General features: G+C 38.6%; 1 protein-coding gene and 1 pseudogene across 6 annotated transcripts; both read left to right on the top strand.

Moving 5' to 3' along the window:
* The first annotated feature begins 8,772 nt into the window (after positions 1 to 8,772).
* Positions 8,773 to 9,276, top strand: LOC109682190 (CDC42 small effector protein 2-like; annotated as a pseudogene).
* A 31,665-nt stretch (positions 9,277 to 40,941) lies between these two features.
* Positions 40,942 to 159,566, top strand: Arhgap12 (Rho GTPase activating protein 12). 6 transcript variants are annotated; one of them, XM_074056218.1, is made up of 19 exons: positions 40,942 to 41,109; positions 58,997 to 59,038; positions 60,258 to 61,008; positions 109,179 to 109,442; positions 118,384 to 118,524; positions 119,793 to 119,873; positions 126,197 to 126,322; positions 129,452 to 129,526; positions 134,209 to 134,270; positions 139,351 to 139,432; positions 145,099 to 145,200; positions 148,097 to 148,195; positions 150,720 to 150,822; positions 152,187 to 152,303; positions 154,133 to 154,231; positions 155,733 to 155,810; positions 155,914 to 156,048; positions 156,309 to 156,411; positions 157,243 to 159,566. In XM_074056218.1, exons 3-19 carry the CDS (start codon positions 60,334 to 60,336, stop codon positions 157,415 to 157,417), a joined length of 2,517 nt encoding a protein of 838 aa, XP_073912319.1. In that variant the 5' UTR covers positions 40,942 to 41,109; positions 58,997 to 59,038; positions 60,258 to 60,333; the 3' UTR covers positions 157,418 to 159,566. The 6 variants fall into 6 exon arrangements, with proteins under 6 accessions (XP_073912319.1, XP_073912322.1, XP_073912321.1 ...); XM_074056221.1 differs by lacking the exon at positions 118,384 to 118,524; XM_074056220.1 differs by lacking the exon at positions 126,197 to 126,322.
* Positions 159,567 to 284,315: the final 124,749 nt, after the last annotated feature.

Below are 284,315 nucleotides of genomic sequence, written 5' to 3'. Positions count from 1 at the left end.
GAGAAAGTCAGAAAGCCTGTGGTCCTTTATAACATAATCTCAGGAATGAAACAGCGTTGTTTCTACCATCTCATCTCTTTAGAAGTTAAGCCAGTCCACGTTGAAAAGGGAGGTCTTCTATAAAAGTGTGAATACCAAGAGTTATCTTAGAGGCTGCCTATCACAGCCAGAAATCAGTCTATGATAATTCTATATAAAGGAAATAGATAGCTGTTTCCTCTCCTACTTTTTTGTCTAAGCACCATCTGTTGGGGAAATGACTCCTTCACTTTCAGTTTATCTGGTTTGGGATAACTGACTGCTCCACCCATCCTGGCTCTGGAAGTAGGCGGCTGTGGCATCACCCCTGGCCTTGGCAAAAACAATGCTTCAACTTTCTGGCCAAAGTCAGTAAATCAGGAATGAGACATTCAGAGTCCCCTTTAGGAATTAATATGGATGCTGCAGGAAAAAAAACCTCCTAAATTAATACAGGTGCTGGAGGACATAAAAAATCTGGGATTTCTTCCATTTTCCATATTTCACATAGGCCATCTTCACTCCATGTGAAAAAATGTCTTAGAATGAAACCAAGTCAGAATAAGACAGAACTGAAAATGGAAAGTTAGTGAGCTACACCAATTTCTTATATCTTCCAGCTTCCTTGTACTCAATTATACCTGCAACTAGCCTTACATTTTAAAGTTATTTTATTATTTGTTTTTTGAGACAAGTTTTTGCTATGTAGTCCAGGCTGGCCTCAGCCACCTGTGTGTACTACCATGTCTGGATCTTAAGTTAGTTTTGATTTATCACTTGCAGCAAAAGTAATCATACCTAATACATATAGATGTTATGAATATACTCCCAATATTCTTTTCTTTTAATAAAGCATCACAGAAGTGGCTTTTATGAAATCATCTAAATGTGTTGAATATACTTACATTTTTTAAGCCATGTCGGTTTAACAGTTAGAAAACTAAACCATGTATTTCCTATTGTGTGAACTACTTCCTTGAATTTACTTTTCTCAAGATTTAGAAAGAGAGCTGTGTATGATGGCACATCCTCTAAATCCCAGCACTTAGGAAGCTGAGGCAAGAGGTTTGCAATTTTGAGGCTAGACTGAGCTAAACAGCAAGAACCAGTCTCAAAAGAAATATTTTATTGTTCCATTTAAGCTCCCCAACAGAGGGAGAAATGTCTTAATTCCATCCCCGTCCAACATGTAGCATAGTATCTGGTCACATAACACATCTTCAACAACTGTTTAGTGAATAAATGATTAAAGGAACCTTCTAAGTATAATTTAGAATATTTCCCCTAAAGTTCTGTACCTTAATTTTGCCCATATGAAGAGTAGTTGAAAATTTTCTGCCTTTTCTGACAGCTTTATGCTAACTCCAGACTAGTTCAATATAGTTAGGCTTTTCATAATCAGAAGGACTTCTGTCATCATGCCTTCCCTCCTCCTCTAAATAATTCATAAAAACCCTAAACAAGGATAGTTATAGAGGAATGCCAGCGTTTACACTCCTTTTTCCAAGAAGTTCTTTTATCCTAAACCATTGTTTCTTGTCTCTCAGCAACTTCCTCGTGCATGTGTATTACACCAGTCCCCATCCTACCAGATGACTCAGTTTTCAACAGTCTTTTGTGTGGAACTTTGTGAAAGGCTTTTTGAAAATCTGAATAGGAACCATTCATGAGCTTTTGTCCATGAGGTTTTGTCCATATGCCTATGTGCCTCCGAAAAGAGCTTCAATAGATTGATGAGACCCCAATTTCCTCTTATTGAGACCATATATTCTCTTCCAGCTTCTTCCTTGACTCACCCAGTCATATTGGCACATAATAATTTTCTTTTTTTTTGGCATTTAAACTCAGGGCCTTGAACTTGCTAAGTAAGCACAATACCACTTGAGCCACACCTCTAGCCCTTTTTGCTTTAACTAAAGCAAGTGTTACACTTTTGCCCAGATTGCAATCCTCTTACCTATAACTCCCCAGTAGGTAGGATTATAGACATGCACCATCACACTGAGCTTGTTTTTTTGAGATAGAGTCTTGCTAACATTTTTTTACTTGGGCTGGCCTTGAATCATGATCTTCCTGTCTCCACCTCCTAAGCAGCTGGGATTACAGATATGTGCCACACAATTATCTCTTGAGAAAGGTTAAGCCCTTCCTTGTTGATCTGCTTTGACTGGGTCCTTTACCCTTGTCAGTTAAAATAGAATAGGGTTAAAATTGCCCAAATCAAATAATCCCAAAAGTTATTCACCCAATAACTATGGTGAAGTTAGCAGGTAGGGGTCAGAAATGGAAATATGAATTTAGGTGTGATAAATATGGCAGAAAAAGGAAGTAAGATTAGAAGTATACAGTTTGTGGTTGCTAATCAATGGTCCATCAAGAATTGGATTCTGCTGCTGATTGATTTTCCCTTTTTTAAAAATTCTCCCTTCCTCTGAGTTCTTCCTCATTATGTTCTCATCCTGCCTTGGGTTTTTGTTCTCAAATTTTCCCCCAGATTCATTTTATTTTTTTCTCTTTATTTATTTTGGCAGGCTATGGATCAAATCCAGGGCCTTGCACATACTAGGCAAGTGTTTGACCACTAAACTACATCCCCAGCCCCACTCCACCTTTTTTTGTCTCTTTAATGTGTTTTTTCCCAGGTCCCATCTTTGAGACCTTTGTTTTCCTCTATATGACAATAGTCATAGTAATTGTATTAATATCATTGTCTACTAATTCTTTGTCTAATTTAATGTGTCATTTCTGGGATGCTTCTGTTGACTTTTCTCATTTTTGGTTGCATTTTCCTGCATGTTTCTGACCACTACCTGCTAATTTAACCATAGTTACTAGTATCTTTTAGGATTATTTGATTTTCGCAATTTTAACCCTATTCTATTCTATTCTACTTTAAATGACAAGGGTAAAGGATCCACCCAAAGCAGGTCAAAGGTCACAGGGGCCTTTGAAAGGGATTGAAAAACTCTGGTCTCTCTGTCCATGCTTGCTGGCTCAAGGTGTGACCCTTTCTCTGACATGTCAGTTTCATATACACGCCCATGGATTTATGTGGTAGCTACAGATGGAGAGAACAAAAATGTGCATTTGGGGGTACGCAACTGTTCTCTGAGCTTCAGAGAAGTCTATTTACTTGTCTAGTAGGCAATCAACATTGATACACTGTGAACACTCCAAACTTAACACTTATCCAAAGCCAAATGTATCATCTATGTATACGGCAAGGGCTTTTTCATCGTATGTGACAAAAATCCAGGTGTCATGGACTCTAAGGGGACAAGGATACAGGAACAGCACAAGGATACACAGCCGGGCCCAGAAACAACAGGAACTGAGACCTGGAAATACCAACAATCTATCACTCTAAATTATGCATCTACTTTCCTGTTCATCTAATTTCTTTTCTCCCCTGTTACAAACTGATGATGTCTGCCTCTTGGTCTGTTTGGTAGGAAACATTAAGATTTTCATGTTACTGATTTGGGCTCTCAGTGTGAGACTAGTTTGATTTTTTTTCTGGGTCCTAAATTCAAAATCCTGAGGAAAAAACTCAATGGCCCAGTAATGGTCAAGGTGTCCACACATGGAACACCCAACATTGATCTCAGGTACAGGGCTACAAAGTGTTATTTTTGTTATTTATCTACTTATTTTGGTGCTGGGGATCAAACCCAAGGTCCTGCACTTGTTAGGCAAGTGCCCAATCACTGAGCTACACCCTCAGTTGAGAGTCTCCTAAAGTCCTTACCTGTAAATGGCTTGGTTCCCAGGGTGGTGGTATTGGGAGATGCTGTGGACCTTTAAGAGATGGGGCCTAATGGGAGGTCCTTGGGTCATAGAGGCCCTTGAAAAGGATTATGGGACACTGATTTCTTCCTGTTTCCTGGTTTGAGATCAAACCAGCTCTGACATGTGCTTCTACCAATGCTATCTGCCATCCTCATCAGAGGCCCAAAGCAATGGGGTTCCCAGGCTTGGACTTGAACCCCCAAACTGTGAGCTAAATACCTGTTTTTCATAAGTAGCCTGTCTTAGATATTTTATTGTGGTTACACAAAGCTGACTAACACACTGTAAGCAACTTGAGATTGTCCTGTAGCTCACTGTTGCTCTTTTCATTTTGGTTTTCCACATTTGTTCTTTCTCTGTTCATTTATGATAGTTTTTATTGGTATGTAATCAACTTTACTACTCATTTCTTTTGCTGTGTCTAATCTAAAATGAAGTATATTTTTCACTGTAGGTATTGTGGTTTTTTATATCTAGAAGTTCAGGTTATTTTTATATCTTCCATTTCTTTACTTAACGTACTCAAGTTTTCCTTTGGATTTTTAAATACATGGAATGTCGTTATAATAACTGTATCAATGACTTTATCTATTAAATCTATCTTTGTTTAATTTAGTGTGTGCCATTTCTGAGTTGTTTCTGCTGACTGATGTTTCTAAATTTTCATCATATTTTCCTGCATGTTTGTATGCCTGGTAATTTTTTTATTGCATTGCAGACATTGTGAATTTCACTTTCTTAGGTTTTGGATAATTTTCTACTTGTACAAGTATTTTCTTGAGTTTTACTGTAGGAAGCAGTTACATTACTTGGAAAGAGTTAAATCTTCTGAAAGCTTTGTTGGACAGGATGAATGCAGCCTTTATTCTAGAGTGAATTTTTCCATATTCCTGAGGCAATGCTCTTTGGAGTGCTCTACCTGACACCCTGTAAACTACTTACCCAATTTCTTATCTCTCAGTAACTTCCCTGTACATTCCCCAAACGTTCTCCATTCATGGATTATTCCTCTTCTCTGGTCCAGTGACTTTTTTCCTTTCAGACTTGAGTGGTTTCCCAACATTTGTGCACTGAGCACTACTGAACTAAAGACTTGAGGGTCCTTCTGAAGATCTGTGGAACACTCTGTCAGTACAGCTCTCTCCTCCTCCAGACTGCCATGTGAACTCAAGGTGACACCCAGCTCTAAGTTGTGCCACGGATGCTCCCTCTAGGCAGTGTGCCAAGATTGTACCATGGCATACCTCATTTTGTTCCTCCTGTCTCTGGAATCATCACCCTCTGCTCCCAGCATGCAGTGTTTGAAACTCATTATTTTATATATTGCCTATTTTTCATCTGTTTCAGATCGGAGAATAAGTCAGTCCTTGTTACTTACTTGACCAGAAGTGGAACTCCAGTTCTTCTGAAACCATTTGCAGCTACTTAAACTCTGGGTTCTTGCATATTTCTTTGCTTTTAGGTCAGTTTGAAATGTTATTCTCTACCTGTCTGACTGGCAAGACTCAGCCTGCATTATCTCCTCCCAAACCTTCCCAACCCCGTTCCCATATTACCATGTCTCCCCTATGCTCTGGCATTATACACACAGTATGGAGCTTGGTTCCCCTCACTAAACGCTAAGCTCTGATATGTAAATAACATAGCTTATCATTATTGTACCTTCCAATTCAGCAATGGCTGAAACATTATAGGTTTTCAACATATGCTTGATGACATGAATTGCTTCTTATATTTCAGTGGACTATTTAAAATAAAACATTGAGCCAAGAACAGTGGCACACATGTGTAGTTCCAGCTACTCTGGAGGCTGAGGCAGGCAGATCACTTCAGCCCAGAAGTTTATAAAGTAAACATTACATATAATAACACTGAAACAGAATAATCATCAGTTTATTTTAGAGTATTTAATATGGTTGCCTGCAAAACTAGTCTAGAATTTAAACATTTCTGTATCCTTAGTTCTGATACTGCATTTCTTTGAATTGAGTATGTTGCTAGCCAAATCCTCAGCCATTAGACTCAGATAATCCTCAACAAAGTGGTTTTGTTAGAAGTATGGGATATTTGTAGCATTCCTTTTAGGAAGGCTCCAGATTGTTTGGATACATGTTTGTGCAGTTTGCTTTGGTTACTTATGTTGAGAAATCTTTTCACTGTGTCACAGATTTTGAAAAAGGGCTTGTTATATTTATAGTCATGCTGTGCAGAATTCAGTTATAAACTGCCAAGCAAACAACTTCATGATTCACTTCTCATGTAGTGAAACCCTTCCCTGACTCAAAACAAAGTCACACTGTAGTGTCTAGCTGTGCATTATATCATATATAAGCCTGCTAAGGAGAAATGAATGGCAAACTCTTTAAACTTGTCAGGGATTAAATCTGTCATGGTTTTGTGGACTATACATGTTCTCTTATGCTAAAATCTCTCCCCTGCCCATCTCTGGAGCACTATTGATGTTTCAATCTACTTGAGGCCTCCATGCTTTGTTTCTGACCTATATAAAAGTTGAAACTGGGCACTGTGGCCTTTGCCTGTAGACTCAGCTATTTAGAAGGCTGAGGTAGGAGAATCACTTGAGCCCAGAAGTTCAAGTCCAGCCTGGACCACATAGCAAGACCCTGTCTCAAAAACAAACAGAAAAATAAAACAGCCCTCTCCCCAAAGCCCCCAAACCACAACCATCTGTATCTATACAGATACATAGGAGCTGGGGTGTAGCTCAGGGATAGGACGCTTGCCTAGCCTGCACAAAGCCCTGGATAGAATCCCAAGCACTACACACACACACATACCCACAAATGATATAAATAGGTAAATAGTCCAAGTTAACTGTAGGAAAAAAAAACCTCTGTGTGTGTGTGTGTGTGTGTGTGTGTGTGTCTGTGTGTGTGTGTGTGTGTGTGTGTGTGTGAGAGAGAGAGAGAGAGAGAGAGAGAGAGACGAGCAAATAAATAATAAACATCACCTTCAATCACACCACTCCTTTTGATGTGTACCTTTCCATACTGTACCTACTATTTTATAAATCATAATCTGCTTTTCCCACCTATCTTTCTGCTTCATCTAATGTCTTTTCTAATTCCCCAAGGCAGTAAAATATAAAATAAAATGTTTCACAAACAATATTTTTGTTTCATCTCCCCTCTCTCTCTGATATATCTGCATTTAATAAAGAACTCTTGAAGTCATAATGCCTAATCCAAAGGAATTACTGTCAAGTGCTGGGATTTCAGGCATAATGGGGATGAATATTTTGAGTACTTCTAAGTTGTAGTATGCAGTTAACTTACACATCCAACATAAACTAACCCTGCCACATTACGAATAACAAGAGCAGTGTCGGTACACAGAAAGAGTGGGACTGGAAGAGAGCCTTTAAAAAACTCCAAATGTAATGTTCCACTATGTTCTAAAAGATAGCTACTTCCAGTAACAGTAATGATATCTGGGAAACTTTACTCCCTGAAGAAAAAGAAAAAAAACCTCAGTGGTTTGACATCTTGAACATGTTCCAATAACACACTCAAGGCAATAATGACCATGTTCCTTAATTTCATTTCATCTTACATTTGTATGTTAAGACAGGCAGCAACCAATTTCTTTCTCCTTCTTTAAATTGAAAATATTATACCCTTAAATTAGGCTAATAAAAGTTAGCTAGGCATGGTGGTGCATACTTGAAATCCCAGCTACTTGGGAGTAAGGAGATAGGCAAGATAGTGGTTGGAGGCTATCCTGGGCAAAAAGTTAGTGGGACCCCTTCTCAACAAAAAAGCTGGGTACAGTGGTTCATGACTATAATCCCAGCTATGTAGGAGTCATAGGTAGGAGGATCGAGGACCAAGTCCAGCCCCAGAGAAGAAAAAAGGGAAAACCTTATTTGAAAAATACCTAAATCAAAAAAGGGCTGGGGATATGGCTCAAGTAGGTCACCTGCCCAGTAAGCACAAAGCCTTGAGTTCAGACCCCAGTACTTCCTATATTTATTGTTCAGATCACTTGAGAAAGCTACAGTTCCATGATCATAAGAATGATATTTACCTCTAGTATCTAGCATGACATATGGCAAAGAATAGGTGCTTAATAGATATTGATAGGAACACTGTTAGGTGACAATAAGTTTGGAAGCAATCAATTATAAGTGAATGATAAATAATCAGCATTTGTGTTTGGAAACAAGGTATCATCTAAAAATTCCTTTTTACCCCTGTTGTAGAAATCACACACACACACACACTCACCAGAGTCTCTTAACCTTGGCACTATTAATATATTGTTTGTTGTGGTGGCTGTCCTGTGCATTGTAGGATGTTTAGAAAAATCTCTGGCCTCATCCTACTGTGAATAGAGCTTTACTCCTCCAAGTTGTATCAACAAAAAAATGCCTCCAGACATGGTGTAATATCTCTGTGAAGATGAAAGGGGATGATAAAAAAATTCTTCTCACACATAGTCATACCAACACAAAGTTAAAACTCTTAAGAAACAATTACAGGTGTAAGGATTCTTTTAAAAGTTCATTCAAATAACATGTTACTAAGAAGACAAACTCAAAGGAGATATTAACTTAATAAGTATGAATATTTACCTCAATTAGAAGGAAAATGGCTACTTATCTTAGTATTAACTGAGTTCTGAAAAAAGCATATATAACGTAAAAATATACTACCTTTGGGACAGTCCCACATTCATTTTACTCATACAGTTCTTTATATACTACAACTTTAAGAAAAATGCCAGCTGAAATCAAATTGCCATTAATATCCTAGGGACTGAAATACATTACATTTGAATTCCTTCAAGTTAAGATTCCTTGATAATTAGTGACATTCTTTGGGAGCAAGGAAGCCGCCAGCATGAGGAGTGTGCAGCTGCGGGCGCGGGGCGCCCGGAGCTTCGGAGCCTGCCTGCGCTCAGTGGTGGAGACAAAGGCGATGGCTATCTGCTGTCCTCCCCGGGTCAAGACAGCTGCTTTGTACTTTCTTGCTACATCTCTGGAATCAGAAGTGAAGAAAGGAAACAAACTGACTCTTTCTTTAAGTTGGCTCTATAAGATACTTGACTTCCAGGAACAAAAACCACAGTGAAGTAGAACTATCACTTTAATGAGCGTTCCTCATACCTGGGTCGTATCATACATACCTTGGTGGAGCTTCCTAAATTGAGGCTTGGAACCTTCATCGGTGCTCATTCCTGTCTAGGACTATAAGCATGAGCGGATTCTGGTTGTGTTTCAATTGTTGCATTGCTGAACAATTTCAGCCTAAAAGGCGACAACGTACTGACCAAAGTAAGATTGGAGAGTCAACAAACTGTCCACATGGCTCGCATGGGCTCAGGAGACCTGCTCAAAGGGATGAATTCTGTTAGTTCCATTCGGAACCACACGTAGTCCAGCGGTGGCTATGGAGTGGAATGGCTGCCACCGCGCAGATTCAGTTGGTGGACACGGAGGCGGGATAGCCCTTGCTCCCGCCCTGCTCCCTGAGATGTTACTGTTCTGCTCTGAAGACGGTACCGCCAGGTGACCCTACATTTCCTTCAACTGGCATGCATGCCTTTGAACTCTCAGACAGAGTTCCTTGGATTGTAGCTGAACTTTCAAAGTTTAATCAACATGGATGTAGTCTTAGCATGATCCGTTTTGCGAATGCTAGCACCATTTTGCGATTTTTCCATTTAAAATGTTTTCTTCCCGCCTCCAACCCGCTGCCTTATGATTTTACCGGTAAGCAAGGACCTGAGGTTATTTGTTAATTTGTCACCTTTATGTATATTTTGGAATGTTTGAGACCCACAAGCACACAACGATCATTGCCTTTGAAGCATGAACAGGATAGACCTTTGTGTGCTGTGCGAGTTGCTCCAATCGTTGCCCATGAGGTGCCAAAGCCGAGCAGCTCTGTGCTGCCCTGGGCCTAGAGGACCTGCTGCAATTAGAGGAAATTTAGCTGTGGCACTGAGTCACATGAGTTTCATAGAAAAAGACAACTGTGTAGCTCATGTTCGAAGTACTGCTTTTGGTCTGTTTAAATAGAACTGCAGTAACAGAAAAGCTTGTTTCCTGAGGCTTTCATTTGGTTGCCAAAGTTGAATATATTTATTTGGAAAGCAAGGGCCTGCGATTGTGACCAGGGGTGACTGGTGCATCCTAGTGGAGCAGGAAACATTCATGCAGGCTTGTTCTGAGCGTCTCCATTCTTTGTGGACATGTCACTTTTATCTTTGTTTCATGTTTACTATTTTGGTATCCAGTTGTTTCCTCCAGCAGTGTGTTGAACTTCTGGCTTCAGCATCTCACTGCAACCAGCAGAGTCACTGTGCTTCTGGATTCAACATATTTGAAGGCCATGGAAGTTACCAAGAGCAACAGAGTGACCTGGTGAATCACTGCCAGTGAGAACAACCTGTGCAGTGACACTTTAGGGTGTTGGCAAGTAACTTTTACTCAGGTTCCAAACTGTGTGCATCTTTCACAAATTTTATGTTGAAACCTGATGTTCAGTTCAGGTCTAGGACTAGCTTGGGTAGAGTAACATATGAGGCTCAGTGGAAGACGTACTTAAGAGAACTGAAGGGATGAGGCCAGTGCAGAGAGGACAGCAGTCCTTTTCCTGCTGTCTCATTCACCCCTTGTCCCTCACTTCATCCCTTTCTTGTGAAACAGGCAGCAGGAAATGCTGTTTACTGAGATAAAAATGGAAGCATTGCTCCCCTAGCAGATGGAGCACCAGCTGATTCAATGCCAATATTTCACAATTTTGAGCCTTCATAGGTGTTGATCCCAAGCACAGGGAGAGTGTTTCAAGGAAAAACATTTTGCATTTTGTTTAATAACTTGTAAGGTTTAATTCATCTGTTGTCTTTGAATTACCTGTGGACACTGCATTCCGGAATCTGCCTGAGAACCATTGTCACTCTGTTCTACCAGGGTTGGTTTCCTGCCAGGGACACTGCTACCTGCATGCACTTTAAGATGGATTGGATTTTTTTGGTATTATCAGCACTCATGCATTTTGACTTTTAAAATTAATACATTTTATTGTCCTATAATTCTCAGAACAGCAATACAGGGAGCCATTGTCCCTTTTCCCCAACTTGCAATGTTATTCTTTTTCTAGTTGCTGTCATTTTTTGGTGCTCCAAGAACAGCAAGTCTTGGAACCCGTCATGGTAAGCCAAAGGTTGGTTTTCAGCCTCTCACTGTCCTGTTGCTGCCACTAATGTCACAGCACAGCACTGACACTGCACATGAGTACAGGCCAGCAGTGCCTGGGAAGGGGCTGGGAAAATCAAGAACCAAGAAAGAAAGGGCCCCAGGGTATCAGCAGTGTGGAGGGAGGCAGATGTCCTGCCTGCAGAAATGGAACGGTAAGCCCTATACCAAACTATCTCATTTTTAAATTAAAGCTAATAGGATTTTCATACTCAGAATTCATTCTAAACATGTGTTGGAGCAAGCTTTCTCTTGCTCCCTTGTTACTACTGAACCTAACTGGGCTAGCTGGGGGGCAACAGGAGATGCAGAAAGGACAAAGGATAGGCAGACAGACAGAAAGTTGGGGCCAGGTGTGTTGGGTGCTCGGATGGAGACGCACAACAGACTCATTGCTTCTTTTCTCTATTTTTTTCCTCATTTACTTTGCTTCTCTTCTCTATTTTTATTCTTTAAGACCTTACTCCTTTACAATTCTTTAAAACCATGCTTCTAGAGTCTTTCTTTAAAACCTTGCTTTTTTTCCTATTCTTTAACATCTCTTTCCTTAGACTTGCACTGTCCCATGTTCTCTCTTTAGCTTTTCTTTAGCTTAGCTTTTCTAAAGACTTTATGTAAAGTTCTTAGTGCAGACTTGCACTGTCCCATGTTCTCTCTGTAGCTTTCTTAAAGTCTCGGCCTTCAGACTTGCAAACAAACAACAGCAGCCCCATCATTCAGTGGCAGTTCCCTCGCAAGCTGCCAATGAATTCTATCAACCCCTCTTTGTCAATTCCCCTTCAGCAATTCTTTTCCCTTCAGCAATCCTCCCTTCAGCCAAAAATACCCATCAAAAAACTTCCCCCATCCAAAAGCCTCCTGTACTCCTTAAGCTAGTCTTTTATACCCAGTGGTAAACAAGGAGGTGGAGCCAGCAGTTCTCCAGGAGGGGTGTGACACTGTAACAGGAGAAACCTGTGTTAAGCAACTAAAGAAAAGCAATTGCTCTGCATCTTACTCTTGCTCTATTCTGTGGCTGGGGCTGTGCAAATTCAGCCTGCAGAATATTGAGTACAACTGTGCTTATGTCCTCACAGGCCTCTCCTACTCTGCTCCCCACAATGTGTAACAGCTGGTAAGCAAGAGGCACAGAATGAAGATTTAATCACACAGGTTCTGTTAGACTTGCATTCTGTAAAAGACATATTCTCCCATGCTGTGGGCATAGAGTGGTATTCGGGGCACAGAGTGGGGATGCCGGCTGTGTGAGCTGGACCCCACAGTGTGTGTGGCCTGATCAGCACACCTGGAGAGACACTTTGAGTGCATGAGCTTTCACTGTTCTTAAATTACAGCAGTTTCAGTTTCATCATAGAGAACAAGTTTGCCTTGATTTTGTTTCAAATGATTTCTGTGCAGCACCCAGAAGACAGAACTAACATATTTTTATAATTATTATAAGCAAACTTTTTTGTACATTGTGTTCATTCTTGAATAAAGTGAGTTCAGTGTTGGCTTGTAGATATTTTAAAAAATGACATTCTTGCTTTCTTAACCCTGTAGAGTTTAAGGTCAATGAGCCACACATGGGTTATTCTACAGATAACTAGCGCTACGATCTTGGGCATACTGTTTACTCATAAGTAAATAATACTTATGTAAATATTATTATCTGCATAATAATTTATTTATTATTATGGCCTCAGTTTCTCCATCTGAGAAATGATGTCTTCCTATGTTATCAGACTTCAAAGAGTTACTATAAGTAAAGTGCTTAGAGCAGTGGCTGACACTCAGAGAATGTCCAATGAATGTGAACAGTTATTAACATTTGGCAATTTAAAACCAGTCTTTAACACCAAATGAACTATTTTCCACTTCCTTTCTATACATCATTTTTAGCTAATCCATTCCACTACATTACAATAAGCTAAGCAAACTAACTTCAAGATTAGCTTATACAAAATAAAATTGGGTATACAACGCTGCATCACTATTCTATTTATGCTATTATTCTTCCCAGTTAATATAAATGGAAAATCAAGGATTTCTGAGAAAAGAGCAATGGTTATACTTAAACAAATCCTAAAATTTCCCCCAAGTTAAAAAATTTTGACTTTTAATTCAGGTAGTAAATTTTTCTAGGTGAATCATATCAACAACATAACAAGTACCTACATGGCAATTATTCTCTGCCAGGCACTTTTTTTTTGGTGGTACTGGGGTTAGCACTAGTACGGTCTCATGTTTGCTAGGCAGGTGCTCTATCACTTGAGTCACTCTCTTCAGTGCTTGCCAGTTACTGTTCTAAGAAAATCATTTAATCCTCAAACAACCCTAGAAAATATTTAATCTCATTATTCACATTTTAAGATTAGACTACAATCAGATAATAAGTGGTAGAGCCTGGATAAGATATCTTAATCCAGATTCTGTTCTCATAAGATTATATGAGTGTAAAATAACTGCAGTGACTTAAAAGCTTTGTTCCCATGGATTTTCTAAATGATTATTTAGCATTAAGACTTGTCATTATTACTGTGAGGTTGAATAATAATATCCCAATTCAATTATATACTAGCAATTGAAGTAGTTTTTCAGTTGCATCAAAGTTAGCAAAATATGCTCAATCCAAAAAATTATGTTGTATTACATTTAATAACAAAGATTTAGAGAACGGGATATCAGATAGACTAGGAAGTTCCCAACCCTGTGACACCAACTTCACAAAATAAAGATCAAACTACCTTTGTGGGAACTCCAGGAATCAATTAAGAGTCTGTAGCACACAAGAGAGTGCAAAGCCAAAATAAGCTTCATCAAAACAGATAGGAAAGCTTGCTCTGTTTTGCCTGGCCTAACTTCTTCCCAATGCAATGAGGCACAATTGGACGCAAACTCCCAACTACCAGCTTCTTTCTTAGAGAGAAAGAGAAGAGTGGAATGTGCATGTACTGTATAAAAGCCTGCCCAAAGGAATGACATCATCTGGCCTTGCTCAGAACAATGATGGCAGCCAGTGGCATAGTTTGGTTAACAGTTTAAAGACAGCTGAAAACAAAGGTGAAGCCAGGCATGGTAGTACACATCTGCAATCCCAACTACTTGGGAGATTGGGGCAGGAGGATTGTGATTTATGGCTAGCCCAGGCAAAGTTAGTGAGACTCTGTCTCAAAAACAAGATAAAAACCCAAAAGGGCCAGATACTGGTGACTCATGCCTGTAATTCTAGCTACTTGGGAGGGTGACATCAGGAGGATGGTGGTTCAAGGCTAGGCTAGGCAAATAGCTTAGGAGAGCCCATCTCCAAAATAACCATCTAGTCCAAAATAACAAAATTGACTACAGGTGTGGCTCAAGCGGTAGAGCACCTGCTTTGTAAAAATGAAGCCCTGAGTTCACTACCCCCCACCCCTAAAAAAATGGCTGGGGGCATAGCTTAAGTGGTAGAGTATTTACCTAGTAAGAACAAAGGCCTGCATTCAACCCCCATTAATGCAAAAAGAAAAAAAGGCAGTAAAGAAAACAAGGGTGAGCACTGCACACTCTACAGTACCAGGAAGAGTAAAGAAATGCAGATAGGGGCTGGCAGAGTGGCTCAAATGGTAGAGCACTTACCAACCTCCAGTACCACAAAAAAAGAAAAAAGGCAAACAAGTGAAAAGTATTCATTTTGAAATAACACCAGCACATTTTGTTCTTTCTAACAAACTTGTCCTTAGTTGAACTATTTTAGTGTTTGGGTGAGCTGGGGCTGTAGCTCACCACCCAAGAATTCTAGTGTATCAGTAGGAAGCTTGTATGAAGCCCTGAGCTCCATTCTCAGCACTGCAAACAATCAAAAAGATATATTTTAGTGTTTGGGTTTTTATGAGAGCCTACTTAACCTGGGGAAGGGAAATATTGAATTCCAGCCCGCTATAGTCTTCTATTGTGGGTAAAATAAACATCCAACTTGAGCCACTTCTAACCATCCTTTTCCACTCAAGGGGTTGGGAACTCTTAAGAGAATAATACAGATGAGCTTGGGTATTTCTTTGATTTTTAGATACAACACCAAAGAAGTTTTATAAAAGAAATAACTGATAAACTGGATTTCATTAAAATTAAAAACTTCTGCTAGACAAAAGACAGTGTCCAAAGAATAAAAAGACAAGCCACAGACTGCAGAAAATACTTGCAACCATACATCTGATAAAGGACCATGCTGGCAGAATGTCTTAAGAGGTAGAGTGCCTGCCTAGCAAGCATGAGGCCCTCAGTTCAAACCCCAGTACCATTAAAAAACAAAAAACAACAACAACAAAAAACCTCCTGATAAAGGACTATTAAAAAAATATACAGAGAATACTTAAAAACTCAGTAATAAAGCCAGGCATGGGTTGCCTACACCTGTAACTCCAGCACTTGGGAGGATGAGGAAGGAGGATTGTGAGTTTGAGACCAGCCTGGGCTACCTAGTGAGTTTCAGGCCATTGTGGTCTATTAGTGAAGTCACAAACAAACAAACAAAACTCAAACTCAGTAATAAGAAAATGAACCTGATTTAAAAATGGGCTAAAAACCTTAACATCTCACCAAAAAAGACATAGAGATGACAAGTAGCATATGAAAAGATAACCAACATCACCTGTCATTAGGGAAATGAAAATAAGATGAGACAACACCAAGAACCTATCAAATTACCCAAATCTGAAACACTGACAACACAACATGGGATCAATGATGGAGCGGATCAGGAACTCTCATCACTTCTGATGGGAACGTAAAATGCTTGGGCCAAAGTTGGCAGTGGGGCTGAGCCCTTTGTTGATACAAGCCATTCATCTTGAATCTACTGGAACAGACTCATAGATCCAGAAGCACTCTGACTGACCTCAGCATTACTTCTTTGGAAAGGAAGGTAGTTCAAGAAACAAAAAATCGATATGATGGTGGAAGAAATGACTATGGGAGTATTAGTTCCACTTTTTGTCACTCTTTGGGACATCTTGTCATTTGAGAATAAAGATCAGGTTGTTTTTTGGGTGAGGTGAAGTGAGAATCATACGTGAATTTGGTTGTGTATTTTTTATGCTAATTTTGTGAAAATATTTGACAAATGAATGGAAAACTATTAAATGCATTACTGTATGTGGGACTACACTTTTCTCAAAGTCACCTTAACTGCTTCCTATAATTTAATAGTGGAATTGCATAGGTAAATCTCTATTTGTGTGAATTCATTTCAGATTTGGGGGAAGATCCTATATCTGTCAAAAAAGGCAGCAGTGGGAGCAGAATAATTTGGTATTTAATTGTGGGCTTCCTTACCTAGTGTTTGAAATCAGTGATGGAAAAGTCTATGGAGTATTCATATGATACATTTCAGCTTTCTAGGTTATCCCTCTACCCTATACCATGATTAGATACCTGTATTAAAATATAGTCTCAGTTGGGTGTGCTGGTACATGACTATAATCCCAGCACATAGGAGGCTGAAGGAGGATTAAAAAAAGTTCAAGGCCAGTCTGGGCCTGCCTCAAAATAACAAGCAACCAGCAAACAAACAAACAAACAATAAGTATGGTTTCAAGGCAGAACAGGCAGCCTGAGAATCTAGAGGCCTTTACTTACAACAGAATCTAGCAAATGAACATAATTCTCGTTATTAGACAGGCACAAGAAGTTAACATACCCTGTATATCAGGGTACAAAAAATTCAAAGATGTGCCAAAAGGAATTATAAGGACTTATACCGTCAAAAACTAATAGCAGCCCGGCATGGTGGTGCATACCTGTTATCCCAGCTATTCTGGAGGTTGAGTTTGAGACCAGCCTGGGCAAAGGTAAAGGCAAGATCCTGCCCCCAAAAGCAAAATAAAAACAAAAGGACTGGCAGCATGGCTCAAACAGTAGAGCACTTGCCAAGCATTTGTGAGGGTTCAATCCCCAGCATTGCCAAAACAAACAAAAAAAACCAACCACCTTAGTTTCAGGACTGATGTTAATCATGTATTCCATTTACTGCATTCTTTTGATCACTGAAATAAAACTTCTGCAAGATTTTTTTAAAAGTAACAAGAGAGCTCTCTGGGGTCTCTTTTATAAAGGTTGAAATATGGTACATTGAACCTCAAGGCAACAGTATTCAGAGGTGTGGCCTTCGGGAGGTGGTAAGTCACCAGAGCTCAGCTCTACTGCATGAGATATAAAAGGGCACCCTTACATAAGGGTTTGAGGTTGAGGAGAGTGCTCTCCTGGTCTTCTGTCCATTCTGTCATATGAAGATACAGTATTCCCCTCTTCCAGAGCGTTTGGCAGCAAGGCATCATCTTAGAAGCAGAGAGAGGACTTCAGCAGACACCAGTGCTACCAGCAACTTGATCTTGGACTTCCCAGACTCCAGAACTGGGATAAAAAAATTTGTTTATCAATTACTCAATCTATGATATTTTGTTATAACACAAATGGACTGAGATAGGTACTAATCTGATTTATGAGGGCATGAGTGACTAGTTGTAAGTAACTTGATTATAATGTCTTGATATAAGTATCATTTCTAAGTTTCATATTCTTGGGGATCACTGAACTATGTGGATCTTGCAGGTACACAAATTTCATCATATATGGAAATTATGGTGCCATTTTTTAAATATAGTTTTTCTGCTTCCAACCTTTCCTCCACATTCCTCACCTTTGGGAACTCTGTTTATAGGCACAGCATCCTGCTTAATCTTATCCCTTAGTTCACCAAACTCTTTATTTCTGTCTTAAATCTGTTTTTTCTTTGTGCTTTATTTTTTTCACCATTTTATTTATTTTAATTAAAATTTTTTTGTATTGTGGTTGTACTGGGGGTACATTGTGACATTTACAAAAGTTCTTATACTGTATCATAGTTGAATTTACTCCCTCAATCATTCTCTCTTTTATCTCCTCTCCCCCTATTCCTGAAGTAGTTTCAACAGGTTTCATTTTTCCATTTTCATACATTAGTTCCTAGTATTTCCACCATATTCACTCTCCTATACCCTATACCCTTTCTTCATATCCTCCCCCCTCCCAGTGGTACCAACCCCCAGTGGGGGCAATGTTCTGCCCTCCTGTTCTCCATTTTTGAAAAAAAGACATTTTGGTTTAAGATAGCTATACAGGGAGTTTCACTGTGACATTTCCATGTATATATGTATTATAACCTGAACTGGTTCATCCCCTCTATTTTTTTCCTTTCTACCTTAGTACCCCCACCTTTTCTGTGGTACACAAAAAAGGGCTTGAACTCAGGGCCTACACCTTGAGTCACTCACCAGCCCTTTTTGTGATGGGTTTTTTCAAGATGAGGTCTTGCAAACTATTTGCCTGGGCTGGCTTCAAACTGTGATCCTCCTGATCTCTGCCTCCTGAGTAGCTAGGTTTACAGGCATGAGCCACCGGCATATTCACCTTCTTCACTTCCTCCTTTTACCCTCCCTCTCTTATATGTAGCCTCCCCTTAGTGTGACCTGTTTTTCTTAATATTGCTTGTATTTGTATTGGGTCTATATTCCACATATGAGAGAAAACATGAGGCCTTTGGCTTTCTCAACCTGGCTAACTTCACTTAAGATGATGTTCTCCAGTTCTATCCATTTACTGAAAACCTTTTATTTTGGATAGTTTTTACTGTTGTGTTCAAATTCTCTGATTTTTTTTAATCCCTGTGGTGTCTAATCTGTTAATTCCATCCAATGTAATTTTTTTGCATTTGCCACATTTAGAAGTTCATTGTGGGTTGTAGCTTCGATGTATTTGGTTGTCATTGTTCTTTAACACATATAAATAATAACTACTTTGATATCTCTGTCTTCTATCTCATGTATCATTTATAGCTATGTTTGCCCTGACTTTTCTTCTGACTTGCTAGTATTTTCCCACTTCTTTTCATAAATTTGTTTGGATGCCAAACTTTATGGATTTTATATTGTTTAGTGCTGGACTTGTTTTGCATTCTTATAATGTCTTTTGACTTATTTTCTCATATATTTTTATTAGCATATATTAACTGCACAAGATAATGGGTTTCATTGTGACATTTTCATACATACATATAATGTACTTTGGTCTTATCTGCTCCACACTACCTTTTTTTTTTTTTCCTTTTTCTTTTATTATTCATATGTGCATACAAGGCTTGGTTCATTTCTCCCCCCTGCCCCCACCCCCTCCCTTACCACCCACTCCGCCCCCTCCTTCTCCCCCCCCAATACCCAGTAGAAACTATTTTGCCCTTATTTCTAATTTTGTTGTAGAGAGAGTATAAGCAATAATAGGAAGGAACAAGGGTTTTTGCTGGTTGAGATAAGGATAGCTATACAGGGAGTTGACTCACATTGATTTCCTATGCGTGGGTGTTACCTTCTAGGTTAATTCTTTTTGATCTAACCTTTTCTCTAGTACCTGTTCCCCTTTTCCTATTGGCCTCAGTTGCTTTTAAGGTATCTGCTTTAGTTTCTCTGCGTTAAGGGCAACAAATGCTAGCTAGTTTTTTAGGTGTCTTACCTATCCTCACCCCTTCCTTGTGTGCTCTCGCTTTTATCATGTGCTCATAGTCCAATCCCCTTGTTGTGTTTGCCCTTGATCTAATGTCCACATATGAGGGAAAACATACGATTTTTGGTCTTTTGGGCCAGGCTAACCTCACTCAGAATGATGTTCTCCAATTCCATCCATTTACCAGCGAATGATAACATTTCGTTCTTCTTCATGGCTGCATAAAATTCCATTGTGTATAGATACCACATTTTCTTAATCCATTCGTCATACACTACCTTCTCTTATCCCTCCTTACATCTTTTGAGCTTTGTCCTGAGATATAATTAAGTAACTTCAAAATCATTTGATCTTTTCAAGGCTTACTTTTAAACTTTGTTAATTGGAACCAAAGCAGTGTTTAGCTAGCACTAACACTGCTAGCTGACCCCTTAAAATGGCAACACCCTTCTAAGTACGCTATTCAATGTCTCATAGTTATGATCCTTTTTGTTCTGGCTGGTGGGAACACCAATTATTCCAGTTCAGTGTGATTTCCAAGGACTGTTCCCTTCTTGGGGTACATTCTCTGGCCTCAGGCAATTTCCTCACAAGTTTGACTTCATCAGTCCTCAGCTAAAGATGTAAAGGGAGCTCTACACAGTTCTGTGAAGCTTTCTGCACAGTTCCTTCCCTTTCCATTACTGCAATTTGTAACAACTTTACTTCAACTCTGTCATTTTCAACTCCATTTTCTCAACTCGGAATCCAGTGGGCTCTACCTGGGTTTCCTCTCCATGAGCTACAATCCATACACTGTCTAGGCAATAAGCAGGAACAAGTGTACAGATCATTTCATTTGTTTTTCTTCTTCTAGGGAACACTGTCCTGAGCTTCCTGTTGTCCAGTGTGTGGAAACCAGTGCTCCATATGTTACTCAGTTTCTTGCTTAAGGTAGGAAGGTAGAACCAATTCCTGTTGTTTCATGAGAGCTGGAAACAGAAACCGCTTAATGCTTTTTGATCCTACTCAATGACCTTACTCATAGCCTGACATCTACTAATAGGGTAAACAGGTCTATAATTAGAGGAATGTGCTGAGCCAATTATCCATTGTATATCAAGGACATGTCTTTTGTTTGTTCTTTTTTTTTTTTTTTTTTTTGGGTGCTGGGGATTGAACCCACAACCTCATATATGCTAAGCACTTTTTCTACCACGGAGCTACATCCCCAGTGCAGTCATATTTTGTAGTATGTGCAAATAATTACTGTCCTGAGTATTTTTGAAAGACCATTATGTTCAGTTGTTTTCCCCACCTATTTTTTTTTTCACTTTTTTGAGACAGATCCTTGCTATGTAGCTTAGGCTGGCTTGGAACCTTTAATCCTCCAGCCTCTGCCTCCTGAGTACTAAGATTATAGGTGTGTGCCACCATTCCTGATCTTTCCAGCTTTTATTTTGAAAAAATGTGATGCCTATGTAAAATTTGAAAATGGTGAACAATAAACCTACATAAGCCCTTCTTCTGGATTCACCAATTATTAGTATTTTGCCACATACGCTTTTTCACATTTTTCAACCAATTAAAAGTAAGTTTCAGACCTAAGTATTCATCCTGCATCTTCCAGGAAGAGGAAATTCTCTTACAGAATCACAATAGCATTATTCTACATAAAAATACTGTGTTCGTGCCCAGCTTAGCTCAAGCCTGAAATCCTATATATTTAGGAAGCAGTGATCAGAAGGATGGAGGTTTGAAGCCAGCTCCAGGCAAGTAGAATGCAAGACCCTATCTTGAAAATACCTAACACAAAATAGGGGTGGCAGAGTGGTTCAAGCAGTAGAGCACCCATCTAGCAAGTGTGAGACTCTGGTTCAAACCCCTAGTAACACACACAAAAAAATATTGTGTGTGTTCGTACAGTAATGATGATCTAATTTATAGCCCATATTCAAATTTCTCCAATGATCCTTTATAGCTTTTCTTTTTTCTAGATTACAATCCAATCAAGTAATTATGTCTCCTTCCTTCCTCTTTCCTCTCTTTTTTCATTTTCTTTTAGTGGTTCTGGGATTTCAACCCAGGGTCTCATGCTTCCTAGCCAGGCACTCTACCACTGGAGCCAAGTTCCCAGCCCTTTTGCTTCAATTATTTTATAGAAGGGTCTGGTGTTTTTTACCAGGACCAGCCTGGACTGCAATCCTCCTACTTAAACTTCACATGTAGCTGGGATGACAGGTGCCTACCACCACGCCCAGATTTTTCTGTTGAGATGGGTCCCATTAACTTTTTACCCAGGCTGGTCTTAAAACAGCAATCCTCTCATTCTCTTACAAGTGTTAGCTAGCGCCCCTCCTCCTCCTCCTTCTTTTTCTTTTTCTTTTTAGACAGGATTTTGTTTAAACTTGTGATCCCCCCTGCCTTAGCCTCCTGAGTGCTAGGGATTACAGGATTGCATCACCAGGGCCTCACTACTTTCTTCTTATCTGGAACAATTCCTGGTATAGTCTGAATGTTCACAGCCCCCAAAATTCATATGTTGAAAACCTAAACTCCAAGGTGAGCCCTCATGAATCAGATTAATATCTTTGTAATATGAGCCCAAGGGAGCTCATTAGCCCCTTCATGTGAGAACCCAGCTTAAAGGTGCCATCTATGAATCAGAAAGAGTCTTCATGGACAATGAGTCTGCTGGCACCTGGATGTTGGACTCAGACTCCAGAACTGTGAGAAATTACTTTCTATTCCTTAAAAACTACTCTTCTTATGATATTTTGTTGTAGCAGACTGAAAGTGTAAAAACATCTCTGTTTATTTTTTCTTTTATAATGTCAGTTTGAGGAGCTCAGAACTACTACCTTGTTATAATGCTAGTAAATTTTGTAACTTAGGAAAGAGAAACTCCTCATTATTTTGGACTTACATTCATCCTGTCATTTTGAAGACTGTGCTAAATTTTGAACATGACTGAATCTTATTTTACAAACTAATACACCCTAAATTGCTCAATGACTCAAGTGCACTATTATATAATTTAGAAGTAGGAAATGTCTAATACTTCATTTTTTTTCTAGTGAAAGGAGAAGCACTGGAGACATTTTATCTCTATTTTGCTTTGTCATTTTTGTTTTAGAGCCACAGGGTTACTTAAAAATGTGGCCCAACAATTTTTTACAAGTACTCATCTTGTGTGGTCTTCATAGAAAGTCAATTCTGTCATCTCTTCAGCAGCTGAACTTGTTATATACTTCCCTACATGAAATGAAATGAAATAGAAAAAATGGTTGTGGTTTTAGAATTCCAGAATGTACATCAGAGAAATGAATGCCTTTTTCCCTCGAGGAAAAGTACTTCACTTTACTTCTGGAAATTTCAAAACTACCATCTGGTAGTCAACCCTGTTTTTCCACCAGATGGCAATAACCCATAAAGGGTGAGCAGGATGAATGGAATGTACACAAGGGTGCAGGGCGTGAGCATTAAAAGGGCTCTGAGCTCTCAATGTGGTAATGCGGGGAAAATGATGAGTCCCAGGAGAAGAGGATAAATAATGGATTGCTAAATCTGGCACAGCAGGAGCTCACATTTATCATAAGAGGGGTTATGTCATTCATCTTTGACTTACTAGTGCAAAAGTTAAGAGCAAAAAGGACTGAATCATTTGTTACTTTTCTTGATTTTGTTTTTAGAACCACATATTAAGGAACAGCTGTTAAGAGTGGAGAAGTTGTTGATATTCAAGTTGAAATCAGATTCAGTATCAAAAACATATTGTCTGTTCCTAACAGAAGTAGGGAATTCAGAGAGAGGCTATTTTAGCACAAAAGATGGGGAAAGCAAGCTGAGGAGGTCCTCATGGAACAAGCAGGCCTTTATCTTCCACCATAAACCAGTCAGAAATCCAGTAGACACTCAACACTTCTCTTTCAAAATCTATTTAACTTGGTATGTACCTACTTGGTTCTGATTCTAGGTATATGACACAAATCCAACCCAATGCTGCACTACCTCATGCAAATAATTCATAGTGTGCTATAGTTCAACATTACTGTTTCTATTCCCTGATAGGTTTTATGTACAAGGACTTTGTCCAATGTCATTTTTTCTTGCTCTGAGTTCTATTTCTAGGAACTGTAAATCCCTCAGATAAAGGCCATGTTGTTGTTCTTGAAGATTTAGTAGTACCAAATTTTATTATTGCTATTATTTTTACCAGTTTCTTTTATTTTGTTTTTGAAAAATAACAACATGGTCACTCAAATCTTGATAAGGAGTTTTAACTTGTTAGATTAAGATTTAGAATTTTAAAGAGTTCAAAGTAAATAAGGAATCTAAACAAAGTTGTTTATTAGGGCAAACTCCTACATAACTCTCACCACCCCCACGTACTGGGGCCTGAACCAAGGCCTCATGCAAGCACTGCCCCACTTGAGCATCCTCCCACCCCTTTTGTTTTTATTTCGTGTTTGAGACAGGCTCTTGCCATCTTTTTTTGTGGGCTGGCCTTAAACTCTAAATTCTCCTGCCTCCACTTCCCAAGTAGCTGGGATTACAATCATATACCTGGTTCCTGAAAGACTTCTTAGAAAATTGTTAGGAACATTTCCTTTTGCTTTTGTGAAGAGATTAGTTAATGTAGGTGAAGATGTACAGAAAAGAAAAAGACACAAATAACATAAGAGGTAAGATCTAGGGAATTCAGTTTTTTCTTTAGATAATATTTTGAGGGGGCCAAAATGAAAAATGTTAAGATTTTCTCTATTTTTACATTTTTGTTTCATTATCAATATCTTAAATGATCAATATAAAAAATGGAAAATTAAAAAGAAGAGTTACCAATCTGAAGACAACTGCTATGAACAAAACAATAGTAGTTGTGCAATTTCTCCAGTAATTTTTTCATCCTTTAAAAAAACTATTTATTTTCATGGTTTTCTTTAGCTGATTTCTCACACTGCATGATAACATATTTATTCTTCTATGTGATTAAAATCACTTCATAAAATAATTTTAATTGCTTCACAATGTGTTGATAGGGTGAGCCATATTTTAATGTGTTATTGGACATTTATTTAGCTTCTTCATCTTTTGCAATTATAAATAGCAGTGTGATGAACTGTTTAGGATATACAAAATTTTTTCCACATGTAGACTTTCTTGGAATGGATTCCTATGTCTGAAATAACTAGTTTAAAGAGCATAAAAATGTTTGTTTTAATTTTGCTTTGTGTCACTCTCAATTTTCTTTTTAACAGAGCTGAATCTATTTATAGGGCTACTAACAATGTGTAAGAAAGCAGTTTTCATGCTGATGTCATTACAGAGTGTTGTTGTAAAAACAACCAACCAAACATTTTGGGAAATGATCTCTCATTACTACTTTACTTTGTGTTATCTCTGATTACTACTAAGGTATAACTTTTCCCCACCATTTGTTAAACAAATTTCTTTTTTGTAAATTCTTCACTATATCCTTTGTCTGTTGATCTTTTGGGGTCTTTGTTATCCCTATTTACATAGAAAACTAACGAGCACTGTCCAGAGAAAGGCCTCCTGTATGTAGCAGCATGGAATTCTTCTACTTTTAAGTTATTCCAGACTCAGCATTCAAGCAGCAATGTGTAGGGGAAACAGGAAGAACAAGACAGAAAAGTGACACATTTTTCTCTGCTGTGCAAACGAAATGAAAGTTCATATTACTGTGGTAAACTAGTTCTCTCCCTTTATCTCACCCAGAACCCATTTTAATACTGCATATTGTTAAGTTTTGGCCACTTTCCAGACAACTCATTCAATACCATAAATACCAGGAATTCATCTTAGCATAAGTCACCATGTGGAAGCCACAGTGATTTTATAGAACATTGCCATTCTAGGCTCATCTTTTCAAATGATTTAGTTAGATGTGATTTCAGTTTAATTTAATTTGATGAAATTCAAGTTTATTCTGTCATCTGTTCTTAAAAGTTGGCACTTTCGTATGTAATTTTTCTTCTGGACTCAATTAGAGCAAGTACAAAGCCAGGCTCCCTGGCTGTGGAGTAGAAGAAGATCAGTTGAACTGTGCTCACTTGGACTGGTGACTATCCAGACCCAGGCTCCAATAACAAGCCTGGCTTCTCAGGGTCTAAGACCAGGAAAGAAGATTCAAATACTGATAAGAACTCCCTGATTATTTCCATCCCTTTTCATCACTTAAGAAACTTTCCTAAGTTTTTCTATTCACCTAATGGGGATTATAGTAGTTCCTGTTCCCAATCAAGGGATATTTTATTATCTAAATCATTCACTCATTCACTCATTCACTCATTCACTCACTGTGGTCCTGGATATGGAACCCAAAGCTTTGCAACATGCAAGGCAAGTCCTCAGAGAATATTTTAAAGGTTATATTACAGTGCTGGAGTACAGCTGAGTGGTAGAGTATGTGCTTAGCCTGCAAGAGGCCCTGGATTCAATCTCAAGCACCTAAAAAAGAAAAAAAAAAGATACTATAAGAAAAAAACATTTTGAGAATGAAGGATGTTAAGTATTAAGTATTATTATATTGTAACAAATAGTATCTTAAAATAAAAGGTAAAACCCAAAAATGACTTACTTTGTCAAATATCTTGAAGCCATAAAGGGACTATTGGGCCTGAATGGGATCTGAGATTCATCCAAGCCAACTCTTCATTTGACAGAGGAGGAAGCTGAGACCATGAGCGATAGTAACCAAGATGACACTTGTAAAGATGGCACTGCTAATTAATAACAGAGCTAGCATGTTAATTTGGAGGGCCTGAATGCCCTCAAAAACGTTTTTACTGCTTCTCCACCAATCTACAGTGGCTAGGAAGTTACCAAGTACCATCAAGCAAAGAATTTCATGTTAATTCCTAATTATCTTTTTTATTTTCTTTTTTCAAAACAGGATCTATGTAGCCAAGCTGGTCTTGAACTCCTTGAACTCCTGCCTTAGCCTCTCTAGTGGTGGAATTATAGGTGTGTGCCACTAGGTCCAGCTCCTTATCATCCTTAATATAAATTGCTTTCAGCAGTTCCCTCCCCTCTATTCCATGTTCATATCTACTATTTCAGATAGGCTAAAAATAGGTATAGAAAATTTTCTGCCAACAAAATGAATTTATGTAAACTTAAAATATTATATGTCTAATAAGTTTGAAAAATAAGCACCAAAGAGCAGATTTTAATCAAACCAAACCCTCCTTTTAAAGCCATATTTGCAGTATAATATCATTCTTTATCAGCCTGTGTGTACTGCAAATACACAGAACAAAGGTCACTGAAGTAAAGTGGAACCAGTTTGACAGAGAGTATACAGTCTTGTTTCAACAGATTAATTAATATGAGAAAAAATAAAATGGTTAGGCACTAAGGAGACAGGTTCCAGAATTCTATGATTTCCAAAAGTTTTTTTTTTTTTTTGTGGTACTAGAGCTTGAACTCAGAGCTTCCTGCTGGCTAGACAGATGCTCTACCACTTGAGCCATTCCACCAGCCCTTAGAATTCTGTGATTTAAGAGAACTACATCACAAAAGGAATTTAGCCTTCTTTTTTAGTTAACCATTTAAATGAAATTGTATGAAACACACTACAGAAATAATGTGTACTGCAATAAGGAAATTCAGTGTCAATAGATTAGCAAATTCTATTCACAAAAGACTGGGAAAACAGGCAGCAAGCTGGTTTACTTTTGAGAAGCTATGGAAAATTAAGGGCTCAAAAATGTAATTATATGTGGTACTAATAAAGATACATTCTCAGATGGAAAAGCTGACATACAATTTGTCAAAATTAAGGATAGGGTTTTTCTTCTTTTCCTCAATTTCTTTCATGATTTTATAGATATTTTCCCCCTAAGTAAGATTTAATATATAGCAATACAGAATTCTCTCTTGTTCACTGCAACACACACACACACACACACACACACACACACACACACACACACACGAAATATGTAAAAAAGTGTTAAACAGAAAAATGGTATGAAAGTTCTACATGACAAGAACTTTTCTGGTACTTTTTCAAAGTAGCCAGATTACTTGCCTACTTTTATTCCTTTTGTTAAAATAAAAATTTCAAATTTAGCACACTGTGAATACTCAATAGTTGTTTTAGAGTCAAAAGATAGTTCACTGTGATTTCACAGATCTGCAAAATCTGCAGAGCAGAGGTGCTTACTTACAATTGTAGATCTGAATTTGGTAGTCCCGATCATTCTAGATCCTGTGGTGTTATACCAGGAAACAAACACTAAAAATATCTCATTTTTGTCATTAATTTCAATCTCTTCTGTCACTCAACTTCAGGTAAAACTAGTAAGGCAGTATAAAGAACTGTTCAAAGTTTTACATTCTCACTGACCTTTCATCCCAAAGATGAAAGTGAAGACTATATTGTGATTTGCTTGAAAGACAGAAAGAAGAGAAAGAAGTAAAGGCTCCACATCAGGACAAAGAAGAAATTGATCTCAGCATCACCTAAAGTAGATTTTACAGGAAGATTAAACGAAGACAACACTTAGCTCTTGTGGAAAGTATCATGGATTACATAGTGACTGCACTTTGTACCTCATATAAAGGTGCCTCTAGCAATGCTGAGTGAGAGCAGTGGTATTGTACTGACTCACAGGCACAGGAGTTTGCTGCCTGCTGAATCACCCTCCTCATTTCCTGGGGTGCCTGGGTGTTCCAAGACACTAATGGAGGATTAAATGAAGGTTGCCATGACAGCTACCTAAATGCTGTCATGATGATATCAACAGATGTAAATCAGGGTTTCCCCGAGAGCTGAATTCTTTCCCTTTCAAAATGTTAATAATTTTAATAGTTGAATTTCTTCAATAAACAGAGTTGATTTAAAGAATGGTAAATTCCTGTTTTTGCTAACTAGACAGGTTGCCATATTAAGATACAACTCATCTTTTCACATAAAATTTATTCCTTCTAAGCCAGTGTTGGTGGCTCATGTCTATAATATTAGCTACTCAGGAGGTACAGATCAGAAGGATCACAATACAAAGTTAGCCCCAGGCAAATAGTTCTCTAGACCCTATCTTGAAAAAATCCATTACCAAAAAAGGACTGGTAGAATGGTTCAAGTAGTAAGAATGCCTGCCTAGTGAGTGTGAGGCCTTAAGTTCAAACCCCAGTGCTGCCAAAAAATTTACTCCTTCTAGGAATAAACGTGGCTGACCTATGATGTTGTTAATTGTATTTTTAGAAATTAAAATAATATCAAATAAATAATAGCAAAGTTCTGACAATATTTTAGCATGGAAATTCAATTTGAGGAAACAGATTGGAATACCTTAAGTATTAGCCAGCATTTCTTTGTGGTAAGGGGTTGATTTTGTGGGTGCCAACGTTTATACAAACTGGTATGTGTTAGAACCTGCCTATGATGAGGTGCTCTGTTCCTGTCCTCTCTCCAATTCAATGTCTAGAGCCCTCAGTGAGAGCAGAGAGGCAAGGGAAGAGGTTACTACTAAACCAATTTCTAAAATCCCACTCTGGGGTAGTTTCTAGTACCTTTTAGGAGGATTGCCCTAAAGTCTCAACTCCTGAGTAGCATACAGAGTCACAAAAAATTCAGTGACACCAAGGATTAGAAAAATGCCTTTGCTAAACTTCTTTTTTGTGTGGCAGCACTGGGGTTTGAACTCAGGGCCTCACACTCACTAGGCAGGTGCTCTTACTGCTTGAGCCAAGGATTTTTTCGAGGTAGAGTCTCCTGAACTATTTCCCACAGTGGGGCTGGTTTCCACCCATGGTTCTTCTGATCTCTGCCTCCTGAGTAGCTAGGATTATAGGTGTGAGCCACGAGGGTGGCTCTTTTGCTAAACTTTTTAAACTAGAGGAGTCTTGAGCTTTTGTTGATGATTTTTTTGGTTGTTTTGTTTGCTTTCTATTTTGAGGTAGAATGATCAACCTACCTTAGTTTCCTGAGTGCTGGGATTACAAACAAATGCTACCATGCCAGAGAATTGGTGATTTTTATATAGTGTTCTCTGCTTCTGGTTCATTTGCCCTTAGGATTATGGTATGAAAAACTGAGTCTCCAAGAATGATATTTAGTGGATAATTAGGTCTATTCAGAATGGAACTTGGTAGCTATTTGCAAATGGGTGAGGGTGGTCATAAATGTGTTCTGTGCTTCTGGAAGAATCACAAGCTAATCAATTGCCAAGGTAAATGACTCCCTCCCATCAAGATTCTCATTTTGCCACCTAGATAGGTCTGTGATGAGTTTTGATCTGTAACCAACCTCACAGATGGAGCGAGGTGGGAACTTTTTCAGGAAGCAAAGACAGAGGGAGAAGGGGCCAAGGGTCCCAATATTCCCTTTGAGGACACATACCCAGTGACCTAACTACCTTCCACTAGGCCCCACCTGCAGTGGGTTCCACCACCTCTAAGTAAGTGCCAAGGGCTAGCAACCAAGCCTTTAGCACCTGGCCCTTTCGGGGGACATTTAAGATCCAAACCATAACATTGTTCAACATTGCTACTTGCTTCCTCTCTCAATGATGACTTTCCTCATAACTATACTTCCTTAGCTGATCAATTCTTCACCTCCTCTAGTAGATTTACAAGAAACCCTTTTATCAATACAGACTATAACTTGTTTACAGTTGGATTTTATCTCAGAGGACTCAGTGATCACCACCAACCTGGATAATACTATACTCTCCCTTGATGAGATTATAGTCTGGGCCCCTTTCTGAGGACAGATCTATACAAGCTGAACTCTATGCCCTCACCAGAGCATGCCTTATAGTTAGTTAAGGACCAGACTACCAACCTTCAAACAGGCAATACACAGGCCTTTGGGGGTAGCACATGACTTTGGCATCTGGAAGCAGAGAGGATTTTTAACTTCCTCAGGACAACAAATAAAAAACAGAGAACCATGTCCTTGGCTTCTTGGATGCCATCCAGGCTCCAAGGACTATAGCTATCATTAAAGGTCAGGGTCAGTCCTCTGCCCAGATGGGAGAAAGCAAAGCTGCAGCCAAAGTGGTAGCCTTACAAGAGGTCCTACATGTCATGGTCTCTAAAAGATTCCCTAATTCCATCACCTCCTAAATTCCAGATTTAAACCACTGTCTAATAAAGGCTCAAGCCACTTCTCCTACAACTGAAAGGTAGAAATGGGAAAAACAGGGCTGTTCCTTTGACAGAAAGAGGTATCGTTGTTTTTATTTGTTTGTTTTGTTGTTATTGTTGTTGAGGCAGAGTCTTGTTCGAGTCTAGCCTCACACTTGAGATTCTCCTGCCTTAGCCTCCCAAGTGCTGGAATTATATATATTTGCAACTACTTCTGGCAAAGTGGTGTCTTTGGATGGATCCCAGGTAAGTGCTCTGTCCTTATCTGGGATCTTTGAAAAGGAAAAATTATCCTTCTTTGGGGGGAAAGGGAAAGAGTGGATTTAATACTTTATGACTTGGGGGCAGGGGGGAGAAATGAACCAAGCCTTGTATGCACATATGAACAATAAAAGAAAAATGAAAAAAAAATACTTTATGACTTGACTTACAGGAATACTGACAAGATATCCATGGGGGGAGCAATATTATTGCAGACCCTCACCTACTATTGCTACCATATATATCAACATTAAAAAATAATGTCTTACCAGGAGTGGTAGTGTATGCCTCTAATCCCAATGCTCAGGAGGCTGAGGCAGGAGGATTATAAATTCAAGGCCAGCCTAGACTACATAGACAGAACCTGACTCAAAAAACAAAACAAAAGAAAAGCAAGCAAGCAAACAAACAAAACACCCTGTCTCAAAAAAAAAAAAAAAAAGAGACAGAGAGAAAGAGAGAAAATAATGAGTCTCTAATATAACCCTAGAAATTGACTTCATGCTTCCATGGGTCACTTTCCCTTGCTGGATGGTCCTTTTGCAGTATGGCAATTAGACTTTATACAACTTCCCACCTCTCAAGGATATAAATATGTGTTAAATATGTGTTGATCTTTTCATAAACATACAAAGGATTGAAGTTTCACGTTGGGTTGAAGCTTTTCCCTGCTTCCAGGCTACACCCATGGCAATAGCTAAGGCCTTAATAGAAAAGAAAGGGAAAAAAAAAAAGAAAAGAAAGGGGGCTCCCCAGGAACTTCATAGTGACCAAGGGATTCATTTTATAGGACAATTACTTAAGATGTTTGTATAAAATCTAGCCTATCTATTAGCTTCCATTGTGTTTATCATCTCTAGTCTTCTGAGTTAGTGGAAGGAACCAACAGAAAAATAAAAATCCAACTGGCAAAGATTTGTTACAGTATTTGGTCTGCCATAACCTAAGGCCCTTCTCTTAGTTCTATTCAACTTTTGTTCCACTCCTGTAGGAAAACATAAGTTATGCCCTTTTGAGATCATTACAGGCCCAACATGCCTAAACAAAGGACTTCATTAACCCGTTTTCGTAAAAGGAGACTGGTACAACTTAGATCTGAAAGGTCCCCTAAAAAACCCATGTGCTAAAGGATTGGTCTCCAGTGTGTGGTGCTGTTGATATGTAGTGGAACCTTTAGGTGGTTGGGCCTAGTAGAAGGAAGAAGGACACTGAGGGATATTGAGATCCTGGTCTCTCTTTTTCATTTCTTTTTGCTCTCTGTCTTCCATGAGGTGAGCCCTTTTGCTCCACCATGTTGTTCTGCCTTGTCCTAGCCCCAAAAGCAATAGAATCAACTGAGTTTTTATGTACCTCAAGAGGTTACCCTAGTGAATTTGTCTATGCCACCTCACATTTACTGACCATGGATGGAGACCTCTGACATCTTGAGCCAAAATAAATCTTTCCTCTTTTAAGTTGATTTATATCAGATATTTGCTACAGTGACAGAAATCTGACTAACCTAGAGACCTGAATCACTGCAAGGAGTGTATAAAATCCTACAACATAATACTAACTTTGCTTCCACAGTGTGCTCCCAGCAGATGAAGAGAACTTTCACAACTTAAGGCCTTGAGATTATGTTTATTGGAAAAGATACAAGCTTAAAGATTCCCTACGCTCTCAATGCAAGGCACCTTACTGGGCACTCTTGACTATCCTGTGTATAACTAAACTAAAGGGTACAGACTGGTAGATTAATATTTTTCATTTTAAAAAAGCTTTTGAGCCAGGCTCATACCTATAATGCTAGCTACCGAGGAGGCAGAGATCAGGAGGATCACAGTTTGAAGGCAACCTAGGCGAACAGTTCACAAAAAAATAATACTCAACCATAAAAGGGCTATTGGAGTGGCTTAAGTGGTAGAGCACCTGCTTAGCAAGTGTGAGGCCCTGAGTTCAAACCCCAGCACTTTGCCCCCCACACCTCTCGACTTACCTACTGAGCAGACTCCTGATCCCATCATGGTACTAGATCAAATTTACCAGAACTAGACAACCAGGGCAAGAAGCAGGTGACAACTGAGGCAGATATGAGTCCAAGGACTCAGACCAGGCCAGCTAAATGATCTGCTTCTCCTGCTCCTTCTTCTTTTAGGGTTCTTTGATTCTACCCACAGTTCCTGTTCATGGAAGGATAGCACTGTCATTCACCTGTCCATACTGCTTGCTAGATCTGTCATGTCTTACCTCTAACTTCACTCTCAAGGGAAAAAGAACCAATTATTACATTTATAAGTAATTTCTCTTCTGTTCCTGCTTTTATGTACCTCAAGAGGTTACCCTAGTGAATTTGACTATGCCACCTCACATTTACTGAGCTTTGTCTTTTACTTATGCCACCTGAGGAAACACCTATAATGATTTCTGTTCCTAAATGAAACAACCTCATGGCCTCAAATAATAATAACAAAAAACCCCTATAAGACTAAGTAACAACCAGAGCACTAACATCTGCCTTCTGAACATTATCCACCCATCAGCCCCTTAGTTCCATTAAATTCTTACAGGAGACTGACTTTCTATAATAGGAGAAGCTCATTATATTAAACCCCCTTAATTACACGTGCAACTTATGAGATTCTTCTGCTCTTTGTCCATGGCATTTCTTCCACTTTGCTTGTCTGTCAGTTAATTTTATCCCATTCCTTTGGGCTATTCCTAATACTGCTCTTTGCTTTCACAATCTCGGTAAACTTTTACCTAAAAATGAAGCCCTAAACTTTCAGATTATGCCTAGAGTAATATGTGCTCCTTTGGGTTTATGAATGTCTAAGTTCCTGGAGAATGGGAAGACCGACTTATAGCAGGTAACTAACCATTCTGACACTGTGATGGGACATAACTGCCTTAATCAATCACCAATGCTGTCAGCTGACAGGTTTTAATCAAAAGGGGGGAAATATGAGCTTTGAGAAAAGAAGATCTCTAAGAAGAATCCCAAGTGGCCTCTAAATTCAGAATAGACCCTGGTAGACATTTGCTGATTGAGAGGTTGTGCACATAGTTTCTAGTCCAGGAATCATTACAAATTTTGGTCCTTGCTAGGGCATAGTCCTGTATCAACTGCCAAGATACACAGCCTCTCCTTCACCTCCAAATCTCATTTTGCCATCTGGACCTGACCAATGAGCTATTATTTGCTGTCAATCAATCAGGACTGAGTGCTTCCCACATACTTGCATACCTGCATCCTCATTTACATTGGTCTGGGCTGACTGGAATTGGAACCTGGGCTGAATCTTACCTATGTAAGCCAGCATCTCCCTTTGTTTCTTCAAAATACACTTTCCTTTTATAACAAAGGTTTCATCTCCTTGGTTTGTAAACTGTTTTCTGGTTTGAAATAAAGCCCCTTTGTCATTTTTTTTCTTGAATTCTTTCCTAGTGAATTTTTGTTGATATTAGCTATTACTTTTTTGCTGAGGTATTTCTTAGAACCCTTCTCATTTCAGTTGAATAAACATTCATCAAAGACCTGACATGTTTTTAAAGAGCACTTGTTAGGAAAACACTTAACTAAGTGCATCAGTCAGGATCTCACCAGGAAAAAGTCCACTCAAGTGAATTAAATGGAAGCAAATGTAAGGATGGAATTGTTCATAGAGGTGTGGCTAAGTTTAAGAGAACCAGCATGAGGATTGTGAGGTATCCAGAGGCTAGTATGGTCAAGAAACATTTCCATCCCAGGCCTCCAGATGGAAGATGAAGGACCAATATTACAAAGTCTAGCAGGACCAGGTACCATGAAAGAAGGACTGCCCAGTGGGAACTATATTTGTGGAGGTAAGCAGTCATTCTAGAACCTAGGCAATGCAGGAAACAGAAGGAGATAAGTACCTGACCTTTCTTTCCTACTTCTATTTCCTGTCAAAGCCTCCCAAAGAAAAGTCACAGAACAAGGAAACATAGTGATGTAATTCCTAGGAATGAGCCTCAAGGACATAGAACAGGACAGAGAGGGTGAAGAGAGGATATGAACATGGGCGTAGGGCAAACTAGAATTTCTGTTTAAGTTTTGTACAAAAACTCTATTCCATCTGAATGCCAACCTTCCATCACTTTTTTTCCCTAATTTTTTTTCTCAGCTATTTGGATAGTCTATATTGCCATAAATCCAACTTACAAGCCAGGAACCAGAGGCTCATGCCTTCCAGTGGCTCATGCCTACCAGCAGCTAATTGGATGGCTGAGACTGAGAGGATTCTAGTTGAGGCCAGTCTGGGCAAATATTTTGCAAGACCCCACCTCCAAAATAATCAGAGCAAAGTAGCTTGGAGGTGTAGCTCAAGCAGTAGAGTATGTACTTTGCAAGCTTGATGCCCTGAGTTCAAACCCCAGTCTCACCAAAAAAAAAAAAAAAAAAAAAATCTGACTTCTAGCTTTGTAGATGTCATATTATCACATTTGGACTGATACTGGGAAATGACAAGGTTATACATTATGCAGCAATACATATGACAGTGTACATTTTGCTATTAAAAATTTTTTTGAGATGGGGTCTTGTTATGTAGCCCAGGGTGGCCCTGAACTTGCCATACTCCAATGCAGGTACTAGGATTACTAGTGTGAGTTACCATGTATATCTCTATTCTACTATTTTAATACCATTCAGACCACACAAAACCAATGTTTCTTGGTAAGTGTGGAATAGAGAAAATTCGCTGAGATTGATTTCTCAAACCATAGTTATACTCAAGTATAGGATGAATTAGTGGTACATATATTGCACACGGAATAAATCTCACATCCTCAAGCAAAAGTAGTAGAGGACCCTGCTACCGTGGAGTTGGATACAATCAGGATAGCTGGCCCCACCCTGTACTATATATTGAAAATCCCACAAAAGCTACTCCTCCAGCAACGCCCCCCCCCAAAAAAACTTCTTGCATTCTAATCTTGCCTCAAGGTGAGCAGGAGGTATGTTTTCATCAACTCCCTGCATAAATCTGTAAAAGTCTATCTTCCACTACTTTCCAGCAAATTATTCTATTCATTTATCATTTGTCCAGTTTTGCTCCTGCCACAATTTTAACTGGATGCTTCTGAGACTCTTTTCCATGTATTCCCATTGTGATCTTTTTCTAAAATCAAACCAAAGACAGATTGCAAAAAGGAAACTGTCCCCTGATAAGAATGTGCTGAGACAAGTCATTTCATTTAATCCTCAACCATCCTGATATATCAATCATGTATCAATTTAATAATGTGCTCTATTTGGATGTTTTATCTACTATACCAAATTACATAAATTTACATTGTTTTCTCTACAAATTTACTTATTACCAGATACTTATTAGAACCTCCAGTACCAGGCTGACTAGAATTGCAAAAGCAAATGTTCTTGCCTTGTTCCCAATATAAAGGAATCAAGAAATACTATTTCCATCTTAGTTTGCTTCACATAGAGACATAGCACTACTTACTGCCTAATTTTGACAAATACTAAATGCTTTCCATGCAAGTAGGCTTAAATGATGAATTATCAATTACTGCCTAGTGTCTATATCTGAGGTATATGTAAAGGTAAAATTAGTGCATTTTTAACTTACAGGCTATAAGCAGCATACTCTGGTTTCTCTTCAGATCGCATAAATCTTTCGCCTTTTAAAGGCTATAAGCAGAACAAATTACCAATTAAAATATATTGAACTATTAACTGGCTAATCACACGGTTTAAATTTGAAGGCCAATTTCTAATTTTCATTTTCCCTCTCTTCTCTCCCTCCCTTTCTCCCTAATGTCTCTCTTTCTCAACAGGGTCATATTACGTAGCCCAGGCTGGCCTGGAAGTTGCTATGTAGCCCAGGCTTGCCTGGAATTCACAATCCTCCTGCCTCAGTCCCGAGTGCTGGGATTATGGGTGTGTGCCACAACACCTGACACTAGTCTTTTATTAGGCAGACCAGGATATATGATTTTGGAAAAGAGCTCCAGGTATCAATTTACAAAGCTGATTATGTGAATTTATATAGTAAAAATAGTATTTCATAGGAAAATTTTAATAAATATAAGACCTGGCATTCTGTAAACTTAATTACTACTGTAGTTACAATCATAATTCTCTTTGAAATTTCTGGAAATTAAACACACAGGTAAGCATAATCATACTTATTAGAACCTCCAGTTCTAAAACTAGCAGAGATCCCTGCTACTGAGTTGGAAGAATCATGTAGCATCTTCAGGAAAGTACAATTAAGATAGCTGGCCCCACTCTGTGCAATATATTGAAAATCTCATAAAGTCAAGTTTGTATTTGAACTCAGAGTGCTAAATTTTACTTGAAAACAGAAAAGAGATTATTTTCTCTCTATTTCCAAGTATTAAGCTCTAGTTGAAACACTGAAACTTATCAGACAAAATCATTTACAGGGCATTTGCATAGCCCACGGAAACAGGAGGCAGTTGACATTACAAAGTGGGCAAATGAACAGATACACACAGAAACATATGCCATTGGTGTTCTTCCCTAAATACATTTTTCTAGCCCTTAATAACCAGACAAAAAATGTTCAGTGAAATTCTAATTTTATTGCTTAACACAGAGGATCCAAGTCATTAAAACTTGCTCAAGACAAGAAAAGAAAAATAAAGTACTTTGAAAAGTTACAGGGCCTGGGGCTATAGCCAGTGGCACAGCACTTGCCTAGCATGCATGAGGCCTTTGGTGGGACCTACAGCACTGCAAATAAATAAATATAAAACATTTACAAACATTTGATGAGATGTATGCTAACCCTCAAACTTAAACTGTAGTACCCTGTCCTTAAATTATCACAGTCAGGATCGGATATTGTTCAATCTTAAGAAAAACAATTCCCTAAGTTGTTTAAAAGTTTGCCTGATATGTGTACTAGTTTTTATGATGTTTACTCTAATCAGAGAAACTTAAAACAGGTGAAGCCTGAATGTTTTAATAATAAAATAAAGATACCAAAAGCTTTTTGAATATATTAGTCTCATAGTTAAAACATCAAAAAATTAAATATGAATACAGTAAGCAGTCCATCTTCGATGCCTCCTTCCATTCACTGAGTTCACATACCCCAACAGTTAGTTTGTTCTAGTTTAATACAAACATATGCTGGTATATAAGCAATGATACTTTTCTGCTTTTTCACCAAAAAAAACCTGGAAAATCTTGCTAGGCAGGCACTCTTCCACTTGAGCCATACTCCCAGCCCTAAACCTTGGAAATCTTAATATTAAAATATAAAGAAGCTTTTTTGGTTAACACTTGTATAATAGTTCAAATGTATATCTATATCATAACTAAACATATGTCCTATTGATATATATTTAGGTTGATCCCAGTATTTTCATTGTCAATAACACTGCATGTATTAGCTTTCCATTATAACAAAATACCTAACAAAATAAACTTATAAAGAGAAAAGGTTTATTTTGGCTCACAGTTTTGGAGGTACTGTCCATGACTGATTGGTCCTACTGCTTTGGACCTTTGGTGAGGCAGCATGTCATGGCAGGAGTATGTAATGGTGCAAAACTTCTCACTTCATGGCCAGGAAGCAAAGGAGAGAAAGTTGAAGGGATTAGGGTCCCACAATCCCCTTCAAGGACACATGTCCCTAATAACCTGAATGCCTCCCACCTCACATCCCTATATTGCCACACCAGGGACAAAGTCTTTAACACACAAAACACTGGAGGACACTTATTCAAACAATGCCATTATAAGAAATACCTTATCTTTACTTATGTGTGGAAATACGTCTTTGGGATAAATCCCTAGAAATAAAATTGGAGGTTCCAGGTACATATGCATTTGTAATTTCGATACATACTGCCAAATTTCTGTTTCCTTACAGCCCAAAGTAGTGATGCCAGAAACAAATCAGTGCCTTTTCACTTAGAAATAAAGATGTAATGAAAGTAGGTTACCTATTAAAGAATTAGAAGAAATTAGGGCAACTTTATTCAGCAACTCCGTTCATTTTCACTCAAAAATACATTCGACAGTAAAATCTTGGGCATGTAAGGTGTGCCAAGAGCTTTTAGGCACTTGGGATACATGCACAAACGCATCAGACTCAAATCTCTGACTGAGTGTGGAGTCTACATTTGAGTTCTGCATTTTGGAACTTTCTGCTGCTTTATAAGAAGCCAGTTAAATGTTAAAATCCTGGAAATGATCTGTTGAGATCCTGAGCACCGGCGCCAGACATATGCTACAAGTGTTATTTAAAAACTAACTAGAGGCAATGTTGCATATGATTTCATAACTCTCCATCAGGTCCTTTTAAAACAACACACTAGCATGAGAGCTCTTTTTAATCTGACTCCATCTGCTGTTGGTAGTGATCAGCATACTGTGGACATTGTGGTATCATCTGAGATTAGGTTGTGAAATAGGAAGTGGAGTTGCAAGCAGATTTGCAAGTGTATGCAAACTGTTTGGTCCTATCTCTTACTGAAACTAAGGGTGCCTAATTCAGGTTTGGTGAGTAGAGAAGGTGAGGTTACAAGCACATTCTTACCAGTTTCCCTTTTGCAGACTGTCCTTGAAAAAGGGATCACAAGGGGATTCTATGGAAAGTAGTTTCAGAAGCAGACAACAGCAATACTCTGCTGAAAAACTCATGGAAAAGAGAGCAAGCTGGAAACTGAAGGAGACAGAAAAGATGATGAATGGCATAGGTCTCAGGGTTATTTTTAAATTCTCATTTTAAGCATCTAAGAGGACTGTCTTAAAACGTTAGCCGTCTCCCCCAACCCCAATATCATTTAATAATTAAAGTATTGCTAACATCTCAGTGGAATTTTTACATTCTTTAAAGAACTATTAGGCGTTCAGCTTGTGATAAGAAAGCCAGACATCGTGGTATTTTTAAGCATGAAACGAAGAACAGGAAAGAGCCTTCTTTAAAGAGAGGTCTTAAATCATACGCTGGCTTTGATTTTTTTTTTTTCCTTTCTGTTCTGTATTACTAAATTTTCATCCAGGTATCCATAATAGGCACAATCAACAAGTGGTTAATTAACGATTGGTTTCTGATGTCCAAACACTTCTCAGTTACTTTTCTCAGTCATTAAATTTTAGAACTAGAAGGAGGCGTTCAGTAAACATTCTTATTTGACAGGTGAAGTCCCGAGAGTTTAGTGGTAACTAAAGCAGAAGCCAGTTCTTTCCTGATTCCCATTTCAGCAGAGCTCTTTCTGCCAATGGATCACCAACAAAAACCTTCAATGCCCGTGACTTTAGGGTTCCACGCTGCCACATTGCGTACTGGGATGGCTTTGGACGACACTGTGGCTCTACAGCGACTGCACAGAGCAGGCCCTGTGGACAGCTGAACACTGAATGAGCAATCAGACTGCTCTGGGTCCCCAGGGTCTCCCAAGCCCTGAGTGCAAAGGGCCGGCCCTGCGCTCGGTCCTGGTGATGCAGTCCAAGGAGGGCTCTACACAGGCCTAGCAATCAACTGTCTGTCCTCAAGAGTTCCATTTCCAACCCTCCTTTGCTCCCTGGGCAGCATGTGGCACTTTTTCCAAGTCTCCCAGAGGGATTTCCAGGTTCATGAACAAGTGACCCATGCCTGGCAGTACTTCCCCGTCGGCTAGGGGGACGGAAACCCGAGTGGGCAGAGCCCACAGCCCCGCTGCCACTTCCCGGTCTCCCTTCCTGCTACCTTAGTACTTTGGCTTCTTTTCCGCCCTTCCCTCATTCTCCCCCCACATAGCGTTTTCTCAACACTTCCCACTTCATGTTTACAAAGTGCTTAACGCCCACTCTGCAGCCCGCCTACTTCCTCGCCTGGCCTGTCCCTCGCTCCTCCCTCAGCCCTCCCTGCCTTCCACCCTTCACCCCGCCCCTCCAGGATCCTCAGCAGCCGCCTGACCCAAGCCCGCTCCGCCATCCCTGACACCTCCCGCCCCCGCCCACTCAAGTCGTCACGTGAGCCACCAGCCCAGCCGTCACGTGGACTCGCCCCGCCCAGGCCACCACGTGACACAGCCCCGCCCCTCGCAGCGCCCCGCCCCCGCGCCGGCGCGCTTCGACGTGCCCTGGAACTTACCCTCCCTCTGAGACCAGCCTGCGGGGACGCCGGGCTGCGGCGGCGACGTCGGCGGTAGCTGCCTTCGGAGCGCGCTCCAGACTCGTGGTGGTGTCCCGCGGCTGCTGTGTTCGCCGAGGAAGGAGCTGCTGGGCCTCGAGGCTCCCCCGGTCCTCGGTAAGGTGGCGGAGAACCGGTTCCAGCGGACGGCGGGCAGTCGGAGAGGCGCTGCACAAAGGCGCTCGGGGGTTCGCGCTGTGCCCGCCGAGGGCAGCAGAGCTTAGGGGAGGCGTGTGCGGGACGCGGCGGCGGCGCGAGGTGAAGCCGGGGCGCTGGGGTAGGCGCGGGGGGAGGGGCGGCGGTCGTCAGCCCTTGGGCCGACGTGGGCGAGAGGGTTTAAATGGCCCGAACTTGTGGCTCTTTTGCCCCCCTGGGTTTCCTGACTTCCTGTGTGAGGGCAGCGCCTGCCCCGCCCCTGGAGGGAGGAGGGTGTCAGGGTGGTGTGTGTGTGCGCGTGTTGTGTATATGTGCAAAAGGCCGGCCAGGTGCCGCCCGCCCTCCTCTAGGGCCTCCCACCGCTCTAGTTGTAGGATCCCTGACTATTGTAGGGTCGTTACAGCTCTGTCCACCGGAGGAGCCCACCTAGGGCTTCCCTGGAGCACAGTTGACCTTAAACAGGACACTTTCTTCCTTGCAGTCTACCGAGGTGCCCCGCCCCTAATGGATAGACATTTGTTGCCCTCCAGCTCTCGTAGGAGGAATCTCCTTAAAGTCCTTGAATTAGAAAACCCTCTTTACCAGGACACTTCTTCCTCCCGTCTCCAGGTGGGTGGCTGGTTGGTTATCTTCTCGGAATGGCTGCCCTTTTACATATTGTCTTAAGTTGCTGCAGACCCTCTGAGAAGAAATGGCCACAGGGTGGTCATCAGAGGGAAAGGCACGCCTTTCAATTTTAGAGGTAAAGGAGGGAGGCCAATGTTTTTCTCTCGCCTGAAGCAGCAGTTTAAAATCCATTTGCGAAGGTTAAAGCAAAATGTTTAAAGTATACCTTTATTGAAAAGTTCTAATGTCATTCCAAGTGAAATGTTATGGGTGAAGGTTTTTAATACTCTAGCCCATGATTGGTTGTGTCTTGCTTTATGGTTTGTGATGATGACACGCGGAAGTAGATTTAACTAACCATTTTAGGCACATTTCTAAAGGGAGGTAAATTGGAGGAAGGAGCACTCACTACATGAAGTCACAGAGGTTTCTGGTTCAGAGCCTGCCTCCATCGTCTCGAAGTGAGACCTTGGGAGACTGAATGTTGCAATGAAAAATTGTTCAAAGGTATTCAGCTTCTTTCTTATTTAAACGTTGAGAAATGGTGGCCTATAGATTATTTGACCATATCCATTTTTCCTTACCTGACTTATAAGAGGATGTGTTACAGAATGGGTTGTCTATCTGTGTCCCCTTTGGTCTGGGTAAGACAGTGTGGCTGCTGGTGCCGTATTTTTTTCTTTGTCTTAACATCACCTTGGAAACGTTTCAGACCAGGGTTTTAGGAGCCCAGAGCAGTGTCTGAGAGGGTGTGGAGTGTGACCCTGTGTAATACTACCTGGAGAGTTAGACAAGCTGCACACATACTTTCCACTGTTTTAGAGGGGAAATATAAAGTGTAATGTAACAGATTTTACGTGTATGCTTACGTATGCCCTAGTGTTTACCGATAGACTCCTTTTCTTTATCAACCATGTAAGTGGGTGATTGCTCATTGAGTCTTAATATAATTCCACCTGTATAGATTGGTATGTTTACGTGTTTTTAGTTTTTTTACTTAATATAACAGTTGTGAGTCACAAATGAATGTATGTCAGTGCTTTAGGAAAGCAGCATATTTGTAGTTAATCATTTGGCTTTTCATTAGAAAGTATCTGCTTAGTGATTTTATAATTGGCTGATTAAAAGTGAGCTGTACAAATTTAAGTCCTTATAGATAAGCAAGTGACACCACTGAGAGTAAGGCTAATGATTTTAAATTGACAAAATGACAGTGAAGAGTGGAGATTTGTAAAGTTCTTAAATAGTAGTACTAGTATTTTCACTTACCTGAGAAAATGGGCATTGCAAGTTTGTGATAAGTAATGGGGAGAGAAAACTAAAACTGAACTTTTATACTATAATACAATTTCATATATGTGTATAATATCCCTCCCCTCGACCTGGGGATCAAACCCTGACCCATGCTTGGTAAGCACGCCTGCCATTGAGCTAATCCCCCACCCCTGGCCCAACCATTTTTGTTACAATTATAAATATGCACTATTTTGTAGAATGAGTCAGCTGTGAAAAGGTATTGTGGTAACACACAGGATCATTTTACTTCAAGTCATCCTCACTAGAGGTTGCATTGTGCCACCATCTTTGTGACTTTTCAGTTAACAGGTCTAATTGTGAACCACAGTTAGACCAGGTGATAGAAGGCTTTGCGCTGATCCAGCCATTTTTTCGTGTTACTTTCATTGACATTATTTTCATTACCTGAAGTTTCATTTTGCAGTTGATTGCTTTCTATCTGAACTGAACTGCCAAATGCTGTATCAGTCTCCCCTGTTGATAATATAGGGCTTCTCAAACTTTAACTTCCATAAGAATCACCTGCACTTTTAATAAGTCTCAAATCATATGGATGCTGTTCTGCCCAGACCACAGACTACTGCTGTCTCATAGAAATATGCCCGCCACCTTATAATTTTAAAGTTTCTAGTACTCATTTTAAGAAGTAAACAGGTGAAAAAATCAAATGAAATTAACTCAGTATATTCAAATATCTTAACATGTAATCAACACAGAAATTATTTTTTTTTAGCAGCACTGGTTTGAACTCAGGGCCTTCACGCTTGCTAGGCAGGCACTCTTACCACTTGAGCCATTCTGCTACCCATTTTTTGTGTTGGGTGTTTTAGAGATTGGGTCTCAGAAACTGTTTGCCTGGGCTGGCCTTGAACCACAATCCTCCTGAGTAGCTAGGATTGCAGGTGTAAAGCACTGGCGGCTGGCAGGGTAATAGTATTTTTGCCGTAACAGTCAAAATTTACAAAGTACTTACAATATTAAGTGATATTCACATATTGCTCATTTAATCCTCCCAATCTGTGGAATGAACTAATAATAAGCTCCATTTGCAGCTGGAAAAAACAGACTCAGAGTTTAAATGACTTGTCTTAGGTCATTCAGCTAACTAGAGACAGGATTTCATTAAGTGATCAGTTATATTTGTGAATGTTTTCCTGCTCTTACAAGTTTTGCTTCCTAGAGTGATTAATATGGATACTCTGTGTCATGCATTATAGTTTCAAAGTTCTTTTTCCATTCTCACAAGGATTTTTTGAGGTTTCTATTGTTTCATTTTACTGATAAGATGCCCAGGGTCTGAGAGCTGATGAATTAGAATTAGATTTCAGGCCTCTGACCTCAAGTTCTATGCTCATTCTCTTGTGCCCCAGCAAAATTAGGATATGTTACCAGGTTAGAGTAGTGCCTTTGAAAGTCAGCTTAAAATTATCTGCATTTTGCTATACATTATTGAGTTTTAAAAAATAATAGTTTTACTCTCCATGCGCTAAAATATACTAATATTCAATAATAAAAAAGGAATAACCTACAGATGTGACAACCATGGATGTATCTCAAAAGCATTCTGAGTGAAACACACCAACCACAGAAGGCTGTATATTGTGTGATTTGTAATTCTCTACCATCACAACTTTTGTTTACTTGGATAAGCAACGATTGTGATACTTGCTATCATGCTTTAGCTAAGTCCTTTTCATATTTCCTCTTTCAATTTTCATTAGAACTTTTTGAGGTTTGTATCATATTATTTGGGATTTTAGTGTTTGGGCATTGATAAGGCTGAGTTTTCAATTTGTGACTATTATGAATATTCACGTAATGCCTTTGGGCTCACATTTCCATATTTCGTGGATTAATAGAAGGGGGATTGCTAGATCATGTAACAAGTGTATGCTTCACTTTTTTGGAAGCTACCAGATTGTTTTCCAGCATGCCTGTACTTTAGTGCATTCCTACAGTGATGAATGTGAATTCCATTGCTGGCATTCTTACCATAAAAAATATTTTTTGTGTTTCTCAAAGTCATTTTGTAAATTAGTAGTGATACTTGGTTTTAATTTAAATGATTCGGATTTTTAACAGTTTACTGAGGTATAATTGCTGTATAATGAAGTACACATATTTAAGTGTGGGATTTGATGAGTTTAAACATAGGTATGTGTGAACATGCTATGGTTTGGACATGGTTGAGTTAGACATATGTTTATGCCTGTGAATATGCTATGGCTTGAATATGGTTTGTGTGCATCCACAAGGGTTTATGTGTTAGAGCTTGGTTTCAGTGTGGTGATATGGAACCCTGTAAGAGTGCCTGTGGGAAGTGATTAGGTCATTGAGGGTGCTGCTTTCTGAAGGAGTGTAGTTCTTGAGAGAGGGATGTTATAGGAAAGGAGTCCCAGCCCCTCCCTGTCACAATTTGGCTTCTTGTCTTGTCATGTAATCGCTCCTTTCCACATATGGTCCCACCACTGTGGAGCCGTCTGCTATGAGGATGTCACCAGAGCCTTGCAGATGCTGGCAACTTGCCCTTTAAGCTCCATAATGTGAGCTAAAAAACCTCTACATGGAGCCTCAGGTATTTTGTTGTTGTAATGGAATACTAATGCCGAAGGCATTGCCATTATCTAGGTAATGACTATATCCATGACTCTCCCAAAACTGTTGAGTTCCATGTAGTTCATTTCCCTTGCTTCCTGGGCAACTATTGGTCTGCTTTCTGTCACGATATATTACTTGCATTTTCTAGAATTTTATGCAGAAGTTCACATGAACTTTATTGTCTGAGTTCTATCTCAGCAAAATTCTGAGATTCACCCAATTTGTTACATGTTTAAGTAGCTTTTTCCTTTTCATTACTGAGTGATATTTCATTATCTGGGTATAGCACAATTTATCCATTTGCCTGTTTCCAATTGTTACAAATAAAGCTGGTGTCCTTGTGTGGAAAGAGATTTTTCTTGGGTAAGTATCTAAGACTAGCATCCCTGTGTCATGGGGTGGACATACATTTTCAATTTTAAGCACTTGCCAAACTTACTCCAAGGGTCTGCACAACCCCACCAGCAGTGTGAGTTCCAGGCCTTCTGTATTCTCAGAAACACTTGTGTGGTCAGTCTTAACCATTCTAGGGGATATAATGTATTTCTTTGTTTTTAAACTTTTTATTTCTGTGATGACTGAAGATGTTGGGCATCTTTTCATGCGCTTATTTACCACTTGTAAAAAGAATCTCTTTGAATAAGTCTGTTTAAATCTTTTGCTTGTTTATTATTGGGCTGTTTGTTTCTTATTAACTTCTAAGTTCTTTATGTTTCTAGATAAGAGGTTTTTGAAATATGTTTTATAGGCACGCTCTCCAATCTATAGCTTATCTATTCAGGTTCTTAGTGGTGTCTTTTTTTTTCTTTTTTTGGATGATACTGGGGTTTGAATTCAGGACTTCACACTTGCAAGGCAGGCACTGTACTGCTTGAGCCATGCCCCACAGCCCATAGTGGTGTCTTTTTAATGGACAACAGTACTTCCAGTACAATGAAATCAGTTGGTTCCTGGAGGAAGCATTCCACTCTCAGGGATTATGATCCTTAAAGTTGGTAGAATAGAAGCCAAACACAGATGATTTATTTAGTGCAATAGGGGAGGAATCTTTTCGTTTTAGTACAGAAAGTTGCTATGGAAGCAACTTTCAAAGTCTACGGGGCACTCTGCAGGACAGTAGCGTTAGGCTATTAGACTGGCTTCAAATAAAATCTTGGTGATGCACCAAATTAGAAATAAAGGATTTATTAAACCCACTATTTCAAAATGAACTTGGTTAATTTTGAAGGCAGTTAGCATCTTCCTCCCTCTTACCTTTTTTGCCATAAAATTGCTGCCCTAGGACTAAACACCTTGCCACATGCTAAAGGAGCCCAGAAGGAGCATTGTGAACAAGAATATTTAATTTTGATGAAATATAGTTTTTTTTCATTCTTTTTGTGTTCTTCTGAAGAAACCTTTGCCAAAAATGGTTTGGTGGTGCACACCTATAATTGCAGTACTTGGGAGGTGAAGGCAGGAGGTTCACAAGTTTTAGGCCATCCTGTGGTATATAATGAGATCCTGTTCAAACAAACAAAAAGGTAAATCAGGAAAGAAAAAAAGAACAAAACAAAAGGGAAAGAAAGCGCTACCAAACTAGTAGCCATTAATATTTTTCCTATTTGCTTATAAAAGTTACATAGTTTTAGGTCTTATATTTAAGTCTGTGATCTATTTTGGTTATTTGTTGCATATGAAATAAGGTAATGAAGTCCCCGCTCCCTCTCTTGTATGCCTTTCCAGTTCAGTTTGTTAAAGCTTATCCTTGCCCAATAGAACTGCTTCATCACCTTTGTCAGAAATTAATTGAATGCAAAACAAAAACCTATTCCTGAACTCTGTTTTATTTATGTGCATGTATGTATGCCAGTTCCATACTGTGATTACTGCAGGCTTATAATTCTTGGCATCAAGTAGCTTTTCAAGTTTGTTACTTTTGGAGGGGGAAGGAGGTTGGTACAGGATCTCACTTGTAGCCCAGGCTAGCCTACAACTTGTGATCCTCCTGCTTCCACCTTGAGAGTGTTGGGAGTAAAGGCTGGTACTGTTACTTTCTTTAATCAGTTATTTTGGTCATTGTAGGTTCTTTTCTAAATTTTTAGAATCATCTTGTCAGTTCCTTAAAAAAAAAAAAAAAAAAAAATCTGGGACTGAGGGTGTAGCTCATTGGCAGAGCACTTACCTAGCATGCGCAAGGCCTGTTTTCATCCCCACCACAGCCGAAGAAAAAGCCTTCTGGAATGTTGAATTGCAATGAATTTATAAATGAATTGTGGGAGAATTAACAGCTTACTGAGTTTTTTTTTGAGCCATGATCACAGTAAATCTTTACCTGGGTTTGCACAGATTTCTTGCTATGTTCCCAGACTGACCTCAAACTTGAAATCTTCCTGCCTCAGTCTCCTAAATACTGTGATTGCAGGCACATCTACCATGCCCAGCTGTTTACATTTATTTTAGATCTTTAAAATTTCTCTCTACTGTGTTTTGCAGTTCTCAGTATTTGGGTCTTACATACTGTTGCCTTTTTACTGCATATCGATACTATTGTGTCTGATATTTCTAAATTTCAAGTTGATTTCTTGTTTATGGAAATCAATCTGATTTTTGTATGTTTACCATATATGTAATGTGACTTCTCTAAACTCACTAGTTCTAGCAGCTCTTTTGTATATTCCTCAGAATTTTCCACAAAAATGATTGTCATCTGTTTTTTTTTTTTTTTATTATTTTTACTTATTTTCTTCTTTGCATCTGACCCTTTCCTCTTTTTTTGCCACTTTGCATTGACTAGAACCTATAGTCCAGTGTGGAGGGCTAACTCCTTTTTCCCGGTCTGGGAGAAAGAATGCAGTGTTTCACGACCAAGTATAATGTTAATTCTAGACTTTTTGTAGATGCTGTTTGAGGAAATTCCCATCTAATTATTAGGTTTTTATTAGTAGTACTAGGTGCTACTTTGGTGAGGTGCCTCTTAAGGTCTTTGGTCCAACTTTGGATTGAATTTTTTTTTTTTAACTATTGAATAAATTGATTTTTGAATGTTCTGGTCATGATACATTACAATTTGAAAGTATTGGATTAAATTTGCTACAGTTGGCAACTTTTGCATTTGTATTCTTGAGGCTATTGGTTTTTAGGTTTTTCTCCTTATTAATGTAGTTGGTGTTGGTATAGTGCTGATTCTAGAATGAGATGGATGTTATTTTATACTTCAACTTTTTTGTCTCTGTGTGTGTGTGTGTGTGTGTGTGTGTGTGTGTTTGTGTGTGTGGTGCTAGGGTTCAAACCCAGAGCCTTGCATGTGCTTTACCACTGAGCTACAGTATTTCAGTTCCATGTTAATGATTTTTTTAAGTGCATATTTTAGTGGCATCAAATAAATTCATATTGTTGTGCAGTGAAATCCCATATCCGTTAAACAGTAATCCTCCATTGCCCTCTCCCTCCATCTCTTGGCAACCACCATTATCCTTTCTCTCTACGGATTTGACCTTATGTGAGTAGAATCATAAAATTTGCTGTTTCAGATTGGCTAAACGAAGCATGGCATCTTTAAAATTCATTCCATTGTACTCTTTCAGAGTTTTCTTAAGACCGAATGATACTTCATTGTAAGTATATACCTCATTTTATCTTTCTATGTTGGATATTTGGTTTGCCTGCACCTTTTGGCTATTGCGAATAATGCTGCTATGAATGTGGGTATACAGGTATCTGTTTTTGAGTTCCTGCTTTTAGTTCTTTTGACATATACCCAGAAGTGGAATTTTTGGTGGTACTGGAGTTTACTCAGGGCCTCAATCTTGCAAGGTGAGCACTCTACCACTGAGCCCAGTCCTATATTTTTGTTTTTTTTGGAGGAATTGTAAAACTGTTTTCCCCAGTGACTGCACCATTTTACATTTCTACCAGCAGTGCACAAGAGTTACACTTTCTCTTTTATTTCGTTTTGTTTTCTTTTTCCTTAATTTCTTAATAGCCATCCTGTTTCATGTGAAGAGGTATCTTTATTGTGGTTTTGATTTGCATTTCCCTAATCTGTGATATTCGGCATTTTTATATTTGCATATTGGCCATTTTATATCTTTAAAAAAATGTCTATTCATGTTCTTTGTCCACCATGACTCTTTGGGTCATAAAATTTATTTGAAGTGGATTGGCACAATTTAAACTTTATAGAGAATTTTCTTTTTAAAAATAAGTTAAAAGATCTGATCTATTATAGTAGAACTTTGCAACGACCAGATCTTAATGATTGGTACACCTACTGTAGATGTATTTGCCCTTTGTTTTGTCGGTTATATCTTTTTAAAATATAAAGCATGCTTTTTAATTACCATATTGTTGGGCTGGGGGTACACTATGACATTTACAAAAGTGCTTATCATAGTTAAAGTCACCCCCCCATCTTTCTGTTTAGTCCCCTCATTCCATTCATGGAACAGTTTCAGTGTCTCATTTTTTTCGTTTTCATACATTAGTTCATAATATTTCCACCACATTCACCCTCCTGCGCTCTTTCCTCATATCTCCCCTCCCAATGATATCAGTCCCCAGACAGAACTTGTTTTACATTCCTGTCCTTCGTTTTTGGCCCTTTTTATTTTATTTTATTTTATTTTTTTTTGGGCAGAACTGGGGTTTGAACTCCGGGCTCTGTTCTTGTGAAGCAGGCACTCTGCTGCTTGAGCCATACCTCCAGTCCCTGTCCTTTGTGTTTGGAAAAAAAGACATTTTTGTTTGCTTAAAATATCTATACAGGGAACTTCATTATGGCATTTCCATGTATATATGTATTATATCCCAAATTGGTTCATTTTCTCCTTTCTACCTTAGTCCCCTCCTTCCCCCCCCCCCACCCCCCTGCCAGTACCGGGGGTTGAACTCAAGGCCTATGCCTTCAGTCACTCCACCAGCCCTTTTTTTATGATGGGTTTTTCGAGATAGGGTCTCACAAACTGATTGCTTGGGCTGGCTTTGAACCAGGATTCTCCTGATCTCTTCCTCCTGAGTAGGATTACAGGCCTGAGCCAGGGGTGGTTGGCCTTAGTCCCCTTCTTATGGTGATTTCAACAGGTTTAAAAATTCTAAGTAAGGTCCATCAATTACATTCACCTCCTTTACTTCCTCCTTTTACTCTCCTCCCATTAGTGACCTCCTGTTAGCAAGACCTGATTTTCATTCCTGTCCTTTGCTTTTCAGGTGTCTATTCATTGTTCAATGGGAGTTTTGCCTTGATATTACATCTGTCATGCATTATGCTTTAGTCAGTGTAACCACCCTCCACTGCATATTCTTGCTCTTTTTCCCAGTCCTGTGCTGTTTAATGTTTCCCTGTGTCTTGCTCCTACAGGTTGTGATGTACTTCATTATTATTTGCTCTCTTTCTTTTCCTCCCTTGGTCTCTTCCAGTCCCACTTTTGGATACGTGATCTTTATACACATCTATATGTGTGTATGTATTTATATTTATAGATATTATTGCTGGTATTTATATTGAGCCTATATTCCACATGAGAGAAAACATGTGGCCTTTGGCTTTCTGAACCTGGCTAACTTCACATTAGATGATGTTCTTCATTTCCATCCATTTACCTGCTTATAGTAAAATTTTGTTCTTCAATATGTCTGAATAAAATTTCTACTATATATAGATACCACATTTTCTTAATCTGTTCATCAGTTGTGGGGCATCTTGGCTGTTACCATAGTTTAGTTACTGTGAATAATACTGCAATAAACATAGGTGTGCAGATTTCTTTATTATAACTGGACTTAAGATTCCTTTGGGTATATGTCTCTAGGAGTGGCATTGCTGGATCATATGGTAGTTCTAGTTTTAATTTTTTGAGGTGCCTTCATACTGTTCCCATAGTGGTTGTACTAACTTACATTTCCACCAGCAGTGTATGAGGGTTCCTTTTTCTCCACATACTTGCCAACATTTGTTGGTGTTTTTGATAGCTATTCTAACAGGAGTGAGGTGGAATCTTAATGTGGTTTTGGTTTGCATTTCCTTTATGGCCAGGGTTGTTGAGTATTTCTTCATGTGTTATTTGGCTATTTACAACGTTTCCTTTGAAAAAGCTCTGTTGAGTTCTTTTGCCCATTTCTTCATTAGGTCATTGATTTTTTTGGGAGTTGTTTTTTGAGCCCGTAGTATATTCTGCTTATTAATCCCTTGTCAAATGTATAGCTGACAAAGATTTTCTCTCATTCTGTGGGCTAACTCTTCCATCTGGTGGCATTTCTTTTGTTATGCAGAAGCTTTTTAGTTTCACATAGTGTCATTTCTCTTAGTTGCTGAGCCATTGGCTTTCTATTTAGGAAGTTACTGCCTGTGCCTATTAGTTTCAGTGTATTCCATACTTTTTCCAGTACTAGCTTCAAAGTTTCAGGTCTTATGTTAAGGTCCTTAATCTGCTTTGAGTTAAAGACATGGATCTAGTTTCAGTTTTCTGCAGGCAGATAACCAGTTTTCCCAGCAACATTTGTTGAAGAGGTGGTCTTTTTTCCATTGTATGTTTTGGGTGCCTTTGTCAAAAATCAGGTGGTAGCATACTTTGAAGTCGTTAGGGTATTGTGCTGCCTCCAGCATTGCTCTTTTCACTCAGTATTGCTTTGGCTATTTGCAGATTTTTTGCTTCTATATGAACTTTAGGGTTGATTTTTTTCAATCTCTGTGATGAATTTTGATGGGGATTGCATTGAATATGTATATTGATATTGGCAATATAGCCATTTTCACAATATTGATTCTGCCGATCCATGATCATGGGAGATCTTTTCATTTTCTGTATGTAGTATTTATTTCTTCAGTGGTTTATAGTTTTCATTATAGAGGTCTTTCACTTCCTTTGTTAAGTTTATTCCTAGGTTTTTTTTTTTTTTCTTTTTCTTTTTGAGGCTATTATAAATGGAATTGTTTTCCTACATTCTTTCTCAGTCTGTTCATTGTTGGTATATAGTAAGGCTACTGATTTTTGTAAATTGATTTCGTATCCTACTTTGCTGAAGGTTTATGATGTCTAGGAGTTTTTTGGTGGAGTTTTCTGGGTCTTTTAGATATAAGATCATGTCGTCTGCAAGTAGGGATGGGTTGACTTCTTTCTTTCCTATTGGAATTCGTCGTATTCTGTTTTAATGCTCTGGCTTAGAATTCCAAGACTATGTAGAATAAGAGTGGAGAGAGTTGGACACCCTTGTCTCCTTCCTGACTTTAAAGGAAATGGTTTGTTTTTTCCCATTTAGTATGATGTTGGCTATCTGCTTGTCATACAGCCTTTATTATGTTGAGGTACATTGTTTCTGTTCCTTGTTTCATTAGAGCTTTTATCATGAAAGGATGTTGAATTTTGTTGAAAGCTTTTTCTGCATCTATTGAGATGATCATGTTTTTGTCTTTGCTTCAGTTAATACACAGTGTTACATTTAATGATTTGTGTATGTTGAACCATTCCTGCACACCTGGGATGTAACCGACTTGATCATGGTGTGTATGATCTTTTTGATATGTTGTTGAATTCAGTTTGTCAGTATTTTATTGAGAATTTTACATCTAAATCCATTTAAGAGATTGATCTTTAAGTTTCATTTTTTTATATTCAGTTTTGGGATGAATGTAATACTGGCTTCTTAGAATGATTTTGGCAGTGCTTTTCCTTTTGTATTTCATGGAAATATTTGAGGATTGTTTTGGTATTAGATCTTCATTAAAGGTCTGGTAGAATTCAGGAGGGAATCCATTGGGTCCTGGGCTTTTCTTTGTTGGGAGACACTTTATTTCTTCTTCAATCTCATTGCTTGTTATAGATCTATATAGGTGGTTTATATTCCCTTGGTTCAGTTTTGGTTGGTCAGATGCATCTAGAAATTTATCCATTTTCTCTTCTGATTTTCCAGTTTATTTGAATATAGGTTTTCAAAATTCCCTAAGAATCCTCTGGATGTTACTGGTATTTGTTGTGATTTCCCTTTTTCATCTTAAATTTTATTAATTTGGGTCTTTTTCCTCCTCCTAAGATTGGCTTAAAGTTTATTCTTATTTTTTCAAAAAACTAACTTTTGGTGCTGATTTGTATATATGTGTGTGTGTGTGTGACAGTTTTTTTATTTCAGTTTCATTGATCGTGGCCTTAATTTTTATTATTTCTCTCTTTCTGCTGGTTCTGAGTTTTCTGCTAGTTTCTGCGTGTTCTTGTTTTCTAAAAGCTTGAGGTGTATTTTCCTTTGGTTTCTGGGTTATATTTTTTCAAAGCATGGGTTTCAGTGAACATTTGAAAGTGGTTGAATGTTAAGTAATTATTGAAAAGATTTCTTCAAGAGGATAAGGCATGCAGTTTCAGAAGAATATCTTAATCAGTTGGGGAAGTGAAGATGCCTGAGTAACCAATAGTGTTATAAAGTAACTAAAATATTCCTTGTAGGATAAATTATTGGAGGTCTGGGAGCTTCCTTGAGCTTTTGTAAAGACCAGTGTAATGATTTTCTTAATATGTAACAAGTTAATTTGTTTCTGGCTTTAAAAAGTATCTGATTGCTTTAGAAAGTTCTTATTAAGCTAAGGGTCTTTGAGGTATTGAGTGTTGTAGAAAGAAGAATCCATTGGTTGGAGTACATTCAGAGGGAGTAAAGAGCTGAAAAATATTCCAGAAGAATGTTCACTGTAGAGGTAGTTTTAAATAATGATGTGGAGCTGTTTCAGATACAGGTTGTTTTCGATGGTGCAGTAGGTTCTGAAAAGAAAAAGATGTTAACCTTTAGGCTTAAGAAAAAATTCTTTCTGTTCCTTAGACTTTTCACTAATTGATTTTTTAAAATTTTGTAGACTGTGTTCTTTGTATCTTACATCATTATATTAAAACTATCTTAGGGTGTACAAGAAAATGTGAACGAGTTGAGTTAAAACCCGGATTAATCTTTAGAGTTTTTTGGTCTGAAAGGACTTGGTCAAGACAGGGCTGTTTACTAATGTGTGAGTTTGTTAAATCTTTTTCAAGACAACAGGCTGCTCACTTTTTGCTCTTACTTACATGTAAGTGGATCAGTATTTACATCTCCACGTGTAAGAGATTATTTTAAAATTAATTTGAAGATAATAATGCTCATTTGTAAGAGACTTAGTGGAGAGTCATAGTACCTCTTAAATAATTTGCTTCCATGAGAAAAACAGGCACTGTGATTTGCTATAATTGCTGTGTTTAAAGAACAGAAGAAATGTAAGTTCATTTAAATTAAACTGGGAAAGCATAACATTAAATATTAATATCAGCTAGATATTCATGGTATTGATTTTCATTGAGTTATACTTTCAAAATATCGTTGTTTAGTGATAAGTATTTAAATCAATAACTTAAAACCCAGATTGGGGAAAGTTAATAGGTTGCTATAAGATATTCCACTTGATTGTATTCTCTAATGCTCTCCAGCTACCCAATTATTTTCTGTTTCAAAAGATTATTCTAAGAAAACAGGGGTCATTCATTTAGAAAAAACTTCAAGGGCCTAATAGTGACCTATGATTTCTTGCGAGAGTACAACTTAGAAAATTATGTGGTGGAATTACTTCTGCTGCAACTTGTGCTAGAGTCTTTCTCCCTCCCTCCCTGTCTCCCTCTTTCCCTCCTTTCCATTTGTCATGCTCGTTAAGTTTAATGGGTTTGTGTAGCAGAGCCTATTCAAGACTTATGAGTTTTATTTTATTTTATTTTTGTTTTTGTGGTGCTGGGTGATTGAACTATTGGTCCGTCCTGCACATGCTATGGAAGTACTCTACTGCTGAGCTACATCCATAGCACTGGATTTTCCATTTTGAGGCTTAAAAGCCTTCTTGGAGGACTTAATGACAAGAATCAGTGCTTGAGCTGTGATATTTTTAAATTGCTTAATATTTACATGTTTGAAGCATGTCAGTATTTTATTTTTCACAGTATTAGAACTGCTGAATAGGTTGTACATATGTGGGCTGGCCTTAAACTGCAAATTTCTTAATTATGGGCACATTTACTATTTCTCTTAAGGTTTTGTTTATGTATTTACCTTTTTGGGATATACCTAGTAAGATGAGATTGATTACAACAGATGTCCCCGGGGGAGGAAGATCACATTTGCTGAGTTGCATAATTTGTGGTAGTCTTCTTAGTAGTTTACATGGAAAAGATAATTTTTAAAAATTGGCAGATGGAAAGAAGAGGCTGTTAGATTACAAAATAGCATGATAGAAAGTTCTGAATCTGACTTGGGGGCAGAGAAGTAAAAGATGTAAGCAAGTCTGTGTGTAGGCGTGTCTGTCTGTGTTCTTGTTGAAACATGAGAAGTTGTGACTGGAATAAGGGAGGAAGAAGATCGGTAAGAGGCATGAAAAGCCTACGTGGCATTTTTGAAATTGCTAAGAAAAGCAGGGGGTTGTATTGGGCAGTGGATATGCAAAACTTTAAATATCCTGGTGATTGGGTACTTAGTGGTTGTGAGTGTGTGGGATGAACACGGATGGAGGAGAGTTGTGAGAGTCTTTGTAGCTGAATGAGCAAGATACTAACACAAATACTTGATAAGATGTCAAGATAAGCAATTTTCAACTCATGAAGAAGGAAGAATCCATGGGTTACGGTAATAAAAGAGGAAACAAACCAGAATTAAAACTATAAACCTTTGTTTATAGCTTATGTTCTTAAATAAAAATAAAATGAATTGTTCATATATTTATAGATACTTTTCACATAGATCTTATTTTTGAGAGGTACCCAATAATTTTAATTTTTTAAATTTATTTTTTTTTCAGTACTGGGACTTGAACTTAGGGCCTCAGCTTACTAGTCAGATACTCTGTTACTTGAGCTACACTCCCAGCCCTTTGTGCTTTAGTTATTTTTCAGGTAAGGTCTCAGATTTTTTCCTAGGAGAGCCTCAAATGTGATCCTCCTTACACTTCTCACGTAGCTGGGATCACAGTTGTACAACCACCTTGCCCAATGTATTGGTTGAGATTGGATCTCACTAGCTTTTTACCCAGCCCTTGAACCTCGATCCTACTGTTCTCTGCCTCAAGTAGTTGTAATCCCTTACAGGCATGAGTTGCCATGCCCAGTTATTCTTTTTTAATCCATAATTTGTAATGAGACTTTTCATTTTTATTTTACCTAACTTCCTAGACCTTTGGTTATATAATTCCTGCTTTCTAGACATATATGATTTTAATAGCTTCTCTTCGAGTTGTCCAGTTTCATTTTCTACCCCTTACCTTAGGTGTGACAGTAATCCATATCAGCTCCGGGTCTGTTTTCTCATTGTGTCTACTCTTGCTCATTTCATTTGCCTTGGTATCTCACTACCTTTCTGTATAGATTAGGTCTTTTTGACTACTTCATCTGCTTTGCCCTCCCACTTCTCATTGCCTTTAACTGAAACTATAGATGGTATGGCTCATGTTGAAGTGGTGAAACTGACTTCTTATTCTGCCTAAACCTTATCTTTCTTCCTAATTCATCCTTCATACCTATCTTTGTAGTCACTAAGGGAGGTATAATCATAAAACTAATACTGAAAGAGAATGAATATAAATTGGCCTTTAACCCATTTTTTCCCCTAGCCCCGCAGTCTCTCTCCCACTAGTTTGAAATCAGTGTCTGACCAATTCTGATATGTCTGAGCTACAGTAACCTCTTAAAGTAGCTGCATGTTCCCTCGAATATCTTGAAGGTCATCTTAACTTACTTTATCATTTGGAAAAAAGAAAAGCCCAAGTTATCCAAGGATAAGCACACAGTCATGCCTCACTTAACAGGGAGATACATTGTGAGAAATCTGTCATTGGATGATTTCCTTATTGTTGCAACATCATACAGTGTACTTACACACTGTATGTAAATAACTCCACATGACCTCTTACTGAATTTTTGAGACAGGGTCTTACTGTGTAACTCAGGCTGGTCTTGAACTCTAATCCTTCTGCATCAGCATCCTGAGTGCTAAAATTATAGGCATGTGACACCATGCTGAACTCCACGTGCCCTCTTGGTGTAGTATGTAGAGTGTGTATGAGGCTGCTGCCAGTGTAACATGACATACTGTTTTATAGCTAACTTTTTTTTTAATAAATAGAAGATACTCATTGAAAGGTATAGTAAAATAACAATGAAAAGTATAGTTTAATAAACACATAAACCAGTAACAGTCATTTATTATCAAGTACTGTGTACTATATATAACTGTATTTGCTGCACTCTTTATACTGCTTGCAAAATTTTGCACACCAGGATCACCACAGGTAGGAATACTCTGTTACACTATGGTCTTAGGATGATTTGGTAGGAATTATTCAGCTCCATTATAATCTTACAGGATCTCCATTGTATATGTTCTCAGTCTTTGACTGAAGTGGTGTTATACAACATGTGACTACTTCAGTGTGAAATTTTGAAAATTTGCAGTGAAAAATTTATGTTGAGTTAGGGCACAGAGTGACATAGGCACTGGTAAAGCATGAAAGTAAATGCTGAACATTTTGGAGGTTAGAATTTTGATTTACTATGATAAGGAAACCCATGGGATGAGCAAATTTGGTAGGGTAGAGATAGGAAGTAGATTTTTGATAGGGTAAGTTTCAGTTTCTTGCTAAATCACCAGTTAGATTTGCTTATTAATGTGTCCGTAGTCTTGTTTAATCTTGAGGAATCTCTTTGTCTTTTATTTTTCATGACATTGACTCTTTGTAGTAGTTCAGGTCTGTTACCTAATAGAATGTCATACTTTCTGGATTTGTTTCCTTCTAATTGGTTAGGTAGAAATATACTTTTGATGAGAATACAACATAGGTGCCATCTGTACATTTTCCTGCATCACATTAGAAGAAATACCTCAACAGGTTGACCCACTATTGCTAAATTTGGTCATTTGGTTACGTTTAGAACTCTTCATTGCAAAGTTCTATTTCCCTTTTTATAACTAGTACTCATTTTGTGGAGGAAATGTGTTAGGACTCCCAGTAACTTTTAACATACGTTCTTTTTGGCCACTCAATACTGTAAACTTAAAAAAACCAGTTTTAACATCTTAACAATTCTACCGAAGTTGTTTCTCATATAATCAGAGGTTTAAAGATATTTCTGTTTGCCAGAATAAAAAATAAGGGACAGAAATGAAGTTGAAATGTGGAAGTGAATAGAGAAGGGCAGTGGTAAAGCAGGCATCAATGGTTCTTGGTGTTTGTTCATGTTTGGAGGTGGGTGCTGAACAATCATGATATCTGACACTTTGTTTCTTATGGCTGTTTTTAAAGTCATGCTTCTAAAATCATAAGCAACACTATATGCTTAACCTTTAAGGAATCTTGGTCAGAGGTAATTTTTGTTTGTTTGTTTTATAGGTTTAAGTGTAACACCAGCTATTTACATCTCCTCCTTCTAAGGTAAGTTATTTTCATTTTTTAAAGCAGTATTACTGTATTAAATTTGTTGTTTACATATTTTGTGCAGAAATAAATTTTAGTTGTGAAAATTTTATCAGTAATTTATTTACCACTGAGCTTATGGCCTTTATCACAGAGAGGAAGATTATCCTCAGGAGAAGGATCCTTTCTGCACACTTAGTGTACAGCAAGATAGATGCTCAGTACTTGCGTACTGAGGAAAGTTGGTAGGTTGTCATGGAACCACGGCTTTACGCAGTTTTGGTAAATCTCAGTGTGTCTTAACATTGGCATCCTTGACCATTGGATTGAATGTATTAGTTCGTAGGGCTGTTTTAACAAAGTTCAGGTGGTGTATTCCTTATCAGAAGTACTTAGGATGAGAAATTGTTCAAATTTTGGATTTAAAAAATTTTCCATATACATAATGAGATATCCTAGAGATGGGACCCAACTCTAAATGTAAAATTAATTTATATCTACATGCATGCCTTATTCTTACAGCTTGTTGGCAATTTTGTGTGGTATTTTTATTCCACCTTTGTTTTAACCATGACCTGTCTTGTGTAAGGGCAGGTGTGGAATTTTCTACTTGTGCTGTCATATTGGTGCTCAAAATGTTTCAGATTTTGGGTTTCTGTATTAGGGATATTCAACCTTTACTGCAAACAAGGTGGCATGCCTCTCTCCCAGTATTTAGGAAGCACAGGCATGAGGATCCGTTTGAGGCCAGCCCAGGTTACATAGTGAGTTCCAGGCCAGCACAGCATGGGCTACACAATGAGACCCTGTTTCAGAGGAAAAGAAAAAAAAAAATTTATTCTTTCAAAGATCTGGAGACTGGAAGTCTAAAATCGGTGTTTGGCAGAGTGCATGCTCTCCAAAGACCTTAGGGAAGACTCCCTCCTTACCTCTTCTGAGCTTTTTGTGGTTGCTGGCATTCCTTGGTGTTCACTCTAATTATTGTGTCTGTCTTCACATGGTCGTCTTATGTCTCTGTCTTCTCTGTCTCCATATCTTTCCTTTCTTATAAAGATACTAGTTAGTGTATTTTTGGGGTCCAACCTAATCAAATATAAATAAGCTGGTCAACATGGGGTTTGAGATTTAAAGGTTGTGTTCTTTAAATGACGTATATTATGTGATGTTTGTGAGTAAATGTCAAATCCAAATTATTTTAAGTTTTTCTTTATTCTTTTCCTCCATTTAAATAAAACAGCAGTATTAATGCAGCAAGCCATAAGCCATAATGTGGCATGCCATCCTTTTTGAGAGGTGAATATTATTAAATAAAAATGGCTGACAGAAGTGGGAAGATTGTTCCGGGACACATGTATATTGAAGTGGAATATGATTATGAATATGAAGCAAAGGACAGAAAGATTGTGATAAAACAAGGGGAGCGGTACATCTTGGTGAAAAAGACCAATGATGACTGGTGGCAAGTCAAACTGGATGAGAATTCCAAAGCGTTTTATGTACCAGCCCAGTACGTTAAGGAGGTCCCCCGCAAAGCTTTGATGCCACCTGTTAAACAGGCCATTGGACTGCCAAATAATTCCATGAAAATGATACAGAGTCTACATCTTCAGAGATCCACAGAAAATGTGAACAAGTTGCCTGAGCTTTCGAGTTTTGGAAAGCCATCATCTGTTCAAGGAACAGGTCTTATTCGTGATGCCAATCAGAATTTTGGACCCAATAATAATCCAGGTCAGACTCTCAACCTCAGCTTGGACCTGACCCATAATAATGGAAAGTTTAACAATGACTCACATTCTCCTAAAGTTTCCAGCCAAAATAGGACACGCTTATTTGGTCACTTTCCTGGTCCAGAATTCTTGGACATAGAGAAAACTAGCTTCTCTCAGGAACAGTCTTGTGATTCAGCTGGAGAAAGCTCAGAAAGAGTACATCAAGATTCTGAATCTGGAGATGAGCTTAGCAGCAGCTCCACTGAACAGATAAGGGTAAGATTAAAAATGGAATAATGAAACACACACACCACCTTAGTAAAAATTATGCATTTTTAATTGAAATCTTAGTAACTGAGTTAAGACTACATGGATTCTATACTGATTTTAAGACCTGTTCTATTTTCATACATGTATACAAAATGCACCCAACCATATTTGTCCTACTTTACCCTCCTGTTTACCCTCCCCTTCCCACTGGTACCCACTCCTAGCAATACCTCTTTAATAGAAAAGGTTTTACTGTTTTCTAGCTGTACTTCTTTTATTTCCAGTAAGTCTTCAGGTAATGATGTATATATTAAAAAAGATGTCACTGGAATATTAACTGTTAACTTTTGCTCATTGAAACTTGTTTATCAACCTTTAATAACAAAACAATACAGAAATAGGTATCTATTCTCGACTGCACTAAATATTAGCCAGTAAGAATTTTTATGTGCCCTGATTTGAATTTTTCCCCCTCACCTAACTTTCTTTTGAGATCATGTCTACACCAGTTTATTTCTTTGCCTGAAGCTCTGTTGTAAGATTATTTATCAAGTTAAGTCAATGAGTAATTAAGAGGCTGCTCTTAGCCATGGAAGTATGTGGCTATAACTTTCCTTGTAACATTTGTGAATAGAAATAGGAAAGACAGAAGATTTTCTAGAAAAACTTCTTGTGTTTGAGGGGAAGGCATGAAGTATCCCTGTTGGCTTCTGGCTGTGTTCTCTGTAGATTTTTCTTCAATCTTTGTGTGGCACTGACATAGAAAATAAGTGTTTCCTGGAATTTTTCTGTACATAGCTCTTTATGGAATGAATGGGTCTTGGGAAAGACCACTATTTCACACTCCAGGTTACATTTTATTATTACATGCATGAGCAATCCTGTTTTTATTATGGCCATCTTAAATTTGCTGCAATGGAAGTTGATGGCTCCTTTCCTGTCCTGGGCCTTAGCAGTGTTTGGAAATCCTATTAGATTTGCCTAGCCAGCCCTTTTCCTAACTCTGCATAGCAACTTTTTAAACCTTTTCCATTTTCTTCATTTTGCTTACTTGGTCCTGCTCTCATCAGATAACCATGCTTTACATTATAGCAAAACCAAAAGCCATGGTAAAGAAACTACTTCAGCTTTGGGGTGCATGTTTTGCATAGTAGTTAATAGTGGCTTTAAAATTTAATCTGGTTCCATCACTTGCCAGCTGTGTGATAATTGGGGAGAATTACTTTTTTTTTCCTTTGCAGCGCTTGAGATCAAACTCAGGGCCTCATATGCTATACAAGAATTCTGTTATCACTGAGCCACACCCCACCCTGGGAAAAATTACTTAACCTCTATGTGTTGTAATTCATCTTAAAACTAGGGATCACAGGGTTATTGAGGCACATAGTAAGAGTATTAGGTACTTATTTGCTGCTTAATAAACTATTCCCAAATTTAGTGGCTTAAAACAGAAACAGTATTTTGTCCTGTTTCTGTTGGTCAATCAGCAGTTTAGCTGATGGTTCTGAAGACTGGGTCCTCTCTTGAGGCTGTAATCTTATGCGGGAGGGACTGGGTTGAGGAGCTGTTTCTTCTGGTGTGTGTTAGGCCTCTTCATGGCTGCTGAGTGTTGTGACTGGCTTTCCCCAGAGAGAGCAATCAAGGACAGAATGTGGTAGAAACTGCACTCTTTTTTTACCCTAATCTTAGAAGTCTTGCTGTCATATATGCTATTGATTATGCAGTTAAGTCCTCTTTCCTTTGAGAGCAGTCTACACAGAGATGTGGATAACTGGATTCAAGGATCAGTCAGGACCACCTTGAAGGGTGAGCTATCACAGTAAGCTTTTAGAAAAACAGTTGCAGCCAGGTGCCGGTGGCTCATGCCTGTAATCTTAGCTATTCAGGAGGCAGAGATCAGGAGGATCGTGGTTCAACGCCAGACCCAGGCAAATAGTTCATAAGATCCTATCTCAAAACCTTCTCTCCCCGCCCCCACCCCAAAAAAAGAGAGCCTGGTGGAGTGGTTCAAGTTGTAGGCCCTGAGTTCAAACTGCAGTACCCTAAAACAAAATGAAAAAAAATCAGTTGCCATTATAATAGCTGCCATTATTGTAGTCATTATTTCTCTTGTTATTTCCACCATCAAATCTGTAAGTATCTGCAATCATCTTTTCCCCTGATACAGTGCAAGCATTGCCTGTCTTGTTAAGGACAATCTCTTCATATTTGCTCTTTGTACTTTTTCATGAACTTTGTACAAAAGATTGTAATAGTGTTCTCATACGGTTTTTAGATGTGACTTTTGTTAGATCTTTTCCGCCAGGAATTAAATTTTCTCACATTTTTCCTGTCTTAGTAAAGCTCTTCTTTAACTCTCCCTTCCCCTCCCTTTATTGCTCTTTTCCTTCATTGGCAACTTCTGGAAAGCCTTGTATGTATTTGACTCCCTGCATGTCCTCATTTCCTACTTACTCTGTAACTGTCATGGCTTCTGGTTGCACCACACCACCCAGTTGCTTCTGTTAAAGATCATCGTGGTTTCATTGTTGATGAATATACAAATAATTAAAAATTTTTTATACATAATTAATACCATTATCACAGATAACAAAATTAACCAGTCAGCAATTTTAAATGGTTTTTGAGGCATAGCATAACCAAGTTTATAAATTGTACTTATCTGTATGACTTGGTGAATTTTTACTTCCATACACATTCTATAACTAACCTTGCACCCCTTCCTGTTCAATATCCGTACCTTTAATTCTTATGTTCTTGCTAGGTGATTTTCATTTTTTAGATTTCAGTCATCTTAAACTATTCATTTTGAGATAATTGCAGATTCATAAGCAGCTATAAGAAATAATGCAGAGAAATTCATGTTCTCTCTATCCAGTTGTCTTCAGTAGTAACATCTTGCAAAACTGTATCACAATCCAAAATTTCTGCATTAGTACAATTACTATATGGAGCATTTCTGTCATCATCAGGATTCCCCATGTTATCCTTTTATAACCACACTCACTTCCCTTTCACCTCATCCTTCCTTAACCCTGGCCATTACTAATCCTTGCATTTCAAGAAATGGAATCATATGTTACTTAGCCTTTGGGGATTGGCTTTTTCACTCACCACAATTTTCTGGTGATCCAGTTTCTGTGTGTGTTAGTAGTTCATTCTTTTTTGTTACTGAATTATGTTCAGTGGTATGGATGTACCCTATTTAACCGTTTTCCAGTTGATGAAATCCGGGTTGTGTCCAGTTTTTGGCTAATGCAGACAAAGCTGCTGTCAACATTTTGTATAGATTATTGTGTGACGATAACTTTTCATTTCTCTGGGATAAATGCCATGGGTATCAGTTGTTGACTGTAAAGTAGGTACATGTATAGTTTCTTAGGAACCTACCAAACTGCTTATGCAGAGAGGCTGTGCCGTTTTACATTTTTATCAGCAGTGTCTGAGTGACTCAGTGTTTTTGTATGCTCAGCAGTATTTGGTGGTGTTACTGGTTTTTGTTTTAGCAATTCTAATAGGTGTGTAATGATACCTCATTGTGATTCTAATTTGCATTTTTGTGTTTCCCTCGTTGCTGTGAGTGTTTTTGTTTTTCACCCGGGATTGAACTCAAGTCCTCCTCCTATTCCCCACCCCCCAACATGCTAAGCACATGTTTTACCATTGAGTAACACTGTCAGCCCCAAATAACTTTTCAAGCCTTATTTGCCATCTATATATCCTCTTCTTTGAAATGTTTCTGCGTGTGTTTTGTCCATATTCTAATTGGATTTTTTTATTTTACTGTGAAGTTTTGAGAGTTCTTTATCATCTAGGTATAGCTATTTGTCAGATATATGGTTTGCACATATTTTTTTCCTATATGTAGTTTGTCTTTGCATCATCCTAGTAAAGTCTTTTGCCAAATGAAAGTTTTTGATTTTGATGAATTCTAATTTATCACTTTTTCCCTTTTATGAATCATGCTTTCGTTTCAAGTCTAAGAGCTCATTGGATGAAGTTTTATGCTTCTCTAAGAAACAGAACCAATAGGGGGTGCGTGTGTGTATACATGTTCATTTATATGTATAAAGAATTACTTTAAGGATTTGGTTCCCACAGTTATGGAGGCTTACAAATTCAGACTCTGTGGAGTGGACTGGCAGGGTGGAGGCATAGGGAAGTAGTGATGCTGCACTTCACATCTGTCAGCTGGTGGGATTTCCCCTTGCTTGGGGGAGAGGTCATTCTTGCTGTATCCAGGCCTTCATCTGATTGGTTGAGGCCCCCCACATTATGGGGAGAAATCTGCCTTACTCAAAATCCACTTTTTAAAATGTTAATCTCGTTCCAAAACATTCTCACAAAGACATCCAGAATAATGTTTGATCAAATAATTGAGCCTTCTGACCCCTCCAAATTGACACATAAACCAGGAGTGGTGGTTTACGCCTGTAATTCAACCACTCCTGAGGTGGTGAGAGGAGGATCAAGAGTTCATGGCTAGCTTGGGTTATATAGCAAGTTTGAGGCAGCCTGGGCTACATAGGGAGACCCTGTCACAAAAATAACAAAAAAAAAAAAAAAAAAAAAAAAAAGAAAAACCAGTTAAATTGATGCATTAAAAAAACTTCCACAGAAGCCCAAGATCCTGAATGTTTCCTTCTGTATTTTTTTTTGGAAAGGTTTGTACTTTTACACTTTTTCAATTTGTGATCTGTTTCTATTTTAACTTTTGTATAAGGTTTGAGACTTAGATCAAGGACTTACTGCCTGTGGATTCTAGTTTTTAAAGTACCATTTGTTTCTTTTAATAAATTGCTTTTATGCTTTTGTTAACAATCACATGGGTATATTGTGTGGGAATATTTGTTTTTGTTACTTTGTTCCCTTCTCTAATACCATTTAGCCTTAGTCGCCTTTCAGTTAAGGCTTGAAGTTGGGTAAACCCTTTCCTTTCACTTCATTCTTTTTCAAATATCTACCAAAGATACCAGTTTGTAACCTCTGGCACCTGTAAATATTACCTCATTTGGAAAAGAGTTCTTTGTAGACGTGACTTAAGGACTTTGAGATGAGAAATTATTCTGGGCCCTACAGATAATCACAGATGTCCTTATAAAAGAGGCAGAGGGCACCACACACAGCAAAAGCGATATGAAGATGAATCAGAGAGTTGTTTGAAGATGCTGGCCTTGAAGATAAGAGTGATACGCCACAAGCCAAAGCTACCAGAAGCTGGAAGGGACAAAGAATACTCCTCTAGAGCATCTGGGGTGTGTGTGTATTATAATTATTAATTGTACCCTTATGGGATACAACTTTATCCAATACAATATAATACTTGTAGTTTTTTTATTCCTTGTATTTTAGAATGTGTTGTTTTTGTCAATTGTAAAAGTGATTATTAGTAATATTGTAGATTGTTTGGGTATAAATTTCAGATCATTTGGATAAATACCTAGGCATAAATCCTGGATAGTATGAAAAGACTATGTTTATTTTTCTAAGAAGTGGCTAAATGGCATGTGGTGGTGCATTCTTGTAATTCCAGCACTCAGGAGGCTGAGACAGGAGGATTGTGAGTTCGAGGACAGCCTGGGCTACAATAGGGATCCTGTCTCAAACAACAACAAAAATCCCCAAAAACAAAAAAAAAAGAAACTGCCCTACTGTCATTCAAAGTGATCTTATTTTCCATTCCTGTAAGCAATGAATAAGAGTATATGTTGTTCTGTATCTTCACCAGCATTTCATATTGCCAGTTTTCTGGATTTTAGCCATAATAGGTATGTAATATTTTATTGTTTTAATTTACATTCCCTAATGACAAATAATTTTAAGAATTTCTTAATGTAGTTACTTGCCATCTTTCTGTCTTCTTGAGTGTGAGATATCTATTTAGATTTTTTGTTCAATTTTTAATTGGGCTTTTTTCCTTGTTGTTGAGTTTTAAGAGTTTCTTTTGCGTATTTCGGATCCAAATCCTGTACCAGACACGTATTTTACAAATACTTTCCCCTAGTCTGTGGCTTTTCATTCTCATAACAATCCCTTTTGCAGAACAAAGGTTTCTGATTTTAATAAAGTTCAAAACTTAAAAATTTCTCTCATGGGTTATATTTTTATTATATCAAAAAACTCATTACCAAACCTAAGTTCACCTAGGGTTTTCTTGTTGTGATTGTAGAATTTCTAGTTTTACATTTACACAAGTGATCCATTTTGAATTAATTCATGTAAAAGGTATAAAGTATTTGGATTTGTTCATTTATTCATTCATTTATTTTGGTGGTACTGAGGTTTGAATTCAGGACCTTGTCCTGGCTACAAAGGTGCTCTACCACCTGAGCCACTTCCTCAGGCCTTTTTGTTTTAGTTATTTTTCAAATAGGTTCTTATGTTTATGCCCAGTCTGTCTTGGACCATGATGTAATTTATGCTTCCCCCATAGGTGGAATAATAGGTATGTACACCATGCCTGACTTTATTGCCTAAGATGGGAAGGTCTTGGGAACTGTTTTGCCTGGGCTGGCTCAAACCAGTCTCTGACACCCAATAGGATTGTAGTTATGACCCAATGAAATGGGAGCTTTTTTTTTTGGTGAGACAGGGTCTCATTGTTTAGCCTACCTGGTGTGAAACTCATTATGTGTCCCAAGCTGGCCTCCAGCTCTCAATCCTACCTCTGCTTTCCAGGTTTGGGTGTTACGGGCGAGCACCGCCACAGCCCACCCTTCCATCATCAGTTTTTGGAAAAACTTTCCTTTCTCCATTGAGTTGCTTTTGTTCCCTTGTCAAAGGTCAATTGACTATATTTGTGTGGGCCTATTCCTGGAATCTCCTCTCAGTTCTATTGTTTTATGTGTCATTCTTTTGTTAATAACATATTATCTGGATTATTGAAACATTTTTGTCTCTGGGGCTTGAACTCAGGGCCTCACATTTGTTTAGCAGGCACTCTACCACTTGAGCCACTCCACTAACCTTTTTTTGTATGGGGTATTTTTTATAACTTTATCATTTTTACGTTTATTTACATGTATATACATTATGTGCCCCCCCAGCCCCCTGCCTGCCATCTTGTTCTCTGATTTTGTTGAAGAGAAAACATAAGTGATAATAAGAAAAACATGTTTTTGCTAGTTTGAGATGAAAATAGCTGTACAGAGAGATTCCTGTGTTGCTTCAATGCACATGTGTATTACAACTCACATTGGTTCATCTCTACCAGACCTCTTCACTACTTCCTGGTCCCTTTCCCATAGTGGCCTCTGCCAGTTTAAGATTACTATAATTGTTCCTACACAGAGAGCACATCAACCACATTCAAGTTATAGGTTTTCTTCCCTTTCCGTTTTACTCCTGTGTGCTTTCTCCCCTTAGTGTGTGACCCATGTCTAATAATAACACTGCATTTGTTTCAGGTCTGTAATCCACATATGAGAGAGAACATAGGATATTTGGCCTTCTGAACCTGACTATATTTAAGATAATGTTCTCCAGTTCCATCTATTTACTTGCAAATGACAAAATTTGATTCTTCTTTGTGGCTGAGTAAAATTCCATTGTGTATAAATACCATATGTTCTTAATCCATTCATTGGCAGTGGGGCATCTTGACTGTTTCTATTGCTTGGCTGTTGTGCTGCAATAATCATGGGTGTGCAGGTGGCTTTGTAATGACCTGTGTCACATTCCTTCAGGTATATCCCTGGGAGTGGTTATTGCTGGATCATAATGGCACGTCTATGTTTAGTTTTTTAAGAAGTCTTCATATTTTCCAAAGAAGTTGTACTAGTTTACATTCCCAACAGCACTGTATAAGGGTTCCTTTTTCCTTTCATCCTCGTCAACATTTGTTGGTGGTGTTCTTGATGCTATCTAACTATTCTAACAGGAGTGAGGTGGATTCTTAGGTTTTGAGTTGCATTTCCTTTATGGCCCGGGATGGTGAGCATTTTTTTTTAATATGTCTTTTTTGGCCATTTGGACGTATTCCTTTGAAAAAGTTCTGTTTAGTTCAGGTGCCCATTTCTTTATGGTTCATTGATTTTTGGGGAATTTAGGTTTTTGAGCTCCTTGTATGTTCTGGTTAGCAGTCCCTTGCCTGATGTATAGCTAGCAAAGATTTTCTCCCATTCTGTGGGTGGTCTCTTTTATTTAGAAACCATTTCTTTTTGTTGTGTAGAAGTTTTTTAATTTCATGTAATCCCATTTGTCCATCCTTTCTCTTACTTGCTGGGCCTCTTGAGTTCTACTGAGGAAGTCCTTTCCTATATCTGTTGTTACCAGAGTATTCCTTGCTCTTTCCTGTACTAACTGCAAGGTTTCAAGTTTGATATTAAGGTCCTTAATCCACTTTTGAGTTGCTACTAGTACAGGGTGATAGACATGGATCTAGTTTCAGTGTTCTGCAGGCAGATAACCACTTCACTAAGCAACATTTGTTGAAGAGGCTGTCTGTTCTCCATTGTATGTTTCTGGTGCTTTTGTCAAAAATAAGGTGGATCTAGCTATGTGGATTCATATCTGGGTCCTCTATTCTGCTCCACTGGTCTTAACATCTGTTTTTGTGTCAGTACTGTGCTGTTTTTATTGCTATGGCTCTGAAGTATAGATTGAACTCGGGTATTGTGATAACTCCAGCATTGCTCTTTTTGTTCAGTATTGCCTTGGCTATTCATGGTCTTTTGTGTTTCGAAATGAACTTTAGGGTGGATTTTTCCATCTCTATGATGAATGTCATTGGGATTTTTTTTTTAATTTTATTATTCATATGTGCATACAAGGCTTGGGTCATTTGTCCCCCCTACCCCCACCCCCTCCCTTACCACCACTCTGCCCCCTCCCTTGTCCCCCCACCCCCTCAATACCCAGCAGAAACTATTTTGCCCTTATTTCTAATTTTGTTGTAGAGAGAGTATAAGCCATAATAGGAAGGGACGAGGGTTTTTGCTGGTTGAGATAAGGATGGCTATACAGGGCATTGACTCACATTAATTTCCTGTGCATGTGTGTTACCTTCTAGGTTAATTCTTTTTGATCTAACCCTTTCTCTAGTTCCTGGTCCCCTTTTCCTATTGGCCTCAGTTGCTTTTAAGGTATCTGCTTTAGTTTCTCTGCGTTAAGGGCAACAAATGCTAGCTAGTTTTTTAGGTGTCTTACCTATCCTCACCCCTCCCTTGTGTGCTCTCGCTTTTATCGTGTGCTCAAAGTCCAATCCCCTTGTTGTGTTTGCCCTTGATCTAATGTCCACATATGAGGGAGAACATACGATTTTTGGTCTTTTGGGCCAGGCTAACCTCACTCAGAATGATGTTCTCCAATTCCATCCATTTACCAGCGAATGATAACATTTCGTTCTTCTTCATGGCTGCATAAAATTCCATTTTGTATAGATACCACATTTTCTGAATCCATTTGTCAGTGGTGGGGCATCTTGGCTGTTTCCATAACTTGGCTATTGTGAATAGTGCCGCAATAAACATGGGTGTGCAGGTGCCTCTGGAGTAACCTGTGTCACAGTCTTTTGGGTATATCCCCAAGAGTGGTATTGCTGGATCAAATGGTAGATCAATGTCTAGCTTTTTAAGTAGCCTCCAAATTTTTTTCCAGAGTGGCTGCACTAGTTTACATTCCCACCAACAGTGTGAGAGTATTCCTTTTTCCCCGCGTCCTCGCCAACACCTGTTGTTGGTGGTGTTGCTGATGATGGCTATTCTAACAGGGGTGAGGTGGAATCTTAGTGTGGTTTTAATTTGCATTTCCTTTATTGCTGGATATGGTGAGCATTTTCTCATGTGTTTTTTGGCCATTTGAATTTCTTCTTTTGAGAAAGTTCTGTTTAGTTCACTTGCCCATTTCTTTATTGGTTCATTAGTTTCGGGAGAATTTAGTTTTTTAACTTCCCTGTATATTCTGGTTATCAGTCCTTTGTCTGATGTATAGTTGGCAAATATTTTCTCCCACTCTGTGGGTGTTCTCTTCAGTTTAGAGACCATTTCTTTTGATGAACAGAAGCTTTTTAGTTTTATGAGGTCCCATTTATCTATGCTATCTCTTAGTTGCTGTGCTGCTGGGGTTTCGTTGAGAAAGTTCTTACCTATACCTACTAATTCCAGAGTATTTCCTACTCTTTCCTGTATCAACTTTAGAGTTTGTGGTCTGATATTAAGATCCTTGATCCATTTTGAGTTAATCTTGGTATAGGTGATATACATGTATCTAGTTTCAGTTTTTTGCAGACTGCTGACCATTTTTCCCAGCAGTTTTTGTTGAAGAGGCTGCTATTTTTCTCCATCATATATTTTTAGCTCCTTTGTCAAAGACAGGTTGGTTATAGTTTTGTGGCTTCGTATCTGGATCCTCTATCCTGTTCCATTGGTCTTCATGTCTGTTTTTGTGCCAGTACCATGCTGTTTTTATTGCTACTGCTTTGTAATATAGTTTGAAGTTAGGTATTGTGATACCTCCTGCATTGTTCTTTTGACTGAGTATTGCCTTGGCTATTCGTGGCTTCCTGTGTTTCCATATAAATTTCACAGTAGATTTTTCGATCTCTTTAATGAATTGGAATTTTGATGGGAATTGCATTAAACATGTAGATTACTTTGGGGAGTATCGACATTTTTACTATGTTGATTCTACCAATCCAGGAGCATGGGAGAGCTCTCCACTTTCTATAGTCTTCCTCAGTCTCTTTCTTCAGAAGTGTAGTTATCCTTGTAGAGGTCTTTCACATCTTTTGTTAGGTTTACACCTAGGTATTTGATTTTTTTTGAGGCTATTGTAAATGGAATTGTTTTCATGTATTCTTTCTCAGTTTGCTCATTATTAGTGTATAGAAATGCTAATGATTTTTCTATGTTGATTTTATATCCTGTTACCTTGCTATAGCTATTGATGATGTCTAGAAGCTTCTGAGTAGAGTGTTTTGGGTCTTTAAGGTATAGGATCATGTCGTCTGCAAATAGGGACATTTTGACAGTTTCTTTACCTATTTGTATTCCTTTTATTCCTTCTTCTTATCTAATTGCTCTGGCTAGGAATTCCAGTACTATGTTGAATAGGAGTGGAGATAGTGGGCATCCTTGTCTCATTCCTGATTTTAGAGGGAATGGTTTCAGTTTTTCTCCATTAAGTATAATGCTGGCTATAGGTTAGTCATATATAGCTTTTATAATGTTGAGGTATTTTCCTTCTATTCCTAGTTTTCTTAGAGCTTTTATCATAAAGTGGTGTTGGATCTTATCAAAGGCTTTTTCTGCATCTATTGAGATGATCAAGTGGTTTTTGTCTTTGCTTCTGTTAATGTGGTTTATTACGTTTATTGATTTTCGTATGTTGAACCACCCCTGCATCCCTGGGATGAAGCCTACTTGGTCATGGTGAATAAACTTTTTGATGTGTTGTTGAATTCGGTTTGCCGTTATTTTGTTGAGGATTTTTGCGTCAATGTTCATTAAGGAGATTGGCCTATAGTTCTCCTTTTTGGAGGTGTCTTTGCCTGGTTTTGGGATAAGTGTAATACTGGCTTCATAAAAATGTGTTTGGCAGTTTTCCTTCCCTTTCTATTTCGTGGAACAGTTTAAGGAGGGTTGGTATCAGTTCTTCTCTAAAGGTCTGATAGAATTCAGCAGAGAATCCATCAGGTCCTGGACTTTTCTTTTTGGGGAGACTCTTGATTGCTGCTTCAATTTCATTTTGTGTTATAGATCTATTCAGGTGATTAATTTCCTCTTAGTTCAGTTTTGGATGATCATATGTATCTAGAAATCTGTCCATTTCATTAAAATTTTCAAATTTATTTGAGTAAAGGTTCTCAAAGTAGTCTCTGATGATTTTCTGGTCTTCCATGGTGTTCGTTGTTATCTCCCCTTTTACATTCCTGATTCTACTAATTTGGGTTTTTTTCTCTCCTCATTTTAGTCAGGTTTGCCAGGGGTCTATTGATCTTGTTTATTTTTTCAAAGAACCAACTTTTTGTTTCATTAATTCTTTGTGTGGTTTTTTTGGTTTTTATTTCATTGATTTCAGCTCTTATTTTTATCATTTCTGTCCTTTTATTTGTTTTGGGATTTGCTTGTTCTTGTTTTTCTAGGAGTTTGTGATGTATCATTAGGTCATTGATTTGGGATCTTTCAGTCTTTTTAATATATACACTCATGGCTATAAACTTTCCTCTCAGGACTGCCTTAGCTGTGTCCCATAGGTTCTGGTAGGTTGTGTTTTCATTTTCATTGACGTCCAGGAACTTTTTAATTTCCTCTTTTATTTCATCGATGATCCAGTCTTCATTAAGTAATGAGTTATTTAGTTTCCAGCTGTTTGCATGTTTTTTGTCTTTACTTTTGTTGTTGAGTTCTACTTTTACTGCATTGTGATCAGATAGTATGCATGGTATAATTTCTGTTTTCTTATATTTGCTGAGACTTGCTTTGTGCCCTAGGATATGATCTATTTTGGAGAAGGTTCCATGGGCTGCTGAGAAGAATGTATATTGTGTAGAAGTTGGATGAAATGTTCTGTAGACATCTACTAGGTCCATTCGATCTATTGCATATTTTAGATCTTGGATTTCTTTATTGATTTTTTGTTTGGATGACCTATCTATTGATGATAATGGGGTATTAAAGTCTCCCACAACCACTGTGTTGGCGTTTATATATGCTTTTAGGTCTTTCAGGGTATGTTTGATGAAATTGGGTGCGTTGACATTGGGTGCATACAGATTGATGATTATTATTTCCTTTTGGTCTATTTCCCCTTTTATTAGTATGGAATGTCCTTCTTTATCTCGTTTGATCAATGTAGGTTTGAAGTCTACTTTGTCAGAGATAAGTATTGCTACTTCTGCCTGTTTTCAGGGGCCATTGGCTTGGTAAATCTTCTTCCAGCCTTTCATCCTTAGCCTATGCTTATTTCTGTCAGTGAGATGGGTCTCCTGTAAGCAACAAATTGTTGGATCTTCCTTTTTAATCCATTTCATTAAGTGGTGCCTTTTGATGGGTGAATTAAGTCCGTTAACATTAAGCATTAGTACTGATAGGTATGTGGTGATTCCTGTCATTTAGTTGTCTTAGTTGTTTGAAGGTTTGATTGTGTGTATCTAAGTTCAGGTTACTCTCTACTTTCTTGCTATTTCTTTTCCTGTGGTTTGGTGCTGCCTGTCTTTGCATGGTTAAGTTCGGTTTCACTTTCTGTGTGCAGAATCCCTTGAAGAATCCTTTGTAGTGGTGGCTTTGTGGTCACATATTGTTTTAGTTTCTGCTTATCATGGAAGACTTTTATTGCTCCATCTATTTTGAATGATAGTTTTGCTGGGTAGAGTATCCTGGGGTTGAAGTTATTTTCATTCAGTGCCTGGAAGATCTCACCCCATGCTCTTCTTGCTTCTAATGTTTCTGTTGAGAAGTCTGCTGTGATTTTGATGGGTTTACCTTTGTATGTTACTTGTTTTTTCTCTCTTACAGCCTTCAATATTCTTTCCCTAGTTTCTGAACTTCTTGTTTTAATGATGATATGTCGTGGGGTAGTTCTATTTTGATCTGGTCTGTTGGCCTCTTGCATCTGTATGGGAATATCTTTCTCTAGAGTTGGGAAATTTTCCATTATTATTTTGTTAAATATATTACGTATTCCCTTCGCTTGCACCTCTTCTTCTTCAATGCCCATGATTCTCAGGTTTGGTCTTTTGATGGAGTCGGTGAGTTCTTGCATTTTCTTTTCACAGGTCTTGAATGGTTTAATTAATAGTTCTTCGGTTTTTCCTTTAATTACCATTTCATCTTCAAGTTCTGAGATTCTGTCTTCTGTTTGTTCTATTCTGCTGGATTGGCCTTCCGTTTTGTTTTGCAGTTCTGTTTTGTTCTTTTTTCTGAGGTTTTCCATATCCTGGCTGTTTTCCTCTTTTATGTTGTCTATTTTTGTCCTGAGTTCATTTATCTGTTTATTCATCGTGTTCTCTCTTTCACTTTGGTGTTTATACAGTGCTTCTATGGTTTCCTTTATTTCTTCTTTTGTTTTTTCAAATTCTCTATTTTTGTTGTCTTGGAATTTCTTGAGTGTCTCCTGTACATTTTGGTTGACCCTATCCAGTATCATCTTTATAAAATTCTCATTGAGTACCTGTAGTATGTCTTCTTTTAAATTATTCTTGTGGGCTTCATTGGGTCCTTTGGCATAGTTTATCTTCATTTTGTTGGAGTCTGGATCTGAGTTTCTGTTCTCTTCATTCCCCTCTGGTTCCTGTACTAATTTTTTGCTGTGGGGAAACTGGTTTCCCTGTTTTTTCTGTCTTCCCGTCATTGTCCTTGGTGTTGTTACTGTCCCTGTACTGTGTGCAATTAAGTATTTTCTAGCTTGTAATAATAACAATGGTAATATTTAGAATGGAAGGATGAGCTGAGATGGGAAACAAGAAATTAAAGAAATGGGAAAACCAAATACACAGACTGGAGGGAGAAAACAGAACAAGGTGTCAGACAAGAAGATTTCAAAGGTATAAACAGGGAGCTTTAGTGTACTAATCAATAGTAAGCTGAACAGACATTAGACAGAGAATTGAAAATCAAAAATAAAAATAAAGGTAAGAATAAAAATTAAAAATAAGAAAATGAAAGAGATCTATTTATAAAAATGTGTTAAAATAAAATGAAAAAATAGAAAATTTAAAAAAACCAAAAAACTTCCAAGTTCAAATGCAATGAAGTCACAGTCTCCAGTCCTGGAGATGGTGCCTCAGATGTTGTTCTGTAGTTGTCTCATGAAAGGGGATGCATAAAGAACAAAACTACCCACACACACATGCACAAAGATAACCCCACCAAGTGTCCCAAGTTCAAATGCAATACAGTTTCAGTAAGTTTTTCAGCTTGCAGGTGTAATTCGGTTGTTCTCTCATCAAAGGTAGGGAGAAAAAGAAAAAAAAGAGTCTGGAGACAGTTCTGAGAATGGTTTCTGCAGCTGTGGCTTCCCTGCCCGCTGCTGTCAGCCTGCTGTTGCTGGAGGTGTTGTTTATGCAGATCTCTGGGGGGAGCTTAGCACTCACCTGGCCCCGTAGGCTTTGTTGCTCAGAGTTCTCCTGTGCGGGAGCCTCTGCTACAAGCTTTCCCCTTTCCAAGCACTGGGAAAGGTGACACTGCCCCCTGCGTTGTCAGGCCTGTGTGTTCATTTACAGTTCATGTGGGAGGTGGATCTTCCCCCCTCTCCTGTGTAGTTTTCCTCCCACTGCCACTTTCACAGGCTTTCCTGCTCCTGGTTACTGGGTGGTGCTGATGCTCCTGCCAGCTGCCATGTTTGTTTACAGTTCACGTGAGAAGTGGGTCTTCCCTCCTCTCCTGTGGAGTTTTCCTCCCTCCACCACACTCACCAGCTTTCCTGCTCCTGGTTGCTGGGCGCGTGCCCCACCCCCGCTCCTGCCAGAGGCTCTCTGGCCTGCCCGGCTTGTTTATTTACAGTCCAGGGAAAGATTCCCTTCCCCCAATCTTCGGCTCAGGGCTCCCCACCCTCTTTCCTGCGTATTTTAATTGTTCTTATTGCTTATTACTCATTTTCTCTTTTTTCCTGGGGTGGAGGTCAGTGTGTCCAGGGGGCTATGCTGCTCTGGCCCAGGCTTGCCTGTGGGAGTACCACGGTACCGCGAAGCTCACCTGGCCCGTGTCTTCCCAAGCCCTCTGGGTGCGGGTGACTTGTGGGCCGGGGGCCTCGTTGTTTCTCCGTTTAACGTGAGGTGGAGATTCTCTGCGCAGGCTGGAGGTGTGGAGGGGTCAAAGTTATGCCTTTTCTCAGTGATTATGCCTGCAAAGTGTGTCTCCGGAGTCTCACCAGGATTTCAGTATAGGAGGCTAGCTTTCTGCTTCCTCCCTCTAGCCGCCATCTTGGAATTCCCCCTGTCATTGGGATTTTGATGGGAATTGTGTTGAACATGTAGATTGCTTTTGGTGGTATAGTCATTTTTACTATGTTGATTCTTCGTATCCATGAGAATGGGAGATTTTTCCACCTTCTGTAGTCTTCTTCAATCTCTTTCTTCAGTGGTTTGTAGTTCTTGTAGAGGTCATTTACATCCTTTGTTAAGTTTGTTCCTAAGTCTTTGATATTTTTTGAGGCTATTGTTCATGGAATTGTTTTCCTATATTCTTTCTCAATCTGTTCATTGTTAGTGTAAGTTAATTTTGTGTCCTGCTACATTGCTGAACCTATTTATGGTATCTAGGAGTTTTTGGGTAGAATTTTTTGGGTCTTTGAGGTATAGGATCATGTCATCTGCAAATGGGGATAGTTTCTCTATTTCTTTACTTACTTATATTCCTCTTATTTCTTCTTTCCTTATTGCTCTGGCTAGGAATTCTAGTACTACGTTGATTAGGAGTCGGGAGAATGGGCACCCTTGTCTCATTCCTGACTTTAGGGGATATGGTTTCAGTTTTCCCCTTTAAGTATGATGTTGACTATAGGTTTGTCATATATATAGCATTTATAATATTGAGATACATTCCTTCTGTTCCTAGTTTTCTTAGCGCTTTTATCATGAAATAGTGTTGAATCTTACACTTTTTCTGAATGTGTTGAGATGGTAAGTGTTTTTTTGTCTTTCCATCTACTAATGTGTTATATTACATTTATTGATTTCCATATGTTGAACCAGCCCTGCATTCCTGGGATGAAGCTGACTTGGTCATGGTGAATGATCTTTCTGTTACGTTGTTGGATTCAGTTTGCCATTATCTCATTGAGGATTTTTGCTTTGATGTTCATTAAGGAGAATGGCCTGTACTTCTTTTTGGATCTGTCCTTGTTTGGTTTTGGGATGAGTATAAAATTGGCTTTATAGGATGAGTTAGGCAGTGTTTCTTCACTTTCTATTTTGTGGAAAAGTTTAAGGAGTGTCGATATTCTTTTAAAGGTCTGGTAGAATTTAGCTGAGAATCTGTCAAATCCTGAACTTTTCTTTTTTGGGAGGCTCTTTATTCCTGCTTCAATTTCATTACCTGTCATAGATCTGTTTAGGTGGTTAATATCCTCTTGGTTTAGTTTTGGATGGTCATAAGTACTAGAAATTTGTTCATTTCTTCAGGATTTTCCAATATATTGGAGTATAGGTTTTCAAAGTAGTTTCTGATAATTCCCTGGATTTCCTTGGTGTTTGTTTCAGATTTTACTAATTTGGGTCTTTTCCCTCCTCGTTTTAGTTAGATTTGCCAGGGGCTTGTCAATCTTGTGTATTTTTTCAAAGAACTAGCTTTTTGTTTTGTTGATTCTTTGTATAGTTTTTTGGTCTGTGTTTCATTAATTTCAGCCCTTTTATTATTTTTCTCGGGTTGTTTTGGGTTTTGCTTGTTCTTGTGATGTAGCATTAGGTCGTTATTTAAGATCTTTCTGTCCTTTTAATGTATGCACTCGTGGCTATAAACTTTCATCTTTGGACTGCCTTTGCTGTGTTCCATAGGTTCTGGTAGGTGATTTTTTTTTTTTCCCCCACTAACTTCTACAAACCTTTTGATTTCCTCTTATTTCTTCTGTGACCCACTGGTCATTTAATAATATGTTATTCAGCCTCCCAATTATTTGCATAGTTCCTGCTGTTGCTTGTTTTGTTGAGTTCTAGTTTTATTGTAGTGTGACCAGATAGACTGCAGGGGATTATTTCTATTTCCTTATATTTGCTGAGGCTTGCTTTGTGCCCTAAGATATAATCTAGTTTGGAGAAAGTTCCATGGGTTACTGAGAAGAATGTATATTGTGCTACTGTTTGGTGTCCTGGAGGTTTCCTATATGTGAATGGGCAAAACTTTCTTGAGATTTGGGAAACTTTCTGTTATTATTTTATTGACTATATTACATATCCCTTTGGCTTGCATTTCTTCTTCAATGCCCATGATTTTCAGGTTTGTTCTTTTGATGGATTCACTGATTTCTTACATATGCCTTTCACAGCTCTTGAGTTGTTTGACTAAGATTTCTTCTGTTTTTTTTCTTTAATTTCTGTTTTATCTTTGAGCTCTGAGATTCTGTCTTCCACTTGTTCTAGTCTGTTGGAATGGCCTTCCACTGTGTTTGATTGATTAAAGGGACTTTTTATTTCCAGGATTTCTGTTTGATTCTTTTTTCTGAGGTTTTCTATATCTTTGTTCAACTCTGCTTTTATGTTTTGTGTTGTCTTCTTTAATTGATATATCTACTTTTTTATAATGTCTGTTGTTTCACTTTGGTATTTGTGAAAGTCTTCTTTGAGTTCCTTTATTTGTTTCTGTGTTGTCTCATGTTCTTTATTTTTGGTGTCTTGAAATTTCTGGAGTACATCTTGTACATTGTGTCTTGAAATTTCTGGAGTGCATCTTGTACATTGTGGGTAATCATGTCTAATATCTTTTCCATCAATTTGTCTGATTTCTTCTGAGATTTCCTCCTTGAGGGATTTTTTTCTAGGCATCATTGGACTCCTTAGTGATATTTATCATTGTTTTGTTGTGGTCAGGAACTTGATACCCATTTTCTTCATTGCCTACTGAATCCTCTATTGAATTATTTTTTTTGAGGAGTGTGGTTTCCATCCCTTCTTTTTCTTCATGTCACTCCTCTTGGTGCTGTGCAGTTATGTTGTGAATAGGCTACGTGTAGGTTTTAATTGCCTGTTTTCTTTCCCTTGATTTAATTTTTGTGTTGTGACTGACTTTGTTCTTAGCTAGGTTGATGTGCTCTTTCTGTTCCTGTTCTGGAGTTGTAATACAGCAGTAACAAATTCACCAGTTCAATGCCTGACCAGTTGTTTACATATTATGTAGAAAACCCCTTGGTAATAATATATATAAACAGTGGGAGTTTGGGGGGGGGGCAGTAATATTTATTAGGCTAGATATAGAAACTTGGGTAATTGGTAAATGTGACACTTACAGGTATGTGTGTGGGGAGGAGACATGGGGGCTGCTGGGTTTTGTGGCCCTCAGGTGTGTTTGGATGAATTTCTGTTGTTGTACTGGAGGGCGCTTGTGTCAGGTATTGCAGGGGGTTAGGGGTATGTACAGTTGGGTAGTCAGTAGATGATGAGTGTGTAGGAGGAGAGGTAGTGTGACAGATTGGGGAAGGTTATGAGGGGGAGGTGAAGACAGGGCAAGAGTGGTTGAGAAGGGGCATAAAGAGTAGTTGGGAGGGAGAACAATGATTTTAGTAGAGAAAAAGTAGGGAAAGTGAAGGGGGTAAGAATAGAGATAAGAAAATAGTGATGGTAAAGTTAATACAGAAAAAAACCAAAACTAGGTACTGCAACAACTAAAAGGTCCATCTGTTTGGTAAGAGTTCTGGTATTCCCTTGGAGTCCAATCCTGGTATTGGCATACAAGTGGGAGCTCTGATGTTGTCTCAGCAGGTGACTGGCTTGTGAATAGTATTTAGTTCTTTCTGTCCACAGGGCAAGTCGCAACTGGGAGCTGAGGTAACTGCCAGTTCCTGCAGGGTGGTCAGAGCTGTTGTTTTCACCATTGGGCAGGTGCATTGCCCCACAGCTGCAACTCTGTTTGGTCGGCTCCTTCCCCCAGCAAGGTGGGGCAGTTCAGTGTTTAGTACTGCCTTCTGTCCCATAGACCAGCTCTGGGATACACCACCTGGCCCATTTTGAGAGGTTGGTTTGTCACCCCATCCCCGCTCTCAGCCTTTGTGCCTCTCCCAAGCTTGTTGTGGTGCTAGTTTGACTCCTCTGGGACATTGGTTTGTCACCCTACTCCCTGCCTTTGTTGCTTTACCCACATTTGTTCACTAACAGTTCAGCACTGAGAGTTTGGGTCCTTGCCCCACCCCTGTTCTCCTGGTAGAGAACCTCACCTCTGCTGTCAGTGTTAGAGTACAATTCACGTCTACGGTCATAGCACCCTGAACGCGCCTGATCTCATCTGATCTCGGTAGAGTACAATTCACTGTTTATGATTTGCAATTTTGTTGGGGAGGGGGTTTCAATCTGCCAGGGGGCTGCACTGGATTATGTTCCTGAGGCGGGGGTTGGGGGGAAGGGTAGGGGAGTCACGCATGGTGCATGATGCTCATCTGTTCATCCTGCAGATGAACACAACTGCTTTGGAGCTGGCTGGTGAGGGGAGAAATGGCGTGATGCTTCTCTCAGGGTGGCACAGCATAAGGAGGTTTTCCACAGTTAAGGGTCCAGAATGTCACAGAGATCATTTCTGATTGATGCTGCATCTTCTGCTTGTTGAGAAGAAAAAAAAAAAAAAAACCGGCTGGGGGCTTTTTTCCCAGGGTGGGACACACCTTGCTCGCTGTGCTGTGAGGGATTTTCCTGGCTGTTGGTTGCAATTAAAAGCTGTTTTAACAGTCCTTGAATTTTATGTGTACCTTATGTGTCAGTGGGTTATTATTTTGGCTAGAAGCAATCCGAATTACCCAAGTGTAGCTCCTATGTCTCAACGTGGTTTCTGGAGTCAGGAGCTTAGTATTTCTGATTCCCTACCCTGACCACCATCTTGGATCTCGTGTATTGGGTATTTTTGAGATAGGATCTTGCAAACTGTTTGCCTGGACTGGCCTCAAAACTCTGTTCTCCTGATCTCTGCTTCCTGGGTAGCTAGGGTTACAGGCCTTAGCCACTGGTTATGTAGCTTTATAGTACCTGTTGGAATTACATAGTGTTTATCTTTGTTCTACTTTGTTCAGTATTGTGTTGGCTATTTGAGGTCTTTTCCTTATTAAGTTTAGATTCAGTTGTACATTCCTATAAAATAGTGTATTGGGGATTTTTAATGCAATTGGGTTCAATCTATAAGTCAAGTTGGGAAGAATTGACATCTTAACACCATTGAGTGTTTTAATCTGAGAGCAAGGTCTAGGTCTTTGTGTATTAGACTGCTTTTGATATCTTTCATTAGAACTTTGTAGTTTTCTGTGCTTTAGCTGTCACATCACTATCCCTCTACCATCTCCAGCTCCTAGTAAGCATTGATCCACTGCATTTGTAGAATTGTCCTATTCTAGATCTTTTGATTTCAGTAGCATCATAGTGTATGACCATTTGTGTTTGGCTGCTTCTCCTAGCCTAGTGTTTTCAGGATACATCCATGTTGTATTTTTTCCTTTTTATGGTAGAATAATATTTTGTTGGTTTTCTATCCATCATCATTTTTTGAACATTGTGATTGCTTTTATCTTTTGGCTAGAATAAATAATACTTCTGTGAACGTTTTGTGTGTAAGTTTTCGTGTGTATGTTAGGTAGATGCCAAGAGTGGAATTGTCCAGTTACAGGGTAAATTGAGGATTAACCAAAGGTTTCATTTGAAGTTTCCAGTCTTTCTACAGCCTCATCAGTCTTACTTTGACTTAGTTGTCCTATAGGGTATGCAGTGGTATCTGTCTTGTTACGGCTTTGATTTGCATTTTCCTCATGATTAATAATGTTGAACACGTTTTTATATGTTCATTGGCTATGTTTGTATATCTTCTTTGGAAAAATGTATTTCTGTTCAGATCCTTGGCCCATTTTTATGTTGGGTTGTATTTTTATTACTGAGTTTTAAGGGTTCTTTATATAGTCTAGATAGATGTCTTTTATCAAATACATGATTTACAAAAACATCCTGAGACTAGGTGCATTCAGGATGGTATGGCTGTAGATACTGGCTATAAAAACCATCTTGAGGATGCCTTTTTAATCACAAAAGTTCTTCATTTTCATGAGCTCCAGTTTGTTGTTTTGTTTTTATATGTGACTATTCAATTGCTCCCACATGATTTGTTGAAGACTCTGAACTTCATGAATGGTCATGGCAACATTGTTAAACTTCACTTGACCCATTTGTTTATTTCTGGACTTTCAGTACTATTCCATTGGTCTTTGTATCCTTATGCCTGTACTAGACCTTCTTTTTTTTTTTTTTTTTTTTAAGACCTTGATTAATCTTATTTTGTAGTATTTTAAAATTGGAAAGTATTTTCAAGATTATCTTTTCTATGTCCTTTGAATTCCTTATGAATTTTGTAACTAACATCAATTTCTAGAAAGAAACCAACTTGTTCTGATAGATATTGTCTTAAGTCTGTAGATCAGTTTGAGGAATAATGCCACCTTAGCATTTTTTTTTTCCCCCAGTGCTGGTGATTGAATCAGGGCTTCCTGAATTTTAAGCAAGAGTCCTACTACTAAGGTACAACCCCATTAGCCCCTTAGCCATATTAACTTTCTTGCAGGACAGATTTGGTTGTGCTGAATTTCCTTCAATTTTTTTCATTCAAGAAGATGTTTATTTCTGCTTCATTTTGTGCATAATTTCTTTTTCTTTTGTTGTACTGGGGGTTGTACTCAGGGCCTCAATTAGCAAGCACTCTTAATCACTTGAGCCATACCCTTTAGTCCTGTGCATAATTTTTTTTAAATTTTATTTTCTCATTTGTTTATATATGTATGCATTATTTGGGCCACAAACTCCCTCCTCCCCTGAAATACTACCTTTTTTTTTTCTTTGGTAATACTGGGGTTTGAACTCACAGCCTCACACTTGTTAGGCTTGCAAGGCAGGCACTCTACCACTTGAGCCACTCTGCCAACCCCATAATTCTTTGGATTCACAAATCTAGTGTGTGATTTTATTTTTCTTTCAACACTACGTATTTCACCCCTTGCTGGTTTTGTTTGATTTCTGATGAAAAGTATGCTGTAATTCTCAGTCTATGTTCTGTAGTTAAAGATGTGATTTTCTTCTGTCTTTAAGATTTTCTTAACTGTTTTTTTTTTTTTTTTTTTGCTGTTCAGGTATGATATGCTTCCGTGTATGTTTTTTTTTTTTTTTTTTTTTTTTGATATTTATCCTACCTTCAGTTTGGGATGCTTCTGTTGGCATGTCATCAGGCTCACTGATTCTTTCCCCAGCCATGTCCAGTCTGCTTCTCATACCATCAAAGGCATTTTATGTTTTTATTACAGTGTTCTAATTTCTGGTATGTAGTTTTTTGTTTTTTCTTATATTTTTTAAAATGTATTTTATTATGTTAACTTGTTTGTTCTTACATGTTGTCCATTTTTTCCTTTACAGCCATAGTATATTAATAATACTTTAAATCCTTTGTCTTATAATTCCAACATCTGTTCTGAATCTGAGTTTGGTTCTGATAACTGGCTTTGCGACTATGTTTTCTCACTTTTTGGCATGCATGCCTGGTAATTTTTAATTGAAGGCCAAACACATTGTATCAAGTAATAGGAAATGAAATAGGCCTGTAGAATGAGATGTTAGCTTAATCTAGCTGGAAATTGGACTATGTGTAATGTTTGTTGTAGTTGCACACACCAGAGGCTTTAAATTGCTCAACTATCTGTTGGTTTTTTGTCTCTGTTACTTTTTGGCTTTCTCTAAGAGCTCCTTCTTACATACTTGCTTCTTACAGAGCTTTCCCCTATGATCCACTATTTATACACCTGGGTTCTGTGTGGCAGTTAAGTGTGTGATAGGAGGTAATGTTCTGTAATCCTATGATTAAATCTCAGTTTTGTAGCACTTAGATTGAGAATTTCCCAAGTGTTACTTCCCTTTCCCTTAGGTGGTTGGAAGGGGCTGGAGTCTGGGAAATGCCCTTCCTCCAAGTTGGATGAGGTTTGTTGAAGTCTTTACCCTGAAGAATGGGTCTTTGGTATGGGGAGCTATTTGTGCTTTTATTTACTTGGTTACTTTTTCTCCCCCATGTCAGAGTCATGGGAGTGCCTTTCTTTGCTGTTTACTGAAAGAATCTGGAGGTGTTCTTGCAAGTAATGTCCACAAAAGTATAGGGTCTCTTTCAAGACTGTGGCTCTCAGAAGGTAACCATTCTCATGCTAGTCCCTATTCAGTCTCAAGCAAGTCATCAAAATTACTCCTTAAGTGTTCTTTCAGTTTATAACTCCAATAGTTTCTGCTCCAGGTGTGTATATCTACTCTGTGACTCTGGATTCCCCCGTCTCCATATTTTGAAGTAGTGGTTTTCCCTCAAACTGATGGTCCAAGAAGTGATTGATTTTCAGTTTGTTTGGTTTTCATCTTGATGTCAGAATGGGAGTAATGATTTCCAAGCTTTCTGCAAGTCAGAGCTAAAATTGAGAGTTCTACAGTTGGTTTTTATGTTCGTCTTATATCCTGTTGCCTTGCCAAACTCAGCTGAACTCAACAGATTTTTTTTTTGTTTTTGTTTTTAATTTTGTTTTGCTTTTGATTTTTTGTGGTTTTCTGTGTAGACAGTGATGTCACCTCAATTAGGGCCAGCTTTGTTACTTCCTTTCTGTTCTGTATGCCTTGATTTTCTCTTTCTTGTCTTGTTTCACCGGCTAGACTTCAGTACCATGTACAACAAGAAAATTACAAACAGATATCCTTGCTTTGTTCCTGAGCTAGTGGGAAAACACTGTCTTTTTACTGTCACGGATTCTTTTATGTATAGTTTCTTTTAATAGATGGCTTTCCTAAATTGAGGAAGGCATTTTCTTTTCCTGTTTTCCTGAGTTTTTTCTTCCTTAAATCATGAATGGATGTTGAATTTTCTCAAATGCCTTTTGTGCATCAATTGATATGATTATATGAGTTTTTAGCTTACTAATGTAATGAGTTACGTTGATTTTGGAACACTGACTCAACTTCCTGGAATAAACCTTACTTGATCACGTGAGTAACCTAAAGTGACCATTCTTTTTATGTATTGGTGAATTTCATTTGTTAAATTCTTTTGCATTTGTATTTGGAAGAGTTATTGGTTTGCTGTGTTTTTGTATACTATCTATTGGTGGGCCAAGTAGGATTTCAAAAAGATAAAATGAGTGAGGAAGTGTTGACCTCCTTTTCTGTTATGTGTGAGCGAATGTAGGAATTGGTGGCAATAATTTTTTAAACTTTAGGTAGTATTTCCTATGAATCCTTCTGGGCATGGAAATTTGTTTTAAATGCTTTTTAAATCACATGTTTGCTTTAATCTTTATTGGCCTATTCAGATAATCTATTTCATATTTGGGAGAATATGAGAATTTGTTTTTAAGGTCTGGCATATTTCATTTGAAGTCATCACTTATATATGTAGACTATTGGTAATATCCTTTTTGATGACTACAGAATCTTTATTCATTTCCTTATTTCTTCTCCATATTGGTAATTGGTATCTTTTCTCTGATTTTTCTTTGTCAGTGTTGCTAGAGGTTTGTCAGTTTTGTTGTTTTCAAATAATCAAATGCTTATTTTACTGATTTTCTTTATTTTTCTGTTAACAGTTTCATTGATTTTTGTTCAATATTGTATTTCCTTCTGCTTGTTTTGAGTGTTGGTATTTCATTTCTGCTCCTTCCCCTCTCCCCACGTGCTTGAGATGGTAGCTTGGATGTTGATTTGAGACTTTTCCTTTCTTCTCTTTAAGAGTTCTACCATTGAGCCCTTTCCCTTTTTTTCTAATGTGAGAATTTAGTGCTGTGCATTTCCCTCTAAACACTGCGTTAGCTTTGTCTCAACAAGTTTATTATGTTGCATCTTTATTATTGTTGAATTCAATATCTGGGCTCAGTGGCTCATTTCTATAATCCCAAATACCTGGGAGGCAGAGATCAGAAGGAAGGCTGTTCAAGGTCAGATTAGGCAAAACAAAAAAAAATTAGCAAGACCCCCCACCCCCCATCTCAACCCAGAAGCCTGGTATGGTGGTGAGAGTTCATCTCAACACAGAAGCAGGGCGTGGTGGTACCCACCTGTTTTCTTAGCTATAGGGTGGAGGGCTGAGGTAGGAGGATCTCAGTTCAAGACCTACCCTGGACAAAAATTTGAGATTCTGTCTGAAAAATAACTAAAGCAAAATTGTTTGAAGATTTCCCAGTTACTCGTTTCTAGTTTGATTCTGTGTGGTTGGAAAATAATCTCTGTGATTTAAAGAACTTTCAAGTATGTTGAGATTTGTTTAATGACCCAGGACATGATCTATATTGGTACGTGTTCTGTAGACATTAAAAATAATGTGTGTTATGCTGTTGTTGGGTGGTATGTTCTACAATTTTAATAAAATCCTTTTGGTTGATGGTATTGTTGAGTTCTTTTATAGCCTTGCTGATTGTACATCTGCTTATTCTGTCACTTATTGAGCGAGCCATGTTGAAGCCTTCAGCTATAATTGTCGATGTGTGTATTTTTCTCTCACTTTGATGCACTTTTGCTTTACATATTTCCAGTTGTCAATTTTGGTGTGTATGCATTTAGGATTTTGTTTTCTTGGAGGATTGACCTCTTTATCATAAAATGTTCAACTCTGATTCTGGTAATTTTCTTTGCTTTGAAGTCTACTTTATACCATAGGCTATTGCATTTTCTTTCATGTTTCCATGATATTTTTTTCATCTTTTTACTTTAATCTTGCCTATATTATATTTGAAATGATTTTCTTTTAGAAGTCTATACTTAGGCCTTTTGCTTTCCTTTTAGTCTATTTTACTAGGCTTTGTCTTTTAAGTGGTATAGACGAAATTTAACATAATTACTGATTTGTTAGCACTTAAGTCTGGCATCTTACTTTTTGTTTTCTGTTTGTTCTTTGTGTTTTCTTTTTGTTACGTTCCTGTGGGAAATTTTTCCCTTTTGGATTCATTGATTGCAATTTTGGTATTTATATAGCTTTTTAGTGTTTATTCAAGTCATTATGTTATATATGTACATAATTTGTCATTCATCTAGTGTCATGTGGTCAGTTTGAGTGAACAATAGAAGTCTTACCTCACTTTATTTCATTTATTTTACTACCTTTTATAAATTTCTTACCCTGTATACATTGAGAACCCTATCACACAGTGTTAAAATTTTTATTTTGACTATCAAACGAGGAAACTCAAGAGAAGGAAAGCTTATATACATTTTTGTTCATGTGTCTTCATTGTTCTTTAAGTTTTTTCCTTTCATCATTCTCCTGAGCGAACTCATCCCATTGTTTTTTCTCTCTGATGTTTTAGTTTATAAGTATTTTTTAAAAATACTAAACCCTTCTGAGACCCATTAATTCATGAAGATAAAATTTTTAAGTGGTTACTGGGTTTTAAAATACTTTTCAGTTACTCAAAATATTTTTAGACAGTAGAAAGTAATACTTAAGTGCAAAAGTGAGTTTTGTGTTAGTCTTTTAATAATTATGAGTAGAATTTGTGGTGGTGTAAATTTTGTACAGAAACTTACGTGAAGTCACTCAGAAAGATGATCATGTGGCCAGCAGAGTACTAGTTTGTCAAAACAATCAGTAGATCGTCTTCAGTGGCCTTGCCTGAGAATGCTGGCTAGCTAAATTACTGCCGGTTACTGGGTTTTTAAAAACTGTTGCTCAGAATGTGTTAAGTCATATTAACTGTATTTGACTTTTGAGAAAAATATTTAAAAGAATCAACTATTTTGAGAAAGCCACAGAAGGTGTGTCTGGAACTTAAATCATTAGAAAGTAAAAGTGAAAAGATTAATAACAGGAACTGGCATTTGATTTAAATTAGTGGGAAAAAAGATCTATATGAAATTGAAGATATTTGTAGTAAGTCCTATTGCTGTTTGTCTATACAGGTAATACATTAATGTGATATATGCAGATGGAATAATGAAATAGCTGTTAGTTCTACCCTCTTCCCTCATTAATGCTTTCTTTATTCTTTAACCTTAGCTCAGTATGTATTAATATGTCATGACTGGCATTTTATTTCCATTCTGTTCTCCTTTGAGAACAGAACATAAAAGATTGGAATGATGTTCTGTTTCTCTATGTCTTTGTCATTCTTCCAAACAGATTTTTTTGCACATGATTGTGTATACATTACTGGTAACTCCCAGGAACACACCCTTATTTTTTTCTGTTAGTGTCTGTTTTTCTTCCCTTAGTTGTACTTGCGAAAATCAGAGAGGGGTCTGGCTTGGTTTGGCTTTGGATAGGCTTATACTCATGACCAAGGGCATGACTGGACCTCATCCTAATTGCATAGCTGGAATTTGAGGAAAAAAAAATTCTCCCAAAGAAGTGGTAGATTTGGTGTTCCTAAGGAGAGTTGCCAAGCAAACAAAGTAGTTGTCTACCATGTCTTCTTTTTCTGACTTTGAGTTTCTAGATCTTCCCATATTATACCTATTCTGTACCAGGTCACACATTGACAACCAGCTGCTCTAAAGGTCATAGAGATTGCTGGCAAGCATTAGAGTACCCAAGTTTATTTTGGCTCACCATAGGATGTTTGAAGATGCAGGAGTTCCATGTGCTGTAAAACAGGAAGGCCAAACTAATACTCTTTTTTTTTAAAATTTTTTCTTTTATTCATATGTGCATACAATGTTTGGGTCATTTCTCCCCCTGTCCCCCACCCCCTCCCTTACCTACCCTGCCCCCCAATACGCTTTTTGAATGAGTTTGTGCTTGTCTTTCCTTCTTCAGATCATAAAGTCCTTAATGCCAGAGATTCTGTCCTATCTACCTCCACAACACCTTTTGATAATCAAAAATGTAGTAAATCATCTATTATAAAGTGAAACCAACCCTTTTTAAAAAAGTAACCCTTAATATGGTATGTGTGCATTTGTCAAGGAGTAAACTTGCTTCATACAGGTAATTGAAAAGCCTTGATAAAATTTACTCCTGAGCAGTAAGGAATTCTGTTAGCTGATCACCTTTGGACTCAAATGGCAGTGCTTCCTGGATCTCAATCCTGCTGGCAACCCTGCAGATTTTGGATCTGCCAAGTTTTCGCAATCATGTGAGCCATTACTTCAAGATAAGTGTCTCTCTCTTCTCCCTTCCCCTTTTTCTTCTCCCTCTCTTTTTTCCTCTCCCTCTTGTGTGTATACACACAAGTATCTTGTTGGATTTGTTTCTCTGAAGAGATCTGCCTAATACACAAGGTACAGCCACTGAATACTCTGGGTTTTAGCATCACAACTAGATACTCCAAGAAAAGCCTAAAGTTCCTATGTAAAATCCTTTGTAGGGTCTTCTTGTCCTGGCCTAGGTCTTGTGCTTGTCTCTGGTCAGTTGCTCTAGTAGATGGTAGGAAGGTTGAGCATGCAGTCATATTAGAACTGTATTTTGTACCTGTCCATTGACAGGATGTGAGGTGTACAATGAAGTATGATTGTGATTCTGATAGTCTAGAGAGAGAGTGATAACCAAAGGAAGGACCAGTGGTGGTATTAACCCATAAAAAAGAGGAATGCTAGGCACAGAAAAACAATAGATGTTTAGATAGCACTGTTACATCTAATTGTTGGGATATATCTATTTTTTTGGAATATAGAATGAATATACTCTTAATGCCTCATAATTCTTGAATGTTGTGTAAGGTTAGTTGCATATAAATTTCTTCACATTCTATTAGAATGGAATATTCATGTACTTAAATCCATAATTTCAAGAAAGCTGAAATGTTACATTTAAAGACTAAAGTCACAGTGTTAGTTGACTTGGAGTATCAGAAATCTCTCCCTTTGACGTATACACACACACGTGATTGTGGTAGAACAGCAATAGAAAATATGTTTGAAAAGATGGTATAATTTTAGGAGAGTCATTAAAATGTTCTGTGTTTTCACCCTGTTAGCATCCTATGGAAGAATTTGCCAATCTAGGTGACATATCAACAAAAACAACAGATATGGAAACATTTTTTTGCATTTTTGTTGAGAAAATTCTCATCTGTATACATAGAATGTCTTTGGCAGTTGCTTTAGTAAACAAATGACTATTAACATAATTTTATCACAATTATTGTGAAGACTAGTATACATAGCACTTAAGATCCGATTTTTGGAAAATAATGAATGTCACATTATAGAACTTCAGGAATAGAATTCTAAATAAGAGAAATTGGTGACATAGATCCATCATATAAAGGATACTTGACTTTTGCAACCTTTTTGCAAGCTCTGGTTGAGTTCTGTTGCCTGTTATTCTGTCTCATAATACAGTAGAATCCAGTAACCTAAAAGTAATTTGAAAGTAGTGAAACAGGAATAGCAATTTGGTTTTTTGAGATAGAAAAACAAAGAGGTAGAAAGTGTTCATTAAGTTATGATATAGTGAGAGAGAATATGTAGCATGTGTACCTTGAGCCAGCTTTGAGCATCTTCAGTGTCGTAAGGACTAGCAAGGTGTTAACACTGTGACTGCTTCATAACTGCTTTGTAAGGGACTGAGAGATACTTTTAGTTTTACATTGAAGAAACAGTTTTGTATTTCAAGTGGTAAAGAAGTCAAGGGAGTAGTTATACTTAGAAACAATTATTTTACAGTTTTGACACTGTTTGATTCAGTCATGAGTTGAACCATTTAACTTTTATTATAGAACACCAATTTTACTTGAAGGAATGACTAACAAACTGGCTATTCATACTAGGACATGAAACATAGTCTCAAAAATAAACACAGCAAGTCCAATACTTTAAAGAAAACAGTTTGGTTTTACTATAAATGATAAAATTCTGACTTAAGTGAAAAATAGAATATTAAAAAAAGCATGGATTTGCTACCATGCACTTACAGTTTTTCAGGTGACAGCCATGATGATATTGAGGGGTTTTGTTTCTTTTTATTTGTTTTGGTACCATATAATGACATGTTTCAATATTTGTAAGATAAGCATAACCCATTGAATAGATATTATTTAAATGACCAATGCATGAACTTTAATGTGACAAAGTACAAATATTTTAATTAATGTGATGTTTAGATTCCACATTGTAACTAATCTTTAAGAAACTACCACTTGCCAGGCATCGGTGGTTCATGCCTGTAGTCCTAGCTACTCAGGAGGCAGAAATCAGAATGATCACCATTTGAAGCCAGACCCGGCAAATAGTTCTCTTAGACCTTGTCTCGAAAAAACGCAACACGACAAAAGGGCTGGCAGAGTGGCTCATGGTGTACGCCCTGACTTCTTTACCACTTCAGCCACTCCACCAGCTCTGAAAAGTTTATTAAGATTTAAAATACCCTTTCCATCTACATATCTGTATAAGACTATTATTTCTTTATCTTCCTCAGTCCACACAACTTTCTGCAACAGGTTGAATATAGAAGCAGACACGAGAATCACAGCAGCAAAGTTACTGGTAAAAATATAAACAGTGCCATTTTGTTCACTGATTTTTTTTGTGGGGGAAAGATGATTAATATGTTTGCATTAATGCATAATGGGTTCATAAATGAATTGAAAATTTTAAATTTTATTAATTTTTAATTCTAAATATTAGTAGATATAACCTACATTGACAAAAGCTCTTTGAGGTCATAAGTAATATTTCAGAGTGAAGACAAGGCCAGGTGCGGTGGTATGTGGCTGTAATTCTAGTTAAAGCGGCATGTAACGGGTCTTGTGATGTTGTAAGTGCTTTAGGGTTGATGGTAATGAAATTTTTTATAAAACATTTTTAAATTTGATGAGTTACTTTTAAAATTTAATCAAATAATTCTTTCACAGTTACAGAGGCAACTGGCAAATGAATTCTTTTGTTGTCTTTTTTTTTTTTTTTTTTTTTTTAACAGTAAGTGGTCCTTTAACCATACGTTGCATTTTTGGTGTAAGCATTATATGTGATGTTATGAATTTTAGTAACATTCAAGTTTTAGAGATTTTTTTTTTTTGCTTAGCTGTAGCTTGTAATTATATTAAAAATTATTCATATGCACATATGCAATATGTATATATACATATATATTTATATTTTTACATTCCCACAAGAAAAACACATTTAATTTCAAGATGTGAAAATGCAAAAATAGAATGACAAGATGTGCAAGACTTACATCTCTGGTATGGATGGAAAGAGGAAGAAAAGATTGCCTGTACTTTTTGGTCAGACTGTTTTAAATATTTTTGTGCTGAAGTTGGAAAATAGAAAGCTTAAGGAAAAAAAAAATCTGCCTACTCTATTGTCTCTTCCCTCCAGCACAACACAGGGTGAGAGAGATCTTAATTTCAGTGATTGAGCTGTTTTTCAATACGTTAATGTAAGATGAATTGACACCATTTCGCTTCTTGTATCTGTCTAGTCAGTTAAACTAAATAAAATTTTGAGCAAGTTTGAGCAAGGAATTAATGATAAGTTTTAAGGGAGTAAGTATTTCTTTTTTGTTTTTTCTGCATTTTTAAGAATTACACATGAATTGTACATATTTGTGGTGTAATGAGTGATGATTTAGTACATACTAATGTTCAGATCAAGGTAAATTTACCTACTCAATTCCTTTGTGATAACATTTGGAATCCTTTCCTCTAGGTTTTGAAATGTACAGTACATTATTGTTTGTATAGTCACTCTGTTGTGCAATGGAACACCAAAACTTCTTATGTTTGATTATAATTGAGTGCCCATTGATAAGCCTGTCTCCATTTCTCCCTGACCCCTACTGGCCCCATCCTCTGGAAACCAACATTTCCCTTTCAACTTCTGTGAGATCAGCTTTTAAAGCAAGATTCCACATGAGTGAGATTGTGTGGTATTTGTTCTTTTGTGTCTGGTTATTTCTCTTAATATATCACCCATGTTCCTGCAAATGACTGATTTTCTTTTTTATGGTGGAATAGTAGTCCATCATGTATACATACCATGTTTTCCTTATCCATTTTTCTATTGGTGGGCAGTTTTGTTTATTTTATATGTTGGCTGTTGTGGCTAATGTTAAATACAAGAGTGCAGAAGTTTTTTCAGTATAATGAGTAGGGGGATTGCTGTATCATGTTAGTTCTTTTATAAAATTTTTGAGGAATTTTCATACTGTTTTCCATAATGGCTGAACTAATTTACATTCCCACTTACCGTGTAAGTGTTCTCTTTATCCACATTCTTACCAACACTGTTACCTTTTTTTATACAGTAGTCATTCTAACTGGAGTGAGATTATAAATTTGCATTTCCCCCATTTTTAGTGATATTGAGCATTTCTTTCATATACATTGTACATCATCTTCTGGGAAATACTTAGGTCTGTTGTGCACTTTTATGTTTATTGATTGATTGATTAAGACAGAGTCTTTCTATGAAGCCCAGGCCGGCCTGGAATGTGCTTTACAGCCCAGACTGGACTTGAACTTGTTCTCCTGTCTCCACTTCCTGTGTGCTGGGATTACAGGTGTGTACTGCCATGCCTGGTTCTATTGCCCATTTTTTAATAAGATTTTTTCACATGTTTGTTGTTTGGGTTTCTTATATAATCTGGATATTAACCCTTTATGAAATGTGTAGTTGCAGATGCTTTTTTTCAGTCTGTATTTTGTGTTTTCACTCTGTTGCTCCTTTGCAGAAGCTTTTTAGTATGATGTAATCTCATGTGCTATATTTGCTTTTGTTTACTTTTGAAGTCTTGTTCAAAAACCCTTGCTCATTCCAGTGTCTTAAAGCATTTTTCTTATGGGTTCTTCTAGCAGTTTCATGGTTTCCAGTCTTTCATTGAAGCCTTCAATATGTTTCAAGTTTATTCTTTTAACTGATGAGAGTTGGGGGTCTTGTTTCATGTAGATACCAATTTTCCCAGACCATTGATTGAAGAGACTATTTTTTTCCAGTGTTGTTAGCACCTTTGTCACAGATCAGTTTGCATCATATAAATGGTTGGGTTTACTTTTAGGCTCTTGGTTCTTTCCTGTTGTCTGTGTGTTTATTTGCATGCCAATGCCATGTTGTTTTGATTACTACAGCTTCATAGAATATTTTGAAATGAGATAATGTAAAGCATTCTGCTTTGGTCTTTTTGCTCAAGATTGCTTTGGCTATTTGGAAGGGAGAGAGAGAGAGAGAGAGAGAGAGAGAGAGTGTGTGTGTGTGAGATTCCATTTGAATTTTAGGATTTTCCTAGTTCTGTGAACAGTGTTACACTGATTTGATAGTATGGAAGATTGCATTCTTAAAATTCATGAACTCTGCATGTCTTTGCTTTTTGTGTGTGTCTGTGTGTGTCCTTTTTAATTTCTTTCATCAGTGTATTATAGTTTTCATTGGATGGGAGAAATCACAATACAGTGAAACTTTAATCAATTTTCTGGTGAGGTAGAAGTTTTGGCCCAGCTGAATTTCCCTTAATAATACCGAGATAGCCAATTCATCACTTATTAAAGGCTTATTAGTTTTTTCCTAGTAGAAGATAGTTTGCAATGTTAATCATCCAGCTTTTTTTTTAACATAGCAAAATTAGATGGAGCAGTAAAACATTTTGATCTTAGGTTTTGATAGAGTGCTAGATAAATGCAAATTCTTATCTAGTTTCTGCCTCCATGTAGCTCATAGTTTCCACTCTGCAATATTAACAAGCATAAGATTTAGGGAGCCTTTCCTTGAAGAATCAGACTGTAGTCTTCATTATTTTTATCATTTGTTCTCTTTACTTGTAGTATATTTGTTAGTTCGTAAGGTATTCAAGACCTACTTCATGTTACTTTTGGAGATAAAAAAATTATACTAAGAGGTCTTATTTTGCCTAATTTCCCTGAATTAGAAATGTCGAAAAACTTTAGGTAGCAGTTTTGGTTTGATAGCCCCTGACTACTGTAATATTTTGAATGTAAAATAAAATGTTACAAATTTATTTACTTTAAAAAATATTTAAACAAAAATCTTGTTTCTCTTACATTGTTTGTACTAGTCTGTAATTTAAGAGTGTTTATTATTTATGACACTTATTTAAAATTCCACAGATTCAGACTGACCATATTTTGGTCACTTTTCCCTCTGAGTTTTACTTCTCGTTCTTAAACTCAAGAACTTACATCTTGCTCTTATATTTCTATGTAGCAGTCTATTCATATAAAAGTATTACTAACTAAAATCTTAACAAGCACTTAAACTTATAATCTAGCTGAATGGTCCTCCTTGGACAATTCGATCTGCTTTCCTCTTTCTTTGAGGAACTCCACGTGTCTTCAGTTTGCTTATCTTTGGGTAAAAGACTTCAGAAGATTGTTCTAATTTTTCCTTATAAAACATCTATGGCACAGTATAGGTGATAACAATTTCAAATAAACAATGCTCTCTTCTCTGTGAGCATGGCAACTATACAGGCCAGTTCAAATTTCAAATACTCTCTTCTACTATCCCCAGAACTACATTCTACTTACCATAACACATCAAAACAAATGTTCTTATTTCTGCTCTGGAAATATGGCTGACACATCCATGACACTACCAGAAGTCCCTACTCAAAATCTTTCTAACTCTCCAACTAGTTTTGCTAAGTAAACAAAAGCAGGATGATTAACACTACAGAAAGGTATTCTACCAAACAGATGACCTGATTCAGTACATGTAGTCATCCAGCTTATTAAGTGCCTCTGTGAAATACTGGATACTTCGCAGCAGGAGGCAAATATCAAGATTCATTCTCATGGCTCTATATTTGAAAAGTGTAAAAAAAAAAAATCACTGGGGAATTTTAAAATCAATTGCCAAGACACATCCATCAGTTTCTTTTTAAAAATGAATTTCAAATGCATTTCTGACGATAGCACTAGACATTTTTCTCACAAAGCAAGCACTAGGACCCCCGTTCCAACAACAACTCAGAGTTCCTCAAACTATCTCTTGAGAGTATTTCTCTGTCTATAACTGGAGGGAGAGAAAATGTACCAGTTCTTACATAGGAAAATAGTTTACACTGTGGTAACAAAAGTATTTTTCAACACAGCTCTAAGAAATTTTTATTAATACTTCTATTTGGGTAAAGGTATTATAGGTAGTGACTAATAGCCTGGACTTTGGAATCAAACAGATCTAGTTTTGAATCTTGGTTCAGCAACTTCCTCATGAGGAGGAGTAAACTCCTGAGTTTTGAGATAGTTAAGATAAATAAGTCAGGTGCCTCAGAGTGAATGTTAATAAACATTAACTGTTATTTATTGGTTTTGTTACTGCTAAAGGAAAGTTCATTGAAAGAAAAAGTTCAAAACTTTGTGGATTTCTACTTGAGACCCTGCCGAAGAGACTTTCTAACTTCTAAGGAAGTAAGCAAAAAGTCTTGAGTGTACAGTTTCTGAGTTGCCATACTGGTTTAGAATTGGGCTGTGTGTGTGTGTGTGTGTGTGTGTGTGTGTGTGTGTTTTGCATTACTGGGGATTGCACTACTGGGGATTTTTGTGTGTGTGTGTGTGTGTGTGTGTGTGTGTGTGTGTGTGCGTTTATGTTTTGCATTACTGGGGATTGAACCAGAGCCTCACATATGCTAGGCATGCACTGTTCTACTGAGCTGCTCCCAGCCGCCTTTAAACTTTATTTTGAGACAGGTCTTTCTAAGTTGCCAGGCTAACCTCAAACTTGTGATCTTCTGATGTCAGCCTTCTGAATAGCTAGCTGGGCTTATAGATCTACATCACCATACTTAGCAGCTTCTTTTTCTTTTTTTTTTATTTTTTATTTTATATATAGTGTTGAACTTCTAATATATTTGTAGGCCTAGAACTTTTATTCCTGTTTTTCAACTAAAGGTATAGTTAATTTTTTTTTCCTTTTTTGATGAAACTGGTGTTTAAACTCAAGGCTTTATGCTTGTTTGTATAGCAGGTGCTCTGCTGCTTGAGTCACACCTGCAGTTCATTTTGTTCTGGTTATTTTGGAGATGAGGTCTTTCTAACTGTTCCCCCAGGCTGCTCTTGAACCCCGATCCTCTCAAGTAGCTAGGATTACAGGAATGAGCCACTGGTACCTTACTTGTTTTCATTAATTGAGTTTTTAACCATGGCTTTGCTCATTACCTTTATATTATGTTTATGATTAGTCCTCTGTCAGCTTTTATGTCCTATGGAAGTGGTATAATTTCGTTTAGGATCTTACAAAGTGAAGTCTAAAGGTCACTTGACTGCTTTGAGTCTTGCTTCCCCTGAGTTGGAAACTTCTTAAGGACAGGAATTGTGTCTGGTACTAGCAAAACAAAAGACCTGGACATTAAAGAGCATGACTTCTTAGTTCTCCTTCCTAATTCATACATGGGTGGTCAAACAGGAATATTTTGTTTTCTAGTGTGAGTTCTTGTTTTCTCAGTGTAGTCTTTAGTGAATTTAAGGTTTATATAGCTTACTAACAGGTAACCTTTTCTAAACATTAAATTTTACATTATATTTAGCATTTTAATTGACTTTATGTATAACTCCTTAACAAAGTGTAGAGATAGTGTAGCCCAACAGAAGCAGAGTGTGCAGGTTCTGGAGCCAGGGTGCCTGTGTTTAAGTCCAGATTGATCACTGTTTAGTTGCCAATCCCAAGACAAGGAACAATTTTTTTGAAAGTATTTCCCCATCTATAAAAATGGGGAAAATAGTAATATCTGTGCCTTGCAGTTTTGATGACAATTAAATGAGTTAATGTAGCCTCTTAAAATAAAGCCTAGTACAAAAAACAATACTACACAAATGGTTTCGATTGTTGTATATAGTAATGCTCTTGTTATCTTGGTTTCGAACATTCAGATAGAGCTACTTTTTAGAATATTTTTCATTAAAAATAGAAAAAAGGAAAACCAAAATCTGTTTTAATATTTATTAGGAAGTATAATTTACTTTATAAGTGAATATATGGAAGTGAAAGTTACAGAAATGCAATTATGTATCTTTGAATCTGCAGCTGAAAAGTTAATAGCCACACCTTTTCCCACTTGACTGTATCTAAAGAACAGCTAGCTAGTAAGTTACCATAACTGAAGAATAAAAATGTTATATATTAACAAAACTATTGAGAAGGAAAATAAATTTAAAAAATGAAATACAGAGGTTTTCTGTAACAAACAATGATCTCTAATTAAAGACAAACTTGGTAATTGGTAAATCAGTATTCCTCTTGTCTATATGATGCATATATAATTAGATAATTGGTATCGATATATTACTTGCCCTGACATATTTTTAGTTACTAGTTACTTGCTTGAATATATTATTATTGATATGAATGTAGTTTTTTATGTTAGTGTATTCACTAAAATAGAATGTGAAGACTGAAAACCGAGATAACCAGACTTGTTCCTTCCTATGGGTAGTGCTTTCTTCCTTTTAAAAAGGAGCCAGGCGTCTTCATGTTACTTTCATTATGTTTCATTCTGAAAAGTTGACAGTATCCCAAAAGGAAGTGCTGAGCAAGAAGTTAGTAAATCTTAACTGAATTTAAATCTCAGCCACAGATTTTCTTGCTTGTCTCTTCATTTTTCCCATGAATGTTAAGGTACCTGAAGAAGGATAGTATATAAATAACTGATTTGGAATCAAAGAAATTGAAATACCTCACTGAGCCTTGGGACAGGATAGTGAATCTTTAGATGAGGAACAAAAGTTAATTTGATTTATGGAGAGCCTATCTCTTTTTATTTTAGAATCTTTCCCAAAAAATGAACTGAGAACCAGGGGTTTTTTGTTTCTTTTTGTTTCTTTTGATGAGAAAGAGACATTGTAATTGCCCTAAAAGGAGACTAAAGACCTTGGAAAACAAACTGCGATTTTTACTAGGACTGACTCTGGTGTAGAGCTGGAGTACACTTACCAAATATGTTGGTGTTTTCTGCACTTTGAAGAATGAGTACAGTGTTTAATGTTTCTCTCTCTAGGGATAGAAATATATGAAGAGGTGGAGATGAATTAAGTTGCTTTTAAATTTACTGCTGAGTGGTTCTCCCCTCCCCTTGTGAGATTGTCTTTAGTGTATGTATAAGATGCTGGGAAATGGAAAATCTACTAAAGTATTACTATTATTTTTTAATGGTGACCTTTAGTGTTAAAGGTAAGCTTTATTTGGTGAGTTTCAAAAGAGAAGGTAATTGTACATCCATGTTCATAGCAGTGTTATTTACAGGGCCAAAAGAAAGAAGCAACCTGTGACCATCCTTGGATGACTGAACAAACTAATGTGGAATATACGTACAGTGGAATATTATTACACACACTTCCACATGGATGATTCTTGAGGATCTTATATTAAGTGAAATAAGCCAGTCATAAAAGGATAATTAGTATATGGTTCCATTTAAATAAGGCACTAAGAATAGTCACATTTTTAGAGACACAATATAAATTGGTGGTTGTCAGGGACTAGGGGAGGAAAAACAGGATTATTGTTTAGTGGGTATGAATTTTTAGCTTTGCAAGGTGAAGAAAGTTCTGGAACTGGACAGTAGTAATGGTTCTAAAATAGAACGAATGTACTAATACCACTGAACTATAAACTTAAAAATGGTTAAGGTGTACATTTTGTTTTTTACACACACCCCACAACTTTAAGGAGCGAGAAGTGCTAGCTAACTGATCTGTTAAAGAGGTGCTAGGCTTTTGACCACTGTCATCTGACTCATCCTACATTTCTCTACTCTCTTCCATCCTGCCTAAACCCATTGGCTGTGTGGAAAATTTACTGATGGGACCTGCAATCTCATTATGGCTTATTATGAGGAATATAATTCTAAACTCACTGATTACATACCTGAGTTAGAATGAAGCCAAAATATCTGTGACCTTGAACCAGCCCTTCCTCTTTGCTCTAGGTTTTCTAGGTAAACTTAGAAGTTTCGCGTATTGAGCTCCATGGGAACTGTCATAAGTGTGCTGTGCCTTTGTAACTTATCTGTAAAACTTCCTAAAGATCACTACAGAATTGTTAACATGTATTTAACACTATTGGTCTTGTTTCTTCCACTTCACTTTTCTTTTAGTCTCATTTCATGATAAATGTGCTCCTTGTGGAATACATTTAAAAGTACAGTTAGTCAAAATAACTGAAACATCCTAGCCATAATTCTATGAGTCAGAAATAGCTACGAAAGCTTTTATGTGGTCTTCTGTGCTTTTTAATGCACATATATATATATGAATACATACATTTTTAGGTTCAGATTGTATCTGTCTAAATACCTGTTTTTTGAATATCTTCTGCTTAAAGAATTCTGGGCTTAAATAGTTCTTGTTTTTTAGTTAAATAGTTCTTCCATTAAAATGTGGAAGATTATCTTTTTTGTTTTCTTTGTGATAGACATAAGGTTTTCAAGATAGCTTTAAGGAAATAATACTTAAAACTTGTAACTGCACATTCAGTTTGGAATTAATATAATAGATTATATAAGCAACTATATTATAATGTTCTGAAGCAGACTTGTTAATGAATTGGTACTTATGATATGTGAGAAAGCTATTTATTTGTGTTTGTTTGAAGTGACAGTTTAAGTAGTATGTTCTAAAATTTTTCATTTCAGAATCTTTTGATAAAACAGACAAGAAAGGATACTTAGTCATCAGAAAACAGAGAGGAAGTATGGCATGACAACCATTAAATGTGGACTAATTTATATCTTTTAGGAATTCATAAATTTGTTGATGCTGCTGGAAACCTCAACTTCTAAACTTAGACTTATGCATGTAATGCTTTCAACAAGTAATCAAGATGTATTCTTTGTATTTCATTTGTAATTCTACTATTAACTTTTTAATCTCTACAAATTTCAGGACAAAGTATTCTTTAGTCATTCTCTGAATGCTGATGATAGAGTTACCATTCAAGTCCCTAGGGAGTGAGATTTGTAATAATGAATGGCAGTGTACCAGGTCATTGCATGTTGCTTCATCAGCATAAAATAGCAACTAAGTCTTGCTATCTCAGCATAATATCCCGTTGAAGAATTTTGTGTGCTTTACTGACCAACAAGGGCAAACTTATCTGTATGAATACTTTTAACATATTAGTGGTGAGGTTTCATCAGTAAATAATAGTATCTTGTCACTATCTCTTTTGCCTTTTCATTTCTTGAAGTATTATGTGGAATGGGAAAGTAATTATTGAGAAAAGATTCACCAGAGTTTGAATCAGAGATTTAGAAAGGGGACGGATCAGTTCATACTTTTTTTCTACACTTAGAGAATACACAATAAAGACATGGTCTTGCTGGAGAGACATAAAAATCACTAGTTATATAGTGTGATGGGGACAGTCTCATATGTGCATAGAAAATGCTGTAGATTGGTCCTGTCCAGTGCAGTAGCCCCTCGCCATGTGTAATAATTAAGCACCTGAATGAGGCTAGTGAGACTACAGAGCTACATTTCTAGTTTTATTTAGTATTCATTGAAATTTTTTAACTGATATTTATTAGAAAACTTTTAAGAATGTTGATTTTAACTTGGTTATGTGAATCTATATTTTCAGCTATAAATATTATGAATCCTAAATGTAATTCGGGTATTCATGATGACAGTTTAGGATCCGAATTGAGATGTTCTATAAAATACACACTGGGTTTGACAATTTAGTAAAAAGAAAAAAAAAACTCAGTATTTTTATGTTGATTATATGATGAAATGGTAGTACTTGCAGATGTAGTAGGTTAAATAAATGTATCAGTGGAATTCATTTAATCTCCTTTTACCTGTTTAATGTGGCTACTAGAAAATTTAATTATATACTTGGCTCCTGGCATATTTTGCTTGACACTGCCACTCTAGATATACAAGAAACCTATGAATTCTGCCTTTGTGGATGGGGAGCATCTCAAAGAATTTGAATCAGCTGTTTATCACTTTTTTCCCCCTATATTCTTTTTTTTTTTTTTTAATTTTTTTGCTTAAGTACATACTCTATTACTGAGCCACACTCCCAGCCCTCTTTTTGGTTTGTGTGGTTTATGATTGGGTATGAGATAGAGGTAAAGATTTCAAGTATGGGAGAAAACAGTGTGGTATTATAAGTAGAATTGTGAGTAGCCTGGGTTTTGGAACAAAGGATGTAGGGAAAATGTCAATAAATGAGACAGAAAAGATTGGGTCTAGAGTGTTTAAGAGCTTTATATGTTATTAGGATATTTGGACTTATGCTATAATTAATGTTTTTAAAATAGGTGAGTAGTAAGGTCAGGCATTTGTTTGTGGAGAATAGATAGCGGTACTATAAAGAACAGTAAGATGTTGCCTGATGTGTTCTTAGAGTGACTTCTATCATTTTCCTTGTCCTTGTTCCCACTTTCCTGTAAAGATTCTGTTAAACCTCTGCAAGGAGCCTCTTTCTAAATGCCCTGTATCCCTTCTTCCTGTTCAGTGCTGCTTTGGGTTGCACTTCCAGGGCATCCTGTACACATCTCTCTCTACCCTTAGTTGTGCTATAGGAGTGGGGTTTTGTTTTTGTTTTAACTTTTCTTCTTTACTGGATTACTGGCTCTGTTAAGGACAGGGGCTGTCTTATTTTCATCTCCCACCTAGCTCATAGTATTTAAATGTTAATAAGTAAAACATAGAAAACAGTATAGAGTAAGGTTATGCTTTAAAATATGAACATTAGAATTTGTAAGTTTTTGTATTTCAGAATTGTTAAGCAAAGGGTAGTATATGTTTGTGTTTTTTCCACCTAAAATTTGGCTTCAGAGGAAAAATTGACCCTTGAAAAGTGACATTTTTCCAGTTATAATTGATACGCAATTTTTAATTTTGAAACTAAAACAGATTTTTAGTCCTATTTAAACTGAATATTGGCTGGCTGACAACATTTTCTTTTTTCTTCTTTATTATGTTGTGAACTAGCCTAATGTTATCTTAATAAACAGTTATGGTGAAGTGGACCTTTTTTAAGCTCAAAGGTAAAAAGACAAATGTCAATATTTTCTGTATTAAAAAATAAGTATTCTGATACAATCTTAAATTTAAAGTTACCTCTTGTATATATGGTTCCAACTTTTCCTTTCTGTGGAGAGCGGGAGGATTATTTTAATATATCAGTAGATAAAGTGGGGCAGGCCACGTCTTTTTTTAAATATAAAATTGGGTCATGTGCAGCAGTACTAGTCCCAATTCAGTTGTTAATTAATGACAGATATAGCCCATAAAATTAACTTTGTTTTCTTGTTCTCTTTTTAAAGGTTGTTTTTTTCTCCCTGGTGTGAAAAATTCATGTTTGTTGGTGACAGTTCATGAACAGGGTTTTCCTTATAAATGTTAGAAACCTAAACTTTATTTGATTCATATATTGGAAATACTCCTTGTTGCTTACTCTTTTATTTTAACTCTTTTTGCTTTGATTCACTTGCAGAGGAAGCAGCAACTTTGGTATGGTCTTAAGAATTGTGTTTTAGTATTTATGTTTTTAAATATGCATTCATTTGGCCAGTGGGACCAGTTTGCTTTAAGTTCATGCAGGATGATTGAGTTTTATTTGTGTCTTTTGTAAAATAGAGTACATAAGAATCACAGTGGGTACTTTAAAATGCTGATTCTTGACCCCAGTCCCACTACTCTCTACCCCAGTAACTCTGGGATATGACCCAAGAATTGTAACACACATCCCCCAGGTGATTCTGATACATGATGATCCATTGACACCCCCCCACCCCCGTTAAAAACACTGTTCTTGATCTAGATTATTTTTGATTAAACTTAGTTTTATTATAATAAATACAAGAAAATTAAAAATATAAATATAATTAGGAACTGAAACACATAGCTTATCTTTTTATTCAGAGACAACTGATAATGTTTTTGGGTTTTCTTCATGCTTTAAAATTTTTAGGTGGATATTTTCACGGTACAGTTTTATATTCCATTTTTCTCAGCCTTTTTTTGGGGGAGGGGTTTGAACCTTTAGGGCTTTGCACCTGGCTTTACCCCTTGAGAGGGACCTCCAGCCCTTTTTATTGTGTCTTTAAGAAATTGTTTATAGCCTTTTAAAGTGCTTATATGTAGAACCTTAACTGTTCTTCTATGTTAGATGTTTAGTATGTTTCTTCTAAGTAACACTAGAGGGAATATCTTTGTTAGGAAAGCATTTTTCTGTAGCTTTTGCTCCCTTTGTTCTCCTTTTGCTAAGGGTTTTTAAAAATATTTTAGAAACTCTTAAAACACACTGCCAAACTGTTTTCCAAAAAGATTGTGCGGATTAAAGTTACAGCCGTAAACTAGTTGTTATAGCCCACCATCACTAGCATTTACTGTGCTCATTTAAAAAAACTATATTTGATGTGCTAGATAAAAAATGTGCATTGTTCCTTAACTGTTCCTTGTTGTAAATAATACTTGTTTTTGTGTGAAGAAGTAGTGTGATATTTTATGCTAAGTATTTACTTATCCCAAGAATTTATATTTTCATCAGTTCTTGAGGAAAATTGTTAGGTGAACAATCAGTGAATTTTCTCAGTGACTTTGGGCAGTTGATAATAAATACACGTGGTTCTTTTATGCTAGAGACAGTATTACATAAATTGTAATTATGTACTCTGCCTACACAATTTGAAAATTGAAGATTTAAGCTTATTTTAAGTATGAACTTATCATTAAGTGAACATGGTTATTACTTGTACTAGGAACTATTTCTAACAGCAAATGAACAACACTTTGAATGAACATATGTCAAAAAAAAATTACGGGACCAGGGACATGGCTCAAGTGATAGAGTGCTTGACCACCAAGTACAAGAGTTTGAGTTCAAACCCCAGTACCACCAAAAGAAAAAAATTATTAACAGTAAAAGAGTGAGAAGTATTAAAGTTTTATTTTTCATTGCCTGTAAACCTCTTCGGTCTATTCTATTTGGACATGCTTTTGAAGGCCTTGATTTGGTACATAAATCGCACCTTAGTTTCTTGGTTAGATTCGCTGATTTATATTCATGTAATTATTTTCATTTTTTATTATTCCTTGTTACTTTTTTTTCACCTTGTATTTTTATTGTTTTTATGTTTACTGACATTTGTATACATTGTTTGTGCTACCTCCCTACCTCCTCCAACACCCCACTTCCAAGCAGAACCTGTTTTACCCTCTTCCCCGATTTTGTTGAAGAGAAAACATAAGGGATAACAAGAAACACATAATGTTTTTGCTAGTTTGGGATAAAGTAGCCATACAGAGAGATTCCTAGCATTGCTTCCATGCACTTGTGTATTGCAACCCACACTGGTGCATTTCTTCCCGACCTCTTTGCTACTTTCTGGTCCCTTTCCCATAGTGGCCTCTGCCAGTTAAAAATGACTATATTTGCTCCTATACAGTGAGCACATCAACCACATTCAAGTTTTAGGTTTCCCTATTACTCCCATGCGTGTTCTACCCTTAGTGTGTGATCCATGTCCAATAATATTACTGTATTTGTTTTGGGTCTATAATCCACATATGAGGGAGAACATGCGATTTTTGGCCTTCTGAGAAAATATAAAGTACTCTGTCCTGTCCACTCACCAAGATTACTGTGTCCTGATTTCTGGAAACGGCCTCCTAGCACAAAGCTGAGATTGCTAGGATTCACCTTGTTTGCCTTCTCTTGCAGACCACAGTCCTGTGATACTTGTACAGTGCCTCAAAATACTTGTTTCTTCTGTTTCATTTACTTCAGTTGTTTATGTCAGGAAGGTAACTGCAGATCCTTTTGGCTAGTAGCTGAAGTCTTTTTAGTAACTTCTTAATTTCTGAACCAAGTGATTGTTTAGGAACTGCTCTATTGAAATCTGGGATTTGATGTTGTTGAGTTTTCCCTGTTTTGAAAATTTCCTCTCCCTGACTCACAAATGCAACCTTTTTCTGGTAGAACTTCTATATCTGGCTTGCCTTTCTGCCTCCTTCACTGGATTCTTTTTCTTTTGAAAAAGAATATATTGATTATATTGATTGCAGTAATAATTAAAACAACAAAAATAACTGTTGGTCTGGAGGCATGACTCAAGCAGTGGAGCACCTGCCTAGCAAGTGGAAAGTCCTGAATTCAAACTCCAGTACTGCCAGTAACAAACATAACTATGCCAAATCATGCTTTAAACCTATGTTCAATGTCCCTCCACTCCTTTCTCCTCCCCACCCTCTTCATGATGCTGCAGCTCAAACGTAGGGCTTTACACATGGTAAACAAGCTCTCTACCACTCATACTCCCAGCCCCTTACTTTAATTCGTAGTATCACTGCTTAGTCTTTTCCAGGGTTCCCTTTTCTCTCTCTTCTCATTCTGTATGCTCTCTTAAGTAATTGGCCCTGCCTGTGTGCCAATACCTTTTACATCCCAGTCTATATATCCAACAATCTGTGAGCATTTCCACTTGGATTTTCAAAAGGTTTATCTAACTAGTATAATCTAAGTGGAACTCCTCTTTCTCCTCCTTTCCACACAGGTTCTCATCTTGATATTAATCTATCATACAAAGCACCACAAAAACCATACTTCACATAAATAACCATATAATCTAGATGTTAATTTCACCCCATTATTTCTTGACTCTGGTCTTGTTTCTGTATTCCTATCATCTTTATTGCAGCTCTGTTCATCTTCTCTCTTTACTGTTGGGCCATCCTTCTAACTGATCTCTGCTTCTAGTTATTTCCCTCTAAATTCTATGATATTTAAGATTCAAATAGGAATTTGCCTCCTGGCTTAAAGTCTTAGTAGTTCCCTAAAAGGATATAATCTATGTTTTTTAACATGGCACACAAGCTGTCTTGTTTTGTCACTTGGTTCTTAGTTCTTTCTCTTGCTGCTACTTTAACATATCCTGTGAGTCAGCATCATTCCTGACTGGCACTGTGCTATTTCCTAATTTTTGTTCTTGCTGCCTCCTGTCTCCTCAGCATCTACCTGGCTAACTTTTATTTATTCAAAGGATCTACTCAGCTATTTTCAGAATTTTCCCCCTTTTTGTTTCCATAGTATCCCATGTGTTACCCTAGCATTGTGTCTATTATGCATTCAAATGATCTGTTTATTTCACTTTACTGTATTATGAAGTCCTGGAAGACAAAAGTTATATTCATATTTGCAACTTAACTTTAAGCACCTGAGTACAAGTCACTCTCATTTGTAAATAGTTTGATTCTCAAATAGGGACATAGTTAGCTGTCCATCTTTTGTCTTAGATTGGAAATAAGAATGTTTTTCTACTTTGCTCTTTATCACATCCAGCCAGTTCCAAGTCCTTAATTTTGCTTTTATTTGGGCTCTTGTGGTCAAATTTATTTATTTCAATAAATTTTATTTACTGTTACTGCTATGTTAGATCATGTACTAATCATACTGAGTGCTGAATAATGCATTTAATTTATAAATCTATAGATTAATTTTTGGAGAATTAACATGTTTAAAAAATTAAGTTTTTTCATTTAGGAAAAGTGTTTATCAGTATCAGAGGAAATTTTTTGTGGTGCTAGGGAATGAATTCAGGGCTTTTAACATACTAAGCATGTACTATTCCATGACTCAGCCCTTGCAGGAAAGTATTACAAGTATTCTCATTTTGTTTTATACCTTTCTTTTAAGGCTTGTTTGTGTTTAACAGTTCTTTTCCTATTAATCAAGTTTTCCTTCAGTTGCATTTTCTAATTTTTCATTATTCTTGCATGAAAAACTGGTTAGATTATCATGTGTCTGGGCAACTTACTAAACTCTCATAGTAGTTTTCATGGACATGGGATTTAGATGGTGATTATTTCAATGACTTTTTTTTTTTCTTTTTGCCTCTAGATATTTACGAGCTCAATGCATTTTTCAGATCAAGTACATTGTTGAGGACTTCAAGTATAATATTGAATAGAAGCAGTGATACTTGGCATTCTGCTGTTATTCATGATTTAAAGTGCTGCTTATCTGTCTTAGCTATGATGCTTATTTTAGGTACTAATAATTTTTAAAAGTTAAAGAAGCAACACCCAATCCTAACTTGGGAAGAGTTTTAGCTGGAATCTGTGTTTAGTTTTATTGTATGCTTTCTTGATGCCTGTGGAGATGATCATGTTAATCTGTTAATCTAAAGAATTACAGTATGAGGTTTCCTAAAGACGGACCTTCACATCTCTACTTTTCCCTGACTTATTTAATGTAATCCTGGATTTGATTACTAATGTTTGCTCAGGATATTGTCTTAAGTGATATGTTTATATTCTTTCACTTAATTCTTACGTGCTTTTGTTTCGAATTTATGCTAACCTTATAGGTTGTGAAACATTTCATTTGGAAAAACTGTTATATTGTGTGTATATACTCCCCTGTGTTTTTATTTATTTTCTTTTTTTCATTCACTGATAGTCTGTCCCCCCCCCCCCCCTTTATTTTCTGTCTTTTTATAGTGTGTTTTTTCATTGCTTGGTGTGTTTTTTTTTTTGCACTGCTGGGAAGCAGATGCAGGGTTTCACTCATACTAGGCAGACACTACCACAGAGCTACGCCCCCCAGACCCTGTTAATGTTTTTAAATGAATTACTATGTATTTTCATAAATACCTTCTTTAATTTCGATTTACAAATGTTACTCCATTTTAAACATGAAATTTAAATTTTTTATTTCACAGGCAACTACACCTCCAAATCAAGGAAGGTCTGATTCTCCTGTCTATGCTAATCTGCAAGAACTGAAAATATCTCAGTCTGCTCTCCCCCCACTTCCTGGAAGCCCAGCAATTCAGATTAATGGAGAATGGGAAACTCATAAAGACAGTTCGGGGCGTTGTTACTACTATAACCGAGGAACGCAGGAAAGAACTTGGAAACCACCCCGATGGACTCGAGATGCAAGCATAAGCAAAGGAGATTCCCAGAATCTAGGAGAACAAGAGGTATGAGTAATTAAGGAATCAACCAGTGAGTTTCCCAATTTTCTCTTTTCATTATTCAGAAACAAAAGAATGAATAGCTTTGTTTTTTGGTATCAGTATGGTAGAACACTTAAATCTCTAAGATAATAAAAATTCTTTCACAACTTTATTATATTAATGGTAGTTAGCTTCTGATCTCTGACCAGTGGATAGTAACTAATCTTACAGTGTGCTTACTGGTTTTAGAACTGGATCAAAGTTGTCTATTGCCAGTGCTTTCCTTTATGCATTAAAAGACACTAACTTATTGCATAAGCCAGTTAAAAAGAAGAAAAGAAAACGTAACGATGGGACCTAGACAAATAAATAGAAACAAAGTTATATAAATGATGAAAACACATAGTTTATTATTATTCATTGGTTCCTGTGACCATCAAGATGCTTCTCAGTTTTTCTCTGTATCAGAGATGTAAGACCACCTTTTAGTTCTGTATTAGGGAAGTAATAATGGTAATTCCTTTGCTATAATTGAATCATTTTCTAAGTCTTGACAGTTCATGCCAAAATCATTATTTTCTCTAACAAGTGTTTACACTATTTCCCCTTTTGGTATCACCTTCCCCCACATCTACTTCATGGTGGTATAGAGAATTGGTCAGTTACGTTTTAAAGCTCTCATTTTTGATCTCTAATTAAGTGTTGTGGGACTATTAAGATATATAGGAGAAAGGTAGGTAGGATTGATGGAATGGAGTAAAATCCTGCCATTTCATAGGCTGAAATCCCCTCACCCACAAGAGACACTCCACTCTTGATGGAAGCAACTAGGGGTTACAAATAAGTGTACATCTTCAGGAAGGGAGGAGCTGGGGAGATTAGATAACATATCTTGCACTTATCAGAACCTAAGAGGTTTTTGAAGCTCATGACTCCCCTTTTTGTCTTATTTTTTACAGTGACTATTAAACACCTTCCATTTGGTGGTGACTTGTACTTTCAGTGTTTAAGAATGAGAACAAAAATAGAGAAAGTGTTCATGCTTATCCATAATAAGAAAGTTAGGAAAATTTCATTTGAATTGTAGTCTAGAAAGATTTGAAAATAAACCATTCTGTGTATCAGTAATAAAGTAGAATCTTACAGTTTGAAAGAATTAGAGAAAAATTATAGACTAATATATATTTAAACATATACTCAAGACCTTTAAACATGTTTCTGAGCTTTCTCTTTCAGTAAATAGATGAAAGTAAGTCATTTATCAGCTTATCCTTCTAAGTCTCTGCACTTTGGAAATTATTTCCACAGTGGCTGGAGCACCTCTTCTATCACTTCTCAAGAAAGGTTGCATGTAGGAGGTAAAATTGAGACTGTATGTATGTGTGTGAAAATGTCCTTGTTTTGCTTTTATGTTTAATTGATCATAGACCTAGGCATAGGATTTTAGACTGGAAATATTTTCTCTCACAGTTACAAAGCACTTTGTAAGAGTCTCCATAGAAATCTTTAGCTTTTCTGCCTGAAGGAGAGGTATGCCAGCATCTTGGCATCAACATTCAGTTTGAAGATGGTCCTTTAGTTTCCCTGTCTCTGGTACCCATGACTTACTCGTGTCTTTTGTGTCACAACTAGGGATCTTATGTTTTCCTTTCTGAAAATGGAATAAACCTCGTTCTTCTGTTGAGGAGACGGAGGGACGCATGCCTCGTGGCTGGGCATGAAGAAGGAATTCTGGTGGTTTTAGCCCTCCTAACTTCAGTACCCCTGCCTTCTCCAGTTCCAGAAGTACCTGTGTCCTTTCCTGACTCATTTGTAAATTCTGCTATGTAAATTTGTTGGGTTTCATCTGCCTCCCCACCCCTCAAACTTTTCCTGCCTTGTTAGTGCAGATTCTGCTGTCTTCTGCATGGATAGTTGAATTTTTGCTTATTTGCTGACTTTTGTCTCCTTTTGTATTCTCCCTGTCCTTGCAGGTTTACATCTTTTTAAGCATATTTCACTGCTGTTATTTTTGTGTAGATATTTAGAGGGAGAAGGCATTCACATTTCTGTCTTAAACTCAGAAGCTTACTATTTTAGTGGTTACCCTAGACCAGTGGTTCTTTCTTGGGGACAAATTGGCCTTGCAGGGCCATTTGGCAGTGTTTGTGTGCTTTCAGGTTATCACAAGAGAAACACTACTGGCATCCATTATATAGAGACCAGAGATGCTGCTGAATGTCCAACAGTACAGGACTGCGCCACACAACAAAGGGTTATCTGGCCCTAGGTGTCAACAGTGCTGCTGTTCAGAAACCCTGCTCTGAACATTTTAACATGTATACTCATTAGAGTCTCACATTTACCAGTTTTCTCTTGCTCCTTAAAGCCATGTGGGAACTTTAATGTGCTGGTGTGCTTTTGTTGGTATATATTTCATTTCTGTTTTAAGCCCTCTTACTCTTGTTGCACATGATAACTCACCTTAATTTTACCACTTTCTTATCTCATATTTTCTTCTCTTTTTCTCACATTTTCTTCTGTCTTAAGTACATGTTTTTATATTTCCTTGAGTTTCTGTTAGTAATAGAATCTGTTTCTGTCTGGAAATTTACTTGTTTTGCTTTTATTTTTGAAGAATATTTTTAAATTTTAGTAAGGATTTATTTTAGTATAACAGGATAAAATGGGGAGAAGTGGGGAGAAATAGAAACATTTCTTGTTCCCCATGCAGGAAATGGGACCAAAGATTCCTGAAGAATGTTTTTAATGAACATTTAGTTATAAGTTGATTGTTGGCTTGCTTTTTTCCCTAGTATTCTAATGTTGTCTATCTTGATGCTGAAAACTCACCTGTCAGTCTAACTGTCTATAAGACAATTAGTCTATAAGACTCCCTACCTCTTCCTTCCCCTTCCTTTCCCTTTCCTCTTCTTTTCTTGACAATGTCTTGCTATGTAGCCCAGGCTGGCTTCAAACTCATGATCCTCCTGGCTCAGCCTCCAGAGTGCTGGGATTGTAGGTGTGTGTCACCATATTTGACTTATTTGTGTCCTTTTGCTGGTGGCTTTTAAGATCTTGTGTTTGTAATTTCACAATGACATGAATGGGTGAAGGTATCTGTTAGCCACCTTTCCTTTGTTGTGACAAAATACTTTAGAAAATCAAGTTAAGAGAGGCAAGATGTATTTTGGCTCATAGTTTCAGAGGTTTCAGTGCATGGTTGCTTGGGTCTACTGTTTCTGGGCCTTTGGTAGAAGGGCATGGCAGGGTAAAACTGCTAACCTCATGACAGCCATGAAGCAGAAAGAAAGAGGCAGGATGGGGCCAGGGATAAGATGTGCCCACAGTGATATGCTTTCACAACCAGGCCCCACCTCCTAAATAACCCTGTAAGCTGTGAATGCATTGATGCGATTAGTGTCTTTATGATCCATTCATCTCTCAGTAGTGCTACAAACTGGAGACTAAGTCTTCAGTGCATAAGCCTGTAGGGCTGTTTATACCCACACTATAACAGTGTCTTTAGTTCCCTCCAGGACTTTGGGATTCTCAAATTTGAATAGTTCTGTCTTTCATCAGTTCTGGCAAATTCTTAGGTATATAGCCTCTGCCTCATTTTCTCTTCTTTCTTATTCTGGAAATTTGGTTTGATGAATATTTAATGTGGTCACTGTGTATTTCTGTGTTTCATTCTCAGTGTCTGCAGATCTCCTGTTTACTGTTTTTCTCTTTGTACCTTCCTCTTTGATGTTAAACTAATACTTAAAAATTTGTTTTAAACTGTTACTTTTTATCTGGGGGGTTTCCCCATCTTTTTTCTTTGAAAAAATTTAAGCCTACAAAAAGTTGAACATTGGCATACCAATATACACTTCATCTAGATTTACCAGTTGTTAACATTTGCCAATTTACTTTACTTCTCTCTCCCTCGCTACATTTTCCAAAACACAAACAGATGTGATTTTCTTATGAACTATTTAAGGCAAACAGTATATTTTGTTTCGTGACTATAAAGACATTGTCCACAAACTACACATAAGAAATTTAATTTTGGTGTATTATTTAATACATAATTTATACTTAGTGTTTCTCAGTTGTTAAGTCATAGCTTGTATAATTTTTCTTGGGATGAAGGATTATATATTGTGTTTATTTGTCATGTCTGACTTTAGTCTTGTTTTATATTTTGTTTTGGTGAATTCCAGTATGCAGAGTTTCTGAAAGTGATGATGCTGTTTTTCTGCTGACTCTTGCTCATGGTGTTCTATTTCCTGTCTTTTAGTGTGTGTGTGTATGTGTGTGTGTGTGTGTGTGTGTGTGTGTGTGTGTGTGTGTTTTAGTGTGAAATTGCAGTTCTTGGAAATTCAGAAGTAGAATGTCTTTTTTTTTTTTCATTTTTCTTTTATTATCCATATGTGCATACAAGGCTTGGTTCATTTCTCCCCCCTGCCCCCACCCCCTCCCTTACCACCCACTCCGCCCCCTCCCTCTCCCCCCCCCCTCAATACCCAGCAGAAACTATTTTGCCCTTATTTCTAATTTTGTTGTAGAGAGAGTATAAGCAATAATAGGAAGGAACAAGGGTTTTTGCTGGTTGAGATAAGGATTGCTGTACAGGGCATTGACTCAAATTGATTTCCTATGCGTGGGTGTCACCTTCTAGGTTAATTCTTTTTGATCTAACCTTTTCTCTAGTACTTGTTCCCCTTTTCCTATTGGCCTCATTTGCTTTAAGGTATTTGCTTTAGTTTCTCTGCGTTAAGGGCAACAAATGCTAGCTAGTTTTTTAGGTGTCTTACCTATCCTCACCCCCTCCCTTGTGTGCTCTCGCTTTTATCATGTGCTCATAGTCCAATCCCCTTGTTGTGTTTGCCCTTGATCTAATGTCCACATATGAGGGAGAACATACGATTTTTGGTCTTTTGGGCCAGGCTAACCTCACTCAGAATGATGTTCTCCAATTCCATCCATTTACCAGCGAATGATAACATTTCGTTCTTCTTCATGGCTGCATAAAATTCCATTGTGTATAGATACCACATTTTCTGAATCCATTCATCAGTGGGGGGGCATCTTGGCTGTTTCCATAACTTGGCTATTGTGAATAGTGCCGCAATAAACATGGATGTGCAGGTGCCTCTGGAGTAACAGTCTTTTGGGTATATCCCCAAGAGTGGTATTGCTGGATCAAATGGTAGATCGATGTCCAGCTTTTTAAGTAGCCTCCAAATTTTTTTCCAGAGTGGTTGTACTAGTCTACATTCCCACCAACAGTGTAAGAGGGTTCCTTTTTCCCCGCATCCTCGCCAATACCTGTTGGTGGTGGTGTTGCTGATGATGGCTATTCTAACAGGGGTGAGGTGGAATCTTAGTGTGGTTTTAATTTGCATTTCCTTTATTGCTAGAGATGGTGAGCATTTTTTCATGTGTTTTCTGGCCATTTGAATTTCTTCTTTTGAGAAAGTTCTGTTTAGTTCACGTGCCCATTTCTTTATTGGTTCATTAGTTTTGGGAGAATTTAGTTTTTTTACTTCCCTGTATATTCTGGTTATCTGTCCTTTGTCTGATGTATAGTTGGCAAATATTTTCTCCCACTCTGTGGGTGTTCTCTTCAGTTTAGAGACCATTTCTTTTGATGACCAGAAGCTTTTTAGTTTTATGAGGTCCCATTTATCTATGCTATCTCTTAGTTGCTGTGCTGCTGGGGTTTCATTGAGAAAGTTCTTACCTATACCTACTAACTCCAGAGTATTTCCTACTCTTTTCTTGTATCAACTTAAGAGTTTGTGGTCTGATATTAAGATCCTTGATCCATTTTGAGTTAATCTTGGTATAGGGTGATATACATGGATCTAGTTTCAGTTTTTTGCAGACTGCTAACCAGTTTTCCCAGCAGTTTTTGTTGAAGAGGCTGCTATTACTCCATCGTATATTTTTAGCTTCTTTGTCAAAGATAAGTAAGTTGCTTATAGTTGTGTGGCTTCATATCTGGATCCTCTATTGTGTTCCACTGGTCTTCATGTCTGTTTTTGTGCCAGTACCATGCTGTTTTTATTGTTACTGCTTTGTAATATAGTTTGAAGTCAGGTATTGTGATACCTCCTGCATTGTTCTTTTGACTGAGTATTGCCTTGGCTATTCGTGGCCTCATGTGTTTCCATATAAATTTAACAGTAGATTTTTCAATCTCTTTAATGAATGTCATTGGAATTTTGTTGGGAATTGCATTAAACATGTAGATTACTTTGGGGAGTATCGACATTTTTACTATGTTGATTCTACCAATCCATGAGCATGGGAGATCTCTCCACTTTCTGTTGTCTTCCTCAATCTCTTTCTTCAGAAGTGTATAGTTTTCCTTATAGAGGTCTTTCACATCTTTTGTTAGGTTTGCACCTAGGTATTTGATTTTTTTTGAGGCTATTGTAAATGGAATTGTTTTCATACATTCTTTTTCCGTTTGCTCATTGTTAGTGTATAGAAATGCTAATGATTTTTCTATGTTGATTTTATATCCTGCTACCTTGCTATAGCTATTGATGATGTCTAGAAGCTTCTGAGTAGAGTGTTTTGGGTCTTTAAGGTATAGGATCATGTCGTCTGCAAATAGGGATATTTTGACAGTTTCTTTACCTATTTGTATTCCTTTTATTCCTTCTTCTTGCCTAATTGCTCTGGCTAGGAATTCCAGTACTATGTTGAATAGGAGTGGAGATAGTGGGCATCCTTGTCTTGTTCCTGATTTTAGAGGGAATGGTTTTAGTTTTTCTCCATTAAGTATAATGCTGGCTGTAGGTTTGTCATATATAGCTTTTATAATGTTGAGGAACTTTCCTTCTATTCCTAGTTTTCTTAGAGCTTTTATCATGAAATGATGTTGGATCTTATCAAAGGCTTTTTTTGCATCTATTGAGATGATCAAGTGGTTTTTGTCTTTGCTTCTGTTAATGTGGTTTATTACGTTTATTGATTTTCGTATGTTGAACCACCCCTGCATCCCTGGGATGAAGCCTACTTGGTCGTGGTGAATAATCTTTTTGATGTGTTGCTGAATTCGGTTTGCCATTATTTTATTGAGGATTTTTGGGTCAATGTTCATTAAGGAGATTGGCCTATAGTTCTCCTTTTTGGAGGTGTCTTTGCCTGGTTTTGGGATAAGTGTAATACTGGCTTCATAAAATGTGTTTGGCAGTTTTCCTTCCCTTTCTATTTTGTGGAACAGTTTAAGGAGGGTTGGTATCAGTTCTTCAGAAGTAGAATGTCTTTAATGAGTTGAAAGTTCCCTCAGAAAGATTTTCTTTTGCTTCTGCTCAGGGAAACCAATATTCCATTAGTATCTGAAGTTAAGTCTTCAGCTTTAATTTTTACATGCCACCAGGTCACAGTAATTTGGGTTGTATGAAGATTAGTTGTGGTTAGGAACTCTGTCCTTTTCTCCCAATTATGGAGAAGATTCCTGTAATTTCATTCCTGTGGTATAAAGGGGCAGGGCTTGTATCTGGGTCTGTCATAATCCCTCATAATCTGTACATTTAACTCTTTGGGGAGAAGATTCCCACTTGGAATTCTGGGATATCCTCTTATATTCATTACTTTGCTAGTCATGAATCTGGTTCCCCAACATTTCTTCATGAGTTTGAGAAGTAATATTCTAGTGTGGAGTTTGACAAATGCCTCCAAGGAGAAAGCTGATCTTTTTATTATATTTATCTGTGGATTTTTTTTCTAATTAATTTTTTACCTCTGAGTATTTCTTAATTAACCTTTTAGTTATTAATGATTTTAAAAATGTAACATTTTTAGCTGTCATCACTCAGATAGCAGTTGGGGCACATCCCTGCCATATTTCTATAAATGGAATGCGTTAGATAGTTCCCTCGTATCTGTTAGTGTACGTTCGCTGCTAAATATACTCAAAAATTACTGCGATTATTCCCTGATTTTTACTAATTAAATTACCTTTTCTCAGTTTCTAAAAGATTTTTTTATAACCTTCTGTTTTAAGTTGTCTTAAATAAAAACCACTTCCTGATTTTGAATTAGTGTTTCCACTTTTTTGAAAGTATTACCATTGTTAAATACGTACAGCTTGCTTCATGCAGTATTTCTACAGCATTATCTATGTCAGTTTTTGTTAACGTTAATGCTGGGCTGTAAATGTGTTTATAATACTAATAATCTAGCCATTGTGGTATTTCATGCCTAATTATGGTAATAGAAAATACAGTCTGATTCAGCAAGGTTAAATTGTGGAAACTGTTTTACCTAGTTTCTTTCTCTTCTGTAACTAGAGTATATCATGCACACCTATGTTATGTACACACTGAATTTTAGTATTTCTGTGTCATATCTGAATTTTATAAATTCTATTTCTCCTTATTTTGAAATTTAGCTTCTAATAGTCTTTTTTAACGTATTTGGTTTAGTGAATTAGGACAACTTGCCAACAAATTAGAACATAAAATACACTGTCACAAAGCTAATGCCTTTTTTTCAAATCCTTCTCCCATGCACTTAAAAAAAATAGCTCAGGGTATATTCATTTGCCACATTTGACGTGGTACTTGTGATATATAGCTGAATGAGAATTTTGAGAAGCTTAGTCTAATGGAGTTTCCTCATCCCCTCCTTTATTTGCACAAGGAACATGTATACATACACACACCCTGTTAGATTTCAGTTTTAAAGAAGCAGTAAATAGAGGAAAGTATTTTATCACTCCTTAATCTGAAAGCACTGTTTTATTATGAAAAGTTTTTCTAGTATTACATTAGTGTGATAAAATAACTAACCATTAATCAATATTTCACCTCACCACTTATATTTTACCTTTTAAAGATTTATCGATTTGTTTTGAAAATGAAATACTCACATATATTTAATATATCTTAGGAATTATAGCCAAATAAATCAATCTCTTAGATTTTTACTTGTATATTTATATTCAAAGAAGAAAAATCCTTATGTTTCTGACTATTTATAGCTTGTTTCATCAGAAGAAAACTACCACAGCATTTGTTACAGCCAGTCAGATAGTCAGTGTGGTTCTCCTCCAAGGGGTTGGTCAGAAGAGTTGGATGAACGTGGGCATACCTTATATACCAGTGACTATACTAATGAAAAGGTACTTACTTTTTTTTCCTCACCTAGTATTGGTTGGCAGAATCTTCCCCAAAAATAATTGTGTTCTGAAGTTTAGTAGTAATTAAAAAGAAATCATGAGCCAGGCTTGGTGGTGCACGCACATAATCCTAGCATTTAGGAGACCAAGGCAGGAGAATCGTAAGATCAGGGCCATCCTGGACTGCATAGTGAGTTTGAGGCCAACCTGTCTCAGGGGAAAAAAAATCATCATTTTAATTCTATAATCATGCTAATTGACAATGTGAAAACTTAGTATACTGATTCATGGTTTTATTCATTTATTTATTTTTTGTGGTGCTGGAAATGTAATCCAGGGCCTCACATGCTAGTCAGGTGCTCTACCACTGAGCCAGTGATGCTGGATTTTATGCTGTTGCCAACCCATTTCACATGGGCCTTTCAGAGGTAGACCTATTGAGTGTCATTTATTTAGATTTATTCAGTAAAAAAAGTGTTTTGGAAATTGTGTCCCCATCTTGTCGTTATACACTGTCTCACTGCCTGTACGCCTTTTTCCATTATGACCAGATTTGTATAAAACAAAACCATGAATCTAGTATTTTGTGATTAATTGGTTTGGAAATGAATATTGAAATTTTATGTATTATATACTGTATCATTTAAGAGGTAGCTAGTTGGCTTGGTAGTGCAGACACTCCGGGAAGTAGGCTTTTACCTCTCTTCCCTGCCTCAGTTATTTGACCCTGAAATATATAGAAGTAGTAGTTTTCATTTATGATAATGAAGATCCTGTGTTGGTATTAGTAGTATTTAGTCTTTCCCTCTCATATAGCCTGTATTCTATTGCATGAAGCTCCCCTGTTGTTTAAGTTATATTGAGGAAGATGCATTGGATAAGGGAGGTAATTCCCAAGGGTTTCTGTAAAAGCAGTTTTAAGTTTTTTACTTAAAAGGTTGAGAAATAGTTAACTTTGTTAGTGTCTCTAACCTGTCTTCAGGATGTTACTGTACCTGTGTTTCACTGTGTATGTACATCTATGTATGTTTATGTCATGTGTTTCTTATTCTGCTAAGTGATGCTTAAATCACTAGCCTGTTATTGCAGGAAAGAGAAAGAAATTCACATTAATATTGAGTATTACACTTTCCCTTGTCAAACTTAAAATATAAGTTTGTTAGTGTAATAGATTTTTTTTGAGCAAGTAGAATAAAACTTATAAGAACAATATCTGTAGTAGTAGCAGCTTTAACTTTCATTTAAATAAACAATCTGTTATGTTTTTATAGTGGCTCAAGCATGTTGATGATCAAGGTAGACAGTATTACTACAGTGCGGATGGATCTCGATCAGAATGGGAATTGCCAAAGGTAATAAGCCATAACACCAAACTTCTATTTAAAGTAGTAATATCTGAAGTTGACTTCACACATGGATTTAAAGTTTTTATTCATCTTTCTTAAAGTAACAAGATTAGTTTTTTTTTTCCAAATTCATTGAGAAACCTGTGACTGGCTAAATGTTTTCAAGATGTGCCATTATCTCTTATCTCGTACTGCTTATTCTTACTGAGAAATCTGTGTGGTTTAGCTTGCTACTCTTCTCTCATTATTCCTGAAAGAATTTTCTTTAGTGCCAGTAATGCCATCTTATATGAGTTTCCTACATGAAATTTATGTTCTATTAGTCTTTTTAAGAGAAAGAAAAGTAACTCAACATTCAAGAGTATCCCCGTATGTAAATGTGTGTTATAGTTGAATCTGTTATTGACTGAGAGAGGCATCATGTGGTGCTAAGGTCTTCCAGGGCCTGCATGGATTTTATTTTTCTAAGAGAGAAAGAGACTGAGTTGTGTGAAAACAATAAAGGTATCTGGAATGCCCAAGGTCCTGGGTTTGATTCCAAGTTCCATACAAACAAACCAAAAAAAACCAACAAAGAGTAGTTCTATAGCAACAGAAATGGGTGTGGATCATCACATGAGCAATGTGGACTACTCAGTTTCATTATGTTATTTCATTTTCTGCCATCATCTGCCACTTAGTGTTAGAATGTCTTGGCAATTTTGTGAACCCCTAATTAAATTGGATGTGAGGAAGAGGTTCAAGTTGGATTCCGTTGGAATGAAATAATAAGGAAAAGTGTTTTAGAACCTTTATTTAATGGGTTATTTCTATATGATAAAAAACATTCGCAGAGAGCTGGGATTGGTGGCTCTCATCTGTAATCCTAACAACATGGGAGGCAGAGATCCTGGTGCAAGGCCAGCTTGGTCAAATAGTTAGTGAGACCCATTCTCCACCAATTGAAAGTTGGACATGGTGATGTGCACCTGTCACCCCAGCTATTTTAAATTGGAGGTATGTGATCCAGGCCAGCCTGGACATAAACATGAGGTGCTATCTCAAAAGTAACCAAAGCAAAAGGGTTAGGGGATGGCTTAATTGGTAGATTGTCTGCCTAGCAAGCATGTGGCCCTGAGTTCAGCACAAGTCCTACCAAAAAAGAAAAAAGAATTGCAGGTTAAATTCTGTACCCTGAATAATTTAATACTTACAGTGAGTCTAAGGTAAATTCCGTCAAATAGGCTTATAAGCACCGGTACAAGTAGTAGAAATTTTCTTTCTTTTTTTTTTTTTTTTTTTTTTTGGTGGTGGGGGGGTTTGAATTGAAGGTCTCACACTTGCAGGGAAGATGCTCAACCACTTGAGCCATTCCACTGGCCCTAGAAATTTTAATCAAACTACTATGTTCTGAATGTATTTTTTGATGTTTAGTACCATAGTCTTTACTCTGAAGCAGTTTTTTTTTGTTTGTTTTTTACAAATTTAGAAAAAAGAGACATATACGTTCATGTGACAGCTAAGTAAACTAGAATGTGTGTGTACATGTATATACCTAACTGGGTTCTGGTTTGAGGAACCAGGGGAAAGGAACCATAAAACAACTAGATAAGGAAGAAGGGTTGGGAGAGAGAGCTAAAGGAAGGTGAATGAGGAGGGATAAAACAAAACATCTACTCAAAATGAAATCTGCAGCTCAATAGTACAGCTAAAATGTATGACAGGAGAAAATCAAGAGTCAGAACATTGTACTCACTCCTGGTGAATTTAATTTATTTATTTAGGCTTTTTTTTTTTTTTTTCAAGTACTGGGACTTGAACTCAGGTCCTACATCTTGAGCCACTCTACCAGCCCCATTTTGTGATAGGTTTTTTGAGATAGGTCTTGTGAACTATTTGCCCAAACTGGCTTCAACCATGATCCTTCTGATCTCTGCCTCCTGAGTAGTTAGGATTATAGATGTGAGCCAACATGGCAAAATTAATATTATTAACAATTTAAAGACTTAAAATAAGTAGTACAGATGATCAGAGTGAAGTGAAGGCTTTCATTTAAAAAGATAAATTGTAAAGAGTAAAACAGATGTAAGTGAATGAATACAAGGAATAAGTTAGAAATCTTTGAGATAGAAAATGGTCATTGAAATTTTAAAAATGTAGATAGCATAAAGTCTAGATAGAGGGACAGGAAAATAGCACATATGAAAACTGAGAATTGAGGAATGGATTGAAAGTGCCCTATATACAATACAATTTCATATTCATATACTAGAAATTCCAAAAGAAGAAAATGGAGGAAATAGAAAATACAATTTCTGGGAATTTTTTATGAGTCTTTAAAAAAATGCAAATACTGACTAGAATAGATAGGCCAGCTAAAAAAATTAACCCACATGTTGACATTTTGCTGGAGCTGCAGAAATTCAGAATAGGAAGATATTCTTAAATGCTATAAGGGTAAAAAGATGTGTAGAAATTTAACTACTATTTTTTCCTGAATTTGTCTTTGATGTTCAGTATTGTTGGTTGTTGTGATGAATACAGATACTAGGGTATGGTCTTTATCATCAGTAAATTTTCTAGGAATTTGAAAAAAAGAAACTTTCCTGCTGTGATACATTGCATCATTGGATCCATTCTTTACCCACTCTGCTATCAGTGTTCTTTGCTCTGTACCTTGGTGGTGGCCTCCCATTGTTGATTGGATGTATTGTCCTGCCACAACCTGAGTTCAGCCATGTGATTTGCCTTTGTTTCTGGGATGTGCGCAAACATGACACAAGCAGAGCATTGAGTGGGTTTGTGTGTCAGGGCCTGCTCTTGCACTTCTGCCGTTATCATGAGAAGAACATACCCCGGACAGCCCAGTTGTCCCAGAGCTGTATGAGAGACGCACAGAGAAGAGTTGCATAGGTGAGCCCCTTCACATCAGCCAACTTTCAGGTGATACACAAATCTGTGGTACTAAATGACATTTTTATAACACTGTATCTGGTATTTTTTATTATACCTGCACTATTTCTGGCAAACAGCACAAAAGAAAGCATATCCACCTGCATCATGAGCTGTGCAGAATGTGGTATGGGCCCTGCCAGCCAGCCATACCTAGCACAAATGAAGTAGCATTGTTCTCCCTTCTATATGGATCCTGTGGAGACTGAAGAGGAGCCCTGTAGATCCTCTCCATGCACTAAGCGGGCTTAATTTTCTAATAGCATACAAATTAGCATACAAATTCAATGCATTCCCATTTAATATCTGCTTCCCTCACTATTTTTTGGAATTGATTCAGAATATATTTGCAAACAAAAGTCCACAAGGAGCTAACTTACTCCTGAATAGAGAAAATTAGGGAGTAATGGGGCAGGAAAGATTTCTACTGTGGTAATTAAGTTAGGCACATGTATAGATAGAGAAATAGATACGTGGGACAGAATACAAAGCTCAGTTAAGGCATTACAAATCAATGAGGTAAGGAATGAACCATGCAGTATTTGTCACAAGTAAGATAATTGGTTATTTACATGAACAAGTGAAAAAGAAGTACATGTTGACCTCAACTTCATTCTCAGTGATTAATTTCAGTTACACCAAAGATACAGATTTAATAAGCAAAACTTTAAAAATTTAGAAGGATGTATCAAAGAATATCTTTCATATCAGAAAAGAATTTTCTGACACAGAAACAAGATACAGATACTATAACAAAACTGGAAAGATTGCCAGATGCACATACAGTAGAATTAAACACAACACTTTCTACATGTAGTAGAAACCATAAACAAAGGGAAAAATGAGATGTACACTAGGAATTAAGTATATTTAGTTTACATACTGTAGAAAGGTTTAGAATCCAGAATATGTGAAGAGCCTACTAGCTCTCTGTGCATACCAGTCAGAGAAAAGACTCAGTTAAAAATTGGCAAAATATATGTTGAAGTGAGACAGATCAATAAATACCTGAAAAGTTGTTCAACACTGCAAATACTCAGGAAAATATAAATAAATACAATGAGACAGTATTTCACCTGTAATATAATTTTTTTTGGTGGAACTGGGGTCTGAACTCATATGTTTTTATGTATACACATGTGTTCTACATATACTTGTATAAGTTTGACAATGTCAGGTATTGATGAATGTAGGACAGTGCAAAGCATCATGGTTCTGTTGTAGGAGTATAATCTTGGACGTGTCCATTAATAGCAAAATGGTAAAGTTGTGGTATATAGTATACAGTGTATTACAGCATAATAGCAAAAACAAATGAGATAGTTTTTTTAAGTAGAAACATTGTATAAAAAAGTTGAAAGATGATGCATATGATATGATTACATAAAATGTTAAAACCTATAAAATAGTATATGTTTTTTGATATGTAAATATGTATCAGAATATAAAATGCATGTGAATGAACACTGAACTTGCCATGTGGTATAATGGGAAAGGAAAGAAAAAAATGGAATCTGAGAGCTATATTCAGAAGGCATCTAGCATGTTTGTAAATTTCATTAATTTTTTTTAGAAGAAAACACTTGAGGCACATGTCTCAGTGTAAATATGCTAAAGTTTGATGATGGATTCTCCATAGTTTTTATTTTTATATATATATGTTTAAAAAATAATTTATAATAAAAGTTCAGTTAAAATTCTTAAAATATATTAAGGGGGTTGGAAAAATGTTAAAAGTTTGGTCATTTTTCAAAACTAGAAGTGTGGGATGTGTTTCAACTGTGGGATTTTTCTTTTTCTCTAATTAGGTATACTTTTTTTATTTTTTTGTTTGTTTGGTTGGTTTTTGGGGGTTGAACTTAGCCTTGTGCTTGCTAGGTAGGTACTCCACCACTTGAGCTCTACTCTGTCAGGCCATCTATGTTAGTTTTTAAATCTAATCTCATTCATATTTTTTCTAGCCATATAGAAAGGATTTCTAAATTGTAGTAATCATGTGCTCAGAAGCTAGATGGGTTTCCATTACGATTCATACATAAGGTTATACACACTACACATTTTAATTATTACTATTAATGATAGTATTTCAGGGAAGATACACTGAAAAGATACCTACTTAATAATTGGGTCTCTTCACTATTAGAGATGTCTGGCATAGAACGTTTTTGGTGGCCTTTAAGCATCATCATTGTTTAGTCTAGAACTTATCTGTATGAACTCTTGTGATAATTCGTCAAGTAATAGTGAATATGTAATTGCCTTGCTTTAGGAGATAATTGGAAAGGTTCATATGGATTCATTTTGGTGTAAAGTAATGGCATGCTGTGGGAGAAGATGTTAGAAGAGTTTTTAGATATTAAAACATCCCTAAAATATAATTATATTCAAGTTATAACCAGGGTCATGAAAAGTTAAGATGTGCTGAACTTATTTTTCAGGGGGAGGGGAGTTTTGAAATTAGTTATCCTTTGGCTTTTATCTTTTTTAAAGTAGATTAGTTTTTGTTTTATTATAATTTTTTTAATTTATTGAAATTGCCTGTGTAAGACAGTATATCTCAAGGCCTTACATTTCAAAAATGTTTTTGCTTAGTGATCTGCTTGGCATTTTAAACTCTTAATGCCTTACTGTTAACATAGTCTTAATTTTCTATGTAGGTCTTTTTTTGGTGGGGGGGCAGTGATTGTCTGCAACTTAACACACAACTGACATGCGGAATTTACCTTTAGAACTAGTACCTCTTGAGAAAAACAAATAATAGTATTAAGGTTTTTAAGTGAAAGCAACGACAAACCTTAAAACCCCAAAACCCTTGAATGTGAAAATACTGCTGGGCCTAAAAGCATTATTTTAAAAATTGACCAAAAATTAAATTCATGTGGATTTTAGAGTCGAAGAAAACTTTAAAAGTGTTTTTTCAGGACTGGAGGTGTGTTTCAAATGGTAGAGTGCCTGCTTTGTGAGCTCCAGCTTTGCAAGCATGAAGCCCTGAGTTCAAACCCCAGTCCCACCAAAAAAAAAAAAAGTATGTCCAGTGACCTCATTTTAATTATGATAGTTAATGTTTATGAGAAACCTACTGCCAGGGCACTATTTGCAACATTTTATACTTTGTTTACTTTTTAGAGCAACTCTGTAAAGGAGATGATGTTTCGGTTATCTCTGTTTTGCAGTTTAATAAACTTAGACTTAAGTAGATTGAAAGATACTGAGTCTCTACAACATACAAATCTATAATCTTTTCAGTTGTGTCACAATGCTGGTCAAAGATAAACTAGAAAATTCATGGTGGTGTCATGTGATGAACATAGCCTAACAGCATTGTGTCATTTAGAGCCACCATTCTTAGATTTCACATTTGTTTCTATTATTTATGAAGTATATTTTGTTTTCTTTAGTATAATGCTTCATCCCAGCAGCAAAGAGAAATAATTAAAAGTAGGAGCCTGGACAGGCGGCTGCAAGAACCAATAGTATTAACAAAGTGGAGACATAGCACCATCGTATTGGACACCAATGACAAGGTAGGGCTTTCAGGGAAAATCTGTTTAGAATTTTGACACGTCCTTTGTGCATTATAAATACAGTACATTGTAACCATTTGTGCTAATACCTCATTTTATGTGCTATTGCTGTTAAATGTGATTTTTTTTGCTACAATGTTTGATTTCTTTTGAACCAATTTAAATTAAGTTTTGATCTGCACATGGGATGAAATTCCCCTTAACTAAATTGCATACCTTGGTGACGACTGTTTTATATATTTAGCATCAGTTTATCATGCCATAGGTTTGGCTTTGAGTTTTTTCAGCTGACAAAGTTACCTGTGGCTTAATGCTGTGTGCACCTAGTACGTGACAATTCTTTTCTTTTTTGCTTACACTATTTTAAAGCCACTTCTATTACCCTTTGTATGTCTTCTATCTTCAGGAAGCTTTCAGTTTCCCCATCCCAGGGAAGAATGGAATACTACCTACTTTGTTTCCTTAAATACTGTCTGCATGCAGTGCTTCCTTTGTCAACATGAAAAGTGATGTTCTTGGTTTTAAATAGGCAATGAATTTTCATGTACACGTTAGAAGAATTGTTTTTTAAACTTCTTCAGAAGTTATATCTTTATGATCTGGCTTCATTTGAGGTATGGGGTAGACATTTACTTTGTATTTGTACAACATCATGTGTATCGATGTTAAATGTGAAGGTGGTGGTAACATTCCAAAACTGAATAAATTATTTTATAAAGATGTTTGTCATTAAGGACTCGTTTCTTTCTTAAGCTATTGGGATTTCTTTTGTAGCATAATTAACAAATTCCCCTGCTTTTCCCTCATATTTTTAGGTGTGTTAGTGAAACCAAAATGAACTCTTTTGCTGAATATTTCTCTGTGTTTGTATACTTTCTATCTTAAATTCCTTTATAAACAATTGATTTCAATTGATTAGTCAAAACAAGTGTAATGTTTTGGTAGGACTAGTAATCTAAAGAATTATGTTTATAAGATGCACTTAAAGAACAATGATGAAAGTAAACGAATTTCTAGCTTTTTTAAGGCTGTTATGCAATTGAATTGTAGAAGGCGTATGAAAGGAGTGATTTTCTAGAATTAGTGGTATTGAAGATACGCTTGAAAGCATATTAGCATTGAGATTAGCCTAGATAAGTTGGATTCCTAGAGATATTTAATAAAAAAATTCCTTCAACTTCAGGAATCAGGTGACAATTCAGGGTACATAGGAAGCTTTTAAATACCATATATAACACCATAGAGCAAAAGCCATCATTGAACTACCTCTACTGCCTCCCCCTACTACAACAAATAAAGATGATAACGTTGATGACGTACTTTAAAAAATTTTTAAATCTCCTTTAAGATTAATTTTAATCTGTTGCTTAAGATAACTTGCATAAAATCTTATTACATTTCTTTTTAACCAAGTTGTCTCAGAATTGCAGGCTTATGAGACTTGAGAATAGATAAGAGTTTTACTTTTTAATAGAAATGTCCTTCCCCGACTTCATCCTTTGTAAATGGATTTGTAGCTGACTGCTCCATCAAGTAAACCTTTCTAATTATCACCGCTTACATATACTTTCTTAAAATAGGGCAGCCTTTGAAGTTACAAAAAAGGAACTAAACTAGAACAAACTAGCTACTAAGTAAGAAGTGACATGTATATAACTTGAAATGTAATCAAAGAAATCTAATATTGCTTAGCAAGTGTTAGGATGATAAAAGTCCTAGTTCAGCTGGCAAATAACCTTGGAGGATGTAGTTGTGTGCAAAATTCTGTGTGTGTGTGTGTGTGTGTGGGTGTGTGTGTGTGTTTGAGAGAGAGAGAGAAGATTCTGCTTATGTATTGTTTTTACTAAAACTATTTGTAGATATGTAATATTTTATATGTGCATAGATAAAATTGTTTCATGTTTATAATAGTTATAATTGTTATTACCCCATGTAGGGTTCTTTTTTTCTGTAGGGCTGACAATGCTGTGGAAAACAAATCATAATTACTTTCACTATACTGAAACTGCTTATTTTCCAGTTTGTTCATTAAAACTTCTTTCTGAGACTGTTTTAATAATATACACTCTTGTAAAAGTTATGAAATTGACCTGGAGTTCTCAGAAAAAAAAATAAATGAGGCTACATAAGATTTGGACAATAAATTTCATTCCTTTTTGTAAAAATCATTTATATATCAACTTTATTTTCTCCATTAGTAGTGTTAGCCTTGGGTGTTTCATTTGTAAGATTTTTGTTTCATAGACATCCCTGTAAAATTTCATTGCTACATAGTTTTTGTTTACAAATTGAGGATGTAAACCTGAAGAACTTTTTCCAAGTGAATGAATATTGAGTTAGTGGGTAGTGAATTGTTACTTAAAACATTCCCAGATTTCTGTGGGTATCTTTCCCAGTTTCATAAGCACAGAATAACACGAATGCGGAGATGAATGTTTGAAGGAATTATTTGATTTGATTAGAAAATAATAAGCATTGACCTATAATTTTTCTAATTCCCTTTTCAAAACATCTGGGGAAATGGAGGAAATTTAAATGGAGCCAGGTGGGCTGGTAGAGTGGCTCAAGTGATGGAGCGTCTGCCTAGCAGGCATTGAAGCCCTGAGTTCAAACCCCAGTACCACCAAAATAAATAAATAAATGGAGCCAGGCTGTTGCTACCAAAATAATGTTTCTTAGTCTGTCCTCTTATGAGTAGTCTTATAAACAAGTATAATAGAAATACACAGTATACAGCAACAAAAAAGCCAGGCATGGTAATGACTAAAATAAAATTTCATTCCAGCAGATGCCAAACAATTCCTGTGACTGTTTCTTGCCTAGTCCTGGGTATTCATGTTTATCCATAAGCTAGGGTATGTTTTAGTTATTGTAAACATAGTTAATTCAAACTGATGTAGCATCATGATTTTAAGGCAATATGTGTCATTTTTAGTAATTTATGCATTATTTTAAAACTATAAAATAGGCCATATTTTATAAACTTTGTAATAATCTAGTTTTTGAATAAGTATCATACAATTTTGGACATGAATATGGAAGGAAAAATGTTGCTCTTCCACCATGAGTAGAGGGAGAAATAGAATTGTATAAAATAGAGTAACTTTTTTCATTACTTATTTCTTGTAGGAATCTCCAACTGCCTCAAAACCCTGCTTTCCTGAAAATGAATCTTCTCCCTCCTCACCAAAGCACCAAGATCCAGTTAGTATTATAGAAACATGCAGTATAATATAGTCCACTTATTTCAATCACTTTTGATAGATTAGTTTTCTCTAAATGTAATGTTTAAGTATTTCTTGGACTTCTATTAAATTTCATTGGTTTTTTAGAAAAAAAATTCAATTAAAACAGGTTTAAATTAAGATTCAGATTTAAAAGCTCTAATTTATTCATCATATCTAAAATGATTAACTTACATAACACATTTTAAGTGACATTTGTTTTTTAGAGATAAATACAAGAATTCCCAGAATACTATCAAATTATGCCTTAGATTTTCTTTCTCAGGTCAGCAGTCCAAAGGTAAGAAGTACTCCCCTTCTCCCAGAAGAGCACAGAAACCCTTCTTATTCTATGCTATGAACTACATTGCTCAGTCTATGCCAGAGACCATTGGAGATAATACATCTCAACTTAAGTTTTCCCTCTACTGGAAAACCAAGTGACTTCTCCTCTAACACCTGTCTTAACTTTGATGTAGTTTTACTTGATCAGTGTATTTACACTCATTCCTAATCTTCCCTGTCATACCGATCGTATTGTTGCCCTGCACTTGCTCTCCTCTTCTTTTAGAACAAAGTCCAGAATTCTTAATGAGGACAGCAAGACTGTGTGTGCTCTGGCTCTTGACTGTGCCCCCAGCCTCATCTCATGCTTTCTATACCATCACCTTCCCTTATTAATTGCTTTATTCCTGCTACATGGTGCTTCTTTGTGTCCCTAAAAGGAGCCTGCTTTTCAACTCAAGGTCTTTGCAAGTGTCCTTTTCTCTGCCACTGAAATGTTTCTTTCTCGCATCTTTGCTTCAGCTTCTCATTTATTAGGCTTCAGTTCAAACTTGACACTTCCTCAGAGAATTTTATTCCAATCCTATAGATTAGGTTCTTGTGCTCTCTTCATAGCACTTAATTATATTTTACTTGATTTCATAAAATAGAGTAATTCTTTTCATTTATGTTCTATAGGATTCAACTCTCTACTACTGTCTTCCCACTAGACAAAGAAAAACCTCTTAGCAGGAACAGAGTAACTGCAGTACCTGCCACAAGGCCATACAGTAGCTGTTCAGTATATATTTGCCAAATTAATAAATGAAACTTCAAAAACTTTCATGGTTACTTTTTTTGGTTATGAAATTGTGATAGACTGTTTATTGTTAGTAAGACTTCAGATTTCTTAGCTAGAGGCAGAGATTGCCACACCGACTCTTTTTTCCCAACTCTTCTCCATACCTGATCTTTTATGATTCTCCTAGTGTGTTGTACACATTTTCTTCTTTTTAAATTTTAAGTGACGCTTAATAATTACACATATTTGTGGGATACAGTGTGATGTTTCAGGTGTATATTGTGTAATGATTAAACCAGGGTATTGAGCCATAATCTGCCTCCTCAGACATCATTCTTTACACATTTCCTTCTGATGTTGACCTAGGTACTCACTCTGCGTAGAATGGGGTTTGGCTTTTGTACATGTACAGCTAAGTCCTACTCTTTCAAAACTAACTCTCTTAGGAGGTCTAGCCAGACTAACCTTTGTTATAGTAACCTCCATTACAGTGGTCTCTTCTTTACTTCTGGGCTCCCAAGTCATGTATTGTGTTGAATAAGCACAAGCTATTTCATGTACCCCAGGTCCCTCCACTAGGTTTTAAACTGTATGTAAGGGAATCTATTAAATAAAGGACAGATAGCAAATGTTATTTCTGCTTTTTATTTTCTGTATTCAGTATGGTATTGGGTCCATAAACATTGAAGTTTTAAAAGTGAACATGATTTTAATGGTTTGGCAAGTATTACTGTATGAATCTAAGGCATAGTTACTACTATACTCTTAATCTGTCAATCCATTGGAAGGAAAGCAGAAAAATCCTTTCTAAGTTATGTTAAACATAGGTAAATGTATAGAAAGCTCTTTTTTTAGATGATGTGTGTTTTGATGAAAGAATTTCTAAATTTTCCTAGAAGCAAAAATTTGTAAATATACATTCAGTTTCAGAAGACTTTTTACATATTATCTCCCCAACTGTTCATCATTTTCTGGTGTTTGACAGCAACTGTCCTGGACTCAGGGTACCCTCTGATGGCCACCTCAGGAACTGCCTCACCAGTGTTTATGTTTCCATCTTTTTTTATCTTCAGGTGGAAAAAAAAAAGAACTGTGCTAATTTTGCTGAAAGTCATTCTGCTTCCATATAAACAGTGCTTTTCCTTTCCTTTCTTTACAAATGCCACTCTTCCATGATGCCTTGCCTTTCCCACTGAGACTTTTGTCTTTTTGACTTCTCTTCTTTCCTTCTGCCCTCAAGACCCTTCTCTACTTGTCCTGTGCCTAGTCTTACCTCTCTCTTCCACTCTTACCTAGTTAGTACAAGAATATATTTTTCCCCATCTTTGTGAGTTAAGTTTGGGTTTGTATGACGTCTTAGTGATGAGGAAAAGGAAGCTCCAAGTTTAGAAGTAGAAATGATACCATAATGAGTGTTAGCTACCTGATGTTACCTTAAACTCTCTGCAAATTGTTCATCGCCTACTTCATTGTCTTCTAATTAAACAAGATTTAAAATTACATCCTTAATAGAAAATTTAAATATGTTACCTTTTACACTTTGTTTTCAATTTTCAAATGCATTATTTTTCATAACCCCATGAAATCTTTTTAAAAAATAGGCAGTATTTAAACTTTTTGAAAAATTAATGATTCTACAATATGATACAGTGTGGACTAACTAGGCTTTTATGGGCTAACCTAAGAAGCTGTTCTTTATTTTTTCAAGCTGCCTGTTAAGGTATTCACTTTAAAAAACACCTAATTATTGAATGCAGACTAATGTTTTAAAATACATAATTTGGAAACTTGAGCTTTTGTCATTGTATTTACAATCACTGTATTAAAATGCACAGTACTTTTTTAACAGCATTATTAGAGGACTAATTTTCTATTTTTAATTGAATATTACTTATTCGAAGGTCTTTTTTTTACAAACATGATTTGAATACCTAATTTTTTAAATATCAGAGGCCCTTAAAATTTATTTACTGAGGTAAAAGTCATATAATGTAAAATTTTAAAGTGTGTGATTAACCATTTTAAAGTGTGTGATTCAGTGGTATTTAGTATTTTGCAGTGAGTGCAGCTATCACCTCTGGTTACAGGACATTTACATCACCTCAAAAGGAAACCTACACCCACTAAGCATTTCCCTTTCCCTTTCCCCTGCCGTTGGTAGCAACTAGCCTGCTTCCATCCCTATGGGCTTACCAATTCTGGATGTTTCATCACACTGATTCTTTTTCAGCATTGTATCATGTGCTAGTTTGCTTATGATTTATAAAAAGAACCATATTGTCAGACATGGTGGTGCATACTGTGTAATCCCAGCACTCAAGAGACTGAGGCAGAAAGATCATGAGGTCTAGACCAGCCTGTGATATATAGCAAGACCTTGTCTCGAGGAAAAAAAAAAAAACCAAAAAACCAAAGACTTGAACCTTATTCCATGATTTTAGTATGATAATGATTTTGATGGACTGTAGGTTTTGTTATATAGTAATTGTTAGCCTTCATCGAGCAATGCTCATTTTACTGAATGAGTGCAATATTGATGAGAAATTTGGAGCTTACAAAGTAATTACGAACTTGTGAAATTCTCTTCAGATCACTTGCATAAGATGAGAATTAACTAACATTTTTTTCAGCTATGTCTATAGGTATGAGTTTTTCAGACAAGGCAAACTTGTAGATAATGTTTGAAAAATACTTTATCTCCCATACAAAAAGATATTTTCTGATTCAAATATGCTGAGAAAATACAGTTGAGAAAGCAGTTAAATAGAAAAAAATTCTGAATTAAGAGTTTTTTCTTTTGAGTATTTTGGGCATGAGCATGTGTTTCAGTTGAATTAAAATTGTCTCATGTATGTATAGCGCTTACTAACGTTGATAATTACTACTGACACCAATTCATTTTGGTCAGTTCTTTTGAGTTTTGGAAGCTAAAGCAGTGTTTCTTTATTTTCAACTAGAAAAACATTTAACTAGTGCAGTAGTTTTTGCCTTCCTAGAGTTTGATGGTAAAGCTTGTGTCACTATTTTGACATCACTTGGCTAATCTAGTTTTTTCAGAGCCCACCTCACCATGTGGTAGGATGTTTTAATGAAGCACATAGTGAGATTTTTTTTTTTTGCTGCATTAAAGCCAGTTCTAAGCAGAGGACCAGTTACTTTTGAGTAACTTGTGAAATAGTGACTGCATTTTGTTCTACGTAGTTACTTTTGCATTTCCAACAAAATGGTTATTAGTATATTATGTTTCACATTTTCATTTACTCTTTGCAGTATTTATCATTTTAGCGTTGTGTATCACTTTTGAGCAGGAAGACAGATCATTTTTCTGGTACTGACTGGTTCATTAAAATTTTAATTTGATTGCAAAGTAACTAATGGAAGAAGAAGAGGAAGTGTTTAATTATAAAATTACTGAAAATAAAGTATTAAGAAAACTATATTATTATACTCTAGAACTAAGCATGTTACATACTGACTAATCTTTTCTTTTAAGCTAGTGTTTAGATTACAAGTCCATTTTGGTTTTATTATATATTAGAACTTGGACCTCATTGTTTATACAGATGATATATAAACAGTATTACTCTGTCCCATAGGGCCAAGAGAAATATGGATTGTTAAATGTAACAAAAATTACTGAAAATGGGAAAAAGGTTCGGTAAGTACATAAGTCTTTAATGCTCTAATATAATTCATCTGATTGAAATAAGTGAAAATTATAGTTATATTCTAGTAGAAGCACTGAGAAGGTTTAGAAGAATTTCTAGTCGTATTTTTCTAGTGTAAATAATGGAAGATTACATTGAAATTTATGAAACTTTTGTCTTGATGTATTTTTAAGTAATATTAAATTCAGAGATAATAAAATGGCTTAAAAAAAAAAAACCCAAAGTACACTAAGTATTAAGTGAAGTCAGTCACTCATCATCAGTTTCCCCTCTCCAAAGGCAACCAGTTTTGAGTCTCATGAGTTTTAGTGCTTTTCTCCAGAGAGAGGACATATGTAAATATATGTAGATTAAATTTTTTGACCTAGTCTTTTTACAGTTTGTCTCCTAATGGTTCCACTTCATTGCATGTAGAGGATGTTACATTGTTTTTAACTGCAGCATGCTGTATCACTGTACCATAGTTATTTTGAACATTTTTTATATGTAAGTGTGAAACTATGCCTGTTTTTAGACATTCAGAATATTTACAGTTCTTTCTATTACAAAAAAATATTACACTTAGCATTTTGCATAGTTTAAGTGTGTAAATATGCCTGTAGAATAAATTTTACAAACTTGGCATCATTGCTAGGTCATATGCAAGGTCATTTTCATAAAGTGTATCAAATTGTGCTTTTAAGACACTGAATAATTTCCTACCTCCAACAGTAATGCATTTCCCACATGTTTTGCCAAATTGGCTCTGTTGTCATATTCTTTGGTCCATGCCAATAGATTAAGGAGAAAATGATATGTTTATTTGCATTCATTTTTAGTGGAGAACCATAAGCCATTTGTATTTCTTTTTTGTTGAATTGTCCATTTGTATGCAGTCTCCAATATAGGAGGAGCTTTGTTTTTCTATTAGGTTGTTGGAATTTTTTTTTGTTGTTATTGATGTGTCATACCTCCTAAAGAGTTAAGGAAATTAAATTACATTTTCCCCAGGTTTAAAAAAGCTGCTCACATGTTGTGATTTTATAGTCAAAACAAGGTCAGTCTGCTAAGAAAGAGTTTCAAATTTATAAATAGTTGAACTTTTAAGTTTGCTTTCATTGAACTCTATTTGTCAGATTGGTATTTGGATGTTTTTCTTTTATATACTCTGAGACAACTTTACAGATACTGCAATTACATGTTCCTAAAGCTGTTCGTTGGTAGAATTCATTTATGAATTGGGTCTTTATTTTTCTTTCTGTTTTGGGCATAGGTAATGTGGATAGTTCTTTGGCTGTTTTCTCAGCTTTGGTTGGTTGGTTTTTGTATTTGTATTGGGGGTTTGCTGTTTCTTTGGTTGGTTTTTTGAGACACAATCTCTGTGTAGCCAGGCTGCTGTGGAACTTATGGTCCTCCTACCTCACTGTCCCAAGTTCTGGGATTATAGGTGTGGACCACCACACCTGCCTTTTGTCTTTTTTTTTTTTTTTAATTGTTTTTCCTGGGATAGTCTTTTAGATTTTCTATTACCTTTGGAATACTTTTTTAATTTATGTTTTCCTGAATATCCATTTCATAATGCTCAAATTTATTTAAAAGAGTTCAGCAAAATAGTCTTTCAATATCCTATATATTAGGAACTATGCAACTTTTTGGCCTGAAATCCCCTTTAAACTCTTAAAAATTGAGTATTCCTAAGCCCTTTTTGTCTTTTATTATAAGATACTTACCGTGAAAAATTAAAGCTAAGAAATCTTAAGAGTACTAATTCCTTTGAAAATAATCAATTTACAGACTGACTGGATTAACATTTTGTGAAGAAAAGAAATCCCATGTTTTCAAAGATAAAAATTTCCTTGAGAAATAGGCACTGTTTCTCACTTTCACAAATATTTGGTATTTGGTTTAATGGAAGATACCTAAATTCTCATGTCAGGTTGCAGTCAGTGTGTTGTAATATACTAGTTTGATTGAAATACATGAAGATACTCCTCCCTTACATAGCGAAAGTTAGAAAAGATAGGAGTGTTTTAATAGCCTTTGAAGATAATTGTGCATATTTTGCTGCTGGGGTAGTTTCTTAAAAATTAGTAGCAGTGAGGACTGAAAAACTATCAATGAATTTTTCATACTCAGTTAAATTAAAAACCATTCGCCTTTGTGCACTTGTGAATCTTTACCTATGCATAATTTTACAGTGTGTTGTAGATCATTTGGAAATACTGGTTCGTTGAGTTTGCCCATTTTTGAACTGTTTACACATTTTTATCAGTGATATCAGCAAAATCATTAGACATTGGAAGATTGTTAAATTTACAATGGCAGATGCCATGTTTTCCAATTTTGTTTTGTTTTTTAGTTTAAAAGCTTTAAATTTTTTGGTTTGATTAAAAACCATGCAACATTAATTTTACTGTCTTAGGCATGCAACTTGGTAATGCCATGTGTATGCACATGACTGTGTAGCAGGTCTCTAGGCCTTCTTCACTTCTTGCAGTACTAAACCCAGGTCCCTTTCTCATCCCTTGGGAAGCACCTTTCTACTCCATTTTATGATTTGGGCTATTAAAGCATCTAAAGTAGAATAGAGTATCTGTGAGTGGAATCATACAGTATTTTGTATGCTTTTGTTACCAGTTTTTCCTCAGGGTTTATGTATGTTGTTAAAAGCTTTAATTTTTTTATTACCAACAGATATTGCCATTCATTGTCTTTGACTTGAGATGCGCACATCATTTGTTTATTAGATAGTCTCCCTGCTAAATGCTATCGTCAGAATAGCCATAGCATACCCATCAGTAGTTGTTTTTGAGGAAAGATATACTAGGTTTGGTGAAAAAACTGATTGATTCAGCTTGCAACTCAGTGCTTCACAGTCCTTGAAGCAGTGAATATTAGTATTCAATTTTTCCACATTCGTTTCCACATACATATTTATTCTTCAGTTTTTCTGATTTTGAAAATTAGGCTAAAAGGTTTTAGTGGAAATATGCATGTTTCTTAATAGGAGCTCAATAGATGATATAAAAAGAGAAAGAAGCCTTAGAGAATAAGATAAATTTACAAATAAAAATAAGTCATTTCTGCTGGAGGCTTGGCTCAAGCGGTAGAATGCCTGCCTAGAATTCAAGCCCCAGTACTGCCAAAAAAAAAAAAAAGTCATTCCAAAATATCTTAAAGAGATCCACACAAAAGGAAATGATAAAATGTTTAGTATTATGGTGGCAGAACAAGCAACCAAATACATTTAACATACTTATATCAATAAATGCAAATGCATTATACTCCTCTGTTGAAACCAAAGGTGCTATTGAAACAAAGCAAAGCCCAATTAAATACAAGATATAAAAGAAACACATTGGCTCAGAAAAGTTGTAAAGCAGGAATAGGGATCTTAAAAGCAGTTTTATCTAGGGGAAATAGCACTAAGCATTACCAGTGTGGGTACTTTAAAATGATGCAGTGTTGTAGATAAGTCCAAAATGTAGACATTAAGTATATAGTGATTTACCAAAATAAAGTAGCATTAACAACCAAACACATAAACTATGGGAAATACATGTAAAAATACAAATCTAGTCATGATTCTGTTTCATTTCTCTTTATCCATGAACTTGAAGTGAGTATGAAAAGTGATAAAATAATAAAGGAGTTCTAATTGACAGGGATTAAATTCTACACTATGAAAACAGAAAATGAATGTCCTTTTGAGTGCCTGTAGTTTTCATCAAACCAGCTGTATGTTTGGCTATAAGAAAAGTCCTAATAAATTCCTGTAGTAAAATGAATTCAACATTCATTTTATCCTCCTAGCACCTAGTTCGCTTTTTAAGATCATTTTGATTTATTTCTTTATTTGCAAACATTCATCTATACCTGCTGTTTCAAAAGTACTTTGCTAGTACACTGTTTCTGCCTTCAATAACTTACAACTCCAATGTTAGACATGCGAAAATCTCAAGTATAGAATTAAAGATAATGAAGCAAGGAAGTTGAGTAGAATCTGGCCAGGGCATAATATTAGTCAGCTTTAAAGTTGTAAATAGGAACACCAGTAATATTGCACATACTCTGTGTGACTCTTATGTCTGCATCTGGATATAGGATGGTCAATCAGTGGATAATTTCTTTAAATGTTACATGTGTGCTAAAATCCTAATGGTACTGAGGTTTGAACTAGGCCTCATGCTTAGCAGGTGCTACAACACTTGAGCCGTACCCGAGACCTTTTTTTTTCCTTGTTTTTTTAAAGTTACTTATACAGATAGGGTTGTATGCTTTCTGTGTGGAGGCCAGCCTCAGACCATGATCCTCCTACCTATGCCCTCCCAACAAAGCTGGGATTGCACGTATGCACCACCACACCTGGCTTGAGTCTCATTAACTTTTTGTCCAGGCTGACCATGAACCATCATCCTTCCAGTCTCTGCCTCTGCAGTGCTTGGGATTACAGGCATGCAGCACCCCATCTGGCTGCTGCACATTTCTATATTAATAGTTTTTACATGTATATGTTGCCTTTTTAACTTTCTAATTTTAAAAATCCTATCTTAGTAATAATAACTTCAGTGATCAGTACGTAGTTTATTATACAATGTAGTTTATTATATAATGTATTATATACTTACTATGTGTTATTAATGTGTCTAGTATCAATACCTGTCTAGTACAGCCCTGTTAGGGGAAGGGAGATAACCAAGATATATAAAATAGTCTGTACCTACTGAGAATTAGATGAGTGAGGTAAGCAAACGAATTTTTTATTGTAAATAAAAATTACTCTAAATATGTTCCGTTTGTGTGCCTTAAAATTAAAATTATATGTCCTTGGTCACAATGTGCTGTGTTATTGTTTTGTTCATAGTTATTCTCATATTTTATATTTCTGATTAATTCCATTGGTTTGGGGGCCTTCACGATTAGTTTGGTACCATAAAATGACTATAAATTTCTTTCAAATTGTACCTCCCTTGAAAGTAGTGAGAACATTAATAATGACTCTAAACTCTAGAGAAGTGGTAACAACTAAGTACGTTTTTCTAACATTTGGTTGGATAGTAGAGCTTTAATTCCTTATCTTTATAATTGTAGAAAGAACTGGTTATCTTCTTGGGCAGTGTTGCAGGGTTCATCGTTGCTTTTTACCAAAACTCAAGGAAGTAGTACAAGTTGGGTAAGTATATCTTTATGGAGGCCTTATATTGTTAAATTATGTATTATACCTGACTTTCAGGAAGTAGTTTTGAAAGTCTTTCTAGTTACAGCAAGCATGCATATAGAAATAAACATAAGCTTCTTAAAGCTATGTTTTGACTCATAAGAGAAAGAAGACTAATTAGAGAAGTTGAATTAGTTGCATTATTAAAATTCACATGTCCTCTTCTATACACTAAAGTGAAAGGCATTATAGAACAAAGATTTTTCTTGATTCATTTATGGGTGTTAAAATTTTTCTGTGTTTGTGCTTCTGCCATTTCAGGTATTAAATAGAAAATAAGCAGGAATGTGGCAAGGCCCACCTTGTGTTGTGACCTGATTGAGGTTTTTATGTCTGTGCATAGTGGCAGTTAGCTTTTAGAAGAAAAAGAAATGTCACCATGACTTGTGTAACTTTGATGCTTTTTGTATATTCCAGCGTTTGCTATTGTTACTTGTAATACTAATGCTAAAAATTACAATTGTGACATAATTGCTAACATTTTTGAATGCCTAACATGTACCAGCTGTTCTAAATACAGAAGACTATGTGTAACTTAAGCTGTGGGATAGCTCTGTATTTCTTCTCCTTTCCCCTGTCGTAGATGGAAAAATGAGGTATAAAACAGCTAAACAACTTGCTTAAGAGCTTACAACTACTAAGACAGATCCAGGCTTAGAACTGTGGTATTTTGGCTCCAGAGACTATGCTCCAGGGATGTCTAAGAATTTTCAGAAAATGAGTTTCAAACGTTAGTGTTCAAATAAAAATCTTCTGAAGTATTTGGTCTGCTTCATATCCTATTCTAAAGCCAATAACATTTTCTAGTAATTACTAAGTTTCTTATAAAATGGACACAGAGCCTGTGGATCCTGTGTTTGATGAAAGAGAAATTGATTTATAAAGCTGAACCAAATTTTAGTCATCTACATTTATTATGCAACCATGTAACATTGTTCTGAGCCTTTGGAACTAAGAATGCCACAGACCATGTGTGCTGAGTTGCTGTCACACAGTAACCTAAAAACAATGAACTGAGCATGAAGGTGAACATTCTAGAATATTTCTTTTTTACTTCACTAAACCTTTGATTTGCTCTCTGTTTGCTTAGCATGGTAGAAATAACCTATGATATGCTTTCATATCAAAAAAATAGAAATTTTGGTTTGTGTAACAGAGTAGATTGATCATTATGTCTTCCTCCTTTTCAGAGGAGAGCATATGGTGCTTTTTTGTGTGTGTGTGTGTTAATACATTTCTAGACTAAGTAATTTCTTCTTCATCCCTACTTGTGGCTCAAAATTGAGTGAAGAAAATGGATGAAAGAAATGGAGAAGCAGTTAAGGGGTTAATAAATAATAAACACAGTACCTGAAACAAGCTGCATAATGGTTATTTATTTGACAAGTATTGATACTTAGAGATTAAAGGGTATACATCAGATAAAGCAAGAGGTATCATTTAGATAGGCAGGTTTGCAGTGTGACTTAAAGAAAATGAAAACCTCTCCAGTTTAAAGATGTCAAGTTAATATCCCAGCACATAATCATTTACAGGATGGTTGCATTTTATTTGAAGTTTCCATTGTAAAACCCCTTACACAATTCAGACGAGATCAGGCACATTCAGGGTGGTATGGCCCTAGACTCCCTTACACATTTCAGAGCTTTGAATCAAAACATATTAACACTGACAAAAGGAAGGTAGGTACAAAGCTTTTCTATTTACTCATTAATGTGTTACTATATTACCATGTGGCAATAGTAAAACAGTTTAAAATTTTCTGATATAGCCAATTTTGAAATTGTGCAATTCTTTTTTTTTTTAATTTGGTTGTACTGGAGTTTGAACTCAGGGCATTGTGCTTGCAAAGCAGGTACTCTACTGTTTGAGCCATACCTCTATTCAGAAATTGTACAATTCTTAGTGAGTTTTTAATGTTAGAGATTTTCACTATTTGAATTTTTACCTTTTGTGAAGTTTTACTATTATTGAAAATTAAATAATGATTTCAGGTAGACATAATTAAATAAAACACATCCACACTATCCACACTGTGTTTTTTTAGCCTCTAGAAAGACTGAAAAGACCTAGAATATGGTAAAATACTTGGTTCTATAGTTAATTCTTAATTTTTTATTTTATGACTAATTTTAAAACCTCAGACTGCCTTACTTTACCCATTCCTATTTACTAAGGGCATGAAAATGACATTAGATGACCCAAGTAAAAGCAAGTAATATTTAAATAAAAAGCTTGTGAAACTGTATAATGTATTTTGGTAAATGTTACATGCATTAATATCAAAATTTGGTGAAAAATGCAAGATACTCCTTAACTAACTCTGAAATTGGAATTGTAGAAAAGGATTTGAAAGAATTCTCATTTTGTTTCTCTGCTCAGTCGCCAACTAGATCTGTTGTAGGTAAAAATATATCTCATTTCTACAGTGGAACCACAACTTATCTGAGGATGAGAGTCTTGTATCCTTTAAGTTGAATATGGATAGTTTATATTAAAGGGGCACATTATAAGAGAATTTATATTTGTTAAAAGTAGATTCACAATGTAAAAACCTAGAGATGCAGTTGAAGAAATAGGTTCATGTCTGTTCACTCCAGGACACGTGCTCAATGACGGAATGCTGAGCAAATCACCCACACTACTCAGAATTCTGTTTTTTGAATCATTTGTGTGTTGTATTTAACTTTTTATTTCTTTTTGCACAGATTATTAGAATTAAATTAATGAAATACACATATACAGCTTACAATTGCATTTTACCAGATAAATTTTACTTAGATGCTGTGTCATCCAAAACTCAAGGGAGCCTTTCCTTCTTTCTTCCTTAGAATAGTTTTCTGGAAAGTACTAGTTATCCACACTAGACAGACTGTTCTATCTGGTAGTAACAAGAACTTAAACATTTCTCCCCTCACTTCATTTCACCTCAGATGTCTGTACATGTGTGTGTTTCTTCAACAGACATTAAAAACCTGCAGTGCTCTGGGCATTATGTAAAGCTTGAGGCTTTAGAAGTAATTAACATGGTTGGTCTTCAGTGCTTTCATTGGAGTAAGAAAACTGGCAAGTGTGAACAGTTACAGTATGACATGTTACTTTTGTGTTTCCCCTCATCATTTGTCATTAAAAGTATTGAAAAGCCACCCACAAATATCAGTAGTTATTCAAACATGCATTTATATATGCTTTCAGTTTTCTAAAAACAATCACTCTTTTAAGCCAGATAATGCTTCATTGTTAGGGCTGTCCTGTAAGTAACAAGATGTTTACTACATGACTGGTGTCCCACCCCTAGTTATGAGAACTAAAATGTCTCCAGACATTGCCAGTGATCCCCTGGAGGACAAAATCACCTCTACTGTGAAGGAAGAAGCTGTATCCTAAAGGAAAGGGAAGGCAACCTAGGTGGCAAGACTACTTTGAAGAGATGACTTGGAAACAGATCAGAGAACATTCCCTACTAGGCCACTAGGAGGAGAAGGCCCAGAGATCTCTGAGCAGGGGACTGAGCAGCATGGGTAGAGGCCTACATAAGAGTTCTTCTGTTATTTCTCAAGTATTCTGTTGTGAATATAGGCTAAGACACCTCTTTGTGTAGGTCTGTAAAGTATTCATCTTAAAAATAAACATGAATTTATGTGATAACAAAGTCAGAAGATATTCTGAGTTAAGTTCTAGGGCTTTTGAAAAATACCTGAAAATTCAGCTTTGCTTGTGTTGTGTCTGCTTATAGAATTATATTCCTGTCCTATCTAGTTCCGTTATGCTTTTTTTCTCTTGTGTGCCATTTTGCCATTGTGTATAGTTATGACATCATCATTTTCTTCCCTTTTCCCATCAAGTCATTTTGCCAACAGGGCTCAATCTCTGAGTTCTTGCTTTCGCTGCTTTCTTCTTGGAAAAATTCTGTCAGTCGTCGGCCTGCTGTCACATATGTAAAGTCTGATCCTGTTTCAGCTGTCACTGTATGTGTTCTTGTTGCATACCCTTGCCACAGTTTTTTTTTTTTTTTTTTGCCATAAATACATTGGTGGGAGGTGATTCTAGTAAAGTGGGACTAAGTTTTAGACTGAATAACAAAAAAAAGGTTGCCAGCCATGTTGATACTGTTTTTCTAGCATGCCATGTCATACCATTGTATTTAATTGGTTGATTATTTGTATCTTAGATTACAGCTAACTGTCTATATATTGACAACAACTTAAATGGCTTTTTGATATTTTGTTAAATATATATTCAAGTTTTATAACTTTTAAGATCATTTCTGCTTACGAAGTTACTGTGCGTATCACATAGCTTTATGGTTCATTAGATATTTTGTGAATGACAAGGTTCTTGAAAAGATAGACTGTAGAAAAGTGCAAATTTTTATTATATTAATGATTTCACTAATAACTTCCATATTACTCTTACTTTTGTTACATTTTAAAGTCTAAATCATGAAAAAGATGTAGTAAAAGGAAACGTTGAAGTCTAACCATTTCTTAAGTGTGAAGCTTCTAAGTAGACTTACTGACATTGCAAATAGTGCATAGTGAATTCCCATAACAAGTATAATTTGACTTGGAAATATTTCAGCAAATGAACTTCCTTACATCAAGTATACTAAATATTTATAATAATTCTTTATGACCTTTAGATAATTGTTAAACAGCCCTCAGAAGTTTTAAAACATCCAAGCCTTTCAGTAGTACAAGTACTGTTAACTAGCAGACTGAATAGAAATTTAAATTAGTGATGGCAAGATGAAAAGTAAGTATATATTAAATGCACATTTTCTTTTTGCTTATCTTTTCCTAATATTGTTAACAAAATACAGTAAATAGTAAGTGCCTTTTCTTCTTAGCTACCATTTCAGCCATCTCCCCATTCTTTTCATGGTTCAGGTGCTTTCGGCTTTATAGCATCTGACTTTAGTTTTGATTTCTAACAAAGGCTGAATAAAAGAAGATGGGGCTTTTTATTTTAAGAAGTTATTATCAGTTAGTTGTTGACAACATAACTAGTCTAAGGAAATAACTCTTGGAAGCACAAAATGGGATTAGAAAATGTTTATTAGGTTGAAAATGCCCTTGATAGCTGCCTGATACTATTTATACATGTATAAGAATGTTGCTTTGCCTTTTCAAACATGTTATTTTTACATAGCCTTATATAGTCTAGGATAAATCCCAAGAAGTAGAATCGTGAAGACAAAGTATGCATGTGTTTGTCAATTTCCAAATAATAGTATTACCAAATTTCTTTCTCTAGAAGTTATTGTATCCCACTTACATATGAGGGCCCAGTAGCTTATATATTGGCTCACCAACATGTTGTATTTTTTTCTACTCCGATAGGTGAAAAAATATTTCAGTGTAGTTTATTCTATCTATACATACATAATGTATACATACATACTATGAAGGAAGTTGAGTCATTTTATTTCCTTTTCTATGAATTTATACTGCTAGACATTTTTCAGTTTTAAAGTAGGAATTGTTATTTTAATAATACAGAAAGATGAATTCAAGATAATCTGTTTGACTCACTGTTAGTGTAACTTGGTCTTAATTCTTTTGAATACACATATATGCATGAATATCACATAAAGGTTTTCCCCTTTTTCTAAAATGAAGTTTGGGAGTAACCAATCCAAACCAGAATTCACCGTGGACCTCAAAGGGGCAATGATTGAGATGGCATCAAAGGATAAATCCAGCAAAAAGAATGTATTTGAGGTAATACATTTTTTAAAGTGTAATTCACATTCTTTACTTTCAGTAACATTCTGTTTTAGGGTTATTTGGATGAATAGACTTTCATTGTAACTAGTTAAGTCAATTTGTATCATAACTTAATGAGGAAAAGGTGGTGTAAAAATCAGCTTTGTTTACATAAGTTAGCATATTTGACAAGATTTTATAAATCCTGCTTTTCCCTTGCAATTATAAAAATTGTGTGGTTCCATTCACTTACAAAATTTAATACTAGAAAATGAGGGAGATATTTTCCCACCTCCTTCTCAGTTTTCCTGTGGACCTAAAGCCAGTCTAAAGAAGTGAAGTCTTTTTTTTTTTTTTTAATTAAACCTTTCCATTTTGTCATTCAAATTTTTCTGCAGACAGATCACTCAAAACTTAGCATCTTAACAAAAGAACCATTTTATTTGCCCCATTGGCTGAGCTGAGCTGGATGATTCTTCTGCTCTCACTTGGGACACTTCATGATGCTTGAGTGAAACTGGATGGTTTAAGGTGATCTCATTCACCCATGTGTCTGGTATCACTATTAGTTGTTAAGTAGACCTCTTTCTCCATGAGATATCTTATTCTCATTGAGGCTTCCTCAGGCCTCTTCACATAAATGGTCAGGGCTCTAGGAGGGCAAAAGTGGACACAACAAAGCTTCTCAAGGCCTGGACTTGGAAGTCACAACACTTTCCATGTATTCTGCTGCCTAAAACAGTTCAGAAGGCTAGCCAGGTACTCAGGGTTGTTGAAAGTGAGAGTCCACTGTCGACGGAGGAGCAGCAAAGTCCCACTGCAGAGGCTGTGTATACAAAGGTTGAGGAAGTTTTTGGACTGTCTTTGAAAATTGTTTTCCACATCCTGACCTTCCTTGAGATAGCCTCATGTCTCAGGCCTGTCATATCTCTTTGTCTAGGCAGATTGCTGTTTTCCAGATGAGTCTTAAGTGATTTTTATCTTTATTACTCCACCTTGACTATTCCCGTCTCTGCTTATTAAATCTTATTTTTTAAGAACCATAGCAAACACCACCACAATGATTTTCTTTTTCTTTCTTTTTTGATGACACTGGGCATTGAACTGAAGACTGCAGTTTTAGGGAGGCACTCTGCCACTTGCCACACCCCCACTCCTTTTGCTTTTAGTTTGTTTTTCAGGTACGGTCACATGATTTTGCCCTGGCTGGCCTCAGACTGTGATCTTCCTGAGTAGCTGGGATTATAAGCATGGACCAACATGCCCAGTCTTGTGATGCTACTTAAAAAAAAAAACAAAACACTAAGGTCTTACTTATTTTAATATACTTTGGGTTGACACCAGTTACAAAGTGTTCCCCTTGCTAGATTATTAAAATGGTTTTGTTTTGCCTTTAAGTAGAGAAGCTATTTTTCCTTTGATTAAGAGTCTCTAGCTGGGCACCTGTGTCTTATACCTGTAATTCTAGCTACTTGGGAAGCTGAGATCAGAAGGATTGTGGCTCAAGGCCAGGCCTAGCAAAAAGTGTGAGACCTCATCTCAACAGATAGATGGGTGAGGTGGTATGCACCTGTCATCCCAAGCTATGTGGGAGGCTGAGACCAGCAGTTCCAGACCAGCCCAGGCATGTTTTGCAAGACCCTGTCTCAAGGGAGTGAAAAACGTGGTGGCTCATGCCAGTCACTCAGCAACCAGTGGGAAGTCTAAATAAAATAGGATCACAGTCCAGGTGACCTGGAGAAAAAGCAAGACCCTGTCTCCAAAATAACCAGAGCAAAAAGGGCTGTAGGGGCATGGCTCAAATAGTAGAGCACCTGCCTCACAAGTGCAGAGCCTTGCGTTCAGACCCCAGCGATGTGCAGTGAACAATTAAATATTGGTTGCCTGACCTGACCAACTCTAGAAAAATACATAAAAACAAGCCACTGTTTCCTGATACAGAATGAAAAAAATTCCATGTCAAATAAATGTGGAAAATCTTGTATATTTTATCCCTGTCTTAGAAAATCACAGTGCACTCCAGAACATCAAACCCCTGAGGTCTTTAAGTCTTTTTAGGCTTTCTTCAATACAGTATTTTCAAAATTAGTTTATACTTTTTAATTTAGTTTTTCAAGGAATATCTTTTTTAAACATTACTTGGGGAATTATGTTTGAGGAAAATGCTTCTCGGAATGTTGTTTGGGAAACACTGCCATATGTTCCTCTAAGGAAAAACAAACTCAGTTATCCACCAGAAAATGTGAAGGATATTTTCCACAACTGCCCCAAAATTCTTCCACAGTGAACTGTAAGAAGCTTTGAACCAAAGAAATGATAATGTGCATTAGTTGCTAGCTTCATATAGAAGAACACATACTCTCCTTGCTTCATTTCATGACTTGAAACTTAATTTAGGAATATTTCTGCCCAAAAGGGAGTGACATTTATTGCTTGTGGCCTGTCTTAGTACTGAGCTACTACATTTGCTGACTAAGTAGGAAATACTGAAAATCTATCCCTTCATTTAATCTTTTTCTATATTTTTATAACCAGAAAAGTTTCTCAGGTTATGTAAAAATATCATAGGATTTTATTTCTTTACGAATGGCTTTTCAATTTTAATTGTAGGTACACAACTTTGACATTTACTTTTAAATGCTAAACTATGTTAGTTTCAGCAAATTTTATGGTAGTTGTGTGTGGAATTTTGAGATCCTAAATTGTTAGATTTTAAATGAGACTTTATTTATAAAATAACTAGTAATATTTTACACTGTAATAAAGGATATTCTATAACTATTCAGTATATTTCATTACTATTAATACATGGCACATAGTCTGGTGGTTTCATAAACTTTGAATTAAATGTTTTCATTTATTTTGTTGGATACTGACCATACTCTTCCTCCATCCCTCCCTTTCTCTAAAGCTGAAAACTCGTCAGGGAACAGAACTGCTAATTCAGTCTGATAATGATGCTGTTATTAATGACTGGTTTAAAGTTCTCAGTAGTACTATTAATAACCAGGTATGTGTTGACTTAGGTGAAAATTTATTGTAGAGCTGTTTTCTTTTGGTTTTCTAATTGCTTATTGCATATCCAGACCAATTTATATACAAAAAGATGATGCTATATTTTTTTCAGAGGTGGGAAAGACAATGATCACTCAGTCACTCCAGGGGCTGGTTATGTAGATTTAACATTCTCACTGATAACAGTGTTTGCTGCCAGTGTATTTGGAATAATGCTTACCTTAGGCAGTGGTTGAAAAAGAAGCAAAGAGACAAATAATGTCTAGTATATAGTATTTACTCAGTGGCTGAATAAGTGGAAATTGGTCCTAGACAAAATCATGAAATGAATACAGTCATAGTCTCTACCTTAGCACTTTTTTCTATTCTAGTGACACTTGTCTAGTTTTTGTGCCCCTTCCTTCTGAAGGTGTTCATTACTCTCATATTCCTGAATAAATTTCTTAATTATATAGCCACCCAAAAGAACTTGAAATTTATGTCCTTAAGCTGTGCTAATAAAAAAACATTAATAAGGCAGCTAGGGACTATATATTTTTAGACTCTGTTCTTACCTTTCACCATAGAGTGACATGGCTTATCACTTGAGTACCATGTCAGTGACAGAAATGAAATAAAAGATAAGGAAAAAATTTCCTCTTAAAGAAAATTAGTTGTCAAAAACAGGAAAAAAAACCCAAAATTAGTCAAGAAGCTATTTATATGTTTTTATTTTCTTTGTAGTTTGTAATATTGTATGGTATTTCTGAATCTTGTCCCTTCCTTTCCATTTATTCCTGAAACCATGGGCAAACTGTTGTATCTTCATAGTACAACAAGAATAACCTTCTAAACAGTTTCCTTTATTTAACCCACTGATCCATTCTTTTTTTTGAGTGGGGGAATGAGTGCTGTCAGTAGACACTAGAGCCTTGTGCATGCTATACTAGGCAAGCACTCTGCTGCTGAGCTACATCCCCAGCCCCAAAGTATAATTTTTTTTTTGCATATTATGGTCCATTCTTAATGTCATTGTTACATGAAGCTTCCTAATGTTGATTTTATAATCCTCCACTACTCAGATACTTTCTGTGACTCCCATTAAGCAGGGGTCAACCTGGTCAGGGAGGACATTACAGGGAAATTGCTGCTTGGTTTTGTTTTGTTTTTACTTTCTTTAAAATGAGGCCTACAGGATTAGGGTATACTTATACTGTGAAGTTTTAAAGTATACACTGTACCATAGTGTCAAGAGACACCAAGGAGTGCAAGTAGCAAGAGATGGACATGACCCCTTCAGGAAAAATTAGAAGGAAAATCACAAAACTTCATTGAGAGGCATCAAGGATAAAACTAATTAAATGAAAAGTACATTGTTTTCATGGACTGAAAGATTCAGTCATGTAAAGATGTAATTGTCTTCCAAATGACTTTATAAATTTATAGATTTGAGATTTTTTAATTTCATTCAAAATCCTAGTTTTTCTGGTAGAACTTGAAAAGTGTTATTCTAAAATTCATACAGAGATACAAAGGACTAAGAAATACCCAAGATACTCTTGAAGAAGAAAGTAAAAGGACTTGCTGTATTATATCAGGACTTTATAAAGATAAATTAATCCAGCATGATAACCATGCAAGGATAGAAATACAGACCTGCAGAAAAGAATAAAGAACTTACAAATAGACCACATATGTGGACACTTTTATACCAGGTACAGCACTGTAGAACAGTGTGAAAATATTCTTTTCAGTAAATAGTGCTGGTACAGCTGGATGTCCACAAAGAAATGGGAGTCCTTCCTGATGCAAAAATTTATGCAACAATAAATTCCAATGTAGTAAAGACCTCAGTGTGAAATTTTTTTAGCTTTGAGAATTTAGTCAAGGTTTTTAACCTGTACAAGTTACCTTGATGAGGCTATTGACAAGGTTTAGGATTTCTTTCAATCCCCAACATCAGTGAGTCTAAGTCTTGCACTATTATCACAGTATAATACTGTTGTCTTACACTGTTGTCATAGAAAATATGGGTCAGATCCATGAGTTATAAATTGTCCATGTTGTCACAGAATGTATCATTTTATCACCATATGCATAGTATTTTATCACCATAGACTGTAGCCTGGCTTTCTAACTGCTGTTAGTGTCACTCACATGGAATGGGTCAAATGAGGAAACATAACCTCACCATCGGTATAAACCTGTCATTTTTTGAGTTGCCAGGAGTATTTTCTTTCCTGATTTTTTTTTTGGGGGGGGAATCAAAATTAATGCCATTGAAGGGGAAAACGTACTTTTAAAGATTTACCAAATATTTTGGTGGGGGCGGAGTAAGGGAATTTATATTGAGTGCCTTGAACTTGCTAGACAAGTGTTCTGTGCTTCAGCCCTCAAATCTTTAAATCATACATACTGTATACTAGTTTGTTTCCTAAAATCATTTGTAAGAGTCAAGTACTGGTCATTGTGAGAATTATGCTACTTCAACTAAAGTAATACTAGAAGTAATGTATGTTTGGAAAACCTGTAACCAATAGGCAGTAGAAACCGATGAAGCAATTGAAGAGGAAGTACCAGATTCACCAGGAATAGAAAAGCAGGACAAAGAAAAGGACCAGAAGGATCTTAAAAAACTTCGTTGTAAGTAGTTCTTTACTTTTCCTTCTTTTAATGGTTCGAATGAGCTTCTTCCCTTAGCTTTTCACAGATTTTAAATAAATCCCTATATTAAAAACTGAGTGGAACAGCCAGTGTAGAAAAGTTACAAGATTAAGCAGTCACAGGTCAGTATTTTTGTACTTTTTCTTGTTAACTTATTATTGTCATTTTTTAGCCTTTGTAGTATGTAGCCCTGTGTATCTTTAATTTTATAATCATGATTCATATTAATTATGATATTGTGATACTTGAAGAGAAAATATATTATTATAATACACTTCTGTTGAGGCCTTTGAAGCTAAACTTGATCAACTCACAGACAAATAATGACTGTTTAAGATTCTGCATAGAATATTATACTTTAAGAAGTTCAAAGTCATGAGATATGTCCCATAATTCCTTGGGCACCAGGCAGCTGTCTCTGGACTAGGATGTGTCTGTGCACATGCACAGATGCATGTACTCTCATAATCTCCAGATTATATATATAGAAAGGAGCAGAGCTAAAGCCAGCCATTTTAAGAAAAGCATTTTCTAATGTGTTCTCTTTTGAAGTCTGTTATTGAAGTAGGCCATTAACTATAACTCTGAACTTTTTTCAGTCCATTTTAATTAATTCACATGTTCAACTGAGAGTTGTCTGGCCTTTCAAACGGAATGATTAGAAAATCAGTTCTACTTTTGTCCTACGTTCTAACGAAGATTAAGTCTCTTTTACTGACACTGTAACCATGCAGCAATGTCAACACAAAAATTGTTTTTATTTTTGCTAATATGTTCTTGGTTCTCAGATTTCTCCAAAGACAGTTATTTTTAGGAAATATAATTTTAAAGTTTTTGATAGTGTGACCCCTAAATCAGGACCAAAGATAATGCAGAATATTTCCAGGTGGTCCCATTCTTAGGTCAGAGAACAAATAATTTTGATGAGAGTTAGCTTCAAGTACAAATATATTTATTATTTAGACTCAATAGGATATTAATTTTTATTAAAGGATTTTGTGTATATGTGTGGAGCCATTTTACCTTCTAATGCTGGTGGAGAGTCAAAGAAGATAAATAGAATCATTTATGAAATAATGAGTAGATATTAGAGTAACTTCAGGATGTCTTGACACATCCTTGTGGTCAGTTTTTAGTTATAAAAATGAAAAGTTTTGCTTAAAATTGGGTCTGTGTTAATTTGATTGTCCACATGTTTCTCTTAAACTGCATTAAAGTTAGAATAACTAAAATTGTACTGTGATTTTGACATATGAGGTTACTGTGTTCTGAGTGGTCTCTGGAGAAACTTCTATCAGAAAAGTTTTTGTTTTATGAAATGCCTTATATCTGTTTGTCTTAAGCCATGAAAGTATCCAGCATAGATTCATCAGAGCAGAAAAAAACCAAGAAAAACTTAAAGAAGTTCCTTACACGACGCCCCACTTTACAAGCTGTTCGTGAAAAAGGTTATATTAAAGGTAAGTTAAAGAAGTGATTTTTATAATGTATGAATATTGACCAAAGTAACAAATAAGATGTTTCAAATTAAAATTGGAAAATTTCTAAATAGTGTAAGTTTTAACATTTTTTGTTCTTATAGTTTTCAAGTACCAGGATTAAAAGACATTTGAATAATTAATATTGGTGTTTCAGCGAACACATAAAATTTACATAAACTAAGCATCAAACAGGAATTAATGCCAAACTAAATTTTTAGGAATCCTGTATCAGAGGAGCCATATAGATGTGTTAAGTAGCACATTTTTAGAAGTCATGACAAGGAAGAATTTGGTTTTGCTATGTGAAGATCAGAAGTTAAGAGTTTTTAATAAACTATCACAAAGTAGTTTGAAAAAATGAGTAATTTTGTTTTGATTTTTTTTTAACTTTGGCTCTCATTTAAAGTATTTTTTCCTGAATGTATTGTACATTTCTTATATATAAGCACCACAATATACTAGCAAGATTTTTTTTTTAATCATTTTTACATTTACCTACATGTTGTATACATTATCTGGGCTGCCTCCCCTCCCCCCAGAACCTGTTCTCCGCTCTTGTTCTCCAAAGATCTTTGTTTTTAAATAGTAAAATATTCTTTAAAATCACATGTGACTTCATATATCTGTAGTTCTTACGAGTTTGTTTAGTTAATTATAAAGGTGAAATTTTTTGATTTGAGACTCAAAACAGTTCTACTTATTCAGAAATGGAGGTAAAGGTAATATATCTGTATCTGATTATGAGGTTTGTAACAAAGCCATCACTAGAACATTTGCTTAACCAAGTGTCTAAATTAAAATACAAAAAATGAGTCTCATTGAAAAGGTATTTAAGATTCCTAAGAAGAGGAATTATTCCAATTATTGTCCTTAGGAGTAATGGATCAACAAATACTCATGAATAAAGTGTGTGAACTGGCATGTCTAGTTTAAAATAAAAGCCAAACAAAGGGCCTGGTTGAGTGACTCAAGTGGTAGAGCACCTGCCCAGCAAGCATGAGGCCCTGAGTTCAAGCCCCAGTGCCACAAAAACAAAAAACAAAGCCTGACAAGTAAGTTAATAGAAACAGCTGTTGATTTGTTCATCAGGCCTTTTCATTGAGAAATATAAACCATTCTCACTTCATAGGGTTATTCATCACTTCAACCATTTTATTTTCCTAAATAATTAGCACTAATATGGAATTTCTAAACCATTGGGCTAAAGGATTAATGAAACCCCTTTGAAACATTTTTGGAATCAAATATTGGCTCATGATGGGCATGTGTATGCTTGTTTCCATAGTTTTTTTAAAAAATAATTGAATATTTAAGTGCTAAGCATGAGCACAAGCGTCATGAATTCCTGTTGGTGTTTAAGAACTACAAGGTCTCTGCCCTCGTGGAACTGGGATTTAGGCTTGTCTTACAGACAGGATAATTTGAAACAGTGATAATAAAATTAGAAAGTACCTGGAATTGAGTTGTTGTAAGAGTTGGCAGAGGGTTTTTCTAAGTTGGTGACATTTTTAGCTGAGACCAGAAGTGAAGAGATGAAGCAAAATTTGGGGGGAAAGTGTTCTTTGCATTAGGAATAGAAAATACAAAGGTTCTTAGGCAAGAATGAGTTGTGGTATTCATGGTGTTTAGTAAAGAAACATCACTTAAAGTGAAATTGCAGAAGTAGGTAGGGTACCGAGATAGGTCATGGCAAATGGTATTGGGATCCACTGGATGTTTACTATTGCTCTTTGAATAGTTTAACCATTTCCTGAACTAAAATTTCAGCAAGCTGGCTCATTTTTTTTTTTTAAACAAATCTCTTTCAGATCAGGTATTTGGATCTAATCTTGCGAATCTGTGTCAGAGAGAGAATGGCACAGTGCCAAAGTTTGTGAAGTTATGCATTGAGCATGTCGAAGAACATGGTAAGAGAATGATTTTGATTTTTTTTTTTTACATGTTAAGCAAACCACTCATTATTTTGCCATCAAAATCCCTAGGGTTTTTATGATCTTGAGTGAGGCAACCAAAAGTTCGTTTTAATATTAAGAGAAGCATTTTGCTTGCAAAAAATGTACTGTTTGCACCTGTTTCAAATTAAGACCTCTGTAGGCACTTATTGAATATTTAATATGTTGTGGTTAATTAAGTGTATTGTATTTTTTGAAGCCATTTGGAGTTGCCTGTTTTCAACTACAGTTGAAAACAGTAGTGTTTGTGAAACTGAGTTTATTAAGGGCTGATATGATAGTGTATAAGATCTGAGGAGATTGTATTAGATTTTATTCTGTTATAATAAAAATGAGAGGACATTTTAAAGTTGTTAAATCAACTGTAAAGAATCTAAACAGATAAATCCTTAAATTAATTTCTAGTTTATTTATAATATTCTAGTTTATTATGAATTACCAGTATATTGGCTGTAATCACATTAACTTATATCTGTAAATAATTAGAAACATCTTGTCCAATTAAAACACTTGTGTGATTTAATTTGTAGTTTCTGCAGTTTCGGATCTTGTTTCATTGACTTATCAACGTGACAATAAAGACAGCGCACTACTTGTCTTTATTCAAATTGGATACTATGCTTTGTTAAATCTGTAGCATCATCACTAGATGGATATCTGAAATTTTCAGGCTAAATTACGTGAATTTCAAATGATTCTGTTTCATACCTAAAGAAAAGTAATAAACTATCAAATGATCCATTGTTTTCTAGAACCATTAGTTGTTAGCTCGTATTAAGTTTATTTACCCTAAGCATTGAATATAGAAAACTCTTTGAAGAGAGTTCTTCAGTATGTGCATTTACATTTATGAAATAGTTTGCAAATAAAAGGATTGGCTGATCTTCAGCATTTTTTGTTTTTGTTTTTTTTGGTCATACTGGGGCTTGAACTCAGGGCTTCTCGTTTGTTAGGCAGGCACTTCACCTGAGCCATTCTGCCAGCAGGATTGGTTGATCTTATCTACCTGCTTCATTTACTTTTTAAAACTGTCCCCAGGTGCTTACAAAAGTTTACCTTAATTTGTTAGTATTTTAAATTTAATGAGAGGTTTTCCTTGAGTTAACCCATAGTCTGTGTGATGAGCAAAATAAAATTATTGTTGTTTGTGAAACAGAAATCACTATGAATTGCCACCCTTCTTTCTTTCTAAGAGTCTACAAAAAGCAATTTGATCTTATGCTAAAGCTAATAAGTAAGAACGCTGAAGCTGGCTAGGGTGGTACTGGCCTGCAGTCCCAGCTACTTAAGAGGCTGAGGCAGGACAGATCACTCAGGATTTTGAGGTCAACCTTGGTAACATAGCAAGACCCTTTCTCTAAACCAAACCATCCAATCCAATCCAACAGCTGACATGGAAGCATCTTCAAAAGAGGCAAACAAGTGCTTTTAAATGTACTATGTCATTATCTCATAGGTCTGGATATTGATGGGATCTACAGAGTAAGTGGCAATCTTGCAGTGATCCAAAAGCTGAGATTTGCAGTTAATCATGGTAAGACTATGTGCCTTATTGTTACATCTCCAAGTGTCATTCATATCCTTTAAAATTGGGTTAAAGTAAGTTTTTAAATTTTGCTATTCCTACTGATTTTCAGATGAGAAATTGGACCTGAATGATAGCAAATGGGAAGACATTCATGTCATCACTGGAGCACTCAAAATGTTTTTTCGAGAATTACCAGAACCTCTTTTTACATTTAATCATTTTAATGACTTTGTTAATGCAATTAGTAAGTATATAATTCCACTCATGTTTTTGTTGTTTTTTTTTTTTTTTAAAAGATACTGAAAATCCTTGTACAGATTAAGCCACCACATTCTGTTCGATCTTTCTTATTTTAGACAAGTTTTTTCAATGAGTTGTTTTATTCCGGAAATATTTGACCACCAGATGTCACTGTGTATTGTGAAATCTCAGCTTCCAAACCATCATTGCTTTCAGTTTCCTAAGAATTTACTGCAAGATATCTAGTTGTTACCTCTTTTTCAGAACAAGAACCAAGACAGCGCGTTGCTGCTGTTAAGGATCTAATCAGACAGTTGCCCAAACCAAATCAAGACACAATGCAGATTCTTTTTAGACACCTCAAAAGGTAAGAGAATTACACCATTAGGATGTCTGATATATGGTCGAGTACATTGGGAAGCTCACAAGGACAGTGCTACCCAGACCCAAATTTGATTCCCAGTTGTGCCACTTGCTGTCTTTATAACTTACAAAAAGGTATTCGGCTGTTTGTAGTGTCAGTTCATTATAGATATAGTGGTTTGGTGTTAAGACTACATTAAAATAGGTATTGTATGCGAAGCGTTCATATAATGATTAGCACATAGTAGGCATTAAACATTTTTACTGAAGTTAATGTGCAGGTGAAATTGATTACTAACTGAGGTATATTAAATTACCCTAAAATAAACTCATCATGGCTCTAGGTTACTACATAGCCACTTTAGTAATTGATTTTGTTCATCTTAAATAAATATTAGAATATTGAAATAAGTGATACCAGTTAAAGAGATCTTTTTTTAAAAAAGAAACATAAAATTCAAAGTTTTAATCTTTGTGGCCTAATGAAGTAAGCGTTCTCCTCCATTAACCTAGGGGATGGATCATTGTTACCTGAATTGTAAGATATGTTTAAGTCTCTGTCCTATTTTAATGATTAAAATAAATTACCAAACATTAAAGTTTGTTACAATATGCATAATTGTACCTTTCAGCTGTGTTTATTCAAAAGCAAACTTCATATGGCATTCAGGCTGAATTCCACTTGGTTAAAAAAATTTATGTGTTAACTCTAGCAAAGTAAGCCTTATTTATCTTTTCTAAACATAGACTGTTAGGTTTATAATACAATTTGAAATTTTTCCCTCTTTTTTTATTTTCTCTCTCTCTTTTTTTTTTTTTTTAAACCCCCCTTTAGAGTTATCGAAAATGGAGAGAAAAACCGAATGACCTATCAGAGTATAGCAATTGTTTTTGGTCCTACCCTATTAAAGCCAGAAAAGGAGACTGGTAATATAGCAGTTCATACTGTGTACCAAAATCAGATTGTAGAACTAATTCTTCTGGAATTAAGTGCCATCTTCGGACGTTGATTCTTAATGGAAGACAACCTGCGGAACAGAAGCTGGATTCCATCAGACTTCATATCTTTACACATGATGTATTTTGTTTTTGGACCAAGCAGTGACTCTGATTTTGCACTTTTTTGAGGGACTGGAAAGGAAGGGGGAGTGTGAAGATGTCTGCTAGGCCCTTATATTTGCTGCTTTGTTGCAAGGTGATATGACTGTAATTTTGGATTCATTTTATCCTGAATGTTTGCATTTCATACTCTGAATAACAGTAAAAATCAAAGCTCAGATTTCTAACCAGTCATATACACTGGATAATTTGGTAAGAAGAACTACATTTTTTCCTTCTCAAACTGGATAATGTAGAATTTCTTCTCATGACTTGTAAACTCTTCATGAGGTAGAACAGTACTATCAGTTACTTTGAAAACACTCTTGGGCATTTAAAACAAGATGAAGTATAACTATTCTGAAACCTGTGTATTTCTTTTTCAGGGTTTCTGCATGCAGTGGCAGTCTAAGTACTAAGAGTCACTAGAATCCACATGTCCCTTGATGAAGGCTTGCTGTCTTTTACTGTGTTGCACAGCATCCTCATAGGATATCTTAGTTGCTTGTTTGAGCAGCACACTAATATTACTTAAAACACTGTGATATACTGGAGTTTTACTTAGTGTAAGTCAGTTCAGGGTATTTTGGGGCTGTCTTGCTATACTGAATTGTAGCTAACAATCCTGATTATATCTAGTGCCATATTGAATTTTTGGTATCACCCTGTGGAAATGGACATTATTTGATGTAAATATGGGCTAAAGACTTAATGTCTTTTAGCTTATGTATAATTGTGTTGTATAGTTTCAGAGCACATTCTAACCCTACATTTCTAATCATGATATTATTGGTAATATTTTCCATGAATATTAGGTTGCCTCCAGAAATAGGCCATTATTTGGGGAAGTTAACTGTGTGCACTTTTAGATTTTAATTACATTTAACAGGCAGATCACTGTAATGCAAATGGTACTGGAAAAAAATACTGAATAGACTTGCTAAATGGTAAATGCACTACAAGAGGAACCTTTTAGAATATTTAATATGTACAGAATATGTTAGAAAAATTATTACAGAATTCTAACTCTGGTTTGAATAGTGGAAACCCACATGTAAATTAGATGGACGTTGGATGGAAAATGACATTTGCTAAATTTGAGAATTTCTTTTTACATTACTAATGTAGATTGATTTGTATAATAAAACAAGGTTTTGGAAGGTTTTGTTACAGGGAGCATGGTCTGTTGAAAATTTTTTAAATGTATTTTTCTAGATTAATTGCTGTATATGAAATGTTTGATCTAATAAAGAAAACTATATGAGGTTTAGCGATTTCCACTGAAGCTGTGCATTTTGGTTCTTTATTTTTTGTTTTTCATTTACTCTTAATACCTCATTTAAAAAAAAATCAATGGAATCCAATGTTTCCTATGGTAGATACTTTTTCCTCATTCCATAGCTTTTCTGTTCTTTCCATTCCCAACACACGCTTTTTATTTCTTCATCAATATTTGAAAGTGAATGACTTGTGACCATGACTCTTTTTCCTAGGATTGCATTTATAATTTATAGATTGCCTTCTTGGGAACAAATACCTTTTTGATCTAAGAAACCACTCTCTGAGTCATGTGGTTAAGATATTGTATTTGTTGTTGTGATCTTGTTAAATAGATAACAAGCCAAACTACTTGACAGCTAAAGCAGATTGTTTTGGGTGAGAAGTTCCAAATCAGAATGTTTATATTTGCCTAGAGATGTCATTAATAACACGATATGCTTTAGGGCTGGCTTGTGTCTTGATTGTATACCTGGAAAACATTTAGACTCAAATCTGTGATCTGTGATGTTCTTTCTCTTGGTGGTCATGAACATATCAAAGATTAAAACTGTCCTGTGTTCCTTGTTTCAAAGTACATATGTGTGTATGTGAAGTCTTAAGTGTTTTATTAGTCTACAGCTAATCATTTATTGTAATATTGTACAATGAGATCTGTCTTGTGTTTTCACCCTTTGTGAATTAAAAATTCTCACTTGTTTTTGTAATAGCAAAGCCAGTAATATTTTCCTGTCTTAACAGCTTGATTTTTTGGTAGAAAATATATTAAAAGCTAAAAATGAATTATCAGTGGAGTTTCATTTACTAGTAGTACATCTTTCAGAATATCATTTGGAAATTGAAAAGAAAAAACTATATTCAAAGACACTATTGCAATTCCAATTAGAAAAGTACTTTCTGGAATTTTATAGCAATGAGAAATTTTACCTTTTACTTTGGAGAATGTAAGATAATTATGAAATCTCTCTGGAAAAAAATGACACATTTTAAAGGCAAATCTGTAATTTTTTTTCTTCTTGTGTGAAAATCACAAGTGGAATAATTCAGGTAAACTTGGGGCTTAGGACAAATAGGTAATATGTGTGTTTATAACAGATATATCCTCCCCTGTCCCCACACATAGACATGAACATAAGTATGTAAATGCCATTGCTTACATACAAATGAACCCATCAGTAGTAGTGATAAAACACTAATAGCAGATGCCTGGAGACCTTGGTACTATTTTAGTTTCAGTCCATGCTCTTTGCAAGCCCATAATATTGGATATGAAGATTGTGGGGAGATTTCTAATTAAATATTTGAAGTGTCTCATGATACTAATTCTTCAGACATCTGTAGGTGTTTTTGAAGACTATGCAGAAGAGTCCACAATCTGTCATTTTAGTAAAGAATAAAATAACAATACTCAAACAGACGCCACATTCTCACTGGTCTAATAAAAGTCAAATGTTCTTATCTTTCCTCTAAATAGAGGATTGAAAGTTGTTAGATAATAAGATTTTGTGAAGTTTGTTCTTTTCTCTAGACTCCATCAGTACTTGTTTATAGCAAGCACTTCTCCAGTGTGCTACTAGAGAAGATGTTTTAATGGATACTTCAGCCTGTGTGCTGCAGAGCTGGAGGTGGTACACAGTTTTTTTGTTGCTGTTTTTGTTTTAAACTATTCCAGTACAACTAATATAGTCCTCTGAAATGCAACTTTAGTTTGAGATAAAAGGAATAAAACAAACAAGCAAATGGGTATGCAAAACAAAACTGGTAGCCTCACAATAATGGTGAATTTGAGTCTTTTGGAAATTCGAAAGCTTTAAACTGGGGCCATGCAGAATCACACTTAGTATTCCAGAGAAGTGGGAGGCACAGAATGCCTAATGAGGTGTTCTATTACTGCTAAGACAAGGGAGGTCACCCAAAGAATCTCAATTAGTCTTCTCAACTGAAGTTCTGTGGGCCAGTGGTGGCAGTAAAGCTGGATTGAGCTTTTATAAATTAGTCTTACATGATTATGGCACTTAAATGAACTCTTTCATTTCCTCCATTGCTTCCCTTCTCCCACAGAGGGGAAAAAGGAAAGAAAAAAAGCACTTTTATAGTACTCTCATATGAACAGAGCACTTGTAGAACAAGTTATCTGTTCAACAAACCACAATACATATTTAGAAAAGTCTAGTTTCTTACTTTTTTTCCTCATCAACTCTCCCCTTTATTTTACTTACTCTCTTAGTGTTTTTAGAAAAGCAGACTTTGTTAAAGATGTGTAATTATTTATGCTGCTAGCCAAATCTTTCAGGTAGTTCTGATAGTTACAGCTTTTTTGGCAGGTAGCATGGAAACAGTGAAATCCAAGCATCAGAAGCATCAAAAATGACAAATGATGCTGTAGAGTCTGTTTGTCAACAGGGCCTTTGCAGAGGTACAGATCCAAATCACCATAAAGTCATGGTACAGTGACCTAGAAGATTCTGCAGAGCACTCAAGGCTTCCTTTTCTCCTTGGGTATTTTGAAGATTATACTTAAGAATGGGAGTCTTAGATGCTCAGGAAAACTCAGATCTTGTTTGTGGTAGTGCCCCTCACTCTCAGGAGATGCATTCCATCATTGATGGATGCCTGAAACAACACAGTGAACTCAGCACATACGTTTGTTCCTCTTTATCCATGAGTTCCACATTTGTGTGTTCACCCAGCCATGGATGGAAAATATTTTGAGGGGAAAAACTGTACTGAACATATGTACAGGTAGATTTTTTTTGGTCATTCTTTAAAACAATCCATTATAACTATTGAGCACTTGCATTGTATCGTAAGTAGTCTGGAGACAATTTAAAGTATATGGGAGGGCGCACATAGATCATACATGAATACCATACCATTTTATATCTTGAACATCTGCAGATTTTAGTACCTGCTTCAAGGGAAGTATTTTGGAACCCCAGCACACTAGGCTTTTTCCTATACATCCTGCACCACTGCCACATAATACCAGTGTTAATCTGCCCTTCAGTGTTTTATACACTGGTGCCTTCCCTACATGACTATACTTTCACTTTGGGATCATTATTAAGTTCAGTTACTTGAACGTAAGAACTGTGGTACATAACAGTTGATCTCATAACCCCAAATGGCTACTAAGTGACTAATGGGCAAGTAGTATATACAATGAGGGTATTTTGGACAAAGGCATGATTCTTTTCTTAGGCAGTATGGAGTAGAATGGTATGAGATTTCATCTCATCCAGAACAATGAACAATTTAAAACTTACGAATTGTTTGTTTCTGGACTTTTCCATGAAATATTTTTGGCTCACCATCACAGTTGGCCACAAGTAACTGAAATGATGGAAAACAAAATTGCAGGCAAAGGGGTATGACTGTAACACATATGTTAGTGTGTTCACTACCACCATTTTTTCCTCACGTGGTTTATTTATGTGACATCTTGAAAGTTCTATTTTTCTTGTACATACTATGTACATTTATTATGAATATAGAGGTGACAAGGATAGACACTTCTATTATTTCTCACTCTAGTTGTGTAGGAAGTAAATCAGCATTCCTGTCCTCCTGGACTTAATAGTTCTATTTCTATCCACTGTCATTCAAGGACAGACCATAATGTATATTAATCTCTGTTTAATAAGGGTATATTGCTACATAATTGGGCCCATGTATTGAGAATGTCATAACTGTCCAGTACTTGCTGACATGAAGTAAGGAGAGTTTGTCAAACAGATACAAGAACTGTTGAAGGCCTTGATGAAGCTTAGTTTCAATAATGAAACCTGGATCTAAACAACATGGATTGATCTGACATGATACCATGTGAAGTGTGCTCTGAAGTGTCAGAAAAAGCATGAATTAAACAGCAGTAGTAATTCACATACTTCCTATATTAAAGTTATGTAGAAGGGATTCTGGGAAAATGTGAACAGTATAATTTTTCAGTACCTCATTAAAACTATGCTAATGACATTAACAAAAAACTCCAAAGGTGGAAACAGTACACCAATAGCCCAAAGCATTGCATGGTGTGGTTTGTGTGAGAGAGAAGGAAGCAGTGGGGTAGCATCTGATGGGTCTGAGGACAGAAGAACCTCAATATTACCATCAGCTCAGCCGTTTCGAGTAATCAAAACCAATTTGGCACAGCTCCCTTCCAGGACAGAACCTCATACTGAGGTAGAATTGCTGAAAAGTGGAATAAAAGTTCAACAAGATAGAGGCAGTAGACAAAAGAGGTTGTGTAGATCAAAGGGGAAGGGTGCCTTGTGCCAGTGGCTCACACTTGTAATCCTAGCTACTTAGGAGGCAGAGATCAGGAGGATTGCCATTCAAACCCAGCCTGGGCTAATAGTTTGAGAGACCCTATCTCAAAAAAACCCTTCACACAGAAAGGCTGGTGGAGTGGCTGAAGGTGAAGGTCCTGAGTTCAAGCCCCTGTACCACAAAAAAAGGAAGGGAAGTAAAGCCAGGAAAGCCCCAAGGTAAGCTGCTGTTCCTTTAAACACAATGTGCAAAACACAGGATGAATGCTGTGGAATTAAAGCCTGAATCCTGTCACATTCCACAACTTCAGGAAATCTAACTGTATAAAAGTAAGCAAATAGTCTCTAGGTTAAATATCATATAAATTATACATAGAAAAAGAACAAGGAAACTAACACCCCAATGGGAAATGGAAGATGTTAAGGCACCCACAAAACTGCAGTGTACTTACTATTGCAAAATGATCTGAAGGTATTTAAGAAATGAAATGACATGGAAGAACTACATAAATCAGAAGAAAGATGAACAGATGACTCAAAAGTATTTCAGAACTGAAGACTAGAAGAAATGTAAGGGCAGACACAATAGATAATGCTTTAAAAGATGCAAAAGGGATCACTTTAAAAATCAAAACTGAAAAAGTTTTTTTAAAAATTAAAAGTGACATTGAAGAAAGGTAAAATCAATTACATAAAATGAAGGCAAACAAATAACTAGAAGTTATACTTCCAGTACATTTTCCTGAAATTAAAAAAAAGTGTTGGAAGAATACTAATAACTAATATTGACCTAAAACAACAAAATGTCAAGACATTATAGTAAAATTACTGGTCTAAGAAGTAATGCATGCATATCTTTTGGTCATCTATTTGAAAAGGGCATTTGATTTGTAAGGGGACATATTAGGTTACTATTAGAATTTTCAACAGCAATGCTTTATATCAGGTGAAAATGGAATGATATAGTCAAAAGATTCCTAAGGAAACAAAAGGTCTATTTTTTGAAAAAACTAATTTTCAGATACACAGAACACAGATTGTTACTTACATTTAAGAAAAAATACTCTTCACATGACCCCTTTTATCTGCTACAGAACTACTACTGCCAAAAGCCTTTGCAACATCAACATAAGAACTGATGATTGATGTATTAGCTTCATATTACTATATTAAAATACCTGAAGCAACTTATAAAGAGAAATTTTTTATTTTGGTTCTGGTGTTTCTAGTCCAAGGTGTGGAAACCCCTTTCACTGGGCCTCTCTCTAGCAAAGGAAGCATATCATAGCAGAGCACACAACTTACATCCAGAGCCAGGAAGCAGAGATGGAGAGTCTGGGGTCCCATAATACCCTTCAAGGCACTTCCCCAGTGACTTAAGGACCTTCCACTAGGTTCCAAATCTCAACAATTCCACCCCTGCTGAAAGTGCCAACCTGGAGACCCAGCTTTTAATACATGGGTCTTTGGGGGACACATCAAACCAGGAGCATTAGCTATTTAATTGCTTACGGGAATAAGAACTAAATGAGGGCCAACAGGAAGAAAATACAGACAATAATCACTACATGCCCTAACAAAGAGAAATGTCCTTTTTCCTTGAGAATCTGAGTTCTTAGGATGGAATAAAGGAGTAAAAGCTATAATGAATTAAAGTAAAAATTTGGGCATGGACATCAGAAGCTATTTTTATGCATACACATAAAAATATATATGTAATTTATTAATCCTGTCTACCGAAAAGACCTGGAAAAATCAACCACTTTTTATCTCCCTAGCACCTGAATTTTGATCTGAAGTACAATTTATCATTAAAAGATGTCAAAAGTTTTAGGACATATGGCTTGTCCCAGGTATGGGACAGAAAATGTACAAAATGATCCTGGAAGATGTTGTCATAGAAAGGAAGCTATCAAATGATACAAGCATCTTGTTAGAAGGATTCTGGAAACAACTTGAAGAGGATGTCACTGCCAAAATGAGATAGTTTGAGCTTCAGTAATAAGAATTGCAGTGAATTAAAACTCATTATTAATATGTTTAAGCCCATTAATTCATATTTAAAATCAAAATTGATTATCTGAAGATCATGAGGAGGAACCAAATGAAACTAACAAAAGGACAGAATCAAGCATTTATCCTGTCTTTTGTATGTACTTAACCACAGGTAAACAAATGGCAGATGGGGGACGTATCTCCATATAAAAGCTTCCAACTAATAATTGAATAAAATGATATCACCCATTTTATACCGCCCATTGAATTAATATAAATAGCATCAATGGCTCCTAGCATAATAAAAAATACAAATAGCTGGAAGAAAACAAAATGCCATATGCTGTTGTCACACAGGAAGTGAACTTCAAGTCTGGATCAGGCTCTGAATCCAGCTTCCCAGAAGTATAGGGGCCTAAGATCCACATCATGAATATGAAGTCAAGAGATTCCAAGCTGTGAGGACCTATGGATCAGAGTCTGCCTTGTTTGATAGGTAACATGTAAGGAAAAGAAAGGGTGGGAAAAGATCCTATAAATTTATCACTTTTTACTATTACCTATACTCAGATTATGCTATATCCCTGTGGTATAAATACTATACAATGGTGTACTTAACACTTCTCCAATTCTCTACATTCAGTGACACTATGGAGTTGAAATGCCATGGTGTCGGTATTTCAAGCAAATCAGGGATTGGTGAAGCAAGCTTTTCCCTCACTCCTGGTTATTACTACTGAACCTAACTGGGACTAACTGGGGGTGATGAGAGATGCAGAAAGGACACAGGACAGACAGACAGAAAATGGGATCAGGTGTGTTGGGCACTTACGTGGAAACATGCAACAGCCTCATTGCTTCTTATCTCTATTAATCTCTTTGCTTCTTTTCTTTAAGGCCTTATTCCTTTACAGTTCTTTAAAACCTCACTTACAAAGTTGTCTTTTCTATTCTTTAACATCTCTTTCTGTAGACTCGCTCTGTCCCACATTTTCTCTTAGCTTTTCTTTAGCATAATCTCTCTTAAAGTCTTTGCCCTCAGACTTGCACTGTCCCATGTTCTCTCTTTAACTTCAGCAGTTCCCCTTCAGCAATTCTTTTCCTTTCAGCACTTTCCCTTCAGCCAAAAACCCCTTCAGCAATCCTCCCTCCTCCAAAAGCCTCGCATCTTCCTTCAGGGTCTTTTATACCCAGTGGTAAACAAGGAGGTGGAGCAGCAGTTCTTGGGGAGGGATGTGTCATTGTAACAAGAAGAACTTGTATTCCTGTGTCTCTGAATGTAAACAATTTAGGGAAAGCAGCTAAGCTGCATCTTGCCTTATGTCCTCATAGGCTTCTACTACCCGGCTCTCCACAGATTGGTTGATTGTTTTGTTGATTTGTCTAAAGTTAAAGTGATGGAAAAGGTGTTAGTACAGATTAAAATGTTTCTGGAGGTATTACATTGGGAATAACACCAAAAAAAATGGAGAAAATTTTCTTCCAGTATTCAAAAACTATTATCTGATGGAACAAAGAATCCAAATACAACACTGACAATGAAACTATGATGTTAATTGTTCTACTCTGTCTTACTTGGTTAATGTATATGAAATATCAACCAACATTTATGCCAGATTATATTCATTAATCAATTGCAATCAGCAGGTGGCTGCGATATAAGAATTTGAAGACTGGATGTGGTGGCTCACAACTGTATTACCAGCTCCTTGGGAGATAGAATTAGGAAGAATCGAAGATCAAGGCTAGCCTGGGAAAAAAATTAGACCCCATCTCAATAAACCAGACATGGTGATACATGCCTGTAATTTCTAGCTGCAGGAGGATCATGGTCCAATTCCAGGCAAAAAAATGAGGCTGTATCTGAAAATAAAGTGCTGGGGGCATGGCTCATGTGGTAAGTGTGGGTGGGAGGCTATAAGTTCAATACCACCAAAGGAAAAAGAAGTTTGAGAAAAATAAAGCATAAGTTGCTTCTGTAGAATTTGCAATAGAGTATTACATATTTTATTTATATTGAAATTCATTGTAAATTTACTGTGTATGTTTTTGTGCTAGTTATTAAATACTTAGCACATACCTAAAAAGACAGTATGTAATGTTACCACCACCATTACTTTTATTGTTAGTGTGGCAATAAAAGAATTATGGGTTCCTGGAAGAGGTGATGCTCTTAAAGATCAGAAAGAATGTTTGGCAGGAAACTAAACCGATTGAGATGACTCAAACTTTAAGGTGACAAATTATATATGACAAGAAGTTCATGTATAATCACTGAAATAAAAGTTAGAAGAACTTACTTAACAGGCAGAAGTGCCCTGGTAGCCCCAATACATAATAGAGGCTGTTTGGGCCTGATATTTTGCTTTCAGTTATATATGACACATAGAGTATTTAAAAAATAGAATGAACTCCATGTTTGTGAGCTAAATATCCTGCAGACATTGCAGAGGCTTACAAAAAGCATTTGCACTGCTGGGAGTACAGCTCAGTGATATAGAGTGCTTGCCTAGCATGCCTGGGACCCTGGCCTCCATCCCTAGCCCTGGAGGGGAAAAAAAAGAATTGCAGAATTCATAACCATAAGAAAGACAAATTGCATGATACAATCATTTGTAAGGAAGCAAATTAGTCTAAAGATTTGGAACATGAAACCAAAAGGAAGTATGTGGCACTTCAGATAATTACATGATGCCACCTATCTATTTGGAAGATTGGGATGATGTCTGCTTCATATAGATTATAAAACATACACAGAAATGATATATGGAATTCAAGGGCCTTTGACTAAAAGTAGAGGCTTAGAGTCAAGCCCTACCCTGCTGATGTCTTCCAAAGGAGAGCAGTGGTGTAGATAATTTTAATAAATAAAGAAGAGCTAGTATCTGTCTGGAAATGAGAGTATATATATGGGAAGCAGAGATCCCTTTATCCTGAAGTTCATAATAACACAGAAATGGAATCAGTACTGGGTTTAGTCAACCACACAGAGTCTGATTTCAGCAAACTCAGAGAAATGCCTTCTAGCTTGAGAGTTTAAAAATGAATTGTCCCATAGATTCTTGGAAAATACTGAAAAGGTGAGCTTTCCAGAATATAATTAGTGAAAAGTGAAAAGGGAGAGAGGAAAACTATGTAAACCAGTGTACTTGTGAAGAAGGCCTCCTGATGAACACAGACACTGACGGATGAACCAAAGCTGACCATGTGGAGTATATAACCAAAAGGATCGTGTACTAGTACAAAGTCATAAAATATTAGGAATGTTAAAATTCTTCATGAACTTTAAGAAAATGCTAGTCATGGAGAGATTCAAAATGGTGGGTAGGGTAGGGAATCAGAAATCCTAAGCTCCATGACCCTAGAAACCTCCTTGAGATGTTGGAGCTACACTTGGGTAATTCTGATTGCTCCTAGCCAAAATAATAACCACCATCATATTAGGTACAGAAAAAATTCAATGACTGACCCTTAAATCAGCCTTTAATTACACCCAACAGCCTCAAAAATCCCTCATGGCACAGCCAGCAAGGTGTGTCTAGGTTCTGACCCTGGGAAAAAAGCCCCTGGCTGTTTCTCTCTCTCTTTTTTTTTTTCCTTCTCCCAACAGTCAGAAGGCAGAGCATCAATTGCAATCAACCTCTATGACATCCTGGACCCCTAGCCCATGGAAAGCCTCCCTATGCCATGCCACACTGAAAAAAGCGACACCATTTCTCCCCACTAGCCAGCTCCAAAGTTGCTTGCATGAAACTGCAGGAGAACAGGTGAGCATCACGCACCACTTGAGAAATAATCCAATGCAGCCCCTGGGTGGACTGAACCCACCACACCACCACCCCCCCAGCAAAACTGAGAAACAAACACCAAACTGTAATCTAACACCAACTGTGGAAGTGGGGGTGGAATGCTGAACCTGCCTTGGAGAAAGTGGGTGGGGCAAGGAGCCAAATTCTCAGCGCTGAACTCTCAGTGAACTAACATGTAAAGTAGCAAGACTGAGAATGGAAGCAGGATAACAAGCTAAACTTCCAAAGGAGCCACTGGCACCCAGCAGAGATTGGGAGAGGCATAAAGGCTGAGAACAGGAGTGGGGTGACAAGCCAACCTCCCAAAGGAGTTGCTAGCACCCGAGATGAGAAAAGAAAAGGCTGAGGGTGGGGGTGGGGTGACAGGTTTACTTCCCAAAGCAGGGCAGGTGGTGGATCCAGGAGCTAATCTCTGGGACAGAGGGCAACATTCAAAACTGAATTGCCCCACCTTGCTGGGGGAAGACCTGACCAAACAGAGCTGCAGCTGAAGGGCATTCCAACTGCTGCCTGGTGAAAACAGCTCTGACCACCCTGCACAAGCTGGTAGTCTTACCTCACCTCACAGTTCCAACTAATCTTGTGGACAGAGGAATCAAATACTACTCACAAGCCAGTCACCTGGTGAGACCACATCAGAGCTTCTGCTTGTAAGCCAATACCAGGATTGGACACCTAAGGAAAAATCCAGAACTTTTACCAAAAAACTGAACTTTTGGTGGTTCATGAACTGTGGAGAGTGGATTACGAAAGGCCTATGAGAAAGGCAAGATGTGGCTTAATTGCTTTTACCTGTAGGCCGAGATAGGCACAGCCTGGGTCATGAAACAGAAAAAGCAGAACAGCTATGTTTCCTAAGCTTGCGTCCAGAGAAACAGGAATGCAGATTTCTCCTGTTACGATGTCACACCTCTCCCAGAGAGCCTCTGTTCCACCCTGTTTGCCACTTATAAAAGACCCACTGAAGGAGGGCTTGGGGCTTTTTGATTTTTGCTTTGGGCTTTTTCGGCTTGGGGGTTTGGCTTGGGCTTTGTCTTGACTCTTGATTTGGGCTTTTTGAAGGGGAAAGAATTACTGAAGGGAAAAGAATTGCTAAAGGGAAATTGCTGAAGGGAAAAGTATGGCTAAAGAGGAGTTGATAGAAAGTCTGCACCAAGAACTTTAACATAGGCCTTAGAAAAGAAAGCCAAAGAAAGAACTTTAACACAGGCTTCAGAAGCTAAAGAAAGCCAAAGAGAACATGGGATAGTGCAAGATAAAGGAATGAGACTTTGCAAGTCTGAGCACCGAGGCTTTAAGAAAGCTAAAGAGAGATGGGACAATGCAAACCTGGGGGCAAAAGACTTTAAGAGTGAAAGCCTTGTATGCACATATGAATAATAAAACAATAAAAAAAAATAAGGCAAAAAACACTTAAAAAAGAGAGATTAGGCTAAAGATCAGCTAAGAGAAAACATGGGACAGTGTGAGTCTCAGGAAAAAGGTTTTAAGCAAGGTTTTAAAGAAGACTTTAGAAGCAAGGTTTTAAAGAACTGCAAGGAGTAAGGCCTTAAAGAATAAAGACAGAGAAAAGAAGCAATGAGGGTTGGGTGTCTCCACCCAAGCATTGAACACACCTGACCCCACTTTCTGTCTGTCTATCCTATGTCTTTTCTGAATCTCCAGTTACCCCCCAGTTAAGCCCAGTTAGGTTCAGTAATAACCAGGAGTGAGAGAGAAAGCTCACTCCAACAAGGGAGGGAGTGGAAAACAGTGCCCTCTCCAATGAACCTGGTGTTTTTTATTGTTTCTTTTTTATTTTAATTTTTATTATTCCTGTGTTAATAACTTCACCATCACTATTCTTCTATATCTATTCTTAACCTCTTCACTTTCTCTCCTTCTCCTGTGCTACAATCCATTGTTCTCCCTCCCAACTACTCTTTCTGCCCCTTCTCATCCACTCTTTCCCCCATTTTCACCTCCCCTTTTGTCCTCCCCCAACCTGTCACCACACTACCTCTTGCTCCTACACACTCACCACCCACTGACTAGCCTTCTGTACCAACTATACACAACCCCAGCCCCTACAATCCTGACAAAACACCCTCCACTACAACAACAGAAATACACCCCAACCCAAGGGCCACAAAACCCATCAGCCCCCATTACTTTTCCCCACGCACCCCATTTCCCACTCTCCCTTTCATTGCCACCTTTACCAATTTCCCAAAATCTATAACTAACCTAGTAACAATCATACCCCCCAACTCCCATCATTTATAGATATTATCATCAAAGGGTTTTCTATATAATATGTAAACAACTGGTCTGGCATTGAACTTGTGAATTTGTTATTGCTGTATTACACATGCAGGCCAGGGACAGAAAGAGCACATCAACCTAGCTAACAACCAAGTCAGTCACGACAAAAAAATTAAATCAAGGGAAAGAAATCAGGCAATCAAAACCACCAACCAGCCTATCAAAAACATAGTTGGACAGCACCAAGAGGAGTGATAGGAAGAAGAAGGGATGGAAACCACTCTCCTCAGAAAAAAATTTCAGTACAGGTTCAGTGGGAAATGAAGAAAATGGATACCCAGTTCCCGGTCTCAACAAAACAATGATAAATGTCACTAAGGAGCCCAGTGACGCCCACATAAAAAACTCAAAGAAAAAATTTTCAAAGATTATCACTGAGAAATTCATGGAGAACATACTAGACATGGTTAACTAGAATGTACAAGATGCACTTGAGAAATTTCAAGACACCAAAAACAATGAACATGAGAAGACACAGAAACAAATAAAGGAACTCAGAGAGGACTTCAACAAACACCAAAGAGAAACAAAGGACACTATACAAAGGGAGATATATGAATTAAAGTTGACAACACAAAACATAAAAAAGGGTTGAACAAAGATATGGAAAACCTTAGAAAAAAGAATCAAACAGAAGTCCTAGAAATAAATAGAGCAAAAAACACAGTGAAAGGCCACTACAGCAGACTAGAACAAGCTTGAAGGTAAAACAAATTAAAAAAAAAAAATAGAGAACATCTTAGTCAAACTACTCAAGAACTGTAAAAGGAATATGCAAGAGCTCAGCGACTCCATCAAAAGAATCATGGGCATTGAAGAAGGAGAAAAGGTGCAAGCCAAAGGGATACATAATATATTCAATAAAATAATAACAGAAAATTTCCCAAATCTTGAGAAAGTTTTACCCATTCAGGTACAGGAAGCCTCCAGGACACCAAACAGACTGGACCAAAATAGAACCTCCCCACAGCATATTCTCATTGAAACAACAAGCATAGAGAACAGAGAAAAAATATTGAAAGCTGTAAGAGAGAAAAAACAAATAACATATAAAGGTAAACCCATTAAAATAACAGCAGATTTTTCAGTGGAAAAGTTAAAAGCAAGAAGGGCATGGAGTGTGGTATTTTGGGCACAGAATGAAAATAACTTTAGCCCTAGGATACTCTACCCAGCAAATCTATCCTTCAAAATTGATGGAACAATAAAAATCTTCCATGATAAACAGAAACTAAAATAATACATGACCACCAGGCCACCACTACGGAAGATTCTACAAGGAATTCTGCACACAGAAGATGAAAGCTAACAAAATCACAAGAGGATGGGACGTATCAAACCACAGAAGAAAATACAAGTAATCAGAGAGTAGCATTGATTTGAATGCACAGAATCAAACCCTTAAACAACAAAAGCAACTAAATGGCAGGAATCACCACATACCTATCAGAATATCAATGGACTCAACTCTCCCATCAAAAGACACTGCTTGGCAAACTGGATTAAAAAGGAAGACCTGACAATCTGTTGTTTACAAGAGACTCATCTTATCAACATAAATAAATACTCGGTTAGGGTGAAAGTTTAGAAGACAATTTATCAAGACAATGGCCCTCAAAAACAGGCAGGATAGCAATACTTATATCAGACAAAGTAGACTTCAAACAAACATTGGTCAAATGAGATATAGAAGGACACTTCATACTAATAAAAGGTGCAACACATCAAAAGGAAATACCAATTATCAACCAATATGCACCCAATGTCAGTGCACCCAATTTCATCAAACATATACTAAAGGACTTAAAAGCACAGATAGACTCCAACGCAGTGGTAGTGGGAGACTATAGTACCCCTCTATCACCAATAGATAAGTCATCCAAACAAAAAACCAACAAAGAAACGCTGGAACTAAATGACACCATAAACCAAATGGACCTAACTGATGTCTACAGAATATTTCATCCAACAAAGGCACAATATACATTCTTCTCAGCAGTCCATGGACTTTCTCCAAAATAAGATCATATCTTAGGGCACAAAGCAAGTCTCAGTAAATATATAAAAATAGAGATAACCCCCTGCATTCTATCTGATCACAATGCATTAAAACTGGAGCCCAACAAAAGCAACAACAGAAAATACACAAATAATTGGAGGCTGAATAACACATTGCTCAATGATCAGTGGGTCAGACAAGAAATAACAGAGGAAATAAAAAGTTTCCTGGAAGCTAATGAAAATGAAAACACCACCTCTCAGAACCTATGGGACACGGAAAAGGCAATCCTAAGAGGAAAGTTTATAGCCATGAGTGCATCTATTAAAAGGACAGAAAGATCTCAAACAAACAACCTAATGCTACATCTCAAGCTCCTAGGAAAACAAGAACAAGCAAAATCCAAAACAAGCAGAAGCAGAGAAATAATAAAAATAAGGGCTGAAATTAATGAAATAGAGACCAAAAAAGCCATACAAAGAATCAACGATACAAAAAGCTGGTTCTTTGAAAAAATAAACAAGACTGACAAGCCCCTTAACAAATCTGACTAAAGTGAGGAGGGAAAAGACCCAAATATGTAAAAATCAGAAGCAAACAGATATAATCGCAAACAATAAGGAAATCCAAGGATCATCAGAGACTACTTTGAGAACCTATATTCCAATAAATTGGAAAATCTTGAAGAAATGGACAAATTTCTATATACTTATGACCACCCAAAACTGAACCAAGAGGATATTAACCACCTAAACAAATCTATAATACACAGTGAAATTGAAGTAGCAATAGAGTCTCCCAAAAAAAGAGAAGTCCAGGACCTAACCAATTCTCAGCTGAATTCTACCAGACCTTCAAAGAAGAACTAATAGCAACACTTCTTAAGCTTTTCCATGAAATAGAAAGGTGGGGAACACTGTTTAACTGATTCTATGAAGCCAGCAATACATTCATCCCAAAACCAGAGAAGGACACATCCAAAAAAGAGAACTACAGGCCAGTCTCCTTAATGAACATTGATGCAAAAATCCCTAATAAAATAATGGCAAACTGAATTCAACAACATATCAGAAAGATCACTCACCATGACCAAGTTGCTTCATTCCAGGGATGCAGAGATGGTTCAACATATGCAAATCAATAAATGTAATAGAGCACATTAATAGAAGCAAAGACAAAAACCACTTGATCATCTCAATAGATGCAGAAAAAGCCTTTGATAAGATTGAACAACACTTCATGATAAAAGCTCTAATAAAACGAGGAAGAGAAGGAATGTACCTCAACATTATAAAGTCTATAAATGACAAACCTACAGCCAACATCATATTTAATGGGGAAAAACTGAAATCATTTTCCCTAAAATCAGGAACAAGACAAGGATGACCACTCTCTCCACTGCCATTCAATATAGTCCTGGAATTCCTGACCAGAGCAATAAGGCAAGAGGAAGAAATAAAAGGAATACAAATAGGTAAAGAGATAGCCAAAGTATCTCTATTCGCAGATAACATGATCCTATACTTCAAAGATCCCAAAACTCCTAGACACCATAAACAGCTTCAGCAATGTAGCAGGATACAAAATCAACTTAACGAAAATCAGTAGCCTTTCTATACACCAACAATGAACAAATTGAGAAAGAATATAGGAAAATAATTCCATTTACAATAGCCTCAAAAAAATCAAATACCTAGGAATAAACTCAACATAGGATGTAAATGACCTCTACAAGACGAACTACAAACCACTGAAGAAAGAGGTCGAGGAAGACTATGGAAGATGGAAGGATCTCCCATGCTCATGGATTGGCAGAATCAACATAGTAAAAATGTCTCTACTACCAAAAGCAATCTACATGTTCAGTGCAATTCCCATCAAAATCCCAGTGACATTCATCACAGAGACTGAAAAATCTACCCTAAAGTTCATTTGGAAAACAAAAGACCATAACTAGCCAAGATGATACTGAGCAAACAGAGCAATGCTGTCAGAATACCTGACTTCAAGCTATACTACAGAGCCATAGCAATAAAAACAGCATGGTACTGGCACAAAAACAGACACGAAGACCAATGGAACAGAATAGAGGACCCGGATATGAATCCACACCACTACGCCCACCTTATTTTTGCCAAAGATGCCAAAAACATACAATGGAGAAAAGACAGCCTCTTCAACAAATGTTGCTGGGAAAAGTGGTTATCTGCCTGCAGAAAACTGAAACTAGGTCCATGTCTATCAACCTGTGCTAGTATCAACTCAAAGTGGATTAAGAACCTTAATATCAGACCCGAAACCTTGTAGTTAGTACAGGAAAGAACAGGGAATACCGTGGTAACAATAAGTATAGGCAAGGACTTCCTCAGTAGAACTCCAGCAGCCCAGCATCTAAGAGAAAGGATGGACAAGTGGGACTATGTGAAATAAAAAAGCTTCTGCACAACAAAAGAAATGGTCTCTAAACTGAAGAGACCACACACAGAGTGGGAGAAAATATTTGCCAGTTATACATCAGATAAGGGACTGATAACCAGAATATATAGAGAGCTCAAAAAACTAAACACTCCCAAAATCAATGAACCAATAAAGAAGTCGGGGTGAGGGGGGATGCGGAGGAGAAAGGAACCCTCATACACTGCTGGTGGGAATGTAAGCTAGTGCAACCATTTTGGAAAATATATGGAGATTTCTTAAAAAACTAAACATAGATCTGCCATATGATCCAGCAATCCCACTCCTAGGGATATACCCGAAGGAATGCGACTCAGTTTATTACAAAGACAACTGCACACCCGTGTTTATTGCAGCAAGATTCACAATAGCCAAGCTATGGAAACAACCACGATGCCCCACTACCAACAAATGGATTAAGAGACTGTGGTATTTATACACAATGGAAGTTACTCAGTCACAAAGAAAAATTAAATTTTTGTCATTTGCAAGTAAATGGAACTGAAGAATGTTATCTTAAGTGAAGTAGCCAGGCTCAGAAGGCCAAAAATGACATGTTCCCCTCACGTGGATTACAGACCTAAAACAAATGCGGTAATAGTATTGGACATGGGTCCCACACTAAGGGGAGACTGCACACAGAAGGAATAGAGAAAAGGTACGAAACCTAAAACTTAAATGTGTGTTGATGTGCTCAGAGAATGTGGTTGAATGTTGTGTAGAGAAGCGACATCTTAAACTGGCAGAGATCACTATGGGAAAGGGACCAGGAAGTAGCGAAAAGGTCTGGCAGAGATGAACTAATGTGGGTTGTAACACACATGTGCATGGACGCAATGCTAGGAATCTTTCTGTATAGCTGTCTTTACCTCAAACTAGCAAAAATGCTATGTCTTTCATATATGAAAGACATATATGTTTTCTTTTCAACAAAATCAGAGAAAAAGAGGGTGGAACATGTTCTGCCTGGAAGTGGGGGTGGGGGTGGAGGAAGGAGTGGGGGAGGTGGCCTGAACAATGTATACACATGTAAGTTAATGTAAAAATGATAAAGAAAGAAAAAAATTAAAAAAGAAAATGCTAGTCAGGAAAAGTGCCTTTAAACTGTATTCAGACCAAGAGGTAAAAAGAAAGGCCTGCATCCCCATCAGGCAGAATCATCCTCAAATGGCAGGATAAAATAAATGTACAGATGGGATTACAGAACCAAGAAAAGCCACAGAAAGAAACCAAAAGTTTAAAATGAATTTATCTCTAGGACCATACTGACTACGTTTCAGTATGCTTCTGCTTCTTGGAGAACTTGAAGATGGAATCCCAGACAAATGTCAGTGATTGTGGACAATTAGTAAAGAAAACATTCAGAAATCTCAAAGTGGACAATTGAAGCAGAAGGAGAAGGAGCTTGGTTAATGAAAAGAATGCTGTGAATACAAATTGCAAATAGGCAAAGCTTTTGGTGAAATTGCACCCACTGTCTAATGGATAAGAAGGTAAGAAAAAATTAGCTTCTGGCAGTTTCAGAGAAATATTCAGATGTTTAACAAGTACTGAGAAGGTTGCTGACGTCACTTAGATCAGTGGTGATGATAACAAATCAGGTTCGTTGCTATTGTATACGGGCCTATGTCAGCGTTTGGAAGATGAGAACTGTTCTGTGAACCGGTACTGTGAAGCAGAGACCAACACGTGACGTAGGAACATGAATGGATAAAAGATCCATTCAAATTGCAAAGTGTGCTAGTGGATTACAATTTAATAAAGTACAAAAAGTTCATTGATATGGTTCAGACTCTACTTGTCATGTTCTGGTGTAGTATGAAATAATGATATCTAATTATCTGAATAGGCACTATTAAAAAATTCCTTCTCCAGCTACATTTCTGGATGAAACTAGATTTTCCCGTTTATACTTTAGGCAGAGCAACAGATTGAATGCAGAAATAGACATGAGATTACAGCTATCTTCTACTAAACCAGATGTTAAAGAAATTTGCAAAAAGCATAAAATAATAGCTGTATTGTTTTGAAAAATATAGCTATTTTTCATAAAAATAGGTTAACATGAAATAGATATTGTTTTAATAATATTTTGAACTCTAATTTCTAATGTGATAAGTATTAATCGATAATATCCAGGTAACAATTTTTTTGTTGAGACAGGGCCTAGACTAGCCTCTAACTCACTACCCTGCCTCAGCCTCCCAAGTGCTAGGATCATGGGTATATACCACCATGCTTGACAAAGCAAGATTTTTTGAAACCCTCACTAATTTTTAAGAGTGCAAAAGGCTCCTGAGACCAAAAAGTTTAAGAACCACTGGTCCATGATGTAAGTAGTAGGATTTTTTGTTATTGTTTTGTTTTTGCCAGTTTGTCATTTATCTTTTGATTTTTCTTATTTTTTTCTTTTTGTCCTATACATATTTCAAATTTTTATTTGGTCGAATTTTTAAAAAATTTCTAGATTTTAACTTATAGTTAAGATCTTCATATACCTGCAAGATTATTAAGAAATTTACTTGTGTTACCTTAAGATTTTCTTTCTTTTTTTTCTTGTGGTACTGGGGCTTGACCTCAGGGCCTTCACCTTGAGCCACTCCACTAGCCCTTTTTTGTGAAGGGTTTTTTTGAGATAGGGTCTAGTGAACTATTTGCTCGGGCTGGTTTCGAACCATGATCCTCCTGATCTCTGCCTCCTAAGTAGCTAGGATTACAGGTATGAGCCATCAGCACCTGGCTAAGATTTTATTTTTCTTTATGTTTCTGGGTAACATATTTACCTAGACATCTCCACATAATTTATTTTTAAGGTGATTTTACCCCATTGACTTGAGATAACATCTTTGTCATTTACTGAATTTCATATGTGTTTTGCTTCATATTTGGACTTTTTATTTATATCTTGGTTGATGAATTCATGTGCTCACTTATTGAGACTTTATGTATTTTATAACTTGTAGACTTTTGTCTTTCCCTCTCCCTATTATTTGGCTTTTTAATAATTTTCTTTATATTTTTGTTCATATTTTGGATTTTGGATCACCTAGGGATCAGTTTCTCCCACAGATTTTGCACTGGTGCCTAGCCTAGGTTTTGCTACTGTCCATGTGACAAACAACAGAGGTTGTTATTTATGATCAGGGCTTCAAGAGACTGTGGAAAACAGTGACAGATGCCCAGCTGGCTCCTGCCAGCACAGTACAGGAAACAAGACAGTGAGTTTCTGTGCTTGGTGTCATCTTGGGTAAGTATCTCTTTGTTTATATTCAGGCAGCAAAGAGTAAACCTAGTAGAACACAGTATTTATTATTATTTGAATTCAATGAAATTGTAAAAGTTTCACCAACCTGAGTACATAGCATGGAGCCCACTGCTTGAGTTGGTTCCATGTTCTCTTACTTGACTGGTGTTCTGGCCTCTGGATGTTTCATCTCTGAAATGCTCTGGACCTGAAAAAAAAATATGTATACACACACATATAGTATGTCTGGATTCAATGCTCCTCAACTTAATATTGCATTATGTTTCAATAAATCCCACTATATGTTGACAGTATTCTATGTCAAAAATACATACAATACACCTAACCTACAGGACATCATGGCTTAGCCTAGCCTACCTTAAAAGTGTTCCAAGCACTTACATTGGCTGATAGTTCAGCAAAGTCATCTAATACACAAAGCCTATTTGATAAAGTGTTGAATATCTCTTGTTATTGGTTGAAGCCTGTACTAAAAGTAAAAAACAGGATGGTTATATGGGCACACTTTTGCACCCATCTAAAGTAGGAAAATTGTTGCCTGGAAACTTCATAAGTTAAGTGCTGTCAATAAGCATATAGTTACATTTTGTGTAGGATTTTGAAGGTTTAATTTCACCTAAATTCCATTTGGATGAAATGCAAAATTAATTGAAGCTTATGTGATTGACAAAAGTATGCAATGTTAAGGACACAAGCTCAGCAAGTGCTTTATTTTCTGTAGACTGTGGCCCTCACACCAGCTTTATTATTGTGAATATTACTAGTCTCATGATGATAACATCAGCCCTCTCTGATTCCTCTCTGTGGTGGAGTAAAATAGTCCACAACTTAGCTTCAAAATAGTCAGCTTTACTACTACCAATACTGTAGCAAATACTTGAGATAACCATCTTATAAAGAGAAAAGATATTGGCTCTCAGTTTTGGAGACTCTGGTCATTTGTCATCCTCTTGGGCCTATGGTGTTGCAGAACATGATAGGGTGGAGCAAAGCCGCTCACCTCATGGCAGCCAGGAAGTGAAAGAACAGAAGATGCAACTAGGGCCCAGAGACCTCAGCTCTCTTAAACCTTCTACCACATTCTGATAGCACCAAGCTGGGGAGCAATCCATTAGGACATGGGCTTTTGGGGGACACATCCAAACCACAGGACTATCTTACCCCCACTGCTGACATTGTGTTGTTTTTTATTATTTTTTTTCACTTCTAAGAAAACACCATCTTAAAACTAAAGCTACTTCATAGGTAGATGATTAAAGGGGATACAGTGATAAAATTAGGATTTAAATCACATCCTAAGTTTAGGGAGTCTAAATTTTTTTCAGAGTTATATTTATTTTCTCAGAACAGATTATTTGGAAGAAAAATTTCCCCATAAGAAAAAATAATATTTGTATCTATGGCTTATCTCAAACAACTTCCTTTGTTCACAAATTCATTTTCTGAAAAGTATTACAGGCAGTAGAATATATTAAGACTCTTGTTTCAATCATTTTGGAGTAAATTTATACCTGGGTTTAGAGCATCAGAGTATGTGTGACATCAACACATTCCGTATTGACATAGATTTACAGTGACTTTGTCCTCTGTTCTTTTGAGCTGTTATAACCAACACAGAATTGTCAACTCCATTTAAAATAAACACATTTTACATGACACTGAGAAGAGAAGCAAGAAACACCTTTCACTGAGTGAATGTGGAATTTGTTTGCACAGAGATTGCCCTGATTCCCTTCCCTTTCCCTAAACACAGTGAGAAATCGCAAGGCTTTCTAATGTCTAATCAGCACATGCTGATCCTGCTTGAAAATTTAATAGTACTATTGTTATTAGCTAAAGTTCTTAAAGTTTTCCTTGTAGAGAATGGTTATATTTTACTGAGAATAATTGTCCTGCCAGGTAACGGAAAATAAACATTAAACACTGATACTATCATCCCCTTGACTTGTCTAATTTTCCTGGTTCATAATGCATTGTGCCTCAACTGATGAAATCAAACAGTAATAGTAAATTGCCTGTCAGATTGATTTGTCTTCTGTGTTCGTTATCGTCAGTGTAAATATGCTGAGATGATTGTACGTGTGTGTGTGTTTTAATTTCTTAGAGTTTAAGGCAGTAGCTAGAAATGCCTGTTTGCAGATATAAACATAGTATATATAGTTTCAAAACAAAATAGGTACCTATGTATAATCTAGTCAGATATCCAAAAAAAAAATCATTGATTCTATTTTGATGTTTTGTTACTGGTAATAATTAATCTTAGGGCCCAAGAAAGCAATTTTGAAAGCTCTTCTAATTGTCATTGTTCTTTGTTATCCCAAGGAATTCTCAAGACATACCTGCACACATCACTAAATCAGGCACCAAACAGATTTTTTTCCTGTTCCTTGGGAAATTGAAAACCACTTTGTCAAAATATATGAAGGCTTTCCAAAGAACAAAACAGAAACTATAAACCAACTCCATGGTCACTGAAGTGTAGCTCTATTAAAAAATTTAGGAAACAGCACTTTTAGATGTGGAGGTATGGCAAAAATTTTAAAGCTGGCACTTGTCTTAAGGTTGTATGTTTACTCCTCTTCCTATTACTGTAACAAAATGCTTGAGATCATCAGCTTATGAAGAGGAAAGGCTTATTTTGGCTCTGGTTTTGGAGGTTTCAGTCCATAGGGCAGACTTCCTGCTTTGGATCTGTGTACCATATGCAGGTAGTGTGCAGTAGAACAAATCTTCACCTCATGTCCAGGCACACACAGAGAGAGAGGAAGAGTTGGGGGTCTCACAATACACTTTGAATGCACACCCCAGTGCTTAACTTCTTCCCACTAGGCCTCTCCTCTTAAAGGTTCTACCACCTCCCAATAGTGCCACCCTGTGTCAAGCCTTTGACACATTGACCTTTGGGGGCACATTTCAGATCCAAACTATAGCAGTTTGAAAGATCATTCTTAAACCTTTCACTGACTAAGAAAGAACTTTCTTTAGTATCAGCCTCTCTTTGCCTGACCTTTACACACTCCGGTACTGTTTATACTGTGCTGTGTGTGGAAGATCAGAGTGAAGCAGATCTTGGGCAAGAAGGGACAGGATGCACCATCACCAAAGCCCTGGCAGAGTTGGGATGTGCTGTGCCTTGTTAGATTTGAGAATTCCCCAGGGGTTATTGTAATTGAAGGCTTAGTCTGCAGAGGACTGCTATTGGGAAATGATAGAACCTTTTAGAGGTGGGGCTTCATGGGAGGTCCTTTAGTCATTGGGATTGTGCTCTGAAGGGGATTATGGGACCTGTTCTCTCTCTGCTCCAGGTGGAAATGTAGCCATTTATTCTCACACTTTCTCTTGCCATGTTATGCTGCCTTCTGCCCTCACCAGAGGTCAAATCAATGGTGCCACCCAATCTTGAACTGTGAACTACCTAAACAGTGAGCTGAAGAAATCTTTTCTCTTTATACAGACAGTTGTGCAGATGTTTCATTATAGTAACACAAACTGATTGATACAGGATGCTTGGCAGAACTGGACTTCTTCACCAAATCTAGGTTCTTTATATTAGGAAAAGCTGTGCTCTGCTGAACTCTGAATTGATGCTAGTGAGTTTGGGAAGGACATGGATAGGAGAGACTTCTCATGTTCCCCCTTGACCTCAGATGATCATTTCCAATGTGGACATTGCTGCTTCATTGCTGAGTAAGGTGGGATTCCAGGGAGTGTGCAGCTACAGGGAGTTAAGAGTAGCTGCTAGGGTCAAGGAGAGCTATTTGCAGATCCAAAATTTCTTACAGTTGAGGCAAATTTCTTGAACTTTTAGGGATTCTATTTCTTTATATGTAGAATGCAGACAAAAGTACCTTTTTTTCATAGTTTTTAAAATAAGGATTAAATGAAGCTGGGTGTGGTAGCTCCTGCCTGTAATCCCATTCTGGAGGCAGTGATCAGAACGATCACAGATCCAGGCCAGCCCAGGCAAAAAGTTCTTGACACTCTGTCTCAACCATGTAGCGGTGCTACATGGGAAGTGTAAATAGGAGAATTGTAGTCCAGGTGGCCCAGGCATAAGCATGAGACCCTACCCCAAAATAACAAATTCAAAAAGGGTTGGGGCATGGCTCAAGTGGTGGAACGCCTGCTTAGCACAAGGTCCTGAGTTCAAACCCCGGTATTGTCCCCTCAAAAGAATTAAATGAGATACTCAATGTGAAGCACTTTGTATGGTACCTGGATTATAGTAAAGCATTCAATAAGTTGTAGCCATATAGCAAAATTTGATACTACTCCAGCTACAATCCTAAAATAAAATCCTTTACATTTTTCATGTCTTGGCTTTCATCTGATTCTTGCGAGAGGCCTGGGAGGTAGTTGGGATAGGCCTTATTATCTCATTATACAAGAGGAGTAACTAAATTTCTGAAAGCTCAAGTGCCAGGCAAATGGCACAAGATAAGAAGCAAAGTTAGGATCTACTCGACTCCAGGTCCTTGCAATTCATCCTCTGAAACGTAATTCTGAATAGTCCTATGTGTTAGACACTGGAATTTATGATGAATATTACCATATATTGTTCCAGATATGGGGGTAATAGTCTAGTGAGGAATAGAGGTAGTAATTAAATAATTTCACTTATAAATATGTAATTCAGAACAGATTCAAGCACTCTGAAAGCAAGAAGAACAGGCCTTTGAAGGTATATTTACAAAGGGACTTGGTTAAGACTTGGGGTCAGCTTTTACACTGCTGATGGGAATGCAAACTAGTACAACCACTCTGGAAAAAAATCTGGAAGCTTCTTAAAAATCTAAACGTAGATCTACCATTTGATCCAGCAATACCACTCTTGGGGATATACCCAAAAGACTGTGACTCAGGTTACTCCAGAGGCACCTGCACACCCATGTTTATTGCAGTACTATTCACAATAGCAAAGTTACAAGATGCCCCACTACTGACGAATGGATTAAGAAAATGTGGTATTTATACACAATGGAATTTTATGCAGCCACAAAGAAGAACAAAATGTTATGATTTGCAAGTAAACGGATGGAACTGGAAAACATCATTCTGAGCGAGGTTAGCCTGGCCCAAAAGACCAAAAATTGTATGTTCTCCCTAATATGCAGACATTAGATCAAGCGTAAACACAACAAGGGGATTGGACTTTGATCACAGGATAAAGTGAGAGCTCACAAGGGAGGTATGAGGATAGGTAAGACACCCAAAAAACTAGATAGCATTTGTTGCCCTCAATGCAGATAAACTAATGTAGATACTTTAAAGTTACAGAGGCCAATGGGAGAAGGAGACCAGGAACTAGAGAAAAGGTTAGTTTGAGAAGAATTAATTTAGAAGGTAACACACATGTACAAGAAATCAATGCTAGTCAACTCCCTGTATAGCTATCCTTATCTCAACTAGCAAAAACCCTTGGTCCTTCCTATTATTGCTTATACTCTCTCTTCCACAAAATTAGAGATAAGGGCAAAATAATTTCTGCCTGGCAGCGAGGGGATGGAAGGGGAGAAGAAGGGGACAGGGGAGGTAAGGGAGGGGGTGGGGGATGGGGTGAGAAATGACCCAAACATTGTATGCACATATGAATAAAAGAAAAAAAAAAGATAAAAATAGACTGAGTTAATGGAAGACAAAATAAAAGTAAAGTTGACTTCAAAAAAAAAAAAAAAGTATTAACTGCCTGATCTATGCAAATACTTTGGCCAACCTAATCCTGCTCAGTATTAGTGGTGCTCCAGGGTAGAAAGCAAAAATGTATGATTTGTTATCTGTGACTGTAGAATAAATCACCCCAAAAGTACATGGCTTAAAATTACAAACAACTATGATGTCATAGTTCCTGTGGGCCAGGAATGTAGTCGTAGTTGAGACATTGGTTCAGGGTCATTCACATTGTTGCAGTCAAGATGTTGTCCAGACTGTTGTCATCCAGTGGCTTGAGTGAGGGGCTTCAAGATCTGCTTCCAAGATGGCACACACACATAGCTGATGGCACATGACCTCTGTTCCCCATTGGCTGGGCAGTGAGACTTATTTATTATCACACGGTCCTTTCCATAGGGCTGCCTGAGTGTCCTTACTGCACTTTTAGAAGCTAGCTTCTCCCAGAAAAAAATGATCCTAGAGAGAGAGCAAGGCAGAAATCAAAAAAAAAAAAAAAAAAGACTTGGAGTCAAGGCAAGCTTCCTGAGGAAATACCATTGGAGCCAAGGTCAAAAGGATGAGTAGGAGATGAGTAGCTGCTCTCCGAGAGAATGCAAAGCCTCATGGGACAGGCCCAGCTGCTTCCAGGAAATGAGAGGAAGCCAGTGAGATGGAGGACAAAAAAGGCAGTGAAGAGGCAGAGGGTGGACGTGGTGGAGGTGATGGAGGCTGTTGCTGGTAATTACTGACCCTGTGCTTGCCAGACTTGGGCCACTTTACACCAAATTCTTAGCCTGAGCATCCCTGTGAATCTAGATTGCAATTCCATTATAGGGCCCAGGGCTAGGCAATGTGCATTCCCTTTGGGGGAGAATGGCTTTATTTATGATCCATCCTGACCCTGACAGTGTGGGCCTCAGCTGGAAGGGTCTGCTATTAGGTCTTCTGATCCTGACTGGGCTTCATACTTTCATCCCTGTTTCTTTGCTCAAGAGACTGTTAAACCTAATATCCGAGTCTGCCCATCTTAGCTTCAGCCCTAGAGTATAGCAGTTTTGAGGTTTCCATGTTCTGCTGCCTTTCTGGGTTCCCTTCCATTTCTTAGATTCTACTGTGGTAGTTGCTGTCTGGTCAGTTTATCAATGCCTTGAAACAGGTGGTTTTGGTTCTATCCAGTATTTTGTTTCTTTCAGTGGACAGCTTGGTCTGGTGTGCTAGTGTAGGAATCAGAAGTCCGCCTAAGCGTGTTGCTTGCTGCTTCTCTCAGCTGTGGAATCTTATTAACTTGTGAGAGAAGCAGTGGGTATGCTCACATATATTTTTCTTCTCCTGAAAAATTCAGTAACTGAAGTATCACAATTAGTGTGATAAAACATATATAACATAAATTTTATTATATTAACCCTTTTCTTTTTTTGAGAAAGTCTCCCTATGTAGTTCAGCTGGGCCTTGAACTCACCATCTTCCAGAATGCTGGGATTACAGACATGTGCCACCATAACCTGGCAGTTTCAACTTTTTGTTGTTTTGGTATTGGGGTTTGAACTCAGGTCTTTGTGCTTGCTAGGCAGGTGCTCTACCACTTGGACCACACCTCCAAGCCCTTTTTGCTCTAGTTATTTTTAAGATAGGGTCTCACTTTTTTCCCAGGCTGGTATGGACCACAATCCTCCTATATATGCTTCTTACAGTGGCCAGGATGACAGGTGTATGCCACTGCATCTAGCTGCTGGATGAGATGGGGTCTCAGGAACTTTTTGCCTGAGCTAGCCTTGAACCACAATCCTCCCTATCTTCACCTCCCGAGTAACCAGGTTACAGGGGTGGGCCACCAGTGCCTGGCAAAGTTTACACATTTTTAAATGTACAATTCAGTGGCATTTAATGCATTTATAATATTGGTAACCATTACCAGTATCCATTTCCACAAAGTTTTCATCATTGAAAATATAAACTTCGTATCTTAAATGCTAACTCCCTGCTCCCCTCTCTACCAACCCTTGGTTACCTCTTTTTTGTGTGTGAGGTGGTACTGGTGTTTGAACTCAGAACCCTGTACTTGCTAGGCAGGCACTCTACCACTTGAGCCACTCCCCCAGTCCCCTTGGTTACCTCTAATTTACATTTTGTGTCAGCAAATTTGACTCCTTAGGTATTTCATATAAGGGGAATCATACAATGTTTTTCCTTTCCTGTCTGGATTATCATTTTTACTTAGCATAATATGTCCAAAGCTCACCAGTTATGTAACATGTTTCAAAGATTCATTTGATTTTATCACTGAATAATATTCTACTATACACATATACCACACTTGATATATCCATTTTTTTCTGTCAGTGGATATTTGGGTTGTTTCTACCTTTTGGTACTGTGCGAATAATGCTGTTATGAACATTCATGTGCAAGGATTTGCTTCAGTTCCCACTTTGAAATCTTTTGGGTACATAACTACGGGTGGAATTGCTGGGCCATGTGGTTAACTATTTGAGGAATCAAATGATCAATTTTTTTAAGTCAATTTACGAGTACTTTATGCCTCCCAGCACAGGTCCTTGCTATAGTTTGGATCTTAAGTAGCCCCCAAAAGTCAATGTATTAAAAGCTTGGTCTCTGGTGTGGCATTATTGGGAGGTGGTAGAAACTTTAAGAGGTGGGCCCAGTGAGAGGCCTTCGGGTCATTGGGGGCATGCCCTTGAAGGGGATAGTGGAACTCTCCTCCTCTCCCCCACTCTCTTTCTCTTTCATTCCCTGGCCATGGAGTGAGCAGTTTTGCTCTTCCATGTGCTCTTACCACCATGTGCCAGGTCACCACAGGACCAAAGCAAGGGACAAGAACCTCTTACACTGTGAACTAAAATAAACCTTTCCTCTTTATAAGTTATTTTTCTCTGCTATATGTTACAGTAATGGAAGGCTGACACAGTCCTCAAATCGAGTTCACTCTGTAATGGTGTCCCTCTGTGTGCTCTTTTACCGCCTGGGCTGGCTCTGTGACCACCATGGATGGTGCTCATGTCATCTCTCAGGGGATCCAGCAGCACATGGTCTGCATCTGCATCTAGCTCGGTGCACTCTTCAAACGTCTGCTGCATGAACCCCTTCTGATGGCTGTTTTACACTCTGCCCTCACGGGGCTTGTGGCCAAGAAACATGGCTTCTGAAAATCATCTCCTCCTGCCACAAGGCTGAGGAGTGCAGAAGCAGCCTGGACTGTGAGCCCTTAGTTCAGCTGTGGTTTGAGGTTGAGCGCAGATGAGGAGTGGGGATGGGAGGTTGGGGTTCACTTGCTGACCTGGTGATAGCTCAGGTTGCTTGACACTGGACTGGGTGTTTCTTCTACATCTTATGAGCATCAGAGGCCTTCTAAAGTCTCTCCAGGGGATGTCCTCTGGAACCAACTGAACAGTTTTTTCTTTATTCCTTTTCATTTCTTCTCCTCGAAGTAAATTTTCAAACATACAATAATAAAAATGACCGTTTTAACCATTTCGAAGTACAGTTCAATGGCATCGGTGCAATCAAATAGATATGTACTTTCCCATTGGTTTATCATCACAGCAGATCTTGCCTTTCTAAATACCCAAAAGATGTTTACCTTAAGGAAGTTGACTGCTTCCAGTGGATGTGACTTTCATGAGTTTGCACATCATTACAAATATAGCAAACCTGACAAGGTAGCAGTTGTGCTGTTGAGAGGCGCGTGAGCCTCCGAACTGGAGCCTTTCCCTGTCGTGTTGTTCTCTCCTTCCTGTCCCTGCCTCTCCTCTCCTTTGTTTCCTCAGAACTGGAAGTGAGTACCATGGGAAACTGTCACCTCCTCCCTGAGGCATCAGTGCCAGTATGAAGCCTGTAGGAGCGGAGCTGCTCCCAGAATAATAGTGATTAATTCCTGCTTTTGTCTGCAGCTGGTGATGGGGGTGGGAGGGGTGGGGAAACCAAAGCAAAACTAAGAGATGGAGGGTAACTTTTCATTATTTTAAGCTCTGAACCTGATGGGTTTTATTTTAATGTCATCATCTTAGAGTGCAAGTAACACTTGAGAAACTTTGCAGTTGCAAAGCAGAGATCTGATGTGGTCACTTGTGACACAGGGCACTGGGCTGGCCACTGAGTGGTGTGGGTTGTTTTCATCTTCACCAGGAGCCTAGGGCGAGTTAGTGGCTCTGGAAATTCAACCTCCATCTGTAGCTCAAGGTGAGCCCCCTCCACTGCTTTGTGATGTAGGTAACTTCCTGTGACCCAGCACAGCTGTGGAATTGGAGAACCAGGATGAGATGGCAGGATGGGAGGGGCTCACCCTGTACCCTATTTCACAAATGAGTCCATAGTGGCTCTCAGAGAGAAACGTGAGGCAATCAAGAGTGAAGCCATCTCTCTCACGGGGACCCACCACACCATCTTCCTCCCAGCTGCAGAAAAGGTAAGGCCTTGCTCTATGTTGGGGCTAGGGCTCTGGAGCCCTTTTTGAGACTGAAGCAGCCCAGGTGAAGCAGCATCGGGCTGAACTTGGCCATCCAAAGGGACTGAGGGGGAGAGACTGAGGTATCCCTGCAGGTCCTGCCCCACGCCTGGCACTAGAGCCTCGCTGTCCATGCTTTCTTATAAGATAGTCACATACCCCTTTCTTCTTTTCCTTCCTCCTTCCCCAAGCACGGGCATGTTTGGATCCCCAGGTTTGCAGGAGCTTTCCCAAAGATGCGGGCCTGTTGTTGATTTATAGGGCAGGCCTCCTGTGTGCGCCTGACTGCATAACTTAATGGGATCTGTCGCCTGCAATGGGTCGGCCACAGCTGCGAGCTGGAGCAGCTGCCCTCCCTGCCTTTGTTTGGTCTCAGCTCTCCTCTTATCCAGCAGGCCTGAGGCCCTGTCTCTCCTGTCTCTTCCTAGCACCTGGATTAGTGCACACTGTCCCCTGCCCACCCAGTGCTTTGGGTGGCCCATGAATATACAGTGTCTTACACACAGTTTATGATAGCAGTAGTGAGCAAGGGCCATTCATAAACAGTGAGTCGTGGGTGGTAACATTAGCTCTTAAAAATCATAATCAACTCTCCAGGTGGCCTCTTAAATTTGCGTGGGGCTTTCCTGCTCATCCATAAAATAGGCTACTTTAGCTGGAGGCCCTAGAGTTGGCAAGAGTACAGAACACATGTTTGGCCTTTGAGGTCTCAACTCGAACACAACCCCCATCTCTGGCTAGTGAAAATCTGGCTCCACAATACATACATGTGTGTACACACACATGCACACATGCACACTAGCACATGCATACACTTGCACATGCACACTCACACACAGGTACATACTTGCACATAAGCTCAAACTCTGGAGACTGAGGAAGCTGGTGTGTTGATCACAACAGGCTCATTGCACTCTTGGGGGTTCAGAAATGTTTCTGTCAGGGCCTTTGGCTTCCCATTTCATTCTCTCATGGCTCCCCTTTTTCTTTCAAATCTCAGTGCCATCTATCTCATTCCCTACCAAATCTTGCAGAGGATTTGATATCATCTGCTCAGAAAGGGTTGTGGAGTGAAGTTGCATTAGGAGGGAGGTGTCCTGGGGAGCCCTGCTCTCCTACACCCCAGCTGCTGTCAGCTCGTGGTCACTGTGGGATACTTAGTGCCACCAGACCTGTCTGCCCCTTTTCCCTAGGGATGTCAGAGTGGTCCTTGGGACAAGAGTTCACAACTACCCTTAAAATTACCTGCTAATGTGCTGAAACTTCAACAGTGCTGCCCAGAGGAAGGAACATGGGATTCATCCCAGACACATGTGGGTTCAATAGGTCCCAGCTCTTCAGTTTCTGGGTCATATGACCTTGGAAAGATTATTGCTTAACCTCTCTGAGCCTCAGTTTCCTTATATATAAAGATAAGGATAAAAGAACCAACTCAGAGGGGCTGTCAAAAGGATTGTAAGAGAGAACATAGATAAAGCACTCATGTGCTTTCTTTGGGGCTTAATACATTGCATCTGAAATAAGCAATGTTATGATTTATTGATTTGTTATCTCTTTGGCCCAGGACTTTGATCTAGGAAAGGGGCACACTTGACTGTCACATGTGCTAAAAGAATCCAGCACTGATCTCAGCAGTGAGACCAGCCAGGCCCTCACTTTTTAGCTGTATGTTTTGGGAAGGAGCCCAGGGCAGGGAGCAGCATGAACACCTCAGAGCTTCTTGCTCAAGCCCTGGCTCTCCTTGGCTCCCTTTGTTCTCCTTGGTTTTGGCATGTCTTGGGCTGGGAGGCCAAACCTCGCTGTGATGACTACTGGAGGAGAGGGGGATGTGAGATGCTGACTGGTTATCACCAAGGATGGGCAGTCAGTCCTGCTCACCTCAGGGACCTGTCCAGGGCTCCTGTCAGACCTTAAAAGGCCTGCTGTAAGAGAGACAGACCAAGTGCCCTGAATTGTATTGGCAAGAGGCCAAAGAAATCCAGAGAAGGGAAGGCATGGGGAACGAGGGGCACTCTATGTGTATCTTAAACCTTGAGATATTAGAGAATGAGAATGTTACCAAAGGCAAGACATTAAAAGATGAAATATGGATGAAAAATCTCAACATTTTACACCAATATAGATATTTTTTGTTGGGACTGGGGTTTGAACTTGGGGCTGTGCACTTACAAAGCAGGCACTCTACCACACTTGAAATAAGTGCATAGGCAAACTCCAGAAATAGATCATTAGAACATTGAAAGCACTAACTCTGCACTGAATATCAGTGATTTCATCCAGTTTATAAAATACAGCTTTTAATAGAATCTTTGAAGTTTTTTAAAGGACAGAGAATGAGCAAAAAAAAAAAGTTTATGTACACAAAGGTTGGATGTGTACCTTATAGCAAATTATATGTAAAACAGTAAATATAAAGGTGAGCTAGGGATTTTCTTCTCTCTCTCTCTCTCTCTTTTTGGCTTGCTTTTTTAGGCAGGGTCTTATTGTATAGCCCAAACTGGCCTAGAACTCTTGGTCCTCCTGCCTCAGCCTCCTGAGCACTGGGATTACAGGCATGCTCCACCACACCTTGTGAGTTAGGGGGTTTTGTGAGCTTTCATATTATGTTACTTACCTTTCAAAATGTAAGAAAATACGCAGAATCTCCTCCTTGAAGTTAGGGTGTTATTTAACAATAAATGATAAAATAGTGCCTTTTGAAAGAAACATTGAGAGTATTTTGATTTGCAATATATGATTTTTATTACTAGAGAAGTACAGTTATATCTAAAAACTATCATATTTTGCTACTTTGAAATGTGAAAACAATTTTCTTGTTTAAAGATCTGACAACAAAAATGTTAGTTATGGATGCTTTCGTTTAAAATATAAAAATAGTAAGAACTATGATATAGAAGTAGGAAATTTACTTAGTCTAGCACCAATAAAAATATACTTAAAGGCTAACCACAGTGGTTCTTGCCTGTAATCCCAGCTACTGAGGAGGTGTAGGTAGGAGAATCGTGTTCTGAGGCCACCCTGGACAAAAAGTACATTACTCTATCTGAAAAACAAAGCAAAAAAGGGTAGAGTATGGCTGAAGTGCTAGGCAAGTGCAAGGCCCCTAGTTCAAACCCAATACCACTAAAAAAAGAATATATATATGTGTTTCATTTATGAGAATGAAAATTAATTCCTTGATATAGTAACTATGTCCAATTATGCTTTTATTCTATTTGTGTCTTCATGAAAGGTCACTTTCAATTATAGCAACATAGCAACTACTATAAACAACTACATGTGGGCTACATAGCAAGATTCTATCTCAAGAAAAAGATGAAGAAGGAGGAGAAAAAGAAGAAGAAACCAAGCATTTCCAAAATCACATTGCTCACTAAGTCAAAATATTTTTTGTAGTATTGATGAGTCAAATAAAATAAATTTAAAACATTTAAAAATCTCCATATTGTGTGTGTAATATGCATGCAACCTTTGTAGTTCAGTAGCAGCCATGTATAATTGATTAAGGGAAATACCCAAATGTTGTTTTGACAGGGTTACGTCGTGACTCAAAGTCAAGCATGTTATTAAGCACTATTTTCAACATTCCTGCTTATTACATTTATTTATTTTTCCATTTTCCTGCAAAGAGATGGTAATAATTGACATGGCCACCAGCAGCAATGACAGTGTCTCCCCTAAACCCTGGGATTTGCTTTCATCCGGCTTCATTTGCTAGTTGGCCAAACTGAGAGGCAGTGGAATCCAGGGGCTGAGCAGCGAACCGGCATTACCACAGATGGCCACCAGGGGCAGCGTATGTTTCTGGTCTTTCCTTCGTGAGGATAAGCTTGCTGGGGAATCTGGTACACAGTCCTCTCTTGTGGGGCGGTCCAGGATGGGGTGGGACCGAGGTCGTTCTGCTCAGAAGTGGGGGTAGGAGGTAAGTGAGAGACTTCTGGAAAACCGTCTGTGGGATGATGGTTGTTTACATGCTGCAGGGTTTAGGGATGAAGACCTTGTGGAAAGAAGTCTCTTCTCAGGCCATGTGGAAAGCGTTTGCTCCACTGGAAAGCTCACAGAAGATCAAAAGCAACCCCCTGCAGCAGGCTTTCAGGGCCTTTGTCAATTTCTTGTTCCATCTGACCAAGCACATCCCTTTTTTCTTTTTTTAACTCAGGACCTCATGCTTGCTAGGCAAATACTCTCTACTTACGCCACCACTCCAGCCTTCTTTGCTTTAGGTTATTTTTCAGATAGAGCCTTGAAATTTTGCCCAGGCTGTCATTCTCCTACCTATGCTGCCCACGTCCTGAGATCACAGTCATGCAGCACCACTGTCCAACTTATTGGTTGATAATAAGCGGGGGGGGGGGCTCACTAACTTTTTGCCTGGGCTAGTCTCAAACCATAATCCTCCCAATCTCTGCCTCCCAAGAGGTTGAGATTGCAGGCATGAGCCACCATGCCCAGCATGGCACATTGCTTTCTATCAAGTCTTTTTCTCTGTGTGGAGACTGGGTCCATCAGAGCCTCGCAAAGTGACACAGGAATTCAGACCCAGGTTCCTAGAGTGGTGTAGTTGAGGGTGCTAACCTCACAGATGAGTTTGCGTGTTGGTCTTGGATTCCTCACTCATGCTATTAGCTGATAGGTACTTTCAGAGGCAATCACCTACACACTTATACTTGTATGTATGGGCAGGGGAGCTGTTGTCCCGTTAAATGACAGTTTTGTGTGTTTGTTTCTGATAAGGCCCTCCAGAGGAACTCACAAGGAGTCATCCCAAATCTCCAAGTCATTCTGACTTACTCTTTTTAGGTGCCTAGGTAAACTTTGCTCATTATAATACTATATTCCCCACCCAGGAGGTGCTCCCACCTGCCATTTTTGGAACATGTAATGTATGACCTGGAACTGACTTCCGCAAGGCTTGGCTATATGAAGACGTATGAGCTTCCCCAATAACATACCCCTGCTTTCTTTGTCCAGAGAGACACTGCTTGGAGGATCCTCTCCAGTACTCTTCTTACTTCGCTCTTTCACTCTTTTATCCCCTGGTTGTGCTTACTAGCTTTGACTGACCCATTGCCCATTGTGTTCTGTTACAGAGGAGCACGTTGGGTATGGGGGACAATGACTTGGTCAGAGGGACATTTTGGTGCCACCCCTGCCACACTGGCACTCACAATCCTATTTTGTGCATGTTGGGGCCTTGGGGGTCAGGTGGGAGTGACAAGGCACTCTGCTTCCATCTTTGTCTCTGGCTCCTCAGGGACCTTAATCTGGTGTTTCAGCAGCTCCACACCACTTTCTTGGTGGTCCCTCCTGGCCCCACCAAGCCTAAGGAACTTTGGCAAGGTATAAAGTCTGTTGCTCTCTCTCTCTCTCTCTCTCTCTCTCATTCTGCCTACTGTCTGGAGTCTTTAGGTTCCATGGAGAATGGCTTTTGCTATGCTTGTCTTGTCACCATTGCACCCCTATTGCCAGAACAGAGTGGGTGCTCAAAGTATTGGTTAAGTGAAGGAGCCAGGATCAGTTAATGATGGAGTAGGCTCTGTTTTGAACATGGTGGGAAAAGGTTTTGGACTTTGTTTTGTAGGATGGAAAAAATGCATTGAATGTATTTTAGCCCCTTTCCCTATTTTTCTTATCAGGGCTGACATTATAGATGATTGCTCCGCAGGGAAATAGAATAGCTGGTATTCCCCTAGGAAATGGAATTAGGTCTGGCCTGTTCATGGCAGGATTCCTATGACACTCTATAGAACTTGTTGTGCCTCTGTTGCAGTGAGTCTGCAGGGCAATGCTACAAAAAATGGCATGGCTCTTGGGGATGGTGGTGGGGTGAGCAAAGCCATCAGTGGCAATGGAAAAATGATAGCTTTAAAAGGCTTTTTAGGTCTTGGACCTCAGGTGGCAGCAGTAAAAGAACATAGGTGGATTCTGTGAACACAGGTGAGAGATACCTGAAGGCTCCCATAGGTGGGAGGCACCCAAGATCCTGCAGTGCTATTGGTGGGGTCTCAGAGACCAAAACCTAGGGATTAATATTGATGGGACCTCATTTGTACCTACAGACTGTGGCTGTGTGGGAACCTTTCAGGTAGGTTTGTCCAGGTTGTCCTTACATACAGGTGCTCTGCCTGACCAACCATGCTGATCTCACTGAGGGCAACTATTCTTTGTGAACTTGGAAATTGCTTGTGTCATTGGAGGAGATTGTAAAAGTTTGATAGATGCTTGATGCTAGGACAGAGGAGGCTGCCCAAGCAGCAGATAGGAGGAATAAAATGGATTTGATAAAATGAGAAAATCTATTCTTGGGTGCCACAAGTCTTTATTGACACCAAACCCACTGGATTCTGTGTTGTGGAGTTGGGTCATTTGAGAAATAAGAGAATCTGGCTGTCAGTTATGACATGGCCAACCTAAAACTTCATCACTCTGTTCTTTAGGCTTTGAAAATTTGTGAAATCAGCTGCAAGTCCTTCAGTGTCAAAGCCTTCAGATTGCAGAACAACTGGCTGCTTCAGAACTTCAGGCTGTGACCACATTCAAGGCAGCTTTCTTTGAGGAATTCACCTTTGCTAGGATTGGAAAATTAGCTTGGTCTTTGCCTCTGAGGTTATGTGGTCTGTCCAGTTATTGGACAGTAGCACAAAGCCTTGAGTTCAAACCCCAGTACTGCCAAAAAGAAAAAAAAAGTCAATTATTATTGGATAGTGAGAGGGGAGAAAGAAGAGGGAGACACAGCTAATTCGGGTCCCTGAGGAAAGTAAGTAGCCAGGGCTGTCTGGCGTGGTGTGTACAAAGTTTACTGATTTCTATCCCTTCTCTTGACAGCCGGGTGGCTTTGCTCAAGTCCCCTTGAATTTCTCGGCCTGACTCCTCATGTGTACAGGCAAGGGGTTGGAATGGATTATATATGGCCCTGTCGGCTATGACATCTGGCAGTTCTATCTGTTCTCAGTCCAGAGCCGCCACGCATCTCCTTGAATTAGATGGGAAATTCATCTCCCTTGCACATTAAACACCTATCGATTTTTTTTTTCCTTCTCCAGCAAAGGGAAGTGAGACAGCTATTTCTTTCCCTGTAGACACAAGCAAAAAAAAAAAAAAAACCAAAACCAAAGACAGGTCAGTCTCCACTGGTATTTTATGGTTCAGGCCTGAATGCTAAATAGTGTTGGCTTCCAGGGGGTGCCTCAGACTCTCTATCTCCTGGTAATCTGGAATTGGAGGGATCCGGACAGACTATCCAGTCCTTCCAGAGACACAGATTTAGGTAGCGAGTCTAAAAAGACATCCAGGATGAGCACAATCCGATGATGGCTCTTGCCATAGGAACTGGCCAGGGTTGGTCCTCCGGCTCTCGTAGTGCTCCCTTAAGTATACGCGATTAGGTAATGCTATTCGCATTTGGCCTGATTGGAACTGACGTTAACCTCAATTAAGCCATCAGCCTGGGTTCTCCAGCAGAGCATAGCTTCGGCCATGAGGTGTCTCTCCACCCTTTGTAAGGAGACGTGGCAGATGATTGGTGGCTTCGGGGAGAGTCGCAGCCGTCGGCCAATAGGGAGCGCGGGGAGGCGGGGCTCTGCCGGGCCAGCGCCGTCGCCGTGGTTACCGCCCGCGGAGCCCGCGGCTCAGAGAACACTCAGAAGCCCCGCCCCGCAGGTGCAGCGCCGCGCGGTTTAGGCTGAAAAACTGCTCGGCCCCACCCCGGAGCTTTGCTGTAATTTGCCATTTTACAGCTCACTCCAACTTGTGCTTCCTCCCAAGTGCATTAGTATTACACGCGAGATTTCCTGGCCGCGGCTGCCAGGAGCAGGGCTGTGATGGATCCTGCCCGAAAAGGAGCTACTTTGGCGGTCACACCACAGAGGCCTTGGAGGATCGAGACTGCGGGGCATGCCTGGACCCGATGCCTGGACCTTGATGGAGCAGAAATACCACCGCCTGTCATTGTCCACTCGGACAGCCATAGAGACACTCACGCCACCTGCTCCATAAATGTACCCCTGCTTGCATCCAGCCTGAGATGAGCGGAGGGGCTCCCTTCTCCCAGCCCCGCCCCACCCCGTGCTCTCCGTCCCTCGGTCCTCTGGTTCCCGCCGCCGCTGTCCCTTGTCCGCACCTGTCCTGCTGAGCGCACAGGAGACACCCACGCACACGCAGATCACTACCCCACACCAGCCTCGCTCACCCCAGAACTCTTGCAACCCCAGTCGGCTCACTCCGGCCTGCACACTCAGGCGGGTTTGTGGTCCAGCCAACAGAGGGGACTCAAAGCAAGCAAGAAGTGCCACCTGCCCCTTGCCAGCGCGGCACTGCGCGGGGTTGTTTGATTACCTGCCTTTCCATTTCTTCTGTATTTATGACCCTCCTGACCCTGGGGAGAGGGCAGCATAGCTAGCCAATCAGGATGCAGCCATCTCTAAAGGTCAAGGTAACACATTTCCCTAGACCATTCACAGACTTCACAATCCTGCGGCCTTGTTCTTCTGACAAAACCTGGCAGCCTGCACTTAATGTGGTTTCCCTGCTATCTTCCTTCTGGCAACCGAAAGAATTAAAGGCTAACAGTAAAAATTAACCCTTTTGTTATAGTGCAGGGGCTACAGTCTTTTTCTACAGTGAATAAAATTCTTCTTGGAGTGCTGACATGAAGTGAGATGGTGTTTTTGCATTCCAGGATTTTTCCACTCACAATTTTAAATAGTTTACGTCTTTCCTTTAGCGGTTATCATGGAGACCAACTGTGAATCGTACCAAGGAGAAAATGGACCCATTTGAAATTCGTCAGTTTTACAATCTTAATTTTCAGGAAAATTAGAGGAGGGGCTGTGGCAGTATGAAAAGACCAGGACTGTACACTTGGAGAGCTTCTATTTTTTTCAGTAAACAGAATCTCCCATTTCGACCCTTAAAAAAGTACTTTCATCATTGTTTCTGTGTTCAAAACCTAGGATGGTTCTGATTTTACCCTAAAGTTCTAAACCTACAACATCCCTGCCTCTACAACTTGAGGCTCTAATGACACCAACCTGTTATATGTGCTGTGTGGTTCCCACATCCGTGCTTAGTCCCACCTGGCATCCCTTCCTTCTATCTGTTGAAACCTCTCCATCCTGCAAATCCCCATTCTCCATTGCCATCTGGTCAGCCCCACCGTCCAGCCCTTAGCTGCTTCAGTCTCAGTAAGGTACAAGGATGAAGAAAGTCCCTTTCAGATGGGAAGGTTAGTCCAGACTTAGGGTTGAGGTCTCCAGTTCCCTTTGCTAAGCAACCTGGTTCTGGTCTTCATGTGGTCCTCGGTTTGTGGAGCAGCCTGGAAAAGTCTGAGGAAGAAGGAATCTATTTATAGTTGGTAAATAAGTCAGCTTTCCATCACTGTGACAAACTACCTGAGAAAATCAATGAACAAAATTTATTTTGGCTCACAGTTTCAGAGGTTTCTATGTATGGGTGCTTGGTTCTGTCACTTTGGGCCTATGGTGAGGCAGAATTTCATGGCAGGGAGCATGTGGAAGAGCACAACTGCTCATCTTATGGCAGCTGGGAAGCAGAAAAAGGAAGTGGCCCAGGTCCCAACATCCCTTTTCAGGTGAGCACACTCCCAATGACTTAACTTCCTTCCACTAGGTCCCGCCTCATAAAAGTTCCACCACCTCCCAACACCACCATTAGCTGGGAATCAAGCCTTCAACAAATGAGCCTTTGGGAGGCATTTTAGATCCAAACCCTAAGTCATCAAACAGGAAAGAAGGCGAAGCAGGAAAGCTGAGAGGTGCTAGTTTGGGTCAGTGTCCATAGCAGCTGAAGCCTGTTTGGGACTTGTCCCAACCTCCATAATAGCCCTAAACAAGGCACCAGAATAATTTGGAGAGCTGTATTTTTCCCTGTCAATTTAGGACTGGCCAGGTCTGGCCAAGAGAAAAAAGGAGGTGGAGGAAGCAGGCCAGGAGCTACTTGCCAGCCGACTGGGCAAATAAGGCTGAGTCTGAACCTGAGGCAGACCCAAAATTGCAATTAGTGTGGAAATGAAGATCTTTTCAGAAAAGAAAATGGCCTCAGAGCTTGTTCTCTATTGTCTCTCCCATCCCCTGGCTTCTGCCCAGACAGCCTTGAGACAGCCTCTTGGCTCATAGTCTTGTGCATACCCGGCCAGGACAAGGGGGAGCAATCACCATCTTCACCTGCTTCTGGAAAGTGCCCCTGTCTGCAGCCAAGGGAACCCACACTCTATGTGGCTGGGGACAGGCAGCCTGTAGCAGGGAGGAGAAAGAATTGCTCCCCTCATTATCAACATACACTTGGGCAGAGGTCACCAGAGACACCAAAGGCCAATCCTTTAGCCAGATTGTGGTAGGGGATTAACTACCTACAAGTAGATGACCTTTGCAAAGACTGCAACCCTGAGCTAAAAAGTCAGAATACTCAAACTGATTTACCTTTTTCAGTTATAAAGAACTTAGTGTGTTTTTTCTTTCTCATCCTAGTTTTGTTTACAGAATAGGAACAAAAAGTTCTGAGAGTCTACATTATACTTATTCTAATAATGCTACACTTGATAATGCATCATTTAGCATTTACCAGAAGGCAGGCACCAGGAGGTAGTTTATATCTACAGCTTCATTTTATTACACACAGTGAGTCCTGATAGCCCGCCAGTTCACGGAAGAGAAACTGGAGGCTCAGAGAAGTGAAGTAACTTACCTAAGGTCACATAGCTTATGGGCAATACAGGGGATTCAAACTGGAGGACCCTGACCCTGCAGGCCACATGCATTTGCAGGAAGAGAACCCTGCTCCCTGTGGCCTGCCAAAGGTCTCTGCAGGCAGAGTCAGGAAAGGCCAAACTCTGAGAACCATAAGGCCTGGGACAAAAATAATGTGGAAGATAGCCCTGGCTGTGGGAAGCTGTGGAGAGCCAGGGCTTGCCAGCCAGGGACCAGGCTCCAGCACAGGCTCCCACAACTGAGTCTCTGGAGGCCCCATGGCCCAGGTATTCTCCTGTTACCCTCTGTTTTTTGGATGCCGTGTCTGGTGCCTATTCCCAGTTCTGGACGTTTTAGCTAGTGTCATCTGAGAGCTGTAGAAGGATCAGCTGCCACTGATCCTTGCTGGCCCTTCCGAGAGGGTCTGCAAAGCCAGAAGTTTTCAAAGTAGAACAGGAAGGACTCCTGACAAGGCCACTGTGGTCAGAGAGAGAATGGATAAATTCCTGGGATGCCAGCCCAGCAGGACAGTCCCTGGGGCTCATCCAGGTCTCCTAGCTGTTTAAAAAGTCCAGGCTTCTCATCCCCAGATTATGGCTGTTTGGGACCTGGAGTGAGACAGACCTGGGGTGAATTCCAGCTCCAGCTTCTTGTCTGTATGTCTTGGGGCAAATCTAACATAAACTGCAAAATGAGATCGCGTGTGGCCAGGCTATCGGCAAGGATTAAATGAGATGATTATATGAAGGGCTTGGCATACAGGTGTTGCATAAGCCCCAACATGGCCTCATTTTCTTTTCTGTCAGTCACATTTGGAAACCTGTACAAGAGACAAAAGCAGAAAACAAGAAGGAAACAAAGAATGGGGAAAATCAGGCTCCAGGTCCAGCTGGTGGTGTGTGCTGGACAAAGTTACCCACCTCTCACCACTGAAGTCTCCTTACAGGCAAATGGAGGGTCTTGAACTTGACACCCCCTTAAGGTGCCTTTCAGTTTCAGTATCCTGTGATTTGTGACTCTGAGTCGAAGTCATTTTTTTCACTGGGCTCCGTTAAATAGAGGAGCTACAAGGCAAGGGCCCATTGGATGTCACAGAGCAGGTTCTGAGGTTTTCTCCGCAGATTTGGTGGATGTTTGAAAGCTGTGCTAATACCCTATCTTTGTCACCCCCATATAAGACCTGACCTATGAGATGCAAGGATGTCCTCACACCGTGGCAAGCAGGTTGGCAATTCCGTGCGTGGCTGTACTTAGGTCACTAGTGCTGAAAGCACAGGATTTCAGACCCACGTGGCACCTGTTGATTTAGAATTTCTCTGGGTGAACTCATTTGTGAGCCCAGGCAATGCCTGCAGCTATATAAGGACACACATTTAGGACATACTAGAGCTAGCCATCACCTGTAACGCAGGTTCAAGGTAGACAGGAAGCACATGCTCCCTAATGTCTTACAGTGTGAGGGAAATTGCCCCCTGAAGGGGACATTTAAGACTGAAGGTACTTCCTGGGTGACATGCCCGGCTGTGTCCACTGAGAGGGCTGTGATAAGGCTTTAGGAATTTGTTTCTCGAGTGCTTTGCAGAGGCTGGTGGGCGACTTGAAGGACTGAGCACCAACTTAGCAAAGGGAGGAATAGAAAGCGAGGAGGAGCTGCTGTTATCAGTTTACCAGGGTTGCCGTGACAAAGTACCAGAGACTGGGTGGCTTCAACAGCAGATGTTTATTTCCTCATAGTTCTAGAGACTGGAGGTCCAAGGTCAAGGTGTCTGCAGGGTTGGTTTCTTCTGAGGCCTCTGTCCTTGGCTTGTTGACAGCCATCTTCTCCCTATGTCTTCCCTTGCCCTCCCGTGGGTGTGAGTGCTATTCTCTTATCAACATACCATTCATATTGGATCAGGATCACCCTAATGACCTCATTTTCCCATCTTTACCTCTTTAAAGGCCCTATCTCCAAATACAGTCCAACTCTGAGGTACTGGGGGTTAGCACTTGGACATATGAATGGGGAGGTGTTGTACAATTCAGCACATAGCAGGGGCACACAAGAAGGGACACCATGGCTAAAGGAACAGATGAGGCAATGTCACAGCCCTTCCTCTGTTCCAGTCTCTCCTCTTGTGCTATCCTCCAAGGACTCATGGCCTCTGTGCTTGGAAAGGAGACTCAGTTTCCCAAAGCTGCCTATCTCCTAGTTCTTATCCCTATTTCTTCTTCACAACCATCCTCAGAGGCAGGCAGGCAGGGCAGGACAAGGTAGAGTTTATCATTATCTTTCAGGGAAACAGAAGTCCAGAGGGGTTAGGTGGTACAACCTGGGATGTCATGACTGACACCCAGATTTCCTGGCATCCGAAATAGTGTCCTTCCATGACCACATTGGTCACCTTCTGTGCATAATACATCCTTTTCCTTTGCTCCAGAGACTTGGAGAACAATGTCTAAGAACTAAGAAACCAAGGACTTTCCAAGAGAAAGCTGGCAAGGAGGTAACAGAAAAGAGATTCTGTTGCTCTGTGTTTATATATTTGCTTTAATCATCTCTCCTATTCTACTTTGTCATGGAACTCCTGGGAGAACAAAGCCCATGCAGTACATTTAGCTCATTGCCTTTTCCCTGTCTCCTTATTAAATAAAAGCATGTTCCTCTTGCTTTGGTTCAGATGGTGAGGAGGTTGAAGAGCCCAGGAAACCAGACTAGCTCATCTCAGGAGACAGGGAGGTCAGTGGCTGAATTGGGAATTTGGGAACGATTTGAGGATTCAATTTACTCCACAAACCTTAATGAGGGACAAACTCTGTGCTTATCCTGGGCCACAGACACAGCATAGTCTCTGCTGCCACTTCATGGAACTACAGAGGGAGACAGTCAAATGGATGATGACACGGCAGTGTAGTATGCAGGGTGGTGATGTGTGCATTGAGGGTCTCAACAATGGCAGGAGACAAGGAAGGGAGGGCGTTGGGGCCTAAGGAAGGAATTGGGTAGAGGAGTAATTGTCACTCCAGCCATTGTGTGTGTGTATGCTTTTGTGATGCACAGAGCCTGCTCTGGTCTGCACTTTCTTTTCCTTGGTGCCTAAACCATGCAGGTGGAAGCTGAGATTTGGAGTGTACTGCTAGGCTGGGGACCCACAGATGCCAGCATATTGGGGGGAACTGTGGAAGAACAGGGGCTCCCTGCCCTGGGGGAAGGCTGGGCTATGGCTACCTGTAAGACAAGCTCAACTGCTTAGGAGTGCTTTTGACATGGTCTCTGAATCACCAAGAAGGTGGGCAGGAAGGTTACAGCCTAGTTTCCAAAAACCAGAAGCAGGAAGCAGAAGGGCAGACAGCCATAACAGACCACCAAAGTACCGTAGCATGTTTCTGGCAGTGGGGTAGCTTAAAGTCAGAAGCTTGTGGTAGACAGTGGCTGTTTTCCACTCAGTTGTTGTACTCTGTCTTTGGAACATCTAAAACGGAGTATCCATGCACTGCTTTGGTCAGCAGGATGGCACTTTCTTATAGACCTAGGTCTCACTAGTTATCAGGAATAAAGTCTCCCAAATGACTTAGCCTGGAAGTCACCTTCAATGCTCCCACCCCAAAGATCACTGCTTTCAGCAGTGTGTCAGGAGAAAATCCCAAGTGTCTTGAGAGCCCTGGGCAACACAAATGTTTGGGCCCCTCTGTCTGTTTATAAACTGTTCTTTGCTAGCAAGGGCAAGGCCAGGACTGCTTGCTTATTTTTAAATCCTTATGCTAATCAGAGACTGGTGACTGAGTTTTATTTTTAATTGGTTCATTGGAACGGCTTTGGGTCCTTGAAGTAGCTGTCACCCTAAACCAACATTCCCCAACCCTCCCCTTCCCCAGCTCACAGGAACTAAAGCTTCCAGTGTCCCAATCTGAGCCAAGAGAAGAGAAAAGCTCTCGGGTAGTGGGGCTGCTTCCTCAGGAGATGCCAAGGAGGCTCCAGACCGGTGATTTAGTGAGAAGACAAGCGAACCCCCTCCCTCATCTGTCCCTTCCTTTCGAGAGCCGGGCACTTGGCCTACAAGGCTTCAGTCCATCTATCCTCCTAGCATCTGACAGGGCGTCAGACTAGGCGGGGGAGGCGGGGAGGTGGCCTTCCCGACCTGGCCGAGGCCCAACAGCTGCCTGGGGCGGGGACAGAGTGTCAGGGAAGGGCCTGGGGCCCCCGTGGGGTTTGCAGGGGAGTCAGGCAGGTCTCAGGAGCAGCGGGCGCTGGGACAGCCGCCAGCAGACAGCTTTGTTTCTCGGTGGCAGTTTGCGTGTGCTACTTCTCTTTCCTGAGACGCCAGCTGACGAGGGGGAGGGGAGGGGAGGAGAGACAGGCACTGAAAGGGACAGACCCAGGCCACCTCCGAGAGTGGGAGCCCGTGCTTGGCAAAGGCTAGGGGCTGCCTTGCCACCCCGCCCCCATCTCCCCCATCCGCCCTTCAGATCTGGAGGCCAGAGAAGCAGATGTCTTGCTGGAGTCGCCCCATCAAGAGCCCTCTGGTCGAGCCGGCCTCCTCTCCTCCCTGAGGCCCGCAGGCCCCCTAAGTCATGGCCTGCCAGCTGTTAGATTCGCTGGGAGGGCGCTGGCCCTGGGCCACTCTGTAGGTGCCAGGTGCAGGTGTGTGGGGGGTGCTGGCCCTGCAGCTTGTGGTGAGGAGTGGGGGTGGTGTGGGAGAGAGAGGGCAGGGCAGGGTGGGGATGGCAGAGATGGTAAGGGGCTGCTTAGGGCCTGAGGGCTGTTCTCAGGAAGGGCAGATGCCACTTCCAGGTTTGGGTCTGGAGCAGTCCTGAAGGTTCCCTGCCAGCACAGCTACAAAATGGACTGAATACAAGGTAGGCAAGGAGATAAATCTCGGAATAAATCGAGGAGTCCACATAATTCAGTTCTCACTTGAAAACCAAAATGGCCTCCAACTGTGGTCTTTATTCCAGGCCTCTGAGTCTTTCCAGGGCCACCAGTGGGGGGGAGCAGAGCATGTAGTGTCAGGAGGCATTTCTCTGGCTGTTTAGAAAAGCGTGTTCATAAGTGAAGCCTGACTTCTGCTGGGAGCTCCAGAAGAGGCCTCTGACTCCACTAAGTAAGTGGCCAGAAAGCCCCCAGGCTTCTGGCCTCAGCTGGGGCTGCCCACTGCATGCTGCCTTGCCTGGAAAACCATTCAGACCCTCTCACAATGTCAGTGGCAGTGACAGCAGCTGCTGGTTTTGAAGTCACCATGGTGATGGGTGACTGTCAGCACTCTCGCCTGAGTCTTGTCCTAGGCCTGGCAGGCCCCTTGGGAGCAGAGGAGCTGCAGGTCAGAGCCTGGCCACCGGCTGCCCCGGGGTGCCCTTTGAACATCACACTTCCCTCTGGCGGCCCTTTTGCAAACACAGGGCTCAGAGCAGAAGCAGATGGGGAAAAGCGTCCTGGAGAAGGGTGCTGAGAGACTACACATGTAGGCTATTGTTCTGATAAGTAAAGTCGAATTCATTACTCAGGAGATAATAACAATCATGATGTCAGAAAGAATCTAGCTAAGTCAAAATAACCTGGTTCTTCTCCTGCATGTCCCCCAGGCCCTAGATTCACTAGTCTATTTGGTCTTCACTAAAATCTCTTATAAGATCATTTATTTTCATTTTGACTGAGTTGAAGAATGACTGTGAAACTCCTTTTCAAAAATCTCCAGCTATATTAAGGCCAATCAAGTTATCTTTTCTCAAAGCTTACACAACCCAAATTTAGCAAGTGATTTTTCCAGACATGGACATATCTGCTCAATAAATGAGTCAGTGGGCTTATTTGACTCTTTTAAAAGCCCAGTTGCCAATAAATGTGAGGGAAAAGAAGCAAAAAATTAGAGGAAAAAGTAGGGGAGTCATTTTTCTCTTTATCGAGATAGAAGGACCAGCACCCATTTTTAAAAAATGTGTTATTTTTATCGTGTTTGGAGGAGGGCTCATTTCCCATCTCTTTAATATTTCTATTACCCTTCTCTGAATTCTTTCTAGTGTTCAGGGTCCCTTATAAAAGGTACCAATCAAAATTATCCTGCATTCTAATCAGGGTTTGAGTTGCTACATTGTATTATTGAAGAATTACTTTCTAATCTCCTGAGTCACACAAGTATCCTTTGCATAGTCCAGTTACCAGTGTAGCTTTCTGTCTTTGCTCCTAATAACACTAACTTATTATTTCACATTCAGCTTGTGGTCAGCTACAGCTCCTGGATTTTTGCTTTTGTTATTCTGTTTTCTATATCCATGTCCAACTACCCTGTTTCTTTGGGTCAGTGTGAGCTTACAGCCATTTTATTTAAAACTTTCTCACTGGAGGACAATAAGCATATGTAAAAGTGTACGTAGCATAAGAACACAGCGTGGTACTTTTTCACAAGCAACATCCAGATTAAGCAACATGACATTATCAACAATTCAGAAGCCTCTCTTATGTTCTTCTGTCATCTTTGCCCCACTCCACCTAGGTTAACCACTGTTCTGATTAATGCCAAATATTCATTCTGCCTGGTTTTGTTCTTTATAAAGATGCAGTCATTCAGTGTGTATTTTGTGTCTTCTCTTTCCCTCTCATTTATTAACTTAACCCGTTTTATTTAGTATCAGGCCTAGAAAGAAGTCTGAGAAGCAAGGTATTTCAATTCTGTTTTGATTGTGGCTAAGTAACATGGTCCTTGTAACATGCCAGATCTCTTAGCTAGACTTTTTTTTTTAATGCTGGGGATGGAATCCAGGGTTTTGTGTACACTAGCAAGTGCTGTGTAACCAAGCTATACCATAGGCCCTAGATTTTAAGTCGGACCACTTATTGGTTATTATGTTCCTTTCATTCCTCACAATCAGCCACTTTCTCTATTGGTCAAATCATACTCTTCTATCAGGTTAATCACTGAAGACAGAATTTATGTGCACAAAAATTTATGTGTTTCACTGCTATAGTTCTTTGAGAAATTATTTCTGCTAGTAGGAGAGAAGTGATTATTTAAAGTTGTGGCTATGTTAGGGAAGTCTTTAATTCAGGTGTTCAATTTGATATTTAATCCCTAGTTGTGGTTTGTACTAATATACTGTAGGCACAGGAAGTATCAGGGACAGGGAAATAAAATGCACCAAATGTCCTAAAGGAGTGATCTTTTCCATAACAGGGTACCATAGAAAATTATCACAATGGCAAACTGGGGTCAGTAGAGGAGATATTTTTGTAGTAATATAATAGGAAAAAACTTGTAAGACAATGCTTTACAATCAAATATTTGTATTTATAGATATCATATGTAACATGTATAATAGATGTATATTTAAATATATTTATCAAATATGTTTATTATATATTTATGTTCAAAGAATCTAATAGTAGTTTATTTCCTTATACAGAGCAGTGGTGATTATGTATGTGTGAGATGATGTGAACAGAATTTTAAATTTCACCCTAATTTATTTCCCATCAATTATTTTAGAATAAAGAAGTTTTCACTTGCAGAATAACCATGCATTGGTAGAGCAGTGCTTTATAAGCTATGTTGGACACCACTAAAGCGTGTGTCATTAAAAACCATAACAGAAATATTCAATATATATAAAAACAGAGAAAGAACTATGCCTGCTGAGACAGCCTGCCCACTCCCAGGTGGCCTACTTTGGGCTGTGGTCCACGCTCCTTGGCACATAGAACACAAAGTCCACCAGCAGCTTGTGGGCTTTTGTCTGTGACAGCAGCTGCAGACTTTGTGATTGGCTGCTGGAGCCCATGACCAGGTGGCAGAGGCAGAGCAACAGGTGTGGAATGCTGCTCCTTATACATGCTGCCCACAGATCTATGGGGCAAGCCATGAGACCCCCACCTCTCCTAACTACCCTCTAAGGAACCATGGGTGAGGCTGCTCCAGTCTCTCCAGGTCTTGCCCAGCTGCCCTGAAGGACTAGGGGACCCTCTCTCATCTGTGACTGGAACTCGTTTGCAGCTCCAGTTTGCTCACCATTCCCAATTTTCTTCCTAAGATGTTTCAGTGACTGAGCCCAAATACACCAGACCCCCTCTAGCAAGCAAGCTAGTGTTTGAGCCAGCAGAGCACAGGAGATGCTTGTTGAACAACTTCTTACTTATCTATTGGAAGGAGGGTGTCTAACATGTGGGGCTGAAGACCTGTGCACAGGATACAGGCAGGTGAATCATGCATCAGGGAATATGAATCAGGCCCAATAAAAATATGTGAGACTTACCTTATCTGAGAATAATTGCCAGTGACCAAGGTCTTACCTGAATATATGAGGGCTCTTCACAAAGTTCTATTAGAATTCTCTACAGACAGCATTTCATATAGACTATGTATAAATGTTTCTTCTGCCCCTGTGTCTTCTCATTCATAGACTCCCAGAGGCAGTCTGAGAAAAAAGATTCACTTAAATCTGACTAAACAACCTGCAATCCAGTAGGAAGGGGCTGAGGGAAAATCTGACCTCATTGTCCTCCCACCTCCCATCTCCTGCCAGTGCCTCTTACCAGCCAAAGCAAGGCAGATGCCAAAGAAAAAGGTGTAATCTGTACGGGCCAGAGTTTGGGGTGGAGGGCACAGACAGGCACAAAGAGACCATCAGCTCCTTTGTGTCTTTTGCTCTTCACATCCACCTTGTCCATATGAAGAATTTGTGACCCCAGCACAGACAAAAAAGTTCCACTAGTTACTAAATGATGGCAGATCACTTAACACACTCTAACCTGAAACCTAGAATGTTAGGCACAATGTTCTTCATACAGGTTTTGGAAGAAAAGTGAGGGAAGAGAACAAAGTAATTAATATAGATGTCGCTACAATTCCCACTTTCATACATGCTCAAGAGGCTCCAGCCCATAATCATGAGTTCCTTCTTTTATTTACCACCTATTACATGTTCCTTTACTCTTTGCTCACACTGACCTGATCAAGGTTCTTTCTGTTCATTCCTTTATGATCAGCATCTTTGATGGTTCTACCTTTGCTGGGTGGCCTTGGTTTTCTATTGATGTTAACTAGGTAAGAGAACACCAGGTGGTAGCCTGTGCATTCCTGGAGTCAACACAATTTCTCCTTGATAATCAGATCAAATGCCTTTCCTCCTGATTGAGTCACTAGAATGACAGGCCGGGGGTAGTCAGAAGGCAAGCTTAACTTTTACTTAAACAGAACTCCCTTGTTCTCCCCTCTGTACTAAGACCTCCCAACTTATTAAAATCATGACTGCAGGGTCCAGAAGCAAAGTTCACTTAAAAGAGGATGCAATAGTGAGAGGCTGCTCCCACATCTGCCCTTGAGTCTCAGACTTAGGCATTCTGGTTATGGTGGCCCAATACTGCTGGTTTAAGGCATTGCCTAACAGACGGCATCCTAATTGGAGAATATTATCTTCCGTCAGGCACCATAAACCGCCTTCAGCAGGTCATTTCACTGTAGTATCAGGCCGTCTGCTTCTGGGTGACAGGGCATGTAGAGAACCACATGAGAGCTGGGCATGGTGGCTCATGTCTGTAATCCCAGCTACTTGGAAGGTAGAAAGTGGAGATAGCAGTATTGTGGTCTGAAGCCAGCCCTGACAAAAGTGTGAGATGCAACCTGAAAAACACACTAAAGCAAAAAAGGTCTGGGGGCATGTCTTAAGTGGTAGAAGAAAGCTTGAGGCCTCAATTTCAAACCCCAGTATTAACAAAATCGAAAAGACCCATATGAATTAAATTTAATTAGAATAAACCCTCTGCTGTATTTTCTGTACCTGAAAATTCCTTTCCTTGTCCCAGGCAATGTGGTCTACAGTGATGGATAATGCATTCTATAAGCAATGACTCTTCTGGCAGAGTGTTATGAGCAAGGAAAGCAAAAATATATAGAATATGTATCTCTTCTTACAAGGACAAATGATTGCCCCACCATGACAGAAGGGATACAGTGTCGTCAACTGGCCACCAGGTGGCTGACTATTCACCTGAGGGGATGATACTACAGTGTGAGCTCAGCACTGACCTCTCCTGTTGGCCATGTGCCGTGGAGCCTATGACAGCCTCCAAGAAGGGAGGGTGGGATGAGCTGCTTTGCACACAGTCCCAGTGGTGAACACTGGAGGGGCCCTCTGGTTGGCGATATCCTCACGATCTGATCTGTGCCTGTTCAGTGAAGTCTATGCAACATGCCCCTCCCTGTCACCAGTCTTGTTTTTTAAAGTACTTGACCAGCTGGCCATTGTATTCATCTCTGCTTATGAATTTGTGTAGATCTGTACTCAGACCTTTCTCCTTCCCTTTGAATCAAGGAATCAGATGTGCTGCACATGAGTCAGCCCACGGGAGGGGGTCCCCCCACCACCATTTCAGAGCCACTTGTGCACAGGAGTGCAATGACACTGGTCAGCTACTTCTGGCAGAACCTTGTGCATCCTTAAACCAGGGCTTTTTTCCGGCCCCCCTCTCTATGAAGCCAGGCACGTGTGTTGTGAGAGATGCAGTGAGGAGAAGAAGCACGTTCCAAGAGTCTGAGCTGTCTGCATATATTTTTCAGGCTTCTCCAGAAAAACAGAACCAATTGGATGTGCATCTCAAAAAAGATTTATTTTTCCAATCTCACTATTGATGATAATTTGAGTAACTATGATGACACTATGTCTTATAGATTACATGTGTTCTGTGTCCCTCTAGTATCCTGGTACAACTGAACTGTGTGAGCAATCCAATCCTAGAATACCGTTTGGGGGTTACTTTCCTCTGGGGTCATTCCTGATACCAATAACCTCATTACTTAGAGTCCCAATAGGAAAGAAATGGCACACTGAAGTAGGGTAATTTAACAAAGAGATATTTACAAAGTTGTGGTATGGGGCAGAAAACATTAAGTTTCATAGTGTTCACCAACCAAACCAGTTGTAACAGGTTTGAAAATAATACAGATATGAAATTAAAAAAAAAAAGAGAGATTTACAAAGTTGTGAGTGGGCTTAGGGGAAATCAGTAGGGTATAGTGCAGTACCCTTGGGCTGGAAAGATTTTCTGTAGGTCTCAGTGGTTACCAGAAACTGGAGACAGAACCATAGCTGTAGGAAGAAGGCACAGAGGGAGGAATCTGTAGCTTTGGGAGTCCTCATCTCAACAGGGTGAATAAACACCCCTACTCTCCCACTTTCTACCTTCACGTTGCCCACCAGTGCTTCCCATTGGTTGAATCCAGCCAGTAGCAGCAGAACAAGGGAACCAACTTCTTGATATAGTCTGAACTTGTGTCACCCAGAGAGTGGAGAGTGGAGCATGAGGAACAGATGGAGGCTATTTGGCACAACATCCAACCTTTCCATTTTTCTAGATACCAAAATTATTAACGTTAAAGGAGGAGGAAGAAGTAGTCACTCACTGCATGAGATTGAGAAGCATGGCGGTCCTGGCCGTCATCTCAAGGGCTAGTAAGAATGAAAATTATCCCCAAAATTATAAGTTCTGTTTGTAGCCTCAAGGCTATCTTCTTTAGGTTCCCAGAAAATTGTGCTGAGGCAAGGGAGTTAACGACAATACAAAATCATCTGAACCAACTGTCATGGTAGACTATGGGGCATGCAGAGGAATTCCAGTGAGAAAGAGAATTCCAGAAGTCAGGGACCACTGGGAGAAAGTCAAGTGATGCCAAAGGACTTGGACTATGGTCCAAGACTGGCTCCCACCAGAATAGAGTCATTCAAGCCATCAGCTTGGTTCTTGTACTAGAACTGGTGGAAAAATGATGAACAGAAAGGAAGAAGCAGCAAAGATGAGAAATGCATGGGATCCAATGACCCTCAGAATGATCATGGTAGATGCAAGACTGCAGAACTCTTATCCTTATTGCTTGATTAATGAGGTACTGTACTTTTGTATGAATGCTGAGTGAATTTCAGTTTGAGTCTGGGGACCAGCTCACTTCTCCTGTTTATGACTGTTGCAGCTTGCTGGGGCATCATGCAGATAGGTGATTGTCTCAGAGTGCCTTCCATCCCCACCAAAAACAGCAAGAGAAGCTTTCTCCTGGAATGAGGAGGGTTGCAGTGCTACCAGGGCTTTGGGGGAGAAAACCAGCCTTTGATTGAAGTGCTCATCAGGGTATGGAAACCTAGGGGACTCCCACTGCCACATCACCCTGGAAATCCTCAAGATCGGTCTAGAGCAGTCACATCAAATGTGGAAGAGCACAGTTCTTGATTTTAGAAAGAAAACAAAACATCTAGTGTAGACACGCAGGAGGAAACTAGAGGAATTTGAATGAATTGATTATTAGATGATGCTACAAATTGGTTAAGTATGAAAATTTATTGCAGGTAGTAGGAATATATGCTTTTTTTTTTTTAAAGATACAGTTCAAACAAGGTCATGGTGTCTTAACATACTTTACAATGGTTCAACCTGAAAGGAATATATGTAGATGTATACAGATGCAGAAAATATAACAAAAAGCTAGGGATTCTTTCATTCAAGTGGTAGGAATATGAGTAATCATTTAGTTTTCTTCTGCATACTTGAAATTTTTAACATAAAAAAAAATCTCAGCACACAGTAGGGCAGTTGGGCTTCCCATTTCCTCTGAAGTGGGAGCAGGTGGGAGTATCCAACAGGTCCACAGCTGTCGGCAGCATGTGTTGGGCAGCATTTCTCTAAGACACAATTCCATGGTGAATCTTTTTCTTTTCTGCTGCTGGGGATGAAACCAGGGCCTCACGAATGCTAGATAAGCATGCTGCCATTACCCACACCCCCAGCCGTGGGGCTGCATTTCTTAAAGTGGGGTCCCCAGATGAACCAGTGTAAAATAACAGGGAGCTTGCTAAGAGGCAGATTCCTGGGCACACCATCACCCCTGCCTGCCTCAGATTTTTGGGGGCTGAGGTACATATTTATCTCTACTTATTTAACAGATTCCCCATCTGAGAATCACAAGTGTACTTAATTATCCAGCCAAACAATAATCAAGAGTGAAACATTTTGGTTCTGTTTGCCATAGATAACCATTTGACCTTGGGCAGTTTGCTTAATTTTCCCAAGCCTCCATGGTGACTAATGTCATGAAAGTTACCTTTCCTACCTCTCTGGTTAGTTTAATTCCATTTCTTTCTTTCTTTTTGACAGTACTGGAGTTTGAACTCAGGGCTTTATACCTGCCAGGCAGGTACTCTACCACTTGACACATGTCTTCCGCCCTCCTCTGCTTGAATGTTCTATAAAGTGCTATACAATACAGCAATATGCTGAACAGGGAGAAGTAATAGCTACTACTTATTGGACACTCACTGGGAAACACTGCATGGACAGTGCTTACAACAGCACCATGAGCTACAGATGATCATCCTTTCTTTTCTTTTCTTTTTTTTCCTGGTGATAGGGTTTGAACTCAAGGCCTTGTGCTTGCTAGGCAGGTGCTCTACCACTTGAGCCACACCTCCATCCCATGATTATCCTTTCTTTACAGATGGGAACACTCGCCTGCCTATGGTTGTATTAGTTTTTGATTGCTGCTTTAACAAATTTCTGTAAACTTACTGGTTTAAAACAACACAGACTTATTATTTTACAGTTCTGGAATCAAGGTTTTGTTGATCGGGATGTGTTCCTTCCGGATGCTCTAGGGGAGTATTTGTTTCTAGTTTCTTGCAGCTTCTAGGAACTGACTGCATCCTTCACTGGGGGAGCCCCTTCCTCCGTCTTCAAAGCCAGCAACGCAACATCTTCTCATCTTTCTCTCCTCTCCCCTCCCTTCTCTCTCCCCCATCTCTTCCCACCTCCCTCCCTCTCTCTCTCCTTTCACTTCCTCCTTCTCCCCCTCTCTCCTTTTTTCTCTCCTTTGATCCAGCTGTCACATCCCCTTCTCCCACCTTTTAGAAGTACACTTGTGATGACATTGACCAACTGAATAATTCAGGATCTCTCCCCAGGTAAGGATCGGGCTTGCAAAATCCTTTTGCAGGTGACATATTCAGAAGTCCTGGGAATCAAGATGTGACTATCTTGTGGCAAGGGTGCCATTTTTCTTTTTTTTTTTTTACTTCAGATTTATCTTTTTTTTCTTTTATTCATATGTGCATACAATGTTTGGGTCATTGCTCCCCCCTTCCCCCCTGCCCCATTGCTTGTCTACTCCGAAGGGTGCCATTTTTTCACTTTCACAGTTGTGAAATTAGGGAGTGCCATCTGACCCCGAAGCTCCTTCCCTAATTCCATGCAGGTCCCTCAAGGAAAACTTAGACTAGTGAAACACCAGACATCTTCCTGGTCTCTTCTTTCCTATAGTGATGCTCTTCCACACAGATTTATCAAGGCAAAGGCTGGGCTGAATCTCACTCAAGTTGTACAGTGGATATTGAGGGAGAGGCTGGCTATAATTTAACAAAGAGGAAGCAATGCGACTCACAGGCACTTTTACCCTGAGTGCTGTGGTGCCATCTTGTATGCCACAGTTGGAGAAAGCACAAGAAGGCATCCTGGCTTCTTCCTGACAATCACACTGAACTATTGAAGAGAGAGAACAAGGTAGATAATTGAAGGACCAAGGGATGACAGTCAGGACCGTCCATGGAGGTGACACATAGGCAAAGTAGAGATTTTGGATCAAAGCACAGTTGCATAGAAGGGCACTAGTGTGTACAGTCTGCATGCTTCAAGGCTGGAACCCAAAGAAAGCTTCTCACTGCCACCCACAACATCCCTAATGCACACATGCACTCTTCTTGTCCAGATTATAGAAGCAATGTGTGCTAATTTTTTGGGAACTGAAAATATAGATAAGAAAGGAAACATTATAAAATCTCCATAATTCAGGCAGATTTGAACATGATATGCTTTGCTCCATTTTTTCTTACACATTTTTGACATGATTTTGATTACACTGTTTGTATAATTTTGTACTTTGTGTTTTTTATTGCATTGTACTTTTCCAAGTCATTAAAAACTCTTAGTAAACATCATTTTTAATGGCTATGTAATGATTCACTGTAAGAATATATCACATGGAAGCAATGCTAGGAATCTCTCTGTATAGCTATCCTTATCTCAACTAACAAAAATGCTTTGTCTTTCTGAAAAACAAGAATACACTATCATTTACTTTATCAGTACATTATTTTTATGAAAATTAAGTTAGATATTTTTCCTTTTTTTTGCCCTGTGTGTGTTGCTTTAACTGATGTTGTGGTACATAGGGTTTTGTATAATGGTGGTGTATCTTATGCTATGACCAGGTTTTAAAATCAAAGTGTAAAGTAAAAATTGAGTATATTTAGAATTCGTTTTGAAAATAAAGTCTCTTAAAGCTGTCTCTTCAATCAAGTCTAATCCATTAAGGCCACAGGAAGCTCAAATGCTGAGGATCAACTACTTCTTTGTGTTTCAGCTGTGACTTCTTTCCCAGTGCAGAAAATGCATCTGGATAGGAAAGGTTAAGTAAATAAAGAATTTTTACATCCTCTCTCTCTCCACTCTTTTCCTCCCTCTGTTTCTCCCTCTTTCCCTTTCTTCCTCTCTCTTTCTTAGATGTAACTAAACACACTTAGCGGCCCATGTTTACTCAAACATGGGTAATTTCTCTCTGTGGAAATTATACCTCTTCAGTTCTCTTGACCCTACCTTGTCTTCCACCCACCACTTTGACCAGCTATGGGCAGGTGTAATCTGATTGGCCCTTCCTTTGGCCTCTGAATTTCTGAACTTGGGCTTTTCCAAAGCTCTGTCCTGAGTCAGCTGTAGGAAGCTGCTCCCAGGTGTGTATCCTGAAAGTGTGGGGGCATTCATGGCTCTGAGGCTATCTTGACCTGCAGGCCATGGGAGCCCATGATGAATATTTCCCCTTCCCAGCCTGGGTGGGGGCTTCTGAGATGTCTTTCATAAGCATCCTAAGTTCATTGTTCAATGGTGCCCTCCAACTCAACAACACAGGGTGCTTGGATTTTTCAGGCAGTAGTTGGGCACCAGTCCTGAATCCCTCACTGTAGAGGGGCACACATTTAGCTTTGGAATGGCCCCACCAAAGCTTCTCCCACTAGGGTAAGGTAAAGGGCAGAAACACCCCCCTTCTACTACCCCCGTGGGGTGAAGGTGGGACTCACAGAATCCAGCAGTTCTCCTAAAACGTCCTCCTTACAAAACTCTGTCTTCATCTTCCTTCTCACCACTCTCATTTCCTTGATGTGAGTGACTCAAGATTGTGTAAGAGTTTTTAGTTATCGACTTTGAAATTCTGAAAATGGTCTAGGACTTCCTTTTTATGGTATAGCATTTACTGCAGCTTGGTGAAACTTCCAAATTTACATTCTGTTCAGTAGTAGTAATCCTGAGATGCTATGCCAGGTGCCTGAGATCCTTAGTCTTTGCAATAATCTTGAGAGATAGGTGTTACTATCCCTGATTTACAGATGAAGACAATGAGGCTTTGGAAGATTAAGTAACTTGCTCCTGGCTCTACAAGCCAAGGACCTCCTGCTGTAAGTGCACATTCCTGCTTATACCATACCACATCCCTCTCTCTCAGAGGGTTTGGGAGGAAGGCCACTCAACCTCCCATGAGGACTGAAATGCGCTTATCTCAATTGTACTTAATTATTTGGGTAGCCATTTGTTTCATGCTGTTTTCCCTGCCAGAGTGTTAGCTTTATGATCTCTCTGGATTCCCAGCCTGGTCCAGTACCTGGCATAATATGGGGGCCGCATAAGTGTTCAAGTGTTCGTTGCATGTCAGATGAGTTCTTGGAATGGAGATGGGCAAGGGTATGCTCACGTTGGATATTAAAGAATTGATGCTGGTGGGGAAAACAGAAGAGACAACATTATTGTGTGAAAGAGAATGGGGTTGGAAGAGCAGGGAGCAATCATTTCCTTTGTCTGAGATAGAGGATATGTTGATGGAAGGGCACCAGGAGGCAAAGGCTAGACAGAAAGTTTGGAATCAGAGTGCAAGAGACCTCCATACAAGGCACAGCTCTTTCAGGAACCCAAACTGGAATGGGACTACCCAGGTAGGTGGGAGCCTAAGCTGTTAGGGATATCTCTCTGGGGTTCTATAACAATTAAGATGTGAGTCCCTGAGTGAGATCAACAAAGGACAGCCGGGGCATCCTGTGACTTGTGGAGGACATTGTCTCAGAGAGATAGGAATTCAGGGATCTGCCCTGAATCTTAAATTTACACAAAAGCCTGTTCAGTGCCAACATTAGAATTCTTAGGGAAAGGATTTTTTTTTCCCTTAGGAAAATATCTTGAATAAGCTGTTTGGGATACAGAATGAGAATATGAAAGGCATGGTTTTGGCGGAGAACCAAACAATAAAAAGAGCCCTTTAAACGTCACTGTGAGAAAATGAGAAAAATTTTATCTCGGCTGAGAACAGAGAGAGGAGAGAGAACGGTGAGATGGCTAAAGGTTGTCTGTTGTCAAGCATTTGTTACTGAGCCCAAATCCATTTTTTCATCATTTGAAAGTGCAATGAGCCCAAAACAACTTTCTTGGGCAAGAGAAAGCTGTATTAAGTAAGCCAGCAAGATGGAGAAGATGGTAGGCGAGGGTCTTAAAAGACCACCTTAGTTTAAGTGATTAATGATAGCTTTGTGCTTAGGGAGACATAGGTTTTTCTAGCAAAGGAGAACCATAAATACAAGAGTACAAGAAGCAGAATCTGTGTCTCAAAGTGACTGAACTGAGGAGATTAAATTATCTCATCAAAGGAGAGAGCCAAGGTAAATGGTTCCAGAGCTGTGAGGACCCAGCTCTCACACTCTCTGTTGTCCTCAGCTTGTTGACTGTCCTGTCCAGGTTGGGCATTGTCTGTGCAGCTCAAATCAATAGTCCTCTTGCAGCTGCTTCCAAAAGCAGGCCAGACAAGGGAGGGAAATGGATGCTTTTCCTTTTGTGTCTTTTTATTTTTACCAAGAAGGAAAATAGTTTCCAGAAGCTTCTAGAAAACTGACTGGATCTTCTGTCTCTGATTTCATGTGCCTAGATCTTATCTCACCCCAAAGGACAATGGAATTGTCATGGCCACTCAGTCCCCTTGTTCTTTGTCCCCTGTTACTGAGGGAGGGCTCATCTTTGGAGAGCATGGAAGTAACAATTTGGTAAAGATTAGGCTTCACTAGAAAAAAAAAATGTGGGAGATTGCTGTTAGATGGACAACTATGGTGTCTGAGAGCCCCAGAGGGGAACTTAGCCAGGTGACTTTTTTATAATTATTATAATTTTATAATTATTTTATAACTTATTATAATATTTGAGGTAATAAATGTTCTCTCCTTTCACCCCTTTCACCCCTTTAGTGCTTTATAAAATGGACTGTCATCTCCAAGAGTATGTGTGCTTGTGTGGAATTCATTCACACTGTGGCGGGCTCACTTTACTAACTATTCTGATTTCAGTGCCCCTGCTGAGTGTGTGCAAATCAGAGATGGTGTGACTTCCCTGCCATGTAATATCACCCTTCGTGTGTGCAAATCAGAGATGGTGTGACTTTCATGTCTTGATCAGCATAATTTGAATTCAAGGTATCAGAAGCAGAGATGACCATGACAACTTAAGTCCCCAGTGGAATATGTATAACCTGTAGGATTGCTTTGGACATCCATGGGGTTGGAAAAGATTTTTGAGCCACCTTTATCTGTGTTTTCAGTGGCCAGAAGATTGAGTGTGGTTGGAGGTTTATAGCTGCATTGATCTGCTCATTTACCACTGAGTAGGAAATACAAGTTCAAGAGAGTTCTCAGAGGCTCAGAAGGGTCTCCAGGGAATCTTGTTAACTTGGCTTGGCTCCTTTGCACCTGTCTTCATTGGCTCTGGATTCTTCTCACTCCTCTTTCTGGGAGTCCATTGGAGTGGTGGGAGGTCTGTGCAGCTGCAGCCCCTCAGAGCCTTCCCCAGATCAGCCAGCTTGGGGAGGGAGTGGGCAGTCTTGTCTCCCTTTTCCTATTCTGGAAACAGCAGCAGGAGGGAGGTTCTATTTACAGGGACCCCTGAGCGAGTACGGAGGCCAGGATTTAGGGGTCCAGGGTTTGGAGGATGTGTTCCTGAGGGTGTCAGACAGTGGTCCCTATACCATATGCTTTCTACAAGCAGAGCTCCTTGTCTAAAAGGAATTTCAGGGTGGGCACATCTGGCCTACATTGACAATTCCCATACCGACCGGCTCCTGAGGTTTAGTTGTATTTGATTTTCTCCCATGTAAAGCCAAAGAAGATATTTGATAGCAATTGTGAGAAGCTCTGAATAAGACTTACAAAGACAGTTATTAAAAACTAATCTAGGATAAAGGCAAGAAGGAGTGTGAATTCTACCTGGCTTAACACCAACATAATTTCTCTGGCATCTTCCTGCAGAGTGGAAAGTGGGAAAATTCTCCAGCTAATGCAAAGCAGAGTGGCATTTGGTTACACAGAGCAGGTGACAGCTGCTGCTTGCCTCCTTGGAAGGGTCAGTGTTGTCATCCTAGTCTTTGGTAGGATGAACCTTGAAGAGAAACTCAAATACCTCTGGGCTGCTAAGCTTTTGCTGAGGGCAGAGGCAGAACCATCTACAGAGGATGTAAGCAATGAGCCTCTACCTTCCAACTTCTCCTGTTTGGTGTCTTTAGATTTACACAGTCTTTGGGGGAAACTTTGCTTATCCAAACTCTGTACAGCCCTGAACTCTCTTTGAATTTTATTGTTTTGCTGTGTTGGGTTCCATTTCCCAAGTTTACCTTATGGTTCATGATGGCTGCTTCAACCTCAGTCATCATGCCTGTAACCCAGTCAGCAGGAAGGAGTAAAGGTCAGAACTAATTAGTCAGAAGCTAGTCACAGGGCTTCATTGGCTACAAAGGGGTCAGTTTGCTAAAAGCGTCAAAGAGGTATCTTAGTGAAGGAATGATAATGAATGAGGATTGAGCTGGGACTGAATGAACACTGGGCTTCATAGAGGAAGGCAAGAGGAGTTTGGGGCTCAACACTTGGGTACACTTGACCCATTGAGAACTGCCCTTGGGTTTCCTAGGGAACTAGGAAGCAGATGCTGAGGAGAAGGATGCATTCTTCCTCCCAGAGATAAGTGTCAGGGTAGGTTGGCAAAGCTTCTTTCTCCAGGTTTCATGATTAGAACTTGGGAGGCAATGGCATATAATAAGGTTGAGCATATAGACACTGATTTGTCCTGGTAACATTTATCTCGTGGAAAACTGGTTATATCCTGCAGTGTGTACCTTACACTCAGGTGCAGAACTTTACAGAGCTGTTTCTAGGAATGTTTAAAGTTTCTATTACCATGCTTCTTTCTGAGCCTTAGCCCACTGATGACAAAGTGTACCTGGGTGTTCCTGAAGGATTTCATTCATCAACACTTCACATTTGCTATTTTTTATTCATTTATTCATATGCGCATACATTGTTTGCACATTTGCTTTTAACCTTTATTTCCACATGGTGCTCTGCACAGAGTTATATTTATTTGTTATTTTTAAGCAAAGCATTTATTTGTTAAATGTTATACTTGAAAAATCATGGGCATTCCTTATTTATTTATTTTTAAAACTTAAGACAGCTCAAAAATGGAAGTGACCTACATCTGCCTATGTCCACCTTGTTTTTATTTTTTATATTTTTAGTGCTAGGGATTGAACCCAGGTCCTCACACTAGCTTGGCACGTGCTCTACAACTTGAGCTATTTCCCCAGAGTTAGATATAATTCTTATAAGCAGAAAGTTATTAGATTTTTGCTCCTCAGTTCAAGCTGAGACTTTGAGAAATTTAAGCCATTTATATTTATTATAACAACACGATGCTTAGTATGGATTCCTATTATAATTTATCAGGTAGTTACTGAGCACCTTGCTGAAAACAAAAATATGAATAAAGCCAAATCTCTTCCTTTTGGGAGATCACAGTCCTCTAACAACAATTCTACCCAGGGAAAATGAAAGAGGGAAAAATGAGACAACTGCTTCCAAAAAATAGCTGATTTTAAGTTCTAATCAACAAATTCAACAAAATTTATGTAAGAGTACAGAACATATTTTTTTTCCTTCTTTCTTTTTTCCTTTTTTGGTGGTACGGGAGTTTAACTCAATGTCTCCAGCATGCTAGGCAAGTGCTCTACCCCTTGAGCCACAACCCCAGCCCTCCTTGTTTCTTTTTATGGTTCCATAGAGGATCTTTTTATGGTGATATGTTATTTTATAAGTGATAGTTTTGTTGACTCCATAGTATTATAATTTTTACCTTTCTACCCAATTATATCATTTCAGTGTAATTCTTGCTTGGAGGTTGAAGATAAGGTAAATTATAGAATATTTTTTTGTAAACCAGTTAAGAGCTTTTACCCTAGAAGAGGATAGCCTATTTTTTAAGTAGATCAAAAAATTTCTAGTTTTTAAGTGAAATAAGCAATTTCCATTAAAGATTTTTTTTCTTAAAAATGTTAAGAAACTTTTTATTCTTATAAAGAACTTTTTTTATTTTTTGGGATCTGAAGAGAGAAAATTAAAATAGATTACTTCAGATAATTTTGGTTCTGGAAACAGAGGAAGTTGTCATTTACAAAGATGTGGGCTGGCTGTGTATGTGGGGAGCCTAGAAGGAGATGGCTTCTGATCCCTGGCCTTGCTCATCTGGAGCAAGGGATCTATCACTGACCATAAGAAAGGGTGAAGGTGAGTGCCTCCTGCCTGGATGTTTGTTTTGATTTTGAGATGGGCCTTGAACTTTCAACCTTCCTGTTTCCACTTCCCAAGTTACTGGGGTTATGGGCATGCACTGCCAAGCCTGGCCTCTGCCTTGACCAGAAGCCCAGGACAAGTGTTGCAACACAAAACCCTATCTTCTGGGGACTTAGAGGTGGGCAGGGGGGAGTGGGCCTGCAAGTCCAGCCCTGGGACTCAGGACTCTCCTGACTTTTGCAGCTACGGAAGGAGTCAGGAGAACTCAGTTTCTTTCCTGAGAGCAGCTAGCAGCTCAGATAAGAATAGAAACTTGGATATCCTCGTCTGCAGCAGAGATATCCTTTTGTGCGATGAACTGATTCCCTCCCCTGCCCTTGTTCTTAGGACAGGCAGGATTGCTGACAGCCACCTTCTCTCCTTAACCACCTCTCCCCTGTTGGGCATAGGGTCATTTATTACAAACGAGTCAAACGAATGCCCAACACTAGACCCTGTACCAATTTAGAGCTCATAGTTCATTGAGTGACTATATGTTCAATTTGCGTTGGTTAGTCATGGTCTACCCCTGTTGTTCTGAAATAAGTATTAATAGCTCTCCTTTTCATGCTCAACAGTGTACTGACTCAGACAATAAATTATATGGTTAGTCTAACCTTTCATCAATGATAAGACCCTTTCTTTGCTGACACCTGTGGGCATCCAAAATGGCTTTGAAAAGAAGAAAAGGTGCAAAGCTGTCTCATGAACAATCTCCAGGATCACTTTCTGAGTACATTCAGGGCCCTAGACAGGGGCTTTGACAGGACAGTATTTCTGCTCTGTTGCCATGAATGTCCAGACTATGCCATCACTTGGAGTCATGGGAGTGTGCCACACAGGGTGATTTGCTCTCTCCTTTTGGTGTGGGAGTCATCCTCAGCATTAGACCAAAATAGGAGCCCAAGTGGCTTCAAGATCTACAGAAGACATTTTCTGGGTTGGGGGTGCAATACTCAAGGCCCTCCTTTGGGGTTCTGCAGTTGTCTAAAGGGTCCACGGAAGCTTGGGGAGAAAGACAGCACATGAGCACGAGGCTATGGGTGGTCCCAGTGCAGAAGCTTGGAAGGAGACTTGGTGGTCAGACCAAATCTCAGACATGAGACCCCCCCAGTCTCATGTGTTGGAAATTAGGTGAGCCTGGGTTGGCTTTGATAAAGAAGATATAGACATTGAAATGATGTCAGCCACAGTACATGAGGGCCCTATCCTCTCATCTCCCTGGGTTTCCATCATAACATCTGGCTTCCAGCCTGAACATCAGACTCAATACAGAACACTTTCAAAAAATTAAACTCTGAGGTCAGGGCAGCTTTGGCTGATTCATGCGTGTGGCTATTAGAATGACGGGTTTGACAGTGAAGGACAAGAATGTAAAACAGTTCATGTTAAGGGGAAGGTAACAGCAGGAGGGGGAGGACAAATGAAGAGGGTAAAGGAGGATGAATGTGGTTGATGTACTTTTTATACATGTATGAATATGGAACACTGAAACCTGTCGAAGTCATTTTAAGATGGAGAGTAGGGGAAGAGGGACAATAATGGTGAGGATGAATCAAACCAGGGTGCAATATATGGATATTTGGAAATGTCACAATGAACCCCCTTATGTAATTACCATATTCTAATAAAAATGTTATTTTTAAAACTCTGATGGGTTTGAGACAGATTAACGCTTGGGGTCCTGGGTCCCACAAGCTCTGCATTGTGTGTGTCTGGGGTACCCACATTTTCCTTGCATTGTGTGTGGGGGATACTTGCCTTTTCCCTGCATGCAATTAACTTTGTGTGGAGCCCTTTGTCCCAGCAGAAACCACCCCTGGGCCAACTGTTCTAGACCCCAGAAAAGTGAGAATAGGCCATTCCAAGATAAATAAGGAGGCTTGAAGCCCTGTTTGCAGTATTGGGAGTAAGTCAGGGGAGGAAAGGAAACACAGGGTGTTGTCTGACTTCCAGGTATTCTTGTACGTTTTACTGCAGCTTTTGTTTGGTCCTTTTTATTTTATCTTTTTTTTTTTTTTAAGACAACTGTGTCATAAAGTTTCTAGTAAGATAAAAGTGGGGCTTCACCAATTCTCTTAGAAAGGGCCTGAACTGGATTCTTCCAGACTCTCTGTGAGAAAACCCTGGCTATGGCCCCTGACCTGCACCTCAAGCATGTGGGGCTGAGCAGGCTGCCTTCTGGCTGGCACTCCATGAATGGACTGGCCATAATGGGTCAATTCTCTGCTGTCTGCTATTTAAAACAACGGGTTCCTTCCTGTTTCCTATGGGCTGACTGAGGCTTCTTCTGTGTTAGAGTAAAAAAAGAGAAACCCAGGAATAAAGTGCCCCTCTGAGAATGAATAAGCTACACATCTCACCCGCTGTGGCACAAAAGCCCCTAACTGTTTTATCTGTACAGATGGCTCTCTTGGTGTTGGTGGCATGTCTGTGAGGTAATTTCCCAGATACTTGGTTCTTTAAACTGGAGGAGGGGAAAATAAAACCCAACAACCTTCGAAATCATTCTGGAATCCTCCTGCAAGAAATAGAATTGCTCTGGGCTTGTGTGTTTAATTTTTTCAGAAGACTGAAGTCCAAATGTTCCTGCTGGAAAGTAGGAGGGAGGGTAGAAATCACCCTGGCCAGAAGGAGAATACCAGTGCTCTGATTCTTGGTGGGGGAACAAAGGGAGGTCCAGTCACCCTCTGAGAATGAGCTTCCCCCTCCCCCAACCATGACGTAGTCCCCAGGAGACACCAACTGGGTAGGGCAAAGCGCTGCCTCAGAAGGCGGGGTGGGGGCCTCTCTTTGGGTGAGTCTCTGCCTAATTTGGCTCCTTCTTCATTTCGCAAATCTAGTGGGAGGGAGAACAGGAGGGAAGCCAGATCTCCTTGCTTATGGCTGCTGGGTTTCAAGTTTCAGGAACAACCATAGAGGACAAAACAGCTCCTGCTTTCCTGGGGATGATGCCCAGCTGCTGTCGGGGCCAGATGGACACCCAGATTGCTACATGTGACCATGCACAGTGGGGTGGTTCTGGGGGCTGGGGCTTCCTGGGGGAGTTAGAGCAGCCTAGACGATGCTCAGAACACTCATTCACTCATTCACCAAACACACAGGGCCTCTACTGCTACAGGATATGTGGTTCCCACTTACAGGATTTGTGTCCATGTGGTCAGAGTATAAGAGACACATCAGGGCACTCATTTGCCTGGGAAGCAGGTCTCATGGACCTTGAAGAAAAAGGAAAGAATATGTAAGGCTGAAAAGAAGGAAGACATTACAACAGAAAGAAACACAGGAGGACACGGTAATCCAGTGAGTGTCCGAAACACAAATATTGGTACTCTGTAGATACCTGCATCTGCAAATGAATAGATGGGCATGGCTAGAGCACATGGTGACCCACAGAGGAGCATGGGATTTTAGGCTTTAAAAGTTAGGCTGAGCCAGGTGTAGTGGTACATACCTGTAATCCCAGCATTTGAGAGACTGAGGCAAGAGGCTCGTGAATTTAAGAGCCAGCCTGAAGGACGAAGGGGACATGGCACCTGTAAGGCAGGATAGGCCCTCCTGTGTCCTTTCTTTCTCTCCACTTGGATTTGGAGAAAGATGACTCTGGGTGCTGGTGGAGGCTGGGAGTGTGGAGGAGAGGCTCTTGGAACCTGATTGGGGTGAGTTGAAAGTGCATTTCCCTGACATCCTCACACATAACCAATTCCAGCGTCAGCTCCACAGGCAGTCTGGATTCAGCTTCTTATTTCCAGAGGGGTTCACTGGGTGCCTATGCCCAGCTGCTGCCAGCCCAGTGTGGCTCTGTCCAGAGGGCTGCTGAGAGTGCTCCTGGTGTGGCCCCCTTCTGTCTTTAGGGAGGAGCAGGGGCATTTTCTTGGCACCACTTACATGAAGATCTGGCTCTTCCTGCACAACCTTGTCAAAACAGGAGGCTCCTTTATCTTCAGAGCACTTGGACTTAAAGCCAGGAAATCTTCATTTACTTACCACAACACCTTGGGCAACTTGCCAACCTTCTCCATCTTCTCTGAGTTGCTGTGAGAATTAAGTGATGCCTGAGGTACCCTACACTCTTATGCATGAGGACCCCATGAAGGCAGAAATTGTCCTTGCTTTTGTTCTGTTGTGTGACTAGTACTTACTACAGTGGAAATGCTCACATAGGACACATTTCAACAATATCTGACGAATGAATGAATAAATGAATGAATGAAGGCTCCTGGTGTACTCCAGGTACCCAGTAGAAGTGGAATAAAGATGAAAAGATGGATTACCTTTCTTCTCCATTTTTTCTATCCCTCAATTTCCTCCCTTCTCTCCATACCTTTCTATCATCTTTCTCTCTCTCCTCTCTCTGTCTCTCTTGCTCACTGTCCCCCATGCCCTTCTCTCCATCTCTTTCCACTCCCTTCCTTCCCTTATTATCTCTGCTGGGTTGAATAATGCTCTCACCAAATTGCTCTTGAAACCTGTGAATGCGACCTTAGTTGGAAAAAGGATCTTCGTAGATGCCATCAAATTCAGAGAAGCTTATATTGGATTAGGGTAGGCCCTAAATCCAAGCACAGATAATGTCCTCATAAAAAGAGGGACATTTCGACCCAGAGTCACACAGGGAGAATGCTACATGGCAACAGGGGTCTGAGTGTTGCTACTATAAGCCAAGGGTCACCAAGGGTTGTGATTGTCATCAGAACCAGGAGAGTGTCATGGAATGGATTCTCCCAATAATCTCGAAAATGGAAGTAATCCTGCCACATCTTGATTTCAGACTTGCAGCCTCCAGAACTGTGAAGAAAGGGAAGAAGACAGTAGTTTGGACAAAGCAGAATGGCCTAAACATTAGGATCTTGGAACTCACATTGTGAGTGGGAAAAGCTTCCTGGTTCCGCTGAAGGATTCAGGCCTTTCCAGAAAAGGAGGACTTGGAAAGAGACTTCAGAGATGAGAGCAGGACGGAGGGGGCTGCCAGTGAATGGCCTGGATGGAGTCTCTACTCCCTCCCCTCAGAGACTGGGAAGCCATATCCAGAGGAGACAGACCACCGTCTTAGTCACTTTCCTGCTATTATAATTGAACACCAGACACTAGGTAACTTATAAAGAAGAATTTGTATCTGACAGTTTTGGAGTCCAATATCAAGGTGCTGGCATCTGGTGAAAGTCTTCTTGCTGTTATCCCATGGAGGAGGATGAGAGAGAGAGCGAGAGAGAGAGAGAGAGAGAGAGAGAGAGAAAGAGAGGCTCAAGTAGCTTCATCAAGCTGCCAAATTCTACAGAATTTTTCTTCCTTCATGGTCAGGGAGGAAAAATGTGAGCTTGGTCTGGGGAATAAAGAAGGATGATATTGGAGTTTGCTTAGAAAAGTGATGATGCTAGCAACTTTGGCAAGTGATTAGGCTTTGTGCCCATCAACCATCCCTTTAGCCTTGAGCCTGGAAGGATCCTAGGAAGTAAGTGTGTTGCCTGAAGTACTAGTTGTGTGTATATTACATAGATAATTCCCTGGAGAGTTGAGAAAGCTCTGCCCTAATATTGTGGTATGTTTCCCGATCCATCAGAAAGGCAGGGGGAAGCTCTCTACTTTGGGTGCTGAGCCTGGTAAGAAACTAGCACCAGCCTAACGCTAGTGGTGCTCACCTGGACTCCCAGCTACTATGAAGGCTGAGATCGGGAGCATCATGGTTAGAGGCCAGCTCAGGAAAAAAGTTCCTGAGACTCCCATCCCAACTGTTAGCTGGATGCAGTGCTGTGCACCTGTCATCGCAGTAATGGGTGTGTAAATTAGAAGGATTGTGGTCCAGGCCAGCCTGGGCAAAAAAGCAAGACCCCCATCTCCAAAATAACTAGAGCAAAAAGGACTGAAGGTATGGTTTAAGAAGTATAGCTCCTGCCTTGCTTACACAAAGCCCTGCCTTTGGCAGTTTGGTGAAGCCTATGGATTACTTCTCACAATGTTTTTTAAAGGATAAAATAAAATACATGATGAAAATATATACCGAAGTTCAGGTTTTACAATATAAAATCATGATAATGTCACATATGCAATTTTTATTAAATCATTATTAAATGATAAGATAGCAAGAGGTTAAAAAATCACCATAGTTTTATAGATATTTGCTAGATATAAGTTGATGTGACAGTATCTCTAATTCTATTTGTGATAGCATTATAGGTACTGTCAATACTATTGATTACATCTATTGTTGAAGAAGATGTTAAATACAGAGAAAATAAAGAAGAAAAAAATTTCCCATCTAGGTTCACAGATTCCTTGAATTCTACCCACAGATCCTTCAGGGATGCTGGACCTTGGCTAATTGTATGAAGCAGTAGGGATATTGGGGTTTGTTTCTTCCAATATCCATTAGCATTAATCACCCTAATACATTTGTTGATCTGATTCAGTTGTGAAAGGGGCACCTTGCCTATTCAAGGAACTTGACCTCCATGCAATCTTATCATGATAGGCTGAGTAATGCTGTCTCCCAAAGGTCTCCATATAATATTCTACTTTACATGGCAAAAGAGACTTGCAGATAAGATCAAATTTGTGCTAACTTGTTACAGAAGCAATAGGAGGCTGATAGACTTTTTTTTTTTTCATTTTTCTTTTATTATTCATATGTGCATACAAGGCTTGGTTCATTTCTCCCCCCTGCCCCCACCCCCTCCCTTACCACCCACTCTACCCCCTCCCGCTCCCCCCCCTCAATACCCAGCAGAAACTATTTTGCCCTTATCTCTAATTTTGTTGTAGAGAGAGTATAAGCAATAATAGGAAGGAACAAGGGTTTTGCTGGTTGAGATAAGGATAGCTATACAGGGCATTGACTCACATTGATTTCCTGTGCGTGGGTGTTACCTTCTAGGTTAATTCTTTTTGATCTAACCTTTTCTCTAGTACCTGTTCCCCTTTTCCTATTGGCCTCAATTGCTTTAAGGTATCTGCTTTAGTTTCTCTGCATTAAGGGCAACAAATGCTAGCTAGTTTTTTAGGTGTCTTACCTATCCTCACCCCTCCCTTGTGTGCTCTCGCTTTTATCATGTGCTCAAAGTCCAATCCCCTTGTTGTGTTTGCCCTTGATCTAATGTCCACATATGAGGGAGAACATACGATTTTTGGTCTTTTGGGCCAGGCTAACCTCACTCAGAATGATGTTCTCCAGTTCCATCCATTTACCAGCGAATGATAACATTTTGTTCTTCTTCATGGCTGCATAGAATTCCATTGTGTATAGATACCACATTTTCTTAATCCATTCGTCAGTGGTGGGGCATCTTGGCTGTTTCCATAACTTGGCTATTGTGAATAGTGCCGCAATAAACATGGATGTGCAGGTGCCTCTGGAGTAACAGTCTTTTGGGTATATCCCCAAGAGTGGTAGACTTTTGTAAGACATACCGCTGTACTTTAAAGCATCTTGTATTGCAGTGTACAGACATGCAATAAAGTGCACAGCTCTCGCTTGTACAGCTCAATGACTTTTTACACATTATATGTAGTGTAACCATCACCGAGACTGATATATGGAACATTCCAGAACCCAGAAGACTCCCTGGTCTTTCCTCCTGGTCAATACCCCACGAGTATCCCCTCCTCAGACCTCCATCTCCATAGATTAGTTTGCGTTTCACCTGCCTTTGAGTTTTACATACGTGAAATGGTACTGTAAGTAGTCATCTGTGCCTGTTTTTTTTTTTCACTGTCATGTCTATGAGATCCATCCATGTTGCTATTTGTCATTATTCCACATTGAATTTATTCTTGTTATGAAGGGTCTTATCCATACCCACCCCAAAACAGAAATATACTATCTTATATTTTCCTCAATTGCATGGGTACCTTAAATGCTCTGAAACACTCCAATATTTTTCCTTATTCCTCCACCAAGAGACCAGGGCCTTATTCAGCGGCCTGAGGGGAAGTTATTTAGGTTTGAATTTCTCTCCCTCAAGAAATCTCTGTGCTCTAGTGCCCTGTGCTGTAGGTGGCTCCTGCACAGAGGTCTTGCGCCTGTGCCTGCGCCCAGCTCTCATGACAAGGACTATCCTACTGATTCCAGTTCTGAGAGTTTTTGCTGGCAAAGATCCTCCTTCTACATAAGCTAGTTCAGAACCCTCTTTTCCCTTGTACCTGTCCCTCTCAGACCTGCTTTGAACCCCTCTATTCCCCTTTAGGAGTTCCTCACCCTCAAAACAAATCCAACATGTCTCTTGGCTTCCTCCCTTGGACATCTCTTTTCCCTGTCTTTCCATTTATCTCAACCTTTGCCACACAGAGTGACACTCCCCAGTCTGTCCTCATTGGCTACATTCCTTAAATGGCACAGTCCCTTTGGGCTTTTTAAGGGCTCATCTGTAGAACCTGTGATCACTGACAGATAAGATTTTCATTAAATGAGCAAAGGATGCCCACACAGTGATGGCTTCACAGACAGGAAACCCGTGCTGTCCCTTCCTATCTTCTCACATCACTGGCCTCAGTGTTCTCTGAGACCATTCCCCTAGCTTTGACTAGAGTGTTCCCCATCCTTCCCAGGCCCATATGTACCCCAAAGCTGTTCTTTCTGTTACTGAGAGAGGAGAGAGTGGGTAGCTAGAGAGAGGCCAGCTGAGGTGGTGGCAGGGTTCCATCTGTGGGGTCACCATGTTAAGCAGGAAGAGGGAAAGATAGTTCCAGAAGCCTGGGGCCTGGGCTCTGAGTCTAGGATGACTGGCCTTCTTTGGGATTTCTGATTGCTGTCTCCTATACCTCCAGCCTGCAGTGGTTACCCTGACCCAAAATATTCAAAATACTGTATTCATTACTAAAAAAGCTGATTGGAGAATGTGACTTAAGCTCTGGAGCTGAGAGGGCTTTCAGATATGTCCTACTCTATCCTGTAATTCAACTAGTCACCCCAAACTTCAAACCTACACCTCTTTCTTAATTCGTAGTGTGAAATTAGTTCTTATGCAAACACCTTACACACTGGGAGACCCCAGAAGAGAGAGGCAGAGAGCATTTAGAAGTTTATTTAGGAGACCACGAGAGTGGAATGGAAGGAAGGAAGCAATTCTGCCTGTGGAAATCCTTTGTCTACTAAAAAAAACCACCACACACAAAGAGCATAAACAAAGCCCCCTGGAAGAGTCCTCTGAAGATTTTGTTTTGAAAGCTGTTTGCTGCCCCGGGTCAGCAAGAAGGAAAGAAGGGCTCAGGGCTGGGGGGTAGAATGGGGGGGAGACACAGGTCCCCCATGGTCGCTCTCACCACCCAGTTCTGTTGTCTTTTCCCTCCAGGAAGTTCTGGTGCCTCCTCTCAGTCTCATCCAAGCTTTTAAATAATAAACATTTGTTTTCCTTGCACTCAGTAAAGTTTTTAAAAAGGAAAATAAGCTAGCAAAGCAGAGAAGTTAAACACCTCAAAACCTCTCTGTGCAAGGATGGGGAGGCAAGGAAAGAAAGGCAGCTTACGATTTATTTTTATAAGCATCCTAATAAATAACACAGATTTCAATGTATGGCTATAAATAACACCTGATGTTTTCACTCCAGATTGACCCAGGTCCTGGAGTGGTTCATTGGAGTGAGGGGTGCCTGGGGCTCCTTTAGCTGGCTTGACTTCCCGCCTTACTTAAGCCTCATTGTCTTTCGAAGTTGCATTTCTGTATCTCACTCAGAGTTTGTTTGCATTCCAGACCCTTTCTTTGCCCAAGCTGGGCCTCCCCCTGCCCTGAGCCTCCTTACTCTGGTGATCCTGGGACAGTCAGCTTGCCTTGGAGAACACCTGATGGAAAGGCCTCCTGCTTCCTGGTTTCCTTCCTTGGCCGACTCACAGCCCCATGGTCCCACAGATGTTCTGCCTGGATTTGTTTTGATAGCCTGTTTTAAAAACAGTACATATCCACCAACTGTTCAGATAATAATATTCCAAGTGGCAAGCAACCGTGATTATTTTTGGTGCTGTTTACCCTGACGGGCACAGCTCAGCTGGAAAATATGGGGCTGGGGGAATTCCCCTTTCTTGCTTTTCTAATTGTGGCACATATTTGCCACAAGGAAGTGTCATTTTTCAGCTTTTTCTAACATGTAAGCCCTGGGTTCCCTGGAGAAGAGAGGAAGAGGAAAGAAAATCAGATGGAAGACATGTCGAGGGCAATACTGGAATCCACAACTCTCCCCTCAAAGTCAGACTACCTCACCACCAACACACACTGCCTCCATTCTAAGGAAGGAACTGGGGTCCTCCAAGCCTGTTCAAGACACACCCGATGACCTACAGACCACTCAACAAGCCCTGCCTCTTAAAATTTCTACCTCCTCCCGATAGCACCATGCTGGGACCAAGTCTTCACTACACGGAACTTTGGGGGCCATTTACCATTCCAGCTACAGCACAAAGGAAGTGCTCAGTTAGCCCTTGCTGGACCAATGCAGGAACTATGATTTGTGTCAGGCTTGTGCCGCACATTTCACTGAAGACCTCTGGTTGCATTTCAATTTAGTACATCTGTCAGGTCTCTTCTCACCCTTATTTGCTACTTGATGCCACAGAATTTGGTGGAGAACTGGGGAGGAGCTGAGGGAAGTTTCTTCCATTATCCTGATTCGCATGATGGTGAAGCAGGGATTCTCAGATTTGTGAGAGTCTGAAAGAGACAAGCTGGTCCAGTGTCTTGTCAATCATGGCCTAGATCCTCAGTGTCCCAGAACATATGGGTGTGGGGTGGGGTAGAGAGAAGACCTGGGTGAGAGAGCTTTGCACACTGGCCTTCACTTCAACAGAACAGCTCTGCTTGTCTCTGTTTCACATCTTCTAACAGAGAACAACAACAACAAAAAATTAAATGAAGACCAAAAACAAACCATGGATATCATCCAAGAAAATAAAAACCCAAAATTCGTAAGAGAAATGCCTTTCTAAACCTATTCAGCTGGATCTTAAAAAAGACACACCTGATTTATGTTCAATCCAGAGCAATCACTGTACACTGTGGGACAGCCCTATAACAAAGAAATACAGGTCCAGAAAGTCAGTAGTGGTCCAGGGACAGAGTTGGAAGCTGGGAGTCTGTAGGCCAGGTGATAGCCCAGCTCTACCAGGAACAACCCTTCAGGGTCAGCATCTCATTAAAAGCCCCGGGTGTCCTAAGTTCCTAGACATAGTGATGGAATGGATAAGGGCCCCTGCAGCAGTGACCTGATGGGAGGGACAGGACAGGAAAGCCTGGGGCTGGTTGTTCTCTTCTTGGCCTGGACTTCTTGATCTCCAAGGACCTCCTCAGCTCTCACATTTTGAGACTCTGTGTCTCAGCATACATATTTATTCTGGGTTTGGATATTTAAAGAGCCCAGTGTGTCGTACGACATTTAGGAAGTGTTTGGGGAGGGAGGGCACTGAGGACTGTGCTTTCTTTTAAACAGTTTATGGATAGCCTGTCCCAATCTTTCAGTCCACAAAGAATAATTTTCTTCCCCTAAGAATCTGACGTGGGTCCAGTCCATTGTGTCCGCCTCCTTGGCTCCCTGTTGTGCAGGCCGGGAGGAAGCAGGTGGCCCATGGTATCACACATGCCCAGCTGCCATCCAGGCCTGTGATGGCTCCTCATCCAAGTGCAAACTTGCTCCCTGTAAGAAAAGCTTGGCGTGCCCCTCTAGGTTTCTGGGGGTAGAAAACAACCATCTGGGGCTGGGGACTGACCATTCACCTGGGGTAAGAAGAATGGAGATCTCTGGTCCCTCAGGGATCCTAGCATAGGTGACAGCCACTAGGCCTCTGGGCCTCTGGATGCTGGGCAGTACTGGCTTCCCCTTCCTGCCTTGCTGTTTTCTCTGGCTCAGGAATCTTCAGCCAAAAGCTGGAATGTTGTTCCCAACTCCCTGAGTCATTTTTACTATTTGAATGGTCACATTGGGTTGCTTTTAGGGAGGTGGCTCTTTGTCACTTTTCTCACTCAGGATGTTGTTTGCAATAGATTTCCGCACAGACTGTCTGCTGCCTTTGTTTTCATTCCCCAGTGCGTAGGGAGAAATCCTCCAGAATCTAGTCTAAATCAGTAGGCTGGAGCTGTGGCACTGCCAGTGGGCGCAGTTTTAATTTTTCTCTTATGACATTTATTGTTTTCATTTCTGCTCTCAGAGGTCATTGGGTCTGCATGATCATTATAGCACAGTTGAAGAATATAGGAAATAAACATAGGTGGTACAGGAGAGAAATTTGTTTCATTGGCCTGAGACTAACCATTAGAACTCTGATGATAATTGTTTTGTTTTGTTGAAATTGGGCTTTTTACACTCAGCACTGCATCCCTAATATCAGTCCATGCTCTTTGATTCTTTGGGGGGCAGTACTGGGGTTTGATCTCAGGGCCTCACGCTTGCCAGGCAGGCGCTCTACCACTTGAGCCACTCCACCAGCTCCCTTCTTCCATGTTTTATTGGCACCACTTTTAAATCCCCATAGCTTTCCTTTGGTTCTGCCACCAGCAAAGCCAAGAATGAGATGTTAGCCAGTGTTGAGGAGGAAAGCATGACAGGAAAACTGAAGATAGAGCAGAATCCAAATCTATTTAAAGAAGGCTGGATGGGCGGGATTATGGGCAACTTTTCTTTCTTTCTTTTTTTTTTTTCCCCTCTAGTGTTTGCACATTTTTTGGTAACAAACCAGAAGAGGCAGAATGATGTAGTGATCGGAAGTTTAGGTTCAGGTAACAGGTGATCTGGATTCCATCTTGTCACTAACTAGGTGAGTTGCTTAGTCATAGTACATGCTTCAGTTCCCCTCTGTAAAATGTGGGTAATAGCACTTCAATCTCTTACATAGTAAAGATCGTGGCTTTAAAATTAATTAATTAATTAAAATCTTTTTAAAATTTTGATTGTACTGGGAGTACATTGGGACATTTACCAAAGCTCTTATAATATATCATAGTTGAATTCACCTTCTCCGTCATTTTCCTTTATCCCCCTTCCACCCCTTCCTGGTGAAGATTGTGGCTTCACATTAACATTATTATCATAAAAAATTCTGAAAATTTCTGTTTCGGGCTGAATTGTGTCCCCCCCTCTAAAATTTACCTGTTGGAAGTTTTAACCCTCAGGACCCTCAAATGTAACTATACTTTCCATTGCTATAACAAAATGACAGAGACCATTAACTCATAAATAGAAAAAGGGTTATTTTGGCTCATGGTTTTAGAAGTTCCAGTCTGAGATTAGGAGGACCCTTGCTGTGGGTGTCTGACATGGTGCTAGGTGGCCATTGTGGGGAGGAAATTGCTCGTGTCATGGAAGAGAGCAAAAGAGAAAGGGAAAGAGGTAGCTCCCACAATCACCTCCAAGGGAACACTACCACTGACCTAAAGACCTCCTTCTAGCCGCCCCCTCCCCTACATCCCCTTAAAGTTTTTATCAACCAATAGCGCCACTCTGGGGACCAAGCCTGCGTATCTCTGGGGCACAGTGGTGACTGAATTTGGAGACAGGCTCTTTAAAGCCTGTCAGTAAAAACAGCTTTTGGGGTGGAGCCTAATCCAGCTGGTGTCATAAGGAGAGACACCAGGGAGGCACGCATACAGAGGAAAGGCCATGCAAGGACACCGTGAGAGGCCACAGGGAGATAGTGGACCTTGATCTTGAACTTTCAGCCTCCAGAACTGAGAAAATAAATTGCTATTGTTTAAGCAACTGGCACAGCAAGTTAATTAAAAGAAAATATGACGGCTGCTTTGTATTCATTTAGGAGGTTGATTTATAACGTAAATATCTGCATTTGTATGGAACACACAGTAATATAAGAGTATTAGTAATAATGTTAGTGTCTCTTGTTAAATGAGGTCTTGGTTATGGAAGTCCTAGTAAATTAATGCAGTTCTTCAACAAGAACAAGGGTGTCATTGCTGTTGGTGGCCCAGCTCTCTGCCCTGCAGAAGCAGTTGCAGTACAAGTGGGAGAAGGCTCCTGTCGTAGGCCGAGCTGTTCCCTTTCCCAGGAGGCCCAGTGTCTGTGTGATGTCCTCTGACCACACGGAGTCTGCATGCTCCTGGCTTAGCAAGCCTGTTTCTCCCCAGGCAGCAGGCTCTTCAACTCCATTCAGAAGGAATTTGCTCCCTCTTCTTCAGGAGCCTTGGCCAGCCATTTTCCCCTGCAAGAGGCCTTCTTGTACGCACTTGATGCACTTGAATGAAGTGGTTTTCCACCCTCTGAACACCAATAGGAGAGTTTTCACGTGTGTGCTACCTGGACCACTACTTGCTGGTCTTAGATAGGATTTTGACTCCAAGACACAGATGGGAAAGGAGGCTACTGGGGATGTGTGTGCAGAGCTCTCCGAGTCACCAATGTGTGGCTAGCCTTCTGTTGGGAGCACAGAAAAAGTGACTGATGGGTAAGGATATTCTGCAGTTGTTGTTTTAACACAAGGTCTCATCACATAGCATAGGTTGGCTTGGAACTTATGTTGCCCAGACCAGACTCAAACTTGTGATCCTCCTGCCTTAATCTCCCATGTGCTGGGATTATAGATGTGAGCTGCCATGCCTTCTTTTTGGTAAGGATCTTTTTTTTCTTTTCTTTTCTTTGTAAACTGTGGGCCAGCTCTTTCTCCTGGTCTAGCTATATAACCAAAGCACCTTGTCTGCTAAGTCAGCCCTCTTCTTCCCTGTTTTCTCAGAAGGCAGTCTTATACATCTGCCTCATAACTCACATTTCATTTCCCCAACCTCCATTAGAGGGAACTTATAATAAAGCTCCAATACTCGCCAGGTTATTCATGGGAAAGACCTTTGGCTTTTTAAAAATGCATTTTAGATGGCTGGATTAGTCTTGCAGCACTTTACTATGTGGCCCAGCTGAAGTTTGCAGGACATCCTGGCACTGGCACTGTACATTACACAATGCTGGAAAGGAGCATGAATTATCTTTACAGGAAGAGGCAGGAATTAGTATGTAAGATGGAAGAGGCCCCCTGGCAGTACCTGATGAAAACTCAGGGCACTTTGCATGGTGTCAAGGTTCTGCAAGGTTGGAGACATAATCACACAACTCAAGAGAAAACACCCGGGGCAGGCTCTCTCGGAGAAGGGTGTGAGGGCAGAGCAGTGCAGAATTTATAGACTACCCTCTCCACCTGGCCCTGCTTGTCTACGAGGGTTCAGACAGGAATATTTTTACCCTAGGAAAGAAGCACTTACCTGGATGGCCTAATTTATGACAGGAACACTGAGAAAAAAAATGCCCATTTCTTCCTTTTAGTAATTTTCTGGCACAGCAAGTTAATTTAAGAATATGTGATGACTGCTTTGTAGTCATTTAAGAGGTTGATTTGTAATGTAAATATGTGTGTTTATGGCACACACATCAATATAAGAGTATTAGTAATAATGATAGTGTCTATTACTAAATGAGCTCTAATTCTTAGGGAAGGAGTTAGACTCAGATATCTTATAACTCACTACATGGCCAACGTTATGAAGTCCATTCTATGGATGGAGAAACCGAAGCTCCAAGTGCTTAAGAAACTTCCCAAGGTCACTTAGCTCACATGTAGTATGCTGGGATTCAGCCTAAGTTTTAAGGTAGTATTGGGGGTAGGATGCATAGAAACATCTCTTTGTTTTTTTTTTTTTTTTTCATTTTTCTTTTATTATTCATATGTGCATACAAGGCTTGGTTTATTTCTCCCCCCTGCCCCCACCCCCTCCCTTACCACCCACTCCACCCCCTCCCGCTCCCCCCCTCAATACCCAGCAGAAACTATTTTGCCCTTATCTCTAATTTTGTTGTAGAGAGAGTATAAGCAATAATAGGAAGGAACAAGGGTTTTGCTGGTTGAGATAAGGATAGCTATACAGGGCATTGACTCACATTGATTTCCTGTGCGTGGGTGTTACCTTCTAGGTTAATTCTTTTTAATCTAACCTTTTCTCTAGTTCCTGGTCCCCTTTTCCTATTGGCCTCAGTTGCTTTAAGGTATCTGCTTTAGTTTCTCTGCATTAAGGGCAACAAATGCTAGCTAGTTTTTTAGGTGTCTTACCTATCCTCACCCCTCCCTTGTGTGCTCTCGCTTTTATCATGTGCTCAAAGTCCAATCCCCTTGTTGTGTTTGCCCTTGATCTAATGTCCACATATGAGGGAGAACATACGATTTTTGGTCTTTTGAGCCAGGCTAACCTCACTCAGAATGATGTTCTCCAATTCCATCCATTTACCAGCGAATGATAACATTTCGTTCTTCTTCATGGCTGCATAAAATTCCATTGTGTATAGATACCACATTTTCTTAATCCATTCGTCAGTGCTGGGGCATCTTGGCTGTTTCCATAACTTGGCTATTGTGAATAGTGCCGCAATAAACATGGATGTGCAGGTGCTTCTGGAGTAACAGTCTTTTGGGTACATCCCCAAGAGTGGTATTGCTGGATCAAATGGTAGATCGATGTCCAGCTTTTTAAGTAGCCTCCAAATTTTTTTCCAGAGTGGTTGTACTAGTCTACATTCCCACCAACAGTGTAAGAGGGTTCCTTTTTCCCCGCATCCTCGCCAACACCTGTTGTTGGTGGTGTTGCTGATGATGGCTATTCTAACAGGGGTGAGGTGGAATCTTAGTGTGGTTTTAATTTGCATTTCCTTTATTGCTAGAGATGGTGAGCATTTTTTCATGTGTTTTCTGGCCATTTGAATTTCTTCTTTTGAGAAAGTTCTGTTTAGTTCACCTGCCCATTTCTTTATTGGTTCATTAGTTTTGGGAGAATTTAGTTTTTTAAGTTCCCTGTATATTCTGGTTATCAGTCCTTTGTCTGATGTATAGTTGGCAAATATTTTCTCCCACTCTGTGGGTGTTCTCTTCAGTTTAGAGACCATTTCTTTTGATGAACAGAAGCTTTTTAGTTTTATGAGGTCCCATTTATCTATGCTATCTCTTAGTTGCTGTGCTGCTGGGGTTTCATTGAGAAAGTTCTTACCTATACCTACTAACTCCAGAGTATTTCCTACTCTTTCTTGTATCAACTTAAGAGTTTGGGGTCTGATATTAAGATCCTTGATCCATTTTGAGTTAATCTTGGTATAGGGTGATATACATGGATCTAGTTTCAGTTTTTTGCAGACTGCTAACCAGTTTTCCCAGCAGTTTTTGTTGAAGAGGCTGCTATTTCTCCATCGTATATTTTTAGCTCCTTTGTCAAAGATAAGTTGCTTATAGTTGTGTGGCTTCACATCTGGATCCTCTATTCTGTTCCACTGGTCTTCATGTCTGTTTTTGTGCCAGTACCATGCTGTTTTTATTATTATTGCTTTGTAATATAGTTTGAAGTCAGGTATTGTGATACCTCCTGCATTGTTCTTTTGACTGAGTATTGCCTTGGCTATTCGTGGCCTCTTGTGTTTCCATATAAATTTAACAGTAGATTTTTCAATCTCTTTGATGAATGTCATTGGAATTTTGATGGGAATTGCATTAAACATGTAGATTACTTTTGGGAGTATAGACATTTTTACTATGTTGATTCTACCAATCCATGAGCATGGGAGATCTCTCCACTTTCTATAGTCTTCCTCAATCTCTTTCTTCAGAAGTGTATAGTTTTCCTTGTAGAGGTCTTTCACATCTTTTGTTAGGTTTACACCTAGGTATTTGATTTTTTTTGAGGCTATTGTGAATGGAATTGTTTTCATACATTCTTTTTCCGTTTGCTCATTGTTAGTGTATAGAAATGCTAATGATTTTTCTATGTTGATTTTATATCCTGCTACCTTGCTATAGCTATTGATGATGTCTAGAAGCTTCTGAGTAGAGTTTTTTGGGTCTTTAAGGTATAGGATCATGTCGTCTGCAAATAGGGATATTTTGACAGTTTCTTTACCTATTTGTATTCCTTTTATTCCTTCTTCTTGCCTAATTGCTCTGGCTAGGAATTCCAGTACTATGTTGAATAGGAGTGGAGATAGTGGGCATCCTTGTCTGGTTCCTGATTTTAGAGGGAATGGTTTTAATTTTTCTCCGTTAAGTATAATGCTGGCTGTAGGTTTGTCATATATAGCTTTTATAATGTTGAGGAACTTTCCTTCTATTCCTAGTTTTCTTAGAGCTTTTATCATGAAATGATGTTGGATCTTATCAAAGGCTTTTTCTGCATCTATTGAGATGATCAAGTGGTTTTTGTCTTTGCTTCTGTTAATGTGGTTTATTACGTTTATTGATTTTCGTATGTTGAACCACCCCTGCATCCCTGGGATGAAGCCTACCTGGTCGTGGTGAATAATCTTTTTGGTGTGTTGCTGAATTTGATTTGCCATTATTTTGTTGAGGATTTTTGCATCAATGTTCATTAAGGAGATTGGCCTATAGTTCTCCTTTTTGGAGGTGTCTTTGCCTGGTTTTGGGATAAGTGTAATAGTGGCTTCATAAAATGTGTTTGGCAGATTTCCTTCCCTTTCTATTTCATGGAACAGTTTAAGGAGGGTTGGTATCAGTTCTTCTTTAAAGGTCTGATAGAATTCAGCAGAGAATCCATCAGGTCCTGGAGTTTTCTTTTTGGGGAGACTCTTGATTGCTGCTTCAATTTCCTTTTGTGTTATAGGTCTATTCAGGTGATTAATTTCCTCTTGGTTCAGTTTTGGATGATCATATGTATCTAGAAATCTGTCCATTTCTTTTAGATTTTCAAATTTATTTGAATATAGGTTCTCAAAGTAGTCTCTGATGATTTCCTGGACTTCCATGGTGTTTGTTGTTATCTCCCCTTTTGCATTCCTGATTCTACTAATTTGGGTTTTTTCTCTCCTCATTTTAGTCAGGTTTGCCAGGGGTCTATCGATCTTGTTTATTTTTTCAAAGAACCAACTTTTTGTTTCATTAATTCTTTGTATGGTTTTTTTGGTTTCTATTTCGTTGATTTCAGCTCTTATTTTTATTATTTCTCTCCTTCTATTTGTAGAAACATCTCTTTGTAAATCTCCACTTCAGTCCCCTCATCTGCTGCCCCCAAACCCATTGTAGTCCAGGGGAAAAGCTAAGTAATGGGGGAAGCAAGGTTAATAGGACACTGATTTGCAGTGTAAGGAAGCTCTGGAATTAGCCTGGAGCAGGAAGGGCCATGTAAACACCAACAAGGTAAAGACAGCATGATTACTTTGCATAAACCTTCTTCATGTTAATATGAAGGGCACATTTTCCTCATTTAGACTGGACAGGTTGGTTTTGGAAAGCTGGAGCTCTTTGTGGTGATGAATTGTGTTGGATCTCACACGCCTCAGGAGAAAACCAGCTGCAGCTGAAATGCAAGGCCAGCTCCATTTCCACCTTCCCATTCCAACCTTTGTTTGCTTCTCCCTCTGAGGAGCTAAGGGAAGCTGGAAGGAAATTCACTCCCAAATCCCTACCCAGCACACCCAATGCAGAATGCCTAAGATAAATTAGATATTTTTCCTGTCCAAACATAAAATCAAAAAAAATATTGGAATGCTTTCTTCAGAACCTATGATTGGAGTACTTACATTAGCTGATGGATCCTTGAATTTTTTCCAGTGTTTGGCTGCTGCTGTGACGGACAGACCTGTACAGGTCTTGGGTAAAGACCTTTGTAAACACTCTTGTGTAAATACCTACAGTGGACTGCTGATATGGTAGCATATGTTTAACTTCAAATCAATCAGTTTCCAAACCAGTTTTGAAAGTGGTTGGACATTTTCCATTTCTACCAAAAGTGTATGAAAATTCCAGTTCTTGTGTTGTTTTCTGGTGGTACTGTGGTTTGAATTCAGAACTTTTTGCTTTCAAGGCAGGTGCTCTACTCCTTGAATCATGCCTCCAGCCCTTTTTGCCTTGGTTATTTTGGAGATAGGGTCTTGCTCTTTGCCCAGGTTGGCCTGGAGTGTAATCCTCCTATTTTAAGCTTCCCTCCATTGCTGGGGTGACCAACCACGATGCCTAACTTTTTTCTATTGAGATGGCTTCTTGTGAACTCCTTTTGCCTGAGCTAACCTCGAACCTCCATCCTCCCATTCTCTGCCTCCTGAGTAGCTAGGATTATAGGCGTGAGTCACTGGTGCCCAGCTAGAATCAGAGATTCTTGAAGTCACAAAGTGGGGCTTGAACAAATTTTGCATCACTGGCTCACACAAGGCAGCCATATTATGCTCTAGAAGCTTTGGGAGACATATCAGAGTTCTGAGCAGAGTCACCGCATGCAGTTCAGACATAGCTCCCTCCTTTTCACCTGAACACTTCTTCCTCCACATGACAACATTGGCCATAGCTCCAAGGAGAACTGGGCCAGTAACAGTTCCCATGACAGGGATGGTGGTCTGAGGAGATGGTCCACCACAGGGCTATGGGCTCAGGAAACCTCTTGTGCTGTACCTGGCACCTGCTCCTCTCTGGAAGCACCACCATGGCCTCTGTCCCTTGAAGTTCCCATCCTCTGCAGGCCCAGTTTTCTCAAGCTCCATGTCCTGTAATTGGTCCTCCAGGTTCTGCTGTCAAGTCAGCATGATCTCCTTAGGATAGGAGCCCCAGTCCTAGCACCTCAGCCTGACTTCTTGCTCAGAGAAAGACAGTGGGTCACACATGTCTTTGGGGGTGTTTATTGATTTATTATAAAGCATACAACTTTGGGACCCTCAGATGAAAAAGAGACATGGGGCAAGATATAGGATGGGGATGGAGGAGGGTGTGTGGATCTTCCATATTCTTTTTGGGCAGACCACCGTCCAGCATCACCATGTGCTCACCAACCCAGAAAGTTCTTTTTTTTAAAAAATTTTTTAATTTTATTCATACATGCATACAATGTTTGGGTCATTTCTCCCCCCTTCCACCACCCCCTCCTTTACCCCCACCCCTCCCTGCCCCCTCCCTCTCTCCTCCTAACCCCTTTCTACCCGGCAGAAACTATTTTTCCAGGTAAAATAGTTTCTCTAATTTTGTTGAAGAGAGAGTATAAGCAATAATAGGAAGGACCAAGGGTGTTTGCTAGTTGAGATAAGGATAGCTATACAGGGAGTTGACTCACATTAATTTCCTGTGCATGTGTGTTACCTTCTAGGTTAATTCTTCTCAAACTAACCTTTTCTCTAGTTCCTGGTCCCCTTCTCCTATTGGCCTCAGTTGCTTTAAAGTATCTGCTTTAGTTTCTCCGTGTTGAGGGCAACAGACGCTATCTAGTTTTTCAGGTGTCTTACCTATCCTCATACCTCCTTTGTGTGCTGTTGCTTTATCATGTGATCAAAGTCCAATTCCCTTGTTGTGTTTGCCCTTGATCTAATGTCCGCATATGAGGGAGAACATACGATTTTTGGTCTTTTGGGCCAGGCTAACCTCACTCAGAATGATGTTCTCCAATCATTTACCATACATTTACCAGCGAACGATAACATTTTGTTCTTCTTCATGGCTGCATAAAATTCCATTGTGTATAAATACCACATTTTCTTAATCCATTCGTCAGTAGTGGGGCATCTTGGCTGTTTCCATAACTTAGCTATTGTGAATAGTGCTGCAATAAACATGGGTGTGTAGGTGCCTCTGGAGTCCAGAAAGTTCTTGAAGTTCATTTTTACATTGTGAATATATAATTGTTCCATACTGTTTGTTCAAAAGACTGTACACTCCCTGCTGAATTATCTTTGCACCTTTGTCAAAAACCAGTTGTCTCTATATATGTTGGTCTATTTCTGAATTCTTACTCTGTTGCATTGATGCATTTGTTAATACAATGCAATGCCTCACTGACTTGATTACAATAATTTTATAAGTTTGGAAACTAAGTAGTGTTAGCTCTCCAACTTTGTTCTTTTTCCAAAATTGTTTGGCTCTTCTAGGTTCTTTGACTTGCCATATGAATTTTATAATTGGATGCCAATTTCTACACAAAAACTTCTGGGATTTTAGTCAGGATTATGTTAAATCTATAGCTGAATCAATTTGGGAGAAGTGACATATTAACAACTTTCCATCTTCTCACTTATAGAATATGTACATTTCTCAGCTTAGTCTTTCTTTAGTTCCCATCAGCAGTGTTTTGTAGTTCTCAAGGTACATATTGTACATATTTTTGTTGACTTTATTCCTGCTTCTTATTTTTGCTGTTACTGCAACTATTATCTTTTCTTAATTCTAATTCCCAATCATTTACTGCTGATTTCAAGAAATACTATTGGCTTTTGCCTGTTGACATCATATCTTGCAGTCTTGCTAACCTTACAATGAACACATTGGTCATATATTGTCTGCAAGTAAGAACAGCTTTGCTTCTCCTGCTCCACTCTGAAAGTTTTATTTCTTATTCTTTTCTAATTTCCCTGCTTAGAATCTCTAGTACAGTACAATGTGGGATAAAGGTGGTAAGATCTGATATTTTTGTTTTATTCCTGACCTTAAAAGAGGGAAAGAATTTTGTCTTTCCAGTGATTATGATGTTAGCTGTAGATTTTCTGTAGATAACTTTATCAGCTTGAGAAAAGTTCACTTTTATTTCTAGTTTGCTGAGTTTTTTTTTGTTTAAATCAGGATCAGACATTGTATTTTGGGAAGTGTTCTTTCTGTACCTCTTGAGATAATCATGCAATTTCTTCTTTGACTTATTGGTTACTTAGCAATATGTTATTATTTATAATTATTTGGAGATTTTTTTTTCAAATACCTATCTATTGATTTGTAATTTACTTCCCATATGGTCAGAGCACACTTTATTTGACTTGACTCTTTTTATTTTTTTACTCCTTTAAAATGTATTGAGACTTGATTTCTGAACTCGGCAGTTTCTATTATTTGTACTTGAACTCGGCAGTTTCTATTATTTGTACTTGAAAAGGATGTATAGTCTTCTGTTGCTGAGTGGGATGTTCTAGAAATGCCAATCAGGTCAAATTGGTTGATACTGTGTCTGAGTCTTCTATATCCTTATTAATTTTTTGCCTGTACATTTAAATTTTTATCAATTATTTGACTATAATTGTAGACTCCTGCTCTTTTCTACAGGCTTACTCAGTTTTTGCTTAATTTGGATGTTCTGTTAGTTGGTCCACAAATGATTAAGATTGTATGGCCACTTGATTAATTGAACCCTTTTTTTATTACAAATTTAAAATTTTAATCCCTTAAAATATTTTTTGTTCTCAAATCTACTTTGTCTGATTTGATATATTTTCTCTGTTTTTTTCTGATTAATGGTTATCATGGCATATCTTTTTTCATGTTTTTAATCCACTTGTGTATCTTTTAATTAAAAGTATGTTTCTTATAGGAAGCATATGGTTGGTCAGCTTTGTTATCTAGCCTAACAAACACTGTCTTTTAATCGAGTCTTTAGATCATTTACACTTAAGGTGATTAGAACATGGTTAGATCCAAGTTTATCATCTTGCTAATAGTTTTTTATTTGTCCTGTTACATGCTCCCTTTTTTCTCTATTTCTGATTTCTTTTGGATCAATTGAAATTTAAAAATAATTCCATTTATCATCTTTGTTGGTTTCCTACCTAAACTTTTTATTTTAGTGTTTGCTTTATGATTTATCACACACTTCTTTAACATCAAATTTTATTAAAAGTACTATTATGCCTTATTATGCCTTTTCGCATAGAGTATAAAATGTACAGTGGTATGTTTTCTATTTTCTTGGCTAGCTTAGGTGAAGAAGTAAGTCTACCGCCTCCCCCAACACACTCAAAACATAGTGGTCAGGCACACCCAAACCCTTCTGCCTGGGCATTGACCTGCATTCCGTTTTATGCCTCAGTTTCTGCCTGCCACCTGGATTTTCCCCTTCCCCTTTGTCCCTCTTAAACACTACTGTTAAATCGCCAGTTCAAATGGGCTTAACCAAAAAGATGGGGAAATTTATTAGCTTCCTGTGTTAGTTGAGAAAAGGCCTGAATAAGAAAAGAAATAAGACAAATTTATTCCACCTACAAAGAAGTCGCTAGGCTGGGTGACAATAGTGTTTGCTAATTCAACATGTTGATGAGATCAAGGACCTAGTTTCCTTCCATTGCTCTTGTTTCCAACTTTGAAAATTTCCTTTGAACTATTTCCTTCTGTTACTAGGATAATCCAGCAGTCTCAGATATCCCATCCAAGTTCAGCAAGGTTTAGCGACATTGTCCAGCTCTTTCTTGTATATGTTTTAAGAAGCAAAATTTTGTCATCTCCTGAGAAGTCCTCTTATTGACCAGACTATAAGGACTGAGATTCTGGGAGAGGGTAAGTCCCCACAGGAAAGTTACCAGAGAAGGGGTAGTGCATAAATGTGAAAGTGCCAGAAATAACAGACACCCAAGGCAAGAAGGGCCTCTGGAATCAATGGGATTCAATCTGAGGCACTGTCAGTTTTACTAATACCTCCTAATAAATCTAATAAAATTAATGTGGGTCTTTTATAAGATTACCTGGCCTCAAATAAGGAAAACCCTGGGATTCCTCACCACATAATGGGGTCATACACAGAGGCATAGTATTAAGGTTTGGGAACTACCGTCCCAAAGGAGAAATAGTTCATTTATAACATAGCATCACATTGTCTATGTCTTACAGAGATATATCAGCTGGAGTAGAGGAATGATCATCTGGTATTTCTCACAGGTAGGAAGTTGAATTACAATTGGAGAAAAGACTTTTCTTCTCCCCTCCGGGTTTCAGAGCCAGGTAATGGCAGACAGAATGTCCAGGACATAGCTCTTGATGAAAAAGTAGGAATTTCAACTATCTTCCCTGAGATGCAGGAAAAATCCAAGCTAGCAAAACCCCCACTGTTTTTCCTCTTCTCTTGATACCTCTGGAATTGTGGCAACCATTCAATGAGAATTTCTTACATGGAATACAGTTCAGGGAAAACTTGGTCTGGCAGAAGTTGTCAGGACCCAGAGGAAGCACAAAGGGGCTATTCCTCCTTGGGGGCCTCTCAAAATGAATGATGATGGTAAAGGTGGCTGTCTTAGTTTTGGCTGCTGTAACCAAGTACAATAGACTGGGTGAGTTACAAAAAACAAATTTATTTCTCACAGTCCTGGAGGTTGAGATCAAGGTGCCAGTATGGTCGGGTTCTGGTAAGGACCTTCTTCTGGGTTGCAGTTCTTCTTGTATCCTCACATGGCAGAAAGAGAACTAACTAGCTCTCTGGCCTCTTCTTACAAGAGCACTAGTCCACTCATGAAGCTTCCAAAGTCATCTCCTAATTACCTCTCAAAGACTCCAATCACGATTACATTAGGATGTAGGACTTCAACATATGGATGTGGGGAGTATGTGCAAACATTCAGTTTATACCAGTAGCCACCAGAGCACCAGAAAGGCCAGGATCCCTGAGCTGCCAGGGAAAGTCTAGTAGGGAAGGAGGACAGGAGATGAGAAAAGGAGGGAGGGGAGAGAAAGAGAGAGAGAAAGAGTAGCAATAAGACCCAATCTTCAAACTGTCCTGCAGATTGGAATGTCTAGACTTTTACAGCAGAAAGGGTCTGGTAGGAAGAAGCTGGGGATATTGAGACCCTAGTCCTGTCCTGTCTCTCTCTTTTTGCTTCTTGGCTGCCATGAGGTGGACAGGCTTCCTCTGCCATGCCTTCCCACAATGATGTACTGTGCTGCTAGGGGTCCAGGGCAACAGGGCCAAGTGACTATGGGCTGAAACCTCTGAAACTGTGAGTGAAAATGAACCTTTCCTCCTTATAAGTTGTTTATCTCAGGTATTTTGTCATAGAACAGAAAGCTGACTAACTCAGAGGGGAAAACATCCCTTTCACTCCACTCTCAGTTCTTGCCCCAAATTGGTATCATCCCAGGCCACACCAAAATTGTGCTCTTGTCCTTTCTCCTCCAGGAAGATATTCATGGTACATTCAAATGATAATAAAATCACAAAATGTAATACTCACTATGTACTTGGAACTATTATTCCAAGTGATTAATGAATACCAGTCTCTTACTATTAACAAAGGGTTACTATTATTCCTATTTAATGACTGGGGAAACTGAGGCATGGGCATATTGACTGACGTTCAAATTCAGGCAGTTTGCAGCAGAGCCCACATTCTTGGCTGCTGTGCTCCCAGTGAACATTTCCTGCAACAGTACATTCTGAACTCTTCCATCCACAGAATCACACATTAATCACAAAGCCTGATTCAGGCTTTCTGCTTTTTTGTCAGGAACCATGGGCTTGCATGCCTTTCTGCACTCCTTTCATCCAGAGCCATCCTTCTTGGAAACAGCTGCCTGCAGAATGTTCTTGGTACTCTAAAAATATCAGGTCACCCCCCTTTCCAGGCACAGTGTGGCTGAAATCCCAAAGGAAGAAGCATTTCCCCAAAGAAAACAAATTGTCACACTATAAACACACTCAGATCACTTCACTAAAAAGAAATCTTAAAGTCTCAGTCTTTTTCACATTAGTTCACCACATTCAGATCCCTCATCAAGTTCTTAGTTCACTATTACCAGCCTGCAGTGGAGCTTCTTTTTTCCCAGTAAAAAGGAAGAGTTTGTCCCAAAGAAAATTAGTTATCTCTTTTAAACACTGCTAGAATTTTAAAAATGATAGTATTTGGTCTAAATACCAAATGATGGGAGAGAAAGAAAGAGAGAGAAAGAGAGAGAGAGAGTGAGAGAGAGAGAGAGGTATCAGGTAAGTGTGTGCCCTTTGAGTTTCACTACATAATTCTACCACAGAGCATATTAGAAACCAGGCATCAGGCAGATACTTTTGGACATAATCATTTTTCTTTTCTCCTTTTATTTTGAAGTAACTATTGACTCATAGAAAGTTGCAAAGACAGTATGAGGTCCAATGTAGCATGCATCCAGTTTCCATCATGGTAACATGTTATAAAACAATGGTGCAATATCAAAACTAGGAGGCTGACCTTGGCATGATTGTGTTATATGTCAATGCTGGTTTATCATGATGTACAATTGCACTATCTGTGCATGTAAATGTAGAACTACTCCATCACAACAAAGACCTCCTTTCTCCTGATTGTCATTCCCAACCTCAGGCAACAGCTAGTCTGTTCTCCATCCTTCAGTCTGAATATGTTATGTAAATAGGTCATAGGCCATTTACCTGTAATGTAATCTTAATATCTTACGATCTAACTCTGCCTTTTTATTTTTTGTTTTTCTTTTGGTCCCTTTGTTCTTGCTTTTCTGTTCTCCTATAGGTTACTTGAAAAATTTTTAAGAATTTCATTTAGGTTTTATAGTGTTTTTAAGTGTTTCTATTTGTATAAATTTTTCTAGTTGGTTGCCCTAGGCATTATACATACATAAATTATTTACATACTGGTGTTGGCATTTTACCAGTTTCAGTAAAATGTAGAAACTTTACCTCACTTTAAATTTTCCCACTCTCTCTTGTTTATAATGAAATTGTTTTAAATATTTCTTCTGTATATATTTAGAACATCAAAAACATTATAATTATTGTTTCAACCAAATGCAGTTTAGAAAACTTAAGAAGCCTATTGCATTTATCTTAATTATCCTCTTGCCATTATTATTTTTCCTTCCAGACATTCCAAGAATTCTTCTTCAGTCATTTTCTTTCTGTTTAACAATCTCCTTTAAAGTCAAGTGTGGTAATCACAGCTGCTCAGGATGTGGAGACAGGAAGATTGGAAGTTTGAGGCCATCCTGGGCAAAGTTAGTGAGACCCTGTCTCAAAAACAAAACACAAACAAAAGGTCTGGGGGTGTGACTCAAATGGCAGAATGCCTGACTAGCATGGCCAATCTCCAGTACTGGGGGGAAGAGGAAAGAATCTTCTTTAGGTATTTATTTTACAGTAGGTCTGTTGGCTATGAGTTCTTAGCTTTCTTCATCTGAAAAGGTTTCTTTTCCTGTTCATTAAGTGTGGGATATTTTTGCTGGGTATAGAAGTCTGAGTTGACAGGTTTTTTTTCAGCACCTCTTCCTTTTTTTCTGCCTCTTCTTTTTAGTGTCCATAGTTTCTGATGAGAAACTGCTGTCATTTTACTTGTTTTCCTCTATAAGTAAGGTAATTTTTGGATGTTACCTCTTTCGAGACTTTTTTGTCCTTAGTTTTCAGGCCTTCAACTATGATGTGTTTTAGTTTGAATTTCTTTGACCTTATCCTATTTGTGGTTTGTTCAGCTTCTTGGATCTATAAGTTTGTTTTTTGCTAAGTTTTGGAGATTTCCAGCCATATTTCTTCTAATGCTTTTCTACCCCACTTCCCACTTCCCTATTCTTCTGAGACTATGACAACATGATTTTTAGATCTTCTATTATAGCTAAAAAAGCTTCAAAGTCTCTCTGTTCACTTCTTTTTTCAGTCCATTTTTTTTCTTGTTCAGACTAGATAATTTCTCTTGCTCTATCATCATGTTTATTTATCCTTTCCTTTGTTCTCTCCATTCTGTTCTTGAGCCTATCCACTAAGTTTCAAAATTTTTGGTCATCATATTTTTGCAGTTCTAAAATTTACATTTGGGGCTCTTTTATACTTCCTACTTGGGGGCTGAGATTTTCTTTTTATAAATGCAATTATAATGGTTAGTTGAGATATTTTTATGAAAAAACCTAGAGGATGTGCTCTTGGTTTGAATACAGTGTGGAGAGTCTAGTAAATTAGGTATTTTACCCACCCTCAGATTGCTCCAGAACTCTGCAGAGTTGTTTATTCTTGCAGCAGAAGACTGTACAGGGGAAGGAGAACAGAATAACAATGAGCTCAACGTTAGGCTGAAGTTCTCAGCTGCTGTTTCTCTTGGCTTTGTTGAAAGCTGGCCTACACAGTCTAATACATTGCTTTCAAACTTTATTTTCTATGTCTACTCAGATAATTTGCTCACTTATAATTAGATTATAGTAATTGTTATTTTGCTATGTGTTCCTTATATATCCTGGATATTAATTCCTGAGTAGAGATATTTTTAAATGCCTAAATCAATTAGATTCCCAGTTCTTGTCAAGGGGTTCTGGATCATGCTTGGCATGCCTTTAATATTCAGTCAGCCAATTGTCTTCTGTACCTTGGCCTTCACTTGGTGCATGTGCAGAGGCTCAAGGTCAGCTGGTGTGAGAATTTACAGATTTCTCAAGCCAATCCTGAGCGTGTGCACAGGCCTGTCAGACACATGGCCTTGTAGATAGCAAAGGGCACGGCAGAGCTTTTCAGAGCTCTCTATTGATGTCTCATTCCTTAGCTTTTCCTGCTAAGCTTCTTCTTTAGCCTATGGTTTTCCCAATGGTTATCTACTGCTTCAGGCAGCTGTGATGTTTAAACAGTTTCTGTTGATTGTTTTTGATGAGCACCCCAGGAAAATGAGTATTTACTCTGAGAGAGCAGAAGGACAAGTAAAGACAAGTCTTGGGCTGGGGGCGTGGCTCTGTGGTAGAGTGCTGGCCTAGCAAGCATGAGGCCCTGGGTTCCATCCCCGGCACTGAGAAAAAAGTGGGAGTCCCAGGTGGGAGTCTTCCTGGGAACCACCTGGGATAGACTTCCTTAGCCTACTGCTTTTCACTGAGATCACAAGATGATGGTTTTCAAAACTATTATGGAGCTGGGGAAGAGGGAACAAGAATAAGGTCAGAGAAAATACCACAAAGTTCATGATTTATACCAAGATTTTGCCATTTTTTCCAACAAATGCTCTCTGATGGTTGCAAGCCTTTGGCTCATTTTCCAAGTTCTGAAAAAAGTTATTATTTAAGTTAAAAATTTTAACTGATACATCCATATGATGTTTTGATACATGTATGTATTGTGTAATGTTTAAACAGAGTAAACATCATTATCTCCTCAAACATTTATCATTTCTTCAGGCTAAGAGTGTGGGATGTGCCATTCAGCAGACACAATAGCTACTGGGATTCCACTGTGTTCTATGCCTCCCAGTTGGGTGTAGAACATTCAGGTCTTTTTAGACAGCCAGAGAGATATCTCAAGTTCCAGGCCAAAATAGGCCAATAGTCACCTTAAAAGTGAGAAGATTGGTTAGGTCAGACACGCAGTTTTTCCCAAAGTATGTTTCATGGGATCCCAGTACCAGGAGTGCCTCCTCACAAAAGAGGTCTAACAAGTGGGAGAAATGCATTGTTCTCCCCTTTCTTCAAGAAAAATCACAATGCATGTTAGCACATCAAAAGCTCTGAGAAATCCTGGGAAAAAAGAAACTTTCAGTCTATTCTCCTATGCATTTTCTAGTCTCCACTGGTCACAGAACTCCCTTTTCCTATGGACGTCCTGCTTTAGAGCAGAATCTCTTGACAGTGTCACTTGATCATTCTTTATTCTCTTATCTCTGGTCATATACAATAGGATGGCTCTTTCACTTGGATGCTCCAAGGGCTGCCAGCAGTTCTGGACTCTTGAGAAAATGAAGACTTTGTTTAAGCACAAAGCAAGTCACTCAGACAAGTCCACATGTCATATATTTCCTGTGCCAGATTACCTCAAAAGATCCTAAACAGTTTACAATTTCTTAGACACTTGGAAGTCTCCCTCTGCCATCTTCACTCAGACCTCCCACCAGTGTCCCAACCTCACAGGATTGTTGTGAGATTCATGTATGTCAACTGTTAGAAACAGTACCTGGCACATATTGAATTTTAGGTGCATTAATAATTCTTGGCCTAAGGACATTTCTTATTGGCTCATGCGTTCATTACTATTAAATTACTAGTATAATATAATGCTAGTATTGATCTATTTTTCTATTTTTTTAAATAAATGGTCAAAAGTAAAGCTTAGTCCAACATGATTACAGAATGCATGTGAACACTCTATGTCTGTCTCTCCTTTCCTTCCTTTCTGTTTCTACCTCATACATACACACACTCCACCCTGTCTGAATTCATTGATTTCCATTGATCTATCTTGGGCCTGGGGTTTTTGTCATAGTCTCCCTGAGGTATGGATTCAAAAGATGAAAGAAAGAACACAGAAGCTTTCTCTGGAGAAGAGAGATGTGAGCAAGGGGAAGGGAGTGTAAACATACATCCCGATAGTTTTATAGGACTACCACAGAGCACTCCAGGGCCAGCCATTCCCACCGAGTGGAAGAAGCAGCCACTGGTCTCCATAAATCTCCCAGAGAGTAAGATGCACACATCATGTGATAGAAAGTGCTGCCACACATGGCAGGAGGCAAAAAGATGCAGGCAAGATGGAGTGACATGCTCCCAGGAGGTAGATACTGGTTGGCAGGGTGACTGTTCTCTGCATCCTACCTCCCACCTCTGAGGAGGGGAAGTAGCAGGATCAGATGTACCTGTGACCCCTGCTTTCTCACCCATCTTGTTACCACCTGCAAGAGCACAGGACTGCCCTCCCCTTTAGAAGGTGCCATTGGAACCTAGGGAAATGACAAATTAGACCTTCTGCCTATCATGGTGAGGGAGAATTTCTAACTTAGTGGGCAGGCTCTCAGGAGCCCAGCCTCTCCTCCCAGGCCTACTCCTTTGGAGGAACGGGGGACTGGAGAGGGCCAGGAACAACAGGCTGACATTTTTAAGCAGAAAAGGCATGCCCCTGGCCCTCAAGGGGTGAGAACTGGGACCCTCCCCCCCCCCACCCCTGCCATAAGGCGCCATCTTGAGAACTGAGCTATATGGTGATACACAGTGTTGTGTGTACAATTAGAATGATGGACACACTTGCTATGACACAGTAACAAATAAAAGCCCCTTCAAAACTATGTCTTTACTTTCATCTTAACCAGGTAATGAATTAAAGATGACAAAAGAAAACTAAACTAGGGCAGCTTGTCTTTTTTCCTGGGCAAGAGAAAAGCTTCAGTCAGAATTGCTCAGCACCCCTACCCTAGGACAACTTTGAAGTACACTGGAACTTTCCAAGGCCCAGACCCAACTCATAAGTACCTGACCACCTGGGCCTGGAAGTCTGGCAACCCTCAACACTGTGTCACCAGACGGCATGCAAAGCTGGGTCCCCATGAGCCGTCTGACATCTCACAAATAGAAAAGGGACAGGTCCAATTTAAAATGTGTCACTGCCTCTGTGTCCAGGCTGGGAGGGATAGCTGATTGGAGGTGGGCACCATGCCAGAAAGGAAATGATATGCTGCCAGGAGTAGGCCCTGCTCTGTACTTTCCAGACATTTGCGGGACTGGCTATGTCTACAGCTCAAATTTTTGTGTGGTACCAAGTTCTCCCTGGAGAGGCCAGCTCCATTAGATCAGAGCTAAGACCTCCAGAAGAGCTGTCTGGTTTGCCCAACCCTGACTTGTCATTTGGTGCTATTTGAAGAAATGGTCCTCTGCTGAGGCTGCTGCTGGCCTGCTTGCCCATGGCTGTTGGCCTGAGGCTGGTGAACTCTTCAGGCCTCACCCTTCCTCTAGCCAGAACTGTGAAAGCTATGCTGAGCTCGGGTCACAGTGGTTGCCTCTCAAGATAGGATCCATACCTTAATTTGTTCTGAAAAAAGTTCCTGGAGCCAACCTGGGCCTGCCTGGGAAGCCAATAATTTGTTTTCAGGAATGCAGGGGACTTCTCAAAGCTCAGTTCCACCCAAGCTCTAATCCAGGAAGGCAATGTGGTTTCTCTGTGTCTAGTGGAAGATACCAAAGATCTGTGTGAGAAAAGGGTAACCTAGCTGGTCAAAACATTTCATTTCCTCTTTCCAGAGAAGACAAAGCTCTGAGTCTCTAGCACCTTTCTTGTCCTGAGCATTCCAACCATGATAAGGCCTCAACAAGACAGAAGCTGCGGCTTGATGCAATGAGTCCCATAGAGCTGTGATCTGTGGGCTGATGGTTTCTGAACTGACCCTAAACCACCTGAGAGAGAGTTGAATTGGGGTCCATGCAGCCTGCAGTCTCCAAAAGCTAAATCTTCTCACATCTGCTCCAACACTCAAGCCTCAGTAGTTCTCACTCCTTATAAATAGTACACATCTAATCCAAATGCTAAATTAAATTAGACTTAAAACAAGTCAACATGTGGTTTATTAATAATGGATGCTAACAACATCTCCATGTTAAATGCTCATTTTTTGTGGTCATTTTCCCCATTTCCAAAGCTCTACCACTTGAATTGAACTCAAAACTGTTCTCTTTTGTGCTTGATCTTTGTGGAGGACTATTTCATAAATATTGGCTGTACGCTACCCCTCCCACCTCATTTGTGTCTATCCCATGTCTTGCACCAGGGAAGTTAACTTTTTGTTCCTCTTTGCTGTCACTCCTCAGCCCAGTTCTCATGTATCATTCTCTCTTGGTACTTTCAACGGTAGCAGGCTCTGATCCCCAGCCCCACCCACCAAACCACAAAACACTTAGGTCTTGATTTCCATTCATCTGGCCCCAGACTCAGTATATGGCTGAAAATATTCTCTCTATGCTGAGGCTATAGCACCAAGACTCTCAGCCATGGCTGGATAGTGGGGACCATACATTTGTTTAACAAATTATTAATAAAATGTCAGATAGTATATTCTGTATTGAGGAAACAAAAGGCAGTGCTATGGCTCCCACTCTAGAGGTAACAGTCATTTAACATAGGAGGTAGAGATAGTCTTTTGTCAATTAATTGTTTGTGAGTTTATCTATCCAGCCATTTAATCAAAATTTATTAAAGGCCCTTCATGTGTCCGAGACTGAATAAGGACATTACAAATCCAAAGTTGAACCTTACCATAGCAGCTTGTGGCTTATAGGCAACATTAGATACACCAGTGTATTACAGGACTCACAGGATACTACATACCATAGCACATATGCTCAACATATATGCACAGCCCCCAGGAGGTTCATCTGCCACAGACAATACCACCAACCACATTTTTTAGGGATGTTCTGGGGCTGAGTTTTCAAGAACACGTGGTAGATTAAAGATGGCCCGAAGTCTTTGCTACTCTTACTGAGTTAGATTAACTCTTCTGCTCTTGAATCTAGAATGGTCTTAGTAACATGCTTGATCAATAGAATGTAGCAGAACTATTGCTTTGGAACCATCAAGACTAGTAAGAGAAAGTCTTACATCATCTATTTCCTGGCTCTTGGATCCAAGAGAGCTGATATGTAGGTGTTCTCATTGGCAGTCTCCATTAGAACTGGCCTTCAGGGGAACAGGTACTAGAGAAAAGGTTAGATCAAAAAGAATTAACCTAGAAGGTAACACCCACGCACAGGAAATCAATGTGAGTCAATGCCCTGTATAGCTATCCTTATCTCAAGCAGCAAAAACCCTTGTTCCTTCCTATTATTGCTTATACTCTCTCTACAACAAAATTAGAGATAAGGGCAAAATAGTTTCTGCTGGGTATTGGGTGGGGGAGAGGGAGGGGGCGGAGTGGGTGGTAAGGGAGGGGGTGGGGGCAGGGGGGAGAAATGAACCAAGCCTTGTATGCACATATGAATAATAAAAGAAAAATGAAAAAAAAAAAAAAAGAACTGACCTTCTGATCATGTACCAAGGTAATAGTCATGTGAATGGAGTTATTTTGGACCCTTCAGACCGACACATATTTAGGTGAATCATACCAAGTTGACTTCTATTGACAACATGAGGAACAGAAGAATTGCCCAGCTGAGTTCTGCCTTAATTGCTGAGCTGTAAAATAAATACCAGGCAGTGAGTGGTAGGCAGACATAGCCTTGTGATTTTGTTTATGCTAATGAGAGAAGAGAGGGTGTGGGAGTGTCCTCTTGGTCACAGGATATGGTATAGCCTGCTGCTTAGCTCTGAAGTCATTTATTCTTCAAGGAAGTTCCTTTTCACCATGGTAAATTGTTGGGGACCAAGCATGAACCCTGGGCTGGGAGATAATGGAGTTTGCACAGCCTCTCTATGGTGGGAGTTTGCAGTCTCTCCTACTCTCATTCTCCTCTGTACCTGGTGTCTTGACCTTTGTTCTCACATCTCCTTGAAGAATACAACCTGCTGTGTCTGTATACCAGCTCCCTGATGCAAAACCAGATAAAATATCAGAACTATTAGGAGACTCCCTGATGCCAGATTAATCAATACCTTAGATAAAGTGTCCCGTGTGCCTTGATGATTCCAGAACTGATGTGTTGTAATTAAGCATCTATAGCCTTAGGAAAATTAGCCCACCAAATCTCATTCCTTTTTACCTTGTATCAAAGAATTGTTAAAGCTTGATTTTTACCTGAGTCTTTTCCTTGCTGACTTATTAACATAAACACTCTGCCTCAGGTAAGCACTCAACGTTTTCCACCAGGAACCTGCAGCCCTCCCGTCCCCAGCTTTTCTGTTTTATGTCTGTATGTCTGTGTGTGTCTTATTTCTCATTGCCTGCCGCTTTTAGTCAGGTTCACGTGGCATACCCACACAGGTCGTGGGCAGTAAATCATTATTACACATACACTATCTACACCACCACTCCATGCTCCACCATTAGGCATTTGCATTCATTGGCATGTCTGTGTCCATAAACAAACTTTAGGTTTTGCTCAAGGCAAAGTGCTATACTTTTTGTAGAAGTTATGAAAGAGGAAGCAAGCTTTCTTTTGTCTCTTACAAGGGCTCCACCCTCAATAACCTAATCCTCTGCACACATTTGTCCTTGTACTTTCATTGCCACCCTTCTTCACCCTCCTTTACTGGGCATACTAATGTCCCATCTGTGCTTCAGGACTGGCCCATACTTCCTAGGCTCCAGGAAACCCCTTTCTACCTGCCACCTGCAAAAGCTTTGTCTCCAGAACTCAATCCCTGCAGTTTTCCATGCTCTTTCTATAATGTTCACCTTTGTGACAAGAATTAAGCCCCATCTGATGCTATTACTTAACTTCTCATGGACAGGCAGATCCTAACTTCAAAATGAATTGCATTCTGTGGTCAGTTGTAAGTAGGGCATGGGAGTCAGAACACACGTTCCCTTAGAAGTTGGGTTACCAAAGAAGAGTGGGCCCCACTTAACTCGTGAAACCTGTTTATCCCATAGTGTGACTGAACCAGAGCATGGCAGAGTTCTGAGGGCTGGAGAGATTGCCCTGGATAAGGCAGCAAAGAGATTCTTTCTAAGCAAATGACCACTGTCAGAAGAAAACCAAAAACATTGAAAGGATTGAGCGTCTGTGCTTCCATCTCTCCTTCTGGAGCCTTCTCCCAGCTACTACTGTCTTTTTCATTAACTGTCACGTTCTCCGACCTCTTGCCTTCCCCTGGGCACCAGTGAACTCTTCCTGCCCTCCAGAACGTATGTTAGAGCTTTCTGCCCCAGCCTCCCACCCACCAGCATTCTCATTTTCTCTGAGGGGATTATTAGGGTAAGGAATCAGGAATGAAGTGATTTAGGAGTATAGCAGAGGTTAGTAGCAAAGGCCATTGTGACCAACAGATCTGGGTTCAATTCCAGTTATACTGGCTGGTGCCCTGGAACTAGCACTGAACCTCTAGCCTCTGTTTCCTCCTTTGGTGATGAGATAGTCCTATGGGTTGTCCTATGAGTTGGAGGACTGTTTGCCGTTATTAGGTGACAAAGGGCTCAGCACCCAACTCTGCAGGCATCTTCTAACCTGAAGTCACCCAACCTTCTGCTATCAGTTTTGTCAAATGCTCAGCGTCTGATCTTCCTATTTTTGCTTGGGGCTGGTTCAGATCGCTGTCCTTCTATTTAAACTTCCCAGGTAGCTGGCACATGTCACCATGTCAGATTTGTATGGGTTGACATGGAGTCTTGTGAAGTTTTTGTTTGGGCTGGCCTGGAACTGAGAGCCTCCTAGTCTCTGTCACTGAGTAGCTAGGGTTGCAGGCATAAGTCCTTATGCCTGACTGTTACTTCAGTGTTTAGTTCTAGGAGTTCCATTTGATTCTTTCTTATAGATTCCACTTCTATGGTAAAATTTCCCATCTTTTCCTTGTCCTGTTGATCATAGTTGTTTAAAATTCCATGTCAATTAACTCTAATATCTAGATCACTTCAGTCTGTTTCTACTTTGTCTTATCTTCTTCTACCCCTTCTGCATATCTGAGAGTTTTTAAATTGAATGTTGAGTATTATACTTGAAAAATCACAGAACCTTTGGATGATGTTATCTTCCTTGGAGAGGATTTAATTTTCTTCTGGCAGGCTGGAGTGTTTGCTGATTACTTGAACTGATCAAAGTTGGTTACTTATTTTAGGTTTTCTATACCCGTAAAGGACAGTTTTCCCAAGGTTTCAACTGGAAGCTTGGGATTTTATCAGCGCCTTTCCTTCTTGGCACACCCTGAACTCAATTTTGTCTTTCTAGCACCTTAAGACTACTGAAGTTAATGATTAGCTTTTAAGGTCTTTGTGGCCGGTTTCTGCTTGGCTTCTGTGATGGTTAATCTTATCTGGGTGAAGAGATGCCTAGAAAGCTGGTAAGACATTATTTCTGGGTATGTATGCTAGAGGGTTTCTAAAAGAGATTAGCCTTGGAATCAGCAATTGGAAGATTGCCCTCACCACTGTGAGGCCGGAAGAGAACAAAGGGCGGAGAAAGGGCAAATTCACTTTCTGTGTTTGAGCTGAGGCAGCCATGTTCTTCTCCCTCCAGACATCAGTGTGCCTGGTTCTCAAGCGTTTGAACTTGGACAAGGGCTTGTAACACTGCCCTTCCTCTGCCAGTTCTCTGCTCAGAAGATTTAGGTTGAGTCACAACGCTGGCTTTCCTGGTTCTCCAGTGTATATATGGCAAATTGTGGGACTTCCTTGGCCTTTGCAATCTCATGAACTAATCCCCATAATAAATTATCTGTCAATCACCTGTTTATCATCTATCTATCTATCTATGCGTGCACACACACGTTTTATTTCCCTAAACCCATGGCTAACACATTTCTCAGTCCCGGGTATGATGATACTGCGATATGCTGCCTAGATCCCACTTCAGGAATGGACAATTCCTTCAACATATGGCGTTGCCAGTTATCAGTTCTCTTTGGGGATTTCCTCTGCTAAAGAAAATTGCTTTCCTCTTCTTCAGGGTAGCCCACACTCAGTTCTTTCTCAACTCAGGGGACATAAAGATCTGTTGCTATGCAGTGACTCGGCTGTTTCTCAGTCTGGGTGGAGCTGTAATCCCAGTTACTTGGGAGGCAGAGATGGGAGCCAGACTGGGAAAAACCAAGTGAGACCCTATATCACAAAACAAGTCTGAGGCCAGCATGAGACCAAATCTGAAGAATAAATGAAAGTAAAAAAGAGTGCGAGGCATTGCTCAAGTAGTAGAGAACTTATCCTGGCAAGGCTCTGAGTTCTACCAGAAAAAAAGGGGGGAGGGTGTTCTCTAGCTCCAAGTACCAGCAAAAATGGGGTGGGGGGAATATTCTCTAGCTCAGAATTCCCTGTGGGGTTGGCAGAAGCTGGGCCCAAAATGTATCCTGTTTCCCTCTTCTCCTTTCCAGGAAGGTGCCCTAACATATTCCCTGATAAACAGTGTTCACTAATCTCTGTCTGAAAGAACCCCACCTGTGACATGGGGCCCATACAGCAATGCCAGGGGTTGGGAGAGAAGTTGTGCACCAAACATTATGCACATTTCAATGCATTTCCTGTGTCTTTGGGATCTTGGCCCCTTTGGGGCCCTGACTGTCTTGGTTGCTCTCCAATGCCTTCCAACAGTTGGCCTTTGTGTTTCATTCAGCTTTTATAGTTGTTCTCAGTGGGGAATTAATCTGATATCATCCACTCCATCATAGCTGGAAACAGACCATGCTGACTGTTTTAAATCTAGAAGCCAGAAGGAGCAATGACAGAAACTATTGCTGTGGACTTAATTCTGTTTCACAAAGAACTGTTGATCAAAGATGCAGAAATGATGAGAAACTGAGAAGAAACTGGCCTGATTGTCCCAGTCTCTGAAACAGCCAGGAAGAAGAAAACAGAGTACATTCAGACATGTACCCTAGACTTTAGATATGAAGACTTAAATCTCCCAAGGAAAAGAGAATTCCAGGGCAAGATAAGTGAAAGGGAGGAAATATCCAAAGACTTCTGAGAAATTTTGACACTATTGTGTCAAAAATATGCTAAAGAAGGAACAAGAAGCAAATCTAAAAAATAAACTGGTATGTTGGTATGCTTTTGTAACACAGCATAAATAACAAACAAGTGTTTGTACATAGATGTAATATTTGAACAACAGCAACAACAACAGAAGGAGAGACTGATGGGCTGAGTGAAATCTAACAAGATGAGATTCGATAGGGTCAGTGTATTTACTCAGGTCCCACGGGCCCAAGTTCACAAGGGCAAGGAGATAAAAATCAGATTTAGTAAGTGTTCAGGTGAAAAGCACATACCTTAAGCACTTTCGTTTATCTTAATACAGTACCAATCAGTGGTATAAACTTGCCATCTAAAATTAAAATTTTAAAATTTAAATTACATTAATGGAAGTACAGTGTCTTAAGTTGAGAGAGCCACCTCTCCAGTCTGTCTAATCACTGTCTGCTAGACACTTGGACCCTGCCCTGTTCTGAATGTGCCCCTCTAAGACCCAGTGTGGTGGTGTTAAGCGGGGCGGCCTCTTGGGAGGTGACTAAGTCATGTGGACTCTGCCCTCAGAAATGTGATGAGTGCTCCTCTTACAAAAGACTTCTTTCCTTTTGCTCCCTCTGCCATGTAAGTCCTCAGCAAGAGTGCCACAGTGTTACCCCACCTCTCCTGTGAGGAGCCGCCCCTCCTGCTAACGAGACTGTTCTGAGCCACATTACCTTGTCTCAGACTGAGCAGTTTGGATTGACACCTGACCCCAGGGCTGTCAATTCACAGGCTGACAGTGATACATGATAGAACCTGGCACGGGAAAAATGTGCTAAACTGATTACATTTTCTCTTCGAGCATTTTTCTTTTTTCTCTTTTTAGGTATACTAGGGATTGAACTCAGGGCGCCAGGCTTGGTGGCAAATACTTTATCATTTGAACCATGCCCCCCAGTTCTTTTGCTTTTTGTTTGTTGTTTTCAGGTGGAGTCTCACGCTAGTATCACCTGGGCTGGCCTAGTACCAAACCCCTCCTATCACTATTGTCCCATGTAGCTGGAATTACAGACCACTACACCAGGTCCTCTCTGAGCTTTTAAAACTAAGAAATACAGTGGGAGCCAGCAAGACTACAATGATTTGGATGTTCAGAGGAGGCCACGGCAAGTTGAAATAATGAGTCATCTAAAACAAAGAGCTAATTTTGAGAGAGATGGGAGGGAACAGACAAACACAAGAGGCAGAGATGGCTTGGGAGAGAAAGTATGTGACCTGAGAGAGACAAATCTAGCTGCTGGCCTCCAGAGCTGTCTTGGTTCCTTATCGTTTTTAAGTTTCAGACCCTGTTTTCTTGGAATAAATTCCAATTTTTGGCACTAACTTGAGTGTTGTCTTGTCCTTATACTCATGAAAAGTGAATCACAGGCTTCTTGAGGCTTCTGCTACCCCGAGGGTCTGTAGTTCTACAAACTGAACTAAAGGATTTAACCTCTGGGATCTGACCCCCCCTCTCATATCAGGTAACCCAGGCAAGCTTTACTCAGATAGGAGACACATCAGGGATCCACCTCTAAGACTATTTCTCCCCTTTAGCTTCTACAACAAAGGTATGCACTTAATTTTACAGGCATAAACATGCAAGGTTCTCAAGATCTAATTTATCACATTATCATATTTCCAACTAGGGAAAAAAAAGCACGCAGGCAAATCTTCTTGCTTTCTTATAGACACTGTCAACCCTAATCAGACAACCCCCATTTAAGTGACAGAAAACTACTCAGATGTTGTCATCAGACTTGTGAACTTGAAGAACATTTAACTTGTTGATTAAATACTTAACATTACAAATGAATGCAAAAGTGTCCATGAGTTCTGTTGTGACTACTTTGGAAATATAAGTTTTGCCACGGCTGTGCTAATGAATGACCTTGGTGATATTTAAGACTTTCTTGTTGCCACAGCCTTTTTGAGGGGTTGCTATGCAGGCCACAAGGAGAAGAAAAGAAAGATGCACATTATAACTCATCATGAAGTCAGTGCTGTGTCTTTTTAAAAGCAACTGCTGTTGAGATGAGATGACAGAACTTCAGGCTGTAGCTGCCCTGGTGAAGGGAATTGAGGAAGTGCAAGGAAAATTTGTTATTTGGGAAAGTTGCCAACTATGATGGCGTCTCCCTGGCACCAGCCGAACAATCTGAAACCTGTCTCTGAACAGTCACATAGAGCGGGGGACACACAGAGACAAAACAGCTGGTAATTGACTGAACTTTCTACTTTGCAGCCAAGTACTTTGGCGTCATGGAGATTAAGACTTTACTGATCTCACCGGAAAACTGTTCCAGTCTTTGCTACAGAGGCTTTTGGAGATACCAGTTTAACATTCCCAGGGGGAAAAAAAATCCACACCTGCTTACTCATTTCAAAAACAATAGCTGCAGAATATTTATTACAAATTAGTGAAATGGCAAATGTTTCCCTTTCCTGCATTTTGGCTAGAATTTCAAAAATTTTCTTTGTGGGAGAAAGGTGTCATAGGAATTTTTAGTAAGAATGACAAATTAGTAAAAATCTGTCAGAAAGAGAACTAATATTATTGTGCCTTTTATACATTCCTTTTTAATTTCCATACAATAAAACACAGCAAAATTCACTCCGGGGTTATAGTTCTAAGGGTTTTGACAAATGTAGAGCACTGCTGTACAGCTATCAGTCATATGCATGATCATATACAGAAGAGCTCTATCATTCCCCTCAAATTTCCTCATGCTTCCCCTTTGTGGTCAGTCCTTCCTTCCACCCCCACCCCTGGCAAATGGTGATCTGTCCTCCATCCCTGGTTTTGCCTTTCCCAGAACATTCTATAAATGGAATTGTCATACAATATGGAGACTTTTTATTTGTTAGTTATTAATTTATTTACTTATGTTTGCTAAATTTTTCACTGGTAGCATGTTGTGTACAGAGAGAAGAAAAGCAAGAAAAATAGTTGGTCTGGGAGATCTCAGGAGACAAGAAGGAGGAAGCCAGGAAGTTGCCATGCTTATCAGCAGAGTTAGGTTCATCTGTGCAGAGTTAATGTCACTTAAAGGTGGTGAGAACCAATCAGAAAGATTTACACATCCAGACTTCACCTCTGCTCCCCTCTGAGGTAGAGTCAGTGCACTGTTAGCCTTTGACTGTCTTTAACCAGCCTTGGGATCCACCCTTGGGCTGGGAAATTAACATGAGCAATTAGCTCCTGTGTAGTTATAAGGGCAGTTGTGGTGTGGGTAGCACCAGGTTTGTGGAGAAAGTGCAAATTAACTCTGTGCTCCAGTGGCACCTTTATTAGGCTTTATCAACAGAGCAGCTGGATTGGCCTTCCATTCACTTAGCTTTCCTTCATTACGATAATTGCCTCCCTAACAATGGCCTGTGTCAGCTCCATCCTCCATCTTGGGGAACGTGATTTGTTTATACAAGTAAATCTGGTGGCAGGAGAGGCAGCTGGCTTGGCTAATATTTAGGTATTAAGCTTGAGGCTAAGTTTTAAAAACCAAGTTAAAATAATTAAGTTATATTTACTCTGCTACACATTCTTGGAAGGCTCACCCTAAGTCTGGCCCTATGCTGTAGGCATCCACACACTTATGTGCTTACCCCTAGTTTTCAGATGAGGAATCCTATGTCCTCAGGACTCTCTTCCATATTGTCTTCCTCCACATTTGCTGCTCTGGACTGCTTCATTTTTCACAGGCCAGGACAGATCCTACAGAGTGGCTGCCATGAACGATTTGGATAAAGAGACCATGGGCCACACAACATGTACAGGTCATATATTATGTTTGTCAAAATTCATTCTCCAAGGAAACTACCTTATCACGTACATTAAGGGCGGGGAAATCAAGTCATCTGAGTTCTTTGGGATCCCATTCAAATGTCTACCCCTTCAGTCTCTCCATGGCTATGCCCAGCTGTTGTTTACAAGGAGGTGTAGAAAAGATTGCTGAGCCCTCCACCAATCATCCTACAGACAGGGGAACAGTCTCAACCCAGACTGTCCAGGGTAGACCTTGATCCCTCATAACACAAAGCAGTGAGTAAGCAGGACCCACCTGCACTGCTACCTGGACTGGGTTTTCCTATTCCCTCAGCAGCGTCTGAATACTCCATTAGTTCCAGAAAATGCAGTTATTTCATGAAGACTTGTGTGTGTGTGTAGCACATCAGGGGAAATGGGAAGGAAGGAAGGTATAAGAAAAGAATTAGCACAGTCTAGTCTGTTCCTTCGAAGAGTGCTGGGGAGCAAAACCCATACGTCATAGACAACTTGATGACATAGGTTCTTAATAAGTAAACTTCCCCATGGAATTGGAGAACATCATTCTGAGTGAGGTTAGCCTGGTCCAAAAGACCAAAAATTGTATGTTCTCCCTCATATGTGGACATTAGATCAAGGGCAAACACAACAAGGGGATTGAACTTTGATCACATGATAAAAACAGGAGCACACAAGGGAGGGGTGAGGATAGGTAAGACACCTAAAAAATTAGCTAACATTTGTTGCTCTTAACACAGAGAAACTAAAGCAGATACCTTAAAAGCAACTGAGGCCAATAGGAGAAGGGGACCAGGAACTATAGAAAAGGTTAGATCAAAAAGAATTAACCTAGAAGGTAACACACATGCACAGGAAATTAATGTGAGTCAACTCCCTGTATAGCTATCCTTGTCTCAACTAGCAAAAACCCTTGTTCCTTCCTATTATTGCTTATACTCTCTCTTCAACAAAATTAGAGATAAGGGCAAAATAGTTTCTGCCGGGAGGGAGAGGGAGGGGGCGGAGTGGGTGGTAAGGGAGGGGGTGGAGTGGGTGGTAAGGGAGGGGGTGGGGGCAGGGGGAAGAAATGACCCAAGCCTTGTATGCACATATGAATAATAAAACAATAAAAAAATAAAAAAAAGTAAACATCCCCAAAGAGGCATATACTTGTAGAAACTGAGGAAGTAGGAGATACACACACACACACACACACACATGAGTCAGGTAAATGTGGGCTCAATTTCCGACATTCATTTCTTTTTGTATGACTTTGAGGAATTAACTTCTATAAGCCTCGGTTTCCCTAACTGTAAAATGGAAAATGATATTACTGCCCTCATTGGGTCATTGTGAGAAATAAGATTGTGCAGCTAAACTAATCAAGTAAAGACTATTTGACGCCAGGTCCGTACCTTTGGGCACTAGGCAAACACTTTTGTGTATATGCAATGATAGTTGTGTGCATATATACTTCTACAGTGAATCAGAAATCCATTTAATTTTTTTTCTTAATTCTTCAGTTCTGAGAGTTGTAGGAGAGAGTCAGTAAGTTGAATGGGGGCATATGAGGCCATGTTAGAACTGCTAATAAGTATTTAGTGTACAAGATGGCTTCTTGGCTTAATTGGGAATTCCACCTACTAGGCTGAGAGCTGGTCTCTTGGAGCATTGTGTTTAAGCGGTTTCTACCAAACCTCAGGCAGCAAAATGTAAGCATACAGTTATCTGGACTGAGAACAAAAGCCTGACTACGGAGAAATTATGTGCTCTAGTACCAGCCAGCTATTATCTTGTGAATTTATTTATGGTTGGCTAAATGAGAATGAGAACCCAGAGAACCGTCTTTTATGTGGGTAATTTAGTGTCACCAGACACTGTTTGGGCACCTCATGCCCCATTGGTCATGCAATAAAGCAGTGTAACAGCAAGTGGTACAGACACTTCTCCTAAGTTCCCATCCTCCAGAACCCTACAACTTTGAGCTTTAAATACCTGTTTTTAAAAAGCCTGTAATTCTAATTTAAAAACAAATATCCAAGTAATATGGGATTATTGTAAAAAAATGGCAAAATGTGATTAAGCAAAGGAAATAAAATCGTCCCTTATCAGTTTCTCCCCTGGAGGATAACCATTTTTAACACTTTGCTCTCTATCACTTTAGGATCTTTTAAATGTGCACACATAGACACACACACACAGACATACACACACATGTGCTACACATATATAGACATATGCATCCTGTTTATTTACACAAATGGGGTTGTGTGGTACACAGTTTCATAATCTGAATTTTTACATGCTATTAATGAACATTTTCCAAGTTGTTATGTCTTCAAGGCACCATATCTTTTCATAACAGGAGCTTGCTTCAACATTAGACATTTACAGTGTCCCTACAATGCAGCCTTCCAAAGAGGCCTGGCCCCTGTGTCTGCCCTTTGGGTACATTATGAATTCAGGAAGCCCGAGTTGGCTGTTGGAGCCCCACATGTAAGAAATCAGCTTTCAAAGACACTAAATAAGAACCAGAGTTATTGTGGCTTCTTCATAAAAGTGAACTGGAATAATAAATGCCTCCTGACATCTCAGCCAGCAGGGACCCTTAGCTGTGTGTGTACATTTGCAATCCAAATTAGGCACCAAAACATGAGAGAAGAATGGACGACAGAGCCTGTGAGCCTGGAAATGCTTTCTTGTCACTTCTTTGGCAAGGGAACTGATGTTCCACCGTGTTCTTACCTCTATCGTACCATAAACCTGAGGTGTTGCTCCCTCAGAGGGCCAGACCTCCAGTCTGTGGATAAAAGGCTTGTGCTCATTTTACCAGCAACATCTCTATTCCTGTCCTTAAGAGTTTTTATACTAGCTCAAATCAGTGAGTCTGGCTGTCTTGATTCTGACATGAATTAATTCTAAAGGCTTCAGAGAAAAAGGTTTTGATGTCATTTCTAAATGGTATTAATGTAATCAATCATAATTTATTATGAAAGCTGGAGATTGCAAAAGTTGTTCCTAAAAAATAAGGATGGGCAATATCTGAGAGATGCAGTATCTGCCTGGTTCCTAGTGGGGATTGTTCTACCTCTCAGCTACAAATTAATCCCACAAAAAGCCATTCCTGATCCCTGACACCATCTTACTGTGTGTATCAGAATTCTGGGTGGCAAGTGGTACCATTAGAACCAGCCAAGTCTTAATGGAGAAAAAACATTCAGAAGCTTCTGGTCTTAAGGAACTGGAAGGACAGTGGTCTAGGTGGGTCTCAGGTAAGCTTTGCCTACCATGGACAGCTTCCACTGCCTCTCCACTCCTCTCTGAAGGGCAATTTCATTCTCTTCACAAGAACATTTCTGTGGCTTCTACCAACAAGTGTCCTTGGGGGATGCCGACAGACTTGATATGGCTCACATGCCCCTGATGGGCCTGTGGGATGCTGTCATGGCAGCCCCTCTATGGCCTCATGGATGGAATGCAGATGAAGTTCAATTAAAGGAAGGAATGGTGTTTCATGAAATTGGTGGGCAGGTAAAAATGTACTCACCCTTTCTCATCCAGTTTTATCTTTTAGTTCTTTCAGATGTGAGCTGTTATTGCACTGGTCTCTTCTTGGTGCCCCTATCTTCTGATTACCTCTGATCACTTGCTTTTGGTTATACTGGTTTCCAGTCACAAGTGTCTTCTTTTTCTCTGTTTATTCTATTTAGCCCATAATTCAAGAGTTCAACCTCTCTACAGTTTTCCCCACTCATTCCAGGCTCAGTTTGAATCTCCTTTCCTCGAATTCATAGTGATAAACTGTCTTGAATTCTTCTCCCTGACCTGTTTCCTGAGTTATTTCTTATTTTTATATCCCTCTCTTCTTCCCTTGTTTGGAGAGTTGACTGTCCATTCTGTGTCAAACTATTCATTTCCTACAGACTCTTTAACCCATCTCACTCTGCTTTTCATAGACTCACAATGGTATATATGACCAAATACATCCCTAATGTATGATCTAATGACCACTTCTTAGTTTTTATCTCACTTGACCTTCCAGAAATATTCAATGCTATTGACTACTTTTTCATCCTTAAACCTTGTCTTCATGTTAGATTTCATGATACCAAACCTGTCTTTTTTTCTCCCCATGTTAGATCCTCCAACTCAGTATTTTTTTAAAAATAGATTCCTTCTCTTCTATTAGAGCAGTACTCCTGCCTCTTTCTGCCCACAGACTCCCCCTGGGTAATCTCACTATGGTTGTACATGCTAATTACATCCCTTTGACTCCCACATCTATACTTCACCCAGCTCTCCTGAATTCCAGACATCCATGTCTCTACTTGAATAATTCTTTGATACCACAAAATCAGCATATTCACAAATTAGCTATTTTCCCCAGAAATTGGGTTCTACCCTATCCGAGTAAATGCCATGTCTATGTCACCAGTTTCTTTTGCCACAGTTGACTTTGACATATTCTTCTTTCTCACTATTCATATTTACCACCAAACTGCTAGTACCAGCTCCAAAGCATTTCTCTTGGTCATCCTCTCCTCTCTATGTCCACTGTCACCTTGTTATTCTACACTATCATTCCCTCTACCTAGGCAAACTCTTAACTCACCTGTTCCTTTCCATAGTCATCCTTCTTCAACCAGGAGCCAGGGATCTTTTCACATCATCTCCTTCTTACAACATTTGAATGCCAGGTTATTGCACTTCGAAGAAAATCCAAAATCAAACCCTGTCACATTAAGACATGATTTGATGCTGTCTCTCAAAATGGCACTCCCAGATGCTCTAGAAATCTTTGCATCCTTAAACCTGCTGAGCTTCTTTGATCTCAAGCTCTCCACAGACCTGCCCACAGTTCCCTGTCTGGAACTTTCTTCTCCCTATTCTTTGGGTCATAGCGTCTGAGAGGCCTTCTTTGGTTTCCCCAGACTAAATTGAGTCCAAGTGATATTCTAGCATAGCAACTGTACCTTTATACATAGCATGTATTATAAATTTTATTATATATTATTTGTGTGATTGAATTTTTATTTGGTGGTGCTGGAGATGAAGCTCAGAGCCTTGCACATACTAGGCAAACACTCTAACTGAGCTGTATTCCCAGCACCTGATTGATCTTTTTAAATCTAGGTCCCAGTAAATGGTGTGTTCTGTGAGGAAAGGGATTTCGTTCATCATTGTTTCCCTAGGAATATAGTATGTGCTCAATGAAAAGTTATTGATCAAGGGAGTGAATAAGTAAATATAATTATATTTTAATATCCCCAAAAGATGGAGGGATTATCTCATTATTTTCATCCAGGAATTTAATAAATACTTGTTGACCTCAATTGTCAAATAGTGATAGCAATGATAAGGAAGAGGATTATAACATTATATAAATTTGTGTGATAGAATGAAATTTATGTACTCTAATATACTGAGTCTTATCAAATAAGAGACAACATTTATACCCTTGGGATCCCTGAATTTGTGAAATAGTAATGTGCTTAATAATGAGAGTTTATTATGTTTTGAAACAGCACATGAATTGAACACACACATCTGGATATTTGGCACCATGTAGACAAAAATATCTGGATTATTGGCCAAACATTTGAATTCAACTAATGTGTTTTGGAACTGTGTAAGTTATATTTCTTGGGGGGTAGCCACATGAATAAATGGAGAAAGATATTTCTACTTCCAGAAAGATGATGGACTAAGAAACTTGAAGTCACACCTGCCACAAAGACACAGAACTTATGGATACATACAACATTTTTAAAAATTGCATAGCTGAGATCATGAATATTGGAAAATGAGGAGGTTTAGCATCAGAGCACTATGTCCATTGCTGACCTGGATGTTTATTTTCGGTCCCAGTAAACCTAGGGACTTAGGTTTTAGTATCCATCAGAGGAGGCAAGGTCTTGGAATCCTGAGATGTATAAATCAGGAACTTTTGAAGAACTGAACCAGAGTGGAAAAGGGATTAGAAGAAATCTATCTATTGGCACAAGGAGAAGATAAAGAACCTGTGTCAGCTTTAGGAGAAAAGCCCTCTTAGAGAAAATAAAGCCCCAGGCTTGCCTTTGGGTTTTAAGTCTAAAACATGTCTTTAATCTGTTCATAAAACTTGAAAATAGCTACATAGATCAGGGAGTTCTTTCCATAAACATGAGAATCAGTCCTAAAGTAGATATCCTTGGAATGCTTAAAATCCCAAATCATCCCATAGTAACAATCCAATAACTCAGACTCACTGTATTTTTTCAGAAAATAAGTTCCATTAATGATGAGCTCATGATTAAAAAAAATTAAATACAATGAAATATTTTACTATGACTAAGAATAGGCAGACATGACAACAGTAGGATATAAGTCCTATGAAGTTAAGGTAATAGATATACCACCAGAGAAGAAAAAAGTATGCTAAAAACCAATCCTAAAGAGAAGATCAAAACACTATATATAAAGAAAAGAAAGTTTAAAAAATAACTAAGACCTTCTAGATAAGAAAATATACCCAATAAATGCAGAATTCAATGGATGGACCATGCAGGATATTACAACAGTTGAAGGAAGAATTACTGACTGAGGGTTATAAGTATTTCCTAGAATATGGCAGAGCAACCAGATGAAACTGTGAGTTTAAGATAATGAGAGCATAAAACAAAGAAAAAATACAATATTTTATAAATTTAGGGAGTTACAGAAAGACAAAAGAGAAAAATGATTAGAAAAAAATTTCAAAAGAAAGTGGATGATGACTCTGAAGTGATTAAAGAATGAACCCTCAAATATAAGAATCCAAAGGAATCTGAAGCTGCATAGGTATTTAAAAACAAAATAAATCTAGATAACTCCTAGTGAACACTAAACACAAAATAAAAAGAGAAACTTTTCAAAACAAAAAGGGAGAAGAGATCACATACACAATAACTGTAATTAGAATGACAGTGGATTTCCCAACAGCTGCAATGGAGATCAGGAGACAATACAACAATATCTCTTAGGGTTATAATCAAGTAAGGGTACTAGGTGTAGTGCCTCACATCTGCAACCCCAGCACTTGGGAGGCTGATGCAGGAGGATCTTGAGTTCAAGGCCAGCCTGGAATCTTGGCTGGAAAAAATTAAAATAAAAGGAGTTATAGTGAACAAATACTTAAGAGAATTTGCCACTCACAAACCTTCATGAAAGAATTACAAAAAAATGTATCTAAGTTAGAAAGAAGTTGAACTCAAAGAAGCAATGCTGAGAAAATGAATTTGAAAACAGGGGCTGTGTGAAAATGCTGAAAACAAACACTGACTGATTGAAAGAACTACAACAATAGTGAATTATTTGGGGACTCTGAAAAGAAGATGAATTAAATAATAGATCATAGTAATGGGTAAGGCAGGACAAACAACAGAAGTTAAGGCATTTTAAGACACTGGTGGGTTCCAATGGGTTAAAGCCACCAATTAACTTTGGACCTAATTAGATTAATATGGCAAACATTTGAAAAGTAAATACCAAAACAGTAAGAGTAGAATATATAACTTCTAGACCACTGTTGGGCAGGAGAAGGAATAATAAAAATCTGATTAATCCAAGAGAAGGCAAGCAAAGAGAAACAGAACAAAGAACAATCGTGGTAAAAAGAGAATATAGCTCGCAGAGTGGCTCAAGGGCTAAGAACACCTGCCCAGTAAGCTTAAGTATCAAACTCCAGTACTAGTAAAAAAAAAGGAAATAACAATGAAAATAAATAAAAATATATCACTGTAGTAATTATAGCACATTTAAATGGATCAAATTATAAACAAAAATTAACCCATTTTAAAGCATACAATTTGATGAATTTGAAATGATAGTTGTAGTTGTATAACCAAAATTGTGAAGCAAACTATGACCATCACTCTTAAGATTTCCTTCAAGTCCCTTGGCAGTCAATCCTGTCCTTTCACCCCACCCCTTCACCCTGCCACTACTGATCTGCTTAGAGACAATGTAGTTTGTCTTTTCTGGAATTTCATATAAAGACTCACACAGCATCTTTTCTCACTGCTGCTGTTTTTTCTCTTCCACTTAATGCTGTTTGGGATTCTTCCATTTGTTGTCTGTATCAACAGTTCATTCCTTTTGATTGCTGAGGGGCATTTTGTTTCCTTTATTCATTTAACAGTTGACAGACATTTGGATTTTCCCCATACTTTTTAGTTGTAATGAACATTATGAAAAGTCTTTATGTGACTTATGTTGTCATTTCTAGTGGACTAATACCTAGCAATGATATTGCTGGATTGCAGGGTAAGTTTATGTTTAGCTCACAATAAATCATAAAACTATTTTCCAAAGTGATTGTACCATTTTACATTTCCATGAGCAATTTCTGGGAATTCTGATTGTTCTACATCCTAACCCTTGGTAAACTTCCACAACAAATTTCCCCAAATGTAGTGGCCTACAGGCCTATACAACACAAATTTATTAGCTCTGGTATCCAGCATAGGTCTCACTGCATTTAAATTAAGGTGTTTGCAGAATTGTGATCTTTTTGAATCTTTGGGGAGGATACGTTTCTTTGCTCTTTCACTGCTCACTTTCTTGCTGGCTGTAAATTGACAGGCCTTCCCAGCTTGGCTCGTGTCTCCCTTCCTTTATCTTCAAAGCCACTAATGATGGATTGAGTTTGTCACATTGTATCTCTCTAATCCATCTGTCATGATCACATCTCTCTCTCATCACATAAAGGACAAAAAATTAGATTGGGCCCACCAGATAATTTAGTAAAATCTCCCCATTTTAATGTCTTACAAAACCCCTTTTGCTACCTACGGTAATATATTCACAGGTTCCAGGGATTAAAACAGGGACACATTTGCTGTTAATTTTGGTTATTTGAATGGGCATGTTATTAGTGTACCTTATTGTGGTTTTAATTTGCATTTCCCTAATGAATAATGATGCTGTGCATGTTTTTATTGTTTGTCACTTATGTTTTCATTATAAAGTATTCAAATTGTTTCCAACTTATTGGTTCATTGTTTTCTTATTAATGACTTGTAAGTATCCTTTATATATTCTCAAAATAAACCCAGAAAAATATGTACATTTCATAAATATTTTCCACAGTTTTTGGCTCACCTTTTAAGTTTTTAGCACTATCTTTTGAAAAACAAAGGCTTTTTAATTATTATAGAGTCTAATTTTTCAAGTGTCTCTTTTATGATGCTGCTTATTTAATCCTAACAAAGAGGTCTTAGCCTAACCCTGTACCATAGAGATTTACTCCTTTTTATTCCAGAATTTTTATAGTCTAGGTCTGCGATCTCTTGGATGCTAAATTTTTTAATGTGTAAAGTAAAAGTTGAATTTCCTGCTCTTGCAAGTGTATATTTAACTGCTGCATCACTATTTATTTAAAAGACTGTCTTTTGTTATTGGATTTCCTTGGCACTTTTGTCTTAAAGTGATTGAACATATAGATACAAATCTATTTGGGAGAATACTTAGTGATTTCATTGATATACATGTCTAACCTTTGTCAAAAACACAATGACTACTGTATATTATTATACTTGTAAGTCTTTAAACTAGGAAGTATAAAACCTCCAACTTGGTCCATGACTGTATGTCCTTGTATGTCCATATCAATCTCGAATTAAGTATTCAATTTCTACCAAAAATTTCTGCTGGGTGTTGATTGAAATTTCAAAGAATTCATGTATTTCATCCATAAATTGTTCAGAATATTCCCTTATTATCTTCCCAGTACTGTTGGATCTGTACTAATATCTCTTTCATTCATAACATTGGTAATTTATCTTTTGTGTCCGGTAAATTTAGCTAAAGACTTATTAATTTTATTAATCTTTACAAATAACCAGTTTTTTGTTTCATTGATTTTCTTTAAGTTTCCTTTCATTTCTCTTTCATTGATATCTGCTGTTTCTGTTATTACTTTCTTCCTTTTCCTCACTTTGGATTTGGTTTGTTACTGTTTTTACTTCCAGAAGGTGTTGCTTAGTTTATTGTTTTCAGACTATTTCTTTCCTGACATAGCATTTTAATGCTATAAATTTCCCTCTAAATATTACTTTGGCTGTATCCCACAAATTTTTTTGTTCTATTTTAATCTATATTCAGTTCAATTAAAAAAAACTTCCTTGACCTATGAGTTGTTTATAAGTGTGCTCTTTAACTTGGGGAGTTCATAGACCATATATCTGCTATTGTTTTTTGTTGTTGCTGTGTAGAATTATACTGTATTCAAATAATGTGTTGTTTATGGTCTCTTTTCTTCTAAATGTATGACACTTCTTTTATGATCCAGTGTTTGACTCTGGATTAATGATCATCACGAATGATCTCTGTGCTCTTTATTTTTTAAATCAATTAAAATTTATTTAATTAAGCATAGAGTTACTTTCACATTGCTCTGTAATTATAGTAAATACATTTTTTGGCATAAAGACACAGCCTCTAGAGTTTAAAAGAGCCTCACTGAAAGATTATGTATACAAAACTCCAATTATTATTTATATAATAGTAGACTAAATAATCAAATTAAAATAGTTATACAATCTAGAATAAAATTAAAATAAAATATATTATCTAAATAAAATAAATTCATATTTAAATCATATAATTATGAAATACTATCTTGTGAATTATAATTCCATTAAGCTTCAATTTCACATAAAGTATAATGAATAAATAACAGTAGTTAATTTAAACTAAAAATGAGGGTGAAATCAAAAGTACTTTGTAAAGATATGTTATTTTCACATTAGTCTACAATTATAGGAAACCATTTTTTGGCATAAAGGCAAAACCTTTGGTGTTTAAAATAGCCCCAGTGCAAAATTATATACATAAAACTCCAATTATAATTTATGAAATTGTGGATTAAATAATCAAAACAAAATAGTTATACTGTCTAGAATTAAGTAAAAATAAAATATACTATCTAAATAAAATAGAATGGAAGTAAAATAATAAGATTCATATTTAAATCATCTATACAATACTATCCCAAGAATTATAATTCTATTGAGCTTCAATTTAAGGTAAAGAATAAGTAACAGCAGTAATTTAAACTGAAAATGAGAGAAAAGTAAAAAATACTTTGAAATGAGATAAAAATATTGCCAGGTTTCTTTTCTTAGTTCTAGAGGTTCAGTAGCAGGCTCATTTGAAGGTAGAATAGACCTGGAGCATCCTCACTTCTACTTTGAGAATGTGGGTGCAGTGGGGGGACATCCAGATCTTGGGGAAGATAATTGGGGGAAACCCCTCAGTGGATAGACATCTCTCATTGGGAGTGGAGGATGCAATAGGCCAGGGAAGTCCCCTGGTGGAAAATAATCTCAACATACTCTAGACATTTTTCCTGGAGGAAAAGGAGGAAAAAGAGGCCCTTTCTCATAAACTGGCTCCTTGGATACTTTGGGAACATAACCCCAGACGAAAAAGAATGAGAAACTTCAGCTCTGGTTCCTGGAAGAGGCAGAAGAAAAGAAGGACCCCTTCTCATGACGGGGCTCCATGGACATTTTGGGAACACATCTCTGATGGAACATTATCTTGATGAGCTCCAGATACGTTTCTTAGAGGAGGCAGAGGGATAGGAGGCCCTCCTGTCATGACATGGCTCCTTGGCTCCTTTGGGAACACATCTGCTGGTAGAACATTATCTTGAGGAGCTCCAGACATGTTTCCTGGAGGAGGTGGAGGAAAATGTCCTCTTCTCAGGAACTGACTCCTTGTATCCACTGGAGAAAAGAGACCTCTAATAGGAGGAACAAAACCAGGGCCCACTACTCTGCTTTCAAACGGCACAGATTTGTCTTATGCGTCTGTGGAGGAAGAGCTAGATCAGGACATGGTTGGCCCAATGCTGGGATTGTCATCCTTCCATCCTGTTTGCATGGAGAAGATAGGGACCCAATCACAGATGGTGCTGTATGAGGGCTAGTCAACCCATCATAGCTTGATTCTCTTCTTTTACTGCAAGTGTGACGCTCCAGAGGATTATCCGGGTTTCTTGATTCTTTTCCTCCTCCCTGCTGAAGCAAAGGTGAAAGTCTGAGTGGACCTTCCAACACAAGTGGAGAGAGGAAAGCTTTCCGTTCAGATGAAGGTTGAGCCAATGGTGGGGACCACGTGGAAAATGCTCCCTGCCACATGCTATATTTGAAATACCAAATGCATTTGGATCTTTTTCTGAAAGTTCAAATTCCAACTCCATATTAATTAATTTTTGTCTGTTGCTGGCATTTACTTACCTAAGATACTTGAGTTGTTTTTCTGCACCTTGGGCTACCAACAATTAAAATGAGCTTTTTTTTTTTCCATAGGGAATAATCTACCTTTGATAATAATGATTGGTTCTCTCCAATTTTTCTTTGAGCTCTCTGGCTACCTTTTTATAGGTCTCCAGCTCGTCAGCTGTGTGGCTGATGTTTTCTTCTACTTTGGAAAGTTTTTTATCCCTATCTTGCTGGTAACGATCCTCTACCATTAATTTCCTGCAGAATTTCATTCCTTTTTCTTCATACAGTTCAGTAATATTTTTTAAACTTTCTGCAAAGCTTCTAATTCTCAATTTCAAACTGTTGATTTTCAGACTGTAAAATGACTTGTTCATTCTTGATATTTTTAATATGTTCTGTAAGGTCTTTGCTCCCTCAACTTGGTCTCTTTCTTGTTCTAAGGATTTTAAAGATGCATTTAACTTCACAGATAGATCAGTTTCTTTAAAGCTCCTTTGGTCTGATTATCTAAGTGAACACTATTTCCTGATCCAGTGTTCATCGCTATTTCAATGTTACCATCATGTGTTATGTGTTCTCCAAGAACAACAGTCCAGAGTTTCATCGTTAGCATGCCTGCAGTGATCTTCTTTATCGTTTAGAATTTGTCCTGCATGTGTCATGGAGTCTTCAAGTGTTATTTTCTGTTTATTAAGTTCACTCACTTGTTCCTTCCCCATTTCTGCTTCTTGTAAAAACTGTTTGCAGCTTTCTGAAACTGGCAATTTTCATTCAAAGCCTCTGTTGTTAAGTTCTTAAGATGGGCTTCATTGACTTTAAGTATTCTAATTTTGTTTTGGATGTAGCTACTTTTGATTTGAGAGATTTTGATTCATCTTCTGGGGACTTTTCATTTTTGACATTTCCACATTCAATTCAACTTGTTTAGCATGTTTAGATTTCTCTTCTATCAACTCTGTTCCAAGAAGGAGTACTTCCTTGAGTTTAGAGCTGGATATTTCCAGCTATTCATAGGCTGCCTCCAAGGTCTGTGCTTTTATTGAGCTGGCATCCTTTAAAGATGACATTAAGCCATCATGCTGTTTTTGAACAAGGCTAACTTTTTCAAGTAACTTTTTCAACTTTTTCTTGAATTAGTCTAGAAAGCTCTAGAGCAAGCTGTTGTTCTCATATCAAGTTGGCTTCTAACCGACTGAAAACTTCTCCACAAAACCAATAGAATAGGAAAAAGTCCAGTAATGATTATAGGTATCATTAGTTCCCATGGATAATCATGGGGAATTCATCTCAGTTTTTCAGGGTTCTGTTGTCATAATCCTGCAAAACTCCTTTAGGACTAGTCCCACGTTCATCCAACGTACAGCTTTGGTCCCATCCATGGCTTCAAGGCTGCTTTGGCTGTTGGCAAGGCCAGGCTGTGCCTCAAAAGACAACAAACAAAGTTCTGCCTGGAACCCCGACACTGGAGCAGACCACTGAAGAGCTGCTGGTGAGGGTGTTGGTTAACGTGCAGTTCACCCCGCCCACAGGGGAGAAGCTTTACATGGTATTGGCCAGACCTTGGCCAAGAGGTTGCACTGTCCTATATAAAATAGACAGAGACTTACAAGATGTCCTAAAGCTCATGTAGGCACCCTCACAGGTACAGACTAAGAAATACACTATTCTTTCCTTTTTTTTTTTGAGGGAGGAGTTCTCATTTTTTATTACTGAATCCAGATTTAGATTTCATTGTAGGCAAGCCACAGTTTATTCACACCTAACACACCAGTCTTTATTCCCTTGGCCCACCACACAATTCCTCTGCATTAGTCAGACTGGTTTCATTGGTACTTCCTGAAAATGCTGAACAGGGACTTTCCTTTTCATTATTCTGCCTTTCATATTTTTCACTTTTATTAGGACATATTCGTTGTAGAGGGGGGATTCATTGTGCCAATTTCTAATAGCCTTACATCGTACATTGTTTGGATCATTCCCCCATCTCCCTGATCCCCTCCCCACCCCACTTAAAGCACTTGCAAGAGGTTTCATCATTCTAGTTCATGCATGTATATGAAGCCCATCTACCATATTCCCTCACCTTCATCTCCTTCCTTCACCCTCCCCCCCAACAAATATCCTCCCACACACTGTACCTATTTTACAGTCCTGTCTTTTATTTTTATTTCCAAAGTCAGTGTTCAAAGGGGTTTCCCAATGTACCCAGCTCTGAGTATACTTCACTATGATCGGTTCACCCTCCTCTGTATGGTTTCTTTCCTTCTAAATGTATTGAGACTTGTTTTATGATCCAGAATGTGACTCTGGATTAATGATCACCATGAATGATCTCTGTGCCCTTTAAAAGAATTTCCCATCCCACTATAGGGTGGACTGTTCTCTAAATTGGTTAAATGGTGTTGTCAAGTACTTTAGATAGTAACAGATTTCTATTTATTTTAACAATTGCTGAGAAAGTAGTATTAAAATCTTCAAATGCAATTGTGAATTTGTCTATTTTTCCTTTCATTTCTACTAGGTTTTGCTTTGTGTGTTTTGAAGCTCTGCTAATGGGTCCATTTGCATTTAGTTTGTTGCAGTTACATGACGAACTGATCTCTTTATTGTTCTAAAGTGTCCCTCTTTATTGTATATAGTCTGACAATTTTTTTCTCTAAAATTTATTCTGTGTGATGATACTATAACCATTCTAGGTTACCTTTGCATGGAATGTCTTTTCTAGCCTTTTACATTTAACCTATCTGTGACTTTATACATGAAATGGGTTCTTGTAGAGGCTACAGTTATCTCACTTATTTTTCAATGTGAAAATGTCTTCCTTTTAACTATTTGTTTGGATCATACATATTTTTGTATTTAATTGTGTCATTGGATTTAAATATTTCATCTTGTTATTTATTTTTTGTCTTAGCCATCTCTTCTATATTCTCTTTATCTCACTTTTTTGAATTGAGTATTTTCAAAGATTGTACTTTATTTATTAGCTACCTTTTTTGTGTTTGGTCTGTGGCTTACAGTGTACACCATGAACTCATCATTGTGTATCTTCAAGTAATATTAAATCATCTCACATACAGCTTAAGAGTGACTGTACATTTCCATCTCTTTCATTTCCCATTCTTTTTGCTATTATTGTCATATATTCTATAAGCTACACAATATATTATTGTTGTTTTTCCTTTAGTCAATCACCAATTAAAGAAATTTAAAATATGGCAGGAAAGTCTTCTACAGTTTACCCTTGATGACTTGCTTTGTTCCTGTGCAGATCTGAATTGCCATCTGGTATCATTTTCCTTCTGCCTGGTGAAGTTCCTTTAACACCTCTCATAGTGCAGATGTGCTGGCAATGAATTCTAGCAGTTTTGCTTTCATCAAATGAAAATGATTACGATGAAACATGAAACTGATATAAATAAATTCAAATAATTTAGTACTTGTAATAAATTTTAATATATAATGACATCAGTTACAATACAGAGGTTTAGACTAGATTCTAAAAAATTCTGTTCCATGCTGTTTACAAGAAATATACCTAGCACATAATGGCATAGAAATGTTCACAAAAGGTAAGAAGTTAATCAAACTGCTAGAGCTGTATTAATAACAGATAAGACACACTGAAAAATGCTCTTAAGAATAGTTTTGTTACAAAATTATCAAAGGAAAAGCCAACACAAGACATAAGAATTCTGAATTTTTATTTTATTTTATTTTTTAACATACTTTATCTCCTATTGTTTTTAAAATTATCATATTATTATTGTATTGGGGGTACATTGTGACATTTACAAAAGTCTTTACAATATATCTTAGTTAAATTCACCCCTTCCATCATTCTCCTTTATCTCCGCACACCCTATTTCTGGAATAGTTTCAACAGGCCTCCTTTTCCACTTTCATTTTTAAGTGCCTAATATTTCTACCATATTCGCCCTCCTACACCCTTTCCTTATATCTTCCCTCCCACTGGTACCAACTCCCAGACAGGGAATTCTGAACTTTTAAATTCCTGGCAATTTAACTGAAAATTATGTATTCAAAAGGGAATTATAAGGAAGTAGTTACAAATTTATAATCTTGGTAGTGGGTTTAAAAACCCTTTCTGTAGTCTTTAATAGATGGAATGGGCAAAAACTATCATCAAAAACATCACCAACAACAAATGTTGGTGAGGATGCAGGGGAAGAGGAACTCTCATATACTGATGGTGGGAATGTAAGCTAGTGCAACCATTTTGGAAAACAATGTGGAAGCTTCTTAAAAAACTAAACATAGATCTGCTATATGATCCAGCAATACCATTCCTAGGGATATACTCAAAGGAATGCGACACAGGTTATTCCAAAGGTACCTGCACACCCATGTTTATTGCATCATTATTCACAACGCCAAGCTCTGGAAACAGCCAAGATTCCCCACTACTGATGAATGGATTAAGAAAATGTGGTATTTATACACAATGGAATTTTACTCAGCCACAATGAAGAGTGAAATTTTGTCATTTGCAAGTAAATGGGTAGAACTGGAGAACATCATCTTAAGCGAAGTTAGCCAGGTTCAGAAAGCCAAAAATTGTATGTTCTCCCTCATATGTGGACTTTAGATCTAAAACAAATGCAGTATTATTATTGGACATGGGTCACATGCTAAGGGGAGAATGTGTACAGGAGGAATAGGTAAAGGGAAGGAAGCCTAAAACTTGAATGTGGTTGATGTGCTCACTGTGGAGGAACCCATAAAGTAATCTTAAACTGGTAGAGGTCACTATGGGAAGGGGACCAGGAAGTAGTGAAGAGGTCTGGTAGAGATGAACCAATTCGGGTTGTAGTACACATGTGCATGGAAGCAATGCTAGGAATCTCTCTGTATAGCTATCTTCATCTCAAACTAGCAAAAATGCTAAGTCTTTCTTATTATCTTATATGTTTTCCCTTCAACAAAATTGGAGAAGAGGGCAGAACAGGTTCTAGCTGGCAGCAAGTGGGGTAGAGGGAGAGAGGAGGGGAGCAGTGGGAGAGATGGCCCAAACAATGTATGCACATATGAATAAATGTATAAAAAATAAAAAACTAAAATGATACAAAGATTTGAATAGTATAATAGCAATATTATCATGTATAATAATTTTATAATTTGTGTTTATTATGATCACAATCAATATCACATGAAAACAAAAATCCACATTGGTAAATTTTAAAATTGACTTCTAAATAATGACCTTAGAAATAATTGTAATAAAATCTAGCAATTTTGATTAACCAAACTTGTGGGATGGAGTTTACCTTTAAAAATAAATCTGTAACTTTGGTTGATATAATCTATATGAAGAAATACAGTTACTAAGAAATACAACAGAAAGTGTAAGAAAGGACATAGTTAATATGGAAAGAGGAAATAACAAAATAGAAAACAAAGAATCGAAAAGATTAATAAAGCCAACATCTCGTTCGTTGAAAAGACTAACAGAATAAAGAAATCTCTGGAAAGTTTAACCAGAAAAGAAGAAGCAATAAACATGTGGTGGACATTTCAGAAATCTTAAGGAAATCCTATGAACAAAAATATGACAATTGAGATTACATAGATCTTAGAAAAAGTATAATTTAACAAAAACTGACTCAATAATAGAAACCTACTACATTCATATCCTGTAAATAAATTGAGTAGGAGTTAAGTATCTGTTTTTTTACATGAACAAAATCCATCAAATTCTACCAACAATTTAAGGGACACATATTTTCTAATTTATTTCAACTATTCCCAGTGTAAGAGAGGAATAAAAGGAGAAGCCCACACTAGTTCATTTTATGTGGTTACTATAACCTTGATACCAAAATTCAGAAAAGAATAAGATAAAGTCATTGACCAATCTCACTTACAAATATGAATATAAAATTCTAAAGAAAATATTGGCAAAAATAACTAAAGTAATACACAAAATACACTTATTGCCAAATTCTGAGATGTTTTTTTAGAGGACAAGGAGGACCTATCACCTTGACAGATTAGAGAAAATTATGTAATCATTTCAGTAGAAAATAAGGTTTATGTAATTTAAAACTTTTTTTTTATAATACTAGAGTTTGAACTCAGGGTTTTGAGCTTGCTAGGCAGGCACTATGCTGCTTGGGCCATGCCCCAAGCCCTTTTTGCTTTAGTTTTCAGGTAGGATCTCACACGTTTCTTTGATACATCAGCAATCAATTTTTAATAAATGCAATTACAAAGACCATTTTCGATAGCAATAAAAAAATAGCAATAGGATATAATATGAAAAATGTACTAGGTGTTTTACAAGTCTTATAGTTTTTTGTAAAGGGTACAAAATAAGACCTCAATAAAGAAAGAGATATGTTCATGATGATATGGCTCAATATTAGTAAATATTAGTAAATTAACTTACAAAGGCAATGCAATTCCTGAGTGGGAATTTTCCAAATTGATCTTAAAATTATTATTGTGGATTAGAGAAGGCCCAAAATACCAAGGTAGTATTATGGAAGACTAATACGGGTTATGGCAGAGATATTACACCAGATTCCAAGATTTATTTATAAAAAGGCCTGATGGTACAAAATGGCAGAACTAAGTGAGGGGCAGACACAGGCCAATGGGACAGAACACTGATTTAGAAGTGGTCCATTCTGAAAATTGCCATTGGAGAGAAGTCTCATTACACTAACAGGAAATACATGCGTGGTCAAGAGCTGAGGCAATTGTCTGTCCATAAAGAAAAAGAAGAAGTTTTCAATCTTCACCACAGACATTGAATTATGGATGCAGTACAGACTTGCATGAAGTGCTGTAAAGCTTTTAGAAGAAATCTTAGCAGACTATCTTTATGAAGTATGAAGTCAGTCCTTCAATAAAATACAGGGGTGAATATTGTCAGAGTGTATTGCATTCATGTATGGTAATGTCTGAATGAAACAAATTATTTTTATTAATGTATTCTTAATAAAAACTAACAAACAGAAAGAAACCAAATAGAATAACAAAGGAAACACTTGAACATTTTGAGTGCATTGTTGTTAATACTGGACCAGCATGATACCACAGAGAAAGTAAATAGATAAGTCACAAAGAGGGAGACTATCTCTGCAATTCCTGTAGGTGAAAAAGCACTGACCCGCACTATAGAAGGTAATTATGATTGCGAATGAAAGACCAACAACCTCATGACAATAAAAGAGCAAAGACGGGAACAGACAATTCCAGAAAGGAAATCTCAGTAGCTCGTAAGGAGATGTTCAGCTATACCGACAATCAGGAAACTAAAAATTAAAACAGCAACAAGTTACACTTACGCACTCCAGAAAGGCAAAATCTGGGAGTCTGATAAGAGCTGGCAAGTATGTGGGGAAATGGGCATCTCAGTCCTCTGCTGAGTGAAGGTGGGGTTAAAGATACACATGGCACCCAGGCGCAGGTGGGTCCCACCTGTGACCCTAGCTACTCAGGAGGCAGAGATCAGGATTGTGGTTCAGTGTCAGCCCTGGGGAAAGAGTCCGAGAGATCCCATCACAAAAAAGGGCTGATGGAGTGACTAAAGGTGTAGGCCCTGAGTTCAAACCCCAGTTCCACAAATAAAATAAAATTAAATTAAATTTAAAAAAAAGATATGTATAGGGATGACTCAGCAATTCTCAGACGACTGGTGAGTGAGGAAGTGCACAGTTAGCCCTCTCTGTAAGAGCTGCCATTTTCCAGGGACAACACCATAGAGAAGTGAATTGAAATGACGTCAAAGTGCCAGCTCCACTCTCAACCCACATGTACACACGTTTGCTCCTTCCTTCAGTGTTCTCCTTAGCACTTAACCACTGCCATAGTTTATTTTTCTATACACTATGCCTTATATACCATAGTATATTTTTCATGGTTCTTTTAAATTTTCTGTCCCACTGGGGGTTCATTATTTGTCTTTTTTTTTCCAATGCCACCTCCACAGTACATAAAATACTGCAAATCTATTATAGATGCGCTGTAGCCATTTGTGGCAAAAGAGGAAAAA

This window comes from Castor canadensis, chromosome 15, assembly GCF_047511655.1.
Source record: "Castor canadensis chromosome 15, mCasCan1.hap1v2, whole genome shotgun sequence".
Lineage (NCBI taxonomy): Eukaryota > Metazoa > Chordata > Mammalia > Rodentia > Castoridae > Castor > Castor canadensis.
Note: the sequence above shows the minus strand (reverse complement) of the source record. Positions and strands in the feature narration are given on the sequence as shown.

Coding starts and splice junctions, on each gene's coding strand:
- Arhgap12 (XM_074056218.1), top strand. CDS start 60,334: ATGGCTGACAGAAGTGGGAAGATTGTTCCGGGACACATGTATATTGAA. Junction 126,323..129,451: donor TATTGGACACCAATGACAAG/GTAGGGCTTTCA, acceptor TATTTCTTGTAG/GAATCTCCAACTGCCTCAAA. Junction 154,232..155,732: donor TGAGCATGTCGAAGAACATG/GTAAGAGAATGA, acceptor ATTATCTCATAG/GTCTGGATATTGATGGGATC.